At 40.2% G+C, this 288,358-nt stretch overlaps 12 protein-coding genes and 2 long non-coding RNA genes across 28 annotated transcripts; 5 read left to right on the top strand and 9 right to left on the bottom strand.

The window, feature by feature from the left end:
- Nucleotides 1-6,717: 6,717 nt before the first annotated feature.
- On the bottom strand, nucleotides 6,718-17,041 carry mfsd8l1 (major facilitator superfamily domain containing 8-like 1). The gene is made up of 12 exons (XM_079643529.1): nucleotides 16,636-17,041; nucleotides 15,152-15,337; nucleotides 14,957-15,019; nucleotides 14,435-14,554; nucleotides 14,008-14,087; nucleotides 13,568-13,916; nucleotides 13,402-13,475; nucleotides 12,968-13,181; nucleotides 11,182-11,304; nucleotides 10,920-11,050; nucleotides 8,154-8,273; nucleotides 6,718-7,897 (listed from the first exon to the last, which is right to left on the bottom strand). The coding sequence occupies exons 1-11, from the start codon at nucleotides 16,709-16,711 to the stop codon at nucleotides 8,193-8,195; spliced, it is 1,497 nt and encodes a 498-aa protein (XP_079499655.1). The 5' UTR covers nucleotides 16,712-17,041; the 3' UTR covers nucleotides 6,718-7,897; nucleotides 8,154-8,192.
- A 1,726-nt stretch (nucleotides 17,042-18,767) lies between these two features.
- polr2h (RNA polymerase II, I and III subunit H) lies at nucleotides 18,768-23,220 on the bottom strand. Of its 2 annotated transcripts, none has more exons than XM_079676010.1 (6): nucleotides 23,020-23,220; nucleotides 22,358-22,450; nucleotides 21,881-21,964; nucleotides 20,185-20,278; nucleotides 19,617-19,700; nucleotides 18,768-19,162 (listed from the first exon to the last, which is right to left on the bottom strand). In XM_079676010.1, exons 2-6 carry the CDS (start codon nucleotides 22,428-22,430, stop codon nucleotides 19,045-19,047), a joined length of 453 nt encoding a protein of 150 aa, XP_079532136.1. In that variant the 5' UTR covers nucleotides 22,431-22,450; nucleotides 23,020-23,220; the 3' UTR covers nucleotides 18,768-19,044. The 2 variants fall into 2 exon arrangements, with proteins under 2 accessions (XP_079532136.1, XP_079532137.1); XM_079676011.1 differs by lacking the exon at nucleotides 23,020-23,220 and adding an exon at nucleotides 22,850-22,997.
- Nucleotides 23,221-24,433: 1,213 nt separating this feature from the next.
- On the top strand, nucleotides 24,434-49,542 carry armc9 (armadillo repeat containing 9). 3 transcript variants are annotated; one of them, XM_079675978.1, is made up of 26 exons: nucleotides 24,434-24,686; nucleotides 25,117-25,217; nucleotides 25,395-25,520; nucleotides 25,789-25,959; nucleotides 26,292-26,447; nucleotides 26,578-26,670; nucleotides 27,698-27,722; nucleotides 28,170-28,327; nucleotides 28,685-28,783; nucleotides 29,505-29,540; nucleotides 31,857-31,891; nucleotides 31,977-32,088; nucleotides 32,328-32,420; nucleotides 32,996-33,086; nucleotides 33,650-33,773; nucleotides 34,095-34,234; nucleotides 35,375-35,451; nucleotides 36,096-36,170; nucleotides 37,169-37,259; nucleotides 37,938-37,990; nucleotides 38,952-39,050; nucleotides 40,517-40,632; nucleotides 41,368-41,465; nucleotides 41,972-42,077; nucleotides 45,737-45,930; nucleotides 48,456-49,542. In XM_079675978.1, exons 2-26 carry the CDS (start codon nucleotides 25,143-25,145, stop codon nucleotides 48,476-48,478), a joined length of 2,466 nt encoding a protein of 821 aa, XP_079532104.1. In that variant the 5' UTR covers nucleotides 24,434-24,686; nucleotides 25,117-25,142; the 3' UTR covers nucleotides 48,479-49,542. The 3 variants fall into 3 exon arrangements, with proteins under 3 accessions (XP_079532104.1, XP_079532103.1, XP_079532105.1); XM_079675977.1 differs by having other exon boundaries at nucleotides 24,435-24,686; nucleotides 25,114-25,217; XM_079675979.1 differs by lacking the exon at nucleotides 29,505-29,540 and having other exon boundaries at nucleotides 24,441-24,686; nucleotides 25,114-25,217.
- A 7,604-nt stretch (nucleotides 49,543-57,146) lies between these two features.
- b3gnt7 (UDP-GlcNAc:betaGal beta-1,3-N-acetylglucosaminyltransferase 7) lies at nucleotides 57,147-61,412 on the top strand. Of its 2 annotated transcripts, none has more exons than XM_079658529.1 (2): nucleotides 57,147-57,420; nucleotides 58,809-61,412. In XM_079658529.1, coding segments are annotated over exons 1-2 (1,254 nt in total). In that variant the 5' UTR covers nucleotides 57,147-57,418; the 3' UTR covers nucleotides 60,061-61,412. The 2 variants fall into 2 exon arrangements, with proteins under 2 accessions (XP_079514655.1, XP_079514656.1); XM_079658530.1 differs by having other exon boundaries at nucleotides 57,147-58,056.
- A 4,133-nt stretch (nucleotides 61,413-65,545) lies between these two features.
- On the bottom strand, nucleotides 65,546-73,754 carry ncl (nucleolin). Its single transcript, XM_079677449.1, has 16 exons — nucleotides 73,596-73,754; nucleotides 72,641-72,736; nucleotides 72,458-72,545; nucleotides 71,960-72,082; nucleotides 71,430-71,621; nucleotides 71,080-71,214; nucleotides 70,760-70,843; nucleotides 70,459-70,582; nucleotides 70,044-70,180; nucleotides 69,560-69,686; nucleotides 68,518-68,657; nucleotides 67,966-68,098; nucleotides 67,473-67,612; nucleotides 67,136-67,262; nucleotides 66,736-67,031; nucleotides 65,546-66,284 (listed from the first exon to the last, which is right to left on the bottom strand). The coding sequence occupies exons 1-16, from the start codon at nucleotides 73,611-73,613 to the stop codon at nucleotides 66,223-66,225; spliced, it is 2,022 nt and encodes a 673-aa protein (XP_079533575.1). The 5' UTR covers nucleotides 73,614-73,754; the 3' UTR covers nucleotides 65,546-66,222.
- Nucleotides 73,755-82,473: 8,719 nt separating this feature from the next.
- Nucleotides 82,474-92,181, bottom strand: LOC307042475 (uncharacterized protein). Of its 8 annotated transcripts, none has more exons than XM_079686354.1 (8): nucleotides 91,894-92,152; nucleotides 91,402-91,462; nucleotides 89,772-89,838; nucleotides 86,811-89,530; nucleotides 85,709-86,115; nucleotides 84,078-84,230; nucleotides 83,791-83,880; nucleotides 82,474-83,126 (listed from the first exon to the last, which is right to left on the bottom strand). In XM_079686354.1, exons 6-8 carry the CDS (start codon nucleotides 84,198-84,200, stop codon nucleotides 82,818-82,820), a joined length of 522 nt encoding a protein of 173 aa, XP_079542480.1. In that variant the 5' UTR covers nucleotides 84,201-84,230; nucleotides 85,709-86,115; nucleotides 86,811-89,530; nucleotides 89,772-89,838; nucleotides 91,402-91,462; nucleotides 91,894-92,152; the 3' UTR covers nucleotides 82,474-82,817. The 8 variants fall into 8 exon arrangements, 3 of the variants coding, with proteins under 3 accessions (XP_079542480.1, XP_079542478.1, XP_079542479.1); XM_079686352.1 differs by having other exon boundaries at nucleotides 85,086-86,115; nucleotides 91,894-92,147; XM_079686353.1 differs by having other exon boundaries at nucleotides 85,086-86,115; nucleotides 89,457-89,530; nucleotides 91,894-92,147.
- Nucleotides 92,182-95,851: 3,670 nt separating this feature from the next.
- On the bottom strand, nucleotides 95,852-99,487 carry nppc (natriuretic peptide C). The gene is made up of 3 exons (XM_079651448.1): nucleotides 99,274-99,487; nucleotides 98,007-98,300; nucleotides 95,852-96,376 (listed from the first exon to the last, which is right to left on the bottom strand). The coding sequence occupies exons 1-2, from the start codon at nucleotides 99,364-99,366 to the stop codon at nucleotides 98,028-98,030; spliced, it is 366 nt and encodes a 121-aa protein (XP_079507574.1). The 5' UTR covers nucleotides 99,367-99,487; the 3' UTR covers nucleotides 95,852-96,376; nucleotides 98,007-98,027.
- A 35,234-nt stretch (nucleotides 99,488-134,721) lies between these two features.
- LOC307025505 (alkaline phosphatase-like) lies at nucleotides 134,722-223,920 on the top strand. 4 transcript variants are annotated; one of them, XM_079660230.1, is made up of 16 exons: nucleotides 134,722-134,871; nucleotides 134,948-134,984; nucleotides 135,281-135,613; nucleotides 138,638-138,719; nucleotides 153,490-153,603; nucleotides 213,248-213,364; nucleotides 214,066-214,191; nucleotides 215,764-215,879; nucleotides 217,287-217,461; nucleotides 218,421-218,593; nucleotides 219,840-219,974; nucleotides 220,062-220,137; nucleotides 220,752-220,886; nucleotides 221,051-221,242; nucleotides 221,553-221,669; nucleotides 222,723-223,920. In XM_079660230.1, exons 6-16 carry the CDS (start codon nucleotides 213,271-213,273, stop codon nucleotides 222,995-222,997), a joined length of 1,614 nt encoding a protein of 537 aa, XP_079516356.1. In that variant the 5' UTR covers nucleotides 134,722-134,871; nucleotides 134,948-134,984; nucleotides 135,281-135,613; nucleotides 138,638-138,719; nucleotides 153,490-153,603; nucleotides 213,248-213,270; the 3' UTR covers nucleotides 222,998-223,920. The 4 variants fall into 4 exon arrangements, with proteins under 4 accessions (XP_079516356.1, XP_079516357.1, XP_079516358.1 ...); XM_079660232.1 differs by having other exon boundaries at nucleotides 134,831-134,849; XM_079660231.1 differs by lacking the exon at nucleotides 135,281-135,613.
- srek1ip1 (SREK1-interacting protein 1) lies at nucleotides 186,117-191,577 on the bottom strand. The gene is made up of 5 exons (XM_079654337.1): nucleotides 191,368-191,577; nucleotides 190,794-190,841; nucleotides 189,918-190,064; nucleotides 187,567-187,645; nucleotides 186,117-187,258 (listed from the first exon to the last, which is right to left on the bottom strand). The coding sequence occupies exons 1-5, from the start codon at nucleotides 191,378-191,380 to the stop codon at nucleotides 187,021-187,023; spliced, it is 525 nt and encodes a 174-aa protein (XP_079510463.1). The 5' UTR covers nucleotides 191,381-191,577; the 3' UTR covers nucleotides 186,117-187,020.
- Nucleotides 204,098-206,372, bottom strand: LOC307018671. Its single transcript, XR_013802472.1, has 3 exons — nucleotides 206,166-206,372; nucleotides 205,356-205,780; nucleotides 204,098-205,142 (listed from the first exon to the last, which is right to left on the bottom strand). It is a non-coding gene; the product is annotated as an uncharacterized lncRNA (long non-coding RNA).
- Nucleotides 223,921-231,592: 7,672 nt separating the features above from the next.
- Nucleotides 231,593-242,639, top strand: LOC307044450 (intestinal-type alkaline phosphatase-like). Its single transcript, XM_079689690.1, has 11 exons — nucleotides 231,593-231,751; nucleotides 233,554-233,670; nucleotides 234,948-235,063; nucleotides 236,094-236,268; nucleotides 236,643-236,815; nucleotides 238,972-239,097; nucleotides 239,211-239,280; nucleotides 239,527-239,661; nucleotides 239,834-240,025; nucleotides 240,188-240,298; nucleotides 240,662-242,639. The coding sequence occupies exons 1-11, from the start codon at nucleotides 231,676-231,678 to the stop codon at nucleotides 240,931-240,933; spliced, it is 1,563 nt and encodes a 520-aa protein (XP_079545816.1). The 5' UTR covers nucleotides 231,593-231,675; the 3' UTR covers nucleotides 240,934-242,639.
- Nucleotides 241,663-247,966, bottom strand: LOC307019641 (uncharacterized protein; the record flags this gene model as incomplete). The annotated part of the gene is made up of 2 exons (XM_079650641.1): nucleotides 241,663-247,421; nucleotides 247,770-247,966. The coding sequence occupies 2 exons, from the start codon at nucleotides 247,964-247,966 to the stop codon at nucleotides 246,731-246,733; spliced, it is 888 nt and encodes a 295-aa protein (XP_079506767.1). The 3' UTR covers nucleotides 241,663-246,730.
- Nucleotides 247,967-248,782: 816 nt separating this feature from the next.
- On the top strand, nucleotides 248,783-257,104 carry LOC307042554 (uncharacterized protein). Its single transcript, XM_079686511.1, has 9 exons — nucleotides 248,783-249,215; nucleotides 250,111-250,263; nucleotides 250,579-250,684; nucleotides 250,811-250,934; nucleotides 251,064-253,502; nucleotides 253,949-254,117; nucleotides 254,735-254,897; nucleotides 254,977-255,109; nucleotides 255,762-257,104. The coding sequence occupies exons 1-9, from the start codon at nucleotides 249,151-249,153 to the stop codon at nucleotides 255,929-255,931; spliced, it is 3,522 nt and encodes a 1,173-aa protein (XP_079542637.1). The 5' UTR covers nucleotides 248,783-249,150; the 3' UTR covers nucleotides 255,932-257,104.
- A 4,315-nt stretch (nucleotides 257,105-261,419) lies between these two features.
- Nucleotides 261,420-285,174, bottom strand: LOC307015831. The gene is made up of 4 exons (XR_013801654.1): nucleotides 284,942-285,174; nucleotides 273,888-274,000; nucleotides 265,524-265,628; nucleotides 261,420-262,992 (listed from the first exon to the last, which is right to left on the bottom strand). It is a non-coding gene; the product is annotated as an uncharacterized lncRNA (long non-coding RNA).
- Nucleotides 285,175-288,358: the final 3,184 nt, after the last annotated feature.

Below are 288,358 nucleotides of genomic sequence, written 5' to 3'. Positions count from 1 at the left end.
AATCTGTCCAAAGCTACGAATCGCAAGATACTTCCTAAACAATTTGTAAGTGTTATACAGTAAGTGTTAATTGCTTATTTTTCACTTGGATTTTTCACCAAAAACCTCTAATCAGGATTTGCAACATGTATTATTGTAATTAGTTATACAAATATATACATAATTATTTTCCCAGATAAAAAATATGTATTATTAAATATACCAAATTTAGATTTTGAAGTAGTTATGTTCTGGCACATCTAAAGGTTATGTACTCCTGGATAAAATAAGATAATGCTTATTATACATTAGGATAAAAATACATTCTATTTTTTTTACTGTATATTTTAACCGTGAGGATTATTTAAACTGGCTTAAAATATTTGATGTGAAAGTGTTAATAGTACTCATTGCCAATGTTGGATTTTTTGAAGATTTAATATTACACCTTTTCTGTAAATCAGCATTCCTGAAACTAACAGACACAGCCAAAGAACATGAAACATGAAATGTTACAAATGGAAATGTTATTAAAGCTGAGTACACATTTCAACTATATTCAGATTTTTTTTTAAAGCATATTGGTCATGCTTATAATGCAAACTTCCGAAAAATCATAACTAAATGTAGGAGTAGACCTATAGGATTTTTCAAGGTCCAGTGAATTTAATAATTGAAGTTTTTAAATAAGTGTTTTCTGTAATGACCCTTTAAAGAGTGTTGTGCTTGTTTTTTCACCTAAAATACAAAACATCTATAATTTAAATGTATGCAAAACATTTAAAAAACTGTGCTGCAGAGGTTTAGATTTTGTCAATTTTGTCGTCGTACTGAGGAAACACTCCAGACTTTTCCAAACAATCTTTATCTGCAATAACTTATAATAAAGGATTTTTTGTATCAGCGAATGCGATGGATTATACAATTTAAGCACTTTTTTGTGTCTGCAACTGTCAATATGGAATTGAATGCAAACCAAAGGCTGTCGTGAAGGCAAAAAAATACAAAATCTAAAACACTATATGTTCAGCATTATATGAAAATGGTTGGATGAAAAGGGGATATTCGATTTGATTTCAATCGGCTAAAACATACAGAAATGTCTTTAAAGCTGACATGGCTATTAACCACCAGCTCCTTTCATGTTTCTTCCACATAACGTTTTTTGCCTATACTCCAATTGTAATGACTTAAAGTAGATAGAGGCTCCTGATAAAGCACAACCGTGTGGTCACAGCTTCAATTTCTTCTTATTAAAAATGTCTAGCATCTATGACACAAAATCAAAAAGGGTCGGCTTATGAAAGATGCCCTGCACTTGGCTGTTTTTTTGTACTTAATCACACAAATTCCAAACAAAGGATTACTTTCTCAGTGAGATGATAAAAGGCTTGGTATTTCATCAAGGGAGCTAGGAAGCACCCAGGCATCACAAGAAAGATGGTGGAGCCTCTGAAGAGCAATGGTTTAGTTGAGAGAGATTTGTCACTGCGGTGGCAAAGCTGCTTCTCAACCTATAATACCGAAAGCAGCTTAATTATTAGGTCAAAGGAGAAATGACCGGGAACCAAGAGAGGGAGGGGCCCGCTGGGGCTGTTACAGGGTTCAACATGTTATTATCTGTGCATTTGTTTGGGGGAGTCATCTATATGCACACATGTATTATTTTGCCAAAGATTTCTAATATCTAATTCCCAACACATACACAACTATGTAAATAAGTTAACTTCAGAGCATTTCTTTTTTCTTTTGGCACATGAATTATTTATATATTTAATTGAATTATTCAAGCAAACACAGATACAGCATTTGTTCATATCTGTTAGAATGCAACATGATTAAATATAATACAGCGTCAAAGTGAAACCCGGCAAAGTCTCATTTAGGTTTTATTGAAAAACCTAAACTGGATTTCTTCAAAATTGGGCCTTTCATTTTTAAATAGAAATGGTGAAAAGGAATTCCTTCCCTATTAGCTATAACAGTGTCTACATTCGAAGGTGTAATTTAATTGGGAGACTGGTAGACATGTCACACTCAATAATTTAAATAAAGGATTTGTCCCTCTCAGTGTCACTAATAATCTTATGTTTCATCGAATGGTTAACGTATAGCAACAGGGAGTAATCAGGGAGAACATGTCTACAATTCGCTCAGTCGTATTACTCTGGAGATGCGGGGGTACTTAAACAAATGGCTGTATTTAGCACATTCATTTTATTATTATTTACTTGTAACCACCATGAAAACCAGTTTTGCCTTTTTTTTTCTTATGTAGCAAAATGGGCCTGTAACTGCATGTTGTTGGAAACTTAAATGTAGAGGTAAATACATTAGATACATATATGCTTTAGCCCTTCCCTGGATTTAGGAATTAAATATACCCATGTGCTGAGAAATAGGCATGTTTTGTGTATTAACACATAAGGCTTATATATTATTTTCAGTATTTCTCCATTAGGTTGGAATTGTAGACACCACATAAAATCCTGTGAGGCAACATGTCTGATGGTTTCCTGCCAACTACAGCAAAATGTCATAACCCAAATATTAAAGTCGGCAAAACTGTTGACATTTGTTCTAGCGTGACCTTTCAGACTGAGTCATTGGCAGTGACACATTTCTAGGTACAAATCTAGCTTTGCAAATGCATGTTGTGCAAACAGTAACAATTCCAGGCTCATGAGTTCGGATTCATACAAAGGCCATGCTGAAAGCACATAATGCAGAATTATCCATGGCAAAGCACTGATTTAATCATTACTGTCACATCGAGTCCATGCTCTTAAAAAAAGTTCAATTGTATTTCATTATTTACTGCTGCTTATACCAATCTGCCAGAATAAGTAAGTCAGTCATGAGTATTATGTTTGTTTTACACGGAATAAAGTCCATTTGAATTTCTTATCATGTTACAAAACAAAGAAGAACAAGTGGAAGTAAGTATATGTTGTGCCTTGGGGACATGAATAAAATCCTAATTTATTGCGAAAAAATAACCACGCATGCCTTTTCTATGTGTACCCTACCCATCTCTAAACTATGCTCCAGATCATAGCTAACGTCTAGATCCTCTTCTCTGTGCAATGATAATCTCACTGTAATTACAACTGAATCGTTGATGTCCTCTGTTCCACAGAAGCCCATTGTGGGGGCACTGAAAGTCATATTGATTTATGTTTTATTGCTGGAGTCTATATTGAAGTGACACCAAGCTTCTACTGCACTGAAAAAGAGAAATATATTTATGTGCATATCTGTTCCTTCTCTGCAGTCCTTAATGCTGCGTTAATCTCTCGGCCATCTCTCTGTTTTCCTTCCTTCTTTTTTCCTGGCTCCCGTTCTCCTCCACCCTCCCCAGGTTTGCCCGATTCCCTCTCGGTTCAGCGGCAGGGCACTGGGTCACGGCACTGGCTTGATTTTCACACTGTTCCCACTACTGAACGCCACATCAAGTTAATCAGGGTTAACAATTGCGACGGTGCCTTGCTGAGCAGGGCTCCCATCGGCTTAGCGTGGCCTAGCTCTGGTGATACAGATGGGCTAGTAATCTGTGATCGTGGAGCAAAGGGGACGGGTGAGGTTAGAGGCACATCGTGGCTGCTTGGGTGGGTGATGCCGGGTGTTTAATTGTGAGAACACAATTAAAGCAGACACACAGGAGGTCTGTCATGAAATCGGGAGATTGGAGTTTAATGAGTAGACATTTCCTGGAAGCAGGCCGGCAGAGGAATGTTTTAACTTTAAATAAGAGATAAACCCTGTTTTACAGGAATAATTAAATGCTAGTTTCCTAACTCAAATTAAATACTGCTAGATATAATGTATATTTGGCTGCGACATTGAACATTTATTTTTCCACCATTCACCAATATTTACTCAACAAACTAATTTGATACCTTTAGAACATCGGCCGATAGAGTTTGAAAAGGTGTCCAATGTGACTAAAGTTTCCTTTAATCCCTCATGTGCTGCTTTTCTCTAATTAAACACAAGGGTCAAAACTTGTAACAGAACTAGCAAAAAGTCAAGGTTCAAAAAGACCATCAGAATAACTAATCCAGTTTATGATGTTTCAAGATCAAAGAGATGTAGAAAACTTTGGGCAAGGAAACCTCCAGTGCTGGAAATTACTGAAGCATTCCAGATTTGGCAAAACAGAACGCTATAATAGCAGCTGGCTAGCCTGAGTCTGAGTCTAGGGTGCCCCGGCCATAGGCTTTGCTTAATTATTCATCCAGACAGAAAAATAAGCATTACACAACCCGAAAAGAGGTACGGAGAAAAAATACTCTGCGTGTCACACAGCCTTGGGTGACCGGAATGAAGGTCTGACTTCCATTTCTTACAGTAGATTGTATTTTACCTTTTGTTATGGATCACTTCCTGTCCCAGCGCCTCCATTTTCGCCCATTATATCCCAACTCAAGCACTCTTCTTTTCCCTTTTTCCCCGTAGCCATCTTGCTTTCCAGATATAGCACCTCTTCGGAGTGGTGACACATGTATTATTAACACAAGATTCAAGTGCTTGCTGCAAAGGGACACTCACAGTCTTTCACAGGTTTCTGTCGGTGCCACCATTTTGATTTGGCTGTGGCTCGAGTAGTTTTTCCGCAAAAAGAAGAATCCCTGACACCATTGAACAAACTAAATATTTCATACGTGCGGCAGCTCAAAAGCTTTGAAGTTCAGGCTTGGGAGCACACCTATCCATTTATTACCCATCACAACTAGCATCATGAAAGTCTTATAATGACCAAGTTAGAGGTGTTATTCTTGAACTTCTAAGTTGTCCCTTGAACAGAGAGAATGTCATGTAAAGTGCAAGAAAAAAAGTGGTAAAAGTGGTGAATGCTGCAGTGTGGCTTTGTCCACACTTCCACGAGTAAAATATGTATGTTCGGCTGATCTGCAATATTCAACAAGCCCCAGTGTTACAACGCATCATCCGAGCACGTCCTTACACTACCCCAACCCAGTTTGTGCGGGTCAATCAGTGATCAAGCCTGGGAATGAGATTTGGGGGGGGAAAATAAGTTTAGGACCCAGTGAACTCCAGCTGCCCTCGCTGCCCTCTTTCTCCAGAAAACACAGTTCATCAAAAGTTCATATCTATTATTATCTTTGAATTTGGCTGTATATGCCTCGCAACATTTGGCAGGGAAGGAGGAGTGAGCTTACCAAACTTACCCCGACAACCACTGCTGATATGACACACGACGTGTTCTGCGCTTCTGACCCTGATAGGCAGGGTCGTTGTTCGGTCAGACTACCGCTATAGGCTGTGTGTGTCTGTGTGTGTCTGTGTGTGTCTGTGTGATGGGTGGTGGGGGCCCAGTTTAATAAAACAAAGTGTGAAACCCCAAAATATCTCTATTACTGGCCCTGTGTCATAACATTTCTGAGCCCGCCCCGCCCAACATAAAAACGGGTTCACATAGAGTTCAAGTCAGAGGCCACGCCCCCTCGCCATGGCGTCAGCAGACAGACGGTGCGACGTCACAGGTGAGAAAGACCCCAACTCTCCCAGTTTCTGGCTCTGCCGGCTAGGCTGCAGCGACCCCCAGTGGGGCCGGGTCCCCACCTTTTCACATTGTTAACAACTCCAGGTTTAGAAATGTGCTCGGTTTCACTTTTGTTAAACATGTTTGTGGTTTAAAATCATCTGAAAACTAAGAAGGTCTATGATACTAAATTCCTTTTCTTTTTTTTTATCAACAATTCGGTTTTTTTCTAAATTTGAATCTCATATTTTATGATAATTTATTATTTATAATTTCCCAAAAGTTAAATACAAATTTCAATAATTCATTTTCAATAGATAATGCAGCATGCCATTTATAAATAACAATTCACAAAAATGTGTGATTTGCAATTCTGAATTTAAAATGAATTTGAAAACATTTAAAATGTGTAATTAATTCTGTATCCTTGATTCATTATGAAGACAAAATAAATAAAAGGTAAACATTATTTCTTTTTTAGAATATTTGTATTATTTTATTTTAAGTACACAGTTCATTTATAGTCTTGTATTTATTTACAAAGTGATCATATTTAATTACTATGAAAATTATCTTTTCTATATAAAATGATTCTATGATTCTACTCAATTGAAATTAAATATAGTGTTACATGCAATGTCATGTATTAGGAAGATACATTTTCATAAAAACGTCTTACATTTTAATATGTGACATTACCCTACTATTACGACTTTAGTTGTCTTTGTTTTATATCAAATTTGAGACGGGTATTATTTTAATTGTAATATAATTTTCATTGTCAATATTTGTTCCTTTTAATAATAAATATAATTATAATTAGTTATTCAAAACAAAATATCTTGATTTTTTGACTGCAGGTGTAAGCTCTCTACTAACCCTGATGAAAGTGTCACTACATATTTAAAAAAATATTAAGTTATTCATTTTTACAATAAAAACATTTGTATCCTTGTAAAAAAGATTACAAAAAAACCTTTATTTTTTAAATCCCACTTTAAGAAAATGGCTTACATCCTAAATTGTTCTTCTGTTTTATATATGTTGTCTTTGATCTATAGGCCTTTATTTTGATGATATGTAACTGTCAAACAAAAAAGGTATACAATTAAGAATTCATGTTAAACAATTGTTTTAATGTTTGATTAAATTATTATTATATTTTTAAAAACGTATTTTACTCTACACATGCACTCATTTCACTCTAGAGAATAACAAAACACAAGGCAATATAGAGTATAGTGAATATTTATTTTACTTGTAACACAAGTAACACATAAAAAAAGTTGTTCATGTAGGGGTTCATAAAATATCTAATAAATAGATGCATAATAAATAAACAGTCTCATAATTCATAAAGTTGTTTGTGTTTGTGTAAAAAAAAAAAAACTGAACAAATTATAAAGAGGTACACCACAAAATGTAAAGCCTTAATATTATTTGATTTATTAGTGTCTGTTTTCTGTACTGCCATCTAAAACCGTGAAAGGCTGTTTTTCTGCAACAAAGTTCCCACCCCAGCTGTTTTTCCCTAGACGTGTATTTGTGACACCGTTATCTATGGAGTTATAGTATAGACTGCGATCATAACGCTCAGCAGTAACAACAGGGATATACTTTAGTAGACTAAGAGCTCCCACTAGTGTTACACAATGGTACTGCTCTGTTTTTTCAAAGCAGGAAATGTTATCCTTTATTCGCCCTCACAGCAGGAATATTAGATCTTGAATTAACAACCTTCAACCAGGGTTTGGCAAACCTCCATAGTATTTAGTTTTTCCCTTAGAAAGTGTATTAAAGATTTCTGATTCTGAAATACCATTGAAACAGAATTTCTATCACCATGGCATGAAAAACCATTTAAATACATTTATTTAATATTTTGTGTTAGTGTTACTAGTTCTTTTAGTGACCAAACATATTGCTTCAATAGTCGAGGCAAGAATAAAAGTATTAATTTCCAAAAACACACAAATTTAAAACAAAAATAATCGTTTCTGTAAATATTTTGCTGTTCAAGGAGAAAGCTTCCCTATATCAGATGTAAATGGAATAAATGCGATTAAAGAAGTGGATTTAAATTATATTTTGTCAAGGTTGAAATAACGGACGGAAACCATTCATCCAAAGCTTGCACACACTGTCAGCAGGACTCCATATTTCCATGGGAAAAGTATACATGCACATAACGAGTGCTTTGACCAGCCTCTGCACGCAAAGTCCAAGTGTTAGGTTAGCCCTCAGGAGGTGATGTGTGCGTGTGCGTGTGCGTGTGCGTGCGTGCGTGCGTGCGTGCGTGCGTGCGTGCGTGCGTGTGTGTGTGTGTGTGTGTGTCGTCACCCTGCTTGCTGGTCCCAGTGCAGAAAGTGAAACATTGGATGGACTTTTAAGTGCAGGACAGGGAATCTCCCACTGTACACAGGCAGAAAGGAAAGAAATGCAGGGTGAGGGGCAGTAAGGTGGTAGACCAGGCTGCTATCTGATAAGAGGGAAGTACACATTGCAAAACAGTATCATAGATCAATTTATCGTTTTAGCTACTCATATTATGTATGCATTCAAGAACGAAAATGGTCTTGCATTAATACCATTCAATTCTCATTGTAAGTCCATTTGGATAAATCTATGTAATGCAATGTCTCTTTTCATAAAATGTATTAAAAGCTACCTTTTATATCCACGTTTATCCCATCTGCCTTCTGCTGGTTTAGCCAACGTTGTCCGAGTCATCCACTTGCTCCTCCACAGCAGGTGCAAGCATCCGGTCGTATGAGAAAGCCAGCATAATCTGTACAGAAAAAATGTATTTTATTAAAATGTATTTAATTTAAAGCAAAAAAGACAAAAGGAAGAAAAAGGGAGAAAATGTACAGCAAGGACGCTCTGAGTGGCAAAGCAATTGTTGGATTTCCTTCTTTCTTTCTTTTGGATCTCTCTCAGTAATAACATCCAATGAGAAATACAAATGTAATGGTTTCCTCAAAAAGGATTTCCTTATGCATCTGACAAAATACATTAGAATAAACATAAAAAAGCCTGAATCCTGAGCAAATAATTGATGTTGGCACAAAGCACTATCTCCACTAAGTTGCAAAGTGAATCCTGAAAATTGACTGATTGGGAGAACCCCAGAAACCCTGCTTCAGAGCCGTCAGACAAGAAATAGCCTGTCCTTTACAATGAAAAATAATGAAAGACAGAAAAAATGAGGCTATCAAAGAAGCTTCCTGTTAAACCAAATGTAAAGTGAAAGTTAGATTCCTCTTATCCTCCTGGTTTAACAGTGCCTACACCAAGTTATTTTCAAACAGGCTCATATTCAGGTTTTATTTTGTTCTTTCTTAAGGATAATGGAACATTTTGTTGTTGGACCGTGGTTCGCCCACACTTCTTAACAGGCATTACTAGCATTTTGTTCCTGAACAGAAGAGGAGCTGCTGGCTATAAGATGTCAACTCACATCTCCTGTTCCTAACTGTAAAACATTTTCTCTGTTGTTTGTTTGTTTGTTTGTTTCTGATCTATTCTAATTGTATTCTCAATGCAAAAGACACCCTCTGTGTAATTATTTCCTTCAACAGAAATGAGACTCACATTTACACAAATCTTTTTAACCATTGCAAGTGCTGTGGCTTATGCACATGAAGTATGAGTGAACTCCATTTGTAGTGACACTCACAGCTAAACGAGGCTCTCTGCTTCAAGGTGCAGGGTGAAAATACAGAGGCAAGCTTTGGGACAAACTCCCCTATCTCCGGCAGAAACAGGAAAATCCGTAATTTTCTGTTACAACGGTTGCAAATCAGTATTTCTTGGACAAAATTGTGTTAAAAAAATAACTGAAATAAAACTCTTAAAAAAAAAACATTTAATGCCGTTTCTTTTTTTGTAAACATCATTTTATTTTGTATCTGATGTTTATAAGCTGCTTGGTTTTTGCAACAGTCCCAGCAAATATGCAAAACTTTATAATCAAATGCACATGTTTACCAAGACACAGGTAGATGATCCTAAGTCATACAAATACGAGGCAACCATGAAGATGCTAATGTATGATGATATGAAATGTCTAGTTTACTAGTTAATGTTTGCACAGAACTGTTTGTAAACAGCATGACGGACACAAACAGCATTGTGTCGGTCAGGTAGTGCAGGTGGTTGAGTCAGGACCGATGCAGACACGCTGGTGAAGGGCTTGATAACCCACTCCCCCTCCCCACTTGTTGGATTGGAATGGAAAAACGTAATGTGGGGGACCCTCCGCGCGAACAGAGTGGTAGTGTGAAGGGGTAGGGTTTAGGGGTCGGCAGTAATTGGGCCTAAATCTCATCATTCTGAAGAACATCAATGCATTTTGGAAGAGGTCAAGCATGTCCAGCAAGCTCATGCCCCATAATCAGACATTCTTGCTAATGTAGTATGCATTCTGGCATTTCTTGTGTTTTAAAGGTCCCATGTCATGCTTTTCCGGTTATTACCCACCCCCTTGTGTGTTATATAGCTTTTTATGAATGTAAACGGTCTGCAGAGTCAAAAACCCTCAAAGTACACCCTGTAGCGAGTAAAACTCTAACGGAGCTTACACACGGCTGCGTGCGTTGAAGCTTCAACGCTTCTGCCAATTCACTTTGAATGGGGTGATGTCATGCTTCGCCGAACTGCATTGTGGAAGCAAAGTTTAGCTGGCCCAAAACGCCTCGTTGGAGATTTTTCTTTTTCCATTTGTTTCTTCCGGGAACCTCGTGACGTAACGAGTACCCCATGGACCAATTGGTCCAAATGGACCAATCCGCGGAGCCGTTACGTTACATCAGCGGCGCCGTTACGTTCAAATCTCGAAAAAACACACAGACTCACAGCCAGGCTGCGGGTGTGTGTGTGTGCTCGGGCTGGTTTCGGGCTGGGTTTCGCTGTATCTCGCTGTCTCGCTCTCTCGCCGACCCGGAAACCACACCAGGCAGCCAGCTCACACTGTCCGCTCCTCGCAGCAGCGAGCCTCGCAACGTCCCGCCAACACGGCACCCAGACCCCACGCGGCATTCTCATCTGTTTGACATTACTGGTGTCCTTTTCTGGTTGCTAACGCCATTGTAACACATAATCACTGATGTTCCGCTGTAATGGTGGTGGACTCATCAGAACAGAGTGGGCGAGCTGACCAATCAGAGCACAGTGGGCTCATAGGGAGGGGGGGGCAGGAGCTATACAGAGATGCTTTATGAAAAACCAATGTGAGTTTGGAAAAGTGCACAATGTAAATATTTTCTAATTTACCTTAACAATGGAATTATGATCAGTAGAAATGGCCATGACATGTGACCTTTCAAATCCACATACAATACAGTTGGAACACACCTAAACACCCCAACTCCCTTGCCCCCATAATGTCCATCCGACAACCACATACTACATCTTTGAGTTTCTTTTGACATACCGTAAGCAGTGCCAGCAGTCCCATCATCACCCCCATCATGATATACATGTTGTCTGTGAGGCCCCCAGCCCACAGAGGACCCAGGATGGTAGCTAGACCCCCCACTGAGCGGCGCACACCCTGACTGAAACCTGCAATACAAGCGAGACACAGAGAATCAACCTTAGTCTATTGCATCGACCCACCAAACAATGAAAGGTGTAGAACGTCTTTTCCAATACGCAATGCTGTTTATGTTCCACTAGATGATGCAGTTTCTCACCTTGTGTTTTCTCAGAAGTGACTTTGGAAAAGAGGGAAACCTGAGCCACAGCTACAAATGGCAAACCCAAAACCTGCAGAAACACTCCAATGACGAATTCAGTCAGCTGCCATGGGAAACCACCTTCAGAAAAAAGTGAAATAGAAAAAAAAAAAAAACACTGAGTGAATAGGCATCATGATGATTTAAAATGTTTGATTGTGTAATATAATTTAGATCTGTTGGATATGACTGAGTTACCATTTGTGAGAATGTTTTGAATATAACAAATGATTCATATAAATATGTAAACCAGGCTTGGAATTTCGTCATCTTAGGGGCAAGGCCATTTGGCCTTTGGTGTCACACATTTTTTCAGGGCGCAAAGGCCACATGCCAGGGCACAAAGGCCATTGAGGGAAACATTTGGATTTGGAGCTGACAAATAAATAACTTCACTTTCTGATAAGAAAAACAAATCACTGTTTTAATATCAATAATGTCAAACATTATATCATCATATAGGCCTATGCCTCCTTAGTATTACCGTATATAAAATAAAATACTTTACTTTGAATAATTAGTGTTTGGTATGTTTTCCATCTACTTCTCCCATTCATAAAATCAAATCAAAACATCTAAAATTATATTAATATGTAACAAATATATTCAATTTCAGAGCAGAAGAAACAGCCTTCAAGGTTCAAACTCTGCACATACATTGTGTGTGTGTGTGTGTGTGTGTGTGTGTGTGTGTGTGTGTGTGTGTGTGTGTGTGTGTGTGTGTGTGTGTGTGTGTGTGTGTGTGTGTGTGTGTGTGTGTGTGTGTGTGTGTGTGTGTGTGTGTGTGTGTGTGTGTGTGTGTGTGTGTGTGCTCACAGCTCTGGACAAAAGTTAAACATGTACAAACCACAGACTGTCATGGTGAATACAATCGCTGCTTTAATTCTGTCTTTAGGACGTTGTTGTGAGCGTGGACGGAGCAGCTACAGGTTAGTTTAGCCTTATTGATCCATTCAGAAAACACGCATTTTAAAAGGTTTTTCACATGCCGTCTTGTCTGCAGACTTGGCAAAGCATTAATTCATGATTTTTACTAACCGGTATCAGTATGTAGTTACTTCAGCATCATTTTGAAACGTGTATTACAATTAAATCACGGTAAAATAGATACATTTTGTCGTAGTTGGTTTCCTCCACAGTATTTACATTGAAATAAGCCCCGCCCCCTCTCCAGCGCGTCCTGTTTGATTGACAGGAATAAACACAGCTGACAGCCGCGGTGAAACTCCAGCGGTTAGAGCGATGAGAATGTTCGCATCGCGTCCGTTGTGAACGCAGCATAATGCAGTTCAGAAAACACTGTTCTGATGCTTTTAAAGCAACTTCAAGATTTGTTCCCGCGGCTGAGGAGGAGGCTGTCGGGCCCCTACAGGCATGTCTGACGGAACAATCACAGCAGAGCAATCGCTCTGATCCACAGACACGGGACTATCCTACTGCGCGCACTAGTATGACTTCACTAGCGTTGTTTACACAGGAACTTTTGACAGGGGCACAAAGGCCGTGAATTGCATTTTTTTTCACAGGGCATCACGGCCAAAGTGCGGGGGCCATGGCCGTCGTGGCCGTCGTGAAATTCCCACCCTGATGTAAACCTTCTTTATAAAACAGGCCAGATCAGTAAAACATGGAGTATTAAACAAAATGTTGGTGGGGGATCAGGATTGTGTGGCAGCATCAGTTCTAGTTGACCTGTGTGTACAAAATGATGTAATAGTAAGCTGTTTTTCAAATGCATTCTGACCTAGTGGGTTTGCCAGGAAGATTAAGCACCAGACACCAGAGATGTTGCAGATCGTCAGTCCGATGGCAAGAATAACTCGCTCAGTAACACGCTGGCTCAGCCAGCGCACAAACAGGAAGCCAGCGATCACCTCCACCCCGCAGAGGCAGTACATCACGCTGTTCTCCAGCTCCCCGTAGCCAAAGTACTTCTGGGTCATCGGGGTCACCATGGTCTGAGAAATGTATTGAGAAGTTTGCACAGTGAATAAATCCCCATATAAAAAAGGTATTTCGCCCAGTTTTCTCTTGCCGAATAAAAATGTCTGCCAACTCCGGGCTTCACAGATACCCCACTAGTTAAGTGATCCTTACTGTAAGGAACATAAAGATAACTTGTTTGTTCAATCATTTAATATCTATGTGAGTGTTACAGTCTGTATATCTTTACTCTACCTCTAGTGCTGTCTGATTGAAGAGAGTGATGAACTGAGCAGCCAGCAGCACAACCACCTCTTCTCTCAGGAACTCTACAGAGAGGGAGAAAGACATTACATTTAGAGAATGTGTCTTCCAGCTTTTTAAGAACCCCTGAGAGAAAGACACACTGTCAGTCACCCACCTCGAGATATGCTAAAGGTCTTAGAGGGGCTGGAAGACTCATGGGTCTCCGGTGGCTCTGGAGAGAGAGGTGGAGAGATGTGATTCCGCGTAGCATTTGAGGTAGCAGAAGGGTCTGACATGGCTGTGTTGGACGCCACCACTGAGCCGTAGGACCCCCCTATCTCCTGGGACCCCATTAGCGGCTTTTCCTCATCATTGTCCTCTTCCACAAGCCCTTGCTCGTCCTCCTCGTCCTTGATCTGGCCTCTTAATCTGTCTTTGGCCTTCTCTTTCTCCAGATGAGGTAGGTCCCAGTAGATGAAGATCACCGCCAGTTGAATGAGAGTCCACAGCAGACACATGAACAGCTGCAGAAGGTGGAAGAAGAGCATTACAACTTCTCTTTGAGGGGGTTTAAAAAAAAAAAGTGCAAAGTTATAGCTTATTGTGGACCCTTACCCCTGGCGCGGTATATTTATTGACAACAAAAGGACCCAGTTGGAAATCACACAACCTCAGGAAGATGTTAAATGCTGGACCTGTCAAACACAAGGTTAAACATGCATCCTGTCAGAATCGGATATCAGAAACAGGTTTATTGCCAAGTAGGTTTAGACATACAAGGAATTTGCCTTGGTGTACACACCCAAACATTAGAAAAACATGAGTCTTCACTGATTTTCAGGTCTAGGGATCCTTTATAAGGAGCAGGGATCACCGGCCTACTTCAATATTTGTACCACATTAAACTCTTCTAAGACTGGCGGCCTATAGTGCCATTTATAAACATCCTTTTTTATGTTGCATACATTCTTAAGTCAATAAAATAATACTGTGCTGTTACTGGTAAAATGAATATGCCACCAGAAAGCAGTGGAGCACTGACCAATCAGAAGGCCAGCTTGTCGACATGCCATGACTGCAGCAAAAGCAGTGGCGCGGTCCTCGGGGGCGGTGCTTCTGGTCAGTAAGCCAAAGATAGCTGAGCCAGCACCTGTTCCGATACCTGAGGAAAATACATCAGTTACGGGTGATTTTCAACAAATTGAGGTTAAACCTGGAGCTCTGGACATATATTATTGCATCACGTCTTATTATCTTCAAAAAACTACAATAATATTACCATTGTTTATGTATATCACCCTCTAAATCCCATTTAAATAAACTAATATTTTTTACGCTTTTGGATATTTTTAGATGGTCAACCACACAATATTACTGATATTCATTTTCAGGTTGAACAGTCTCTGTTAAAAAAAACTAAATGATGATGCATCATAGTATGTACAGGCTCAAATGTATACCTTTACATAATGTACCTTTTCAGCTTTCAGACCTTTTCAAGTCTATTCTACTAGCTTGACACCTGGAATGGATAATAAGTCACAGTGTCTTTGAGCAGACTCACCTGCCACCAGTCTGCTTGACAGTAAGAGCCACTTGGAATATCCCATAAAGTACATAAAATTACCTGGAGAGCAGAAAAGAGGAGTGAAATGAAGTGAGACATGTACTTTACACTAATACCACAAAACTAATAGTGAATGAAGTTTGGTGTTTCAAGGTAGAAGTGGTGGGAATACAATCAAATAAGTGGACTCACCAATCATCTCAAAAACATTGGCAAACAAGATGATCTTCTTAGTGGTCCGTGTTTTGTCGGACCAGTAGCCAAACAGCGGTCCTGTGAGGAGGCCGGTCAAGCTGAATGCTGACAGCGCCAAACCCAGAAAGTAAGGTGCTGCTTCTAAAGTCTGCAAGTACCTCCATATCGTGGGCAGTATTACAGCTGGGGAGACAGAAGGAACAGTTTTCATCTAATATACAATTTATTTTGAAGTTACAGTGTTTGATTAAAAAAACTAAATGTAAAAGTTAACACATGGAAAGTGAACATTGTTTTCCAGTTTTTTTTAACTTAAACTACCTAACTCAGTGTTGCTGAGTCATAATTAGGTATATGAGGATTTAAATGAGTACACTGTAGCTCTGTTGGGATGCATTTAAGAGGCATCTTAACAATGTTTATTGCAAACCTGTGACTTCCATGAGCCCTATGGAGATATTTATCAGAGGAGTTGGAGAGGTGAACTTTAAATATTTTTCATATCAGTGATAGTAATGCCAAGAGAGCAAGCAGTGGTAACAATGTCTCCCTGTCAATACCTCAAACATAATCATTAATCATCTAGACAGAGAATAGTGCTTACCAAATACAGTCCCAATTTCATTCTTAGGTCAGAAGACACATGGTAGATTGTGCTTTCTGGAAAAACCAGAGGAAATTATTGCTTAAATTGACTTGGCATCTGTGACCATGCTAAAGTGATAAAACTAATTGAGCCTTGCTTTTTGACACAGCTTTGAAAACATCAGTAAGTGACTATGACAACAACAAATCCACTGCATTGTAAAATAACAGTCATTTACTCAATAATATCTTTCTGAATCTTATCAAGAGAGCTGTGCTTTAATTCCTTGGAACGTTTTTAAAGGGTGCGGTTGAATTTGCTGTTATTTTGTATGCATTATGTAAATGTCCTTGTAAGGTGGTCTCTGTGCCAACCTCACCCATATTTGAGTAAAATATGGACTGGTTGATTCAGGTGGTTCATATCACTGTTATTCATCATTACATTTTTGAATTAATTAATACGTTTCTAAGTAACAAAGCCAGTGAGGTGACAGCTGTAAGACATATGACAAAGGTAAATGTAATCAAATGACCAAACAATGAAATAGTTAAATAAGTAACTGATACACCACAGTCCTTTGTATTACTCCTGACTACTCAAAAGTATCCTTTCCCTGATCAAATCACATAATGGTCGAGTCAAAATACCTCATCAATAGGAGAAATACACACACTCAACACGCCAAACCAATAAGTTCCAGTACACCATGTAACATGTTCCACCAAAACACATAGTGAACATGAATAGTAGCCTCTTATTCAATCATTAGGTGATTATGGGAACACTACAAAGTGATTGTACTTTAATGTTTTAGTGTCCCATTTTCCCATTCAATTCAATGGTCAATGTCAGTGTTGCAAAAGAAACAATAACAACACAAAACAGATCTTACCATATTCCACACCGCTAAGTAGAAATATGAGCCCAATGGTGAAGAATGTCAGCTTCTTCTTCCGTCGATAATCCATCGTGTTTGGCAGCTATAATATTATTGTTATGCTTGAAGATACATGTCTATTCTAATCTGTCTACAAAACACCAAAACGGACATAATCCCGAGTGCAGTGCTTCCAATTAGAGCCGACTGAGGGCACATTTCTCTGTGCCTTTCTCCGGACAGTTTGAAAAACACTTTTCAGATTGCGTGTTGTTCTACATAACTCTGAAGTGAGTGTGCAACGAGCCTGTTCCCTGAGCAGGTAATGCCTGAAACGCCAGTTCAAACATTACACAGGGATTTGCAAACGAGCAGCAAACATCCGCGCAATGCTCCTGCGCAGTTTAGCCCAAACTACATCACTTCCGGTGGTTTCACAGGTACACTTTGGAACAGTCCCAAGCAGGGAAGCCCCACTCTGCTTCGGTTGAATTCGCACACAGATTCATTGGTGCTTTTAGATGGATTAGCATTTGTTATTATAATACAATTTCGACACTGTGGTTTTTACCAAGTTTTTATGTTAGATATTGATGCTGTAGGCACCTGATCCTGTTGGTAAAATGCGACTATATTTAAGCCATTGTGTTTGTAGGCTATATGTAAAAAAAACCTATTAAAAACAAATCTTCACTGTACAAATACATCTAAATCATTAACTGCTATAAGGCACATTCTAAAAGGAAAAAAAGAAAACTGGGATAATCCTGGGTAAAATGTGCTGTGTTCTTTCTTTTAATTTGTTTGTAAATCAAAAACAGACCAACTACAGTCCTAATTAATATTAGACACACAAGATGTCATAATGAAATCGTTTTTAAAAATAGTAAATACAATCTGTGGTAGCATAGCATGGGAGTACAGCCTGCTCCAGTATAGCTTAAATGTGCAATCATATGTTATCTCTTGTTTTACAATGTAATGCAGATTACAGTTGCAGTTACTATACCACGATTGTCACAATCTGAACATGATATTCATTTAGGGTTTTATCAAACCTGCTGACACCGGTGGAAAGATAATGTTGTTTGATGACTTACTCTGACCATTCCCCATGGTGGGCAAATAACCAACAGCAGGCCACTTAAAATGCATCATGTCAGAGGCACATACTTTAATAAATCTGGGACAGATTATAGTAAAAAATAATGTTTCAGACACTTTTACACCCTGACAAGAGAATTCTGAGGAAAAACCCTGAATTATTTTAAGTATTTGGGCGGCTGCGGTATTAAAGTACTGGTGCTGGCTTTCAGAAACATATATTTTACAATTCAAATCGAATATGTCTAACCGGATTGTCCCTATAAAACTTTGTGGTACTTACACAATGTTTTACTTTAATATTGTACATCATTGCTGTACTTTTGTAAGGCTACAAGTATATACGACAGTACTAAGTCTGCCTTCCATGCATACATTAAGAATAATATATGAATCACTGGCAGTGTTCCCTCCTGTCCTGTGACACCCATTAGCACTGTCATTGGGAAGCTTGTGTCACACACAAAGCTTCTTCTTCAGCCTTAATTCAATCTTCTTTCTCTTGAGCATGCACATTTTTGCTTGCTGCCATGTAAGCAACTATAGAACCATTGCGTAAGACATGCTGGCAGCTGGCAAAACTATTATTTAATTTTCTAAATACTTACCTAAGGATTTATTCAATATCTGAACTTCAAATGTTCTACTTATGTTGCTGACTGCTCTGTTGTTTTAAAGGTCACTCCTCGAACTTGTGTGTAGTCAATCTAAGCTATTCCATATGACATGAACTGACATGTCAGTACTTGATTTACTGGACTTTTTGAAACCATGCATTCATTTATGCTCACCTTTAATGTTATTTGAAAATGTACAGTTGTAAAAATGTTTCCAAAGCCGTGTGAAAAAAAAAAAAAAACAGTACTTAGTACTTTAAAACCTTTTGTGAAAATGCAACAAAATGAAACCAAATGAACATTTATAAGATCAACTTAACAGTTGCAAGGGTATTTTCTGGTTGGAAGAAAACAACAAGAATAAACTCACTCACAGATTTTTTTTTTAAATAGTCATTTAAAAAAAGGTGACAGACCATATAAGAATCAATTAGTATAAAAGAAATCTTTATTTACAGTTTACCAGCAGATGGAGGTTGCAGCAGTTTGTATGTGTCACAGTCAATAATCTGTAGTCCATCTCCTTGGAGATCTGTAACTACAAGAGTAAAAAAACGAAATATGTTGCCTCCATGTGTGTCTGTGAGCTGCTCTTGGATGATATTTGCATACTCCAGGGTTGAGAATATCAATGTTTTCAGTAGGCAGTTCCTTATAAAGTTGCCTGTGGCATTGGGAACAACTGAGTGAGCAGAGCTGGGGTTTAGAAGGCAAGTTTCTTCATGAGGAGGTAGACCCGGGAGTCCACCTCGAAGCCGTGAAGGTTGTTGGCGTCTCCCTGCAGCCTCATGAGGAGGCCGCCGTACGACACATAGGCAGATCTGAGAGAAGGAGCACATGGAACTTGATTAAAGACAACCAATGAGATTTAAAGTTTGCAAAAAATCATAAGACAATATTACCATCTCATTATCTCTCTATCACACACAGACTTCTGTTGGGCAAGCTAAATCGTCTTGATCAATGCAATACACAGCTGGGTGATCATTTGCAAAAGAATAGTGTAGTTATAATAATACGCTTAAAATCCAACTTAAGTATATTCTTCTTATAATTAGTGACATATAATACAAATATATTTTCACAACTAAAAAATATTTCTAAGCTGAAAAATGTAGAATTCTTTAAAAAAATAGTTTCTGTGGTCATTTATATATGAGAAATTGCTGCACTAATGATTTACCAATAACAATAGCAAAGTTTATTTAAAAGGTAAACATATTAACATTTATAAGTTATAAGCTTAACTTAAAAAAAGCATGTAATATTACTCACAGGCGTGTGGCTGCTTCTGTTGAAGTCTCATCACCCTCAATTTTGTAAACCTTCCCATACATCACATAATCAAACTGGTCCGCCCTGGAAATGTAAACAAAGTCAAATAAGAGCATCTATCAAAACATGCTGTACATCACAGGGAGCAGGCACACTAAACATTTACACAGCAATGGTGTTAGATCCTTAAAAACAGGAAAGAATCAAGGAAGCATTTGTTGGTTAAGTTATACCGCTATAAGAACTCATTCCTACCTATGTCGATTAAGCTTCTTAACATTCACATGAAATGAAATAAAGTCAAATGTAATGAAATGTACTTTTTAAATGTTGGCCATGAGGGTTGTGCAATAGGTCGCCATTGTCAGTATGTGACAATGTGTATTGTGTTTGTTCAAACGGTGTATGACTGATGATATGTGTATGTCTCTTAATGTCCACTATGTTTGTATATGTACATGTATGCGGAACTGCAAGACGGAGTCCAGAACAAAATGTCCTTTACGGGGACAATAAAGTATATCGTATCGTATTACAGTCATCAATGTTTGAAGAGAAAACGCCTTACCTAGAAGGCCGGTCATCCTGAGGATTGTACTCTCCGTCGTCTGGCGTTCCATCTTCATATAACGTGCTGGCAATGACCAGTCGGAACTTGTCACCTTAAAGAAATAAACACATGCGAACAAAGAGTTTTTATATATTGGAAACTTGGGACACCCTGGATTATGATTCATGGTGCTTTACGCCTTAATCTTATGCCCCTTTCACACCAACGCCTTTTCAGCTCCGGCTCGGAGCTAGAGCCTGAAAAGTACCGGTTGTTCCTGTTCACACCGCAGCGGCGCCGCCTCTTAGCTCCGGAATCCGGTTCACTTCCAGCTCCGAGAGGCAAGAGCTTCGGAGCTAAGAGGCGGCGTCGTTTACGTCTCTCTTACATCGAGGCGTGCAGGAAACTAAACCCACCTCCCCTGAACATGGGTCGACTGAAGAGTCTCGTCATGCCTGCCTACAAGCAGTAGTGCTTATAAACACACTTTATAAAGTCAGGCAACACTAAACAGGCTTTGTGTGATTCTGTTTATTTGCACCTTACTTTGACCGTCGTTCACTGTTATTGATCATTGTGGAGAGCAGGCAGACGTTTTGTTTTGTATTATAGCAGCTATCGGATGGAATCAATACATGGGCTGCACAGGTTGTCGTGTCCAACTATCACAAGTAGAATCACAATAAAAATACGCCGGTAAAATGTGCCTGTAGAAAACGGCTTATGCCACAATAGGATAGCAATAGCAAGTAGTCAGTTTACCTTTGGTTGCTATGCTAACATCACCCATTTTATACCAGAGAAACTTTCATAACAGCGTTGTGATGCCAAACAGCGTCAATTCAGACTGACACACATTCACTTAAGGGGAACTGGGGATATGTATCAGCTGCTTGTGTGACAGTCGGACAGTGAATACTTTAGAGCGGCCGCTGCAGTGTGAGCTAACCCGGAGCTAAAGGGAGAATAAACTCCTGTGGAAGAGCAGCCAGCACTGCAGCGGTCGATAAATGCCGCTGAGACACATTAATAAACAATGAACCACGGCACTCTGGAGAAAAGCATAAGGTTGGAGAAGTCGTTATTTAATTCAATCTGGCTTCGTGTGATTAAAAGCAACACGATGATCGACCCGACGCAGTCCCCCGTTGTTGTTGTTGTTGTTGTTGTTGTTGTTGTTGTTGTTGTTGCGAGCGCCGTAACGCCGTTGGGGAGCAAATCAGCGATGTAAACGGTGACGTCATGACGCAGCAGCGGCAGCACCAGTCGGGCTCTGGGCGGTGTGAACAAAGCGGGAGCAGAAAAGGGAAACCGGAGCTGAACCAGAAAAGCTCTAGCTCGGAGCTAGAAAGGCAAAGCGCTGGTTTGAAAGCCGCATAAGTGTCCCCTCACACACTGACAAAAGAGGAATGTATAGTGGTTTGGCATAGCGCTACTTACTCACATGTACACCAGAGTATATAAGGAAAAAGCTCAAAGTAAAAGGTGCAAGTGATGATAACCAGACAATTATGTGACCACCTTGTCTAAAAGTAAAAAGATTTCTATATATATTTAGGAGGTAAAAATGTTGGGGAAATAAGTGATTGTTCTGAGAAAACTGTATACAAGATATGTTTAGAATGTGATTGTGTGAGACAACATCAACAATCAAAAGACTTCTTATCTTTACCTTAGAATTAATATATACAAGAACAAAGAGGTTGCTTCTTACCAAGATCCACAGGATAGATTTGAATGTTCACATCCAAGATGAGGTCCATCTTGAAAGATTCACTCTCACAATGTAGACGAGATACTGTAGAACAAAACAGGTAGAAGTAGACATTGGATAAGTTCATTTTGTACTTTAAAAGTGAAATATACTAATTGAAAATAAATAATAGTAAGACAAATGTTATATAGTTAAATGCTTTTAGAAGGTTACATTATTAAAGCTAGACAACTAAAAGCAAAGGAGAGAGGCAAAACAACAACAAATGAAAATGTAAATAATTTCCACAAAAAATATTCTGGGTCTTTACCTTAAAAATATGCTAGACTTTATTTAATACTTAAGATCATTCAATATTTTACAGATAGAAGAATAAGGTGTACAAGTACAGTAGTAGTGACCATTACATTATGGTAGTGTATAGTGTGATTCCCTCTACCCTTTTAAACTTCTAAATCATAATGAGATGTCACACACCTCTGTCAAACTTCATGCCATCTGGATCAATGTCCTTTACATCGAAGATATCCTCAAACAGAATTCCAGCCATCTTTACCCTTGTCCACCAACCTGGAAAGGAAAAAGACAAGTACCATTAGTCCAGTTTTTGTTGGAGGAAGAAAATGTTTAATAAATTAACTGATAGCTTTGGTCTGCGTTGATAGAGCCCATGTTTTAGTTAGTAATGGGGGAAATCTGATTATACTAAAACAAACTGCTCGTTATGATTCTGCTATCATTTATGTCACAATGAAGATGCTGAAATTGTAAACATATCGAAAGTGATTGAGAATGTTGAGTGTTTCCAGTTGCGTTCTTGACATTAGACATATTGTTTACGAGCTTTAGTCTTAATCTAATAAAATATGCCCAGACGTAGTTTAAAACAAACTAGATAACGCTTCTTGAGAAACATGAATATTAACTGTAGCTTGACATGTAAAGTTCAATTATTTGTTGGTTACTTACAAACTCTCACTCGATGATAATACAACAACGTTGGTGCCTGAGTTAGCCGAGTTAGCGTTATTTAAAGTATTGCTATAACGTTAGCTGACTACTACTTTATAAGTGTCTCCTATTCAGGGCAGGCTAGCTGTTAGCTTTAGCATGTAGAACACCCACTTCCCCAAGCTTACCTCAAATACGTTCTTGAACAATTTTTCTCACAGAAAAGTCTCACTCGCTATTGTTCTGCAGTGATGTCTGTTTAAACTGTGCCCTATATATATTATAGGAGTAAAACGTAATTAATTTACGCTTCAGTGTGAGACAGATTGTACCGCCATGGGAGAAACAATGTGCTCAATAATGATGTTTCGGTCGCGAACGAGCCGGCTCAAAGAGCCGGCTCTTTTAAGTGAACGACGGGAGCCGGTTCGCGCCCACGAACGAGCCGGTTCTTTTTTTTTTTGTGGAGGGATCTAGATCGGCATGAAGGCACATTATGCAATGTGCAATGTGCACATTATCCCGCTTATTACATGGCCACATTCTCAACAAAGTAACGATATGACTCCCAATATTAATTGAAATGCTTTTATGGATTTAGAAAATTATTTTATTGATTTAAAAAATAGTTGTATGTATTGATTTAAATTGACATGTAGTCAATAGTCGATAGTGTTTTTGAGGAGCTTTTTGATTACAGATTTGAAAACATCGTTACTTGCTTTAAAAATAGCACAATTCATTATGTCAAACCTTGGAAAGTATCTAGATATCACTGCCCTAATGCCAAAGTAAATATCAACTGAATATGTGTCGCCGTTTGATGTCTATGTCTGGACCGCTGCGTAAAAAGGAGGGTTTCTGCCCCGTTGCTTCTCTTCTTACTTCTATAAGAATAAAACACGGAGGATGGAGATCTCTTTTTCTCCCCCTCTTCTGAGAGCCCAGCAGCTGATCTCAGAGCACGCTCCCCTCTCCTGCAGGGGGGCGTGGTCAGCTGCAGCTCACAGAATCGGCCTTTTCTTTAAAAATAATTTTAAAATGTCGATACAGTAGCCCCTTTTTTAAAATAGTTTTTCGAGGTGTTGCTATCTGTTTTGTGTAGCGTGGTTCTACAAGCAAGTCAGTGCATTCATTGGGTGGTATCAGAGAGTTACAAGGGTCTGTAAATGCAATGAAAACATTTGGTCACAGCAAGTCATTTATATTAAACGTAATATTTACTTTTGAATACTTCAGTACAAATGATGTATTGATTAATTTAAGTAATATATGTGTACACATAGACCTGTACACATCAAAACAGGGCTACATTTGATTTAATTAAAAGGTATAATATGTGGTAAACTGAAGAGCCGTTTGGGAGCAAAAAGAGACGGCTCTTCTTGGTGAGCCGAGCCAAATGATCCGGCTCACCAAGAAGAGCCGGAATTCCCATCACTAGTGCTCAACCTCTCTGACACGCAAACTGCTTCCGGTTGAAAATGCAAACATGATCTTTTTTTTTTTACTGTCAATACTAAATAAACTTGAGTACATTATTTAAAAACTCAATGTCGTACCTATCTGTGTGTAGTTGCTTTAATGTTTAAAACACATTGTGCTTTACACGTTGTTTTGCTAAATAAAGCACGATTCACGACATATGCCTCTACTTTCCAGCTTGCATTTCCTAAGTGCTTGGTTGCTAGGTGTATTAGCGTCCTATCTGTGTACGGTTGCTAGCTAATGGCTAGCTGGCTAAAAGCAGCGTAAACACACATGCCGTGTCGAAAATGGATCATATAAGTTCCAGTTCTGGATGAGCATGCTGAAACGATATAAACCTATATTTACCAAATGCATATGTGAAAGGGTGAGAACGACGCCTTGTCTTTTACCGTCAGATGACGTTAGCTTGTCAGCTAGTAACGTTACTAACGTTAGCTTGCCAAACGTTTGCTTAAAACGGCAGAACAAATAGGATGTTCTGTTAACGGTGTTGTTTTAAAAGCTGTATGCATCCAGTAAAAAATGGATGTCCATTTTATTTGTGTCCAATAATAGTAGGCCTAATATAACAAAAAAGCATTTATATCGCTTTAGCTGAATTCTCTAAAAACAATAATAGGCTACTCTGAAACAAAAAATGCACTATAGTTATTTGACAGCCCTTTGCTGCTGCCTCTTTGTTATTTTGGTGCTACACACATTTGCCTAATTATAATGTCCTGTACTGTACTTTTGGATCTGCAGATTTGGTACAAATGTTGTTTATTGAAAACAGACTTATTTTCTCACAGTAGGTGTTTTGAAGTTTTGGGGCACTCACATGAGTTCCAGGGAGGCAGCCAAGATGGGGGACATCTTGGCAACTGAAGCCGATCTTCTTGGGATGATCAAAGAGGTAACACATTTACATTTTTGTGAATGCACACCGAGCAATACGCCAAACAGCATGAGCATCACTACAAGAGTTTTTAAGTTTGTGTAATTTGGATTATGTCAGACTCAAACTAAACTCCATTGTGTTCTGGTTAAGGTAGATTTGAAACCACTATGCTTGTTTTTTTGTCTTTTGTAGTACCTTAAGTTTGAGGAATTTGAAGAGACTGTTCACAGTTTGGAAAAGGACTGCAAAAGCAAAGGCAAGCTCGTCTCAAAGCCTCAAGGAAGTACTTTCAGAGACTCAAAGACTCGTGTTATCCAGGTAAATCATACAAGTATTATGACCTATTCCTGCAGGTTTGTTAATCATTTGTGATAGTGGCAACAAGGGATGTGCTGCGATTTACGCCTAGCATTAAGCTTTTTTGTATTGATTTTATCTCTAAATATTGTTGGGTTTTCCAAAATTCTTGATCATATTATCATATATACATTATCATTATAACATTTCAGAAAAAATTGTAGATTACATCCTTCCAGAGTTATTACTATTTCTCCAACCAACTTCTCTTTAACTTTGACTTTTCTAGAAAGACCTCCTTGGCTGTTTTGACGACGGAGACCACAAAGTGTTCTTTGAACTGTGGACTGAGAATATTCCCTCTGAGGTTAAAGACACGGACGCTGAGGCCCAGAGCCTGGAGTTCTACCTCTACATCCACTTCACCATCTTCCCACTGAGGAGGCACCCTGGTAGACATGTATGTTGTTTTTAATTGTTAAATACATTTCATTTAAACAAGAGCATTACTTTTCTTAAGATTATCCGCAAGCAAAACACAACTATCATTGAATATCATGATATGCAATTTTTCGAAATGTCCACTAAGCTGTGCTACAGTCTTGTTCTCAGCAGGGATAGAAACAGAATGATCTAATTGGAAGAATATTGTGTATATTACAAATGGGAAAGAAACAGAATTATCTAATTGGAAAAATATTATGTATATTACAGATGTTTTAAATTATGTTGTAAGCTAAACAGACATTTTGAAATAAATCTACTCCTTTGAAAACCTTACTCATTCTTCAGGACCGGGCTGATTTTGAGGAGAGGATTTCCCACTTCAAGCAGTACCTGGAGACTGGCGGAGCGTCATTGAGCCAGACCGCAGAGTTCCTGCCTTACTATGCTTTGCCTTTTGTTCCAAACCCCGCTGTCCATCCCTCCTTCAAAAATCTGTTCCAGGTGATCAGCTAACACTATCTTTTTGGTTACTGTCAACAACTTATTATATATTTTGCAACATTACTACCTGGTGCTACTTTCAGAATGAGCATAACCATATTTTCTTCCATTCTACATTCTGTTTATTTAGGATTCCTGGATACCACAGTTGAAAGATAAGCTGGAGCGGTTTCTGTCGGTGACACTGAAGTCATCCAACACCCCACGGCTGCTGAATTTATATGTATCCTTTATTGAGACTCGCTCACATGCCCAATGTACTGCACAGATGGGTGACATATTGTATATTTATGAACAATAGATGATATTATATTTTAATTTAAATGTGTGTGCTGTGCCTTTCATTTCACCACAGCTAAATAGCTGTTTATAAAATACGTTTTTATGTTAGTGCTCAATTTGTTACTTGGCCATTACATTTGATATATACCAGTGTTATCCTACTGAATGGCCAGTGGTTCCTCTTCTGGGTGAGCTGCACATTTAAATCTCAGCAAAAAGCCTTTCTGTTGGTGACTTGAGAATTCATTAACAGTCATAGCCCAGACTTGGACGTTTCCTATCATGTAGGCAAATCCTGTCTGATTGACATTTATTTATGGCCGTGTTTCAGTCTGGAAGAACCTAATCCAACAATAACTCATCCAAAGTCATTCAGGGTAGAAGGGCCAGTGAAGGATAACACGAGTTGTTGCTTGAACTGGAAACCCAGTGGCTCGACTTTCCTCCCTCAACATGAAACTAAACCCTATCTCTACTGGCTGACAATCAAAGTACACAGATTAACATAGTGAGCATCCTCTCAAGGGCTGACCAAAGAAATACTGTCTACTGTACATAAATGAAGCATAAAGGAGCAGGGATACATAAGCTAATATTTCAATATGCAAACACAGCAGCTGTCACAGCACACTCACAAATGAAAAGGTTCTGTTAGTGGAGTTCCAACCATTCCAGAACACGTTCAAATCCTTACGTGCTTCTAAATGGTCTGAATTATAGGTATTAATCTTACATAGACATAATTATCTTCCAGTCCTTTGTACATTTTTGTGTTCATAAAAATGTGTGCTTCAAACAGGATGTAAAACAGACTGTTTGTGTTATGTGTCAAGTCAAATTGAAGCTCCAAAGTGCAACTTACACAATCCCTTGTCGGTATTTATCATTGCATGACGAAACAAATACATAGAATTGTTTGACTTGTTCCATTGAACGCTAGTGTGTATTCTTTAACAAGCGTCATGCAGAAGGAGGGAGGAAGGAGCACTAAAGGTAAATATCCCTCTCTAGCTACTTTTGCAATGTGATAACACAAATACTAACTGCAGACTGCCTAAGCAACAACTTCTTTTGTCAACGCCAGTCACTCAATGATTTAATTAACAACAAAAAGCTTCACATACCTTGAAATCTTTAGACCGCAACAGCCTATTACTTAACAGTGGCGGTCAAATATTCAAGATAAGGATTTCCAAATTCTTTCCCTGGCCCAAACATCATAATATTTGTACTTTCTGTCGTAAAACTCATCATTACTTAGTGCGTAATTGACAGTCCACAGCAATTCAAAGTGCCATAAGAGATGGGAGGCTTTGCCAAAGATTAACAAAAAAACAACAACATGTTAACACAAACAAGGTCGAGTGTGATATGAATGCTGTTAATTATTATTTGTTTCTATATGGCAACCTTTGTCTGTGTGTTTGTGTGAATGCACAGAGGCCACACAGCAGTTACAGCTCCAGCTGGTGGAATCAGACAGACGCATAAATAGCTACGTACGGAAGTTCAACAAGATGCAGGCCGACTACCACAACCTGATTGGAATCACGGCTGAGCTGGTCGACTCGTTGGAAGCCACTGTCAGCGGAAAAATGGTAGGTCTGCTTGACTGTGGAGCACACAGACACACACACACACATTCTAACACACAGGCTACAGGCACTAACTACATAGACTGGCACACACACTGACACAAATGAGCCAATTAGTGGTGTGCACACACAAATACTGGACACCAAAAGGTTGTTTGATGTGATATATAACACTTGAATATGAAAAAACATATTTGTACAAAACATTTTTACAAATTGAATATGCATATTAATGAATACACACATACGCCTCATCACTATTAGACAAGGCTATTAAACAGGGACACCAAAATGGCATCCCCCCTCCCTCCACCCACATACAGCATCTTAAAGCTCAAGGGGCCTGCTGTGTTTTTGCAGATCTCCCCTGAGTACCTGCAGAGTGTGTGTGTCCGCCTGTTCAGCAGCCAGATGAGGCAGAGCGTGGTGCAGAGCACTGACTTCACCAGACCTGGCACTGTAAGTGAGAGCACACACAAACACACCTCTCTTCACTCTCATTCTCCTTCACAGCAGAATAACAAAAGGCAATACTTCAGGGCAAGATGATTTCAGTACAAGCATGGAAAATGTCAAGCGTCTCAAACTTTTAAACAAGCGTAGGAAAGTGCTCTCGAGGCCCGTACGTCACACAGGTAGTGGTAACGATGACGTTGTGTTTGAAAAGGATAGGAGGGTTAATCTGCACTAACTTGTCCACAAATCCTCTACATCCTGTACATTGTGTAGCCTGTTTAAAGCCGTCTAGTAATCCTGTAGTTAGTATCCTGGAAATAGGTGCCTGGACCCTGCTGTTGCTTTAACACACACAGGCTTGGAAGGCTTGTAGAAAAGCTCACAAAGTCCAAAGATTATTAACCAATTGAAACGTTACTTTGATTATAATGGTTAAAATGATGGTTAGTTGCATGAAGCAGTTTGAACAAAATACAAAATATTTATATTAAACATCAAATAGCTATGTCTTGGCTTTGTCTATGGCTTTGTCGCCATGGTTTTGTATCTGTTAAAGTGTGAGTCAAGGACACAGCTGATCATAAAACCTCAACAATCACGCTTGCTGTCAGTGGCCTTCATTGTGGTGTTAGACTGTAGTTTGTGAAATCTTGTTTCTTTCTGTTTTAAACTGAACCACTTCTTTCTGTGTGTTTGTGTGTGTGTGATACTTTTGTCCTCAAAGGGATATTACTCTATGAGTCCCTATGATGACGGATATGTAAGTTTCATATGTTTTCATCTTTACCCCCTCCATCTTTCAGGTCCCTACCTATCATCCTGCTTGTGCCTCGCCTTGTCTCCTTTCCTTCTTCCCTCCTTCTCCTTGTGTCTGCCTCCTCTTCCCTCACTATAGATATACTACATTTCATCCATCTATATGCAGGGCCATTTCCCTCTAATTCCTATTAGATTGTCCCCAGTTTAAAGGGATATTCAGCCTGTTTTCTGTAAGAATGGCCTCTTTTGTCAGAGCCCTTGTTAAGCCAAACAAGAGCGTCTCTCTCAGGGCGGACCCTCATCATTAAATGAATTTGTTCTCATAGGCCGCAGTCATTGTTCCTCCTCTAAACTCTCTCTCAAAAGTAAATGCTGTCAGTTTCAGTCTACTCTCCTTACCATTTGGTACAATGGTACAGGTTTTAAGATCATTTAGTTGTAAAAAAACACTTCTCTAATGTTAAGTTTGTCAAAAAGGGTGGGTTAACTACAGCTCTTTAGAAAAGAGACACAAAAGAGCCTTTAATATAATGTTGATGGTTCACATTAAATAGCAAACAATCATGATGGAACCAATTAAATAATAATACTTATTTAATTAATGTCCAGGGAATGTCAGGTCGAGCTTTTAAAGGTGGGGTAGGTAAGTTTGAGAAACCGGCTCGAGATACACTTTTTGTTATATTCCATGGAATACTCTTAAAATCCCGATAGCAATGAACATCTGAAGTGCTTTGACAACAAATCCATACAAACATGTCATCTGTGGAAGCCGTAGTACTGTAAAAAGCACGACCAATCATTTTAGCCGGCCCGGCTAAAATAACTGGATGGCCTACCTGCCTGTCAGCCTTCCATCTGTGCACAAACTTATCTCGTGCCCTCATTGGTCATGTGCACCTTTGTGTGTGTTGGAGGAGGGGCTCTGTAAGGAAGTGGCAGATTTTTTCCGGCTGTGTATTTTCAAATTCTAACTGGTTTCTCGAAAATGACCTACCCCACCTTTAACTGTTGAAGGACAAAATAATGGAAATGAGAATAAAATAAATAAAACCGCCACAGCCGAAATATAACGGAATAAACGGATGCTTAATTTACATTTTCTGGATGAACTATTCCGTTAACTTTTCTTCTCCGCCATGTCGGGGACAAATCCTGAATTAGATCAGGGAGCAGCGCCATCTACTCTGACAATAACTTCAACAATAGATAGAAACGCTATCTCTTATTTAAACTCAGCTTCGACAGAGAATGCAGGTCAAGTCTTTGCTCTGGGTAGATGATTGGCTGAAATGTGTCAATACATGTGGCCTTTAAGTTTTATAAGGAACATTTGGAAATGCCTTGTAGTAGTTTTCCTTCTGCCTCTAATAATGTAGTTTGACCCCACTATGTGTATGTTCATTATAGGTGTATGGCTTTCCTGTTAGAAAGAAATGAATAGAACTGGTTCAAAATGTTTTGTATATACATCTCTTTATCAGGCCACCTTGGGTCAAGGTAAGGGGAAGGGGCAAATGTCTCAGGGAAACCTTTCCCCTTGCCCCTCAGCATTTTTCAGGGCAACTGAAGTGTTTTCAAAGAAAGAATTTGGGAATGAATCCAGGTATTGGTGCTTTCCCCCACTTCCGTATTACCTGCTGCACACCAAAGCAAAAATGTGGGCAGCCCACCCGATACTACAAACCACACGGATCACTCCCCTCACCTTACACTGCTCTGCTGTCGGCTTAACCGCCCGGGCTTCAGATTGGATTTCAGGGCTCAGAATTCCCTTTCAATAGTAAAAAACCCCCACTAATCTCTCACCCTTCCTCTACACACATTCACCAACACCCAATGGACATATTAGTCTTTAGTTCAGTAGTGTCCATTTTCTTTTCTCTAAAAACAACAACACACAGGGCCACAGTTCAGGTACACTGGGGTGTAACACATGAAGGTCTGGCTGTTTCACATTAAGCTGCCCTCTGTGGAACTTAACAATTACTGACTTATGTTATCCTACTTGTTACTGACTGCATGGGCGATGTTGCCAAACGGTACTGTTCTTGTATAGTTGCGGATTCAGCATGTACCTCGAGCATGATGTACGCATGTCCCAAAAAAAGACTCATTACCTTTTTAGACAGTAACTAACTTTTTCTCATCGTTTTGGATGGATAACACTGAGTTGGGGGACCATTTAGTCCAAATTATGAAACAGATGAGCAGTCGCATGGGTTATGCATTCCACACTTAAATAAATAACTATGTGGTAAAATTCTAACATACTCTTCCTCTCCGACATCTTTCTTAATCTTCCTCTCTTTTATAGGCCTCCTCGTTGCTTCGAGCTTCCATTGCACCACAGTAAGTCTTGAATATGAATGTTGTTTATGTTATAAGTTTATAAGTTCCATAATAAACTTGCTGACTTTGTTTGTTTTTTTTAAAGGAGACCCAAAGAGGTACCAATGCTGCCCTCACTGGACTATGAAAAGTTAAAGAAAGACCTGGTTGAAGGCTCCGACAGACTCAGGGCTCTGCTGCTTCAGGCGCTGCGCTGGGTGAGTAATAATCATCTACCCCGCATCATAATCACACTTTACAGAAAGGCTCGTGTTCTGTACTTACAAGTGTATAGTATGGAGATTTAATAAAAGGTTTTTAAGTCTTAACTTTTACCGTTCACACTAAGATTTGACTTTGACGCAGCTCATTAGTATAGCAGTTTGTGAGCATCACTCATATTCACTCACTCCTTTGAGACTTCATTGCTGGGTCTGTGTCTCACGTCTCTTCTCAGAGACTGACTCGCTCTCTGCCTGGTGAGCAAAGAGACACCGTGCTTCAGGCCTTCATCAGCAACGATCTGCTGGAGCGCTACAGCACAAAACAGGTGGGATGATAAAGTCAACGTTTTAATATGTTTGTAATGTGGCAAGTTTTGACACAAAACAGTTCTCACCTGGTAAATCTGAACTGAAATGACTCTGATTTTATTATCCTCAACCCACCTTCCAGTGCAACCAGAACCAAAGTATAAGATAACTTCTTGTCCATTGGCCTCAGCGTGTAATTAATCCCCAGACTCTAATCTAAGGCAGGTGGGGAATTGGCATCTTTGCTGGCTACACACATTTGTTTCTGTCCTGCCTTGACTTTGTGTGGAGTGGGTGAAGAGCATAGACTGTAGACAAACTGGACCAAGCATGTCACATTGATTGTCTACAGATATCAGACATAAGAACAGAAATAATCAATCATTGATACATTGGTAAAAAAATAAATGTCTGTTCAGTTCCTATCTATTTTTGAATGAGGTAACACAATGTAGAATCAGCCCATCAGTTTGAAATAATTCCAAATCATTTTGTATATTTTGGCCACATTTGTTGAGCCTGCTCAAAAGTATGATACCGTGAAAGTACTAGATATCATTCTAAACTACCCTACATTTGATGTCTTTTACAGAAAACTGTGCTTCGTCTAATGAGCTCCAGGAACGAGATTGTCCGCCAATACATGGCTCGTCTCATCGATGCATTCGCTTCCCTTGCAGAGGGTAAGTGCCTAAGCATCATTATTTCTTTTGAACATGAGTCATTGTCTGACTGGATGCATTTGTAGAGTTAGTTTCAAGGTAGACCTCAAAAGCTTTTAGAATAACTTCCATTCAGTTCCACTAATGATCCCCTGCAGCAGCAACTTTGGAAATAAATGGACAATGTGGTTCAGAATGATATGAGTTATGCTGACATGCATGGCCTATTTTTGCTCGAACAAGGAACAGTTTTATTGGAAAGAAGGACTCTGGTAGTAGCTGCTTTTTTAATTTTCTAAAAGTTGGAAATTAAAAAACATATTATATATAAATTGTGAACCTCATGCAACTAAATGTATTCATAGTAACAGGTTGAGATGGTGGGAATATGTTTGCATCAGGTTTACCCATCATGGTGAATCTGGTTAGCTTTGATCATTCTGTTGTGAAATGTTTGGCTTTCACTGTTGAAGCCACTGCTTGTAACTTAGAATAAACTGGTGTATGTTAGTGTCCAGTGAGGCCTTAAATAAATAATGTTATTGCATTTTGATCTTAATTTGATTTTGTGTTAATCCTTATAGGTCGGGTTTACCTCTCCCACATCCCCATTCTGCTGAAACGTCTGACAGAGGCGCTGAGGATGGAGGAAAAAGACTCCGTAACGAGAGAGAACGTGCTAGTGGCATTGCAGAAGCTCAGCCTCAGGTGAAACTCTGCGTTTTCAAACTATTTTTAAACTGAATGGTGTGTTTATCAACCAAATGAACGAAATCAACCCCTCACATCCGCAACCTCGGAGTCATTTTCGACAGTCAGCTCAAATTCAACCACCACATAAATCACATCACCAGGACCAGAATCTTCTATTTGATTTGATTTCAAATGAAATTCATGCCTGCTGTTTTGCTTTAAATATGATAAAACATCAGGGATCAAGTTTTCTGGATATCAACCAGAATTCCTTTCCCGCTCCGTAACACAAATGTTGTATGACATCTATAACTTTTTATTATGTCTTCTTGGTAGGAGGAGCCAGCAGACGGCCATGATAGCAGACGATCTGATTGGCTGGCTGGTGGATGAGCTGCAGGACTCTGACTGCCTCAGCGACTACACACTGGAGTACTCTGCTGCTCTGCTCATGAACCTGTGTCTGCGAACAAAAGGTAAAGACGAGGCTCAGGTACATGAAGAACAGACCCACAGATTCATATTGCATGAGACCCCAAACTGTTGAGATTTGGCTGGGAATTTTCCTCACAATACACTTTTCTTATATCGTTAAATTGATACAAAAAATACTCAATGGGAGTTTAACTCTCATTTATAAACCCACATTCATTCATAAATACAACGTTTCTCTCTTCATATATGGTATACTACTATATATACGTCCGGCAGTGGCTCAGTCAGTAGGGGCTTGGACTGTGAGCCGTAGGATTCTATTCTATACATCTTGCAGGTCCTCTTTACTATATATTGTGTTACTTGAATAGAATCCAAGAAACATATGGAGGAAATGTCATCTTATAAATACTAACTGATGTCACTGTAAATCAACTTGTATGTCTTGCTAATGTATGTCTAACTGTTGAATGATTTTATTATAGGCAGAGTAAAAGCCGATATATTTTTTTAGTTTTCGTTCAACACAACATTTGAGTTTTTTTACAGCTTCTTCTGAACACACACGTTTTTACTTATTTCCTCTTAGACCATATCTGTAGTGTATCTGTGTTCATGTTACACCCCTTAATACACATATAGAAACCATCAACAGATAAACTCTCCCTCTTTCTCACTACTTCAGTTTCACTATCTTCAGTGTTGTCTCAGTTGCCCGGGGGCCTGCTGTTTATGCCAAAGTGAAAAAGCTGGACTGGTATTATCTTACAAACAGAGAGATAAAAGGAATGGAAAAACATTTGGAGAAAATCATGTTAATCAGTAAAAGGTCACCCTATCCTTAATCAAACAAATGAGTCACATTGTAGGAGAAAATGGTGTGTGTGTGTGTGTGTGTGTGTGTGTGTGTGTGTGTGTGTGTGTGTGTGTGTGTGTGTGTGTGTGTGTGTGTGTGTGTGTGTGTGTGTGTGTGTGTGTGTGTGTGTGTGTGTGTGTGTGTGTGTGTGTGTGTGTGTGTGTGTGTGTGTGTGTGTGTGTGTGTGTGTGTGTGTGTGTGTGTGTGTGTGTGTGTGTGTGTGTGTGTGTGTGTGTGTGTGTGTGTGTGTGTGTGTGTGTGTGTGTGTGTGTGTGTGTGTGTGTGTGTGTGTGTGTGTGTGTGTGTGTGGTCTGTCTTTGTACAGGAAAAAGGAAGTGTGCGGAGAACGCCAAGCATGTGCTCAAGGTTCTAACTGACCTCCTTGGACATGAGAACCACGAGGTGACACACACATCCGCCCACACTGGCACACAGATGTTGCATGCCCAATGTTTGTTATGCTCATACACACATTCACAGAGGTAAAACAACATGGATGTGTAATACGTACAAAATAAACACATGCTCGTACACTCTGAAAAAACAATTTCAGCTCTTGACTAAAACTGTAATCAAAACACCTCAGAGGACTACACACGGCACTAATTTACAGCGTTCACATAGATACATAATTCAGCTTCACTACCAGCTGATCGGTTGGAATTTCAATCCAACAGAGACATGCAAACTTGCCTTAAAACCACATTTATGATGCCTCCCGGAGTGCTTGAGTGTCTTGAAATGATCCATGACTTTAATTAAATCTATAAAAGATAAGCAACACAAGCTTCTTTCAATTGTATGAAAGGCTGTCAAGTCATTAACTCATTTAGCCTTGTAACGTACCATGACATACTTTTATATCTATAAAATAATCTTGTATTTGGATCCACTGCAAAAGATTGTTTCTTCTTTGTATCTGTGTTCCTTAGCTGGTGCACATTTCTAAACGTTTTTACCATTTGGCCAGAGAAAATAAAACAGAAGATGTGTGTATTTGTGTGTGTGTGTGCGCGTGTGTGTGTGTGTGTTATTTGCTCCACCAGATTCGACCATATGTGAATGGAGCCCTGTACAGTATCCTGTGTATTCCCTCTGTGAGACAGGAAGCCAAAGAGATGGTGAGATAGCACACATGTCTTCACCTGCTTAGAGGAAACAGACGCAGTTTGTGTTTTTTGCTCTGCGTTTGTCTCTTTATGTCACCACACAGCTAGTGTTTGGACAGGAAACAACAGGTGTCCACAGTCATATGACTCACTCTCTGTACAAAGATACAGGTGAGCGGGTGGGTTGTATCTGTGTCTCAAACATAGGTTGAAAATGTTCCTGCAATGACATTTGGTGTCGCAGGAGAGTATGTATGGCTCTGGGTCCATCCTGTCAAGCAAATGTAATATTTAAAAGGGACCTATCATGCAAAAAGCACTTTTGTACGTCTTTTATACATGAATATGTGTCCCCGGTGTGTCAGGGAACTCACCAAGTGTCAGAAAACACAACCCTTTCTCTTTTCCTCCATACCCAAATCTCTAAAAACGGGGCTGATACAGATTTGAATTTTTCTGATGTCAGAAAAGGGGTGCTCCGCCCATATGGGCAACTCTCCACCTATCAGGGGAACGGGGGGTTGGGCCACGGCCGGTGGAGACGCTTGAGTACATAAGCCAGGCCTGTAAGTGGCGCTGTAGTCTGCCACAAAAGCAGCGAAGAAGACTTCTCACAGAATCAGCCCTTGCAAAAACAGGGCTGGAAAAGAGCAAATGGAGCGAAATGAGGCATGGCTAAAATGCATGATCTGTTTGTTATTTTTGAAAAAAAAACTTGTTGACATGTTTTACATAGGTATGACCCTACAATATATTATTCAAATATAGCATGATTGGTCCACTTTAAGCAAATGCCTAAACATCTGTGATCATAAGTAACACAATTACAAAATGTTACATTCCACTTCGGCACGTTTGACGTCCAGCCAGTTGTTATCACACTCCTTACGGCTAGTAAAGTCGCTGCTATTGATTCTGTCGGTGCTAGAAATAGAGCCCTTGTTTTTGTCTTTCAGGTATAAAGTGATATACTAACACCAGTGCGTTTTGTGTTTCCCTCCCCTGTGCAGAGTGTGGAGGAGATCCTCCGCTGCTACAGCAAAGAGGAGAACCCAGACCTCAACAGGCAGATTAAGTTCATCCTTAAACAGCTAAACTCAGGTTAGTGAAGTCATGTTTACTGTTGTAATGATGGATTCTACTATGAATGGTATTTATATTTAAGGATAAAATACTTTAACAACTTAAAGTGACATAATGTGCTCATTTATGATAATGTGTGTAACTAGGAGTTGTCATTCAATGGTAGTCCAAGTTTCTCTGCTGGGGGATTTTGAGGGGAGACATTAGGGTTCACTGTCCGCAGCTCTCCTATCTGACCCTGTCAATATGGCATCTCCTGTGTAATGTATTGTGTATGTAATGTTCTGTGTATGTCACATTCAGCTGTCTTAGGGAGTCATACTTGCATCCCCCCTCCCCCCCCTTATGTTTTGTTTAGTTGCTTGTTGTTGTTACGTGTTTTTTTTTTTCTTTCTGTTATCTGGAGCAATGTCTGTTTATTTTATAACTGAAAATTAGATTTAAAAAAAAAAAAAGATTCACTGGTAGTCCCAACAATGTAATGTAAAATGTAAAAGGACCTTTAGTGTGTTTTTGAAATGGTAGTGTTTTATAATGTGTTTAAAGAATAGCAAGTATCTATTTTTTGAATAGTTGATAAATTGCTCAAATCCAAATCCCTAGTTTGTATATGTTATCATTGGGTCTATCAATGCCTCCATAGGCAAATGTACTGATTATGTTCAATTCTGGTGTTTTTGGCTTTATTCCAACCAGCTGATGATGAGGGGCCAGAATCGGATGATGAAGAAGAAGAGGACGACAATGATGTAAGTCCTCCTCTAAGCCCATGAGACATACCCAACTACAAATGATTTCCCAACTATATGAATTTATTAACAGAAACAGATCAAAATATCTGAGAGGATAAAAAATGGAGATGAGAAGAAGCACGACCGGAATGAACACCTCATATTTGACACCTTTCCCACACCTGTAGATAGCAATCTCAGCATGACACAGATATTGGATGTCATGTGTGTTTAGGAGAGTGGGGGGGGGGGTTGATGATCTTAGTAGATTGGATTTTGTGGGAAAGTGGGTTATCAAGATAAGGCGTGTGGTCGTAAGTGTTGCCCTTATTCCATTGCCTCTGATCTCAGATGAGGTGTTTCTGTTGCTGCTATCTATTTACCATGGCTATAAGGTTAAACTGATATACTGTATGTTCCCCACTTGTGTGAGTGAGTCCAACAAATGTAGACAACACTGGTCTCTTGTTGGTGCCGTGTGACTTGGTGCCAAGCACTGTATTCGTTTTCAACCTGGCCTGTAGACTTGAATAAATGTTATTGCAAAAAGTACATTAAAAAAAGTATAGTCAACCCCACCAAAGTAACCTTAGCCGCAGGAATCGAGACACTTCTGTAAACCTGTAGATTTGATATATATATAATAGAGGTAAATGAGGCCGTGGAACTTGTATAGAGACTCGTATTGCACTATTCCACTTTCTTTTCACTTTAAAAAAAAACTACATTTCTTTTCTGTATTACTTTTAATATAATATACTTTAATATTGCCTGCTTATCTGTATTATTGTGTTGCATTGTTGGAGAAGCCTGTGACCTAAGATTTTCAACGACATAATTACTCTGTTGCTATGTTAGTTTGACAATAAAGAACCTTGAACCTTGAGGTGATGATGTCAGCTGTTCATAAATTGATTGAATGCTGATTGTTACAAAATCCACATTACTGACACTGCATGCTGTTACTGTGTTGTGACAGGAAGATCTAATGGAGACAGAACTTGAAATGGAGGAAGTTCTCCAGCCACAGCCAAGGGAACTGTCTGGAGAGAGTCTGCTTACCACTGAGTACCTCGGAGTAAGAGCAACACACACACACACACACACACACACACACACACACACACACACACACACACACACACACACACCATGCTGTTAGATTAGCAGACACCTAAACTACTCACAATTACTCCACTAGTGTCTTAATTAATTTGATAAGCCAGCTGAAGGTTATTAATTAACTTTGGAGCTTCCAGCTAGTGCAAGAGCTAAAGGTACAATACCATAAGGGCAGCTGGTAGTGTTAACTGCCTTGTGTGCACGCATTAAACAATGAAGGAGACAAGCGGATCCTCACTTTTAAGGAAGCTGTCTCAAATATAAGTGTCTAAAAACCTGATAACTACAAACACAGACAGCACCTCCCCTGAAAGAGCTTTAAGGTGGGTGTCATCATCATGTTCATTTGTCCTGAATAAGCAACTGACCCCTCATGGACCCCTCATAAGTCCTCGAGATGTCAAAAAAGGTGTAAACTTGCTTTTATACATTCATCTCAATGGCTCACAGTATCCCTGTGTCAGACCAGTATTGTGTAGTTATCCTAATAAACCCATTACAGTGCAACTACCTTTTTTAAAAGAGGTCGCTGATTTGCTTTGGACAAGCCCTTTACACTAGTAGACAGCTAGCTGTAATCACATAGAGGGTTTTCAGTGAAAATGGTAACGACTGTCCAAGAGTTCTGTTTTGTCTATTAGTATTCATGTGACACTGTTGAAGGAGCCTGTGACTGAAGTGTTTCATTGCCATATCTACACTGTAGCTAATGTGCACGTGACAATAATGCCTTGAATATTGAAACTTGAATCTTGAAAAATATGTTTCTCTATTAGTCACTCTCTATGGACGCATTCTGGTTTCTGTATCTGCATGGCATCAACTCTACAGACTGTTACCTGCTATATATATATATATATATATATATATATATATATATATATATATATATAAAAAAGGCAATATATTAACAGAGATTAGGGATGACAGCGATTTTTCGAATATTCGCTAAAGTCTCCATAATCGAAAAAAAAGATTCCTGGCTTAGTTTCAACCAAAATATAGACTAATGCTAATAATAGTAATAGTATTAATAATTTAAAATGGCCATTGGTCACGCCACCAGTTTCTTTTACTGTGTGTAGCCTGCGCTGCGCTGCTACACACCGACCCCGCCCCCCTCCCCCCCTCTCCGTCACACCGGCGATTGATTTATTGGCGATGTGCAGAACAGTGAGAACAACACAACTAAAGATGAACAAAGCGGTACGTTCAAAGAAGAGTTCCTCGTGGATCTACTTCGAAGTGTACCGGTAAATGAAAAAATCGATTAATATTCGCCAGGGCTGTCCGATTTTCAAATTTGATCATGGTCAGTTTCTGGCATCCCTAACAGAGATATAACAATAGTTACATAATATGTTGTGTGTGTGTGTGTGTGTGTGTGTGTGTGTGTGTGTGTGTGTGTGTGTGTGTGTGTAGATCATGACCAACATGGCGAAAGTGAAGAGGAAGTCGATCCCTGTGCTGCCAGAAAGTGGTGATGAACCCCTGAAACGGCCAGTCACCCCTAGCTCTCATCGTAACGTCAATGCAATGTAAGTGAAGTGAATACACAGACAATGTCAGACAGTCCTAATTACAGTTCATTCTAAAGCTGACATGCTAATTGATGGTGTCTGTGACTGTCATGGTGACACATAGTGAGCAGGATAAGGTTTCTTGCTCCAGGGTGGGGAGTCGCTTCCTAATGATTTGCAAAATACCACAGAATACTATATTGAGATAAAGTAATGCTATTTATGTCCTCTTTCATTTTATAGTGGACACATTTACATCGCTCACAATCTGACTTTTTATTCATTTTGACAATAACGGCTGCCCACTTTCTCAACCACACGGATAATGAAGACCTTTTGAAAGCAGTGCAGTAGGTCAAAGCAGGAATGCATTCAAACACAATTTGCCCTTAATCGTAGCAAAGCAAGACTGCATTGTTCATACACTTTGAATGAGTGAGCAAGAGGAAACTGGAACTGTAGCCGCTTTGTACTGAAAGGCATATCAAGTCAATAACAGCTGTAAGACAGACATTAGAGATAATGGAGAGTGTTATTTTAGAGTAATAGATATAGACGGTATGAGGGATCAGTGTACTACACATGAGCTGGCCCCAGAGATAAGGGAGCGTCAACTCACTCAAGTAACTAATAGTAGTAATGGTATTGTTTGTTAAGATTGTTGTACAACTATGTGTAGAAAAACTTTTAAGATTAAAGTTAAAAGATTTGAGATAAAAAAAACTACACTGATATATTGGCTCTTCTTTAAAGCGAGGAAGGAAGTCTGCCTCCTTCTCGATACAACTCCCGCCCCCCCACACGCTCGGGCAGTCGCCCCAGCACTGCTGACTCCCTGCGTCACAGTATCGGTGAGTGAGTCTCATTTTCCATCCAAATGTTTCTCAAATATTATTTAACAATACATTTAAAAGCAGAAGAGTCTATACACAAAAAGTTGAAAATGACTACTTTGACAATCTCAGAATTACTGTGGCTTTTCATCAGATGTTTGCGGTCAACTGGATGTTTGTGTAATAATTCAATGTCCCGTCCACCGGCTGCACTTTATTTTGTTTGTGTGGATTTATTTGACGTGATGCCCAGTGTCCACCTGGCAAGGACACTTCTGTGACTTCCTCACAAAGCAAAAGAGATAAAGACTCAGCAGAATGGCCACCAAATGGTTCATGACCTATTTTTGACTTTCCATGAAACTAACGTCAGCGGGGCATCAGTTTATGCTCATTAGTTCCACAGTAACCACACATGTGTAGCAGTACTGTTGCATTGGTTTAATTTAGGTTTTGAATTTGAAGTTGAAAGACAGATACCTACAGTAGATTCTAACTCCCGCCTTTCTCAAAAACACGCTCAGACTCGGAGTGCGGCCGGCTGTCCCAGGAGTCAGAGTTGGACGGGCCATATGAAGGGCAAGCCAGAAAAGTACATTCCCAGGTGGAACACAATGGACACTCTGCCAGGTAAACACACACACAACTGTAACTGCACATGCAGACATACACACAACATGAAGCGGTGCTTTTGCCATCCAATTGCTGTGATAATATGGATTTCAATGGTTTTCCCACATGTAAAAAGGGTAAAAGGGACGAGCATGCAGAAATGTATACTTCCATCATATTCGTCCTTAACATATGTTGTAAAATAGCCCTCAATTAACCACAGAACCTAGAGGAATTCATTATAAATTGTCCTTCAGAGCTGCTCACCTCCGCTCAAGGTTTTTCCAAAAAGAAAAAGTATATATTCACGGATTCAAGGCTTTTATTGTTATTCGTACATAGCTACAGTGTAGTTATGACAAGGCTCCTCCAACAGTGCAACACAATAAAACAGATACAATAGTCAAATAGAATATACTAGAAATAGTGCAGAATAGTCTATATATAAGTAATTGGTGGGGTTGGCTCGCATGTTGCGGTGAAAGTTGAAAGCATACAACGAAAAGTAAACAAACACTGAAATAAGGCGGGAAAAAAGGCAGAGTTGGAGAGGAACAAAGGACGCGGCAGCCATCTTCACCGGCGCCATCGTACATTATATGGGTCCCTATTGCCATTAGAAGGAGCACACAAAAGAACAAAGAACAACACAATTTAAAGAACACAAATTAAGCAAATAACGTGCTGGTTTATAATACCTTCCTTCTGACTCCAAACGAAGCACTGGGAGAGAAGGAACACGCAACAATAACACAATAAAACTGCAGTATTTAAATGAGAAGCCTTCAGATTGTGTGCTTTATGATCAGTTGTTTGTTCGCAACTACCAATACACAAATTCTTATTTACAATTATTGACCTAATATATTCAGATAATAAACAACTGTGCAAGTCAGCTGAGGTTCATGTGAAACTCTGAGATGTGTGTCAGCGTATTTGTGCGCAGCGGAGAGAGTTGGCAGGAGTGTTCGGTGACTCAGCGTTGCCAAGCTGCTCTGTGAGACTGTGACATGCGTTCGAACGAGGACTTCCCACAAAGAGAGCCATTCAATCAAAGCTCCCCTGCTTCTCCTCTCCTTCACATCCCTAAGGAACTTGACTCCCGAATCCCGCCAAGAGCAATGATTCCCAGGAAACCGCTTCAGTTATCCCGCCCCATCACCCCATCCTCCCAACAAACGTAAAACACTCCCACAAAACCGACTTAAATGGCCTCATTTCACCCCAATTTCAAGGCAAGTCTTTGATATTCTGGTGAAAAGAATCTTAGCAACACAGCAATTTGGCAAATATCAAAAGTAGATTTTTGAATACCCTTTTTTTGTTTTGTTTACTGGAAAAGCTCTGATCCAAACTCATTCAACTCATTCGATTCAACCTCTATCAATGGAAGGGCCAGGAAGGCTTTTATGTTCCAGACATCAAAGTAGAGGACTTGACACTCTGTTGCTGACTTAGTTGTTATTTGTGCATATGTTTTGCAGTTTATAAAACATGTATGCAAATGTCAGTTCCCTGCTACACAGGAACGAGAGATTTTATAGAACCTATTAGAGCCCTTCACTTCCTTTTGCAACATTCAGTTTTACCAGATGATATCGGGGATGATGGAGCCAATGTGACTACTGTGAGCAGGAAGAAGAATGAGGCTGAAATCCATCCATCTATTATTGTATGGGATTGCTCTCAGGATGTAGGTCATGTGGCTCCTGTCAGATAAGGACATAAGTGTGGGCCTTTGTGAGACTGGAGGCAGAAGAGTCATTTATTCAATATGATCCTGTTGCTCAGACTCACACAGGCATGACCACAAGTATTCTTTGTGGTTTTAGTAAACCATCGGGGCCTTTTTCCAATGCTTGCTTTTCATTGGAAGCCCATGCTAAATATTGTGTCATTTGTAGGGATGTAACGATACCAAAAACTCACGGTACGATAATATCGCGATAACAAGTCCACGGTACGATATGTATCGCGATATTGAAAAATAAAGGGGAAAAAAATTAATTTGAATTTTTTTTTGAAACATTTTTTTGAAAACACTTTTTTTTTTCTTGAAATTCTTTTCTTTATTAAATAATAAATCTGATTTGTACAGCATTTTTGTAGGATAGTAGTATTTTAAAGTGCCAAAAATATAATAATCAGACCCTGCAATAAAATAAAAATAAATTTCACTTTAGTTTTTCAAGTAACTCAAGCTCACTAACTCAGCATCATCAGACAGGTTTTTTTTTAGGAATATGAGCATGTCCACATTTCCAGGTAGAAGCTGGGATGTTTGGGCGTTTACAATATCCCCTGCTGTGGAAAAAACTCTCTCGCTTGGTACTGATGTTGCTGGGACAGAGAGATATGCTTTGGCCATGGGTGACAGCAGTGGGTCAAACTGTGCATTGTCTCTCCACCACTTCATAAACAATACAGTTTTTGCCAAGAAGGTGAGGCTTATTGACAGGGCGAGATATAAATATACTGTTGGTACTTGTCAATGTCTCTAAGTATGTACATGTAGCCCTGTAAATACGATGTCCTTTTGTGTTATCTGTGGTTTTATGTTCATGTTGTAAGCTACTTGCGGCCATGTTGGACAGGTCTCCCTTGAAAAAGAGATCGATGATCTCAATGGGACCATCTGGTTAAATAAAGGTTTAAAAATAAAATGTCGTCGGTCTCACAACGTTATCGAGACATTTATTTACCGCGATATTCGATTTATCGTTACATCCCTAGTCATTTGCATAACTATGAACTGCACACAGACTAGCTGTCCCTGTTTGCTATCTCTGAAGTATCAAAACAATAGTCTAGGTATGCCAGCTATTGACTGAAACGAGTGAAGTGATGCTATCAAGGGCAAGAGGCTTGTGTGAGGTTGATGTTGCACACAGTAAAGCTGTGATATCTGTGAAACCTTCTGTGAAATGAGATTTGTTCATGGGTGTTGTGTCTCACAGCTACTGAGAAGCTCACCAGATAGAAAATGATCCTTCTAACCATAAGAAATAAGAGTAGAGGAACTAAAGAACATCAATAAAGTAGTTTTTGTATAGATTGGTCAATGTAGCCTTACTCTATGTTCCAATGTCTTTTTCAAAAGCAAATGTCGTTTAGGCAAGGCAAGTTTATTTATACACACCTTTCAACACAATGCAATTCAAAGTACTTTACAAAAATGAGAGCATTAAGAGCATTAAGAAACATATTATAAAATGGTATTTAAAAACACTAATTTAAAAGCAAAGATAATAAAACATGAATAACAAAGTTACATGAGTTAAAGTTGCAGTGCAGTGGGAGATACACACATCTGAAATATTTAGGTCTGGCTCTCAATCATTGCTAACTTTTCAGCAGAAATAGTTTTCTTTGACCTCACTTTCTTTCTACTTTAATTTGTAACTTATCCTTTCGTCATTTCAAGTGTTTCATGCTAAACGAACCCCCCTTTTGAAAATCTGCAACCCAATATTCCGAAAATTCTACGGATCCTGGCCAATTAATTTGGTCCCAGACATTCATGTGGCTTGCTCGTTTAGTTATATGTTATCACCTTTCTTTTTTCATGGTGTTTATTTTGATTTGTGAAACAGATGGAGTTATTGTTGTTATATTTGATTAAAGCTACAAAGAAAAACAAATCTTTTATTTCTTCCTCTTCCTTCCCCTGTGTTCAGTGGTGAGTATGGCTCTGCATATTCAAGCCAGCCCAAAGTTCCCCGAAACCCTGAACCTCCAGCCCGACAGAACAGCAGCGCTCTGCGGGCTCGGGGCCCCGCTCTGGCCCCCCAGTTTTCCCACTCAGAGCCACAGCAGAGCAGCCGGCCCGGCTCCGTGAGCGCCACAGAAGGAGGGGGACAACAGAGTGGAAGTAAGCATATGCCCACCAGGCGGTTGGCAAGTGTGTGCTCCGGCTGGTTGCTGTATTCTGATATAGAAAATGAAGTTGGCTTGAAAAACACGTCTACGTCTAACATGGTCTGAGTTGAATTCTGTCTCTGTATGTTTTCCTTGAAGCTCAGGTTACACAAAGTCATTTTTATCATTTTCTGACCTTCTTTCTGGACTTGTGTACCAAAACGTGCCAACATTGTTTGATAGCTTTTAAAAGGCCGTTCTCAGTTGCCAAAAATTGGCTTAAAAATTTTAAAGTGTTTATTCATACATTCACTCACAGTTGCCTCAACCCTACGTTTGACAGACCATGAGTTGTTGTGTTTAACTGCTTCTTAGATATATTTGAACATTGTGTTTTTAAAATAACAAACATGGCAGATGAGAGCGCGATAAAGGTGTGTTTTTGTTGGCATCATATAACTTTGCTTTTAGAACAACTAAAAAAAGGATATTATTTTTTTGAGGCCCCTTCCCTTAGCCACATACATTTTCTTCTTTGTCAACTTCACATATTAAAATAGAACTTAGAAGATGGATGGCCTGCCCGGTAGCTCTGGTGCCTTTAGTTGGGTGATAACATCTCTCCATGCTCTCATGCATCTTAACTGTATTTGATGAGCGAGAACCTCCGGCTCTTACACAGAGTGTCCTTACCATTAAGCCTGTAATACGGCCTAATGCTTTGTCTTAGCCACCACATCCCTGTGTGTGTGTGTGTGTGTGTGTGTGTGTGTGTGTGTGTGTGTGTGTGTGTGTGTGTGTGTGTGTGTGTGTGTGTGTGACTTATGAGGTCTGGCAAGTGTCAGACCTCTATCGACTATCATAAGGAAGTCAGTTCATCGTAGCTCCGCTTGAAGGCAATAAGCAGGCGCACATGACATGGCAAACCAAATAAGTAGCTTTTATTCGTTCCTTCCCTTTGAGCTAGCCTCATACTTTTTTTTCTGAGCCACTATCTTTTCAGTTTCTTTTCTGTCATTTAGCCGTTATTATGCCTTATGATGGCTGCTTGGTGGAGTTTGGCAACCAACCACACACTGAGACAGGCTTCCCTTTAGGCCAGGGGTGTCCAAACTTTTTTCCCTAAGGGCCACATACAGAAACATATACGAAGGTCTGGGCCACTCACTAGAGGTGAGGTATATTGCCTCATAAGTTAGCAGAATCAATCAAATGTGGGTCAATTATGCTTAATACTTTAATATGGTTTTTAAAAAAAAAACAGCCTATATCACAGCTCTCCATAGGGTTTACATTGTTTTGTTAGCAGGACATTCCTTAAAACAGGAGACTCAGATTGCTTATCGTAAGAGGAACTAGGAAGAGTTTATTTGAAGCTTGTTATTTAAATAAGTTATTATATTTATCAACTAACATTTTTTTCAGCTTTGAAAAGTGGGCTTCTTAACACATGAATACTACTGTGTCATATGTGTTTTCATCTATATTTACAATACAAGACAAGCACATGTTTCATTTATGGGCCATATTTCATTATACTTTTTGATTTGCTGAGGGCCGATTTTAAAATGGCTCGCGGGCCGCATTTGGCCCCCGGGACGTAGTTTGGACACCCCTGCTTTAGGCCCACATTTGGTAAACACATCAGTTGTGGCTGACAGAGACGATCCTTTGGCTGAGGACAGATAGAGGAGAGGTTTCTGTAGCTGACCACCCACTCAGCCTGCACAAAGGAGGGGGGGAGCCATGCCGGCTTCGCCATGTTGACGATGGAAAAAAACTGCATTAACCTTCCCAAGTCATGTTGAGACGGCTTCACATGATGACGGAGCCCCGTTATGTTGCCGGGGAAACTGTAGGAAGTGCAGCACTATCTCTGATCCCAAATTATAAAAATGATGACTAAGTAGGCAGGAATAAATGTAACAGATACAAAATATTTACCTTTTCAGAAGTAGCTACTTTGATTTTAAGATGAAATTTAAAAAAAAACATTTCTTAGTAAACATACAGTAGTTAGGGGAAAACATTCCCGCCACAATTGAACTACTGGAAGTCCCTAAAAAAGTAGTTTTTCCATCCAACAATGCCACTTGTAAGTCCACATTCCCTCAGATTCTGTTCTTTGTCTTGTGTTTTTCTTTCAGCAGGATTACAGTAAAACTATTGCCCTGGTTGTCATGACAAATTGGGTGTCTGATTTTTGGAATGGATAAAAACATATATTTATTCTCTCTCTCGTTAACATTGCGGAATAGGGTGTCTGGCCCGGGGGTCCGCCCTTTTTATTTTTATAATTGCCCCGGTTCAATTTGTGAACCCCCCATGGTGTGTGTTTGGCACTGGAGGGCACTTGTAACATTCATCTGATAAAGGGGGGAAAACACATCAACCAAAAAAACATCCAAGCAGATTATTTGTTTATGTCCTAAAACATGTCAGGAGGCCATCTTCAATTTTTAGTTTTTTATTGATAAGTTAATCTCCTCTTTCCTAACCGTACACCCTTCCCTCCCTCTTCTCTCTCTCCTCCTTCAGGCAGTCAGTCGAAGAGGAGGTGAAGAGGGAGCTGTCACCATGGAGGAGCGTTATCTGTCCGGGAACATCAGGCTTCCTGTAACATCATCCCCTCAGGTTGTGATCGAGGTCAGGGCAACAGAGATGATCCAGGATCAGCAGCAGCAGCAGCAGCAGGAGGCGCTTGAACAATGTGAAGGATTGTGGCTCTCCATTTTGTCTCCCCCTCCCCCCGTTTTGGCTTCAGCACAGACTTCTTCTGTAACATAATATGAACAATAACCACAATCCCCCGCCGTCCAACCCTGTGCACCTTGCAGTTTTAGCTGGCACTGATTCTCTCTACTCTCTCATCAAGGTTATAGTTGGCACACTTAAATATGTGAAACACATCCAGGCAGGACCAAATTCACGTTTAGAGGAATGCGTGTATTCTAAGGAGTTTGCTCGGAGCTGAGGAGCTTAAAGATTGAATTATCCGATCATAGCTTTGCTTGAGTTTGACTACAAGCTGAAGTGTTCTTACTTAAGCATAGTATTGTTTTACCTGGTTTTCACTATATATAAATGAGGGATTAGGGGTTAAGAAAATATAACATGACTTGGCATACAGATCAAATGTTTGCTAAACTCTTGATTGTCAAAAAGGGAAATGTGTTCAACATGTCTTTGAATCGATTGTACAGATATAAGTTCTCATCTTGATTTCACTACGTCCTGTATATATGGATTTTTTTTAATGTGGTGGAAAAGATCCGTCCACATAAATAAATAATCGTACTGGCTTTATTTCAAATATTTCTCGTATCAGAGTAGCTGCTCTTGTCTAACTTATGTTCCAGGAAATGTTCAGCCTGACAAGTTGTCAGGCTAGTGCATGTTTAAAAATATATTTAGAAGTGCTTATTGCAATTAACATACACTACCCTCTCTCTATACACCATCTGACCAAAAGACTTGAATTGTGTCTTGAATCCAGCATTGTATATTTGCACGGTGTTATCCAGGCGTGGTAATGTACAATTTATTTATGTAAACCGCTACATTTTTGTACTTTTTAAGTGGTTTTAAATAAATGTTTGACTATCTGTTTTGTCTTCGAAACCAACATGTCTTGCCTCGTTGATTGATGTGGATTTTCTCAGTTTTTGAAGCATTTTCTAAAAGCTCTGTTCTGCATCCTCACTGCAGCTGATCCAAAGCGCAGGATAGAACTATAAATCACCTCCTTTACATAATGACTGCCATCCAGTAGTTGGCATATTGTGCCCACGCAGTGTTGTGTGCTGCCCTTTGTGCTTCACTGTGCAAAGAAAAAAGTATTTGTGTTCAACTCGTCGAGAAGTCCCACAGCAGGAAGATGTCTGCTCCCGTATCGTGTTGTACACTGAAAGCTATGTTACACTCGCTAACTCACCTGACAGCTGCACTCTTACAAATGTTCTGAAAACACGCTGAAGTAAAGTCCCGATAATAATCACGAGTATTCAAGTTATATTCTAAGATCAGCTGTCGCATGACTACTCGATACTTGCATTGGCTGCTCTGACAAAGGGTGGACAAGGTTTAATTTGTCATTGAGCAACAGAGAGTGCTTTCAGAGGACAGCATATGTTACAGGTGACAGGGCTAGACACATAGGCTGTAAAGATTGTACCTGCTTAGGGTTTTATAAAGTTTGGGTTTGGGAAAACTTGTAAAATCCAACTGCTGTTCATAGTAGGCAAACTGTCGCGAATGTAGTTTAAGATCTGAGTGGAATAATGGGATTTTTATAGTTGAAAAGATTAATAATAAAAACGATCTCACTAATGGCAGTGTACATTTATCACTGATACATTTCCAGAAAAGATAAAGACTGAATGAGGAAGATGTGTAATCAAAGGAATGAGCCAGGATGTTCAGTTAAGGCCTGTCTCTCTCTCTCTCTCTCTCTCTGTCTCTGTCTCTGTCTCTGTCTCTCTCTCTCTCTCTCTCTTCCAGAGCTGCCAGAGTAGCTCTTTAATACTCACCGCACTATCTTTTCTTTTTTACGGTTGGTCCTTTTTTTATTGTCCTCACAAGGCCTAACTAAACAAACATCTGCGTTTGCCTACTCTGTAGGTGTGTTGCATTTGTGGCAAATTACGATTGGACCTGCCCTCCTATGTGTGTCATCGGTGTTAACAAGCAAATAGTCCTTTTCAATGGCCTTACATGTCACACACAGGCTACGCACAGGTGTAAATAATACAAATGAATGAGTTGAGAAACCTTGTTGGCTCACCTGGTAATGTGTGGCTTTGATATATATCAAAGTCGGTCCTTTATCAAAGTAACCCACGTTAAATTCCAGCTCTTAAATACAAGCCCTAATCCATCACATTTTTTAAAACTATATATTTATATCAAGTGGCACAAGTAGAGTTCCAGTGACAAAGTTGTTACTACCCAAAAATACTTGTTAACATCCAGCCAAGAAAACACTTCATAAATATATAAAATACACACATATGCAATGTCGACTTTCCCTTCGATATGAAAAGTCTACAGGACTAATAGAGTTAGTTTAGCTCTGCAGGTCTGACTAACACTCACATTTGGTCCCTGGAGACATGACATATTCAACAATTAATATGGTGGACTTTGCTAGTGAGCAGCAGCACAATGTGAGGAAACAGGACCTTCATGACAGACTGACGCACTTGCAGCAGGTGGCCGTGTAACCCGGAGCTCCAGCTTTCGCTTCAACTGAGAGGAAGCTGCTGTTTTCTATCAAAACAAACGTGTGCATAAACACTGAAAGGAAAATTATCAAACATTTAACACAGCTTTTTTTAATGCAGTGAGGGGATTCCGATGTGGGTCTTTACAGCACACAGTGCAGAAAAGTATTTTCCCTCCAGCTTGTATCTGAAAAAGTTGTAAAGCTAGTGGACAAGGCAGAGTTATAAATCAGACAAAGTGGGTAACAGCCCAGAGCCCTAAAAGCTCTTGACTAATTGCAATTGAAAGCTCACATGATAAGGGCCTACTTTCTCAGCTATAGCTATTGAAGAAGGCTCTTGTCAAAATCAATTTTAAAAGTTCCATTATTTCAGTTTTGTACTTGCAACAAATCTTACACAACAAAGCTACTCTGCAAGAAATACATTTAAAGAATTGGTCCGTGGTTTTGACCATCACTCTCAAATGTTATCATAACAGTTGACTAATTTACTCACTTATTTCCCAATAAAGACCTTAGGTATACATTTTAACAGCGAAGAAGTGTAATTATACGACCTTCAACCTTGACCTTACTTATAATAAGAGTTAAAACACTTAACCCAGACGCCTGTTTATGAACTTGTTAAGTGAACTTGCCGTGAGAAAATGTGAACATAACAGTGGGAATGCTGGCAAAGAATCCAAAGGTAATTCCCAGTTAGTAGACACTTAACAACGCTCAAATCTCCAAAGACAGAAGCATCTTCCACTGAAGAGCCCTCACTGTCACCAAGATCACTGGCATCACTCTCAGTTTCGTTTACCAGTAGATACCATGTGCTCCACTGATAAAAGGTGACGCCAACTAAGAAGAGACAGCGTTTTAGTGCCTCTGTCTAGTGTCTACTGAACCTCCTGTTTCCTCCTGACCGGTCCTTTTGAACACACAGATAGAGGTGACCCCCACTACTGCCCTTTTGTCGTAAACAGTCGAAGCTGTGTTTTTCCCTGAGGCTAGTTAAAAAAACATTACATATTGACAGAATGTATTATTGTCAAAGCTTAGGATATTTTCCTAAAGACAGTATTGTTAAAGGTTTAAGAGGCCTCCTATCAAATAGACTAAAGCAAAAGCTTATTTGGAATTCACCTTTTACATTTTTGACCTTCTCAGGAATGTCCACACAAACTGTCCATTAACCTTTAGCATGAAAGCTTCTACTCTTTTTTTGTGTGTACACCAGAGCAAATCCAAACAATGTTTTGTGAGACCCAGTTTCTGGCTTTGGGTTATGGAACAGGAAGGGGATAACATCTGAATCTGAATCTGAATCTGAACAGCGAGCCCAGTTGCCTTCCTCTGGCCTGGATATTGGTCTGGATGACACCAACCTCTCTAGAAATGAGATTGACAGCTAATTATTTTTGATAGAAAACAACCGTTAATAAACTCAACTTGAAAATCAACTATTTGCTATCATCAAATTAAGTCTGCCCAGGTGTCACAGACCTCTAGATGTAGAACCTTTCCAGTATCCTCAGCACTTTTAGGAATTCTCTGTATCGGAGTAAAGTTTAGGGAAGAAAAAGAAGAATGTACATTTCTAAAAGCAATTCTGATTCAGAATTTGTCTTGAAAAATGTATTCATAGAGGTAAAAATACACGCGTACTTGTCCCAAAGGAACAAATACTATTTGGCTGTGTTCAGCCCTCCAGCAGCAGGGGGGAGGAATGAAAAGAACGCCACACGATGGTTATCGCTAGGCTTGGTTGTTTATTCTTGATCAACAGCGTTTTAAAAAACAACCCAGGGCTTATGAGGACCATAAGATATGATCAAATGCTCAGCCAAAAGTGAGTAAATTGACCTTGAGTTAAGAATGTACCGTCCTATTCTCAAATTGTTCTGTTGCTGCAAGATGCTAATTACACATATTTTCCAAAATAAAATCATAATAATCATTGATATCATTTGTGTGACTTTACCACTGGGACACTGCAGTCGTTAGTAAACATCAGAAGGTCACTAAATCACTAACTGTATAGGAAGGTTAACAATACCAAAGCACTACCAGGAACTTCATTTGGTAGAAATCAGCAAAGCGTGAAGAACTTTCTATTTGAAGTGATAAGGAGTACTTCAACCATGTCCTCTGGGTGCTGGTGACGTTAGATTGTTGACTAAACCCGTAGGGGCCTCTGCATGGTTAGAGGGGGGGAGGGGGGAGGTGGGGGGGGGGGGGGGGGGCAGGTGTTTACCTATAGCCACAGCTGACAGGGGCCTTCATAACAGTCCGATCACATCCCTTTGTTCTATCAACCTTAAACATCCTCAGTTGACGGCTGAGTGGAAAAGAAGGAGGGGAAAGACAAAGATCCCCTCGAGCCATGTTCCCTTCCCCAGCAGTAAATTCTTTCATGGTGACTGAGGAGTTAGCAACCAGGGGCCCCCGCTCATCCCGAGAAGGAAGAGACCATGGATTTTCTGAGGCTCATTCATTCCAAGCAGACACTTGACAAAAGTTGCACAGAGTGAAAGGTAATCCTTGCCCAAATCCCCCAGGTGTGTTAAACCCAACAAAGGATTAGCACTAACTTCCTGTGTCAGAAGTACCGGCAAAAGTTTTCCATATCTTATTAAGAGTAGTTTTTTGTTATTAACACAAACCCTGCAGCTCACATACTTCCTCGTTCTTCGATAAACTAGAAAAGATGAAAGGGAGGTGAGAAGGAAATTATCGCTAATGGAGCGATGCAGGGAAGGACGAGGGTGGGTCACATTGTGTCACTTCACCTGTTGCCGATCAAGATTGAACAAGTCTATCACTTCCCAGCATGCAGGTAGTTAAGAATGAGAGTAATGGGTAAACAATTCTATAAACTACTGTTATCTTTTACTCCTAGTGTTGATTGTGGACGTTTTGAGAACAATACTTTTTATTCAAGGATGTTAAAACAATACTACAGATAAGAGGTGTTTGATATACCAACAGTAGCACTAGTTGTTGAAAAGGACACGTTAGTTGTTGCTGCTAAGAGTTGCCTGCTGTTGTTTGAAACAAGATGGACAAGAGATGTTCGGTTTAGGATTAGGGTTAGGTGAACCAAAACAGATGAGTTGAGGACCAACAAATCAAAACAATGAGCTGAAAAACTCTATAACACTAGAGGACAATTTGTTCTAGGTACAACACTACAAGTGACCCCTTGACCTTGCAAGTTTTCATTTGTAAAGAAGGGACGATATGCACAGCTTTAATGTTAAAAACTCTGCAATGTCATTATTTATTTATTTGTAAAAGTTTAATTTTAAGTTAATTATGAAAGTAAATCAAATTGCAGTTACAAGGTCATATCCTGGCATTAGTTTCATTTTGCAGTAAGTCACAATGATCTGATAGGGCTCAGTGTCTTTTTTGGCTACTGGCTCTGGTGGCCGTCAGTGACTAACGCTGCCTTTCAAGCCGGTGAAAAGACGAGGGACTGTGGTGTCTATCATCACTTCACTCGTCTACAGAACTCTCAGAGCCTGAACCCACAGAGGGGAAAAAAACAAAAAGGGAAAAAACACTGCCAGCAGGCAACAGGATGCACATGGCCCTGAAAAGGATGGCTGGCTGGATCCAGGAAATGGAGAGAGGAGGAGAGGAAGGAGAGATTTTGGAACACAGCTGTGTTCGGATTTAAAAATTCCTGTTTTGAATGACGGAGAGGTATTTTGTTGTTTCTTCCATAGACCATAATGAAGGGGTAAGAGCACAGTTTGCCACAGCAAGGGATAAGTGCGGTAGTAATGGTGACAGCTGTGAAATCAGCATTTCACCCATCATCATCATCAGTCTTCATCTTGCTTCCATGTCTGAGAGGCCTTAAGAGTCAAAAAGAAAACCATTTAATGTCCAGATTCAGATTCATTAACTCACGCATCGTGGTTAGTACTTGGTGCGTACAAACACAGACAAATCATATTGGGGTGTTTAAATATCTTTGTCATTCACCAGATTGTATCCCTTTAGAGAAAGCTTAACTTGCTTTTGTTTTCCAGAAATTGTCTGCAAAAAGTGGGATTCATGTTTCACCCAAAAAAAAAAAGCCATACCTGGTTTGAACAGCATTTCTATAGCTTAACAAATATATGAAATATTTAGTTACACAATGGATGTGAAAGGCCAGGGAGCTGATAAAACCCTGTTGAGACTGCTCCAGGACCTCTCTCTGACGTCAGTAGCATACCGGAAGGTTCATCTGGTAAGAACAGAATAATATTACTAATAGATGAGTAAGTCATTGTGGCTCTGTTAAAATCCCTGCGGGCAAAAGGTTTATATGAACCTAGGAAATTCATAATCCAACTGCTTAGAGAACTGACACACAATGAAACTTTAACATCACTTATGACTCCTCCTTTATTATTTGCTTAAATTATTTGTTCATATTGTCCTTATTTAACTTTAACGAGGCAACTTGAGGGCTGAAAACCCAGTAAACAAGTCTACTGTATATTGGGATTGTACTGTTCTCATGTTAGCAAACAATTCCCTACCTACTCACATAAAAGACACAGAGCAACACTGCCTGACAACCTTGGCTTTTGGTTAAAATGCTGCAAGACGGATACACTTATAAGAGGCAAGACAAGCTCTATGACCATGACAAGTTTCAATGTCATGTAATCAATTAGGGATCAAATTGTTGATTTGTATTATCTGAACCTCTCTGAAGATGCTCTGAAGAGGTCAATGTTCAACAGTAAGTGAGAGAATCTGATTTTCCAGACTGTAATTGAATACTTATCTGCTACTTCTTACTTCTACTACACATCATTTCATGGGGAAATATTGTCCTTGTTTACTCCTCTGCAGCTATCTGACAACTGTGCTTATTAGTTACAGAAGAAGTTACATATAATACATTATTATGTTTAGTATTCAGATTTGTTCAATCTGCTCAATTGAGCTCTGCCTCAATATGCTACACCCCTGATGCTTACACATTAAAGTCACAAATCCAATGATACACGAGTCTAAATGAACTGAAGACATTTTGACATATAGGTATTTTTTTGGTTACTTTTTGTGCATTCCTCTTATTACACTTTTGTAGTTTAAGTAAAAATGTGATGCAAGATATTCACTTGTAATGGATTATTTTCCAATCCACCTGTTTTACACATCAACAGGAAACAGCTGACTGAGGGAGAACAATCATAGTGGAGGTCTATGGAAAAAGGTTTAAAAGATGTATAATAACTCGGTAGGGATATTAAAGTCGTCCTCTAATGGAATATATAAATATATATAATTTATATTTGAGTGTTGTATGTCTTGAGTCTCTTCAATAAAACTGCTGCTGATGATGATAGGGGTATAATTACCTACGGAGGAGTTCACATTCTACAAATGTTATTCAGATTAGAAAATGTAAACAAATAAATTAACATGGGGGGTGGGGAACTAAATCTACCTTAATGTCGTCTCAGCTTTTTAGAAGTTGGAAAACGTTTTAATTAGTTTTAATTACTTTGTATACTTCAGGTTAGCATGTGAAATGTACTCCAGGTGTAACTAAAGTCTTGTTGTGTTATATTTCACAATATGAATCCAAATATGTAAAGTAACAAAAATGTACAAAATACATAGTGGACTAAAAGCACCCAATTTACCTCTGAATTGTAGTGGTGTACAAGTAGCATAACATGGAAATACTCAAGTAAACAAGTATCTCAAAATTGTCCTTAGGTACAAAAGGCTACTTGAGTAAATAGGCTACACTTACTTACTTTTTACTTCTGGTTAGACTTTAGTTTTCCAGGAGGAATCCAGTAAGCACGAGTATAAAGCCAACATGCAACCTGGTGGATTAGTTATTCCACCCCACAGATCTTTACTGATGGAAAGGAAAAAATAAAATCCAATGTTAACTTTGTGAAGTAAGTCCTGTGTGTACATGAGGGGCGGAGAGGCGGACCCTTGATTTCCCTGCTGCTCATTCATCATCTACATCCTGTGTGTAAGTGGTCTTCCACGTAACTGCAGCCATCCTTAAAAGCACTTCTGAGGGAGAGAGAGAGGAGGCAGTCCCGAGCACCCGGCACCACATCCACCTCCACCAGCTCCGTGCATCTGTCACCATTTGCAACAACCAAGACCGTCGTGATGGAAAGGATTCTTCTATAACTTTTCCCCATCAACCGGAGAGACACAAACTCAAGCCATTTCACTTTCCTGGGCTCAATAATCGGGTTTTTATCGGTTTATTTTCTCCAAGCCACGGATCGTCGCAAGCAGGAACAAAATGTGAGTGTCGTCTTCATCATTTTAGGCAAGATTGACAATTTAACACCATCTTTATCTGTTGGTTTTAATTATCTTTCGTTTTAATTTATGCACCTAAAGTCAACAACTGAAAATGTTAAATCTTTTAGCGGAGTGTAATTCAGCAAGACTGTGCATTTAAAAAGAACATGAAACAAACATATTTTAACTTTTAAACTAATAGTTTAAAAGTTAAATATTTAATTGCCCATTTTAACAGATTGTTTTATGAAAACAAAGCAGTATACGTATAGATGGCAAATATAATAGAGGTAATGCTGATTTTTTTTTTTAACAGTATCCTTTATTAATTGTAAAGTCCCGACACAATGATCAACTTTAAGATAATTGAAGTGTGGCATATTGTGTGCTTTCGTGTCAACATGTGAGTAAAGAACAATTACAAGTGAACTTTCATTATCAACAAAGATAGGCTCTGCGTCCATAATTAGCCTTGATTGACCTTGTTTGTTTGTGTTTTTTCTGTTTTTGGTGGGGGGTTACTCTGCTATTTGCCCCACATGGGAGTGTCTCTTTGGTCGTGAGCACAACGAGCCCTGGCACGGCTTGTTGGACATGTGAGAATGCTGAAGCTCCAGGGGTTACTTCACGTTCTAAGTACATTCCACGTGTTCTTCCAGAAGTTAAATAAATAGTGACAAGTGTTACTTTACTTGTGTTATGTTTAAAAATGGAGGGGATGATACACCTCTGCTGCATGTCTTTTGTTTAGAGCAAACCTAGTAAAGTCTTAGGGAGAAGCATTGTACTGTCTTTTATGCAAATCCTATTTAAGTACATGCTGATCATATTATGATGTAAACCTGCCCTCAGGCTGTTCTTTGCTTTACTGGCTATGAAAAAGCAAGAAGTATGTTTTGAGTATACATTGATATTGTTTTAAACTGTTAGTGTATTGAAAACATTTCACACAAACCCCAAATTAAAGTATTTTCTTATGGAGCAGTTATTTGCAAATAATAAAAACCTGTTTTCAGTCCTTCAATAATGAAAAGAAACTTCATAATCATTTTTAAACAACACAATACAACATTTTGAATTTCAGAGTTTTCAGAGATTGATATTTGATTCCGTATTGCAAGTTTCATGCCTAATGGCATCCTCTACACCACACACATTGTAATGAAATGTTTAATATTACTACAATTCAGTGGCGTCTTAAGTTGAATAAAATGGAAATACTCGATTTAAGTACCTCAAAATTGTACCTAAGACATAACTTGTGTAAAGGTACTGTCCACCACTGCAGTTCAATTAGTTTGGGATTAAAAACAGTAAATGGCTCTTTCTGATTATCTAGATGTTTTTTTCCCTAATTCTGACTGGCTGTGGTCTTTGTCTTCCCCCAGGATGAACAACAGAGACCGCTGGAAGGTGTACAAGAGGGTTGGTGTCATGTTTTTCCTGGCTGTGGTCGCGCTGACTGTTGTCCAAAGAGGAAGCATCAACATGGGGGCTCCCTTCCAAATTGAAAGGCAGCCTCGGACAGATGCCTCAGAGGGGGCGGAGCATGGAGCTGTTGGGAAGGACAAAAGTGACTTGAACCTGGGAATGAAAAGTTTCTGGAAGGCTAGCAAACACCAGCTGATGCCTAAAAAACGGGCCACCACACAAAAGCCCCGGATCACTGAGGACAGCAGCCCGAGAACCTGGGATGTTACCAACTCCAACTGTAGCATCAACCTCAACCTCTCAAGTCAGAACTGGTTTAATAGCCTGGAGGAGAATTTCAAGCAATTCATGCTTTATCGACACTGCCGTTACTTCCCCATGCTCCTCAACCACCCAGAGAAGTGCACAGGCGACACATATTTACTCATGATAATAAAGTCTGTTGCCACCCAGCATGACAGAAGAGAGGTCATCAGAAAAACCTGGGGCAAAGAGCAGGTGATTGATGGCAAGAGAGTAAATACCCTTTTCCTTCTTGGTAAACCCTCCAGTGTGGCAGAGAGAGCAAACCACCAGAAGCTAGTGGAGTACGAGGACTACATCTACGGGGATATCCTCCAGTGGGACTTCCTAGATAGTTTCTTCAACCTCACGCTAAAGGAGACTCACTTCCTCAAATGGTTCCACACCTACTGCCCCAGTGTACGCTACGTCTTCAAGGGGGATGACGACGTCTTTGTCAGCGTGGACAACATCTTTGAGTTTTTAGAGGGCAATCAGGCAAAGAACCTGTTTGTGGGCGATGTGATTGTCAAGGCGAAGCCCATCCGTAAAAAGGAAAACAAATACTACATCCCCCTGGCTCTGTATAATAAAACACACTACCCTCCGTATGCAGGTGGAGGGGGGTTTCTGATGGATGGGAATCTGGCGAGGAGGCTTTACTTGGTGGCAGACACCCTTGAGCTTTACCCCATCGATGATGTCTTCTTGGGCATGTGTCTGGAGGTGCTTCAGGTCACTCCTATAAAACACAATGCCTTTAAGACGTTTGGCTTGGTGAAAAATAAGAGCAGCAAATTGAACCGAGAACCTTGTTTCTTTAAGAGCATGATTGTGGTACACAAGCTGCTCCCGTCGGACCTAATGCACATGTGGCATATGGTCAACAGTGACCTGGTGTGCTCACAGAAAGTGGAGATCCTATAGCTTGATGGGAGCACCAGGTCGGGACAGCACCAACACGCTGAGCTGTACCTTGGTGGACACCGTGATGCACGAGAGTCCCAGTAAACTCTCCCTTATATGTGGGGAAGGACCATGGACCATATCAGAATTTGCTGTTTCTGTTCAGTAGTGCAATTTTTTGAGGATATTCCTCAAAAGTCAAGTAAATTATACGGAGATTTTAAAACGTTGTAGAATTGTGTATTTATATTGGCATTCTGAAGGACTTAATTCTTTCAGAGACAACCAAAGTTTAACTGCTTCCTCAACGGACTTGCTGAGGAGGACAGTTATTGCTTGGCAACTACAGGCTTTTTATTTCATTATGTAATTATGTGTGAGGTTCTCCGCCTTATCACAGCCGGACACACTGTCCTCCTCCCCTCGTCAGTGGCCAACACCTTTTTTTTTTCCTTCCTTCTGGTTGGATATGGTTGAGGTTTTTCATTGCCAAATCACCATTGGTAGCAATCTGATTTATATTAATACCTCAAATGTAACCAAAAAAGTGTAGTATGAGGACAAGTGGTAAATAAACCATGAATATATTTGTAGCTAAATGTGCTTTCTGATAGGTCAGAGGGAAATAATGTTTAGTTGGCCAGTGTGATCTTGAGAATAAAAAGGCAGTGTGAGGTGGTGCCCTGGATGCTGGGGTTTGAAAGCCATTGCACTTGCTGCACAGCCTTTAGTTATGCTTGCATTTTGGGTTTGTATTAAGTGTTATACATTTCCTTCACTTGAGTCAATGTGTAATTCTGCAGTGGCTTCAAATCAAGTAAGAGACGATTCTCTCTACCTCAGTGATTCGGTCAATTAAAAAAAAAATCATAATTAGTTTAGGCTTATCTTAATATGAAGCACATGTTCCCTAAAGTGTGTTTTTAATCAATGAAGTACTGTAGAGGTCCTTGCACTATTATTTTGGAATGTGACTGACTTGATCTACTACTACTACTACTACTACTACTACTACTACTGGAAACTTTTAAAATTAGATGTCTAAACTTGTTACATGTTTGCTGTCTGTGGATTCGAATGTGCTGATATACTTGACATGGATTTGGTTAAGGGTTTACAATGACACTGTGAACTAAAACTAATGCTGGTACGAGAAATTACATATTAATGTAATCCTCAATAAAAAGGAAGAAAATAAGGGGTTCTTGTATTTAATTTAAAGCCTCCAATGAGCATAATAATGTGATGTTTGATGATTATAAAACTGAATGTTGTGGGTATAGTGGGTGATGGTGATGTAAATATATGTAAAAATCAAAATGTACAAAGAATGTCATTTGTAAATTAAAATGTTAAAATGTTCTCTTTGAAAATCTGTCCTAAATTGGCTGTTTTTCTGTTTGGTTTATCAGCATTGAACATCTATATGAAAATCCACATCAGGTCACACAACAAAAGTGTTGTCGGGTATCTGTTACACCACTTAACAATAAAGAAAACATGTATGCTCGGTTATGAGAATCCCAATGGTGTAGTCTAACAATATATTAAGTGCTCATTTTTATCAGTGTTCAGCAACTTAACAAGCACGCATGTCTTCTTAGTCTGCCTGTGATGAGATGGTGAAGAAGTGTGACTTGCATTATTCCTACACTGAGTGTGACACCATTGGTGGATTATAGCAGAACATCCTTTTTAGTGCAAACAAAGAAAAATATTGAAAGACAATGAACTTCATCTAATAATCTTCTTTTTGTATACGGTAAATAATCTTCAACACAGTCTATTGTGTTAAGTTTCCCGAAAGTATCTGTCCATCCTCCCGACTGGGTGTGACATTTCACATAGTTTATGTTAAGCATCTCCGTCTACTATTGTGTCTTTTACACTGAGAAGAACCCCTGAGAATGAGACTGACGGTAAACAGTGAGGAAATTAAGAGCTTTAAGTTGGCCTAAAAAGTAAAAGAGACAAAATAAATACCTTCCTGTTGTTCTTTACAATGTCCTACAGGACAAAGACAATAAAGCCTCGCAGAAACTGGATCCTCTCGATATATTGTGTTTCCTGAAGGGCGCACTTTGAGATAAAGCTTAACAAGATGAATCTCACAACTGTCCTCTGTGTGGAACACAATGAACAAGTGATACAGCGTTGAACCTTTCAAAACAAAATAGCTGAATCATCTATTGTATTTTCACAAGTTTGATTAATTCACTATGGCCGCAATGTGCAAATTGTATTACTAAAAAGCCCTACATTTCTATTTTAAGACATTGATTTGGTTCAACCAAAACGTACTAAAGTGATGTAAGAGAGTGTGTAACTAAACATGGTTTATTGGCAGCTGTGACCTCATCAGTCAAATTTCCTCTCGTTTGGGGTCCATGTAGTGGGGTAAGGAAGGGTGACGAGACTAATTAGTGGCAATGAATTCATCAAAGAAACAGGACATTCCTCTATATAGGCACGAACCAAATCTTACATTTGTGTATTAGATTGAACCAAGACAGCACTTTTAAACACCTTCTTTTTTTTTTTAAAGAAAGGATATCCTCTCCATGATATTGTGTAAAACAATTGTCAGTTAACATTGAGAGTAGTGAAAAAATTCTGTACCCAAAATATATTATGTTTTTTTACTTTGTGTACTTAATGCATTTTATACATTAGGATGTACTGAGTGTTAATTGTAAATGTGTCTGTATGTGTGTGAAACAAATACATTTCTACCTGAGAGCAACAGAACAAACAATGATTCATATCTCACTGCCTTTTGTGTCTCCTAAACCTACAAGGAGAGAGGAACACAAACCCACAGCTAAAAGATGTGCAGTTAACATAGGAACAATAAAGGACACATTATTGTTGCTAGGCTGTGAACAAACAAGTGATGTTTCCCTTGCTGAAAAGCTATCATCTAGTGTAAATGTCCCACTCAAGTGATGATATTTGAATGTATGCGAGCCTGCAGACCAAGAGCTGCACATTTGTCGAAAGTAATTGGAGGAAGCTTTTTGATGCGAGTGTGGTCAATGGGGTCGTCTGACAGAGGCTGCAGGATTTCACACAAGCCCTCTATTTTCTTCAAAGGCCTCTGGAGCATCATCATTGGCATGGCTGAAGATGGGAAAGTTGTTGCTGGGGTTTAAATTAAAAAAGAACATTCCACACTGTACATGCTGCTGACAATGGCATCTCTATCAGCTCAGACAACGCAGACAATCTCATCTAGCAGCTGCGTAAGTTACAAGTCATGTTTAGCCCAGTGTAGATAACAGTAAAGATAATAATTGGACATAACATGGTTATATTATGTAGTTTGGTGGATGGATTACACATGATTGATGATGATACATGATTAACTTTTGCACTTTTTATGAAAAAAACAAATGCTCTTATATTGTCCCTTACTTTGAAAAAACCTGGATTGAACTAAATAATCACGTAAACATTTGTTGGTAAAGGTTTATGCTAAGTTATTTACTTTCTTGCCAGATTTGCTTGAGAAGATCGTAAACACTCTATATGCTAATTATAAAACTACAGCCAAGCATTGTCACAGTATTCAATCAAAATGATGATTGAATAACAGTGGTTCAAAGTCAGCATCTTAACATAGTACTGGAACTATTAAATCAGCAGAGAAACACACGAATGAATTTCAGTAGCCATTGTTAACAAAGAAGGACTCCATGTTATTTACCTATGTGTTTTCAGATCAACTCCAGACTTTTAATGTTTGTTAGAAACAATGCCATGCAATAAGGCTGAACAAAGATCTCTTTGATTTCAGTTCAAACATTGGTCCCCATCTGCTTTAAGACGCGGGAATAATCAAATTGTTTAAGATAAAGATTTCACATGCATTGATCTCTGGCAGGGAGGAAACAAACAGTTTGTTCTTCTTGGTAACATACATTTGGGAAATGTCAGTAAAAAAAAAGATAATCATCATTGTGTGCAAACTCAGCAGATCAGTACACTGTCGTCCCTGACTCCACACATCACACTGGAAGAGAGGCCAAGGCAATGCAACTTCATCTGTGCTATAGGACACCATGTACTTGACAAAGATCCATTGTGAAGAAGACTCAGAGCTGTATGCTCCCCTTTAAAGATGGTCCTATTTAGATCAGCCACGATACAAATGAGATAAAGTATGAGTCTCTGTCCTCTCTCCTATTGACTCAGTGTCCACTCATGAAGATGCTTATGGTTTGTCAATGAGTGAAATAGCAGCACCCTCAATCATATTCTCTCCCATTACTTCCTATAATATACTGAAGCATAAGCAGAGTTTAGGGGAATAGATGTAATATTAACATATACAAGCTAACTATATTGTAATTGTAAACTCTGCTCGTTCATGAGGTCGACTATGTTAAATAGGGAGAACAAAAAATCACCTCAGGAAATTTTTTTATAGAAATGGAACCAAGCTAAGAGACAGGCCTTCAAGTGAAAGCAAGAGGTCTGACATAATGCCTCAGCGAGCATGACTTTGTCACTGTTCAAGGCAGAGTGCTAGTCTGCATGGAGGTATTCAGTGGCACCTTCAGGAACAAAGACCCTGTTCAGCTGAGGGATGACAGCACACTGCTGTCCGGCGGGTCACTGTTAATCACACAAAGGCCTTCTGCCCATGAGACATAAGAAATGTAGGATTTTACAGAACCAACTGGAACAGCCTCATCTTTTTACCCAACCAATTCAAGTATACACGTAACTGCCCCTCGAGAAAAACCGTTGGAGATATTCATCTCCATTTATCATAGGAACTGTGCAAGTATTGTAAGCTAATTTGACAGAGATAATTCATGTATGCCTGCCATATGAACAATAAAGGGTTTACAGATTTGACAAGCTGAAGGTTGTTTGGAGAAAACATAACATTTTAAGTAATTTTGAAACTCATTCAAGTGGCAGTTTAGTACTCTCCGCAATGGCTATAGTAATTATTTAATTGGCTGAGGATTGGCCTTTAACCAGTATCCCAGATCAATTACAAAATTATCCTCACTTGCATACAAGTACTCAGTATGCAGTTTCCTATGAGATATTTTTATTGTCTCAGGTGTCAACACACAAAACGATACCTGATATATACTGCCCCCTTGTGGAATAATAAGGGGTGGTCATCTAGCCATTTTCAGCTCATTTAAGACGTAGGTTACATTTTGGTTGTTTGTAGACAACGCATTCAGGAATACAATAGGACGAGCATCCGTCCCCATTTAGGGCATCCATGTGGGACACTACAACAACCTTCCAACAATATACAGGTTAACAGAATCAAACATCTTTCTCCAGGACTCCTAGGGTTTACTCAACAAGTGACGGTATTACTTGAAATGTTTCAAGCTTTTCAAACTAAAATATATTTCAGAGATGATGTGTTGCATTGGTAGGTAGCAGTATAAATGTATCAACTTTTATATTCTAACATTTCAAGCCTGTGACACATTCAATATTTCAGATTGACAAGGTTGAAAAAGGATAGACATTTAAAAATCACCACCTACAAGGTTTTATTTCAATCATGTGAAAATCTTCAGATTTTCAGATGGGGGAAAAGAAATTAGTCAATGCACTACAAATATTTTATGTTACATAGAAGAGGTTCTTCCTCTGACATTGACCCGGCCCCACCAAACAAACATGACAGAACATCTTGCCATTTCATTAACACCCAACTCATGAGCACTGACTCAAATCTTCTATCAAAATATGCTTTACACAGAACAGTAAAAGTTGGCAACTAAAGCAAACTAAAAAATAAAAACAAATAAGGTGTGTATTTTTTTTTTTTTACAAAAAGGTAAAATGAAAATCATACAAACTGTTTAAATTTACACAATGTATCTGACAAAGACAAGCATATTTTTCACAGCAAACTTGTTTGCCAGACCCGTTCCATTTTACTCCTTCAGAAAAGCAAGTTATCAGAGGGTTAGAGGCGCAGGTTTGCACTTGGGACATTCAGTACTCACAAAGCACTTGAGCTGAGAAGGTCAAAAAGTACCATTCTGGCACACAAGGGTGGAGGTTTGTGGGGTCTAAATAAAGGGCTAAAATGCCCATCAACAGTTAAATATATATCAATGACGCTTTCTGGAATGTCCAAAAGCTCTGAAAAGTGATGAAACCAGAGTCCATTCAAAAGTAAAAATGACGAAGGATTTAGTCATCAAACTTAATTTTCTTCCCCTGGGGCTTGGCAAATCCACCACCACCTCTTCCACCTAGAAATGAGAAGAAAAATGTGTTTTACTAGCCAGCATCTTTAGCTACAGACAAATCATGGATACTGTGTTTTTACCCCAAGGGCAAAAGTATGAACTCAAGCAAAAAAATTTTTTTGACAAACATACCATATATAGTTAGCCATATTGTCAAGATGAATACAAAACAAAAAGATTGCACTGCATTAGCAGCAGACAAATCAATAGAGTCCACTATTGATTGTCACTTAGCCATTAAAGTCATGAATGTGACAGCGATTGAGGATAGAACCGGCAGACGATAACACACACCGGCACCGAAGACATAGCACTGCCTTTAGTTTTCCTCCGAACATTTCACACACGAGTACTGAACAACCACATGTGTGCCAAGAAATGGAGGGTGTTTGGCAATTTTCTTAAGTCTAAGGGCAGACATTTTAAAACATTCAAATATAGCACTTTTATTTACCTCCGAAGCTTCCTCGCCCGCGTCCACCGCCACGGGAGTCTCCTCTTCCTCTGCCGCCACGACCACGGCCGCCAAATCCACCGCCGCCAAATCCACCACCGCCGCGACCACCGCCAAATCCACCTCTGCCGCCGCGACCGCCAAATCCACCTCCACCTCGACCACCGCGGAAGCCGCCTTCGCCCTTGGGCCTGGCGTAGTCCAGGCTCACCTTGGTGCCATCGATCTCGCCATCATCCATGGCCTCCTTGGCTGCCTTGCAGTCATCCTCATTGTTAAAGTCCACAAAGCCAAAGCTGCAAGGAAAGGCAGAATTTAACATACAAATCTGTACAGAGTCCCTGCTGGACAGAGTAGTGTTAACGAGGACTGGGAAGCCACGAGGAATTTTAAAACTTACCATTTTGATGCTCCTGTTTCTCTGTCTGTGACTATCCTGGCTGCTGCGGCCCCATCGAACGCATCTCTGAGAGTCTGATCTGTGGTCTCCTCAGAGAGACCCTTGACGAACAGGGTTTTAGTTGGACCTGGTAGCAGCGAGAAGTAGTCATTAAAAAAAAGGGTTTGATTTAATTATCTTCGGGGCTGATACAAATGATTTATCAACCTAAAGCCTCATGGGAGGACCAGTTTAAACTACCAAGTTTCAGAAGGAAAAGTTTTCACATCTGGCCATGCTATCAAATCATTTTATTTCTGCAAAGATCAGTTCTGAATGGTCAAGTTGGTAGACTTACCAGCGTTTCCTCTGGCTCCGTCTCTGCTACTGTTCTGGCTGTACTCCAGGCGGATGGAGCGGCCGTCAATATCTGTGTTGTTGAGGTTTTCAAGGGCATCCTTAGCCTCCTCTGTGGTCTCAAATTCTACGAAAGCAAAACTAAGGAAAAAAGAACATTAGGAAAGTGTAAGCTGATAAATTCAGAAAAAGCCACAAATTGATATCAAAATGTTACCATTGTTGACTAGTAGAAATGCAAATCATAACAGTTACCGCTCAATATAAACTGTTGCACAACAGACAGACAATCTCCCCAATGCGAGTAGGGCCTGCAGAGCTTGTTCTAACTGTGCATTGACTCTGCTTCTCGTGCGAATCCATTCAGAATCATGAGTAAGATTTAGAGGAGCTCATGAGAAGGTGAACAGTTGAAAGATTTATTTCCAGATAAATTATAACTTATAGAAAGTCATCCTTAAATCCATTAACATAGTATCATTCCAGATTCTTACCCTTTTGGTCTGCCGTCTCTCTGTGGAATCCTAATAGAGACAGCCTTATCAAAAGTGGCTTGAAGTGCCTCTTCTGTGGCGGTGAAGGACAGATTATTCACCACCAGTGTTTTACTGGCTGCTCCTGCTGCTGCTACAGAGACAGAAGAAAAAGAAAACAGGTGAGATTGAGAAGAATTTTCGTTGATCTACTGGAAGTACTATGTGCATCAAAACTGTCCAGTTAAAGCAAATTGAAATACATAAACATGTACATCATGTCTTAAGAGCTTTATTATACTTCAAATGACAAATCAATAGCCAGAGGCCACTATTGATTGTCGCTTAGTCGTTTTAAAGTCATGAATGTGACAGCGATTGAGGATAGAACCGGCAGACGATAACACACACCGGCACCGAAGACATAGCACTGCCTTTAGTTTTCCTCCGAACATTTCACACATCAGTACTGAACAACCAAATGTGTGCCAAGAAATGGAGGGTATATGGCAATTTCCTTAAGTCAAAGGGCAGACATTTTAAAACTTCAAAAAACAAAACTGAGGAATTTACCTCCAGCCATGGAAGCTCCCTTCTGGCTCTTATCTCCAACGTAGTCCACCATGATGGACCTCCCCTGGACATCAGCACCTTGAGCTTCCTCCAACATCTTCTCAGCTTCAGCCTCAGATTTGAACTCAATGTAGGCAATGCTGTCAAAAAGAGAGAAGACATTACTTGTCAAGAAAAGAAAAAAAACTAGTACATTACCAACCAAAATACTGGTCAAATGAAAGGCAGGTTTGAGTACTAGGAAATAGAAACCTACAACTTATGAAGCTGCAACAACTAGCTTGACTAATCAGTTCAACTGCAATTTATCAAATGTATTTTTTAGCCTCTCACAATAGGAGATTTCCTAATGATCCATTCTCTATGGATTCCACTTAGTCATTTAGGCATGAATGTGACAGCGATTGAGGATAGAACCGGCAGACGATAACACACACCGGCACCGAAGACATAGCACTGCCTTTAGTTTTCCTCCGAACATTTCACACACGAGTACTGAACAACCACATGTGTGCCAAGAAATGGAGGGTGTAACAATTTTCTTAAAATGTAGAAGGGCAGACATTTTAAAACTGCAAAAACCTAGTACATTACTAACCAAAATACTGGTCAAATGAAAGGCAGGTTTGAGTACTAGGAAATAAAAACCTACCACTTATAAAACTGCAATAACTAGTTTGACCAATCGACTGCATTTTTCTAAACTAAATGTCAGTAATGTATTACAATAGGAGATTTCCTAATTATCCGTTATACAATCACCTTTGACATAACAAAAAGTGGGACGGCCTTTTTTTTTTAAACTGTTAAATGTGTCTACCAAAATAGTAATCCATGAATAAAATATATATATTTTTTTCCTTTCAGTACTATTTCGTACAAAATGGTGGATTGAAAAAAGTACAATTTCCTTCCACTACATCAGTTTCCTACACAGTTCTTAGCCAGCTTGTAGGATCTCAGAGTTTGTATTCCCTATGTTTTTACAAAGTGACCTCATCTAGACAAAGGAAATAAACTCAAAAAGTCCGCTTGTCCTTACCCCCTGTTTGAACCGTTCTGGCCTGGCGGTAACCTGACATCAACGGCAGCCTCAAAGACTTCCTTGAGGTCTTCAATCGTGGCGGAGAAGGGAAGGTTCTTCACAAACAGTGTCTTTGAATCCCTCTCTGTGGGATAAATAGAATCGTCAGTTTTGGAATAACTTATTTTGCCTATAATGAGAGAAGTTATTTGCTAAAATCCATTCATTTCAGGAAAAGCCCATGAAATTCGTTTTTAAATAATCTGCATAGGAAAAAGTCATGAATGTGACAGCGATTGAGGATAGAACCGGCAGACGATGACACACACCGGTACCGAAGACATAGCACTGTCTTTAGTTTTCCTCCGAACATTTCACACAGTGGTACTGAACAACCACATGTGTGTCAAGAAATGGAGGGTGTAACAATTTTCTTAAAATGTAGAACGGTAGACATTTTAAAACCGCAAAAACATTCATTTTAAAATGTTGGTGTGTTTACCTTTCTTTCCATCCTGTGAGGTCTCCTTGCTTCTGGCTCTGTCCAACTTAAGCTCCTGACCCATGAACTTCTTGCCATTCAGCTCTAGAGCTTTTTGCATGTCCTCCTCCGAGGAAAACTCCACATAACCGAATTTTCTGCAGATGCAAAACATTCAAGGACCATTAGACATACTTTTTTCAACACTGATATTATATAGATTCATAGCAAAAATGCTAAGGTGTAAAACACAACAGTACCACTAGACACCAGTCATGATGGGATAGAACCATTAATGATCTGTTACAGATTAACATTATATATATTTTTAGTCACTGCCATCCTAAAATTAAGAAAGGTGGATATTTAGGTTTCCAATAACAGGTACTTTTACCTGTAAATAGGTTTGTATTGTTTGTTTTCAAATATTGCTTACTTGGATCCACCTAACCGGACATCAGTGACTTCAAGGTCGTTCTTGGTGAAGAATTTCCTCATGGCATCTTTAATTTCATCAAAGTCCTTGTCGGAGTTCAAGTTCCCAACAAATAGACAGAAACCTGAAAAACGGAGAATGTAAGATCAATGACTTTTGTTTGATTTGTGTGAAATAATTTTAAACTTCAAGTTGATTCAGAAAAATAAGTAAGTGACATCACACATCAGTATTAAGTCCCTTATTGTTCATCATAATAAAATGTTGACATGAGATTGATGGGTCAGTGCATTCTGCTTACCTTCACCATCGGACTTTGCCTTCTTGGCCGCAGGTGCCTCTTTCTTGCTCTCTGCCTTCCTCTTTGCAGGGGTCACTGGGGCTTCTGTAGAGACAAGAGTGTTAAAAACTGTTCACAGACAGATATCAATTTAGCACAAAGAGAAGAAAGTCTGGAACATCCAGATGGTAGTAACTGCATTGCAAATCAAATATACATGCTACAGTTAACTTTTAATTGTTTTGAGATAATCGTCTTTTTTTTGTATTGCCTACTAACAAGGCAGCACTTTAGTGACTTTTATTTGAAAGATGTTAACATTTTCCATCATAAAAACTCACCCTCTTCGTCATCGTCATCCTCATCATCATCCTCATCTTCATCATCCTCCTCCTCTGACTCTTCCTTGGCTTTCACCATCCCTGCTTTCTTTGCCTTTGCTGGTGCAGGAGCAGTGTCCATCTCTTCTTCAGATTCTGGAAAACCAAAATCATTTATTTTATTAAAAAACCATTGTGAACAAATTCAAACTATTGACCCGTTTTCTTTAGCCAAATCAGATACATAAAAAGGTGACATCACATAAAATCAGTATTAAGTCCCTTGTTGATCATCATATAAGATCCTATGATGGCAGCTCACAGGTGAGTAACTCAAAATCATCTTTAAAAGTGATCCCGGTTGATCTTACCATCTTCATCCTCAGACTCCTCTTTGGCAGCCTTTTTGGCGGCTGGTTTAGCTGCAGCCTTCTTGGAGGGTGGGGCTTCTTCTTCAGATTCTTCATCTTCAGAGGATTCCTTTGCAGGCTTAGCCTTTGCTGCGGGCTTGGCAGCAGGCTTAGCTCCTTTCTTGGGGGGTGGGGCCTCTTCCTCAGACTCATCTGGATATTGGAATTGTACATTTTAGAAATGGGTAAAAACAACACAAAAAAACAAATGTGCAGACAGTTGCATTGAATTCAATAAAAGCCACAAGCCAAAATGTGACAGCGATTGAGGATAGAACCGGCAGACGATAACACACACCGGTACCGAAGACATAGCACTGCCTTTAGTTTTCCTCCGAACATTTCACACAGTTGTACTGAACAACCACATGTGTGTCAAGAAATGGAGGGTATATGGCAATCTTCTTAAACAAGTAGCTTGTGAATAGACTGGTTTAACAAAGACCAAATGGAAAATGTTCCTGAAGCAACTAATGTAATGTATGTCATACCATCGTCCTCGTCATCATCTTCATCTGACTCCTCAGCCTTTACAGGTGTTGCCTTGGTGGGGGTTGGTTTGGCCTTTGCAGGAGTCTTTTTGGGTGCTGGGGCCTCTTCTTCAGATTCCTCCTCTGTAGGTTAATGGACACAGCACAACAATGTCAGCATGTGCTATCTGACTAGTCTTTCAATCCCTAGTATTCATTTTGAGTGTGGGTCTTATTCTGATCAGCTTAAATGTAAAAAGGGGGACTAGATGTTTGGTGTAGCAGATATTACTATTTCCTGTTAAAACGTGTAACATTAGTCTTTTAACAACTGAAAATTTATTTTAGAATAATCAATTCACTTGCATTACAATTTTAACGTGCCAGAGAAATGTCTCTTATGATTGCATCATGCTTGACTAATGACCAATCAAGGAAAAGTAAATGATAAAACAAACAAAAGTTTATTTTCAGGACTTTTTGTTGGTGTCTATAGACTGGGAGAAAACATTTGCTTACCTGAATCCTCCTCACTTTCTGCTTTTTTAGCAGCAGCTCCATTCTTAACTGCTTTTGCTGGTGTGGCTTTTTTCACCACTTTGGGAGCCTGAATCAAAATAAATAAAAAGAGAACATTAATACCTTTAAAAATCCAGAACAAATATTTAAATGTAAGAACCGAGAATCTTAAATAGTCTGTACCTCTTCCTCCTCACTGCTTTCCTCTTCACTAGATTCCTCCTCTACCTCCTTTGGTGGAGGGGCTTTTTTCTTCTGAATTGCCTGCTTGGTCGCTGCCTGCAAGATAAATGGAAAATAGGAAATTTTAGTGCACAAGTTTAGATTAACATGACTCATGTTCAGTAATAGCCGGCTCTATGGGCGGTAATCTGGTTCCTCGGTTTTCACCTCGTGTCAATCCGAGCAGGCGCACAACCCACGTGGAGCTCAGGAGGTCGGGTAGTTAGCATGCTGGCTAATGTAGCCGTTTGCCGACATGCATAGAACGCATGGTGAGCAAAGGAGGGAATTGCAGGCAGACGAGCAATATACAAAATCGAACATTTAACACTGGTTCAAGAACGATCGGTTTACCGTAACGTTACAAATGGATAATAACGTACTGCTCTGCATGTGGCCTGTTAACAACCACGCTTACGCGAACAACCATGTACCGCCATCAAGCATAGTACGTACATTAAAAGGCATTCCAATAAATCGTTTGAATATCTCAATTATGGTAAAAATTGACAATCGTGTGTGGCCTAGTTTAATCTGTATTAAATGCATCTCTTAATCCCATGCTTTAAAATCGAGAAGGCGCTTGAAAGCCATCTTGAGTTTTTCGCTAACCATTAGCAGGCCAGGAAAAACCAGCAATGTACCAACATGGCCGATTTGGAACAAACGTTTTAATAACGTGGTTTTTCAATTTCACCTTTAATTTCCACCAAACACACACGTTATGAAACGTACGTAATTATTGAAGAGAACCAATAAGCAGCAGAATACCCGTATTCATTTGTAAGCGGAGTTAATTCCGTTTTTCACACAAACGCAGCAACTTCTCCATTAAGGCCTCATGCCTAACAACAAAGCTTATTTTAATCACAAACGCAAACACTTAAATAGGAAATTGCAATCAAGTTGGTCTTACCTTTGCTAGTTTCACCATGGTGATGTTGTGTGTTTCAGCGAAACACAAGGAACTGGACGTATGGAAACAAGAAACGAAATATTTAACGGACACACGTGGTAGTTCAGCCTACTCGATGGGACATAGGGCAGGAAAGACAGAGTCTTCGAAGCCGCGCTCGATGCTCTCTTGTTCTGCGCGTTCACGTCGACCCGCCCACATTGCTATGTCAACCAATCACAAGAGCAGCGTGCTTGCGCCTCGCCTACATACACATTTGCATGTATTTCTCCACACAGGAAATGATTTTTAAGTTGACGGCAAGTAAACATTATTAAATCGATGCCATGTTAGATACGATTTTGTTTCAGAGGATAGTGCAATGACATGCTAAATTCAACCGCAGACAGATAGTCGATACTTTCAAATTGACTCTTACATTTAGTATTTGGCTACAGTCAGTAGGCTACAGAGCGCCTTTATGCTCCATGCAGCTGTTTTCATTAACCACGTGGCTGGGGGGCAGTTGCCATCAATGAACTACCACGGTCCACGTGTGGCCTACCATGCATAGTACCGGCTTCGATTTGCAAAGAGCAGTGCAACTTCTTTAATCTTATTAATTAGCCCACACATTTTAGTTAGTCTTCCCCACTTTATTTACAACAACAATCCACATTTACATAATCTGAACTGTACATTAATTATGTTTGTATGGAGTAGTCTATGCTAGGCTTTATTCAAGTGAGTTCAATTTAATTGGGAGTATGCGAACTTTCACTTCATTCAGAATGTTATTTTCATTGATTTAAAAAAAGTCATTGATAAAAACAACAACCTAGATAGCACATTAGGATGACAGAGTGGATTGCCAGAAAGGCAGTCAAACATTGAAGTGGTACTCTTCATTTAGTTGAAGTTGTGGAGCTTTGAGTGATTCTTGTTCAGCCAATGAAGTTTCCACAACTTGTCATGGAATTGAACACATTAAACCCTTTTTTAACAACCCTAACTGATGGTGAGATGAAATCTTATGAAGGTTTGAAGCTTTCCAGCCAATTGGTTCTCAAAGGGGTTCATCTCATGAGGCTTCATCTGAACCCCTGTTGGTCAAAGTGTGGTGTTACACAGGCATACATCTCAACAGTGGGATCTTTCTGAGTTCCCAGAATAACTCTAAAAAATGGATATGAATATTATATACTCTTACAACGAATTACTATTTGCAGTAATAAAACTATAGTAATCTAAGATACTCACAAAAGCACTTGAAGTATGAAGTGACCGCAGCACTGTTGTGACAGGGTTTTTGCATGGAACTTTTGAGCAAAGTATTAAATCCTCATCTTTAATCAGTCGATGCTTTCTACAGATCTGTGAAGGTTTTAATTGTCATTACCAAGGGCATCACTAAAAACTGGTGGGGACAATTTCTCCATATTTAACATCAGCGTAGCAGAAGACAAAAGTTGCCCACCACCTCTGGGTGTTGAACCTCGAGCACCTGCATGAAGAACCAATGACTACCTCTGGACCACCAGGGTATTTTGAAAACTATGAACGCACAACTATACCTATTGCTGTGATTGTGAGTGATTTGAACCTCTATGCAGTATGCACACCAAGAAATGGCATAGCCCCATCTTAGCCCCACCATGAAAAATGATGTTAAAGTAAGCAAATAAAGTAATATCGTCTCGTAAATTAAATTATAAGCAAAACGCTAAATGTTGAGAACTCGGCCTGCGAAAATATACCGATCGTGTCCACAACACATAAACTGATCCTGCTGTAACAACAAGTGCACGTTACTGATGCAATATGGTTGAGAACATTCAGGGTTATGCTAAAGAGGTGTTTCACTGTCAAGGGGGGCCGGTTTCTCAAACTTACCTACCCCACCTTTAAGTAAATGTACTTTGTTACTGTCTACCGCTGTTCATTTTTCAAGATTGAAATGTAAATTTGCCTGACGGTTTCTGCCCCTCTATTCACATGTAGCCTTTCATATGTGATGGTTTCTTCATTCTCGAACTGTTGTGGAGCAGAAGTATAAAGTTGCAGGATTAGTCTCAAGTACCTCAAGATTGTACTTAAGTACAGTGCTTAAGTAAATGAGCTACTATCTACCACTGTTCATTGTTCATTTATTGTGAGTCGCCTCGGATAAAAGCATCAGATGGAAATGTGATTTGCAAGAAGTGGCCATTATTCAGATGGGTGTTTCTGCCCCTCTATTCATAACCTTTCATACGTGAGGTTGGCTTCATTCTCCCATTATCCTCCGTAATCTGCCTAGAACTATTTTAATGTTGTAGCTGTTCAAGGTGGTCATTTTAAAAATGTTTTAAAAATATACTGTTAGTTAAACCAACAATAATGCTAGGGCTGCAACTGACAGTTTCTTTTTTCTTAACGCTGTGTGATGAAAAGGATAAACACAAATACAGTGGCGTAACAAGGTTGTGATTTGCCCGGTGCAAATATTATTTGGGGCCCCCCCCCGATCGCCCCAAACATAAGCGCATGCTGATGCGCTCACACACGCACGGACATACACAACCACTGCTATAATATAGCTTTTGATCTTGGCGTCGGGGGTCTCAATAGCGCCATAGTGTCCCCTGTTGGTTGGGGCCCTTTGGGGAACTGTTGGACCACCACCGGGCCCAGCCAAATCCAGCCTCTCCTCCTGGCTTGCTTGAGAAGAAGGTTGCACAGCCACGGCCACGGATAGAGCTTCACTTGTGGAGCTAGATGGCAATGATGGTGGTGAGGCAGGTGAGCTATCGTTAGCCTCCGGCTCCGGCTGTCGCTGCACTTCAACATTGATAAAGTTAGCGCTCGATGTATGAAAAAAAAAACCTGTCTAATTTTGTCAGTTTAGCTGTTACATCTCCATGTTCTCTCTTGTCCTTTCTCTTTTGAGCGCTGCTCTTGTGCTTTGGTTTGCTGTACATCAGAGATGGAGTACTCGAGTCCTGGACTCGGACTCGAGTGCCGATTTTCGGGACTCGTGACTCGACTCGGACTCGCGCACAGATTGACGCGACTCTGACTTGGACTCGTGAATTCTCGCTCACTATGACTCGGACTTGAACTCGTGAATTCTCGTGTACGATGACTTGGACTCGGACTCAACCTCGTGAATGTTTCCCCCCACGATGACTCGGACTCGACTTGTACATTGACGCTCCGACTTGGACTCGGACTGGAGCAAATTTTCTCTGGAGTCTGATGTCCTCTATCCTGGCATGTGCACCTGTGAGGCGTGTTCATGTACTGGGCCCCGCTATTCCAGTCCAGAGATGTCTAGAGACACACCCTGCATCGTGCTGTATGCTTTCACACATTCTGCTTCCACATTGAAAAAGAGCAGCGCAAAATGCTCGTTATGTGGAAACAATATTGAAGAGAAGGCTCCGTAACACATTACTCTAAGGACCGAGTTCAGACATATAGTCTGTATTGAACACTATCATCAGAGTAACGTGGTCTAATCAATAAATAAAGATTTAGCCGATAACACGAAAGCACATGGCTATAACATGCAGAATGATGTCATTTTGCATGCTAAGTATAGCCATGTGCTTTCTGGGGCTCAATCTTTATCAGTAAACCAATTTCACCGGTAAAGGTTCCTTCAAAATAAGTCCCGATCTTATTACTATCAACAACAAAAAAGTTAGAAATTAAAAAAATATTTTTATTTTATTTCATAACAACACAATTTCCCGATTTTGGATCCACAAAGTACATTTTATTATCTTATACTAACAGAACTACGCCTATATTGCGTACAGCGTCCATAAACTATGGCGCACCCCCCCCCCCCCCAAAAAAATCAAGTTGAACCGCCCCAGCCCCAGTAAAAACCAGAGGTTTATGTGAAATAGTAAAAAAATAAAATAATGGTTTTAGTGTGCAATTATAGGTTTTAATTTTATATTTGTGCTAATTTAAAATAAATCAAACTCCCCAAAAATGTATACAGCTTTTATTAACATTGGAATTTACTGTATAAGCGGCCGCTGGGAGGAGAGCTTTAGAGAGCTCTCTCCTGAAAGATTGAGAGGCTCTGATAACCTCAGCTCAGTGAGGTAAAGGCACACCTTTATATGATCATTATAGTTATAAAAAAATAAGAGAATAGATTTTCATCTATTCTCTTATAGTATAAAATACTATATGACAGTAAAAAAAGTTCTTATTAATAAACAAGAATACAGTTTAAAAGTGGAGTGATTTGTAAAATATCCATTAAAAAAAAAAAATCTGCTTACAGTTCTGTTTTATATGGGGGTTGAAAGCTGCATAGATCTCTTAATGTTGCTCTCAAAGTGCACCAGATTGATGCTTTTAACTTCAATATAAAAAAAAAAAATCTTCCCGGGGGAGCATGCCCCCAGACCCCCCTAGAGGGGATTAGGTCCACCCATCACTTAAATCAAGTTCAAATAGATAGGATACTAAAAACATTTGCACACATCTTGTGTCCATATCTTTCTGTTTGGTGTTCATGCCACAAGCGTGCATGCATGCGCGAGTTATAGTGGACATGGACTCGAACACAGGTAATGATGACTCGGACTCAGACTCGACTCGGACTTGGGTGACTCGGACTTGGACTCTGACTTGGACTCGGACTTGACTACGACTCTCCCTTGGTGACTCGGACTTGGACTCGGACTCGAAGAGTGGTGACTCGAAGAGTGGTGACTCGAGAGTGACTTGGACTCCTGAATTGGTGACTTGACTACAACACTGCTGTGCATTATAAATGCAAGCTATTACATTTTTTACAATGCTGCCGAACTTGCTGCTGCTAGCTACGGTACAGTACAGGCTGATTAAACTGTTCGCTCGTCACGCAAGGTATCACATGACATGAAAGGGAGCAAGGTCATTGGACAGACAAATTACAAATTACTTCAGGTTACTTGGTTACTTTGAATGCCATTGTGGCCCCAATAAATATATATTTAAAAAATATATATAATCTTTTTTAAACGTTTTTTTTTTGCAAGGGCCCCTAGTCGGCTCTGGGCCCCGGTGCGTCCCATGTACCTCCATGGGACCTTATTTCGAAAAAATTATGTATTGAAGTCAATGGAGAGAGAAAGATTATCTTTCGATCCCGTTTGAATTTTGCCACGAATTACACATATGATGTTTGTCAATTTAAAAGATAATTTTGCAAGTAAAAAAAAAAAAGATGTGTCGTAAAACTGTGAAGTAACACATTTGTTTGTGTGAAACGCTCAATGAACTACATCTCTGGTCTCGCAGAACAACACACGTCACCAAGATGGCCGACTACTGTCTTGTCAACAAAACGATTATACCCTCACTATCACCACAATGAAACACGTCCAGAAGAATGTCATGCAAAGCTGCCTGCCTGCCTTCCTTTGATTCTCTCTGAACTGCCTGGTCTTTTTAATGTTTAATGTCAACCATTTGTGCAGATAGCATGAAGTAGAAAAGATCGGCAATCGCCGATGCTAGCGTTAGCATTTCTCCCCCGGGCTTAAATTGTGTATTATAGAATGATCACAACGGTGACAGTAGCCTACTCTTCAAAGGGTTCACGAAATATGACTACTACTGTTACTGTTTAACATTTTGGGTTACTTAATGTTACTTCATATTAAGGCTAATAAAAGTGACAAGGCTGTAATGCTAACTAACGTGCTAGCTACTAGCTAGGTAGCTAACTTGATCCAGCCACTCCTGGTCCTTTCATCAGACGGGAAGCGAAAGAACGACCAAAACCCATTGCTGGTATGATAACAAGCTGGTACTAAGCACACAGGCACCTTGTTAAAGTTATCTTATCTTAGCCAGCGCCATATAGATAGAATCTATCTATCGATCTTAGCTATCTCTTAGTGGAGGAAAACAATTGTGACATCACTTACGCGACTCTGGGATTTGAAGTCTTTCTAGTTGCGTATTTTTCATAGTCTTATATTTCAACAGTTTTACGACAAACTGTGACTTTTTTGACATGGAAATTATTTTTTAAGATTGACAAACATCATAGGCCTATGTGTAATTCATTGCACAATTTAAACGGGATCGAAAGATAAGTTTTCTCTCTCCATTGACTTCAATACATTATTTTTCCGAAATAAGGTCCCATGGACCGGAAGTAGATGGGCGTGACTTCGCCACTCTATACAAATTCTGAAGTTTTTGCCAATCCGACCAGAAATGTAAGAAAACCGTCGATTTTTGGATCTTCAAATAGCCATATCGAGCCCGATCTTCAATTTCCAATGATTTAATGTCATTGTTTACCTGTCTGGCAATTGTAATCGGGCTCTTTCAATATCCAAAAATCCACGGTTTTCTTACATTTCTGATCGGATTGGGCAAAAACTTCAGAATTTGTATTGACCGCCATTCAAATTACAGCTTTTTTTTCCCCAAAAGTGGACGGACGGAGCCGTACTTTTTGCCCAGAAGTGGAGAGTAATGTGTTACTCTCATGTATACAATTAAAATTAAAACAATAAACAAATATAAAAGTTATAATAAAATACAATTACAATTAGAACAACAATTAATAATACATTAAATAATTATAATAAAAAAAGTGATCTAAATTCATTGAAAATGATAATGACAATAAAGAAATGACAAGTAAAAATGCAATGAATAAATAAATGAAATAAAAAAACGATATCAACACATAAACAATGAATCATTAAATAATAATGAATATTGATAACATATTAATCATATTTAAATAAATAATATAAAAAATAATAATTATAAAACAATACTAACAATTATAATAAAAAAAGAAAGAAAAAATCGTACCACCAGGGGAGTGTTATGAGATGTGTGAAGTGTTTTTTTTCTTTGAACATGCTTCAGACTGAGGTTAGGACGGCCTACCTCATTAGCATACGGACACAGAAATACAGAAATACAGAAATGTAAGCGAACATAAATGTAGAAATATATTAAAGATATATAATAACTTTTATGTATTTATTTATACATTCATTTTTTTCCCCATATTTGTTTATGCATTTCCAAAAGTATTTATTCGTCCATTTATTTATTCCTGTATTTAATTCCGTATTTATTTATTTATTCATGTTTTTATTCATACAATTATTTATACTTTTATTTATTTATACTTTTGTCATGTTTCGTCCTCCATATCAGTGAGTGTCTGAGCTCTTAATCCCATCGTGGCATCCATGCCGTCTACAGGAGGAGTAATGTGTTCAACCGATCTGAAGCACAGGAACAAGTGCTGTTTCTCGCTTGAGGCCAGGAAAAGGCTAGTCACTGTGACCTTTTTACCTGTGCTAGACTCTGGTGATTTGATGTATATGAATGCACCTGCCAATTGCCTGGTCAAGTTAGATGCTGCGTATCACAGTGCACTGAGATTTGTGACCAACTGTAAAGCATTAACACATCACTGTACCCTGTATACAAGGGCTGGTTTGCTTTCACTAACTGTACGGAGGCTCAGTCACTGGTACCTTTTTATATACAAAGCCATGTTAGGGAAACTTCCATCTTATATCTGCTCCCTGATCTCACGGAAAATTGTAAGTGGCTACTGCCTGAGATCGAATGCTGTTGTTTTATTAAATGTGCCAACTACTAGGACTGTCTTAGGAAAGACAGCTTTTAGATGCGCAGCTCCACTGTCATGGAATAGTCTTCAAATTAAATGGAAACTGAACAATCTGGTGCCACTAAATGTTTTTAAAGCTCGGTTGGATGCTACTCAATCGGAAGCTATTGGTACCTGTTTATGTGGATAATTATGTAAATGATGCTGTATGATGTCCTTTTGTTGTTCTATTTATGTTTTTATGTTTCATGTGGAACTACTTGAGCAGGTCTCCCTTGAAAAAGAGATCAATGATCTCAATGGGATTCATCTGTATAAATAAAGGTTTGAAATGAAATGAAGCACTACCTCACGTGGTATCGAGGGGCAGCGAGGCTCGTTTGTCATCGATGACGTCACTGCCTTAAAACGATACAAGCCTCGATGCCATGCTCGATACACGTTTCACCAAAAACTTCCTGTATTACTAGAACCACGCTCCGAAGCCTCGGCGCAGTATTTAAAATCACTACCTTACCCCTTAGATCTCTCTCAATATGTTTGTGTGTACAATGTGTACAGCAGTTTAGACTCAGTTAAATCCCAGGGGACACACAGCACATGTGAGTAATTAACCCTCAACACCACACAGAGGCAGCATTGCATTTTACATCCCTGACTTGTTTCACAGAGCATTGTGTAGAAAACCTTGCTTGCACTTTATGATACTGGAGTTCCACTGTGGATTAAGAACTGTTTTATTATTGAGGGGAAGTATAGCCTACATATATTTTGGCTTCATATTACTTTTTTTAAAAACAACATTTTTAACTAGATACAATACTTATTTGGGGTGAAATTTACGTATATACACTGAAAAAAAGAACACATTGGATTTACTCAATTCAATTGTGGACATTTGTTGCACACAAATAATTTGCTTTGGCAGCAACCTATAGAATTGTTTTAAATCAACACAAACGATTTATGTCCAATCAACGCAATTACTTTGTGTTGATTCAAAGTTATTGAAATGTGTTTCAATAAAGTAAATTAAACACTTTCATCATTTTACTCCAACCCATTTTGATCACTTTATTCAAACACAATTCAATCCCTTTTATTCCAACACTATTTGATCACATAACTCTAGCAATATTTGTTATTTTAATATTCCCATGTCTATTACATGTTTTCAGAATTGTAATTTTTTTTGTTATACATTATATTTATAAATATAATTTTATGTAAATATGAAACAGATTTTAAAAGTAAACATAACCCACTTTTTTTGCATTGAAAACGATTAGAAAGTTTTGTTTCAAGACCTTTATTCAAGAACCTGGAGATTAAATAATCACTCAAGTCTTTCCAAAACTAATCTCCAATTTGAGAAGTACAAATATTAAAAAGGACCTTACATATCGTTTAGCAATTTCGTTACAACAACAACAACGTAAACAAAAAAACAATATATATATATATATATATATAAATAAAGCATCCCCTGCTTTTTATAAGGCATCAATAACTGCGATGGTGGGAGAACCAGCCACACCACTCAGTCCAGGAATGTAGACTCTGCATCTCAACTACAAGAACAGTGTAGGAACAGCGAGCCGTGAACATGGACAGTGAACATGGACAGTGAGCTCTCTTCACTCGTGCATTTTCCTCTTCAAGTTTTGGGCCTTTCTTGAAAGGTCAGATGCATCCACCTCCATTATAAGCTTCTGAATAACTTCTAAGGTGTTGCGGAGCTTCAACGGGTAATTCATGTTTAGGGCATACATGAGTCCAAACAGCATTACAGCTGCAAGAGCCACATTCTCCAGATCCTGAAGCACCACCACACCCTCGAGGATAACTCCGACATCAGAATAGTCACTGCTGGGAGTCTCTCTGGCAACATAGATCCCCACTGTTGTTTCTTCTACCTCACGTAGTGTGTTGGCCTCAGTCATGTCCTGGTGGAAGACAAATTATTTCTTTAAGGATAAGATTTTTTTTACTCGGACCTCATTAAGACACAATTTGCTTATTTGACTCTACTGTGGCACTACACTAATTAGCACAATGCTTGCGAAGAAGAATACCTGGTTTGTTTTCACCTGTGGGTTTCACCAGCCTGGCTAACAGATTGTAGGTTGTACATTAAATTGAGTGAATGGTAATTATTATTGGTAATATATATATCAGCGACTTTAAAAAGAGGAGAAGGTTGGAGAGAATAAACAGGTGAAATGAAATGACACCAAATGCTGGAGACTAATGAGCAAAGCATTAGGTACTACTCCTGATTCATAATTCACCCTATGTGATGTAATATAAGCCCCACAGGTGGAAGATACTGCAGCCTGAGGAGGATAGAGCTGTCCTTAAGACTATTGCATTAGTATTTGAATGTGTTTCTGGAATCAGAAGAACACAAATCATGATAGACCATGTTAATTCTAACAAAACCAATTATAATATCAATTTCAGGAAGACAGCTAAGTAACATGTCTGGTAATATGGTCTGGTATATCTGGTCAAATGAGGTTCTTTTAACTGAGGCTATTTTTCTTCTTAAAAACATGTTCAAACTAACTTCTTTTTTGTATGTGGATTACTACTTTAGCACACACTCACCATGTACTCCTTCACCAGATCCTCAGGATCCTCATTGAGGTAGATGCAGAGTCCTTTAATGAGGCACTCCCTGTCAGCATCGATGTCTTCCTTAAGGATTAAAACAAAGAATATAGGGACATTTTAATCAAATTGAACCTATGGAGTGGTCACATTTTGGGATAATTTACCATTGTAATTGATTTTAGACTGACCTAATGCCAAAAAGGAAATATTATATATATACACACACACACACACACACACACACATATCTACACATATACACACAGTTAAAAAGTTCTTACCGTCATCATGGCAGCCATGTCTTTTAACTTCTTGCCCTGCTGCCCCGATTTTTTCGAGAACACCCTCAGCAGACTTGCGGAGTGTAGGTCAAGCTGTGACAGGAACCTTGACTGTAGAGCCATAGTTGTAATCCGCTTGAACTCTGCGTTAACCTGAAAAAAAAATGAAACCATTTTTTAACAACACGGCCCACTGACATACACACATTTGTTTCATTAAACTTACAGCTGCCAATCACATAACTGTATGCACTATGCATGTTTGCTCAGCATTTGATTTCGGCTATGGAATATTGGGTGTGAATGCTGAAAGCATTTTGCTCTACCGAGATGTAATCCAGCTTGACGCGATCTGATATATTTTAGACAAACTTATTTTTTTAGGCGGCTTTGATGTAGTGCTAACTTATACAATCATATTCGCCACAGTAGATACGAGATTTGGACCTGAAAATCGCCAATAATATGTTTGTGAATGTGTGACGAATCTGATGACAGAGGCAGACCACAACTGTTGTGTTCGGTAAACACAACATGTGGAAACCAGTTAGTCTGAAAACCAGTAGGGACATGACACCAGCAGTATGTGCTGTGTGTTTCTGTTCTCAAGGAGGTTTAATAAGAACTTGTGCTAAACAAAACTTGCAGTCATTTTAATTTATGACGTTATCACGGTATTTTTCCTTTTAACTCTAGGCCCAAATTCCTCGCTAAATAAATGTTCCTCCTCCTCAATCCTATTTTTTTCGGCCCCCGGGATGACGGACATCCTTAAACTCAAGCCCTACTCATCTGCTTCAATCATGTTCCCACTTTTTCAAATATTCCTACTACTTCACCTTCTTCTTACACATTTAACCCAGCAATGCAGTGAAGCATCAGCTTTTCAACATCCAGCATTCATTTGCACCTACTTCTGAACAACATCGTAATGGGGCCAAGCTTTACTCTAACAGTTGTATATACCATCTACAGCACAAAAAGTTACACCATTATCTTTGTACTCACCTCCATTACACCAAAGAGAGCTGGCCATCTCTCTTGTACATCACTGGTCATGGGAACATCACTAATGACTTCTTGTCTTCTCAATGCAAATGTTTTCTCCATTTTAGCCTTAACTGTCTCTCTGTTATTACGCTTCTTGTAATCTGAAAGGAGTTCAACCTTCATCTTCTCCAAGGACTGGGCGCATTCTCCAAGTGGAAAGTCAGGGCAGTAGGCCACTTCACCCCTCTTTGGTTTCTTAACTTTAAAAGCAGGAGAACGTTTCCCTTCTGGTTTATGTTTCAAAGTATTTACACATACTTCAGGACATCCCACTTTCCGGAGATGTGTGCGGTAGTTGGACAACTTGTATTTGAGACTAGTCTTCCATCCCCCATAGCCAGAGGCTGAGCCTTTTTCTTGTAAACATGGATGCTTCATGACGAGCGCCTCTGCAACTTGGTCAAACTCCCTGTCCGTGGCGTAGACTTTGTGCTTAACTACCTCCTGAATCAACCCCTCTAGTATATCAGACTTGAGCTTTGAATCAGGGATCAACAGTGTCCCTTCTTATCTGAGAACTCTGTGGGCCTTTTCAAGCTTAATCTCTGCATCATACGAAAAACGGGGAACATGGAACACACCTGGCCATGAAGACCGTGAAGAAGTGGACTCTGGAGATGTGAGAATCCCGGTGCTGTCGCCTAGAGAAGATGTGGTGTCATCAGGATGACTGGTTGGTGGAAAGGAGCAACTGTCCACACATTGATCTGCATCAGCATTGAGAGGTCTGCATGATGTGTATATGACCTTGACTGTAGCTTTGTCTTGTATTTCTCCCATGGAAGTTAAGTTCATAAATTCATCGCCAAAAAGCGTGTCCATGAACTGCAGCCGAAAGGGTTCCTTTACATTACACTGAGTCTTTATCTCATTCTCCAGTTCATTCACAGTTGAAGGCAGGCCAGCAGAAATCACCACCCTCTGACAGCTGTCAGCCCCTAGGATTACTCTGAGAACAGCTGATGTCATCATGGTCTTTCTTCACCGTCTGTTAGGAAAGAGAGTATATAAACAATAAAAGGTTTAGAATTAGTTTTATTTCAAGTACATGGGGCTTGGTAGAAGAGTGAATGCTTGTCATTTTTTAAAAGGGTTCATTGTGAAGAACAATAACAATGTTATTGGACCAATGTATAGGGTTGGGTACTGTTCACATTTGAACCCATAGATATAAACAATAGATGGCTCACCCATGCTGCTGGCCAATGGAGACCGACGTTGCAACATGGCCGCCATCTTGCTGCAGTCAGCTCGCTCATTCATAACATTATGGTTTACTATTTAAATAACCATAGTTTGCTCAATTTTCAAACGGGTTGGTTTGTTATAAACATCAAAGATGTAGTTATGGTACTGCATACTTATAATTATGAATTTTTTTTCAACATGTCTTGTTGTCTCCTGTATCATAGCCATGCTAATAACGTTTATAATAAACCAAACCGTTTGTAAATCAGTCAAGATTTCAGCGAGTTAAGAGTATTTTTGTGCAGATCACTCACCTTACAACAGTAGCTGGTGACTGCAGCAAGATGGCGGCCGGTGAGCTACGCTGGAAAATCTCCCATGAGCCATCTATTGTTTATATATATATGTGTTTGAACCGATACCAGTACCCAACGGTACCTATTCTCGGTACTTTAGTCTGTACCTGCCCAAGCAGTGTTTAATTTGTTGCTTTACCTCAGACACAGATTGATCTCTTCAAGGTCACCATCCGCACACATCCAACCAGATAGGCGGCCAAGGGATACTCATCGACCAGTTCACAGACTTCCACAAGAGCAAGTTCTCGTTACGGAGATGGAGTCACCTCAAAGGCTCTGTAGTGCTCACTATACCATCCACACAGCAGTTTCAAGACAAAAAACACTCTCTGATGCAAAATGCATATTTGATGGATTTCCCCAAATTCGGGCAAGCCACCTTCCGACTCATGGACAACTACCATACCTGTCCTGTAGTTTATTCCCTTGCTCCAAACATTTTTTGCAAGGTGTATTTCAGATATGTCAGGATCTTTCTGTTTAAAAGCTTGAACTAGCTCCTCCTTCAAAACATCTAAGGGGACAGAAGATACATCTGAGACATCCAGCATTTGTTTATCAATACTTGGAGACGACAAGTGGTAGCCAATCATAAACTGATGTTTCACAGCCAGAGATAGGGGCACGCTTTTAAAGCAACTGGTGTGTTTGATTATGTTTTTAAAGAAACTGTGCTTTGCCTCAAACCTCATAGTCCAAAGTCCCACAAGAGGCCCAAAAAACCTTATTAGTTGTGGGTAATGTTCTATGTAGTGGTGTTTGGGACGCAGTCTATTGTTAGGAAAAACCTCTTGATACCTTTGTCTATGGTCTGAAATTTTGCTCTCAAGGTATGCAATAGACTCGTCGTTGTGAACTGGGGAAACCACAAGCTCAACAATCTGTTTTAGGTCCAACAAGACCTACCATGCTGGATCATGCTCAGGAATCTTAGGCCCAATTATAAATGGGAGCAATCTTAACAAGCACCAGTTTTCATGGGCATTACCACCTATGGTTTTCCTGTGTGAGAGATTTTGTGGCAAAATATGAGGCTTATTTGTTTTGTCTGTCCACTTGTATGGGAAATGTAGAATGGAATTGTTAATATCTTCCAAGGTTATGTACTTCTTTGAGATTAGAAATGTTAGACAATGTGCTATTTCAACAGGCACAATGCCTTCAAAAAGATCGTGGGCAATGTCAGGAGGGTAGCCACTGATGACATTAAAATGAGAAAGCGCTTTAGTCAAAGGACAAGCTCTTTTAACTCCAAAACAGCTGCTGCCACTATCTAGGGCTGTTCTGACATGAGTGTCATGTATTTCTTTTGTTCTGAGGCTGAAAGTTCCTGCTCTAACTTCATTTGATGCAATGTCTGAAGCTGTTGCAGTACAAAAACGACAAAAATAGGTGCCTGAAAAATTCTCAACAAAACCCGCTAATCCATGAGCTCCTAAATTGTCTGCAGCAATAGTTTGAACTGTACCTTTGAGCGATGTTCCCAGTTGTGCGACAAAAATTCCATCAACTTCCAAAGACCTGAGATCACGTAGAAGTGGCTCTAAAACCTTGTCATAGCCATAGGTCTTAACATTGTCTGTTTTGCACAAAATAGCTAAGTAAATGGAGGACAAAGAGGAATGAGACCCTGGGGGTAGGTTACTCAGCACCCAGTACACAGCACAAAGTTTGTGGGTTTTACGGGAGGTGCCAAGAGGGTTACAGACCTCAAAGTCATCAACATACAAACCAATAGATACCCTTAACTCTTGACCTGACAATAAACTGTTTTGCTTACAATGCAGACCATCCCTGAAACACTTGTACACAATTTCTTTTGCTGTCTCTGTTTCCCTTTGCGTTTTGTGACTACAAACTAACTTGTCCACAATATCTTTCCTATTCAACAGCACCTGTAGAGATTCAAGAATGGGGACATACTGGAAGGTTTTCTTCTCTTTAGCATCCAAAATACATTCAACTGGTTCAACAATATTAAAGTTTGCCTTGTAATACTGCTTACGTTGATATGTAGAACTCAAAGGACCACCCTTCTCTATGGCTTTATTTATAGGATTCCCAGTGCACAGAGAAGTGGTTATTTCCTCTATGATAGCTCTGTCAACCTGGAGTTTGTGCTTCTGAAAAATATCAACTAGAACGCCATCAGTGTGGGAACTCGAGAGAGAGCTAGTTAAGTTGTGAAGCTCTAGCAAAAAATCATTGATTGCTGTGCTTGGTACATGGGTTAAATGTTCCAACTTTAACAAAGCTGCTGCAAAAGTTTGTTCAATTACATTTGGAAGGTCATTCGGGGCATAAACACTGCAATCTGGTTGTGCATCAGAGTATGCCTCACCTATTTCATCATCTGAAGTATTTTGCGCAGATTCCAGAGAAACAAAGGTGGTTGATGTCACAATTTCTGGTTTAAAATCTGTAATTGAATAATAAGTATGTTTTCTGCTCCAGTGGGATTTAAATGTTCCGTAGATATTTGTTTGAAAGTTGCAATCTAAAAACATGCAAGTTACAACCTCATTTTTGTTAAGGTGTGCATTAATGTGAGCCCAGTAATACCTTTCCGAGACAAGATCCTTACAAGGACATAACTGGCACCTAAATATACAGCTCTTGGATTGATGACTGGTTTTAGTCACATGAAATCTATTCAAATGAATTAAAAGCGCATTCCACGTTTTAAAAGTGCAGGGGCAGCTTACATATACACAAGGAAAACGATTATTATTCCCATAATATCTATGTTTCACTCGATAATGTTTTAATATTTGGGACCTACTTGGTAAAACTGAGGGGCAGGCCTTACAACGCCACATTCACAGCAACATTCTGGCAAACTTGCAGCACCATTCACTGCAAAAGACAAATGGAAACAAAGAAGGATTAATGTCTAATGAGAACATTCTGACAAAAATGTAGGACAAGCTGTCAAAATGAAATAACAAACATCAATCAATAATAAAATGGGGAAGGTCTAAGTAACAGTAGTGACACAACTGTTTATAAAAAGCATTTCAAAAAGTATGACACATCACACAATGGCCAATCACACCGAGTGGGACAGGGTTAAACCAAAATACAATTGTATTCTCACCACATCAATTTGAGCCCACAGTAAAAGCGCCGACTCCAGACACGCACAGAGTTCGCGTTTCAATCTGCTGCAACAAAGAGCAACACAAAAAACACTTATACAATGCAAAACAGTATTTCTATAGACAAAAATTGTAAATACTCTAGTCTACACATACGGGAAGTAGGGGTTCTGGAGGTGCTGCAGCACCCCCTGTTGGTGAATGGTGTACATTTTTTAATGGTTACTATTATGTTCATGTTACTGTTGAAATCTCTCCCCACTTTTGGCCTCACCCCCTAAGTAAAATGACTTCCCACGGCTATGACTCTACAGGTCAACAGATTATGTTATTTTGAGGGATGATGCCAATCTTTTTTATAGCAGATCAACAAATAGCCAATATACATGTCTGCATCTGAAAATGTAAATGACACCATTGCTCCCTTCAATGTACATGTATATATACGGCTGGGTACCTACCGAAATAATCTGGTACCAAGTAGTATCGACTTCTCAAGTCAAAGGATACCTATCCTTATCATAATAATCACTGCTACATGGGGCACTGGGAAAGTCAGATGATGTCAGTCTGCATAATAATTAACCATGTGCTGCATAATAATTAGCCATGTGCTTCTGGTAACTAGAGCATATAGCCTGTCTGTATCCCCTAGAATGACGCACAAACATATATGCCCTAAAGCTGATGCACCGGACTGCTAACCATGCTAAGCCGTTAGCCCTTAAGTAGCCGTTAGCCCCGTTAGTACCTGTTAACTGTGTTCGTTATTCTCCCGACCAGGAGAGAAGCTTTAAAATAGGAGACTAAATGGAGTCTCTGTGAAAGTTCAATTGGGTACTTTAATTTAAAAAGGCGCGGGTTGGTCACAAGCATGATATTGTTCAGTCAGACAAACAGCTGTGATCTGGCTCTCCTCAATAGGGAAGAGAAGAGAATAGATCTCTCCTCCGGTGCTGTTTATATATCCTCTGCTGGCTCCTCCCCGCCAGCCGGCTCACCTCGTCTCCAATGTCCGTTATTGCATTTAAACAGAGGATAGGTTCTTTTCACATTCAATATATGCTTAACACGCCGTTTCTCCTCATATTCTCTTTCATCACTTTTCATTTAACACATTCTAAACGCTGTAATCAATACTCTAAACAATACTTCTCGGCTCGTTTGGTTTCCGGTCATTCCGGATGTTGTCACATGCTACTCTCGTCTGTAAACAATAATGTATTCAAATAAACTGTACCTTCATTTAATATTCAGCATGGTAGTACCTCAACATCTACAGTTGTAGTGTTAAATCAGTAGGCTTCGGTTTGCACCACTCCATATCATTTCGCTACTAAATTCACCTCTTTAGGAAATCGTATATTAGCCACATGCTAAATGCTAACCGGAGATGAAGGATTTTCAGAATAAAAGCTTAACTGCTTGTGCACAAGAATTTCTGGTTTTTCAGTATAAAAGAGCATTAAAACTGACGGCATGTTTAAACTACATTTCCCCATTAAAACATTGATTTTAATTTCTAACATACCCCAATCAGGTTTTAAGGGTAGCCTACTGGTATCATAATTCTGATAAACGATACCCACACTTCTAATCCTGTTATTTACAGATAAAATACATACTCACCACAGAACTTGAGCCACAGCAGAGGCACTACGGTCGTCTGACGGCAATCTACAGCAGCAATCTGCAGCAGCAACAACAGCATTGACATTAAAAAAGTATTGCCGTTTTTCCCTTGCTAAAATTTAGCATAACTTTGGAGCGTGGCTTGGTTAAAAAGTGAGCGCCCCAGCCTCTTAATTAAAAGACAGTAATGTAAACTCGTACTGCTCGTTGACCAAAGCTTTCGTTTGAAAGCTAACGTTAATCCTAATGCGACGTTAGCTAACAATGGCTAAATTAACAGATAGCATTAAGTAACTACGAACCAACACCTTGCGGCGGGCCCCACCCGCCATTTTCAAAGAGGAAACGTAGCACATGGTAATTCAACAGCACGAGAGCAAATAACTTCATGACAGTTCATTAACTTATGTTGGTGACTTTCAATGCATTATATTACATATAGTTACGCATTAACTAATATTCCAATGTATTCCAACCATCCATACTTACCGATCCAAGCTGGGTAATGGCGGGACAGAGCTGCCTTCCTTGCTGCTGTCTTCTTCCACAAAGAAATGCATTGCGCGATTTCGCGGGGTATATTGCGGTGGAATTGATACATTTATTTGATTGACTCATTTTATCCCAACATGACCTAAACAAGTTCATGTACTCTCTCCACATAAAATGTAGATTCTACTCAATACTATTACATTTTGCTTCGGAACATGAGGCAATTGTATAACATTCACACAATAGGCTTGGATAAATCCAACAGATGGCCAGTCCCCCTTTTTTCAGTGTATACCGATATATAAATGGTAGGTTTTGTAGAATTTCTAAAAAACACCAAAAAAGGATCACTTGTCACAGTTCCTGACCCTGGTGATTAGCATCACAAACTTCTAGTCTGTCACCTTACCTGCCTACAATACACATAGGCCTACTGTATGTAACTCTCTGACACTTTCCGGCCCGTTTATGTGTGTTTAGTGAAACTGTTGTCTGTGTTTCTTTTCCATTGTTCTTGCTGCAAGTTCCTTGCTCTGTTTTATAATCAAGTTTTACTGGGCATGTTTATACCATTCAATGAGATTCATACCCGTACAAAAATGTTTCTATCAGTAAACAGAGGGTATGGTGTGAATGACTACATCACGCTCACTGTCACAAAATGATGATTCAATAAATTATAAAATAGGGCTTTCCGGTGGCCTTGGGGTTGAGGTGCTAACTATGTGCTGCGATCCCTTTGCCTTTTCTGTATTTATTCATTCATTAATTGGTGGGTGGTGAAAACTGCATAGTACATCACCAGGACGGAGCTGCCATCCATGGAGGATCTTCACTCCCAGCGGCTCAGGAAGAAAGCCCTCAAGATCACAAAAGACCCCCATCACCCCAGCCACAAACGGTACTGCAGCATCAGGTCTAGAACCACCAGACTCAGAGACAGTTTCATTCCACTGGCCATAAGACTGTAAACACCTGAAATCTTGAAACAACATCCAGAACATTCATCTGTTTGCAACTTACTAATTATTTATCTAATACATCATATTCCAATTACTTGGATAGACTCTTCTTCTTCTGTTTTATTGTGTTGCACTGTTGGAGGAGCCTGTGACCTAAGTTTTTCATTGAAAAATCTTTAGCTATCTACAATGACAATAAAAGCCTTGAATCTTGAATCTAATTCCCCATCTTTGTCATCTCTTATACTATAGCACTTATAGTGACAACATACACACAGCTGTGTGCTTGACATGCTTGATAGTCCCCCGAATAAGGTGACTTAATGGGTCGGGTACTTATACTATCGTCTATGATTTTTCTAAGCAATGCACGTAACATGAAACATCTGTGTACGGCTTGTTACATGCACAATGATACAACACCATTGAAGATGTTTTTTTGTTGTTTTTTGAGTATATTCCTATGGAACACAATGTGTGTTTTTTAGAGTCACCTTCACACGGTGTATAATTGTCTTCTCGCTGTCTTTCTAATTAACTTGTTGAATTTAAAGAATGAAAAAATCTGTCTCTCTTAAAGTAACTGCTTTTTTCCAGGGATGGATATAATTGATTGAACCCAACAATTATAAAGAGCACGGAGGTAACGAAATACATCCTAGGATTTTAGGTCAGAAGTGATTTCCTTTATCACAGGGAAATGGGCACTTATTTCTGGGCACCCACCCAAAGAGGAGCATGAGTAAGATTTAAACTGGACTGTAAATTGTTGGTAAAAGCATACAGTGGTAAATCTTGGTAATCATTTCTTGAAATGTCAATATGTTTTGTCAGTGTTTGCATCATTGCTAATGGAGTTTAATACTAAAAACTCTTGTCTGCTGTAATGAGTTATTGACTTCAGTATTCTTTTAATTCTTAACAGGGCCAATATGTATGACACCATCCCAAAGTCAAGCAACAAGAGCCGAGCTACCCATTCTCATTAAGGATCATTCATTCTTTTCCCTCGATATATATTGGGTGTTTCATTGAGTAGCATCTGTAGTTATTTTTTTAATTATAAATGAAATATTTTAAAACTTTACTACTATTCAGACATCAATAATGACATACATTAACATCTAGGTACAAAATTCAGTATCAAAGTGTATGTAAAAGGCAAAAGATTCATAGTTTCAATGGAACTCCAAGATTTTTACTTTTTCTTTAGTTTTGTACTCTTGTTTTTGATCCAACTTAAATAGGCAGTCCAGTCACATAAGCTTAAGAAAGCTCACAATGTGGAGTTCTGACACAGTTGATCAGTTTCCGTGGGCCAGCTATCCTGTTCAGTGTTGTCCCTTTATCCATTTTGTCAGGTGTTATCATGTTTGCACACTGCTTTCTTTCTCAGGCTTCAGGCTTACGATTCTGCAATGTTGACATGTGTGACCAGATGTCTGTGTGTGATTTGTGTTAAATGTAGCACTCTCTTTACAATACCGTTATCCGTTTCAAGCAATTCTTTAATATATTTGTTCACGTGCTCATGTTTGCATGTTTATTTGAGCCACTGATATTAAATCAAAAGTGTCTTAACATGTCTTCTGAATCACATTTTTATAAACACATCTTGTATTCAATTATATACAGTGTAGTGGACAAAAGATTTTATAATCTGAGTCCCTCCAGTTTAAAGAAACAGCAAAACAATTGTTTTATTTTCGGTCGGTAAAGTGTTGGCAACACGTGTCTTCTAGTTCTTCCTCGCTCCCCTCGGCTCTATACTGCCCTCTAGTGTGGGAGTGTATTAGTGCAAGTTATAATGAAAAATTACATGGTTGAGCATTTTTTGCAGTCTGTTAATATTATGTTAAGGTTAGATTGAGAGGCTGAAAAAATGATTTGAACTTTATATAATTTCCCCAAAGAACCACAATGGTGTGGAGGCTTTGTAAACCTCACTTAAGTTGTTCTAATTAAAATGTTAGATTTACAGGTGACCACAGCAGCTTACCCTTCAGAGTCTACAACTCTAAAACATATTCATGATCAAGGTTAGATTCCTTTCCCAGGTGGAAAAATCCGAGCCTACAGATCTCCCTCTACGATCTTTCTGGCTCTTACGTTCCTTCTGGGTGATTATTCAACGAGACTGTGGAACACCCTGTCTCAGAAACTTCAGCTAGCTAATTCATTATCACATTTTCCTCATAAACAAACTTTAATGGACTTTCCTTTATATGTTTCCATCTTATGTTCTTGGGTTGCTTGTTGTTTTCTTTCAATATCTCATATATTTATGCCGTTTTTTAAACTTTACTGTTTTTCTTTTTATGCCTTTCACTTTGGAAAATCTGCTTTTAGATTCTTGCCATATGAATAAAGACATTATTATTAACATCATCATAAAATGTAAAGCTGTGGAAGTAAAAGCTTGGCTTTATTCCTGGTGCCCAGAGTAACTGCAACACATTCTGGAAATGTTCTGCTTTACGAATCTCTTCATCTCTTCCCTATAAACAACCATATGCATTTTACAGATGTAATGCTACTTACTGGGAGATCATTATCATGACTGCTTTTGAGGAGATGGAGTGACCTCCCCACAATAAGTTATTAACCTGGTTGGTGATTTGGGAATCACAACTAATGGCATCATGTCACATTTCCATTTTCTTTAGCTTGTAAGTAATTTTTTCTTCAACAACCTTTTAAAATGTGTCTGTATGCTACCTTATGTTGATAAAAAATGCTTTGCTTTTCACAAACTGCAAAAGTGTCACCTCGTAAGGGCCCGATGCGTTTAAAACCTCTCCAGTTGCGAGTCTGATAGTGAAACCTGTTCGAATCTGATCTGCATATCAACGAATCGTAACCAAGGTGACATCCAGGCAGGTCTTTTCCTTATCTCCTGACAAACTGTTTAACCTTCAAGCCATAAAGAAATGTTCAATAACATAATTTACTGCGATGGTTGAAACAAAAAACCCCGAGAGGATACATGTAAGTGCACATGGAATGTTCTTTTTATCATTTTCCAAAACATATACAACTATTTGAGACAAAAGAAAAAAGTTATGAACAGAATTGACCTGCAGTTTGCATCCATTTTCAAAATGTTACATAAATAAAACTCATATTTATAAATATCTCTTTTTATAAACATATAAATATTTTTTTAAACATAAATACATTTATGCAGGGGAAGATGAAGTACATGAATGTACAGCAGCAGCGCAGCGGCAACATTATACAGCTTTGCGGTTTGTAGTTTTTACACCATTGTCCGCTATCTTGTAGTATGCATCTGTCGACCATTTGTATGGTATACACATATTTATATATGTATATATACCTGCATATTCATTATATATATATATATTTATATGAGGGTTTTGTAGCATTGTTATCTCAGTCTTTGTTTATGCTGGTCGTGTTGACTTTCGTACCGAAAATCTGTCAAAATCTGTCTTTTTTTCTCCCTCAGGTGAGAACAAAATGAATCTTTGCTGTCCAACCCATCGTCCAGAGATCTGAGGAAAGACAAGAAACAGCATGATTAAGATTAGACTGAAACAACTGTATTCAACAACCTTAATCTATTTAGTAATTTAGCTCATCATTCTGTGTGATGTAATTGGTGAACTTTTATGCTAAGATAAAGTGTGGCCTTGACTATTATCCTCAATGAACCCATACTAGCACATACTTCCACATTCACAATACACCATAACCCACGGGAGGAAAAAGGACTGTCAGCTAATAAAAACACACACACACACACACACACACACACACACACACACACACACACACACACACACACACACACACACACACACACACACACACACACACACACACACACACACACACACACACACACACACACACACACACACACACACACACACACACGCACACACACACACACACACACACACTTAGGTTAGTCACAAAATCACACTCCCCGATCATGATTTCACAGTTTGCCACAACCACAGAAAAGGCCTCAAGCCTCAGGACTAATTGTGCGTCACCTAGCCTCCTCATTACTTTATTCACCACCACAGCCCCTTTGTTGTTTTTGTTAAAATCACTTTGGTAAAAGGAACGGGCTTCCAGGAAAGATCCTGTCCACCGCAGGGTGCCGCGTGTTTATAATGTGTGTGCGTTAGCATGTCTGCATCCCCCTTTCCCTACTCCAGCTCTCCCTGCCCTTTTTTTTCCTGAAACGTGACATATTTAACTTGTTTTCTAGATGAAGCAGATGGGATTATTCATGATGATGTGCGGAAATACAAGAATGGAATGTTGTTGCATCAGTTTACATCGGTTCAAGTGGACTTTCCTGCTGTCTAAATGGGGTTCATGTCTGAGGAAGGAACATTGCGAAAGGTCGAGGTTTGATAGTAGTATCAAGTGGGAGTTATCGCTCTCAATATCCACGCATGAACTTTTCTCCCAATAAAGAGTCAAGCTGGCATCTGAGGTTAATGGCAGTACAAACATAATTTGTTGTGCCAAATGTGATTTCATACATCAGGATGACCTTTGAACCAGACTGAATTCATCACAGAGAGCAACCACGCAGAGCACAACTCTCCTCTTAGTCTCCTTTATATTGCAGTCACTCAGACTTCATGAACAGTGAATGCAAAGCACACACTGTCCTGAGACGACCGTTACACAAATGTGACTCTAACATCTTATCTTTATTTGTTACGCCTTTCTTTCCAGCTTGATTTCTCTCCGCTCACTCCATCCTCCCCCCTCCCTTCCTTCCTTCCTCTCCTCTGTCCTTTTTACAGCTATACACAAAACCCATTAAGACCTTTGATGAAACAGAAAGCGTCCCATCTGCTACTGAAACAGAGTCCTTAGATGACCATTGATACAAGAGAAAGAAAAAAAAGCAGCTTTCATTCTCTCTGACTTCTTATTATCATCCATTCTTTCTTCCTGCTGTCCCCCTATCCGTTTGCATTAATCCATCATCAGGCTCTTTATTGATTTTTTTCTCCTCCTTCTTGTCTCTCTGTTCATTACTTGTTTCAGTTTGTACACATTATTTCTTGCTTTTGGTCTTCATGGTTCTTTTAACACGTCAAAATGTCTGGTTTCTAAGTGTGAAGTGGGACCGTGGCCATGAAGAGAACTCACCATCACAGCGCTGCTCCAACCCTAGCAGCCCATGCCGCTGATGGTTCCTATCCTGTCCATCTTGTGTCCGAAGCAGCCACTTCGAGTCGTGGAACCCCCTTTCTTGTTTCCTGACTTGTTTCTCCTCGGTGCGGGTTGGTCATTAAGGAGACGAGCCCACATCCCTCTGGCCCGGGTATCCATGCGTAAATCTCCAAGTAACCGTATCCGAGAGCGCACAGCGTCTAACCGCCTCTCCCTCTCCTCCGACTCCAGAAACTCCGCCAGCTCCTCGCCCAGCAAACTTCTAAGAGACTGAAACGCAGATAGGGAAAATAAATAAACGATATCTCCACTAGGCAAAAACTTTGCGCAGAAAGATACGCTTTGAATGAAATTGAAATACATGCCTATTCGATTTCAAAATGTGAAGAAACCTGACCATTGTGCTTACGCTAAGCTCTTTCAAACACCAAGTGTATTGGCCAAGATTGGAATATGAAATATGTTTGGCCAGTTTTTACGCGCGGAACTATAGGATTAATAGGATGGATAGAGGTCTTGAAACATGCTGCAGCTAACTCAATCTTCAAACGATACTTTTTTTTTTAATTTCCCGCAAGGGTTCGTCTGTAGGCTATACTTTCACTTTTATGTGACAGTTCACCTCTGGACTTTGTTCTTCAGTGAAGACTGATAATACAGGTGCCTGTGGCCCACGCAGGCTCACATCAGATCATCCATCAGTCCTAAATTCTGGCCATCTAAGCTTATAACTCAAATGTACATTCGTTAGAAATAAAAGCGCAATGTTTCGATGATGTTCTATGGATAGATTCATAATGGTGGCTTTGCGCACACAACTGTAGGCTACTGTTCTATTTTAGATTTGCCAAACAATTAGATAAGATTCATTCGACGTTAAAAATGAATACCAACATGATATTAAGTAGCCTCTTATATTGCTTTAATATCAATATTCAAATGTGAAGGTTTTCTTCGAGTTAGAAATCATTGAATATAACATGAAGTTTCTTTGTATATAATATGGCGATAAAAGAAACACATTTTCATTCAGGGTGTGGAAAAAATGCCCTCGCTCAATTGCTAAGCATGACTGAAATGATGAAATATGATGCGTAAAATAGCAGTCTTGAGCGTCTGGACCACAGAACATCTGTTCATCCTGAAACAACATTCAACTCCCAACGAAGCAATTATTATTATTATGTGTGAAGCAAATAAACTGCCTTAGTTCTCAGTAATAATTTAAGTGAGTTAATCTTACCTTTTGCTGCGTCTGAGATACAGGTTTTGCCCCCGTCCTTACTGAAAGCAGGGTGACCATAAGTCCACACGCTACCAAATACGACAAGTTCATTTTGACAAGTCTGTATTCTTTAGGGTTTCCTCTGCGCTGAAGATCTGAGAGCTGGACGGTAGCAGCAGCCAATCAGCTGTTAAACATAAGAGGCTTCAGTCCGCCTTTCACTCCAAAGCTCCTCAAGTGCTTCTCTAACCCTGTGTAGTAGTCCTCACCGCTTTATAGCCAGCCCGTGGTGATGTCATGATAACCTGCGTAATGGTCCTCCTTCCTTGCCAACTCCCTTGTTCCCTACCTGCCTCTTAGCACTTCATGCCAAGGATTAATTAAATGATATAAGCTTCGGTCATCGGGGCTTTGGGGGGGTGGGGGTGGGTTTGATATGAGCTATCAAAATGCTCTTTTAAAAAAAACTTTAGACATCTGGCTTAGATGCATCGTTTGAAGGTGGTTGCGCGTCAGGACCTGAATATCAACTTTGGCAGAGAAATCACTTCTAGCATTTAACCATATAGATATATATATCTATATGGTCATACTGTGTCAGTATGAAGGACATTATGTTTATTTACAGAAGAGGCATACATTTAAATTCTTAAAATTAAATGATTTATCACTTTTTCATTCTTAATATAATGTTGCCTTAAAGGAAAGTTTGATCCTCTATTTCTGTGACAAAATGTTTTATCATTGGTGCTGTTTCATATGTTTAAGCATCTCCGTGCACATAGGTTGTTGGAACTGTCCATTTATCCAGAGCGATGACATTTGCATCCGTCAATGGATCTGAGGGCTCAATGGATCTGATGGCTCAATGGATCTGATGGCTCAATGGATCTGATGGCTCATATGACAGCAATTATTCACATTAAAATGGGAAAATCAATATCAATGCCTTTTAAGTGTGTCTAAGGGAAGAACATTTTTGCAACAAAAAAACCCATACATAATTAGTTAATATTTGATTTGTGGATTTGGTGGATGTTGGAAATCCTATAGTGTGGGGTTTATTCAGACCTCTTGTATCGCACCTAGAGGAACCAGAACAAAGCAGATGCATGCTGAGGCTCTTCTGAAGCACAGCCCACCATGATGGAGAGGAGTTTAAACTGAGGACTCAAAGGGAGGTTGATTGAGACACCTTTGGTTAGAATAAACTAATTATATCAGGCTATTTATAAGGTATGATCTATTAAGTTATAGTTGTATACAGAAACATAGACAATTGCACCCTTTAGGAATAATCATTACAATCCTGGTTTTATATTGTCAATTTGTTGGTTTTGAACATCAGTGTCTCCGATGTTTAAGAACAGAACCGTTTAACGCCTGATAGAAGAAACAAATATAAGACTGAAGATCCCCTCAGCACTTTAAAGAATATATATTTGTTATATATATAATTTATAGCACCAGAAAGGCATCAGTGACAAGCATTATTTCAGTTTATAAGAAAGCTTTTCAGAAAGAAATACTAAATAGGTGAAGAAACAATTGTATTTAAACTAAATATATATAATATATATCACCCAAGAATACAAACCTTAAAAAGCAGTATTCAGCCTGACATTAATGCTTAATTTATGACGACATTTAACAGAAATGCATATTGTAATGTAGTGTAGTTTTTCTAGATGCTTTTGTTTTTAAAGTTATCTTTTATTTTGAGATTTGAAACATGCATACTAGTGTTTAATACTAGTAGTGGGTGCTTTAGAAACGCTAAATAAACTGGCACATCAGTGTCGAGAGAATGACATGATATAGAAATAACTGAAATAATTGAACCCATAGACAGGCTGTTTAACAGGGTTTAAAAACGATGCATTTAAGATGGAATAAAAGTCATTAAAAACAGATATCTTTTGCAGTGGGGGATTATTCTGGAGCAGTTGGGGCTGTGCGCAGTTGAGCTGCATCTCAGGCAGCACCGTCAGCTTTGGAACACAGAGTGGCAGTATTTGCTGTGTCGAAAGATGAATATCCCCCCTTTTCACTGGATCAATACTAGCCAGTAAAGATAATAATTTACATCAGAAACACCAATGAGACAGTACCGAGTTGATGAGGCATGCGGAATGTGATGATAGAATATCAATAAATCCTTGATTCTATGAGGGATGTTTTGTACTAATCGTCCTTTCAGAGATTTACCAGCCATAAAGTGTTTTGTATTTGTATTGAAATATGTAGAAAGTGATGTCATATCCGACAATTGCTTGATTCAGCTGTTTTGTTGGTGTCAGACTTCACATTGAATGACACTCTTTACTCTCTCTTTTCTGCTGTAACAATGTCAATTTCCCCTCTGTGGGACTAATAAAGGTATTCTGATTCTGATCCTGATACTTACACTTCTGCTCAGCCATGGTGGTTATCATTATAAATACCAACTACTACTCAGTTTTTCTTCTTTTCATGCCTGTATGCCCAGCAGTTAGTAAAATAAACCAGACACTACAAAAAACAGACTCTCGTGAACTTGAAAACACTTTTGTGTCATATCAATCAGCAACAGTATGTAATGTTGATGTTTTATTTCGTTTAAATGAACATGGATGAGTAGATTCCAGTATTTTCCTCAGTTTGCTGTTTTTAGAATTGTACCTGTGATATTTTGAAAACCAGCATATGAAAACCTGTAGCCCTTTCTGCAACAATGCAGTCAATCAGCACATTACTGTATCCCTGTACATTTAACTTACTGTTGCTCATACTCTATGTTTGTGGCAAGCTGTAAAAGTGTGAGGAAAAGGCGGCTGAAAAAATTAATATGATCAAGTGCAAGTTTCCAGACCAGGTCAAGCCCTGTCATCAAGATTTTGTCCAAAAATGACGTTCCTTTTGCTCGTTCACAGCTGGGGTGACACAATACCAGCTATCATCAGAACAGAAGCCTTTTCTCCCGAACTTAATATGAAAGGACAGGATTTTTTCTCTTTCAGCTACTATTGAACTATTCATATCTTAGACTGCACTGTAACTTTTATCCATATATTTTTTTCTTTTAATGTTTCTTTTATTAGCTTTTCTTTTTAATGACTGATTTTAAATGCCATTTTCTTAATGTCTTTCATTTTTTGTAAAGCACTTTGAATTGCCTTGTGTTGAAAAGTGCTATATAAATAAACTTGCCTTGCCTTGCCTTGCCTTACTAAAACTGGAATATCCCACTCACATGGCGAGGTATACCTGCAGACCAAGGTAGTATACTGGGTCTCACAGAGGAACAAATCCTCATCTGAACTGGTCCTCCGTCCACTTCGCTCTCACAACATCGTGGAACTGTTGAACTCTGCTGACCTCGTGTCCATGACTGACTTCTCTGGTCACAAATTCTTTCTCTTATTGCTAATTCCTTTATTTTGAATTTTAACAAGTGAGTGACACATTTTTCCTTAATGCTGCAAGTGTAGTCTCACAAGTTTGTCTTTTTTTATAAGGTTACACACTTTTCCATATGACATCATGCGGGTTACTGAGAGCACCTACTTTGCTCCGTCCTTTTGTTCCCACTTTTCTCGCTCTCCCTTTAGAGTAAATTCTTATCCGCTTAATTTTCAATAAATCTTTTAGCTTTCATGTGGTATGAAAGAAATAAAGGAATTAGACTGGTTTGCATCAGGAAGCTATACAAACCAGCAAATGAGCCATGTGTTGCAGTAACCTTAGCAGTGAGTGTCTATGGGAGGATTGAGTGTCTCGGTTCCTCCTCCTGGGGTTGTGTAAGACAAACTACAAGGCTGTTATGGTCCTATAAATAACAGTTTTATTGCGTAGGGGAATTGTAATGCTTTTTACACAAGTAAGGGCTTTCGTATGCCAACAACAGGCATGCCTTCAAAAGCGAAGGATGTATATGAAACTTCTGTACACACAGACACCAGGGGCAATAATGAACTTTATTTAAGAAGGTTTGTCTTCTCTCTATCTAATGTCGTGTGGCATTATTTGTACTGCCGTATTTAATAAACTATGAAATCACACATTGTATTTATTATAGAGAAAAATAATTTCACATATAATGTTGATGTTTTATACAATGATTTGTGCAGTATTTTTCCATGGAGAGTTGCGAATAAATCCCCCCCCCTGTATCGATCAGTGACACACAACCTCCAAGGATTTAATAAAGATCTGTTCTTTTCTTCAAAGAATTGTACCAATTTGAATCTGTTGTGCACAGATATTCAAACACAGATTTTTTCTTTCCACTTCCTGTTACCTTGTTTACATTATTTAAGATTTGTACATACTTTTATATGCACTTTTCCCTTTCTCTCTCATTTTTAGTAATATGTGTTTGATTTAAGCTATCATACTTAACTTACCAACTTGTGGGAAGCAGGCCCTGAAGTCTGTTGTCTGTCTTTCTCTGTTCTTTCCTGCAAAAACAAATATGTATCAGAGGTTCTATTATTCCTTGCTTAACCAGTGGTTTGTGTAGTTTAAGCTTTTTTAACATCTGGCTATGGTTTCAGATATCTGTTACTACACATTTGTAAATAACTTATTTGGTCAAAAATGACTAAATTCTTCTGGATGATAAACTTGAAGACATTAAATCAAAATCACAGCACAAGTGTGATTGCCGCAGGGTCCCCAACATACAAACAAGGATTTCTTCAGAAAGGTGGAAGCCTTCCAAAATAATGTTCATGCATGACGTCAAATACAAAAGGAAGATGAAGCCACAAGTTCAATATAGTCATATGAACAATATGAGCAAGTTTTATTGCCAGTTCCAAAGCATGCCCTTGTGTTTTCACTTTATTGTAATTCCATAACCAAAATATACTCATTATTTTAAGCAGACATTGAGATGACTAAATGGCGGAAAAGGTTCAGTCATCTACTAAAAATTCAAATTTTCTGTGAGATTTTACATCTGATAATATCATTAAACATTTGACTTTAAAACAGCGGCCATATTTTTTCATGTCTAAAAAGTAAACAATATTGTTTGTTCCCTGTAAACATTTTTTAATACTACTAACTATTTAGCCTTCTTCATTTATTGAACCCTTTTTACCAAAAATACCATTCTCTTACCGTGTGTCATGTCATTGCATATTGAAAAGAACTTCCAAATCTGGAGGCAAGAGGAAAAAACATAATTAAAGACACCCTTAGGTCAAAATAAATATGTTTTGTTTTCTGGACCACAATAGATGCTGTCTGGCTTTTATTTTAATGGGTGTGTTTAGCAGCAATAACTGAATAACTGCACATGCACACATTGCTAGAATTGTCAAACACTGGGTCACAGGTGTCAGTATGCATTTTTTCTCTTTATGGGATCATTTAAAATATATCTTAAATCATCATTATTACTATTCATGATGTAAAATGTACTTTAAGTCCCCCGATTATTATTGATGACACTGTAAATGTTACCATTACTAGTATTATTAGTACATAGACTGTTTTAAGAGCACATATTTCAGTGTTCACAGCATTGCCACATACTTGGTGACAGAAATGTTTTTCTAAGACTATCCAACACTGGTGTGTCACTTTTTCAAGCCATGTGGAAAAATGCGTGTTTGAGGTTTGGGCGGCACTAGCTGCCAAAACCACATGGAAACACTACATTTAATCGCAGATATATCTCCAATCACATTTTAAAAAATGTTTGGTTACTTGTAATTGAGTTCTATTGCTTGAACAGTATTTCCCTGTAATTTATGGGGAATTGTTTTTGTAACTTACATTAAGTCACATTAATGTAAAATATATGGTTTTGAACTTATTGACATTCTTATTATTTGCTCTCGACAGAATGACGTGCTGCAGATATACACAATTGAGAACCATTTCACTGAAACACTGTTCTTTAATCAGCAAGGTACACACAAGTATATCAATACTACGCAGCATATTTTAGTTGGTGTTAAATGCTGTTTGAACCATTATTGAGTCCTTAAAGAGGTCTGAAATAAAGACAGTGGTTGTTTGAGGAAAGCAACACTTCAAAATGTGGTACACAGTGAGTTTCCCTGCTCACAAACAACCATTGATATATTTCCATACACAAAAATATGTCTTTAAATGCAAAATTCAGCAAGCCAAGAGGTGTGATACAATTACCTGACCAACAACTAAAAAACAACTTCTTCCTTAATTAGATTAAATCATTGAAACTCAATTCAGTCAGTGATGTAACCTAACATAAGCTGAACAACAAATACAGAGCTGCAGACACTTCATGTGAGGTCACTACTTCAGTCCCACTTGAAAAACAACAAGGAATGTGTGTCAGGACAACCACAAAGGAAATTCAAAGGCCTGGTGAAGGGTTTTAGGGTATTGAGCTGCCGTTTATACCCAGGAGCTGCTTACAATTAGTAAACAAGCATAGAGTGCCAGTGACAATTAAAATGTATAAGTTGTTGCTGTCATGAAGTAATTTTAATGTATTACATTCACCCTATCCATGCTATTTATCTGTCAAAAAAGTGTTTGAATCCCATGATAGAAATCATGCTTTAAACCTCTTGAACTTGTGTCAAGAAATTGATTGAAAAGCAATTATCAATCCCCTGTCAGATAATACGTTCACTGGTCATGTCAACTGTTATAATCAGTTAGTAAAAATTATGGATTTTGTTAATAAAACCATAGATTTTTCAGCATGTCACCATAACCTAGAATGCCAGATTCTCTCTGCTGGAAAAGTACGAGACGTTTCTGGCTAACTAGTAATGAGCTGACATTATTGCTTGGCTTCTCACCGAAACCTGCATTTAGCAGCCACTTGCACATCAGAGCAATTTAAAACCAGACACATTTGACAATTTGCGTGGTGAGGATTTTAGGTCCAACTCAAAATCAGACAAACCAAGCCAGTATGGCAATGGGGTTTTCAAAATAACCTTCAGTGCTATCTCCCATGTGCCTCCTATTTAGTGGGCGATTTCTGACGTCAAGATACGTAGACGTGCGCAAAGGCCACACAGGTCTATAATGAGCAAGTTAACACAGAGCAAAATACAGACTCTTTATGTTTACAGTATGTGTTTGATTTGCATATTCTGTAATTCTTGTGATCTTTGGTAGAGTGAGTGTTGGTGTCAGTGAATACAACACATTTAAATTGTTTGGGAGTTTGGATTTGACTCATACACCAAACTTAACTTATTTTGCTTCATATTTCAAATGTAATATGCCTGGTTTCAATCTTGTATGCACTTACACATCTTATAATACTTACCTTAGTTGAATGTAGGGTTTACAAGAATCAATGCTTCATTTAACTTTGTATAACCCACAGGCACTGCACAGTGACAAGGCATAGGTCTGGACTCTTACGCATAAAAAGAAACCTGTTGGCCTAAGACCTGAGAAAAAGTCCTGAGCTTGATGGCAGTTAACTTCGCAGTCAGAAGCTAATTCAATAAAGATATTTTTTCACACAGTTAGCCTCTACCACCGAGTCAAAACTGAGAGAGGATAGAAGATAGTAACCCAAGTGCAATAAAGGGCGTCTGACCTGCCACATAAAAGGAAAACTCAGGCCGCTGTCAAACTGCGTTAAGCACCGCTCTAATAAACTCCTGTCAAACACACTATGGACTAGCTGTGAATGAAGTGCACCCTAAACTCCGGATAACCTCTCCCTCTGTATTATTATTCAGAGGTTAAACACAGTTTCAGTTTTCAGGGGTCTTCCACAGCCATTATATTATTTTATCTGGCGCAGACAGAATTACCACATTTACCAACCTATATCAATTGTAACCATCATATACAGTAGAGTATACTAACCAAATACCATCTCATCAAAAACCAAATTAGGTCATTTGGGATTAAAGCTAAGGATCATGGTCAGTGTGGCAAACCGAGGTGGAGTTGTGTCCATGATTGGCACAATGAGCATCTAAATGATCTCTACATAATGTCACACTCACATCTGTGTGACAATTCATAGTAGCAGGATGGGTAAAATGAAGGTGGAATAATAAGGTTAAATGTTGTAGGCATCACAGTTTTCAGCGTGTTAGCACTGACACTCAAGAGTAAAGGCCACCACATCAGCATCTGAACCACATTTGCTTGTCTAGCCGATGCAGTAACCCTAACCCTAACCCTAACCCTCACCCGCCATTAGATTCTGGGCTACACAAACATGTTTACTGTTGCATTGGCTACTGCAGGTACATACTGCATGATTAAAAAACAAGGAAACGTAAAAAATTGAAAAAAGGAAATTTGGACTATACAATACATTTGACTGGTTAGGGAGGACGAGAGAAGAGAAGAGACAGAAGAAAGCCCAACCTCCTCTGCCCTCCCTTGTATTATTAGGACTTCATTCTCAAAATGTATGATTATTATTTTTAACAGTGGTACTCAGTCCAGTCACTTCTTAGCAGCTCTTCATAATAAAAGTTCTCTGCCACTTTGATGTTTTTGGTTGGGGGTACATGTCTCCTGGTACTGCAAACAACTTTGCAAGACATCTAAAACAAAGCGTTTTCTTAAGTTTTAGCATTAGGTTGGAGGTACAATATTTGGCCAAGGAGGGGCAGAGGGCTGTCTCTGCCTACCCAGGCCTGACGCCTAAACCAGGCTTTTACAGTAGGAAGGAGTGAAGCACATTACCGCCATGCTGGGATCACCAATTTAATGGAGGCTTGCCCTAGCCCACATTCAACCCTGCATCTCTTGGCTCCCTTCAGGCAGCTGGGATACACTGGGGAGCATTCCCATGGAAAAGCTGTTAAATTGGCCATGGTAGTGAGGATGAGGAACAAGTTTCCATCATTTTCTAACTAGTTACAAAGAGATTCACATATTGCACTGCCATATAGACTTCTTTACTGGATAGTTGTATGTATTGTAGTGGGTTTTTGTGGCCAGTTGGAAGTTTTATCTCCACTTTCTTCCTGCCTTGTTCATTTCTAGTGGCTACAGGTGTGTGCATTGTCAGGCTGCTTACTTCTCCTGATGTTTTAGCTGACCTATGAGGGGTCTGATCAAGGTTGTTTTTGCATCGTCTCCATGTTGCTATGCAGTCCGACTTTTCCGTTGGCTGGGTTTAACCAGTCAACCTTAAAGACAAGCCTGGTCCTGATTGTTTCGGATCGTACGACGGAATCGAATTAGGGACTCGTAATGGCCATAAAGTCCATGTCTGAGGCATTATACTAAGGGCGTGGGCCCACCTCACATTTCCCATCCGCACTTCCCTTGTACCCGTTTCTAAATGGGATTGTCAGACTTTTTTCATTACCAGCTAATCTTGAGGATTTGTTACTAAAACAACAAACAGATAAAAAAGCGCAAATCATTGGGAGAGAGTGATGTTCCACAAAACAACTTAATGTTCATAATTGGCCAACTCATACATCATGCCTGTTATTCCATGAATGGGCCTCATGGTTTGCAGTTGTTTATAACATCCAATAATGTCCGTCATCACAGAGATTCAAGGTGCATGTCCTGTTTCCCACACCGTATACACCCTTTAAAACATTGGTAACTAACTCACCAAATATACAATATCTGAATTAACTTTTTCCACTATGATAATTGTGCACACTTCACAGTTGATCTGTATCACAAGGTGTGAGCAGTTTAAACTACTTAAATATGTAAACAGTAGCCACAATACAAAGACTATAGCTGTTGTTTGGTTAGTTGTATTCTAATTTACCCTCTTCTGTGGGCATGTGAACACTGATCTATTGAGTGTTTCAAATAAGAATTGTTAAGAAAAAAAGTTTGAGCAACCAATTTTGAAATGTTTCCAGATTCTTACTTGTGAAATATTAGAAGCACTCATTTTTTCCTCCACCGCAGGACCCTCAGGCATAGAAATTAAATTGTGGCATTTTGCTGGCTCCGTGATAACAGGTTGGTCTAGATATCAATCTAGCGTTTCTAAAAATGTATTCCACACTCATTTGCTTGCCTTTTGATGTTCAGGATTATCACTGTAACGATTACCTTGTTGCTCAACACCTGTCAATCTCATTTAGGGGCTCACACATTCTGACTTGCAGAACTCTCTTGGGAATAAAAGCAGAAACTGTATAATCTCTGTTTACTTTGCATATCTGACTCTATCTATGCTCCAATTGCCCAGTTTACATGCTTCCCTAAACCTGAAAGGCAAACATACATGGTCTGAATGTGGCTTTGCTTCATAGCAACAATGCAATGTCAATTGTGGATAAAAGTAAAATTAGTATTCTATCTTATTATAACTTGGGTGGAAATCCAAGCCAAGACTATGTCTGCTTTCATTATTTCTTTTGTAGTGTGACATTGAGCTATAAAACAGATTATAAAGTCATTATCTACTTCCATCTAAACCACACATGCCTACATTGTTTTTCTTATTCCTTCACCTAGTTCATAGCTGTACTCTAATTCCACCAAGTGTGTCTTTCTCATCATCTATATGTGGTATTAATCTTCATTGACCGCACGCGTTGTGATAAATTCCTTTTGCATGTTTATCTGCTCTATGAGTCACAATGCTTTTTTAGGGCCTGACGTTCTTGATTTAATATGAGAGTTTAAAAAACACTCCACTTAATTTAGAGCATGTTAACATGTGGCAACCAGTCATATCCAGAGTGACTTTTAGTGACTGACTCTTGCTGAAGGGCTTTTGGCCAGGATGTACGGCTGTTTCTGCAATTGAACCCTTGTCCTTTACATGATGGGACGGTCACTGAAACCACTAGGCCACCCCACCACACTGAATAATCGTTATTAGGTCCTACAAATAAGTAATATGCTTGGGGAACGGAAGGGAAACCTTTCAGTGGACGTTGAGTGGTTGGTTGTAAAAGCAAGACTTTATAAGACCTGAAGTTGCCCTCACATCTGGGAGGAGCTTTTTCCTAAATTACTGCCTTAATTTGTCGCTGCACTAGCAGCTGGCGGTGAGCATTGGAAGTGGACGTTTGTTTCCTAAAACAGTACAGCACCGGATGGTGGTGTCAAGCACTGGATCTGTCAGGTTTCTTTGGCATGTAATTAGCGATGAAGTAGTTTGGTGATCGCATTGCTCCTTTGTCACTCTGAGCTAATATTAGCATACCTTACCTCACTGACAAACCAGCCACATTACTGGTTTCCCCTGTTAACATCAGCATAATGCTAGATAGTGGCCATCATCAATGGTGTGTCCTGTAAGTGTAAACTAATAATTTTAGTAGGAAACAAATCTCCAGCTACTCGCTAACTGCTGTGGATATTCTCCATTAAAAACTAAAACAATGATCTTTGTTTGTTTAAGCCTTACTGAAACAAAACATTGTTTCAGTGATTATATTTAAAAGAGTTTTTTGCTAATTTGTACGTGGTTTGGCAAAGGGTACTAATACTCGATGTATACACAGTTTCAGTAATACAACTGCAAGTTCCTTACTACGTTAGGATTAAGGTATGGATTGTGATAAACCCTCGTTTAGAGTTTGGGGAATAATTGCAGGACATAAAAATCCTGACATGATCAAAACTGTTGGTGTGGTCTGTATAATACTGTCTTCTTTGGCATTCATTTTTATAGGGCAGCATGTCCTGTCATGCATGGTGGTTGACAGGCTTAATATAGTCCTCTCAAGTGTGTTCATGTTTGTTTTGTAAGAAGTATTGTAATGTTTGACTGCATTTGATCTTGATTTGAGTAAACTGTTTATATGTATAAGGCATAGAGGGCTTGTGACTAGGTTTAGTCCAAAGCCTAAACCTAAGAGAGATTGTGTGGCTACTGCACTGAAGTGCTGTGTCAGCCATAGACTGTATGGTGTCAGCCAAGGTCCGCCAAACTACTTTTGGCCGTTGGCCACGTTCTTCAAGTGTTCCTGCTGCCTTTGCCATGTTGTCTCCAACCTGGCTTTATCCTCCCTGAGGGAGATTCTCCTCCTTCTTCTCCTCCTTCTTCTTCTCCTCCTCCTCCTCCTCCTCCTCCTCCTCCTCCTCCTCCTCCTCCTCCTCCTCCTCCTCCTCCTCCTCCTCCTCCTCAGTCCTCTTCTTCTCTCTCTCTGCCTCTGGGCTGCACATATCTTCACAATCACTACTGTTCAGATAAAAGTTGTAGATGTAAAATAAAAACGTTTGAAGATCTAATTTGTGGAGTTTCAGCAAGTCAAAGAACCTCAGATTTGTTGGTTAAGTAATGTCAGACTTGGAGGAGGTGGAAATACATGAATGCTCACATTTCAAGAAACCCAATCTACATGAGGATAGCTGATTTGACTACTGCTTCTACTTTGTTCAGGAATATCACAAATGAGAGGTAAACAATCTCACTGTCATTGACATATTTTATAACCTAACTAACTGTGGTTCAATTGAGATTCAAATGTTTTCATATTGTGTTACAGAGTTAGTACTACTTCTTTTACTAAAAACTACTTTTGACAATAAAAAATGAAGTTAATTGTTAGCCTTAAATAATGTCCCACCACTATAGTAATATTATTAGTTATGTATTTCATTCACCATTTTCACTCTTTACAGTACTTCCTACTTTCATTTTGAGTGAAAGTCAGTTGGTCAAACAACTGGACAGGAAACACAGCAAAGAAAAACATCCAAATGTTTGATCCTCATTTGATTCTCTGAAACACTTGACAAGGAGAGGCTCCTCGTGGGGTTTCAAAGATTATAGAAAGCCCGGTTGGAGACCTGAGCTCATCCTGTGTGATCTGTTTTGAGAGTCATCTGAGGTAGACCATTTGTTCGGGGTGGGGATGTTGATCCGAACTAAATTAAGGGATGGAAACTAAATAGTGGTGCCTAGAGTAGGAAGAAAGGTCCCAAAGGCGTCCGACTAGTGCAATTTGGCACTGAATAAAAGGGTTGTTGTCACTAAAAGCAGGACCATTATTTCAGATCATGTATTTCTGGACTGCTCTGTACAAACATCAATCTTAAGAGCATTGTTAAAAAGAAAATGATCACTGCTAGAGTTTGGATTGATGTTGCTGCACAGATGGTCTCTGCTAAATTGACTTTTGATGGATTAATAGATATATTGAATAATGCATCAACATGCCACAGAACTTTCACTCGTTACAATGTTAAAAGGGTTAGGGATTAGCAAACAAAATGTCAGGCCATTTATAATGAACTGAAAGGATTAGTTCATGTGCAGTCAGAATGACTAAAACACAAAACTAAGAAACCTAAAAGGCCATGTTGTCCCAAAAAAACGGGAGAAGAAAAGTATAAAATCTCACATAGGGGAATTGGAAGATAGTTAAAGGTCCTTGCAGGGAAAAGTCACTTTCTAAAGTTCATCCCATGTAGAGTATTGTCAGCCAATGCTTTATCACTTTGTCAATCAAACCAATAAGCAACTAGCCTGTTAAGCATATCCTGCGGTTTTATAATTTTCAGTTGAAAGTGAAAAAAAGGAAGAGAGTAAATCAGGTCATATGGTGCTTATCTCATTTTGGAAGACATGTTCTCATCTGTTCTTTAAATGTGAAAGCGGAAATTCAATCACCATGACTTTCCACATAAACAAAATAAATTATGGAGAAGGAGTCTGAAGGCATGGTGGCATGAGCTAGTTCCAGCATTAGTCAACAAGAACAATTAAGACTTAAAAGCATCAAAATAAACCAGCTGACTCTATTTGGAAGTTTGTGGCAAGGAGCTAAAAGATAGGGTTTGTATAGGAAACATGCCATCTCTCCAAGTAATGACAAAGCAACTTTCCACTCAGTAGTTTGTTGGATAGTTAATGTCTAGTTTCGTAATTTCTAGTTTCTTGCAAATAGTCTTACTGTGATGTTGAGAGTCAAGCACTTTGGCAGCTCTTGTTTGAGAATGAGTCACAGTGAATGTGGTTGTCTGTAATGAGTATGACACCTTTTCCTGTTTGTAGAATACACTCTTCCGTCTCCAGATTCTGGTAATTTGGTTATTTTTCACACTGGTTGAAGTGAAGAGAACCAACAAACATTTTAGGTAACAGGGCAACACAATGTGTAAGCTGTCATCACTTTAACAGGAGCAGATGCATTATAATGCACAGATACTAACATTCGCAGTTAGGGAACAGTTGATGTAAATAAATAAATAAATTACAGCCTTACTAACGCACATACCTGCTGTAGTCTAATTATGAATAATTTTAGTGGATACAAAAAGACACATTGGAAGATAAGTAAAAAAAAAAGAAATGATAGTGTTTACACATGTTGCTACTCCAGAAGTGCCATTGCACTTTTGTATAGGCCCAATACTTCCAATTGTAACTTCCAATAGGCTTGTATTGCCTCAGAGGCCTAAAGAGGCAAAATTGTAATTTGTTATTGAATTTTTTGCTATTACTTATTTCAACAAACAAATTAGTAACAAGACAGAAAACAACCCTAAATAAATACATTTTTGGTATCAATAATATCCCCTTGACAACCCATAGTAAAATGGTATTGAGAAAGAAAGACTTTGAATGTCTTATTTTTTAAAAGATGATATTTTAGGAGAGGAAATGTTAATGTGCCTCTGCAAATCAGCACATATTTAACCACCGCACTCATGGATGAACATGCCAGCGGGCATCCCTTCAATTGACTCAGTTCCTGTCGCAAAGAAATCGAACTCTCTGGTCCCACCCACCTTGGTGAACCACAACCTTAGGGCAGGAAAACGGACAGCAGGAAAAAACTCATCCAACTGCTCTTAACATCTTTGGAAACTGTTACTCAGACAATGATATTAGACTAATCCCACTTCACCTTCATCCAGCACATAACCATCCAGCCTACCAGACAGCCTCAACACTCAATCTGTAAAGACATGGCTGAGTCAGGTTCAAATCATCTGCTGTGACATTACCCATGCTTGGCACTATGACTTCAGTGAAACTGGTGTGACTACCACAACGTCTAGCCACAGGAGGCTACCCGACTGGCATGAGCTTAATTACTACCATATGTGTGTACTATCACAAAACGTGTTACTGTACTCCGGTTTCATGAGCATATATGGTTATGGCAGGGATGATGATACTACACGTTTAAAAAAATGCACTTCATTTGGTTTTTGTGTGTGTTTGTGCTCATATGGTTAAAAGTGGTGGTAATCCACAATATCCATATTCTGTCATTCTGGCTGCATCTTTGGTGTGAAGATATGATTGCTGTGGTGTTCCTGCACTGTACAGTCCAGATTTCACTTGTCAATCAATGCTATTATGTATTTTCCTTGGATTCCCAGCTCTTGCCAATGTAGGTGGCTATACGGCTGTGCCCTGCAGATATTTGTTCTTATGTATTCTTCTGTATATTTATTAAAAAGATATCTGGCTGCCGAAGACCCAAACTGCATCCCTTCCATGTTTTTCCCTCCACTACTAAAAAGGATGTTTTGACCTTGGCTGAATCACATTGGCATATCAAGTTTCAAAAGAGTAACCAAATAGGACATACTTTTGGAAGAAATTGTAACAGGTAAGGCCACAGCATATAAGTATACTATTACAAAGGTATTCAATGTTAAGAACAAAAAACAACAAAGGCTGACTGAGGGTAGTCCGATTAATAAAACAGAATTACCTTTTTGTTTCCCCGTCATCCTTCATTCTAAAATATTGTTCCTGTTAGCTGTTTTCTGTATAGCACAGGTTCTTTTAAAATTTTAATCAGAAATACTTATTCAACCGTGCACCCGTATTATTTTCAATGACAATAACCTGCTGTAACAGTCGTTGAGTGCAGGGCAACACAAACAATTTGGAGCATACTGGCTAAAGATCAACTTTTCTTCCCGCTGGATTATTTTGCTCCATTTTGAGCTGGTCCCCGATCATGGTTGGAGGTCCCCCATTCCCCCCTCCTTGTTGTTCAGTTCAGACGTTTCTGTTTTGTATCAGCTTAGTTTTCCATATACCTGTTTTTGCGCAGCTGTATTGCCCTCTGTGGAACCTGGTACACTGTGGGCTCTGTGTTGATGTGCTTCGGGGGAATTGTGCTCAACTCCAATTATGCTCGAGTTCCAACCCCCCCCCCCCCCCACACACACACACACACACACACACACACACACACACACACACACACACACACACACACACACACACACACACACACACACACACACACACACACACACACACACACACACACACACACACACACACACACACACACACACACACACACACACACACACACACACACACACACACACAGTGGCGGTAGTGAAGGTCGACGTCATGGAGGGTGTATATGAGTGTGTTGAACACAGAGAGTTTGCCTATGCCGACTGTCTTTTGAGAATTTACTGGTCCCAGTATTTTGTTGTCATTGATAAGTCGTCCATCCGTTGATCAGAACTGATTTGAATGTTACTTCCCCCAATTTATGTTCATCATATTTGAGGGAGCAGTGACCAGAGCAGTAATAGATGACAAAACACTAACATTCTATCTTAAAAAAAGTGTTTTGTTTCAGCTTTTTACGGCCCAGGCGATATAACAATCGGAAACGTGGAACTTAAAACGATCGAATGCAACAGTGATGTATGTTAATAATCAAATGTAAACAACGGTAAACACAGTGGTGCTCTTGGAAAGGAGCAATGCTTCCTCTATCCAACTGTAATTCATATTTCCTCTGTATTAAAACGTTCTAGGAAACAATAACTAATTAAATGCATTGATACAAACAAATTACAATGGCTACTAGCCTTACAGTTAATCACATCTTAATGAGTTGTGGAAAAATATAGTCCTCAGTAGGAGTGACAAGGTCAACATTTGATTTAAAGATAAGTGGGTACTTTCTGAGTGGCAAGGGTTTGATCCGACAAAGAAAGGACGTGAGCTGTGTTCCTGTAACATCTTAAATGCAGCAGTATCAGGAAAGGTCAGCATAGCTTCCTGTATCGTTAAGCATTCTATCATACTATATTTGTTCAAGGATTTTATTGGTTTTTTATTTAGAAAAAACAGCTGTGTTTGAAATGCTGACTCTTATCTCTTGAGGTCATATATTTTAAGTTAAAACGATTTCCACTTAGATTCAAACTCAATGGGTGAATGAAACACATCTTATCTATTGTGTAGGAAGCAGACAGTATTTATTACCCCATAATTTAGAATTTAACTTTCTAAAAATCATGCATTTTTGGGAATTGAATGACTCTTCGGCTTACATCTAGTGGCCCTTAAATAAGCATACTGAGCAAACCCTGAATAACAGCAAATGATTTGGGTTTCTGTCTTTGAAAGATAAAGGACAGGAAAAACTCCACCAAATCCTTACAAATCATGAACCTCAACAATGTTTAGAAGGTGGAGAAACATGGGCCTCTCTGATAACTCTCATTACCCGACACGACGAAAAGAACGGAAGGACGAGCCACCAATTACTTTTCAACACAAGCCCGGACGAGCCCCCAATTATGTTATGCCCAGGTCTAGGGGAACCTAGGCGCAGCACAAAATGTGCACTCTCCCCACTCCCAAGAAAATGGACACAGACAGAAAATGCCGTTGGTAGTTTTAATTACCTCGTTTTTTACAAGGAGGCGTGAAGTGACAACCCACATAAACAAATACATCTTGAAGAGAAGTCGAGTGAGAGAGAGGGCAGAGGAACTGCACGGCTGCAGCTTAAATGCTCCCGTCTCCTCAGGTGGACCAATCAGCCTGTCGAGGGCAGCCAATCAGCTACCGGGCACCACCTGCTCACTCACACACACACGCAACAGACTCAACAGGAGGAGGGAAAAAACATCCGTATGGCACATCAATGACATAATGACCCAGGGTCATAACACCCCCCCAACTAAAAATCTAACATTTCCCCCTAAAGAAATGTTGGATCCACGCACAGGACACAGCAGCGCACCTTTCGCTCAGCCCGTCATCACTGGGAATGTAAGGTGGCTGAGTGACAGACACAGAGGCAATAGGCGTCACCACCGGAGACTGAGCGACACCACTTTTATGATCAACATACATTTTAAGCATGTTTATGTGACACACACAAGTTTTTTTCCTACGATCCGGAGTGCGGATCATATAATCCGTTTCACTGATCTTACGGCCCACCTCAGACGGGCCAGAACACTTTGCTTGCAGGGCCGACCCCACAACGGGCAGCAGAACTAATAATCGTTCACCGGTTTGGAATTCCAGAGCAACTGACTTTGTCGTAATGGGCTTTTATTTTAGACTGGGCGGTCCGGAGCGACTCACGGGCCAAATCACAGGCATGATGTAGCCTCTTTTTGAATGAACTAACAAAGTCCAAAATGTTGTCTTTTTCTTGGACTTTTCGGAGAGCCAGTTCTCCCTCAACAGACGCAACGAGCCACGCACAGTGTGGCCAAAAAACAAATCGGCTGGACTGAATCCTAAAGACTCCTGCAATGTTTCCCTTATAGCAAACAACAACAACAACAGTAAACCCTCATTCCACTCACAATTTGTTTCGGTGCAAGATTTGCGAAGCATGCTTTTTGGTGTCTGATGGAACCTTTCTAACGTGCCTTGACTCTCTGGATGGTACGCGCTAGACGTACGGTGTCTGATATTTAGTTCTGACATGACCTGAGCGAAGGCTTTGGACATACAATTCGATCCCTGGTCACTTCGGATAGTTTTTTGGGAGGCCAAACGTGGAGAAAACCTTAACCAACGCTTTCACAACGGCTAAGCCGTGTTCTATGACATACTGTATACAGTATCTCATTGAACACGGCTTAGCCATTCCAAGCAATAGCCCTTGGAGTTCACCATCTCTCCTGGTCCCTAAACCTGATAAGACACCGCGTTTTTGTAACGATTACCGTAAAGTAAATGCTGTTGCAAAACCAGACTCCTTCCCACTTCCACGGATGGATGACTGTGTGGACCGCGTAGGCTCTGCTAAATATGTCACAAAGTTGGACCTCCTAAAGGGATATTGGCAGGATCTGCAGAAATTGTGCTGATATTGTAGCTCCCTTGACGAGTTTAGCAAGTCCCAAAGTCCCTTTCCAGTGGTCATCGTCATGTCAGTCGGCTTTCGAGGCCGCCAAGGCGGTCCTCTGCAGTGCCCCTGTGCTCGCTGCTCCAAACTGAGAGAGAGGGCAGAGGAACTGCATGGCTGCAGCTTCAATGCTCCCGTCTCTTCAGGTGGACCAATCAGCCTGTCGATGGCAGCCAATCAGCTAACGGGCACCACCTGCTCACTCATACACACACAGCCACACAGACTCAACAGGAGGATGGAAAAATATCCGCACACAAATGACACAATCACCCAGGGTCATAACACAAAACAAAAGCCCTTTTCCTCATCCTGTCCCACCTTGTTTTACTTAATTTGAGCTTCCTCAGATACTCTTCACTTGACTAGTCGTGTTGGGTTTTTTGATTGTATGGTGACACTTCCATTTTAACATCACTAAAAAGCAAAACTCTTTATTTGGCTTACTTAAACACCAACAAATGCTCCATTTGCAGTGTCTAATGTCTAATGTTGTAGAGATCACTAATTTACTCTAGGTACATAATTCACTCATGGAACTACGTCCTGGGGGTATTGTTTCCACACGGGCATATGTGTTGCTCTCTATATACATTGTGTGCCCTCCTGGTTTCTTCCTCTTGTCTTCCCGGGCTGCGCCCCGACAACATGTCAGTTTCTGCTGCTCATTAAAGCCAGCTACATACCTTCGATGCACCGCCTCCGACTCCTGTCTCTCGGCATTACAATGTAAGCATTTAACTTAAGAAGGGAAATAAGTCTTCAAACAACAAGAGAGCCGTACTAAGAGCTTTGTTATTTCCCTGATTTTACTACACTAAGATAGTCAAAGAAGGAACACATTTAAGACAACACCAAAAACCAAACTCCATGAAGCTCATTTCTCAATTAGTTACAGAAAACTCAAGGTTCAAGGCTAGTTTATTTGTGTAACACATTTTAAGACACACAGGGAATTCAAAGTTCTTCACATAGGCATTTAACACATAATCATTTAAACAAATAAAAAGAAATAAACACACAAACAAAAACAAAAAAGAAAATTCATGAAAGCGATAAAATAATGGTTGCAGCACGGTTAAAGGATTTCACAACAGTGAGAACCTGCTTCACAATTTCCTTGGTGCCAGTTTGGATCGGGTTCTTTATTCAAATTCTACTAAATCCTACCAAAATAAACTTGGGGAATTGACTTTGAGCACCTTTAGTTTCATAGGTATAAATGTTCCAGTCACACCAGATGCGGGTTTAATTGTCTCAAACGAACCACCGCCCATGTTCAGTGTATACACATACACACAGTTTTGTTTTTTGAGCTTGCCTGTATGTTTACATGTCAAACCACTGAATACGTTATACAAATTGTCATGAACATAAACCACATTTGAGAAGAAAATAAAAGTTCATATCAAGACTCTTTCCATTACAGAATTTTGTATGGAGAAATGAGGCTCAATGCTGTGAAATTGGCTGAGGGACACATCTGCAGCATGAAACAGTATGACACAACATAACAACAGTTCTTTAGGCTTCAAAATTCCATGAAACCATAAAAAAACAAATCACTCGTCATTAACGCTAATTTTATTGAACACTCAGAATACAACCTGTGGGTTTGTGTCATTATAGATGAATATTATTACTTGTCCAGTTGCTTCATGTGGAAATGGGTGCATGCTCTGGAATAATAAGCATGACTATTCAGATAGAATCTGTCTTGGAGATGAGATATTTTATTGGAATAAGAGGGAGGAGTGCAGCTCTAACTAACCTGCCTGTGGCGATTTTTGACTCCATGAGATAAGCCAAGGAGACATAATGTTTTTCCTCCCCTCCCTATGAATGTAGCATAATAGCCAATATGCACTTGGCGCCCATTCTACTTCTGTGGCTTGACACTGAATGTTGGAAAAGCAATGAAATGAAGGGTTTGTACATCACATTATAATGGTCATTATTTGATCTAAGTTGCAGATGCTGCATGGTTTTTAACCTTTAAACTATAGATTACACAGTTGTAATCTCATGCAGTTTTTATCACCCAACATATTTAATGCACTTAATCATGACAGCCAATTTTCTATTACAAGTTGTATAATATGCTGCTTAATATTAAACAGCACATCATGTTATATGTTATATCTCTTAAGATATCATAGTTAGTGTAAAATATGTTTTGTTGTAGGCGTTAGTTGAGGGGGGGTCTCAGCCGACTGGTGAATTCGATGGACATTTCTATTGCTTTCTTTGGCGGAGGACCACTTCCTCCAGCAGTGTGTGTGCTGTGTCCCAGGTGTACTGTTCTCGACCTCAGAGCTCCGTAGTAAAACACATGCGGCAGACCGCACTGGGCAACAGTCACCAGCCACTTAAAGCTTCACTCAGACTTTTTGCTTTCGGGTTTTTCGCTCTGATTGTGTTCAATGGGAAAATCTCACATCAGTCAGCTGGTGTTTTAGTTAGCACTGACTGTTTTCAGTTTCTCATACAACTGAATTATTCTATAGAAAATCTAAACTTAATGGTTCCTTTGAACTGTCTTGTCGACTTGTATCGTTAAAAACTCTGTCTTAGATTTTCATCTCCGTTAATTTAATTTGCAGTACCTCTGTGTAACCTGTTATAAAACTATTCTGCAATATTAATTTGGGTAATTCTGGCCCTTGTTATACTCTTTATTCAATGCTTAAAATGCGTGGAAACTCAAAACTGATGCATGCTTCAGATTTTCCAATTATGTATGTCAGTTAGATTAAGCTTTAATTTAAGTTCTAAGTGGAAAGAAGCTTGTGCTAAACCTAAAATATGTGCATCATTTTGTTATCAAATTGTGCTTTTATTTTTGCTTCAGCGATTAAACATACAAATAAAAACTCTATGTCTACGCTTTTAAGGTATTGTCTCACTCTTTCAAAATGCAAAACCTTTGTGAACCTTATGTGGACTGCTCATGTGCTTTCGTGTTGAATCACTTTTCCATGTCAGGATTTAAGGGTATAAATTGTCAAGAAATACTTTTCCAGCGTCACTGCCACTGTTAAATACGTATGACAAACATGTCTTGATCATTCAGGATTGTGTACTATTAATTAGGAGCATTGATGAAGGAACACAATGCACCATCCCAACCTAAACAGTCTGCCTCTGTTTATGGTTACCGTTCCTGCTGTCCACTGAGTAACTAATGACTCACCAATGTGGCTCTAGATGTGGCGTTCTTTAGCAGCTAACGTAAACCTATGAGATAATCAAACCTCCAGCTCACCATGGAACCAATGGAGGTATGGGTTAAGGCAGACCTACTTTGTTTTGGAATCCCAAATTGTTATTTGCCTCATCTTTTCTTGGCTGTTTTCAACTGCCGAAACATGGCAAATGTCCGTAATGTAAAACAGACCATGGTTCTTCCCTTGGCGACCCTTACAGGAACTTCTCTCGAAGCTTCCTGTCCTGTCACGTGTTGTTGATGCGATGGGTAGAGGACATTTGGCCACCTGCCTGGGTACCACAAGCAAACAGATCTCCATATTATGAAATGCTTAGGTTTTTGCATTAAGATGCAGCACTAAGTCGAGCTGGGACTGATTAAAGTTCTTATCTTGGGGTTTAAGATCTACTGTTGGCCTGGCTAACAGGAAGGGAATGGTGACACAAATTCCCCGCTGATACTCCCATGACGACAGTCTCTGTGCTTGCCATTAGGTACTGCCAGTTTCCTTCACCGCAAAACTGGAAGAAAGGTTGAAGTGCTATTTTTACTTCAAGCCGAACCTTTGCAGTAAAAAGGTCACATATTTCAGTGACCCACAGTCATTAAAACGGAAGTGTGTGTATGGTTGAAGAACACTTTATCACAGTTTATTCAGTGGGCATGATGACCAGTAAACCAAACCCTCAAGCTGTTATGGCATTTGATGACACTATGACCTCAGATGCTTCTAAAAGTAAGCAAGAGTAATGGCCACAGTCTTACGGTGTAACCAGTCATCCTGTTGGCTACGTTACAGTATACGCACCTGCTATATTATTAGCAAGGCATCTATTTAAAAAGCTGTCAAATTAGAGTGTGAGTTCACTTTGCTTGAAATATTTGACTATAGCAAGCTACATTTAACAATGCTTCATAAAACGTAAGATTAAGAGGAACATTATCAGTCACTACCATGAGCATTAAGAACAAAAGTCCCTGCACAGTGTTTATGCTCTAATTAATCATTTAAGTCAGGCACAGCTCATAATTGTAATAACTCAAAACGCCTCAGCTGTGTCGCAGCAAACATAAAACAGTGGAATTTATAACATACTTTTCAGCTTCTGCTGAGTTACACAAGTAACTACATTTTCGGCATTGGTTTCAAAACAATCTGTTGTGGTTAGCTAACTCAACAACTCACAATTTTTACGTCTAAGAGAAGTGAATATAAATGTGATCATGTCAACCTAATAAAATCACCCTTTGTGAAGACCAGAGTGTGTTTTGGGGTCACTGTAACCTGTTACACCTTAAAAGGTGCATTGAAAGAACTGTATTTCCACGCATGAAAAGGATTCAATTGATTTCTTATTCAATAAAAAGGTATTTTCAAAGGGAAATGTTCCCTATATATGTATACTTCATAACATTTATTACCAAAATTGAATGCAGGGATGACATATTATGTTGTAAAATTATTAATCAACATAAGAGAGAATTTTTTTTTGAACTGATTTACCTTAATGTCAAACACCATGGCAAGATGTTGATAGTGCTGCTCTGTGCACACAATTATACGTAGACACATACATTTTTGCAAACACAACTGAAAACACACTTGAACAAAACCGGCAATGTTTTAAGTAGTTGGGTCTAGGAAGAAATGTGATGCTATTGTAATACAAAATGTCCTGTGCTTACTAATAACATTACACGTTGTAAACAGCTATAACAGCTGATTTATAGTGTCCAAACTAAATATTATGAAATATAGGTAATCCAGTGGTTTCACTACCAATTTACCCAAAATAAACTTTTCCCATCAAGCAGAACAAGGAAGACATGTTGTAGTGAACAGGGAACTGAGCATAACATTGAAATGCTCATAACCCGAAACTCTGTCAGGAAAGAATAAAATACAACAAACACAAGCGTCCAAAATTAGCTCAGGTTTGTCTGGGCTCAGCTAAAAATGTTGCGCTTTCACTGTGTCGAAGCCAGTGAAGGTGGTTCAGGTATCTGATCAAGATAGATCAATCCTGACTACTTCCAGGATGAACAAGTGGAGTATTCTACAGCATTATGACCGAGAGACTTTACAATTTTGCATGATAATTCGTATTGCTGTGTAATATAAATTTTCTGTAAAATCCTTGGAGCTAATGTTCTTTTAGAAAATACTTTGGAAAAACACTGAGTTCAGTCTATTCTTGTTTCCATTCGTATGTCCTCCTTGTGGGATACATTTGACGTCATATCTGACAGTGTGGTTCCACAATAAAAGAGCACTATCAAGGATGCATCTTGCTTGGCAATACTAAAAGGAAACCACATAAATAAATTACAAGAACTACAAATCATGTCAAAACTAACTGAGACAAACAGAACTACAATTTAAAGGTCAGAGCTGATTGATGCAGCCTGGAAAATAACCGTTTGTAAGTCCAAACAAAGGGTGAAATGTCAAGACCACAGTGCATCTTAAATTGCAAAAATTCAAAGAAGTTCTATTGATATTGATAACAATCCTAAATGTGTGCATTTGGGTACAGTTAAAGTCGGACGCCGTTAAAGAGGACATATATATTTTCCACCCTCTTAGAACCCCCCAAAGCCCCTTCCCCCTCCTCCCTTCTGTCAAGCAACTTTGTTAACTACTTTGAAAAAAAGGTTGATGATATTCGCTCTTCTTTTTCTGACTCACCTTTACTCACCGCTGGGTCACCAGACCCTCCTTTCACCCACACACTGTCCTCCTTTTCCCCTCTCTCTCCAAGTGAGGTTCTTACCCTCATTACCTCTGCCCGTCCTACCACCTGTCCTCTGGACCCTATCCCCTCAAACCTCCTTCAGACTTAGACCCCGGGCCATGGGGCCGGGCCCGCCCATCCAGGATTTGGGCCCGCCCATCCAAGATTTTGGCCCGCTGTTTTAATCAGGGCTGAATTAACACAACATTTTTAATTGTTTTATTATTATGTTTATGGTTGTTATTTGTAGTGCTCTGTCCTAATATTTATTTTTGTTTTAAACTATGTTGAAAGATTAGTTTAATATCATTTTTTGATTTTGCAAATAAAAAAAGAATGAAAGAAGAATGAAATTCTGAATGAAAGGCTGCGCGCGAGACTGGTTTTTCGCTGGGTTGAGTCATGTGGGTGTTTGAGTGAGATGCGGCACAGCAGCTTGTCAGTTTATTCTTGCTAGGTTAGTTTGGCTATTATCATTTATATTTATCTGCAACAATGGATATCAGGAAGTGGTTCATGAAAGGAATATGGCAACTCAGCGCCAGATGCAGGCAAATTATAAGAAATCAGTTACGTTACTAACGAGCTAGCAAGCCAGCCACGGACAAGGGAGGCTGGCAATCAATTATATTTTGAAGAGAAATTGACTCTCAAGCCAGCTCTCTCACAAACTCCGGCTCTGTGCACAAGCAGACCGCTGCACACGCTATCTGCCTCGCTAAATCTCTCTCTTTCTCTCCCTTCCTCTCCATCGCTCAACCTCACTCCACCCTGTGTGCGCTCCTCAAGTTTGCCTGCGTGCTTGCCCAAGTTGGCATAGCGTTACAAATGTGCCACAAAACCAACCAATGGATGTAGCCTATAATAAGACCGTCAACAGCCTTATGGCAACCTAAAACCCCTCTGTTTCCGTAACAACAATTCACGAGCCCCCCCCCCGTTGACAATTCAGATTTCCCGGGAAATGTAAGTTTCGGGGTGGGGTGGGCCCGCCCTGGTAAATCTAATGCCCGCCCAGAGACGTACACAGGTATGTCTGCCGCCGGGTCTGTTCAGACTATCGCTCCTGATATTCTACCGTTTCTCACCCATTTCATCAACACTTCTCTAACTTCTGGTCACTTTCCAAACACTCTCAAGGAGGCAAGAGTAAACCCTCTCCTAAAGAAACCCACTCTCAACCCGTCCGATGTTATAATCTACAGGCCTGTCTCTCTCCTCCCGTTCCTGTCTAAAACACTTGAACGCGCTGTCTTTAAACAACTCTCCTGTTATCTCCGTCAGAACAACCTTCTGGATCCGCACCAGTCTGGTTTCAAGGCAGGTCCCTCAACAGAAACTGCTCTCCTTGCTGTCTCTGAGGAACTGCACACTGTTAAAGCAGCCTCCCTCTCCTCTGTCATCATCCTTCTGGACCTGTCTGCTGCATTCGATACGGTGAACCATCAGATCCTCCTTCGCACTCTCCAAGAACTTGGAGTTTCAGGCTCTGCACTTTCCCTCCTCACCTCATACCTCAAAGACCGTACCTACAGGGTAACTTGGAGAGGGTCCGAGTCCGACCCTTGTCAATTAACTACAGGGGCTCAGGGCTCTGTTCTTGGTCCCCTCCTCTTCTCCCTGTACACAAACTCAATTAATTCTGTCCTTTCCCCGCTCAGAGACCCAGGTCGTCGCACGCATCTCTGCTTGTCTAGCTGACATCTCTCAGTGGATGTCTGCTCACCACCCCAAGCTCAACCTTGACAAGACTGAACTGCTTTTCCTTCCGGGAAAAGATTGTCCCACTCTTGACCTAACAATCAACATCGGCATCTCTATTGTTTCCCTGACTCAGACTGCAAGGAATCTAGGTTTGACCCTAGATAACAAACTGTCCTTCACTGCAAACATCGCTGCTACAACCCACTGCTGCAGATACACGCTTTACAACATCAGGAGGATACGTCCCCTCCTGACCCAGAATGTAGCGGCTCGTCTGGTCTTCAACCTTCCAAAATGTTCCCACACCACGCCGCCTCTCCGCTCCCTTCACTGACTTCCAGTAACTGCTAGAATCCACTTCAAGACAATGGTACTTGCGTACCAAGCTGCGAATGGATCTGGCCCTTCCTACATCCAGGACATGGTTAATCTGTACACCCCAGCACGTGCACTCCGCTCTGCATCAGCCAAACGGCTCGCTGCACCAGCACAGCGAGGGGGACCCAAGTTCCCATCAGCAAAAACACGTCGGTTTGCAATCCTTGCTCCAAAATGGTGCCCATTGAAATCAGGACAGCAGACAGCTTGCACATCTTCCGGTGAAGACTGAAAGCTCATCTCTTTCGACTCCACTTCGAGCGATAGAATTACTAACAAAGAACTGCTAACAAAGCACTTATATACTAATAAAGGACTGGCTTATCTAAAGCCAGTTGAGTAGCACTTGAAATGTTTTAGCTCTACAGTATGAAACCTGATGTACTTATATGATTCGGTTTTCTTCAAGTTTGTATCTTGTTGGTCAAATGCACTGAGCCTATTGTAAGTCGTTTTGGATAAAAGCTCAGCTAAATGCAATGTAATATAATGCATTTGCAGGCCTGTATTTGTATGTTGTGCTATAACTGCTGTATTTGACTCATACTGCCTGTGGCGCAGCCCTTCTTTTCACCAGTCTGAAATGCTCTGCTTATTCCCCACCTCCTGAAAGCCCAGTCTGCGCTGATTTGTTAGCTGGCCGGTTCTGTTGTGATTGGTCAACTGCTTAAATGTTTAGGAAATGTAACGCCTCTTAGCATGTAACGTACAATGTACACCCTCACAATAGACTTTTATCAAACAAATACAGTGAGCAGCCTCAATTTAACATAACTCCAAGACAGTAAAAGGCATGATGCACTTTTAAACTGGCCATCTTTTGCTGGGCTAATTTTAGTTGGAAGTAGGCTACTATGAAATGAGAACAGTGATTGAGTGCATTCACAGCAGGATTGATATCATCAAATAAGGTAAGCAAAAATGTAACTATGAAGTTAAGACAGAGAGTCTTAGCAGGCCCAACAGCGCCAGAGTTATTTTCAATTTAGCTAACCCAAAGGAAGATAGCCAAACTAAAGTTGATATCGGCAGAATCATTTCTGTTTAAACAGACCTCAACATTTGAACACGTTTCATCATGTTGGGACGTTAGGACAGAAAAACTTACTCCAAAGTACTCAGCAAGTTTATGGAAGTTGGTGGGTATACAGCCACACAAGTTTAAACTTGATAGCATTAGCTAGAAACTTAGCAGAGGCTAGCATTTGTTTGCAACTTAACTTCCACAACAGCTCCACACCTTAACCCCCAGTAGAAGCTACATCCTATGTTTCAAACTAAACCAATCAAAAAATAATAAAGCTTATCAACTTAGCTAATGTAGGCAATCAAGCCAACTAAAGTTGAAAGTGACCATAACTTTACAGCATGTAATCGTAGATAGATCTCAACACAATTTCTACACAGTTTTAGGTAAAGTTGGTTGGCTGATAAGTTGTTATATTTGAGCAACTTAGCCAAGGCTAGCAATGTGTTTGCAACTTAATTTCCACAACAGCTCCACCCTTAAGCCATCAGTCGTAGCTACAGTGTTTGTTTCAAGCATACCAAATAATAAAGTTTACTTACAGTTTTTTTCCCCCATCGGGTACCCGACACGATGCAGGACTCTGATCCCTGCATCATCCGCCTGTGCGCATCAAAGATGCAGACTCATTGTTCCCACTAAAGTAGTATAGGGCTAAGTGTAGTAAGGAGGCAAAGTTGATGTTCAGTGTGTTGCCGGGAGCATATAAGGATTTATCCACGATGTTGAAAATGTAAAAAATGTTTTAAAAAAATGTTTTTATTTAACTTATTATTATTATTATTATGAATACATTTATTATAAAAAGTTATTGTTGAATGTTTTAAGGAGGTGACGCTACTCAGCCAATCAAATCAGTGCAATCAGTGAGTAATTTGAAATGGCTGCTCAAAAAAGAGAAAGGTATACAGCGAAAAGAGAGCATTTAAAACCCTCCTGTTACATTCAGGGTCAAATTGCCCCTTTTCGAAAGTTTGAAAATCTACGAAAAATACTTTAAAGTATTTTTTTTAATGAAACTTCTTCGACTTACCTTAATTAGTGTAATAAACAAGTAAAATGAAAATGGTTCATGTCATTCATTTGGAACCCCCCCCCCTACATGTCTATATCACAGAGATGGTATTCGGGTCAATCTGACCCGGCAGTGAAAGTGGATGCTAAAAGGGGTGTCTCACACACACACACACACACACACACACACACACACACACACACACACACACACACACACACACACACACACACACACACACACACACACACACACACACACACACCCCCACACACACACACACACACACACACGGGAGACGTGTGTATGGGGAGGAGGAGCTGGAAGGAGCTGGACGAAATGCATTTATATGCGTATGGGTCTCCTCATCCTGGCTGGTGGTCTACAAATTACATTACATGTTACATCTTACTTGCTTTTATCCAAAGCGAAGTACATACATTACTCAATACTGTTGGCAATCCCCACAGTAGCAATTTGGGGTGAAGTACATGTATCTTGCCCAGGGACACAACGACATGCTGACTGCAGTGTGGTTTGAACATGTGACCCCCTGATCCCAACACCTGTGACCCCCTGATCCCAACACCAAGGCTCTATCCACTGCGCCACACGCCTCCAAATCCAAGGATGAATCGACAGCCAGCCTGTGGGACGCAGACACAGGCAGGAATATATTTCGAGCCACAATGTCTCTGGGACTTTCCACATTTTCTCAAGAGTGATCCGATTTGATAATCGTGACACAAGAGCTGGCAGACGTCAGAGAGACAAGCTGGCAGCTATAAGGACCAGGGACGTGCACAGGTACGGGCTAATGTTGCCAGGGCAACGGCCCGTTTGGCCTTTTTGGCTGACCTGCCCCTCTGGAGAGAGCGAGAGTTTTTTTTTCTTTTTTCTGTTGTGGCCGAATCAACATGATAAGCCCACAATTAGTATTCTAGCGCCTCGCTGCGGGAAACACACTTTGTCAGCGCTGTCATCTGCCGGTGCGTTAAGACCACCTCAGTGTCGGATTTTGGAAACTTCATTTTGAGTTGTCTCATGGCAGTTAGGGTATAAGGGACAAACCAGGGGACTTTACTTCCTCTTGATACCGTCGGTTATTTACAAAAAAAACACCTAGCCTACTTGTTGTTATTGTGCTTCTGTCTTTCTGTGTCTTTTCATCTGTAAACTCCCTCAACGGGCCCGCTCGCTCTCTTTTCTTGATCGCCCATTCACGGGTGAACAGTTCACTGTCCCGCTTCATTGTGGGAATTCTGCCATGTCTATACCACTTTAGTTTGACCATCTTTGTTATTAAGTTATGGAATATTAAATAAATAAATAATTAGATACCTTACCGTTACTGTGCTCATAAAGAATGATAAGAATAAGAATAATGCGTAATGAACTGGTTTGACCTGGTTTAGTGAGTTTATTTAAGGTAATTAGTTAGAGGCCCTATTTTATCAGTCTGGACTGCACAGCGGTTACAATGGTCAAACTACATTAGAACAGAATTTTCCCCATTTTGTCTTTAATAGTTACTAGCATTAGATATTTTTGATGAGATATGGACCGCAAAACAAAAAATGTCCCAGGTTTTCAATTTTAAAATCAAGTTAGCGAATGCATGCAGTCACCTTAGCTTATTTTTTTATGAGATGTGAATTGTTGTTCAATAATAATAATCGTTTGGTTTCTTTTACATTAAAAACAAGTTACAATTTTCAAAAAGCCTTGTGTTTTTTATCAGGGGAGGCCCTTTTTCCAGTTTAGAGCAATAGCCCCTCCAAATGTCTGTGCACGTCCCTGATAAGGACAGTATGGGACAAGTGGGTAGAGCGGGCTTCGACTTCTCTACAACCCAGGTTCTAATGTCACAGTGGATGAAAGGCTGGTGGCATTCAGAGGTCATTGCCCGTTCAAGCAATACCTGCCTTCGAAACCGGCAAAATATGGCTTGAAAATATGGGCAGCATGTGATGCAAACTCCAGCTATGCACTAAACCTGCAGATTTACACTGGAAAGCCAGTTGGAGGAGCCCCAGAGAGGAATCAGGGCATGAGGGTTGTGTTCGACATGGCACAGGGTCTCTGGGGTCACAACATAACTTGTGACAATTTCTTCACGTCCTACAACCTGGGTCAGGAGCTCCTGAAGAGAAAGCTAACAATGGTTCGAACTGTACGAAAGAACAGAACGGAACTCCCTGCCGAAATGCTGGTGATCAATAACAGGGTCCCTCAATCCTCCAAGTTTGTGTTCACAGACACCACAACCCTACACACACACACTCTTAATTTCTGTTACAATAAAATACTTTCAATACAAATCCTTATGACTCATTTGGCTTGATTCTAAGTGAACGGCTCAATTTGACCCTGAACAGAAGAGTTGTCTCGTCTCTATTTATCAACATCAACCAATTGTAAAACAAGTTGGAAAATTTTAAAATTAATTTAAAACATGTTATGTTATGCAAAACTAATGTATTTTATATCAAGGTTTTTCCAATGTAAAAAAGGAAATAGAAAAATGTGTTTGAATGTATATGTTTTGAGAAAAACGAGTGCCTTATTCTAATGGAATCATGATCTGTGAGGGGTGAATAACACCTTCCCACACTTTGAAAACCCTTGGTCTATACGATAGAGTAGCGGATACATCCCGTTTCCTCTCTGTGTGGACGGGACCTAAGATACTACACTTTATTTGAGAAAACAAAAATCTGCACTGAATCGTTTTTTAGTCTAACAGAACCTTCATTTGATTGTGACGTTGCACCTCAGAGAAGGTTTAGGCTTATAAAGTGTGGCAAACAAAGTCGGCTGATCCAATGCACCTATGCCCACATGTACAAGTGATCAGCTGATTATTTCTATTTGCCTCACTTTATGAGCTTCACAATACTTGTGCCTTGTACCGCAGAGTTTACAACTCAAATAGTTGGTGCCAATCATCAGTCAGATTTGAATGTGTAATCTAACATTTTCAGTAAGTATAACACACATAAGGAGAGCAAATACAAATAAATGTATTTAAATGTGAATCAGAAGTTATCAAAGATGAACCAGAAGGTCTAAAAAAACAGAGAGAAAAAAAAAAGTCAGGATAACGGGCTAGTATCTCGTGCGCACGAGAAACTTTCTCGTGCGCACGAGCAGGGTTGGGAGGGTTACTTTGTAAATGTAATCAGTTACTGATTACTGAATACATGGCTCTGAAAGTAATCCAAATACAGTTACAGTTACGCGTCGTAATCAGATTACTTTTAGATTACTTTTGGATTACTTTCTTTTTCCATCACAGATGGTATGTTTTGGTGAACAGGAGACACAAAAAGCAAAAGGAAACTGAATGTGTTTTTACTGTTTTAATGCCTTATCAAGAGCACAACTGAAACATAACATCTGAGACTATGCAACAACATAATAAACTTTTTGGGGATGCAGCTTGGGATGTGAGGAGTGAGGGACGCTGCTTAGAACGGGCGTGTCGCCTTCTGTCCTGCCAGTGTTGGCAGGACATGAATTAAAATGTCGAACTCTGACTTCATTTTAAGGACATGTCGGCCAGGGGTGTAGAGCTATATTTGTTTAAGCACCGGATCGGCAAAACAGGAGACACTGTGCAGCAGTCTGCCTTGATCTATGAATTCATGTCCGTGACACTCACAGTATCTGCTGCCCACAGCTGTTTTATAGAAGGAAAACCTCCTTCACTTCATGAAATCTCTGCAGCACCAGGAGGCAGCGGGAGGGTTAGCTCAGTCTCTGAGAAGACGAACGCGCATCGCCTTTCACGCACCGCCTTCGCTGTGTTTACCTTCAGAATCATAAGGCTAAAGGGCAACCGGAGGCTGATGTGTTTTATGTTACAGGTCGTCCAGAGAAAACCACACTCTCATCCCTCCTCTGTGTATCGGCTCCAGCCTTCTCTACACAAAAATGCGAGGAGCCAGGAAATATCCGAACGGCAGACTATTGTCTGGTCTGATATTCCCTGAAATGAAAAAACGCAGGAATTTCCTGTGTTTTGGGATGATGGGTACGTGGAAGTATGCATCCTTCAGGTGGAAGTGAACCAGTCGTCCTGGTGAAAACGTTCCAGCACCTGTTTGATCGTCAGCATGTGGAATACTGACAGATCGAGGATGTCTCATTCCCCCAGTCTTTTTCGGGATTAGAAAAATAACGGGAGTGAAACCCCCTGATTTTCCTCCCTTTGAGGAACCCTGGAAATATCCTCTTTCAACAGGAGTTCCAGCAGCTCGGCTTGTAGCGCAAGACATAGCTTCTGGGAGGACAGGAGTGTTTCCTGTATCCCATTAAACTGTGGGGGGGGGGGGGGGGGGGGGGGGGGGAGAGAGAGAGGCGAACTGCAGGATGTATCCTCTGCCGATCAGCCTGCTCATCCATCTGTCCATCAGACACACGTGCTGCCACTCTGAGAAAAACTCTGAGAGCGGGCGCACGTGCTCGAGATGTGTTTTTGGTCGTCATGGTGACGAGCCACGCCAGAGCCCCTGCCGCCGCTGCCCGTGAGGCAACCCAAGGTGTGCTTGGACCGAAAGGGCTGCGCGGGGGCCTCCACACGCTGCGTCTCACTCCGACTCTCATCATGAGGCGCGTACACGCTCAGGGGATGGATGGAGGTGTGTGCAGTGCTGCCCACATGAGGCGTTAACGGCGCTCATGGGTTTATTAAGGCCGTGTGTACGAGGCGTATCTCGGACAGAGGAATGCCGCGAGCTCTGAGTTTATTAACCAACAGGTTAAGACCAGGCTTCTGCAGCGAGCCCCACTGTCTACTAATCAACAGATTAGTGGCAGCCGGCTTAATTAGCGCGCTCTGAAATTTATTAACCGACAGGTTAAAACCAGGCTTTAGCAACGAGCCCTGCTGGCTATTAACCAACAGGTTATAGGCAGCTGGTTTACACAGGGCGTGAGGCAACCCAAGGTGGTCTTGGACCGAAAGGGCTGCACGGGGGCCTCCACACGCTGCGTCTCACTCCGACTCTCATCATGAGGCGCGTACACGCTCCGGGGATGGATGGAGGTGTGTGCAGTGCTGCCCACATGAGGCGTTATAACGGCGCTCATGGGTTTATTATGGCCGTGTGTACGAGGCGTATCTCGGACAGAGGAATGCCGCGAGCTCTGCAAGTTATTAACCGAGGTTAAACCCGGCAGGCTTCTGCAGCGAGCCCTGCTGTCTACTTAATCAACAGATTAGCGGCAGCCGGCTTAATTAGCGAGCTCTGCAGTTTATTAACCGATAGGTTAAAACCAGCAGGCTTCTGCAGCGAGCCCTAGGCGCCGTGGCGCTGCGGGCGCTGCCGCTGGGGACACTCAGCCTGGAATACTGCTCATTCCCCCGTTCTGGCTTCTCTGTGATGTGCTGTGCTGGTCGTCTTGGTGACGAGCCACGCCATTGCCCTCTCCGCCGCTGCCCGTGAGGCGAAAGGGCTGCGAGGAAGCCTCCACACGCTGCGTTTCACTCCGGCTGTCATCATGAGGCGTGTACACGCTCAGGGGATGAGTGGAGGTATGTGCAGTGCTGTCCACATGTGGCGTTATAACGGCGCTCATGTGTTATTATGACCGTGTGTAGGAGGCGTATCTCGGACGGAGGAATGCCGCGAGCTCTGCAGGTTATTAAACGATAGGTTAAAACCGGCAGGCCTCTGCAGGGAGCCCTGCTGTCTACTTAATCAACAGATTAGCGGCAGCCGGCTTAATTACCGGCTCTGCTTCCTCGGAGGCTCTCGCGGAGCAGACCAGGAGCGGGGGAGCCTCAGTCCCCTTTGACTCGCCGCCGGGAGACCCTGTCTCTGGGGTGGCGGGGGAGCGGAGACGTGGGACGGAGCCCCTGCAGCCGCCGAAGGGCTAGTCTGACGCCGAGGCGGTTGCTGTTGGCGTCTCTCCGCTTGCGGCCTCCTGTGGCCGGCGTGGACGCCGCGGCTGCTGCGGGCGTTGGTGCGGGCGTTGGTGCCGCTGTGGGCGCTCAGCAGGCCCGAGCCAGCTGACATGCTGGCGAATGCCGTCCGCCTGTTCCGCGGCTGTCTTCATGGACTCCACCACGGCTTGGAACTGGGGTCCTAACATCCCGGACGGGCTGATTGGAGCGTCCAGTAGCACATTTCTGGCCGTCTCCGTAACAGACGCCTGCTGCAGGTGGCGCTGGATCTGTGTCACCCACGCGGAAATCCTCGCCTTCGAGACAGCGACGGACGCGCACAGAGTGAGCGACGTGCTGGCCGCCTTGCTGATTTCCTCTGCCTCGGTGTTGGACCGCTCTACCAGTGTCACCACCGAGTTGGAGGGCAGCGCGACGATATTCGCCGCCGCCAGAAAGGCACCCGGTCGGCACCCGGTTGGCGGGAGACATACTCTCTGGGGGAGCTCAACGTAGGGCGCCTTCCTGTGGCAACGGAGAAGAGGACCGCATGCTCGGCCGCCAAACCAGCCCCCTGCTCCGACTCTGTCACCCCCGTCCGGGGGAGAGGAGGGAGGGGAGAACCGCACGGTGAACCATGGAGGGAGACGGGGTAGGAGTCTGTAGAATATGACTGTAGAAAAAGAAAGGCGTTTTTATATTGATTAAACAATTTTTATTTATTTCAGCATTAAGAAAAAAAGATGGCAACCTCCTCCACAACCTGTAAGTTGATGGTCCTTGCTTACTTTACATGACTTCAGATGGTTGACATTACACACAAACATACTATACATGTATATAGATATATATATATGTTTATATAAATATATGTATATATCTATATACATTAGGTGCATAATTGGAGATAAACAGCACACAGTATATAAATAAATAAATATATATATATATATATGTTGTATGTTATTGTCAAAGGAACAAAATGAGCAACCCTTTATACTTAATTTGATATTCCTCATTATCTGAAGCATTTGTTACTATCATTTATTTTACTCCCATAGTGACTGTATGGACAATTGGAGACAGCTATGTCCGGCGTGTAGCCCAGAGAGCTACAGAGACCATCGGCATCAACCTTGGCCTCGACCTGTCCTCCTCATCCACTGTGGTGGCAATGACTTGGGGGATGTGCTCAGTGTTCAGTTGCTGAACCAGATGAAGGAGGACCTGCACCAGCTTCACCATCGGCACCCTGGCATGAAGATCATGCTCTCCTAGATCAACCAGAGGTGCCGGTGGAGGGCTGGTGCAAATCCGGCACCGTCGCCTCTTTACGGCAAATGTTCACACCTCCCGCGGCCGATTCAACTTGTACACACTACCGCTGCTTGCTGGTAAGGACAGTTATTGCCACTCGTCGACTGAAGTCTTTGGGGTGTCTTCGTAGGTGGGCGCCGTAGGCGGGCGGCGTAGCCGACGCAGGCGACGTAGCGGGCGTAAAAGTCGGGATGCCTTCGGTACGTGTTCTTTGGTCTCAGGTTGGTGTGTAGCGGCCTCAACCCGTTATCCTAACCCAGGGGTCGGCAACCCACGGCCCTCGAGCCGCATGCAGCCCTTTAAGCCCTCTGCTCTGGCTCCCTTGAGCTTAGACAAAAATAAGAAGGAAATAAAATAAAAGCATTTGTATGACTATTTATATTTTCTTGCATGGTTGAAAATGTTTCGTATCTTGTATTTTGAGGTGATACTGTGACACAAAACGGTTTTAATTAGGTCAACTAAAATATGCGTCACATCCTGCTACGGTCCTGCGCTAGCGCCTTTTCTTGCAGGCGAATAACCTGAGCCCCGGCTCGATGAGCGAACTATGGATAAATCAAAGAAAAGAAAAGTATAGGAGGAACACAGGATTGAATTCTGCGTGGACAGAGTTACATGTTTTCACAGCAAACTATGCTGGTTTACCGGTATGTTTGATATGTAGAGAGAAGTTCTCAAAGGTGCTGCAGCCTTTACGTATCGAGGAACAACACGGGAGAGGAAGACAGCGGACAATCTTCAGTCATAATTCAATGGGGTATGTAATTTATTTCAGAAAAAACTTTTTGTTATATTCCATGGAATGCTCTTAACGTCCAATAGCAATGAATATATTAAATGCTTTGACAATAAATACATAAAAAGATGTATCTGTGGAAGCCGTAGCGCTGTAAAAAGCACGACCAATCATCTCAGCTGGCCGGCTAAAATAACTGGATGGCCTACCTGCCTGTCAGCCTTCCATCTGTGCACAAACTTATCTCGTGCCCTCATTGGTCATGGTTCGTGTGTGTAGGAGGAGGGGCTCTGTAAGGAAGAGGCAGATCTTTTCCGGTTGTGTATTTTCAAATTCTAGCGCACTCGAGCTGGTTTCTCCATTCTTACCTATACCTACCTTTAACTCTTTTTAGGGTGCAGCTATATGATTTATTTATTTCAAAGTGGGCACATTTTAATTACATTTTTTTCCTTCAAATGTGCAAAGGACTCCCTAAATGCTGTGTTTAATTTATTTTAAAGTAGGCCTGTGTATTATTTGTAATTCTCCTTATAGGAGTTCTTTGTTTCTTATTAAACTGTAGTTTTTGTCTGATATAACATTTATACAACTTTATAAGCTATCAAGCTATGAAATATATTTTGCGGCCCCAGACAAAAAATGTTTTTCGAAAAAGGAGCAAAATGGCTCTTTTGGTCTAAAAGGTTGCAGACCCCTTTCCTAACCCGTTATCCTAACTTTTTTTTTTTTTTTTAGAAAGTTACCGGTGCGCCAAGGAGGAAGTGGAGCGCACAGGAGACAACCAATTTATTGCAGACTGTTATGTTTACGTGGTGAAATGACAGTGCATACATTATTTGAGATATATTTCTCAGACTTGAGATATATTTCTTGGACTTCACTTTAAGGACATTTCAACCAGGGGTGTGTGGTCACTCCAGGAGGCAGCGGGACGTGTAACTCAGAGAAGAGCAGCACCAGTGCTCAAAGAGCTTTTTCGCACCGCCTACACTGTGTTTACCTTCATTGAACAGCTATAAACAGTGACCACAGGCTGTTACGTTTTAACCACACACACCTCTACACACATCAAACTGGCTGATTACTCCCCCTTTTGTTAGTTTTAGGAAGGAGATGTCCGGTCACCAGGGCGCATGATGGGCGGACTGGGACTAAAAATCAGCCCTGGAATCTCACCCAGCCCAGCCCACGTAAACTGTCAACGGGGGGCTAGTGAACTGTCAACGCGGGGGGGGGCCTCGCTGCGGGGAAACGGTGGACCTAGTGGCCCGATCGGAGTAGGCCGAGTGGCCCGACCGGCCCACTTCGGTACTGGCCCATTGGGATTCGTCCCGAACGTCCCGATGGACAGTCCGCCACTGGCCCTGTGTGTGTGTGTTCTGAGTGTTTGTTTCCCTTTAAAACAGCTGCGGGCAGCAGGTACTCTGAGAGTCACGGACATTAATTCATAGATCAAAGCAGACTGGTTTACAGACTCACCTGTTTTGCCAATCCGATGCTTAATCCGATGCTTAAACACCCCTGGCCGAAATTTCCATAAAATTAAGTCTGAGTTCTAAATATATCTCAAATAATGTATGCACTGTCATTTCCCCACGTAAACATAACAGTCTGCAATGAAATGGTTGTCACAACCACATGGTGCACACTAGAAACAAACCCATTTTCCTGACATCTTTTTTTTCCTCTTTTTTTTCTTCTTCATGTCCCTTTAGGGGCTCAGTAGTTAGGCAACTAAATGTATAAAAAAACTAATTTTGTCAAATAAAGTGACGGACTAGGCCTGTACAGCTATGCCCATCATGGGCTCATGGTTCTGCAGGTGCAGCTCGTGCATGTCCTCCTCCATCAGGCCTGGTCCTTCTCACAGAGGAAAGACCTCTCCCTACCTCAGTCCTCTCCGGCCACACCAACATGACAGGACGTCCATCACACTGAGGTTGCTCCACAAAGTATTTGCAGCTCTCTGGAGACCACACTGTCTCAATTGATCCACACTGTGAATATTAGAGGGGAAACAAATATTGTAATAAATGCTTTAGACAATAAGAAATATAAAGTTAAATGTTAAGAGTTGCTCAGTTGCTTTAGATTGTCAATACTATTACTGTATAACTTATATCTCACGTCTGAAGGTTTAATTTAAAAGAAGAATTTGTCTAAAGTCAAGTATATACACAGTCCTCCTCCATCAGTAACTGTTGCAAATATCCAAATGTAAAGTGTGCGTGGTTCAGGAAACAGTCCTGCTTAAAAGTGGTGAAGAAGAATTCCAGCAACTTGTTCTTCAACTCCTCTTCCTTTGATAGAAACCAAGGTCCATACAAAGGTTCCAACAAAGTTTCCATTCTCATTGCAGAAAACAGCATCTCTTCGACATGGTGTCAAAGGTATACAAACAACACTGCCGTAGCTGTGTAGGAGCGCTGGTCAACAGAAGTGTGAGTGTTACATATAGTGATGTCATTATGTACGGAATAAAACCAAGGAGTCCAATCGGGGCATTTCAGGAAGGGGGGGAGCAGTGTTAGTGTTTTGGAGATACAGCTCATTTCTCTCTCTGTCGCCCAATTGGTCAAAGCGGGCAGCACTACTTAAAAAAATCGCTGTGCTTGACTGACAGTTAAACACAAGGACTATAACAATCTTCAACCCTCTGACCTCTTAAAGATAAAGCCTTTCCCACGTTTTCTGATAGTGTGATAGAGTACTTTCAAATAAAGAAGCCTCAATAATTACTTCCTTACCCACCTTTTCTCTGGGTGGGGAACCTACACTTTTGTTCAGGGTTTATTCGGATAACTACCTCAGAATTGTTTATCCTAAAGAAGTCGTTGAAGACAGTTCACTTCCTCTTTGAAGAGGCTCTCCAAACATTTCTCTGAATTGCAATCTCAAGACCACTAGTTCCAGTTCTCTTGATCCCATACTTTCAATTGCAGTGACCATTGCCTTCAAGTATCAAGAGTTTAGAGTAAATTACAGGCCTGATAAATAAAAAAAGGAGAAGTCTGGCAGGGGCATTTTCTCACTAGATTATGGTAACAAGACCTCCTGGCTCTGTACTAGCAAGGCTGTTAAGATTGAAGGATGATTAGAAGCAAAACTGCACTCTCATAATGATCAGTCAAAAGACCCGGCCTGAGTTGGCAGCAGGCCCACTTTGTTTCTGTGCGCTTTGATGTCTTTGCAGTGTGAGAGACCTTTTTTAGGCCTGTTTAAAAGACTCTATTTTTGTTTTGCTACTGACTCTGCACTTCTTAGGCAATTAGTGTCCTACAGAGGTGAGAACTGTATGGAGCTATAACTGATTAACATGAAAGGGACCACCATGAGTGAAGTCGCTTAAAACCAAGACGTATTCTAATACGAGAATATCCTGTCTGACCACAGGTTTTCCTTTAAAGCAGTGAAACAATTTCAGCTTACCAGCCTTGACAATTTGATATGAATTATAATCATTAAATAGGGGAAGTTACTCCATGTCTTTAACAGTAAAACACTGTACACTTTCACTGTTTAAATAGGTTATTGTGTCTTGTTTTTACTGGCACTAACCCCACTGTGTATACTGATATTACTTTAGCTTCTTATTCAAATCGTTTTCAATGATCCTGTGTGTTTTAACAAACCTATACAGCAGCTGCAATACCAGGAGAAAATAAACGTATAGTGAAAAAGAAAAGAAGGAAAGGAAGCAGACAATTGGTATAATACACTGGTAAGTTAATGGGCTACGTTCTTTTAAATAATCAATTTAGATTGTATTTACAATAATAATAATATCTTTCAAGACAGACATAACAAGAAAAACTAAAATACAGAAAAATAACAATACTCACAGAACAACAATTTAAGTAGGGTTTGGGAGGGATTACAGTTTTAATGTATTTAATGCATGTGTTTCTATAAACACATTTTATTTCATTCTGAGCAATGCTGTTGAAGGTGGGCAGGAGAAGACGTTCATAAATGCCTGAAACAATTCACCTCTCATTGGCAAGGTTTTTATCCTAGATTTGATCCTGATGTTTATGGTATATTTTATGGATACCTTTTGACGTGTTTTGCTTAATAATAAATGTTATTTGCAAATAAGAGAGGTAGAACAATCTGATGTGTTTTATAAATGCAGTGGTATACAGTACATCAATAATTTTTGACACGATATATGGGAACTTCACGCATCAAAGACTGACAGCATACAAGACGATTAATGGGCGACAGTGGCTCAATTCGCAGACTTAATTTGATTCAAATCCTTTTATTTCCATTTCCATTAAATCATCCATATAGTTGCAAAGAAATCAAGATTGAGTCACTTAATAGCCCATAAATGTAACTAATATTGTTACATAGCTAAAGTAAATGTCAATTATATATTACAATATGTCTTGTTAATAAACTCTCCAAACAGAAGTTTAAATTTTGATGAGCCCAAAACACAGAGTACCTGATTGTCTTGCTGAAGAAATTGCAAAAATCCAATATGTTTGAAATAACATGCTCAGCAATATGGAAAAGCAGTGCGTTAAAGGCAATTAAGATGCAATGTTGTTTTGACAGTAGGTTGCACGTCTCTTTTCTGCTGCTGACACTGAGAGAGGTATTTTAAAACTATCAGCACCAAAGTCTGCTTAACAGCTGGCATGCCCTCATTTGTTGGCCTACACACTGAAGTTGAATGCTCACTAAGTAGTTCTATCTTACTTTAGAGAGTGTTTCTAAGTAATATCATTACGCTAAACGACAGCAGGTAATTACAATATGGCTAATTGCTGTAATTACCTGATTTGAAAAACGATTGTCTCAAAGGGACATGCCAGTCTTTTGCTTTGTAAGGAGACACAGATGTTGGTGGCTGTAGCTGCCGGCAACTCTAGCTGTACAAGAGATAGTCCTAATTACAGTGTAATACACACAAATTAGTGTCTGTCTAATTAACATACATTCATAAGATGAGAGGACATTTGGGAAAGCAGTGGATGACGTGTGTGATCTAAGAACCTTACAGCAAAGATAAAAGGGTACATAAAAAAACTTTCTCACCTTACTATAACCTGGTGCATTGCCATGCATTATTAACTTTTAAGTTACATATTGCCCTATGTTCACTCAGTAAGATAAGAAGGTAATCCTTTCTGAGAGCTGCACATGATTTAGCAGTTGATGAGGGCGTTATTTGCATGTTTTTCACACTTTGAATATCTGGATGCATGGAAAATAAAGTTTAGTTTAAAAAAAAAAACAGTACTACTAAAATGTGTAAAAACTTCAAACTCCACTCATCATTACAAAAGTCAAAACTGTTTCCATTCATCTTTTATCATCGGCTGTGGCCCCAAACACTTTTCTGGTCACTTTTTGTTACAAAAAACCTGTGAAACTGTTAGCCATTTTCTGTCATGAGCTTGTAAGCTTGCCTTTGGCTAAGTGAGATCAATGCATTTAAATGTGAAGTTGGGGGTATGGGCCTGCCTTTAATTCCTTTAAGGATGTGACCTCAGACACCAAAACATTGGAGGCATGTTGAGCCACTTACCACTAGGGAACTTCAGTAAGACCCGACTGTTAGTGGTGAGCACATTATTAGTGCTGATAGGAAAATTAGTGCTGATTCACTGAGATTTCCCTATGGACCTGTGCAATGATGACTCATTTGAAACTGACTGCCTCTGTTTGTGTGATCTGTATTTGTGCTTGTGTGGCTGGGTGGTGTGTGTTACACGTGTGTGTTTAGTTGCCAGAAGTACAAAAGTAACATGCAGACCTCTCAGTTCGTCATGCTTGTCTGCGTCATGTGTGTGATCTAAGAACCTTAGAATATCTATATATTAGAATATCTTCGGGATCTGCAGGCATTACCGGGAGCAGTAATTTGTTCCATACAACCTTCGAAAAAGGGAATTTCTCGTCAGGCTTCCAATCTGCCTTTATTTAATTCTCAGGTAGTGCTCCCCGTGGTTACTATCCACATGAATACAAACTGGCTTTAAACAGGTCCCATATATCTGTGTGTGTGTGTGTGTTTTTTCATATGTGTGTATTTGGATACAATTGCAAATCAAGGCGCACTAGCAGTTTATTTAAAGTTCTTTGATATAACGTTTTCTTTTGGTCTAGACCAGGGGTCAGCAATTTATTTTTTGATATGAAGAAAATGTGATCAGTGTGCCAAATAAACCCTATCCATATGAACATGATTTAAGTGGGGGGTGGACCTCACATCCTGTAGGGGGGTCCGGGAAGATCTTTTTTTAATATTGAAGTTAAAAGCATTAATCTGGTGCACTTTGAGAGCAACATTAAAGGTCCCATGTCATGGCCATTTCTGCTGATCATAATTCCATTGTTGAGGTATACAACCTCAACAATTTATACCGTAACTTTCAGGATATTATTTCATAATCTGTTGTTTCCGTGAACGGCCGACTGTTGTGTGACGGCAAATGCTGATTGTGGGGCAGCATTTTCCCCTTTGCTTTCGTAAAGGAAGGTCCAGTAGTTCCTAAGCTAAAGGAGGTTATAAAGGAAGTTTGAAACCTCCTTTCCTATCATCTCTAGAGAATTCAAACGGCTCTTATCATGGCTGCCACTGAGGTACTTCTGGGTCATTTAACTCGTTAGGAAGGTTCCTAAGCAAAATTGACTATTCGACCGCAACCCTGGAGTGGCGTTCCGGTGCGTTCCGGCAGCACTACACCACGTGATGACACGTTACGCTCGTGTTGTGTTCAAGGAACCTGTCCTTGGCCAGGAAAAACAGGCAGTCACTTGTTGAATTCTGTTGCGGTCTAGATTTCTTACATGTTTTGTTTCCTTATGTGCTGCGTTGCGTTGCGTGCATGGCATCCTTCTGCAGGTAACGGGGAGACGCGCTCTGGCGGCGGTCTCGTTCAGGATCCGAAAATACAATTTAAATATTTTGCACACTTATTCCACCTATGCCTAGTGTGCCACACTGGTTACGATACTGCGTGGCAATGGTGGCACGCGTGCCTAGGGTTGCCGACTCCAGACCAAACCCCCAGGAAGTGCGCCGGACTCTGAGGAAAATATTTGTTGTGGCCAAACGGCGATACTACACTTCCGTATCAGTCGCTGGGCCCGGAAACACTTTTTCCCATTGACTTACATCGGGAAAGAGTGGTCTGTAAATCGTTGGATAATTTTTTCTAAACTAAATAAACTACCCAGTATGAACATTTGTATAGCCCTTATTAAAAACATTCGGTCTTCAAGTTGTAAAATGTGCTAATAACGTTATTCTGAGAGTTATTTTCCTTGGCATTATGAACGCGCATCCAACCCACGGGACCGCGCCGCCCGGCACATTCATGTGACGTGTTCAGTACTACATGAGCTTTACCTTTACCCATGGATGCACAATAAGAACGGATTATATGATTATATGAACACTTTCGTGACGTTTCGCTCTCTCAAAAGTTGGGCCATTTTGTCTTCACATAGGAATGAACGAGGCCCCGCCTCCCACGCTGTATCCAGTTCTTATTATACATCCATGCCCCAGACACACTTTGTCTTCTCTAATATTGCTATTAAAACATAGATTTGCATATATTTATATATGGATAAATAGATTTTAATTTATACAGACATATATGTATCTAACTGTGGATTCTTTAGTTATACTTTTATCAGCCATTATCGTAAAATGAAACCTGTCAGCATAAGTTACATTCTGTTTATGTGCTACAGTATGCCGCCACAGTCAGACCAGTGTGATACATATAGTTCATCGGACTTTGAGGTAGATTTGAAGTGAAATATGTTAATCAAATATGGCACCTATGTAAAATATATTTCCTTCACATGGAATTAACATATTTCTCTGTATGTATTTCATTGATCTCAGGTAACAGTTCTATGTTAAGGCTCATTCATAATCACACCCAGGCTTTCTTTGAATTACTTGCACTCTCTCTTTTCAGCTCTTTATCATGAGAAAATATTACCCAACTCCTGTGGCAGAACAATGACATTGGAAGCTAAATTATACCAAATATGCACTTGAGAAATGGATACTAACAGGTGATGACATGTCTATGTGAGGACTAGATATCGGATTCCTGCTGTGGTAAGATGTAGGATTCAATCCCAAGGTGAGAAGTTGTTTTTTTATTTGCTGTCTCTGGGCCTGAAAAGGTCCTTTTATTTTGGTTCTGCATGGGAGTCTTCAACTCATTATTCAATATCTAACTATTACAAATCTGTGCAGGTCTTTGGGGATTCGGTGAAATGTGTATACAGGAGGGCCTTCATTGTTCTTATTCAGGCATGCAGTTTGGAAATATTTGATTACTAATAGTAGGTCTGGATACTGTGTGTCTTTAGTAAGTCCATCGTTGAAATAGGATCTTAGGAAGTATTCTGATTCTAAAAGAACCAGGGGATTCCCTCAACTCAACACACGTTTCCAGCAGCCCCTCAAAATATACAACAACTGCCCTTTGCTCATTATGTGCACCAAGCAGGGGTGCCTCCTTGTTGGAATTTCCACGTCTGGTGCCTGAAAACAACTCCTCCTTGCAACTCATATAAATAATTAGAATTGGAGAGTGTAGCTGCAGCTCTGGTGGCATTTGAGAAGCTTCCACTGCTCTGTGTTTACATCTTCCAATGGCACTTACTTCAGTGAACAAAAAAAAAGGCACATACTGCAGGTTATTTTATTTCCAAGCACCTTCGTGCAATGTTTGGCCCTTACCTGCCATTTGTTTATTATGGAGTCAGCAATTTAGTTAATTTAACAGGGGATTCCGTTTTCCCCCTGCAAATGGTTTCTGTTTAACTGTGTTTTCTCTTTGGACAGTTGTTGTAATTCAGTCCATCAAGAGATTGCCCATGATTTGAATGGGAGGAATTTACATTTGCATGGATATCAAATTGCCCTGAACTGACACCACTGATTGTTTTCCTCTCATACTTACCAGAAAATGCTAGCTATACAGTGTTTGAGCAAATTGACTGACCTTTGTGTGATGATCTACAGGCCCACATAAATATTTTCTGTCATAACACTGTGTAGAACAATCAAACAAGCTTGTGTGTACCACATAGAATACCCCCCATTCAGCTCTTTAACACGAGTCTCAATGCCCATGGTGCAGTCAGTAGGATTTCCTATATTTCGTTGTCAGCAGTGAATAATACAAACGTAATGGCTATCGAACTTGGCAGGCCTTGATAGATCTTTCCGCAGGAGTGGACTGGAGATGCTATGGGGCGTCGAGCCTGGTGGCTTTCAGATCCTCGGTTGCCATGTTGGTTTATCAGTTTGCTTCCTGCCAGCCGCGGTGGCCCTCTTTGTCTCCATCCTTGTATTTAATGGGCAACAGTGGCATATGAGGAAATAATGATTCATGCTTTTAATTGATGTCTTTAATGGAGGACTTCAGAAATGCATGCTTCTTTATTGGTTTACTGGTTGCAGCACGCGGAAATTGTTGTATCCTGTTGCTGCCTGTGTGGTGAAATGTGTCAGTGTGTATGTGAGCTGAATTATCTCTTTACATACTGTACATTTTGTAGAAATACGGCCACTTTCAGGGTTTGTTAAGCGTGAGATATTTTAACCAAATACAGATTGGGCATGAGTGATAAGTTCCTTGTGATAAGTAGCTACATCAAAGCACATTCCCCTTGGTGTGAAGTCTGTAGTGCTTTTTAATGAATACCAGCACTTTCTGTCTTAATGCCCTATCTGAGATTTAAAGCAGCCTTAATGGAATCACCCGTTGGCTTCCTAGGGAAATAATTTGTTGGGTGGAAATCTGTTCTTGATATGGGAAGACAAATAATCAGGTCATTAAGGGTAACCATAAAGTGTGTCGGAAATTTGGGCAAAACACATGGAAAAAGCTGATTGTTGTGAGAATGGAGGAGGCTGTGTGGCAAAGATGCTCTTAAAACGAATAAAGCTTCTATAAAATGTTCTGCTGCTGAACTAAAGTAAAAGAAAATATTTTACTGGCCAAAAATAATGAAACATATTTACATTATGAGTCGGCTCACATTCTTGTGGGAGAATTGTAATACCTCTGTCTATTGTGGGTTTTTTTCCACTCAAGTGATAAACAGACCCAGTGTAACAGGGGTTTGGCTTCTCTTGCTCTTTGACAATTGTGTCTTTAAGATTGAAACATGGCAGGTCACAATAAAGGCAATGAATAAGTTGATCCACCCTCACAGTCATTATCCGTCCATTCAGAGCAAGTCAGAAGGTCCTGGGTGTGAACAGACTGGAGTTGAGGACAAAGCTTTCATACATGTGGGTGTTATCTGCTTGCTCCACTTCCTTGAGACTCATGGGGCCTTTTGTTATGTAGCTTTCTACACCAATATCTTACTTAAAGGGATGTGTCGACCGAGAATTAGCCCATGTCTCGTGATGACGCACACAGTACCCATTTCATTTGATTTGTTGAAGCCAATTTGTTTATTTCTTTAATAAATCAGCAGTGGTTAGTTGTTCCCATCCCTGAATAATTTCATTTTGTAAATGGGATTAAGATGTTCTTTTAATTAAATAGCCACCATTTAGATAAACATAATGATAACAGCATAAATGCAGTGCTTTACTTAATTGTGTCAGTGAGATACACTATATATTAGAAACCACACTTGTAGATTTAAATAATAAAGTTCCCGGAATCGATATGAAAATTATTTTGGAGCATCTTCTGATAAATATGTGCCTGAAAAAATACAAAACGACATATGTACTTTATCAAGTTATGATAGCATCATTAAGCATCTACCAACTGAGTTACTACAAGGAACTAACTATCGTCTACAGCCAAGCAATCAGATTTTTCATTTAACATAAACATAAAATCCCATTGCCCCCCCCTCCCTGACCTGTCTGCCTCTTTTCCCCTACTCCCCCCCCCTGCCCGACTTGTGAAGCGACCTTGGGTTTCGTGAAAGGCGCTATATAAATATTATGTATTATTATTATTATTATTAACAAATGTGTGTTCTAGGGACACACAGGAAAACACAAGCAGAAAAATCCCTTTACTTTTGTGCTCATATAATTCATTATATTGTGGAGAGAAAGGACAGTTTGTTTTAAGGTCATGTGTCAGATCCATTGAGCAACTAGGAAAATCAGAGTAGCAGATATATAGGAACAGGATGTGATTCCACTCAGTCAGCATGTTTTACTGAGTTGCCCTTGTGCAAGGCACTGTTAACTGCTTCAGTACATTTACTCAGTTCTAACGATACACACTCACATCCACATGTGCGTGCTTCATTTCCACACCTCTAGAGCGTCTTTCACAGACTGCTGGTATGGACTTGCCAGGATAAATAAGGCTTTAGAGCACATGCATTGTGTGATCTAGATAGTGTGCTACCACTGATATTATGAATTGCTCTAAATTAATCACAGGATATCTAAAGGAGACTCAAAATACATCCCCTGATCTCACAAATAGCAACTAAATCTCTGGAATAATCAAGTTTCATAGTATGCAAACCATTTCATTCCTCCTGGGGAGGATTTTAACAGACCTTTTTTAAACTTATAAAAAGTCAGACATCATTTCATTGGGGACACTTTAAGCCTACTTAGGTTTTCCAGTAGTGAAAGATGCAAGGGCACTTTAAGCTGTTAAGGTTAATTTACTCAAACATTTGAATGTGATCAAGCTTAATAAAAAACAAAAAAAAGGTTCCCCCCATTCTGGCATTTGCCACTTTTCCATTGTACCTGTAAAACCCGGAGACATTCCTTGGCGTGCTTTAAACAACAAGCTGCTTGTTGTTCTGATGCACATGTAGGGACTGTTTATGGTGGTGTTTCCCAGTGAGCCTGTAGTACTGCCGGAGCACTTGTTTTGTTTTTGCTCTGGATTTTGGAAAGAATGTGTTTCCAACATAGATGAACCATGCCAAAGACGTCTTGATGATGCCTCGTCCTACACAACCACTCCCAGATGCTTAGAACGTTTTACGAATACACTTTCCTCATTATTTGGGGCTTTACTTGTTTGGCATCATGCTGGCCATGTTCACCAAAAGCAAAGAAATTAGTAGGTTTTTTATAATACAATGTGGGAAAGTCAAAACCTTCAGATATGGGCACTACTTCAAGGTTTTTGTGCAGAACAATGTCATGCAAGAGCGTATGTGAAATGAGTGATGCTAGTGAGGGAAAAGAAAAACAGATGCATGTAAGGGGAACTACGTGTTAATAATAATTACATAATTTATTTGTAGTGTTCCCTAATGCAGTTAAGTACATTTACTCCTAAAAAAGGAAAAGTATATTTGACTTTGGTCAAGATTACAGTCAAAATGTATTTTCATCTCTATCATAGATATATAAATTAGAACAATTGATTGTATTAATTGTATGAATTTCTCTATGGAAGGCCTATTCCCTATACCCACCTTCCTTTCCCATACATGTACTAAAATACAGTTTAATCCATCCATCCATCCATCCATCCATCCATCTCCATCCATCCATCCATCCATCCATCTCCATCCATCCATCATAAAGCTCATGCCAGCCATTTTAAACGACTTGAATCCAGAACTGTACTGATTGAACCCTGTCTCTTCCATTAAATATAGACAGCCATAATCTCACCTTGGCTTGTTGCTCATTTAATGACGTTACCCTTTAGAGCATGGTTCTGCTGGTTCTTCCTGCGCCAAGTGGGATATCCAGGCCCAATACCTGTGGGTTTTGGTGTAAAAAGAGAAGTGTTTCTTTGCGTGCAGCATTAATTTGTACTGTATGAAACACACTGCAGTAATTTGACTGCTCAAAATAGATTCCCAGTGTGGAATAACTGTGGGAAATGGCAATGGTTTTGGTTATCAATTCAATAGCTTTATGGTTTTTCCCCTGTATTGCCTTCATTTTGTTCTCGCCTTCAAAAGTGAAGGAAACTACATTATTTAACTTAGTTTCATATAGCCTGTTTCTCTCTAAGATTGAGATAAACTAAACGGAGTTACAGAGAGTGGAAATGGATCATTATGTGGAAGTGGCTGGATCTTCTAATTACAAAAAGAGGATGCTTGTTACATTATAAAACATGTGGATTTAAAAATGTCACTTTATTCACACCAAAAGTAGTGTATCATTTACCCACATTTCATGATGTGAATTCAATGTCAATGTTATTTAAAATAGAAAACAACCTCAGGTTATACTGTGTTCCCCAAAAGTCATTTAGAAATAATCTTTGTGATCAGTTGGTCACGTTGGAGTCGTTCAGCTCAAGCAGTCTCCATCATGGCCCAGATTATTACGCTGTTTAATCTTCCCCCCAAAACAAAGCGGCACAGTGTCTCCAGACATGTACTGTACGATTTTCACAACAAACAGGTGATTAGCATCGAAGGGGAAACAAATAGCGGACCTGATTCGGAACCAGCGCGGCTGCCTTATGGGGAAGATTACTGGCAGGTGGGGCCAATTGGTGAACAATGGCCCAGTCCAGGGTTTGAAGGGCAGATGATTGCTGACAGATGGAAGCCTCCAAGTCCAAGAAGAAAGCAATCAGGTGGGAAACGGGGACAGGAATGTGGGGGGTCGATGGGAGGAGAGCAGCACCATTGCTACCAGGCGGATGGATGAAAGTCCGGCATGATGTCAGCCTGACTCAGCGTACACATCCACACTTACCGTGGCCCTAAGCTAGGCTGATGTAATGCCCCCCACCCTTATGCGGGGCAGGGTTGTGTTTTTCCTTGGGGGTCGGAAAGGGTCACAAGGTGCAACTGAACTAGATAAGTGTAGACGGGCGCCACGAGAAGCTGCCCAGCTTAAAGTCTAAGCGTACTTTCAGCTGAAGCAATCGGTTTGAGCTTCCTTCGGACACATGCTTCAACATGTGCTTATTTACTTGATGTTTTTATTTATTTTAATCATTTTTGTTTCTAATTTAGTTACTTTTGCCATTGCCAGGCAGTTAAGTAAAGGTTACTTCATTCTTAACACAATAAATTAACAAATGGGGTTTGGAGACGGAATATTAGTGATTATTGTTTACATGTGATAATTATACTTTTAAAATGTCTGATATTTGAACGAAAAAAACTATCGAATTAAAATGTGTCACTATGCCAAATGCTAGATGGCAACACAGTGAGGCTTTTTCTTCCTTTCTTTAACATATCTATTGGGACTATTTCAATTGAACTACATTTTGATTAAGTCATTTAGTTTTAACCACTTCTTCTGACACCAACGGTTGATCTCGGTGAACTAACTCCTTATTTTTGCATTGTAGTGGTGAAAAGAGACGTCCATTTGCACTACATTTAAATCAACACTAGGCCAATCCCTCAAGAACATCAACTCAAAATGTGACTCCTATCATCTTCTATAGTAAAAGCCTGGCATTGGTGAAGAACATCTCCACTCACCAGCGACACATGATGAACACCCAACGAAGACGGAATGAAGGAGGTTCTGGGAAATACAACATAACAGGAAATGTAATTAAAGATTGGGATGCAGCTATAATTAAACCTTTCCAAGGGAGTGGTGGTACACCTGGAATGCCTCCCGAGTGGAAGTAACACTGAGAGCCTCATCAGCATGGCGCCATAATGATTTTAACACTGGGCTTTATTCCGGCTGTTACCATAGCAGAGTCTGGATCCATACAGCTGGCACTTACTTTAGAAACAGAGACAGACCAGAATAGATAGAGTGAGACAGTCAGTAAGAGGGTGAGATGGTCAGATAGAGAGTGAAAGACCAAGGAGAGAGAGGGACATACACACAGCGAGCCCAACCAATATCCAGGTGTTAAGATATGGATTACCTACGTCCTTGGGTGGAAAACGCTAATGAGTACTCCTTATTCAAGAAGAGGTTATTTTTCTTTGTGGACACACATTTTACGGTATAATGTTGTGCATGTCAAATATAAAGTGAGTTAGCGTTTAAACAAAATGACAAAAAAAAATGTTTCCACTCAACTTGAAACTGATGGTAAGATTTGTGATAGACGTGATAGAATTTCAAATAGACACCATTTGTTTATTTCTTTGTTCTCAGTCCAGCTCTCTGACTTTAGCCGAATTATCTTTTTTTTTATTATGATGTTCATTATGTTATGACTATAGGTTTAGATTAACACATTTTACACAGATATTCCAGCATAAACTTTGCAGTGATTTTCAGATCTTATCAACAAAACATCCGAGAGCTGCTCATTCGCTCTTTATGCCATTCTGGTTTTTACGTCATTAAAACATTCTAACAGAAATACAGCACCAATATCCACACCAAAAATGCATTTGTGTTGGTGTAACAGCGAGGTTACTTTACAAAAAATGGTGAAGTAATGCCCACTTCCCTCCACCATTTCCTTCGGCGCCACCGCTTTCATTTATCAAAAAACCAGAAGATGTCCGGCAGCAAAAATTTGACATACATTTATTTTTAAAACATGATTATGGCACTTGCTACACATTTTCCACCAAGGAAAGGGGGTCTGCACTTTGCAAAATGTTTCTTTTTCTTTCAGCAAAAATGTTACCATATTCCAAACCTTCTTGCACAGGACTCGCTTGCCCTGCTGTTCTGTAGCTGAGCAACATGCAAACACACAAAGCTTCATTTGTAAAGCAGACGGCGGTTATACGATACCCTTCCACTTTAGTCATGGTCTGGGTTCCTGGTTTTCTTATCCATGGCAGCAGGGCAAAAATGGAAAGTATGAATTCAATTTATTGTATTTTTGAGCTTTTCTGCATCCCAAAATAACTTTCCAGACTCTGTGCCACTTTATATTTTTAGCATCTGAAAAAGAAGACTTAAATCAGCCCTTTCTCAGCTTAACTTTAATGCATTTGGATTTGCTATTGTATAGAATTGTGTCACCTCTGTTCACTTTATTTAAGCTTGAGGTATTTCCTGAAAGTGAAAAGTGTTTTATCACTGGTCTAGATGAGTGTGCCACGTGATTAAAGCATTTTATATGCATGTGTAAATAACTGTTTTCACTTATTCATATATATTGTTAAATGTCCTGTTTTGCAATGTAACCAGCTGTCAATCAAACATTGTGAGCAGTTCCACTACACCTTCCGTGGATTTCTGTCTTTGAATTGTTGTCAGTGGTTAGTTGGTGCTCTAGTTGTGAAGAAAGAGAACAAGAGAGGATCATTTTAATAAGTATTTTTTACAGTTGATGGCAAACTCTAGACAGCCAGTAAAAAGGCCTTCACAAGCAAAGACAGATTTATTCCACTATTGCCCTCATAGCAAAATAAATCAAATGTTAAATCTAATGATTAAGGCGTTACAAATGGTTAATACAGTACATTGAGTATATGGCAGGATGCTTGTAGGTTGTGCACATTATCCAACAGGCCGTGCACTTGCGGTGCTTTTTGATCTTTCGAGAAAGGGAAACATTACCTCAGCCATTCACCATAAAATAACACAGACTTTGGTCAGTTGTTTACATTTGAGTTTTCACTGAAAAGGTGAAGAAGAGAGAGAGAGAGAGAGATTGTGGTCAGAAAAATGTGGTAGGAGGCTCAGATGAACTAATATTTCAGTAAATGCAAAATCAGCTGGGTTTATTTTAAAGCAGCCCTCTATTTTTATAGTAATTTGTGCTGCTCATTTAAAAAATGTTAGTCTTGGACCTGGCTTGGTGAGAGTGCGGAGCCGCGTTAGATTAGCCATCTGCACAGTGTAAACACAGCCCTATTCCGCTAAGAAAAGAAATGCAGCGATGAGATGATGTTAGCGCTATCTTGTTAAAGTCACATGAAGGATCAGTGGCATTACTTAAGGCTTTATATTCACACCTTATGCTGAGCTATGTAAATGAGAGAGGCAATTGACCCAGGCAGAGTCAAGCCCTTGCATGGCTCTGATTGAACATAATTAAATCATGTGTGCATACCTATGTACAGCCCAGACTAGGCCACATCAAAACAATGTGAACGTTCCCTGTTCAGAGAGAAGCTGAACCTGATGAGCACATGGCAAGGGCGTTGTCCATTAAAGAAAACCCCTGAGTTTTCTCAGAGCTTTCTGGGTTTGTATTGCTGCTTTTTAGGTGGTCCTACGGAAAGTCAGGCACCGGAGGGCTCCCAGGGTCTGTGCAGTGTTGAACTTTTTTCCCCAGTGTTAAGGCTAAATGTTATTTTTCTCTCCTTTCTCTCCCTCACTATTCAACCTGTTTTCTCTCGCAGTTGCCTTAATGAGACATCAAAGCCCAACGAGCCACAGCTGTGATTTTGTGAAATCAATGGAACGGAGCTCCTGGTGTGTGCCAGTGTTGGCTGAAACCTGCATTTAAGCATTCAGTAAGTAGGTATAAATAATATGAGAAAGTTCTCATTTAAATTTAACACTGTCTTCTGTTGTGATTTAAAAGCTGGACAAGTTTGAGATTTGGTTTATACTAACATTAAAGCTGATTATGTTGTTTGGAGGCCGCAGTTTCCTAATCAGATCATATTTGTATTCCACTTGGATTATTCCATTGGGAGAAACATTGAGAATGACAATGGCACTTAATCAAGAGTAACAAAAGGCCTTAATACAAAATGTGAACATATACAAAATGAGACGTTTATCATTAAATGTAGCAGAAACTTCATTTCAGTCTGCTCGTTCCCTCTCATGTAACATGAGAAGAAAGAGTAGCCCCGAAAAATCTCTTCATTTCCTCTTCTCTTCCTCTCACACTTGGGAAACTTTGAAGTCCATCTTGCTGACACAACGTCCTTTCCAGCTAGGAAAGGGAGGGTTTTCATTGTTTTTCAGATCATATGTAAAGTTAAATGTCTGAGACTGAGGTTGTTTTTCTTTTCGTATCCTGACCTATATTTTACTTAAATAAAGTAAACGGTTATAGCTGATTGAAACTTTTAAGAAATGGATATGCAGTTTGGAGATAGCACATATCAGAATATATTTGTCATAATATCAGTTGCTATTGACCTTAGAACTAAGGTCAAACTTACCTGTTTAATCCCAGCCCATGTTCCCTATTAGTGGGTGAAGAATTGAACGCTCAGTGAATTTTGCTTCACAACACTAGGAAAATGTCCTTATCCTGTGAATATAACTTATCTTTAAGTACATTGATTTTATATTTAATCATTTGAAGGTCTATGCTTTCCCGTACAGGTTACACAAATGCATGATTTACACCCCTATTCAATGTCAGTACTGCTGTATCCCCATAAGGGGCGAATATCAGAGTAACAAGGCAGTTTAACCCTAACCCTGAAAATGTTGACATTCTAACAGCATAATTTGACCTCTTGAGTTAACGAGATGTACCTTAATAGCATGGAGGCTAAAAAAAACAAAATTATGGGAGGAGGCTTTTTTTTCATTCATGTTTAACACTGTCAGAATGATTTATGTCAAACGGAAACAAAGAGACGTCCACCTAGGGCACGGAAGTAATAACCTTTGCCAGCAGCTATCAAGCGCAGCATGTGAGGTCATTAATTAATGCTCATGTCACAGGAAGATTAATAAGAGCTCTGTGGAAAATTATTAGTAATCAAAACGTTCAAGGAAAAATGTTTTTTCTCATAACGCAGTCCAGCATTTAATCTAAAAACCTTATTGTGTATAGAAATATACAATATATAAAAACATTTTTCCTTCTCTCAAAATATATGTATACAAGTATTTGTAGTGAGTCAGTGAATAAGAAAGCATTTGCCAAAGAGCAGACAACATACGCTATCTCTGCTCCTAATATTATTACAGTGGAATTAGATTATTTAATTTAGCGTACTAAACACATTTAAGACATCGTTACAGATTTGCAATGTCGTGTTTCTCCTTGTCTGCACTTTTCCCCTAAACAGGTTAAGTCATATTATTAGTTTGTTAGGATGGATCATCTTAATGCTCTCTTACTGCAGGAGCGAGCCACTTATTTCTACCCAGATGCCTTGCTATCACTCGTTCTCTGATGTTGGTCATGTACAAACGACAATGCATTAACCTGCAATTACTGGTTAGATTAGTGACAACAAAGGAGATGCTTTTGGTGACAGGTCTTTCCACAGCTTTTGAGGTAGCAGAGTTCTTTTATCAACACATGCACCACATTACAAAGATATATGTTTAAAATAGTATCTAATCATCATTTCCTTTCCAAAGAGAACCATTATGCGTAAATGGCTTATTGCTATCTTCCAATGTCTCCCTTTTATGGTTTTCCTACAATTCTTTCCCCCATTTTATTTGCCCAATGTGAATGAATTATCCCCTCCTGAGGGATCTACATCTGATCACCATCCATTGAAGACTCTATTTTTCCCTACTGTGTGTCTCCAAAGAAAGGTCGAGTACATACGCAGAGCTGCAGGGAAGTCCTCAGAGGGAGCAAAAAAAAGGGGGGAATAAGAAAATGAAAAGAGAGAGGAATGGAAGGTTGGTGTCACACAGCCATGGGGACCCGCGGATATGCTTTCTTCCACCATAGATGCAATAATGACCTCAGATGGTTCTTTTCATCACTAAATTAGGCCCATTAACTTCAAATTAATCATCATCATCCCTTTCACTGAGAGGCAAACCGTATTGGATGAAGATTAGCAGAATTTCCTATCATGGTTGATGAAATCCTACTAATCTGTTGCAGTGGTTGTCTTTCAAGTGTGTACTGCTGTTGCGTTCTGTATGCATTTCGTTTTATTTAATTACCTTTCCTAATTTAATGATCTACTGACCTGCTGAGACACTTATTGACCCTTTAGCCTAGGCTATATATTTTTCATGAAGGATGTTTACCTTTGCCTAGGTGGCCCAGATATCACCTCTTTGTAGTTGAGACGGCACACGAAGAAAGGGAGGCAATACGGATTCACTTACCCTCATGTGGCTGTTGGTGCAAGATCTGAGAGTCACTGCTTCTGCATCCGACAGTTACTATGTGCTGATGTGTTGGGGTAAAGCAATAGCACAACCAAAGAGAGATGTGTGTTAGAACAAAAGATCTCTGCTGGATATGATGGAGATTGGCATTAAAGATAACGGCAAACTAAATCAAAGGGAACTCTCTAAATTCACCATCAAAAGTATGGCAGCAAAGTCATGTGACACACAGGTGCACTCCAAGTGGCCTTTCTTTAAAAACACTATCCATGTTAATTAGCGTCACATCAGATTTGAGGTTCAATGGCATAAACTTGAGGGTAATGTTACAGACACACACTTAAGGGGACTTCCTCTTTGCAAAGTGAAGTGAATGGAAACTGGTGGAAAGGAGCATTTCAAATTAGCCAGTAAAAAGCATTACCAAGCATACATTGTCTTACTTGTTATTTTAGTGGAACCTTTACATTAAGATCCACAACTTAGGTTTAGCTGTTCATTTAACCGTTTGGTTTCCAAATCTGGCATTGCATAAAGCCTCTTTCAGATCTATTCCTTTCTTAAACACCTGTCGACTGTATTATATTATTTCTGAAGACACATCAAATGTTGCATCAAAAATAAATATCCTTTTCCCCAATCTTAGGGTGCTTTCACTAATCACTGTGTATGCAGGACGAATGATCTGATGATGTAAGAGATGCTTCTGCCAACCCACGCAAAACCTTAGGTGTGTACACTAGGATCTGTTACGCACCACCCGTGAACCCCAGATGCACAAACACAGAAACAGTAATGTGATCCGCCATCTTTTCCCCAGTAGGCAGATTTATGCACATAAATCATTTCCTACACTGTGTTTTGGGGGATTTATAGCAATAATAGGCCATCTCTGCCATTCCCATCCTGTTCCCTCCCTGGGAAAAAACCTCACAGGTCTTAACTTTTGGTCACATCAGGTTTCCAATTGCAACGTTACCTTTTCCTAACCTCATGGCCCCTAAACCTAATCATGTGTTTCCATGGAGTTACCTGCCCAATCTAATCTCAGAAAGCTTTGAAACAGTGGCCGGCCCGTGCTAACAATGTTTTGGAACCGGTCCACATGACCCCTTTCTGCTGTTTGATCATGTTGGTTTACTGGAAGGTTCCACTGGTAAAACATGGAGACTGCTTGTACAATAATATCGCCACTGTCACATTTAATAGATGTCTTGATTGTGTGTGTCATTTGCAGCTGTGAAGTTCATTATTGTTTTGTCTATAAAAGCTAGGTGTACGTGGCAGATTCCATGTCTGAAGTGTGTAAAGGTTTTTCTTTGTTGTATTTGATTTGCAACAAGGCTGATATGTGACAATAGGCATAAACATTTATCTCATCAACTGCGATTAAAGAAAAACTACTTTTTAGTCAAACATTTCCCGACTACAACACTACTAGCTGTTGTTGTTCTTGGTCATCATCATCGTGGTCTGCTGAGATTCAAACCTGTTGTGTAGTGTTTCAAGGTTGAACAACCATGCTTCCTTGCAAATGCAGCTATGCAAAAGCAGTCCACACTTTTAGTATATTTACCTGAAGTACCTGAGTCAGAACAAAGGGTCCACCACAAGATTAAAGTTGTAAATGATCAGTTTTTGAACTTGCTATCCTACACAAACACATTGTCATGACCTTGTGTAGCTGTTCGGTAAATTTACCAGTTACAAGAACCAGACACCTTGATTTGATGAAGATATTATTATTGTGACGCACAGTTCAGTCCATGATGGTCGTCTTCTGGGGGATTAGTCAGCCATGTTGTATATCCCCACTGGTCTAAGACGTCAAACTTACATTTCATTCCTGTCTGCAAAACGTTCCTGAAGACAGGGAACAGTAACTGTCTGTGCAACCAATAAAGCTGTTTAAACTTTCTCATTCATACATCAACAACACAATGACAAAAAAGAAAAAACGCCACTGAACACCTCACCACATTTAGAGCTGTTTATTTACAATATACTCCAAGCTCACGAAGTTAGAACACCTTTCTGTATCATGTACTTCAGTTGAGAATAAACTGTACCCAGAGTAAGACTGAATAGTATCATGTTCTCCCATGCCAGTTTAATTCAATTGTAGCTTTGAATCATTTCAATGCATATATTTCAACTTTAACACAGGTTGAGTCAAAGTCCACAGTTTAGTACAGTTAAACACTGTACTCTGTTATAGAAGCAATTGTGTCCAGTTGTGATGCATTGGCTATAGAGCTAGTCAACAACTGCTTGTGAAAAATGAAACCTTCTACTCTGAATGTACTGTTTGGTTGACCTGCAGAACATTGTCAGCTGACCGGTGGCAATTAGGACCGATTTAATGTCCAAACACTTCTAACCTACCTCCCTACATTAGCATATTGGCATTTAGCTGATGCTCTACTCCAATAAGTATCCAAATGAATAGGTTGCTTGGAAAGTTGAAGTGGACACGTGGCTGTTGATGGACTCGTTGACATTAGCAGAGAGCAAACTTGAAGTCCTAGGCACTGGGCGTCCCTGCTGCATGACGCAGGGAAGGTACAGTTCTCTGAGCGATAAATGTGTTGAGTAGTAATGGGGGATAACATCATCCTCAAGCGGTGAAGCCCATCAGGGTTCACTCCTCTTTATGACCATCATAAATGGATACTCCATACTCATTTCCCATGAAGCACCTGCAAAATGGGACTCGTGGAGCTGTGGAAGTTTAATATCAGACGGTATTTTCTCCCTTTATTTTTTCCTCGGGGAGCTTTTTTGCTAGACACAGGAATGCATTACTAGAAACGTTTAAGTACTTAGTTATTTGGAAACTCCTAGGTAAAGCTAAAGCAAATGATTTTTTCTCTTGTGCCACTTTGCTCAGCTGGATTGTCCAAACCAGGCTATGGGATTTATATTGGACACAGGCCCTGTCCAACTACTTTTACCTGTTTAAAATAAGGTAATGCTGTGTATATCTATTTTGACTATGAAAAGGCTGTAGCAGAAGATGCAGTTAGGACAAGCAAGAGGGCATTCTCTATAATATGTACTTCCTGTGACTACTGTACTGTCACGGTTTGTGAAACAAGCAGGACCCAAATGCAGATATAAACTGAAACTTCCTTTATTTCAAGGCTATGAGATATATGTACAATGACAAAAACAGAACACTCACCGCAGAACTAGTCAGGGAACAAGACGAACCGACCAAGACAGACAGACAACCCAGAACTTAAATACACACAAGACTCAATCACACAACAAGACACAGGTGAGGAGGGAGGAGAAAACACAGGGGCCCAGGTGAACATAATCCGACAATTAGACACACCAGGGAAACTAACGACAAGAGGAAAACACAGGGAAAAGGACCAGACAATAACCCAGAGGAAAACATGACATGGAAAACAGCAAAAACATCCAAACCTACAAAACTATAAACGTGACATAACATGAGAATCGTGACATAACCCCCCCCTCAAGGGACGGATTCCAGACGTCCCAAAAAAACAAAAATCCAGCAGGGTGGGTGGAGGGGGTCTGGAGGACGTGTCTCGGGCGGACGGCCCGGGGGCAAGGCAGAGTTAAAAAAAGGGGAATTCGGGCGGACGGCCCGGGGGCAAGGCAGAGTTCAAAAAGGGGAATTCGGGCGGACGGCCAGGGGGCAAGGCAGAGTCCGAGGAGGAGTGAAGACCAGACAGCTCCGGAGGCCGGTCAGGAGCCGGTATATGCAAGATCCCCCATGGAAGAGGACACAGGACCGGCAGGACCCCCGGCAGGAGAGCAGTCGGCAGAATCCCCAACGCGACAGGACATGGAGTTGGCAGGACCCCCAGCGGAAAAGCAGTCGGCGGGACCTCCAACGTGACAAGACATGGAGTTGGCAGGACCCCCGGCAGAAAAGTAGTCTGCGGGACCTCCAATGGCTCAGGACATGGGGTTGGCAGGACCCCCAGCAGAAGAGTAGTCTGCGGGACCTCCAACGGGACCAGACATGGAGTTGGCAGGACCCCCGGCAGAAGAGTAGTCTGCGGGACCTCCAACGGCACAGGACATGGGGTTGGCAGGACCCCCGGCAGAAGAGTAGTCTGCGGGACCTCCAACGGGACCAGACATGGAGTTGGCAGGACCCCCGGCAGAAGAGTAGTCTGCGGGACCTCCAACGGCACAGGACATGGGGTTGGCAGGACCCCCGGCAGAAGAGCAGTCTGCGGGACCTCCAACGGCTCAGGACTTGGGGTTGGCAGGACCCCTGGCAGAAGAGTAGTCTGCGGGACCTCCAACGGGACCAGACATGGAGTTGGCAGGACCCCCGGCAGAAGAGTAGTCTGCGGGACCTCCAACGTGACAAGACATGGAGTTGGCAGGACCCCCGGCAGAAGAGTAGTCTGCGGGACCTCCAACGGCACAGGACATGGGGTTGGCAGGACCCCCGGCAGAAGAGCAGTCTGCGGGACCTCCAACGACACTTGAGTGGGTTGGTTCGCCAACAGAACCCGGGGAGCTGGCGTCGGACGGACAGCCAACAGGAGACGAGGTGCTGGAGTCGGCCGGTATGCCGACAAGACACGGGGAGCTGGCGTCGGACGGACAGCCATCAGGCCACGGGGCGCTGGCGTCGGACGGACAGCCAACCGGAGACGAGGTGCTGGAGTCGGCCGGTATGCCGACAAGACACGGGGAGCTGGCGTCGGACGGACAGCCATCAGGACAGGGGGAGCTGGAGTCGGCCGGTACGCCGACAGGACTCGAGGAGCTGGCGTCGGCTGATGAGTCAGCAGGTGACGAGGAGCCGGAGTCGGGACCGTGGTTACTGGAGCCGGCACTGAAGCCGGGACCATGGCTGTAAGGTCCTGTTCTGGAGCCGGAAACATGGCTGTAAGGTCCGGTTCTGGAGCCGGAAACATGGCTGTAAGGTCCGGTTCTGGGGGCGGAAACATGGCTCTTGGGGCTTGAGCTGCTAGCTTGGCCTTGCGACTCCTCCTCTTAGCAGCCGCCTGAATACTCCGTGGACCTCCATAAGCCAGACGAGTTCCAGAATATGACTCCTGGACAGGAGCAGGAACTGGGGCAGAAGCACGGGTTGACTTCAGCCGGAACCCACCAAGGCGTATGGTGCCAGGTTGGGAATTGGGAGACATGGAGCTAGCATGCCTGGGGCTAGCAGGCCGGGAATCACACACTGAGAGGAAGTCCAAAATCCAGCCAGGTAAGAATTTAACTAAACCTGGTTTCTCCATTGCCCTCTGGTGTGCCTCAGCCCGAACAGCCTCTCGCTGCTGACCCCTGGACGCTCCCAACCATCGACTAGAGCAGACAGCCAAAGCAACGGTTAACTCCAATATCTCCTGCTCAAAAGGATCTGCTGGGCCCATATTTCAGGTTGGTTCGTACTGTCACGGTTTGTGAAACAAGCAGCACCCAAATGCAGATATAAACTGAAACTTCCTTTATTTCAAGGCTATGAGATATATGTACAATGACAAAAACAGAACACTCACCGCAGAACTAGTCAGGGAACAAGACGAACCGACCAAGACAGACAGACAACCCAGAACTTAAATACACACAAGACTCAATCACACAACAAGACACAGGTGAGGAGGGAGGAGAAAACACAGGGGCCCAGGTGAACATAATCCGACAATTAGACACACCAGGGAAACTAATGACAAGAGGAACACACAGGGAAAAGGACCAGACAATAACCCAAAGGAAAACATGACATGGAAAACAGCAAAAACACCCAAACCTACAAAACTATAAACGTGACATACCATGAGAATCGTGACATGCACACAGTTAATATATAAAGTGGAGATGCAGTATAGTGGAGCAATGAAACTGATTTTATAATATACTTGGTCTGAGGTACCAAAGTAATAAGAAATGGTGATTAAAAGTTCCCAAAGGATGAGAGAGGGTACAGTTATGCGAGTCCGAAGACAATTAATGCATTTTCTTGATTTTCTTGAATAATAACGTTATTATCTTAAATGTATTTAAAACATATTTCTTCACCTTTTCCAATTTTGTTTAGCCTTTTTACAGAGAAATTAAGGTAGGTGTTTAAATATAAACCTAAAGAGCTGAGTGATGAAGAATACAATTTGCTTTGATCAAAAATGCTTTATAATATTTTGAAACCTTCACCTTACTGAAGTAGCAGTAACTGTGTGTTTGCAGAGTTGCAGATGAAGATGTGAACAGGATTTTTATATTTGACATGTTGAGTTATAGCGGTAGCTGTTTTAAAAGTCATCCATAAACTAGCGGAGAGAAAAGTATCTCTTGCATTGATGCCAGAGCCTCTGCAGAGAAACAGATTAGATACTGCTGTGCCCTTCTGAAGTGAGGGGCCATCACCAAAGTAGTTGGAGAGGTATTTTGGTTCGGCCATTCAATGACATCATCGAGGAGTGCGCCCTCGTTAGCAAAAGGGAGGGAGAGCAATTAGCTGGTGCAATTAACCTTTAAAAGGCTGCCTATCTGGAATGAGCAAGGATGAATAATAGTCGAGTCCCCGGTATAAATCCAAGGCGTTGCCATCCAGAGACCACCCCTGGAGACTGCTGAGGTAAATGGCTGCAAGGGCACCATTGAGGAGCTTGGTGAATCAGGCATAGGGGAGAGAGCTAACTCACACACATCTTATACAACTTGATATTGAAAAGTATCAGATGCAGCTCCTCCCATTTGCACCAATTTGTAAGAGAAATTGGCAGAAGATCCAGAAAGGGTGTTGCCCCCAGAAAACATACATCACCCCCACAATGCCTTGCATTGACAAATGGGACAGTGGGATGGCGTCACAGTGATGTCTGAGAGGACTGCTGGTGTCAGAGCAGAGCTTGTGTGTGTTTTTGTGTGATAAGACAACGTGTGCATTACGGGTCATTGTTGTCCAGGCATTAACCTTCCCCCACCGCATCAGCTGCTGCCAGCCAGCTTCTTAATTACCGATGGACAAAGGAGGATGCATGTGAATGTGTGATGAAGAGGCCTGGGTCTACAAGGGGAGGGTGGAATACGGCTAAGTTTAGTCAAGTTGTTCATTTAAATTACATCGTTTTTGAATGCTTTTGTTTTTACATATTAACATTAGAGTATTGGGAGTGGTGTGTGACCAGTGTATGAAATATAAAGATATGTCAGAAATAGAATGTTTGGTAACATATATACTAGTTTCTGTTTATGGTCATATATATATATATATATATATATATATATATATATATATATATATATTGTGTTTTTAACATTATACAAGATTCAGATTCAAGAGTTCATACAACATGTAATTGAGTATATTTGTATACTGTATTTGTGTACATAGTGACACACAGACTATATCTTTACTTAACTGAGCAACCAGAAATGATTACTGCAGGGTTGAGGAGGTGTGAGGAAAAGAACAATAACTCTAATTATTCTTGCTGATTGGTTTTGCATGTGTTGGCATCCATCTAGTTTAACTATTGTTTCTATGTGTGGATACACTGGCTGTAGAACACGCTTATATTTATTTATTACTCTTAGAAAATGCAAATGACACATATTGAAGAGCCTCAATTGAACAGTGACTTTCCCCCACATCTTCACGAAATACCACCTCAAACATCCCTGCTGACACATGTTTGTAGCTACACAGTAGCTTAAGGTTTTATGTGGTGTTGACCGAGACCTGAAGCCTGTCCTCAGATGTCATGCTGGACTATATTTCACCCTGTAGGGCCATAAACAGTTTCCTAGAGCAAGTGTAATGTTTAACAGTCATTTTGCTGCTGCCAAGTTCCTGGTTTGGTTTAATGACTTTTGGATGGTGTGACTGCGATTTTGGAAGGCACAGAGTTGTGAATTAGTGATTGAAACATCCATTTGCTTCCATTGGATCATGCTAATGCTCAAACCTGATGGAGACGGGCATACATATATCTTAATGTAATGGGTCGCTCATAAACGCTGTGAACATAAATGATGATTTATTAGTTTTTTCATCGAAAATACTGGTGATATAAACAGGTGCCTGTCACTAGTCAATTCAAATTCATATGGAAAATGTGCTTGCTCTGTTTCATGAAAGGACAGCTGCAACATTCTTTTTGCAGTCTTTCAGCTGAACATGTTTACATATGTGATACGTGGTTGTGTGCATGCATGGGCTTTTTATTATGTGGCTGAATGTGAGTGTCTGCGAATGACTTGCTTTTCAGTAATCCATACCAGATTTGTTTACTTAATGAACTATAAGAGCTTATCATCAAACCTGTTTTCAGAATTTTCAGCTCAGCCAAAAGAGATGCAGGATAACGCACGTACCGCAATCTTATAAAAAACATCAGAAAAACACCCTAATCTCTTTCTGCAGTGGTAATGCAACAGTTACAGACACTATCCAAACTGTTTGATTTCCTGCCAGGTAGTATGAAATCATGGCTAAAGCAAGTATATCCCAAAGAAATACAAGATGAAGATAGCAGTTACAGCTACAGTGGCCACACACAGTAGACTGGATATTGACATAGGTCAAATATATCACAAAAACAAACACCTTCACCGACAATATTTTCAGTTACTTACATTAGTGGATGATTTTTGAGAGGTTCATGTTTTCAAGTCTGCTTCATGTCAAACAGATGTAAGCCATTAGGGCACAACTGGTACACTGATTACTCCACAGCACATGGAGAAACTCAATCTCAAACACACACATATGAGAAAAAAGGAAACAAGTAAAACATGTTTTTAATGTTATATAATAGTACACAGTTCAGGCACTGAAGGAGCGGTTAGAGGTTTAACATTTAATAATTATTTTAATTAAATTCTTTAGAAAAACCAAGTCAAAAGTCAAGCATTTGTGAACTCTGTATGTAAGCTAAATATCTCATATGCTGAAATGTAACAAACAAGCACAAGTCAACGAGTCAACATCTGTTATGGCAACGAAACCTTTTAATTTCACAAATGAAAGGAAACTTTTTTGTTTAACATGGCTAACATTTACAGCATAAGGACAACTCTGATAGCCTAAGGTATAGTGCCATTCACGGAAAGGTTTATGAAATTGACCTCTAAACATCTTTAAGTGGTTGTCAGAACTTTCCAAATTTCATTGTATTTACTCATATAGTGAACCTTTAAGCCATCTGGAAACAGATTGAATTTAATCAAACCATAACCTGCCGTGCCAAACAGTGTTTACGTCTCTCAGTGGCATCTTTTTTGAAGAATTATTTTCTGTTAAACTAAACTTATTAACAGCAACATTTTCCATGATTAAGTCCTACATTCTCTCATACTTAAATGTTTCTTTGATGAGATTCTATGAGTATATAAAGAAATAAACTGTTTACAAATTGAATATTGACTATAAACAATAAGTTTAGTTTCTTATTATAGAAAACTATCTGAAGTGCATATTTTAGATTGTCCGCAAGCATCCTGTTTGTAAACAATGCAAGGACAGCAAGCCAAACATAGAGCAGTATCTGATATTATATTTGTAATCTAAAGTCCTTATGCCCATTTTCTGTACAAACCATTGTGTCAGCACATGGCCTCTTCAAGGATGAATTGACAAACAAGTTCTAAAGGGCTCTAACCTTAAGTGGTTTCCCATGAAAATCTAATCAGATGTTCTACAACTATTCCTTCTTTCAACATGAGAGGTTTGATGTGGCTCACTGAGAACACTTGAGTAGACTGGGTGTCATTCCTGTCTAAAAACAACCAGGGCTTTTGTCACCTGTATGATGTGTTGCAAAAGCAGCATATGTCCTTAGTAGCTCAGCTGCTGGTGATTGAGGGTGAAATCACAAAGATATTTGAGGTTGATTGCGGCAGAAGATGAATAGAGAGTTTAAGAGGTGCACAGGGACGAAGCTAGCAAGAGTACACCAGTGACCCTTGGCTGAGCTCTCCGACCAACAACTTGCACCAGCGGAAATGGGGAAGGGTGGGGGAGCACTGACAAAAACTGCAGTAACATTGAAGAGGGGAAGAGAGTGAAAGAGAGCGAGAAGCCACAGGCAGAGGGATATCGAAACAGAGGGGAGGGGTGGAAACAGAGGGAGAACGAGACAGAGTGAGCAAGAGCGATTAGAGGTTCAGGTTTACCAAAACATGACTTAAGCAATTAACTGTGAACAGCCCAGTCAAGGTCATCGGCAAAGGGCTAAGAAGCGGTTCCTGAAGGCAAAGCCACTGCAAATGAATTTAAGCCACTGCATCCGATTGGCTTATTATACATTTCAGGTGCCACTTTTGCCTTCCTAAAAATGGTAAAATCTCTGGCGGCAGCCCTGTGAGAGCATTCTGAAAGAAGAAGTATGGAAAGTATTAGATCATGGACCAATGTCTTTCCTCTCAATGGCAGAATGAATGAATTTTCCTTCAGTCCAACCAACTGTTAGTCCAAACCTGCAGTGATAATCTAAGTGCTTGAACAAATGCAATGCCAAGCTTTTAATGTTACATTTGATTAATTTGTTCAGTTGTTTAATACATTTTTTTTATCTGAGTCCCCCTTTCTTGTTCATGTCCCAAAGGAATCTAGGTAAACAATACAACCCCTGCTTAATTATTTGACCTCATTTGTATTGCTGTTGAATGAGTTATACATATATTAACACCTTCAGTTACTTTCATCGTATTCCAAAGTGACAATGGCTTTAAAGGAATGGACACAAATCTTACCTTAGTATTTCTAGCCACCATTTGTTACTTTTTGAACTGTGTGTGTGACCTGCGTGACAAATGCCACTTAGAGAAGACACCAAAAATAATGCTTCCTTTTCATACTCTTATGATCTGTTATAATCAGACATTGGTAGACCTGCAGCTTTCTTTTATAACATCTCTTTTGACTGCCTACCAACAGGTTGCTTCTGCAGTCGTGCTGCTGTGCCGATTTTCATACGTTTGAATTTAAACCTTAATTTAACACTTCAGTAAAGTACTCCGGTATTTCCACCTACCACCCTCTTTCACAATAAAATGTTTCCACTTTAAACCTGCTTTTAATGTCGTCAGAACAAAATCCTTTCCTTGATGCTTAAAATATACAAAATGGTGTTGGCTCACATGTCCAGTAAGTTGTCATCGTAAAACTAAGTCTTGTTAAATTCTTGGTTGTAAATGATACACCTATCACAATGGGATTTCTATCATTTCAGCAACAGATCTTAAAAACTGAACTCTACACTCATTTATAGATTGGAAAGCAGTTTCATAACAAAGAGGCTCAGTGTTACTCCGTGCATACACATGCTACAGAAGTCATACCACAACCTCAATCCAATGTTCTACGTGGGTATATTATTGGATTGCCTCTTGGCAAGTGGAGGTGTCATGGATAAGGATGTGAAGTCAGATCTGTCAAATTTGATGGTGGTTTTACAGACTGTAGTTCAATATTGTAGATCATTCATCCAGGTTAGTGCATTTATTTGATTGTTTAAGTAATTCATGGTTGTCAAGTCTTCACATTGAAATGCCAGATGTATGTCGTCCAGTCCATCTGAGAATTTGTGTTTTCAATGTTTTTTTTTCAAGGAGCCATATAACAGGTTCATTTGTAGAATACTCAAACGTTTCCCAAGAGTGCAAAGAGAAAGAGTTAGAAAGGAGAAGAAAAAAAGGCCTTTGAATCAGTGATCGATGAGGTGGCTTTATTTGACTTCAAAGACTTGTAGAGCCGTTCTGTTTCAGATTTGGCTCTCTCTGTGCTCTTTCAGTGGTTGAAGCGATGCACGTGATGTGCCTCAGTCCTTGCTGGAAGCCTACCCCCGCTGTTGCAAACAAAAACATCCAAACAATGCTACTTTCTCTCAGTCTGGCGCAACATGTCAATGGCGATGTTTTTTTCCCATTCTCCACATTTTCCCCCTTTTTCCTTCCTTCTTGGCAATCATTTTTATTGGTTGCCTTTTTTTGTACCCAGGGCCAAATGGTCTCCAAGTAAAAGACGCTGGGATTCTTTTCCCCACTTCCTTTTGTGAAGAGGTGCGTGCTGGGAATATCTATGGCTACTCATATCAGAGGTCGTGCAAACCCTGCCTTTAGAATGTGTGTTTTTGACATATCTTTGTGTTAGGTCTGACTGATGTGCAACATTGTGACTCAATCATGCAACAGCTAATCTAATGAAGGAGAATAACCTAGTTTCATGTGCACATTTTCACTCTCTTTGGGTATGTGAGTCAGGTGCAAGAAAAGGTTCCACCTCCAATTATCGACAACAAAACATAACTTCATGTGACAGACAGATGAGTGCAGTTGCTGGTTGGTTAAAACCACTTAAAGAAGTATAAATCTTGTTTTGGAGTCGATTCTTGACTCTCTCCGCCCACAGTCTGGCAGGTCAATGCAGTTGTAGACAGAACAGCATCAATAGGACTTCGATGCACATATTGTACATGTCTTTAGTCTACTTGTCTGAGTGTATGCGTCATCACTGCTACTTTTGTTTTAACATGGATTGATGTAGGCAAGTCATCCCTGCTGACGTTTCTTAAAGCAATACACAGAACCCCCGACAGCACTGTGGTCTCTTTTGTTTCTGATCCTGACCCCTCCATGGAGATAGCAACAGAGACAGACATTTAGAAAAAATGCTCACGCCCTGTTGACACTTACAGACACACACACGCATGCACATATGTTTAAATGTATTAATTATTTATTTCATTATTTATTCATGTGGATCTGATCCATTTAGGCATATGTCCACACATATGTTAGCTTTGTACTACAAGTACTGTACTACAAGTAAAGAGGAAAATGTTCAATACAGTCTTAAAAAAAACGAGGTTAAGCCGCAATTTATTATCGCCAATATTATATGTTTGATTTATTTGAATAAAATATACCTTAAAGGTTCCTTCCCTTTTTTTGTCAATTACTGTATAAACTCAAAGTGATGAACCTTGGCCTTCTCACGCACATGACCAGATCTGATCCAAATATGATCCCTTCTTACAACACAAGTTTGCTTCATGGCAAAGATTTAGAATTCATAATCAATGTGAATCTTTTACTGAAACACCTGTCCGAACATGTACAAACACATCAAGATCTCACTTCCTGTGAACTCTTTCCTTCTGACAACTCAGCTCTAAGGATGTGTGTTACATTTTTACGTAATGTTGGGTGATTCACCTTCTATACCAGCTACACTTCAACATCACAGTGATGGCATCAGTTCAAAGAGCATTCCTTGATGTAATTAAATCAGTAAATCACTTTATCATAGAAACAATTGTTCTGAATATTAGACGATGTGCAACCCCTTCCTCTTCCTGTGACTATATAGGGACATGATGCAACTGCAGTACTGTGTTGCAGTCATTGTATCAGCAGGCACCACAGATCTAAATTGTCACAACAGCCTCAGTTTGAGGGATTTAGAGTGGGAGTGTGTCATGTGGAAATGTTTACAAGTCTTATACTTTTGTTTGTGTGTGTGTGTGTGTGTGTGTGTGTGTGTGTGTGTGTGTGTGTGTGTGTGTGTGTGTGTGTGTGTGTGTGTGTGTGTGTGTGTGTGTGTGTGTGTGTGTGTGTGTGTGTGTGTGTGTGTGTGTGTGTGTGTGTGTGTGTGTGTGTGTGTGTTAAATCAAGGGTGCTTTTAGGTGCATATTTAACACCAAAAGGCTTTACAGGAGGGAATGCTAATTTCCTTGGCAACCTGAACCCTCAGGCAGGACGCTGAGCGCCATCCAATAAGTCTGTGACTCAAAGCATATAGCCTCCAAAATACAAAGCAGTTTATGAATATATGTATAGGGAATATTGCAACCTAAGCACAGGTCTTTTGTGGTGCCAAGATATTACCCCTCTGAGCGCTATGGAGCTAACATTTCAGGAATTATAACCCTTGGGAGTACTTTCAATATTCCTTTATATACCATATGCCTCGCCATATCCAGGTGTATAGATGAAAGAAGCATTGATTTTATGAAGACTGACAATAACCTTGGTATGAATGGCATGGGAAAGCTGTGATGATAACAAGAGTGGAAATGCTGGTCTTTTGTGTAGCCTATCGATACCCCCCACAGGCTGCAGTAGAGTACAGACATTGTGGGCAGCAGTTGCAATCCATTGGGTTACACACTTAAACAGGTGTAGAGAGCCTCTGACAGAATCATTCAGTACAATAGAAACTACTGTTGATTATGTTGATGCAGTAGTTAACAAAACTGCAACAAATGCTCCATTGATGCACGCTCAAGCACAATTACTTGTGGTCTATAAAGGTTGAAGTTTACAGGGCTGTTTTGTAAATCAAAGTTGTGGCAAAAGTCAGCTTCACAATGGAAAAGGAACCAGATGTAGAAAATAGAATGTGGCCTGTATTTTATTTTATTTTTTTGAAGGCTATCAAAACAAATGCATGCTGATGGGCGGAATGTATGAGGTACAGGTCTGTTCTAGCATTTGACTATTGCTTTGACTCCAATATCTCCTGCTATGGATACAGTGTGGGACAACTGAGTGCATGTGGCATTGCATTACAGTTCAGTCCAGTGTGGCTAAATATTATTCAAAACTATTTAAGCCCAAATCAGTAGTAAAAGTCCATCGCCCATCTTTGTTTCCATTATGTTAGTTTTGCAGATAGCTGGTTTTGATACAAGAGTAAGTTCATTAAAGGTAATACGACAATATGTCCACCAGGAACCTGAACAAACTTTATAAAGGTGAAAATGTTGTTGGGCAAAAGGTCTCATTTGCTCTTTAATTGATATAATAAAAGAAGCTCAACCCAGCAGCCAAAGGTTTTTGTGAACCACAGTGTGAAAAGTTTATGAAGAAAGGAATCAGTGAGCCACGATCTGAATTACCTGTTTGAATAAGGAAGTTAATATTTGAAAGTGGTAATGCCAGGGGAAGACAACAGGGGGGCTACGTCAGGAGACCGTGATCTATTGTGAGACTTGACAGAAATATGGAGGATTTGGGGTAGGTGTGTGCTGTGTAAACAGTCAAGCAAATAGAGTGGTCTGACAGACAAAATGCAAATCGACAAAGGCTTTCTGGACTTATGATTGGAATTATTGACAATGATGGGGCAGCCCTTATAACTAGATGTCTATGTGAATAAGACATTTTGGACCATGACACACCAAGGCTATAGACAGGAAACCCATTATGGGTACAGCACACTTTAACAGAGACTAGTTTCCTGCCTTATTATTTTCTGCACAGATGTGACACAGAGGGGTAGAGTGGAGGAAAATAGTACTTTTCCATACTTCGGGTTTACATTCAGAGCCAAGGCGGGGGAGCCAAGCCATCATCCAGAGTTAATTCTTTAGATCGGAGTTTGTAAGACCATCTATTGGCAGGTCACTGTGGAGTTACTTAGCTTTGGAGAAGATTGTTATTGGGGGCAATAACCCCAGCACAAACAATCTCACATCTGGTGTCATATGCTCTTCGAAAATTACAAATCATACTGTCAAGGTCACTTATAATTTCTTGGCAAACATTTAATGCATAAGAAATAACAATTAACTCGCATTCACCCCTGTATATCTCATTCATTTTGTGATAAATGCACTGTAATGTAATTATACCTGTCAGAGAAAAAGAGAAAGTTTGTCCTCTGTGTGTGTGGCGTCAAGATTTGGTTGATGATATAAGTGGTCTATTTATCTGATGGTAAGAAACCTCCTTTGCATTTTTTCAACCTTTCTCTTTAATCTGCTGTTTTTATAAGCACGTATAGACACGTCTGACGGATTTCACGTTTAACATCGAAATAAACAGTGTTACAAGCCCTTATCTCTGCATCTTGATATGCCTTTGCTCAATAAATCATTGTGCCTGTAATCAAAATGAGATCCCACAGAGTAGTGTGTATTGCACAATTTTCCTCTGGTGTGTTATGTGTTTCTCCTGTTTTATAATATTTAGTTCAATGCGGAGAGCCTTATGTTTTACTTTTCAAAAGAAGAATACAGGCAGGTAAACTCCATTTAACCCTGATATACAGTAAGCATAGTTTAGATGTTCGATTTCATGCACAATAAGTGATTGCAATTAAACTGAAAATATAAAGTGGTAAAAAGAGTTATACAATTGAAATGCAATATCACAATACCATTTGAGGCCTTGAGCGTCAAGGGAGAACCTTTTCCCAGCCTAGTTTGGACATTTGCCAGCAAAGGGATTGTCCAGTAGCAAACTCTCTCCTGAAACATGGCCTCTGTGCACAACCAAATGCGTCCAATGAAGTTACGCTCGAGCTTGTTTTGGAGTTGAAGTTTCCAACATTTGAGTGGAAAATGAGGCCTTTTTCATGAAAAGTCGACCACACAAGAGCCGCATAGGTATTAAACTTTCCCACTAAAAGTTTATTGAGTTATTTTGGTTGCAACATTGCAATACCTATTGGGCCCCCCAAAAATAGAAATGGGCATTACATGGGATCTCACAATAAAACCAGCTCCCTGGAGTGCTGGGCAGGTAAATGCTAGCAGGGAATCCTCAGGATGTTTCACTGTGGGAAGGGGTTTCCCATAATTCAGGAAGTACAGAAGCTGACGCACTGCAGGACTGCCCATCTATCTTTTGGCTGCTGTTTTTCTATTGCCCTCCTAAGCTTATGTGGGCTGTTGAGGTTTCCCAGACAACAACTTTGAGCGTGGTTCAAATTATATGAATCCTCCTGTCTTTTTCATGCTGGTTCATTAGTTGTTCAGTCAAGCCTCTGCCTGGTGATTTACTAGGGGTCCTGGAGAGGTTGAAAAGCAAATGGGACCTGTTATAAATCCCCATACATGGACACTGGGGTGCTGTACAGACATATTGAAGAATGGTTTGCCCACTTATTCTCAACTTGGGGTGCTCACCTGAGGATTTATGTTTGACTAAGAGCTAGCAGGCTAATTTGATGTTGCCGATGGTGGGATAGCATGTGGGAATCACCCATCGTCTCCGGATGACAGTCATTGTAATACACTGCGATAATTAGACAGTGAACCCTTGATGGGTGCAATCCTATATAACTACCTCCGTCAGACTGACATCATAACATAACCAATGATGTCACTCAAGGGGATTTCGCAAGGGCGTCGGTGTCACCTTTTTACCAAGATGGAAATCCCTGGTCATCTTTAGCTTGTTGGCTTTTTATCCAACTGCCTTAAGTTAGATGGGAACAGAAATTAAACACAAAGGAACGAGAATAAAGCTGCAGGATATGTTTAATGGAGAAGAAAAATCAAGATTGTCACAAAGCTTTAAGCATGAAGTAAAATGAAACAAATATAATACATAAAATAGAAACAATTCCCAAAGCCTTATGTACATAACTCAACTATGAACTGCCTATTCCCAGTGCGTAGTGGAAAAGCCTTTGTTCTTTGGCAGTTAGCGTGGAAATGTGGACAGATGTGTACTTCATGATGAACAAAGAGGCCCCAGGTTAATGAGAACAGGGGTAGGGAGTTCTAGAGTTGGCACTGGCTGGTAATAGAATACTATTTGAAATATTACCCTTTAAAAAATTAAATAGGGATATCATGTAATTCACTTCATCAAGATAAAGCTTTCTTGCATAAAAACACATGGGGGTGTCAATGAATCAATGATCTCTTAAAGTAGCCATCAGACTTTCTTGTTGCTATTTTACAAGCATTATGTCTTCCTTTGACAACATAGGTAATCTGTATCTGTTCATTAAATCTTGTTTTATAATGTACTTAAGTAATTATGTGTAGCTGGAGATATGAGTGTTCCATCACTCTGATACAGTAAGCAGCAGATTAATAGTGGCAAACTTTAGCAGTTCTCGCGAAGATCTATAATCCGTCCAACAAAAAGCTCTCTATAAAGGTTTGAGGGAGCGTGGGAGAGGCTGATGCAATACACTCGTCCTGAGTATACAAATGTATTAATGAACATGCCAGTTACTGTTTGGAAACCAAACATCATGAAGTACCCATCCAGGAAAGGTAATTAAACACCATAACCTTGTGTACAAAAACATATATCATGAGCTTTGTTAAAAATGCCAAAAATGTGCAACATTGTGAACGCCAGCCCAGTCGTTGTGAGAGATTTGACCCAACTACAGTCGCTACAGTCTGAGCCAAAGTAGGGTTCGCTTTCAAGACTGTTGTTATAAAATCCCCTGAAGCACAAGCGCTGTGATATATCTGGCATGTGTTGGCATCTTCAGTTGTTTGATAGATTGAACATTTATTAATTTAAGCTTAAATTATTTTGTGTGATGACGATGATGTGTCAACTCCACATTTCTGACCATCCCAGTGTGTCATGAAAGGGGCTAGTGGTGTTTTGCTCTGAGGTTATCTTGAGTAAGGATAATCAGTTAAGTGGAAAATGGCTTACCTTCCCTTTTTTGTTAAACAAGTCATTGTTGACTGTAATTGAATATAGAATGCTTTAGAAATATGCTGAGGTTGATTTGAGCATTTGACGTCGATGTAATATCAAAGAGAAACAGTCCACCACTTCCTTCCTTTGATTAGGTCATTGTTTGGGTTTTTTCAGTCAGTGTTTAACTGTGATGTTTCCTGGTCTAGGTTTGTCCTCCTATCAGTCACAATTTCCTTAAATATGACTCAGTGGTAATTGTTTCAAATAGGCGGATCAGAAGCTCTGCTATCGCAGGTTTAGAGAATGAACTTAACTCCTACTTTGACCCCCCACACCCCGCTGAATCATAACAACTGCGGTGGGAGGAAACATTGAGATGAGCTTCCTGTCTCTGTTCTGTAAGTCATTAACGGGAACTAGTGAAGTAGAGTTTTGTGAACTAGTGACTTTTCCGATAATGTCAAAGACAATTTGGTTTGACCATTTGCTTGAATTACAACTAGACCCCTACATTTTTCGGTGTGTACAGGTAAAATAAACATATATAAATACTTTTGATTCCCTTGAATAGACTACAAATTGATAGTTTGGGTCTGTTCACATACATGTTTTGGATTTCTTTGCATTTCAAAAGTGCTGGCAGCTCACCAGTAGTTTGTCTTTGTCTCAACAGGAAGCACAATTCTGTAATTACAGATCAGTTCACCATCTTACCTTTTTGAACGTTTTGAAAAGTCTTAACAGTACCCACCTCCTAAAGCAAGACCAGATCAGATGTTGCCAAAAGGTCAGCAAGTAATGCAGGTTTTCAATTTGCTCCGTGTCGGCAGAGGGAAATGATTCCATCAACAAACCACTTTGAAATCTACTTCAATCCATCAAAGTGCGAGTCCAAAGGGAACCTGCTTTATCTTTTTATTGAAGTATCCCTTGCTGAGTACATAATTATCTTTAAAGTATGGGTTGGCATCATGACTCCTGAAAATCAAACTGTTGCTGTGGTCAAAATAGTGACATCATCAATTTAAAATTGTTAAGATTGATTTTCGGAAGTAAAGAAAAAGGAAAAATCTCAAGGTTGACTGCTGTGGTGTCCAATTACTGTGACCTTCTCAAAACACTGACGTTTCAAAAGATAAATCAACAATATATTCTGCTTTTGGATCAACCTCCATTCAAAATATAATTCAGTTACTGTGTTGTTTTTTTACTTTTTTTCGTCATCCGGTGTATGGCCAAAAGGGCAAACATCAAACTGAGGAAGAATAGAGTGTGTAGGAGTGTGTCCATTCTGGCAGTGGCCCTCCTGCTCAGTCATCCAGCACAATGCCAGCACAGCAGGGCGAAAGGCAACCAGGTTTTGCAGACAAACACACACACACACACACACACACACACACACACACACACACACACACACACACACACACACACACACACACACACACACACACACACACACACACACACACACACATGCACGCGCGCAGCAGCCATCCATTACCCGGTTCCTATTATTCAACCTTGCCTCCCCCCCTTTTCTCGCATTTCTCACGCTTTCTTGTACTGTGATGCAGTTACTGATTTTATGGGGACAAGACCAGAATAGAGATGGAGAATTACGTCGGCTCATATTGTTAATCAGACATGACATAAACAACAGCTGCCTTGCATAAAAACAAAGAACGGGAAATTTAAATGCAGTTCGGAAAGCATATGGACTTTGAACACCTTCAATTTCAAAGTCAAGGTGCCCACTTTCAAATCCACTGAATGAACATTACAGGGATACGGCAGATGGTATTAATGTTGCTCTTTTCACACGTGTTAGTGGCATATGACGCTTTCATGGTGGCAATGGTTGTGATTTTGTCCACAACTTTGGTCGACACTAAGATATCTTTAAAAATCCTGAAAGCAATGCCATTTAATTTAATTTGAGAATCCTCCTAGAATTAATTGTTATAACTTTGGTTAAAACATTTAATTAAATCCCCTGAGTTTACTTTGGTGTCAATTAGGTAAAATGTTGTTGTTTCTGTCACATATTATCAGAGCAGTTGGAGCTGGTTGATAACAAATTTAACAATTTCCAGCGAAACACGTAAGGTTTTTGGGAATATTAGAAAATGGTGAAATGTAAAAGAGAAATTACAAAAAATGATGTTTTTGGCCCTAGCCATCAAGACATAACACTTCGTTATCCCAAAAGCAGCAGGTTACTTACGTAACAGTCAACAATAATCAAATGAAAAATGACCGGACATGGAGCAAAAATTATGCTGGATTTGCGGGTCTCACTTTTTCCCAGGAATAGAAAAGCGGCCTGTATTTTTGAATTATTGCATTGCCCACAACCCCCATAGATATAATTGGCCATAGCCAGAGCAGGGAACAACATGCCCCTCTCCAGGCCATGGCCAATCTCCTGCACAGATCAATCAAAGCAGTTCAACACTGGCCCTTTCAGCAGCAGGCCACCCCTCGACTGATGAATGATCTTAACTACAGTATACCCCCTGCAAACGGACACACACACACACGTGCACACACACACACACACACACACACACACACACACACACACACACACACACACACACACACACACACACACACACACACACACACACACACACACACACACACACACACACACACACACACACACCACACACTGATTTGAATGGCTGAGTATTGAAAGTCTTACATTTGGTAGCACACTATTTAAATACACCCTCCAGCACGACGAACAGCAGCGTCACTCAAAATATTATCAAGGATAAATAAAAAATCTTCTTTCAGGAATTACCTAAGTGACTCATACTGCCTCTGCCTTTAAACAATTGAACAAATTGCTCTCATCCTCCCCGTGACTCTGTAACTATGATTCAGCAGAGCAGTAGCCAGGATTTTAGAAATACTAATGTCATCACTGAGAAAACTTTGACCAATTTATTTCCCCAGAATGGCAGGAATAAAGTCATGCTAATTCATTACCTTCCAAGGAAGTTTTCTTTTTTGGTTCGGTCTTTTTTTCTTTTTTTCTTTAGCAGGATGACGGGCACTAGTGGCTGAATTTTCATGAAACGTAGTAGAAGATTGGACCATGAGCCAAGGCAGAATACATTCAACTTTGGAGCAGATCTGAAACACAGAGCGGACACACACATCATTTCTCACTTTACAATGCGAGATAGGGCATTTGGAATTGGCGGAGGTCTGTCATTTCCCAGTGTATTTCCTGTCCATTACATGGGTAAGTTAAATACTCAATTCTGATTCTGATCAATTTATACATTTCAGAGGTCTGCTATTTTTCGCGAGCAGACCGCTGGAAATCAGAAAATACCTTTTGAATATTCATTATTATATTTGTGGAGAGCACAACACTTTGGGTTCATGATTGCTAAACTGTCCCAAATCTCAAAAGAGGCTCTGGCAGTGGTTAAAGGTTAATGGAAAAGAAAATGTGAACAAACATGGGCAGTTCCCGCTATTTGTAGGCATTGGAACGGAATATTTCTCTCATCGAAAGCAATAAAATAATTTCAAATAAATCAAATCATTATAAATCAAAATGATGCCTACTTAGTGTTTAGCCGTGTAACAGGCGGAATAATGTGCAGCAAGGCGGTCATTGATGAAAAAAGAACACTGGCAGGGTGAGCAATATCTCGACGCAAAGCTTCATCAATGGTTTGATAAATAACATTTCTCAAAGTGGGTCACATACAGTACATGGAAGGAAGCCTTTTGCAATAAGTCCACCCACATTCTCCCCACATCAGCACTTAATTGGCACCTGGACATCTCAGCCCTCACATTTCCAAGTTAGTGCAATCATTTCTTAGTTATTAGCACGAAGAGTCAGTTCAGATTAATGTCAGTTAAGGAGGTGTTTGTATATGTTTCCTTCTCCGCACAGTGCTTCTGGTAATCTGATATTTGTGTTATTATTTCTCAGGTGACACATGAAGTGGAAAAGTTAGGAGCTCAATAATTTGAAAGTTCTATGGTTCACTTTCAATTCAAAGTGGTTTTCTTTTTAATCACTGCAGTGGAAGAGAAAACATGACACTTGGCAGCTGGAAGGGGATATTTTTAATCGGTAAAAGCTTTACATAAATAAGTCACACGTTTCATGTTTTCATGATAGCCATAAAGAGTTACAATTCTGTATCGAATCACTTAGAAGAAAAAAAAAACTGTCAAAGCTCTTGCTGGACTATAACTGGATCAATCACATTTGTGTATCATATAGTGTTAAAGAGTCAAGTATTATCTTATGTGAAACAGTGCTCAGCACCTCATACATCTATCATGCAAGCATATCCTTTGCATCAGACACAAAATGGGTTTTCGTAGTATTGTCTTATTATATATATAGACGGTTAACTTGGTTGGTTATTGGCTGATGGTTACACGAGCCAAAAAATCGTTATGACATCACAAAGTGATCAAGATCTGATCAGCTCATTTTCAGACAGGTTTTTATATAAATGGATCAGGACAAAAAAGTGAGCCAATATTTGTTCCTGAAACTTTCAGAATCTCTAGAGGGGACGCATGTCTATGTATAAAAGACATAGCAAAGTGGATTTTGCATAATAGGTGACCTTTAAAAGCAACAAAAGTGATTATATATTTTAAATAATGCTGTTTCAGATATTTAATTTAAAAAAAATCTAAATTATTAATGTTGTCTTGATGTTTTTATCTGTTTTAAAGTGAATCTCTCCATCACTTTTACCACACTCACTCAGTCTCTCGTTGACCCTTTATCATCTGGTCTCTCGCTCCACTCTTTCATGGTTTTATTCTTTCAAGTCTCTTTATTATCTCTGTCTCTCACACTTTCCTCTTCCCTTTCTCACTGTTGCTGTGAACTGCCTTTCCCATGCGCTGCAGGCGTGGTTTTACCCAAATCCAGGAGGGAATTACTGAGAAAACATCTCTAGTTACCACCGTCTCTGTGGCTATGCTTCTAACCAATTTTACAACAGGTTTGTTTGAAGTCATGAATGAAAAATGACAATACTCTAGCTTTGACCTAAAAAACAGGTTGGTGAGCGGTATTCACTGGCAATTAGAAACTTCATACAAGTATTGAATGCAAGTGCATTCAGTCGGCATGCTTCTTATTTCAGTGATCAAACACCTCAATCAAGGTAAAAGCTTTCAAGAAACAGTAAGCTTCCAAGGAGCTTTGTGGGCCCAGAATGGCAACTTTGCTGTTTCTTAAGTAAATAAGTCTGGTAAAACCATTGTGAGTGTTTATTTAACTTTAAAATAGTGTCTCAATATTGTATGATTAAATGCATCCAGCACTGTCAGGTCACCAGGTTGAAAAGAAGATTGGATTTCTGAACATGGCTGCAGCTTTCAACACATTTAAGTAGTGTAACCTTCAACACTGCTTCCTATGAACACATGTGTTCCCTGAGCTTAACCACTTGGTTATTATTGTAACAGTGATAATGAACATCCCCTTACATTATTTAAGTATTCATTTTAACCCCAAACAGGATATTTACACAACTTAAACCAAGTTGATATTCTAACTCAAACCCTAATCGTTCTCTAAACCTAACCAAACCTTAATGTTAGCTGTGTAAGATCACAGAACGGTATTATTATTATTTTTGCTGCTTTTGGAGGGCATGGACATGGTCATCAGATCATAAAAGAACAGCCCCTCAAATAACTGCAACTTGTATGTGATGCAAATGTCATGAGAGTTATTCATTTACAGATTGAACAGACTGACAAAACCCTCTTCGGTGCAGTCTTCGTTCTGAAGTTTTTTATGTATTTAATTCCCCAAAAGCAACTTTGGTGATTGAAAGCTCCGTAACCGCTAGAAAGTGAATTTTGTTGAGCTTTGTCAATTGCTGGTTTAAAGTTCAATAAAACCGTCAATATCAACTTTTCTCCCGACTGACAACGGGTGAAACCTCATCTTTTTGGTCATATGGAAAGCACCATAAAGAAAATGGATTTGGTAATAGACTTGTTTTCTTATCAGCTTCAGTTCTTAACTTGTAGGTGGTGCAGGGTGGATGTAAGCTGAAGGTCTGCACAGTGATGGATCAGTATGGATGTATGTATGCTTTGCATTAATAACACTGTATGCTTTAGTTTTCCCTTAAGCTCATATAAAGACTGACGTATGACTTTAAAGTAGCGGCCTTTTCTTACGGTGCCATGTTTGATAGAAGAAGCCTCCTGAGGTTGAGGACAAACCAGCCTTCTCTGTGCGAACAACCAGGATGTTCCTAAAGAGCTGCTTTCTGTGATATTGCAAGGAGAGAAAAAGATGATAAGCCCAGAATTAATAACAATTAATTGCCAGAATATTAAGCTACATTGATGTTCAGAATTGAAAGCAGCTCTTCACAGGCCTGAATTAATAATTGATCCTTTGAATAAAACGTTAGCAAGCAAGCACACACGAAACACCCACACAGGACTTATTTTCTCCCACTGTCTAATAGGCTTTCCTCCTCCTTCTTTTATTGCCATTTCTTCTTTCTTTCTTTTGCAATCTTACTAACACACTAATACACGCACCCTACTAGACAATTACAGACGTCTGTTCATTTTGCTTAGGGAACTTTTTAGTACCTTATGGGTCAGATACCATACTTTAGAAGAAACAATTTGGTATAGCAGATCCTAAAACGCTGCTCCACGTGGTATACATATCGCAATGCCCTTTACCTTCAGGCAATTGTTCATCTCATTTATGAATATTTCTCTTAGCCACAAGGCATTATTTGCTATCATTAAGAGTTTGAATGTATTGTGAGGTAGACTTTTCAAAAGGCAAAAAAGACACAATTGATTATTTATGTATATTTCTTCCTCACTATTGCTTTCTTCATTTACCTCTCAGCAGCTAGGAATTAACATTCAAAACCACCAGAGGGCATTTTTCTGTGGATTTTCATTCTTTTACCCCAATGTGATCCCCTGACCTCCTAAAAATATGCATAATATACTGTGTATATAATGATATCTTTCAATTCAATGAAAAAAAGGTCAATTGTTTTCCTTTTTTGTAACCCAAGAAGGAACAGGTATTACAAACAAAACTGTAAGTGGTATAACTAAGCTTGACTGTCAACAACAGAAACTAAAAACCTATACCACAACATGCTTGGGACAAATATATAATGTATCTTTAGTAAAAAAACAAAAAACCTTTATGACAGATTGTATGTGTCTGTTAACACAAAACACCTGTGCCATCTCTTGAAGCAACCAACAGACTGTGAAAACATTTGTAAACATCTGTCCAAAAAAGTGATGTCATGTCCAGGTCATTAAGTCCAAGTGTTTTTTTTCTTCTGTCTTATGATTAAGTTTTCCGTCAAAAGGAAACAAGAAAAAGAGAGCCAAGGCGAGGACGATGTAAGAGGACAAAAAATAACCATCTTGTTCATGTTCCAACCATCGTGTGCTCCTCTGGCCCTGTTTGATGTCTCTTTCAGACAAAGGGACAGCAACCCCCCACAGAACAAAGCAAAGGCACATGACACTTTCCAAATAAATGTGGAGTGGAAAGAACACTAAAACCAGAGTAAAGTGAGCAGATGTTCCCCAGCACAGAGATGACACCATGTCGTTTGTCTTTGAAAAAGCCACATGTGTCTGATGTTTAGGACATGTAAAAAGTCTATCGTCATTCAAGGAGTGGAGAGGAAAGGCGCTGTGGTGCTGAAGCTGTTGGGTGGGTGGGAATTCTTTTAATCTGCTGCTGCGTTGTCTGCAGTGCCAATCCTGCCACCTTCTGGAGCTCAGTGGGACAGGTGGATTGGGTCTGAAAAAGGAGAAAGTCAACAATTGATGGTGTTCTAAATATGATACTAGGGTGAAAACAATAGCTGCTATGAAAGATGGAAGGTGAAGACAAATTCATTTCATGAAAAGAAATCAAATCAAATCCATTTAGTTCAGACTGCAATAGTCACATTATAGTCATGGATATATTTAGTAACTTTATAAAATGAAGTCCTGGCTCCTGGCAACAATAAACAGCAGGGTGCGATATGGCGTTGGGTTTAACTTTTTTGCCAAAATGATGACCCAGTACATAACTTATAATACCATAATAAAGAAGTGTGGGCTCAACAGAAAGTTTATGTGGCGCTTAAAGAAGCAATTAAGAAAAAACATTTAATGGTACATAAAGCTGTTTCAAAGGCCACCATTTCTTTCAGCTTAATCCCTTAAGTGTATTTTTAAGGAAGAATTTGCAATTAAAGAAAACATCTACGTCATCTACGTCACTGTGCTTTCTTGCCGAATTTAATTGAGGTATAAAATCATATTATATTGGTACACTATTAATGCAATTTGTCAAGTCATAAGTGACTTCAACAAATGTTTTCATATTGCACACTATGTGGATGTACTGAATATATTTGACACACTTTACTTCCATGCAAAAAGAGGGGGAAAAAACTTTGTCTTAAGAGACCTCATCACGGTTAATCGAGAAAATGGTGATTAATATGATTTAGAAATGATACAGTAAGTAGAAAAGCATCAGGAGGATCCATGATTTACAGAATTGAGGTCTACACATCCTGGATTCTGACTGACCCATATTCCAGAGCCAGGAAACTTGTCCTCACCACCACCATCTCCACAGAAAGCCTGGTCCAACACAGGTTAGCCGTAGAGGGCCTACTGATCGTGATCCAATGCGACCCTGTGCTAATTCCCTGGTGAAAGCCACCCAGTCAGTCCAGCGATGCCTCAAACCTCAAGGTTTATATGAACAAGCTCCACTCTAAATGGGAACCCAGGCCGGTAATAACAGACCTCAGGAAAAAAGGTTCTGACCAAAGAGAGAGCGGTGAACAGAGACTCACCCCGTTCGCCCCCTCTTTTTCTTTCCCTGCAGGTTTTGTGAGAATGTCGAACACGCTTCCTGTAAAGCGATGCAGTATTTATTACAGCCTCCGATTCTGACGGCTGGGGTCGTGTAGCCTCCTGTCTATTTATTCTAGAGGTCATTTAAGACATTAGGCCTGCTTTCTGGGCCAGCAAAGGAAGAGAAGCACAAAATCTAAGATGCAGGAACTAAATTGGTAGCAAATGTATAGCCTCCAACTTGCCCCTTGGCCCTAATGCGTTTTTCAAGTGCTCTGCTCACCGTGCTCCAAGATGCGGGGATGGCTTGCCTCTGAAATAATATTTCAACAGTGGTTACAGACGCAAAACCGGCGCCATCTCTCAGCTTGGGTTGTTCCCACCAAAGTGCAGCATAAGGGATTTTGATTTTATTTCTGGGAAGATGTTATGCTTAGGGTTAGGGCTGTGTAGAGGTGGTGGCCTTAAGGTTAAGAGAAGCAGTCTCATAACCAAAAGGTTGCAGGTTTGAATTCCCTGGCTGAATCCTCCAACAGATATACCACTGAGGTGCGATTGAGCCAAGCATTTAACTGTATCTCCAGCAGAGCTTCAGCAGGAGACTGTGGTTGTACTGGGCCGCTCCCAGGTTGAATGAATGTAAGTGTGTGAATGAGAAGCAGGGCGTTGCTGGAAAAAAAGAGCATGTGTGCTGAAATGCCCAGAAAAGGTTAAAAACAGACACCAGCACAGAGGACACCAGGCTGCACACAGAATGCTGAAACTGTGCAACTAAAGTTAAAGAAACACATTTAAAAAAAAAAAAAAAACGTTATGCAAATGGAGATCATTTACCCCAATGGGGTCATTCTGGTCAGCTATTACTCGAAGAGGATTTCGACTTAGTTTGAATTCAGTGCCTAAAAGATGTTTACATGGAGGCTGAATTGCTGTTCTCCTGCAGATAAACTAGAAGATGACATTGACCATCTCATTTTCATTTAAATGGCTCAGTGGAGTCCCATTTACTTGCCGTTTTCCTACAGCCCAACAGGCCCAATAAAAGCCAATGAGGTGATGAAAAGAGAGAAATCTAGTTGTTGTTTTATACAAACAGCATATGGTTTGTTAGTGTGGCTGCACATGGCAGCACTCCTTCGACTTCATTTGCTCCTCTGTATTGTGTTGTCCTCTTACCATCTGGGCAATTATGAAGTTTGTCTATCTCCAAGTTTCTTTTGTAACACTTCACTAAAGCCTTCATCAGCTGTATTCATAAGCATACGAAGCATTAAATTGTGTTGAAAAATAGGCGCATAATTGTACTGGTATTTCTAGCTTTAGGCCTTTTAATTATAGGCCTAGTGATCCTCTTGTTTTATTTGTATGCCTGATTTAAATGTACCTTTGGTGCTTACTAATAATTGCTCTGGATTGCTGTGTGATCTCACTGTTTGTTTCTTTGTAACATGCTTTATAAAATGAGGTGTAGTTCTGTAGATGCAACCTAATGAGATTCTCTCCAGGTTCCTGTGGAGGTTTTCCTTCCTTTCCAAACGTGAGTGAAAACATGGCCTTGAGGTGTGTAATAAATTCCATCCTCGAAAACAGGAATCAGAAATCGCATAGTCCCAATTCCCAGAATCTTCCCCTACCTGAGCTGTCAGCAGCAGCTTAGCTTTGATGTGTATTTGATGAATCTGCCCTCTGGACCTCAAAAAGATAAAGGAGCGGGACATATTCTGTCATAATTCCAGGCTCTGATAAGAAAGCATGCAAGTAGCTTTCAGTTTGTTGCAGATGTTTAAACAAATATCCTGGCGAGGGTATAAACATCTGTCACACAGCCCCGATTGAATAAAACACAACGGCTTCCAAAGATGCTTGGTTTGTAATATATGTGGCTCTTTATGCAGTTTCATGTCTTTGCGGTGATACTGAGAGCCTGGAGGGAGTGGGATGGAAGCAATAATTAATGTGAATTGATGACTCATAAGGGTTACCTGCACCTGCCTGCCTGTGTTTACTTTTTGTACATATCTGTGTGGTTAGGGAAATATGTTATACAGGCTAAAGCATACTTGGTTCGGATCTCACGTGAAGTTGTTATAGTTATGACAGGCGGTTCTCATCAAACATCCCCTTCCTCCCAACATTTACTATAAGTGAGATTTAAGGTGCCTTAGCCACCATCAGCAGCTTCTGTGTTTTCATAAAGATCGGGGGAAATCAATCAAATGTCAGTAAGTATTGTTACTACAATATAGGATCCAGTCTCTGAACATTAACACCATGACCACTAGGTGGAGTAAAGAGAGATGCTGTGAGTTATTGTGGGGTTTTCTGTCCGACAATATTCTTTTGTATAACATTAGAAAATAAGTTAAAAGACTAGCTGACATTTTCGCCTCGTTTTTTGCCGTTTGAATTCCAGTGTATCTCTTTTTTTGAAGAACTGTTTAAAATGAGCTGAATGAGTTGTGATAACTAACTGACATCATTGTGTAGTCATTAAATTATAACATGCTGAAATATATGTTAAATGTACAAAGCCACAACAGTTTTGTTTCCCAGTGTTTTCGAGTATAATGATTCTTTTTGATCATTGTCCTTCTTCCCAATAGAAGGTATGTTGCTGCCCTCTGCAGGAAATAAGAACTCGATCTGCTCCTTAACCATGGAAGATATCAAAATGTAACTATATCGTTTAATAATAGTAATAATATTTTAATAATATTGAAACGGTAGATACAACCATATATATTTTTATTACAAAAAAAAATACACTTAATAGGGAGAACCACATTTGTCATTGTTTTACAGGAAATAAAGCTGCATAATAAAAGTTCAGTTAAGGAAAGTTCCCAAAATCCACACACATCAATGTTTTGGGAAATAACTTTGGAAGTCATTCTTTTTACATATTAACAGCAACCAACAAATTCCAAGAGTTTTATTGTTCCATATAGTCACCGAAGAAAACGTACACTAATTAACTTTTCAGCAATTATACACTTGACAATAAAAGTTTTTTTTACCTGTGATGTTGGGCAGTGATTCAACTGCTGGTGACAAAAAAATGAATTGAATGATTATTGTTTAAACTGAGTTTACGTCATTTTGACCCATAGCCATTTGAATCATGTCAAAATCAGGTTTGGCGTTCACACCTGACTTTAAAAACAAAATGTTGGTACAATTTCCAAAATGAAACAAGTGTGTAAAAGAAAACTAAAAGGATATCATCCAGAAAGTTTTTACTAAAGGTATCCCAGCATTTCCTCTGAACTATAACTCTTAAATAGGACTTGTTAACCAAAAATGTTCAGTAATATAAATCACAGAAGACTGTACAGTGTGTTGCTTTAAGATTTCTTTTAAACGCTTGTCACTGTCAAATGAAGTCTGACAGAGGAAGGAAAAGGAAACACTGTATAAAATCATGGTCCTTTGGGTTTCTACATGTTCTCCAAAATGCTTCAGAGAACCCAAAACAATTCCAGTCTCTAACTTATCATTTAAATACTTGCCTCCATTATGGACACTGTATTCAATAAGATTAGGTGCATTTACAAAATGTCAGCAAAGAACCCTTTTTGTGGACTGAAGAACTTTTTTAGCTGAACCTCCAGACACCGCACAGTTCAGCTGCCTCAGTCAGTGTCAGAGGATTCACTGGTAGAAGAAGAAGAGGAGGATGATGATGATGATGCTTCTTTCCTCTTCTTCTGTTTCTTTTTGCTTTTCCCATGTTCCTTTTTGCTCTTCTTGCTTTTCTTCTTGTGGCTTTTCACTTTCTTTTTCTTTCCACTTTGCTCTTCATCAGATGAGGAGTAGGAAGTACTGCGTTTCTTCTTTTTCTTGGTTGCGTCATCACTCGAAGAGTTTGATCTTGTGGAAAAGTATAAAAAAATGACAATGTTAACCAATTAAAACGAGCGATTAGTATGAAAGCGTCTCGGATTTCTGAACAGTGTTAAAAATGACTCCTTATGGACGGCTTATTTCCCTGATTCATAAATACAAAACTCATCACCAGAAAGAAAAAAAGAGGTAAATTAATGCAGACTTTATAAAAGTTAAAATAGTTTCAAAGTCTGATGGCCTACTCTACAACAATCAACAACAACAACAACAACAACAACCCAAACAAGTATTTAACAGTGATTTTTAGGGTCAGTGTGGACATTCCAAGTTACCTCTTTCTTGACTTTCGGTCGCTGCTCTTCTTCAGTTTGTGTCTTCCTTTTCTACCATCTTTGCTGTCGTCATGGGAACCTACACACATTTGGAGACAAAATGGTTAATGCAATTTCTACTGGAATAGAAGCTTCTCATAAAAGGCGTGCAAGACATCTGGACAATCTGGGGAAATGATCTAATCATACCGAGATTGAGACTTTAACCACTTCAACTCATTCACGTACTGTCACCAAAATCAATATGATAAGTAAGCAGAAGACCCAGCATCCCATACCCGCTGATGTATTTGTGTTTATGAACTTTATTAGGGATGCTCCGATCAATCGGCCGCCGATATTCACTCTCTGCCGATCGATCGGTGCTCTCTATAAAGGCCGATCAGGAGAGCCGATCACATGACGTAAAATACATGACACTTTTCTCTGTGCGCGGCAAAACAAGCTCGCCAAAATGGCTTCACCGGTCTGGCAGTATTTTAAAGACCCTGTGAAGTGTGCACCTGTGCATGATCTGTTATGCTAATACGTATAGTAATGACCAAAATTGTCCATTGGAACCCATATCAAAAAATGTTGGAATAGCAACGAATTTGACGAGTTTTGAATTTTCCGGGGAAATCTGCAGTCGACCTTCGCCTTCGTGGGCGTGGCTTGCGATCTACTGCGTGACGTCACGAGATGGACGCCGCCGCACTGTTTACATTCACCACCGTTCATTTTTTCTCTTTTTCAAAGTCGAATTTCTCAACGTTTTTGAGCTAGTATTTTCCTGGAAAGTGTGTCGGAGTCGACTGGAAGTGATTTCCAATCGAGAAAACCTGACAATGGAGGCGACAGTGAAGAAAGAGGGATGAAAAACACAGGGGAAACGATGCATTGCCGCTGGCTGTAGTAATGTCAAGTCTGCCGAAGTGGCGATGTTTCTGTTCCCAAAAGATGAAGGTGAGCCTGGCTGGTGTCATTGTTTCGTAGATTCTTTGATTGATCATGATAAATAAAGGCCGCTGGTTGATTCGAGAGAGAGAGAAAGAGAGACTGACAGAGTTACAGGGTTGTCGTTAGCATCTGGTGCTAGCTCGGAGCTAACGGAGATTAGCTGTTTCAACAATAAGGAGAGGGAGAGTGCTCTCCTGTGGGACTGAGAGAGATAACGTCAGCTCAGGGAGGTAAACTGTAGCCTAAGTTATCTCAGTGGGTTTGGTCATCTATGTAAACAAATATTTCCATCTATGTAATATTAGTTGTATAAAATAGGTTAAGAAATCCTTCCAATGTTTTTTGATTATTGAAATATATGTTTCATATGAGTGTTGAGAGCTGTATCCATAAATCTCTTAATGTTGCCCTCAAAGTGCACCAGATTGATCACTTTCCTCATCTATCCTGTCCGAAAAGCTGTCCAAATCAATCATTTCTCTCACACTAGTATCACTTTCCAGAGTCTCCGCCATGTGTACAATCGCAACTGGGTACATCTTGTGACGTCACAGCCACTATCGTCTGCAACTTCCGTTAGGCTCAGACGGCAAAATTAATAATTCATTAATTATGAATTATTAAAAATTATTTTAGCCATGAACAGGCAGAATGATATGTAAGGAATGAAACTGCCATTTCATTTTGGTGCAAAAACATGCACTTCACTGGGTCTTTAAGGTGTCCGAAAATGACAATAAAATAGCAGTATGCAACGTGTGTGAAGCAGAAATCCTGCAGCTCCGCCCGCTGTGACGGACCGGTGAGCGGAGCAACACACACAAGAGTTAGACCTTACACACTTAGCTTATTTATCTACCTCTGGAACAAGCTAAACTAGTTATAAATATATTTATTCTTCACTGTCGGGTCACTCATTACTGGATCAGTGAGCTGCATGAGACGGATAGTGACCGGCTGTCAGGGGAGGGGGAGAGAGAGAGAGAGAGAGAGAGAGAGAGAAAGAAACTAATTTCTCCCATGTCATTATCCAAAGTTAATGTAGACTTGAATAATGTACTTCATTTGAATTTAATAATTATGTTAGTTGTTATTTGTGGAAGCTCCAGTGAATGAGCCCCATTAGCTGAGTTTTAAACATCACTTTAAATGGAAGATCCCCATAGGCCCCGCCCACTCGATCAGTATCGGCGATCGGTATCGGCCGATACTGATTCCGGCGATTGCCCCCAAAATTGGCGATCGGAGCATCCCTAAACGATATACATCAACCCCCAGGAACACCTTTTTGTAAGACTGCATATTGGTTTTACTCTTTCCCATAGTTTCTTAAAGACATAGATACAATCAAATTCATAGTATTGTTGTTTTTTCATTAGATAACTGACTGTGTGAAAAACCTAGATTGGTACCTTTGCTACGCCCAAGCTTCTCAGTGCGCTGAACAGGAACATCGTCTTCACTCTCCTCTTCGCTGCTGGTGCTGCTCACATCCAGAACAATGTCTTTCTGGGGGTCGACTCTGACAAAGTTTCGGCATTCAAAAGTCAAATGGCCCGCTGAAAAATGCATGTAAGAGAGAATAGATGAAGAACCATGAAAAGAACATCAGGATTATTGTATTGCTTATATTTTATAATAATAAAGCTTTATTTATATAGCACCTTTCATACAACACGTGCAGCTGAAAGTGCTTTACAAAATGACACATCACAAGTTCAAAACAAACAAGAAGTTCCCCTCAGATTATTTGTTAACAACTTTAAAAGGAACATGCAGCAACATATAAAATGTTAGCAGGTTAATAGACACATGGAGGTACTTTTAATTATAAAATGTATGATAATAAAAATAAAATAAATAATGTTTTCTCTCTGACAGATAAGACACAAGACAACTGAGTCGATGCAACAATATAAAATATAATATAAAACCCCATAAAACAAAGTGAACATACAGGTACAACAGAAATACAAATACAAATGAAAATATTAAAAGCTATACAATATATAAAACAATATCACGGTAGGTAAATAATAAAGACTAAAATAACATTTAAAGTGGGGGGTTGCTAATAAAAAGTTAATCTAAAAAGATGTGTCTTTGGCTGTCGTTTAAAAATGTCCACTTATTAAATGTAACACTGCAACAGGAACAAATGAAAGAGAAAATATAACTATACTTTGACTCTAACAAGCCTATTGCACATTTACCTGGACTGAATCCAATATTCACACAAAAGCTTTTTGTATTGTATAATGGAATTTGTGTGTAAAAGCTTTACTTACGATATCCACATTTCTTGCACCCAGCTCTGATGTTGTCCTTATTAGGGCCTGTGTGAAGATCAGTAATTAAAGTGTATTAGTGATCGAAGTTAGTGTGTAAGTGCTAACTCAAGCTACACGCACACGTAAAAGTCCATTAACAAGACAATAACACCTGTAAGAAAGGCGATATGTTAAGTGAATTTAAAACGATGTGACGTCGAATGGCTCTTCGTTAATTCCAAATACAACATACGCACTTGGAGTTTTGCTCAATATTTATACTGCGAAAATTACTTTAATGTTTTATCAACGATTGCACCAAGTTGTACATTGTAGCCAAGTTAGCACAGCTTGTTGACGTGTAACAATGCAGATATAAAGTAACCCCTATATGTAAAAAGGTTACTCGTTGGATGGGGATTAGACATATTACATTTATTAAATGGTTGTTTTGTTAGCTTTACGCTAGCGTTAAGGTTAGCACGACTATGTTAAACAATGTTGTTACAATTAGCTACACCCATTAGCTTGGCAGACTAAACTACTTAAGTTATACATCTATGTAAATATATAATATAAATCTAGCACTGACCTGTGGCAGCCATTGTGCTTTAAACGATAAAGCCGAAGAAGTGAATGATGTTTTTAGAGCGCGAATACGTCAAATTGTCCACGAGTTTTCACTCAAAATAACGTCGTCCGGAAACATTTGTTCAAAAACTACTTGGGTTCCGGCTTCTTCTTCTGCTATTTCCTTACTTCACTGGCGGCATGCAATCTGAATGGTGCGCGTAAGACTGCCACCATCTGGCTAGGAGTTTAGAGCAGTAGATTGCAGGGGTCCTTATTGAAGAGCTAAAAAACACATCACATCATCTACGATCAACTAATCCTTCAATCAGCTGTTTTATCAGTGTTTCCATTCATTAATCTAATATTTTATAATGTAAATACTTTATTCTCTTTTAAGTTTATGGCCTACTTTATTAATTAGGAATAACACTACTAACTGAACTTTGTGCAAGATTGTTGGGGTGGAAGCTAAATAGTAGCCTACTTATTGGTGTATTTCTTATGTTCATATTGGGATGCCATAATAGAGTGATGCAATGTGCCAGGAAGTTTCGACCATTTCAAATATACTACATCCTACTGAGTGCAGGCCTACAATAACATCATGATCTTCCTTCATTGCTCTGACCCCTAATAAGTCCATGCAACACATTACCGTAGCCCATCAAAAAAAATGCTACAAATTTTCAGAAACAATATTTGCCTCTGCTTATTTGGCTTCCCAGAAAAGCCAGTTGTGGTTTTTGTCAGGGGTTGATTAAACGCAACCAGAGTCAGACTGGCAGATGGAAAATGTCGACAGATGTTGGCCCCCAGACATGCCCTCATCATCATGTCTGTGACTGTGACACACACACACACACACACACACACACACACACACACACACACACACACACACACACACACACACGCACGCACACACGCACGCACGCACGCACGCACGCACACACACACACACACACTTGTCTTTAGATCATGCACTCTGTCTCATTGATGGTTTTGACGAAATTATTTCTGGTATTCGGTCTATTTAAAATAAAAACTGATATTATTACATGTAAGTATAAGTAAGTGTAATCAGTTGATGGCTCACGATAAGATGCTTCACAGCTCTGAAGTTCCGCTCAGTCAGAGGACTTTGACCCAACGCATTTCACCTTATTTTGCCCCCTAAAATGCTTAAAACGCATGGCCATACCCTATTTATTTGTTTCCAGTCACTGACCATAGCAACATTATATCATCTTTCATCATGTTTGCATCAAAATATTTGGAATGATAACAGGAAGAACATATGTAAAGCATATTAGCACCATTATTCCTTAATTACTTTCTTTTAAGCCTTTCTTATCATACTGTATTTGATTAATCTTTCCTCTATTTGACCAAATGATCTTTCTGAGAATCATTGTATTTTGACAGGGATATTTGCCAGTTGGGTTTTCCTATTTTATTGATGCTTTAGTTTTTTGTTTTATTTCCCCTCAAAAGACGGTATTAATTAAGTGCAATATTTCACACATATTGTTTCTTCAAGTACAGTTTCCTACCTTATACTTACAAAGTATCCACCTTAAGCAAGGGTTTCTCTAAGCGTTTAAAACAGACACTTACTCAATAAACCTACCCATATCTAGGTTTGCTGTTAATAAAGATTATCTTACAAGGCTTGAAAAGAGTTCAAAAGAGCATGCTTTATCTCTGTGTCAGTTTATTGCCTCAGGTGAGAGATACAATCAGAGACTCTTTAAAATGACTCTTCATAAAACTGCGCAGAAACCAGGTAAAAAAAGTTACTTCCTTGCTTAAGAGAAGTATGGAATTCAGCTTTCAACCACTGGAAGGTGCAAAAAACACAAAAACCTATGAAAGACAAGCTTTGTAAAACAATGCTTTATTATTAGTAGAAGGGTATAGGCTATGGAGAATAAAGGAAGAATGGACCAAAAAAGACAAATGACACAATATCTCATCTGCTTTCATAAAACTGCATAACACAAACTCACCAGTTTATAACATCTGAAATAACATAACTCTGATGATAGTCAGTCTACACCAACACAGTGGAAGATATAAATACCACAAGTCTTAGCGACTAATTTACTGTATACATCACATTCACTTAACACAGTTTGAAGTGGTATTCCAGATGTCTTTTTACGAGTTTTACTCTTATGACCTGTGTTTTCACTCACACATGCCTCTGTCTAATACACCATAAACAACTTTTAACGTTTTATATAACCATTAAACACCATTTCAAATGATTTATCTTCAAAGCTTTATTGCATTTCATGTCTTAAAGTCACAATTTATGATCCAATTGTAAACAAAGGGTAACCAAAAAAGAAAGAAAAACAAAGTTCACACTTGATTTGGATGTATAAGGATCGAAGTTCAGTCTTGTAAAACGTTTAACGGCATGTCATTTTACTGGCCTAAAGTGTAACTTGACTCTAATTTCTAGTCAGTTTGTTTATTATAAACATTCAAAAAAAAAATATTTGTAGTAATGATGACTCCATTATTCTGGTAAGCTGCTTTGTGACCCAAGTCCGTATTTAGAATCGTTGCCAACAAGAAAACACATTAATTGCTGATTTGAGTCTGTGTTTCAAACGTTTTACAGTGATATAATTTACATGGTCACAAATAATAGATCCTGTGAGGGGGGCCTTATTTGCAGCTGCTGACAGGCAGATGCACAAACTTGTCTCAATTTCTACAAACATATCAAGAAAAAACTCCCTAATATAAGATAAGACATGTGGTAAACATTCCTTTGTTGTAATTTGGATGCTATTTTCCTTTATCCTGAGCATCACTTCTACAGTGTGTCTTCCATTTACCTCATAGTCTTACTTTATATTACATTACATTGCATTTAGCTGACGCTTTTATCCAAAGTGACTTACAATACAGTAAGTACATTCGACCAGGAAGATACAACCTTGAAGAAAACAGAATCATATAAGTACATCAGGTTTCATAGAGCCAAACATTTCAAGTGCTACTCAACTGGCTTTAGATAAGCCAGTCCTTTATTAGTATATAAGTGCTCTGTTAGCAGTTCTTTGTTAGTAATTCTATCGCTCGAAGTGGAGTCAAAAGAGACGAGTTTTCAGTCTGCGCCGGAAGATGTGCAAGCTATCTGCTTTCCTGATTTCAATGGGGAGCTCATTCCACCATTTTGGAGCCAGGATAGCAAACCCACGTGTTTTTGCTGATGGGAACTTGGGTCCCCCTCGCAGTGCGGGTGCAGCGAGCTGTTTGGCTGATGCAGAGCGGAGTGCACATGCTGGGCTGTACAGTTTAACCATGTCCTGGATGTAGGAAGGGCCAGATCCATTCGCAGCATGGTACGGCACGCAAGTACCAGTGTCTTGAAGTAGATTCTAGCAGTTACCGGAAGCCAGTGAAGGGAGCGGAGGAGCGGTGTGGTGTGGGAGAATTTTGGAAGGTTGAAGACCAGACGAGCCGCTGCATTCTGGATGAGCTGCAGAGGTCGGATGGCACATGCAGGTAGACCAGTCAGGAGGGAGTTGCCGTAGTCTAGGCGTGAGATGACGAGAGCCTGGACCAGAACCTGCGCTGTTTTCTGTGTCATCTGGGGACGTATCCTCCTGATGTTGTAAAGCGTGTATCTGCAGCAGCGGGTTGTAGCAGCAATGTTTGCAGTGAAGGCAGGGGCGGACTGGGACTAAAATTCAGCCCTGGAAACTGACCCAGTCCGGCCACATGAAAGGTCAAATGTTAGAAATCCGCTGTTTATTATTTAAAGTTTTACGTCCGATTCGCTCCTTTTTTCCTTTCTGTACACAGCTCCAGTTTGGGCATTTTTAGTTGCTGCCTGTAGCGGAAGTTTAGTAAAATTATTTTTGATGAAATACTCCAAATCTCCACCCACCATAATTGCACTTGCTTCAGTTGCTTGCTAATTTTTAAGGGCGGTGATGACAGTTACAGTGAATTGAAGTTGACGCGATTTGATTGGATTGTGAAGCATGACGCCTCATCTGATTGGTCAATCCCTCGATTTTTTTTCACCAAGGGAAGCCAATTTCGGCTAGCCTCCTCTCGCAACAGAGAGTGCAATCTACTGTTTCACCATAACATCTAGAGGGGGTTGTTTCACTCTTTGTAAAATACTCAATGAGAATGGGGGAGAGACGGGCCGGCAGAATAATTACCGAAACTAAACGAAGTGTTTTTATTTATTTATTAAAATTATAACTACAATCCAAAAAAACAGGGGAAGCCTGGCTTCCCTAGGCCTCCAGGAGAAAATGCCACTAAGTTCAAGGGATAATTCTCACCCACCTCTTTCCCTGCACTTGTACAGGACTGTCTCAGAAAATTAGAATATTGTGATAAAGTTCTTTATTTTCTGTAATGCAATTAAAAAAACAAAAATGTCATACATTCTGGATTCATTACAAATCAACTGAAATATTGCAAGCCTTTTATTATTTTAATATTGCTGATTATGGCATACAGCTTAAGAAAACTCAAATATCCTATCTCTAAATATTAGAATATCATGAAAAAGTATACGAGTAGGGTGTTCAACGAATCACTTGAATCGTCTAATTAACTCGAAACACCTGCAAGGGTTTCCTGAGCCTTGAAAAACACTCAGCTTGGTTCAGTAAACTAAATCACAAGTATGGGGAAGACTGCTGATCTGACTGCTGTCCAGAGGACCGTCATTGACACCCTCCATCAGGAGGGTAAGACACAAAAAGAAATTTCTCAAAGAGCAAGCTGTTCACAGAGTGCAGTTTCAAAGCACATCCACAAAAAGTCTGTTGGAAGGGGGAAATGTGGCAGGAAACGCTGCACAACCAAGAGAGATGACCGCAGCCTTAACAGCATTGTGAAGAAGAGTCGCTTCCAGAATTTGGGGGAGCTTCAAAGACAGTGGACTGAAGCTGGAGTCCAGGTATCAAAAGTCACTGTTCACAGTTGTGTCCGGGAAATGGGCTACAATAGCCGTATTCCCATGGTCAAGCCACTTCTGAACTCAAGATAACGGAAGAGGCGTCTGACTTGGGCTAAGGAAAAGAAGCACTGGACAGTTGCACAGTGGTCCAAAGTCCTCTTTTCAGACGAAAGCAAGTTTTGTATTTCATTTGGAAGTCAAGGCGCCAGAGTCTGGAGAAAGGCTGGAGAGGAGCAAAATCCAAGTTGCTTGAAATCCAGTGTGAAGTTCCCACAGTCAGCGATGGTTTGGGGAGCCATGTCAGCTGCTGGTGTTGGTCCACTGTGTTTCATCAAGCCCAGAGTAAATGCAGCTGTGTACCAAGAGATTTTAGAGCACTACATGCTTCCGTCTGCTGAAAAGCTCTATGGAGATGAGGAATTCATTTTCCAGCATGATCTGGCACCTGCCAAAACCACCAGTAACTGGTGTACTGACCATGGCATTACTGTCCTCGATTGGCCTGCAAATTCCCCTGACCTGAACCCCATAGAGAATATGTGGGGTATTGTGAAGAAGAAGCTGAAAGACACCAGACCCAACAATGCTAATGAGCTAAAGGCCGCTATTGAAGCATCCTGGGCATCCATAACACCTCAGCAATGCCACAGGCTGATTGCCTCCATGCCACGCCGCATTGATGCAGTAATCCGTGCAAAAGGATTCCCAACCAAGTACTGAGTGCATTAATGGACATTTTCAAATGTTTGATTGTGTTTTGCTGTTATAAATCTTTTTTTTTTACTTGGTCTGAGGAACTATTCTAATTTTTTGAGATAGGATTTTTGAGTTTTCTTAAGCTGTATGCCATAATCAGCAATATTAAAATAATAAAAGGCTTGCAATATTTCAGTTGATTTGTAATGAATCCAGAATGAATGACATTTTTGTTTTTTTAATTGCATTACAGAAAATAAAGAACTTTATCACAATATTCTAATTTTCTGAGACAGTCCTGTATGTTGAGCTGGTTCTTCCACCAGCTCAACTCTATCCCTCATCAGGAATGCAGGAGGCTGGCTGTATATCTGAACTCGGGCCCTCATCATTCTCTTCATCATCTTGCACTTGTTCTAAGCTGCTGCTGATAGTGCTTGTAGCAGCGCTGCTGCCAAAAAGGTCTGTCAATTTGCGACATGTATATGCTTCACCTGCGAGTGACTTCACCTTTTCTTCTCTTGCCTTCTCGACCTTTTTCTTTTCGTTTTCTTTGATTTTTATCCATGTTTTTTCATTCTCTCTGTCTGCCGCGGCGTCTAAAGGCCCAGATACACCGGCCCGAAATCGGCAGTAAATGGGAGTCGGGCCGAACAGGAGCGTGGGCACGCCCTATTCGGAGTGGTGTGCGCCGCACCGTCGGGTCTTTTCTGCCGACCTGACGCCTTTTCTTGCCGATTCAACATGTTAAATCGGCGTCGGGAACACCACCGGAAGTCGGACAAAGGGATAACACTGATTGGCTGTTCAGCTAGCGAATCAGTGCATGAGAAGCGTTAACGGAAGTGAGGGAGGTAAACAAATGATTTAAAATGGAAGATGGAACACACACGGACAGCTATTTCACCTCATCGGTTTATAGAGCTCCTGTTCGTTCATGTTTTCAATGGACGAGAGTGAAAATGGAAAGAAAAATGCTATTTGTTGTTTGTTTATATTACGGAGTCTGTTCTTCTTCTCTGTCTTCCGGTTGTTCCGGTTGTTGCCTCTTTTGAATGATGAATACACACTACCGCCGCCTGCTGTTAAGGAGAGTTATTGCCACTCACGCATACGCAGTTCATACGTGCTCGGCTCGGATTTGCGGTGTGTTCCAGTGCGCGAAGTCGGCAAATACGCAGGAGAGTCCGGCGACGCAATAGTCGGTGTCGGCGACTTCTCAGGTGACTGGCCGGTGTATCTGGGCCATAATCCCTTCTCTTCGTGTGGCCGGTCTTTTTTCTTCTTCGTGTGTGATTATTTGAGAGATAAGAATCACACAACTGCATTAGCTGCCGCTGTCGCCCTCTGTCGGCCGTCAGCGCTACTTAAATGATGACGTTAAACCATTTTTAAAAAGGGCCAGTCGGCCGTGAACGGCCCTTGACGACCGGCCGTTCTGTGGTTCTCCAGATTCTACAGATGGCCAGTCCGCCCCTGAGTGAAGGACAGTTTGTTATCTAGGATCACACCCAGATTCCTTGCAGTCTGAGTCGGGGGAACAACAGAGGTGCCAATGTTGATTGTTAGGTCAAGAGTGGGACAATCTTTTCCCGGAAGGAAAAGCAGTTCAGTCTTGTCAAGGTTGAGCTTGAGGTGATGAGCAGACATCCACTGAGAGATGTCTGCTAGGCAAGCAGAGATGCGTGCGACGACCTGGGTCTCTGAGCGGGGAAAGGACATAATTAATTGGGTGTCGTCAGCGTAGCAGTGGTATGAAAAACCATGACTAATGACAGATCAGAGCGAGTTTGTGTACAAGGAGAAGAGGAGGGGACCAAGAACAGAGCCCTGAGGGACCCCTGTAGTTAATTGACAAGGATCGGACTCGGACCCTTTCCAAGTTACCCTGTAGGTGCGGTCTTTGAGGTATGAGGTGAGGAGGGAAAGTGCAGAGCCTGAAACTCCAAGTTCTTGGAGAGTGTGAAGGAGGATCTGATGATTCACAATATCGAATGCAGCAGACAGGTCCAGAAGGATGATGACAGAGGAGAGGGAGGCTGCTTTAGCCGTGTGCAGTTCCTCAGTGACAGTAAGGAGGGCAGTTTTTGTGGAGTGACCTGCCTTGAAACCAGACTGGTGCGGATCAAGAAGGTTGTTCTGATGGAGATAACAGGAGAGTTGTTTAAAGACAGCGCGTTCGAGTGTTTTTGACAGGAACGGGAGGAGAGAGACAGGCCTGTAGTTTATCGAAGCGTCCACACAGCAGCGTGCGGTGACGCTTGGCGGTGGGCGTGTCTGAAGCTTGGGGAGTCAACACGAGCAACGCGACCAACAACCAATCACATGAATCTCCCGCCCCCGACATACAAAGCAAAAAACATTCCATGCTAGCTATATATACTGTCTATGTCTGCTAGCTGTCCATTCAATGTTTAAACGAGGTACACTGGATATAAACTCCCCAAACACGCAAAAACCTACAAGTTTCACCCACTATCTCTGCCACCTCCCTCCATGCCTGGCTCCTCCGGTTTGTATCCCGGTAGATGAACAGAGACTGATCATACAGCACCGGGTGATTCACTACCGCAATCATTATTTTCTCCTCCATTTTATGGAACATGTAGAAATGACCTGCGGTATGGCTCTCGCAGCATACACGCGGTTTGATTGGCTAGCAGTTGTACTGGCAGATTTTCATAAACGGGATTTGATTGGCTGACGCTTCCGTCGAAGCAAGCGAGCAACGTGAGCAACGCGTAGCTACGCTCCCCACAATGCAGTTTGGCGAAGCGTGACGTCACCCCATTCAAAGTGAATGGGCAGAAGCGTTGAAGCTTCAACGCACGCCGCTGTGTGGACGGGCCGTATAACATCAGACGGGTTGAGAGTGGGTTTCTTTAGGAGAGGGTTTACTCTTGCCTCCTTGAGACTGTTTGGAAAGTGACTAGAAGTTAGAGAAGTGTTGATGAAATGGGTGAGAAATGGTAGAATATCAGGAGCGATAGTCTGAAGGAGGTTTGAGGGGATAGGGTCAAGAGGACAGGTGGTAGGACGGGCAGAGGTAACGAGGGTAAGAACCTCACTTGGAGAGAGAGGGGAGAAGGAGGTCAGTGTGTGGGTGAAGGGAGGGTCTGGTGACCCAGCGGTGGGTAAAGGTGAGTCAGAAAAAGAAGAGCGAATATCATCAACCTTTTTTTCAAAGTAGTTAACAAAGTCGCTTGACAGAAGGAAGGAGGGTGGAGGGGCTTTGGGGAGGTCCAAGAGGGTGGAGAAGATAGAAAATAGTTTTATTGGGATTGGAATAGGAAGATTGGATCTTATCTTGAAAGAAAGTGCTTTTTGCCTGAGAGATCGAAGCAGAGAAAGAGGAGAGGAGAGCCTGATAGGTTAGGATAGTAAAAATACTGTCCTATTTGTAAGTAATTTTCTACAGAATAGAACAGTGAATCTCCAGTAAAAATTAATCACACTGCATTTGACAAGTTAGAATGCACCTCAGAGTTGATAAAAAAAAACCATTTCTACTTAAATGGCTAAATAGACATTAATATGGCTGTGCTGAGTGTTCCTCTTTTTTTATCTGCAGACTTTTTCAATCAAACAATTTAAAAGAGTGATTGTTGTTTACAACAAAAACATCACAACATGACTTCTTAAAATGTGATTCATCGGGGCATGTCAAAGAGTCTGGGAACATTTCCAGACTGATGACGGATTTGAAAGAGAGGATTGCAAAAAATTTCCTGGAACATCCCTTATATTAAATGAGTCTGATTCTTCCTCTGGGAACACAGATGAGACTTGAATGTTGTTAAACCAAAAATAAAAATGCTTAAATGCAATGAACAAATGACTGTAATAAGTAAAGGTGCAGAAACAGAATGATCATAGCTTTTGTTCCTTTACGGAATTCTTGAAACTCTTCAACTGAAAAGAATAATAGCCTATACCCGCCAAAATCTACTAATGCAAAATGGCTTTAATAAAGGTATACTAGTGTGTTTATGAGCAAAGATAAAAATCAAATGACTGAAACAATCTATAATCCATTGGGACACATCACAGTCAATGAATGTCTTTGTTTGCCGACTTCCAGATTCATTATTCACATCGTCTTGCACAAACATCCATCAAAGACATGGCTTCAAACAGAGGCCTCAATCAAAGTGCTCTGGTAGTGCGTTGAACCTTTTTCCCAGCCCTAATGTTGTTTTCACCAAGTTGCATGTTACCAAAAAGCATCTGGAGAATTGGGATTTAGGCTAGCAGGATGTTTTGGTGTGGGGAACATTTCCCACAGTAAGAGCACAGTGTTCTTGGCCAAGATGTTAAGACCCTTTGTACTATTGCATCCACATCAATTATCATGTTTTAATCTGAAAGAAGCTAAACTCCAATTAGAGATTCATGAAACAATACTAGGAGTCTACTTAAATGCGTATGACTCTGTAAGCCTATACTTAGGTTTCAGCGGTGCTTCGAGGTAAATGTTAAGAAACACTTAAGTTGAGAATGTTAGCATGTTAACATTTGATATTTAGCAATAAACGCAAACTACATTTAATGATGATGGAAATGTTATTAAGTTTGCATTTAGTATTAGTGAGTTAGATAAAAAGTTAAGGCATTACCAAAGTAGATGCAATCCATCTTGATGGGAACCTGAATGTGTATACCAACATTTAGAACGCCACGCCACTCTCGCCTCCAATGTTTATGTCTATGTTTTGGGACTTGTGACGCCTCACTATTTTCGCCTTAGTGCCCTTATTGTTCTGAAACTTGTGACTGTGCTGATCTGTGGCCTCCTTTTCTGTTTACTTATATTATAAATAAATAGCTCCTTGTTTAAAGAGCCTATACCTTTGTTTATATCATTTTTATTTCAGTTTACTACTAGAACCAACCTCTTACCAAGAACACCTGTGCTGCGTCTCAGGTCGGTTAAATGGAATCCTTGCGTCCCTCACTTGCTTCGTTTCCCTGCGCTTAGTCCCTCCCACCAGGGAAGCATGGAGAGACGCAAGGAAACCATGAGAAGCAGGGAAATGAGTTTTAAGAGCAATGGGACGTCCTTTCCTCCGGAGCGTCACGTGAAGCGACGTCCGTTTGTGATGACACCGCACAGCTGATGTCTGACAGCAGCTCTGTCCCCGTTGTTTTCACACACACCCCCGCCTCTGTTAGTACACATTTATAAGATTATATTTAATATACAACGTTATAACACTGACAGGCAAATGATGTATCATCATGTACATCTGTATATTCTGACTTTTATTGTAGTATAGCTAATTGTATCCTCATTCTAATGTTGTGTTAAGATTGACATATACATTTTTATCATCTGTTGTAGACCCAAATAAATAAAAATAAAATAAGAACTCATTCTCAAAAAAGATAAACGCCATTCTTAAAATAAACGAAAAAAGCGATCATGAAAATGTTTCCAAGAAGTGAATAAAATAATTTTTGACCCTTTTGTTGTTCAGATATATCACATATTTAAATGATACATTAATTGAAACAAAACACAGTATAAACTGAGGAGTGACTCTTGTGAGTTTCATGTATTTTCTTCACTCCGCTGGGAAACTGCTCTCATGTCAAGAAACATCAGATCAGTGCATGCCCTGCATCGTCCAGATACAACCTTAAAGAAAACAGAATCATATAAGTGCATCAGGTTTCATAGAACCAAAGATTTCAAGTGCTACTCAACTGGCTTTAGATAAGCCAGCCCTTTATTAGTATCTAAGTGCTTTGTTAGTAATTCTATCGCTCGAAGTGGAGTCAATCAGTGAGCGATACACAGTAAGGGGGTGGAGCGAGTGGCTGAGGATTTCACCGGAGGATGGTCTGGTGGTTCCTCGGTTATCGCTCCTCAATCCTCGGCCCTCCGGCAGAAATAAGCGCCATGGGATGCAACTCAAGATGGCGCAGACAAATCAACTTCCGGTGATACAGAGGACCAAGGAAATTAAAATAACCGACCTGAGACGCAGCCCTGGTCTTGTGTTTCTTCCCTTTTACCCAAACGAGCTGGGGACGTAACAGGCAATAACTGTCCTTACCAGCAGGCGTTGGTAGTGTGTATTCGTCATTCAAAAGAGGCAACAACCGGAAGACAAACTGCGTGATACACAGAGAGCAGAAGAACAGACTGCGTGATATAAACAAACAACAAATAGCGTGTTCGTTCCATTTTCACTCAACAACGAGAAGCTCATGGGGCTTTCCCGAACCTGTGTCGAGAGCTGGAGTTAAATTAAATCTCAGATTTGCCTTCTTAATAGTTTGTTTGGGTCCCTCACTTCCGTTTCGCTTCTCATGCACTGATTCGCTAAGCTGAACAGCCAATCAGAGTGATTTATTTGGCCAACGGCCTTTGGCCGACAGCCTACCGATTCAACATGTCGAATCGGCGGCGGAAGGTGTCAGCACGGCCGAAAAGACACGACGGTGCAGTACACACCAATCTGAGTAGGGCGACACAACGCTCATCGACGGCCCGACATCTATCGACGCTGAAAATCGTCTCGTTTGTAAGGACCTTAAGGTAGGGACACACCAAGCTGACACCAAAGAATTGACACAGACGGACCCGACTGTTGTTTCGCCTCGCGCCTCCTGCGTCTTGGCCATGCGGAACACAGCACAAAGACTTCAGCCGACGGCCAAGTATCACGTACGAACTGCGCATGCGTGAGTGGCAATAACTCTCCTTACCAGCAGGCGGCTGTAGTGTGTATTCGTCATTCAAAAGAGGCAACAACCGGAAGATAGATAACTGAGAGAAGAATAACAGACTGCCTGATATAAACAAGCAACAAATAGCGTGTGCGTTCCATTTTCACTCTCCTCCATCAAAAACTATTTAAGCATTGTGGCTGGCAACCGTAAAGTACTGCTGCTACCACATTCCATGCATCAGTAATTATAATCAAAGATTACATTAATAATATACAACATCATAACACTGACAGGCAAATGATGTATCATCATGTACATCTGTATATTCTGACTTTTATTGTAGTATAGCTAATTGTATCCTCATTCTAATGTTGTGTTATCTAATGGCTGTAGTATGAAGGTATGAAATAAAGTTTTGCATTTTGCAGTATTGGTAAAAAGTGGTTTATAATCAAGAGAACTGTACAATGTAAACAATCGACAAAAATACAATACGATAAAAATAGTATGTAATACAATAAAAAAATGTTATTGCCACAACTGTCTGTAAAAAGAAATGTGCCACATCTTTAAAAAATAGTGAACCGTATGTACAAAAACATTTGCCACATCTTTACAAATTACTGAACTGTCTAGAGCAGTTATTCTCAAATGAGGGTACGCGGACCCCTAGGGGTACGTTGGGGTACTGCAGGGGGTACGTGAGATAAAATAAATAAAATATTCCTAGAACCACCAAGGGGGTCCTCATATAAACATGTCAAATGTGTGTATTTTATTTTATAGTTTTTCATGATCATTTTCTTCATTGGTGTATTAAACATATATTACTTCAATTGAAAAACTCCTTGGAAAAATGTATTTACATTTTTTTTCGTTATCATGCATAAAGATGAACATATCCTTAGTTTGTTGTAATTCATGCACGAAGGAGTTGATAAATCACACACTGATGGAACATCACAATATTGTAATTATTTATATAGGCTTTTTCTATCCAAAATGTTTGGGGTCGGTCAGGGGGTACTTGGCTGAGAATATTTTCAAAGGGGGTACATTACTGAAAAACGTTTGAGAAGCACTGGTAGAGGTTTCATTTTCCAGGCTATTGTCCGTTAAATACTTAAAAAAGGTATTTTCCAAGTCATGCAGGAAGTGTGGCAGCCGATCACGTGGCAACTGCCGCAGTCTGTGTTCAAATACTTTTAAATGGGCCGCAATGTCGTCATTATGTCCATTATGTCCACCCGTGGTAAACTGTGCCAGGGTCATGCCAATCGAGTGCAGCAATGTTTTTGACGCCTCAATGGCAGAGTCATCCTGCTCACCCTGCATCATCCTGCTGCGCTTCGCCTGAGGCCTTCGAGTGCTCTAAAAACTGCAGCCTGGTCAGGATCCACTGCTGTCTGCCAGTCTTTTGTGTTCCAGGTGTACTGGGTTTCGCAGAGAATCCCACTTCTTCTTGAGCTCTTTCTCTGAAGCATACAAATAAACGATTTAAGCATTGTGCAATTCATATCTATATGCAGTGCCAAACAAGTAGCAACAGCTAGCAAAAAATGACAACAAAACACAAGGTTGAAATAACAAATTATATTTCACGTTAATGTCACTGTACGCTGGCAAACAATAACAAACCAACAGTTTCTGCTAAAGAGCTCAATTGACGAAAAAAAAGAGAATCTTACCTGATAAACCAAGTTTAACTCTGTAATGTCGAACAGAGCTGGCCTCTCCTGGATCAAGCTGATGGGTTGGTGTTCGGTTCCTTCATTCCAGATCGCTATGATGAAAAATAAACTCCTGCGTCCAGGTGAGATGAAAATGAAAAAGATTAGCCGTCTGTGTGTGCCTTCTTAAATCGTTCGATTACGTCCCTCACTTCCGTTTTGCTCCTCATGCACTGATTTGCTAGCTGAACAGCCAATCAGAGTGATTTATTTGACCGACAGCCTTTGGCCGATTGCTTACCGATTTGACAAAAAGGTGTCTGCACGGCCGAAAAGACATGACGGTGCAGGACAAACCAATCTGGGGCGACAGGACGCTCATCGTCGGTCTGACATCCATCGACGGCCAAGATTGGCCCGGTGTGTCCGGGTCTTTAAAGCAGCTATTACAAACACAAAGAAAACAGACACACATTAACACTGTTGCCTCAGCCACAATTCTTCTGGGAAAGTTAAAACTAAAACCTCTTCACTTCAATTTATTTTGTAACTTGGTAACCTACTCATCTATCGTGAAAATACAAGGGGGAACTGCACCAGGAAAAAGGATACTGCAGATTATCGCAGTACCGGTAACTGATGCAGTTCATAGAAAACCCAGAGAATTAAAAATGTATCTACAGTAGGGCTACATGCAGTGCCTGGGTGGTCCAGTCTGTTCCTCAAGAAATTTGACCCCATGCCTAATGAGTAATTCATGCATGAGTGTGTGACCTAAATGCCTAAATAGCTAATTTTAAGCTGAATGAAAGAAGGACTCCATCTCACAGCAATCCCCCTTTACGCTGCCAACAGGCTCCGTCTGGTCAGCACCTGGCGGACACTGAGCGCGCTGTGGAGGATGTTTTTGGATAGAGGTCTGTCAAGGAAAAAAGTCTGACCTCAAGCGCCAGTCGCAGAGTCTCCCAACCTCACCACCTGACACAATGTTGCTCCCACAGGCACAAGCATCACGCCTGGGTGGCCATGTAGGAACTCTTCTTGGCTTCCTCTCAGAAGGGAAAACAAAAGCTGTAAGGAAGAAGAATAAGACAGATTTTATGCTGTTCCACCAGACTGATTGGACTCCCTGATTTACCAACATTTATCTTCTTCTCTGCCATAATTTACACTAAAAATAGTATCTGTTTCGGGCATATATTTGAAAATGTTTTCTTTGGCAACTGCTAGGTGCTACTGTCTGGTCTTTTCCCAGGTCTGAGGTGAGGCAAATAGCAGCTGGAATTGATTTGTTTTGAATGATGCGTCTGTATGCAGTGCAAGTATGGTTGCTCACCAGCTCTGTCCTCCCACCTCCGTTCCTCCCTCCAGGCTCTTTTTCTCTCTCTCCCTCTCTCTCTCCTTTCCTGAATCTTCCTGATGTGCTGTTACACGAGAACGCAAACGGTCCGCTACTTTTCTCTTTCGTATAGCCCGTTCGTTCACACAAGGCCGTAACGGAAACGCGGAAATGGACCCCGCAAACGGACCCCGCAAACGATAACGGGTCTCAAGGTGGATAGATCTGCAAACGGAACGCTCTGGGGGGCCAAACGGCTCTGTGTAAATAAAGTGAAGTACAGTGCATATATCCCTTCACAGAACAGAAAAGTATGCCTTTAAAACAGGTTTAATGAGATGATGAAATCGAAGCTGAACTGTATAACTTAAAAAGGCACACATGCTGAAAACCTCCCCCAGGAGATTTTTTGAAATACTAACATATAAACTACGCATTCAGGTACACTCTGAGAAGAAAATAAATAAATCTATTACTACCCAACATTTTAATAATATTTTATGCCATTGTTTGTTTCATCACAGAGAAAAGAGTAAAGAGGAGATAGTCTGTGTGAATTACTTTAAATTGTGGGGAAGGGTAGATAGCTCCCATTGTTCTGTGACCTGTCAATCATAAAACCGGGGGTCATATTTCATTATGTGTTCATTTTTATCTGAAGTTGTACCCATGGATGTATAAAGAATAGTTCTACCGCAAAGTTATTCTCCGTGGGGACTTCCGGCAACAATCTTGATTCTGATTGGCCAGACGACTCAAAAAAACATCAGCAAAGACGTTTTTATTGAGAAACCGTTTATGGTCTCCGGTACTTCCAGTCCAACGCCTGCATGCAAAGCGTTAGAAAACCGGGCCTTCAAAATAAAAGTTTGACTTTTTTTTTTTTTTCTTCAATTTTCTTTTTTCACTCACACATCTGCGACCCACTCGAAACGGGTCCGCGACCCACTTCTGGGTCACGACCCACCAGTTGAGGACCACTGCTCTATACGATCATTTCCTGATAATGATGAAGCCATAGCCCACCTCTCCCCACCACTGCTGCTCAATGCTGTAGCATGGTCAGTAGCTACTGCTACTGCTACTGACCATGCTACAGATGTTAGTGCAAAGTCTACAGCTCCTCTACCACAACCATCCGCAACAAGTGGACATATAGAACTACATGAACTACATGTTGCTAAATCCACCGCAGGGCATACACAGAAGGGCAACCATGGAAACCATGCTCGGGGGGGGGGGGGCCTTCTTCGCTGCTTTTGGTGTATTTTGTGGCGAAAGTACAGCGCCACTTACAGGCCCACCATATGTACTACAGCGTGTCCAGCGCTTTCGAGCGGTCTCGTGCGGAAGTACAACGCCACTTACAGGCCCGGCATATGTACTACAGCGCAGATTCCTGCATCGTCCTGCATCGTCCTGCTTCGTCCTGCTTCGTCCTGCATCATCACCCGCAAAAAAAGTGATTCGCGGGTGGTATTTTTTCTAATGCTTTTTCGGTTCTGGGTAAAACAAAGATGATGCGGGTCGGGTCGCGGGTGTTGCATAATAAATATATTAAAATAATAATAATTAATCAATCTGCTGCTGAGCGTGCCACATTCAAAATGGCTGAGGTGAAGCTCTCTAGTGGAGAATACAGCATTTTCAATAACACTTCCTCAAGAGCGAAATCCAACGTCTGGGAGGCTTTTGGTGTCATCCTAGATGGAGAAAATAACCAACATCCCACGCTTTTTGAGAGAAATATGCAACTGCGTGTGTTAATAATTGCACGTTTTCACTGCTTATATGCGGGTTCGGGTCGGGTTGCGGATCTTGTGCCGACGATCGGGTTGGGTCGGGTTGCGGAACTAATTGGCAATATGTGTGGGTAGTGGGGCGGGTTCGGTATTGCACGTCGCGGGTGCGGTTGGGAGCGGGTCTTGAAAATCAGACCCGTGCAGGACGCTGCTACAGCGTCTCCAGCGCTCCCGAGCGGTCTCGTGTGAACGGAAGACTTTTTTGATATCGTATTCGGTTCGTGTAAATGTGGTCTTACTGTGCATGTTTGATGGCTTCTGTGATGAGGGCTCTTTGATGTGGAGGAGATCTAGGGTAAGCTGACAGAATGCGCGGCAGGTACACCACGTTTGTGTGTGTTGATTAAAACCCTTGTTTTCTCCCAGCAGACCACTCCCCACCAACCTAAATCTAGAAGTATCTCAGTGGATTTCCACGGGCTCTGTCTTGCCGCATATTCCTGGTTTTCGATCAACACTTAGTACACGTTTGTTTGCAAATGTTTGACTTTGTAATGTACAGCATCCACACAGTTGTTTGTTTCCCTTCATTCCTTAAACCCTTATGTCCCACGTTGACTCCTCTGAAACCAATTCAAACATTTCCTGCAGCAAACTACAAAGCCCTAACCTGAGTAAGCGGTTGACAGACATGTACCCACAAAGGACCAAGAGGGAAAAACACTTGGATTTGATGCTTTATGGTGGAGGAAAAATATGGGCAGCTTGAAGAGGGAAATGGGCCCACTCTGATGTGATGGATGTTTCTGATGCAAACTGCTAAAAGGTGAGAGCTGCTAGTGGTGCAGATATGTGCCTATGCTTCCAAATATGTGTGTTCCCCCTCTTACTCTTCGTTTGAACCAATGCCACAAAAAAATGGTGGTGGAATGAAAATATGTTTACCTTAGAGATGAGAAGCTTTGCCTGCATTGTTGCAGAAGGAGGTTTGAAAAGCTGTTAGTGATCGCAGGTCCGAAGAAAACAGAAGAATTGGAAAGGCTGCAAGAACAGCAAAGTAGAGAGACAACAAAAAAGAAAAAATATTCTGATGGCTTAAGAGGTATTAATGCCAAGAAGCAAAATGTTGATAAGCTTACTGCTCCTCTCTGGATGTGGCCGTGCAGGTGAGTCAGAATTGTATATTTGCTATGTTGCTAAGAAAGCAAGGAAAAAAGGCGAAGGTTAGCAAAAGACCAACCATTAGGACATTTTTGATGTGGTAATCGTGTGACCATGAAAGCAAGTGATGTCAAATGCAATATATTCTTGAATGCAATGTACAACTGGAACAACAAGCCTGGAAATGTGTTTACTGCAATTAACTTTTTTCCATGACACAACTTTTAAGTCTGAAGTCAGACATAACAAACCATTGACCTACACGTCCCACAGAGACAGGCAGGCATGTTCACATTGCTCATACACGATGTGAACTGACACAAACACACACACACACACACACACACACACACACACACACACACACACACACACACACACACACACACACACACACACACACACACACACAGACTCTCTCATACACACTCCCATATTTCCTTTATGAGTCCAATTAAAAACCTAGAGGGGCCACTTCTGTTTGATGTTGAGGTAGCAATCTCTTGCCATTGCTGCCGTGAGCCTTCTTGAGTTAGGACGTGGGTCTCTCTGTACTTCACTTATAATTGTCCCAATTGAGTTGCATGCCAGCAGTAAAATATTTTATGGCTGGCTGTCTAACTGTTCTGAGATGGGATCTAAATCACCACACTTTTTATAAAAACAGGGTTACATCATTTATGGAACCTCTTTAAATTGATCAAGATACATTGGTCATCTGTCTTGTGGATGTCACTCTTCAAGTGTGTCTTTGAGGGAAGGGGGGTCATATTTGTAAGAAGGCCAAAATAGATCACAGGCATCATTGCATTCTAGTTTAATAGCTCCACCAGTGCTGTCTCTGTTTTTATTATCCTTAAAATATGGCAATACGTCTGTCTCCTCTTTCTTTTCCTCGACCTACCGAACGTCTGACTCCCTCCCTTCTTTAAGATACCATCTCAAGCATCACCAACGTTTGCCATCAGTATCCTTTGCTCAATCTCTCTTTATCTTTGTCATATCTCAAAAATCCCTTTTAAAAGCCACCTTTTAAAAGCTATGAAAAGGATTTGGTTCTTTTTTTTAAATCGTGGTTGTGTGGTCTGGCACCACCCACGTGTATATTCTCACTTTGACAACCTAAACCTAAACATTTCCCTCCATGACTTGTATTCTAAACGCAAAAATCTTGCTAACTACTGTAATTTAAAGATCCTATAGGTTACAGGAGCCTGGCAGGGGGAAGGCAAGCAGAGGGGGGGTATAACATTTGCAATTTACTTTTAGGGGAGTCTGAACCAGGATCCAGATGCTGAAGAAAGGGAGTGCTTGTTTGTGTGAATAGGTATTTGGGTAGCTTTAAAGTAATGCATATTGCTATACACTTTAAACAGATCTGCTTTTCCAGTTTTTTTTCATGTCAGAAAGGGTAACCCCAAGAATTTGGGGAAAAAAGTCAATTGGATGCGCTTCCATTTTGGAGGAATCCTCTCTAAGTATTACCATGCCTTGTTTTTTCAGACAGAGCAGGCCGAGTAAAAGAAAAATGTTGGCATTTCTGTTTTTTTTTGGGTCAACGTTATATGTTTCATGCCTTTCAAAGCCTAATGCCATATGACAGTCCATCAGCCAAAAAGGCCAGCAAATAACTTGTAGTCACTTAAGTTGTTCTGTTTCTTCTCAACATCTGATATTCGGTTCTGAAAGGGAAAGGGAAGTGGTGCAGAACTTGCATTCATTCACTAATATAGTTATAGAACGGGAAATCAGTTTGAACACACCACATGATGAAGAAAAGCCCCCCACTGTACCGTTTCCTCTGCTTCGTCTGTGATCTCAATAGAATACAAACGTCACATTACATTACATTGTACTTAACTGACACTTTTATCCAAAGCGACTTACAATAAGTGCATTCGACCAGGAAGATACAAACTTGAAGAAAACAGAATCAAATAAGTACATCAGGTTTCATAGAGCCAAACATTTAAAGTGCTACTCAACTGGCAGCCAGTCCTTTATTAGTATAAGTGCTTTTTTAGTAATTCTATCGCTCAAAGTGAAGTCGAAAGAGATGAGTTTTTAGTCTGTGCCGGAAGATGTGTAGGCTGTCACCATCTGCTAAACTATAAATATAAACCTGCTCTCCATCAGAAGCCAGATAAAATGTAATACTAACTGAAACATCTTAAACCCATGGGGGAAGGTGTGTAGGACCACTGAAAGTTGAACATCAGAAGGTATTTTTGTTCCTGAAATATAAAATACATTTTCAAAACTTTTGTTCTGCTTTGCTTTGTTTAAGTTAGTCTTCTTAAGACTATAACTGCTTTCCCACAAGCATTCAAGCTTGCCATATAATCAGCCCGCAAAAGCTACAAAGCACCTCTTGGTGGAGGGATGATCCAAACTGAGACCTGAAACCGCCACCAGGTGTTTACACTTGTTATGCAGGAAGCTACTTAAACTTTCCCAACATTAAATAGACTTTCTCTCAGGAGCAAACCCATAACAAATGGACTGACAGACATGCCTTCACAAGTTTTCCTGCTCTATCATTGCCAGTGATGTGGTGTGGGGCGCATCATGTGAGGCCTCTGCAGATTGCTGTTATGATTTTATTGCAGTCTTGATTAGGCACATGTGACTAACTGCAAACCCCTTTTGGCAACAGCTGAGCGATTGGCAGAGAACAAAGCGTCTTCCAGAGCTCTGAATTGAAACAAGATTCAGCCTCATGGGTTCACGAGACGAGACTCTTTCCTCTGGAATTTTGATTCTTCTGGCCGTGTGGAACAAAGTTGGCCCAACTCACTTCATTTCACACATTAACTGTTGTGTTCGCATGGTAGAGAGAGATTCTCATTCTGCAGGCGGTCTCTACTACCTCAAGGAAAATGCTAACCCAGCTTCACTTCCCATGGAAAAACCAGCCAAGACAACTTGACAGAGGGAAAATGTTGGGGTCTTTTAAATGCAAAGAATTCAGGGAGGGGGAAATGGAAATATGATCATTTTCCTAACATGAAAAGCAGAGCGCACCAAGAATGAATCATGATGATTTAAAGAATAGCTTTCACTCCGTTCATTTTCTTCCCCTTGGACTGTTTTTGCAGGGCATGGGGGGAAAATAAATGGAAAAATACAGAGTTATGATTTGTATTGTGATTGGTGCCAACACAAATTGGGTATCCATTTTGTTTATCTCCCTGTTAAAGGCTGCTGCATAGAAAGAGCCATTATACTGTACATTTACCACATCAAAGGACCATTCACATTTTTTATCATACACACTTCAGAGTGGGGGAGCCAGGGAAAGAGGGAAGAACTAAATTAGAGGAACCTTTTAAAACAATAAAATGGGGGTAGTGCATTTTCAGGAATCAAGGATCTGTGATGCTACAGCAATCTTGTGTGGTCCCAGCCTGTCTCTCTCTCTCTCTCTCTCTCTCTCTCTCTCTCTCTCTCTCTCTCTCTCTCTCCCCTGGCTCTTCCTTCTCTCAAATTTTCTCTTCGCTCTTTTGTAGCTCTAAGCCTATGAGCTGGCGTATGCCCTTCCTTACTACACACCCAGCAGGGCTTTAAAAAGGCTGGGCAGGAGATCTTAGCTGCCTCACACACTCTGCCTTTGCCTCTTTTGGGCTTTGTGTGCTGCTCTGGAAGCTGTGTGTGTCAACCTTCTCCAGCCTCCAGGTCCCCCGGATTAGAGATGCAGACGCCACATTGCAGGGCCCCCAATCTCCTGCTCATCCTTCTGGGCCCCATACTGTTGGCGGTGGTCCGGGCTGCAATGGAGAGCCAAGGTGAGGAGACAACAGTCTTGTTATTGCTACCTGCAGTAGGGATATTAGTGGCACTTTGTGGGCAGACAAATGGACGCGCAGAGGGACTGAAGCAGGTAACCTCAACCTGGGAATGGGTGAGTGCGTGGGGACAGACTGTGTTTGAGAACTTCAACTGCGCTGGTTCATGAATACAAACTTGGGTGTGTAGGTGTAATAGAGAGTATGTGTAAGTGTACAGTAGATGCACAAAAGTATGTGTGTGTGAGTATATTGTGCCTGTGTCTACCTTTTGATTTCAAATTTGGGATGTGCTGTTTGTCTTTCCGCTGTTTTGGTGTGCGGTTGGAGCAATTTTCCTGTTTGACTCTTAGTGGGCATAAATGGACAGAAACAGAAGTTTCTTCTTGGCTATTTTTGTCATTTTGACACTTATTCGAGGAAACCTCAGTTTTTTAACCCAAGGCCAAATATAATTCAAAGTGTCAGAAAACACAAAGAGTGAGTGTTCAGGCACCCACATACACATTTGAAGCTTCTCTGCAATGGAGCTTTAGTATTCCACTCATGCAAAACTCCACACACCCACACATACTAAGAAGTCAATATCACACACATCCCTGATTCTCTTCATGCTAAATCTCAGAGATTAATTTGTATCCATCCTCACCCCCCTCACACCTATTTCCTTCTCCATCTATCTGTGTGTTTCCAATTGGCAGCACTCTATGAACTTGAGAAGGAACCAGCCTATTGGGATGCTCAGGCCAGGGCAACACTGGAAGCTGCGCTGAAGCTCCGCCCTCGGGAGCACCAGGCCAAGAACCTCATCCTGTTCCTCGGTGATGGTAGGTTGTGCTTTCTTTATGCAATACACTCAGCAGACGTTCAGCTCATACTTGTTTGGGGTTGTACTTTGAAAAGATTGTTAATTTCAACCTCAACGATAAGTACAGTTCAATATGCAATACAAGACCACGCTCAGAAGGGTTCAGTTACAGCGCTTTGGCTGTGCTCAGAATGGATTGAGGGAAAGGGGCTTGGACAGCAGACTGTAAGCCAGACAGGCATCTGTCAAAACTTGAGGGCCAATGAGCCAGTTGTTGTTATAAAACTTTGGATATCTTTAGTCAATTATTCAAAAGCCTAAAATTGGTTATGTTTCTTGGAAATGAGCAAAAGAGTTTTGAAGTGATGATGTTCAACAATGTAATTTTCTGACATTTACCGGAATCAAGTACTTTAATTCCCTAAACTTAAACCTTTCAACAATGGATATAATCACAAATGTAATGTAAACGGCATCACTTGCGGTGACAAACCCACAGACTCCTGTAGTTCACCTCAACTTTATGGAGTTATTAGAGCTCCTTGTTTTGATAGTAAACGTAGGACAAGCTTGTAAACATAGCAGAGGATTGTGCAGCTAAAGAGCAATATATGTTCCCACCAGAGCTAGAGTGAATATTGGACTAATGGTGCAGTCAATTTGAACTCGGTAGTTAGAATTGCAGAGTTCCCTGTTTAAAAATTCAAACAAACAACGTTTCATGACGTTATTAATGATCATACTTTTTACATTGTATCTTTAAGATAGTTGTCATCCAGACACAACATATCTTTGGAATTGAATGTGGCATTCAGCGACTACTTTCTACCAAATGGATGACTCTGGCCAGTTGGGGAAACTTTTCATCTTGATCACTTATGATTTATTTCCTGTAAGAGGAGCTGCTAAGGGGTGCAAAGATTTGAGAGTGTTTTTCTTGTGAACTACTAGAATATCTGCTTTGCATCAGACCGACTTAGTCAGAGTTCTGGGTGGTCGGGAAGTTTTCTTTGTGCATCTCTCCAGTAATGCCCAGCACAGAGCATGCATCATTTCAAATTTACGACTCTGATTTGGAAGGAAAAGTTAAGTGCATCACTGTGACATAGGCTTAGCAAAGTATGGTTTTCGAAGTCAGGGGCTAAATCCAATAGTGGACCACACAAATGGATAAAACAGATCCATAAATTGTTTCAGAAAATCAAAACGCGTATCCTGCGTACTTTATGTCAAAATGCCTAATATTGACATAGCACAGTGTTATACAGTATAGTATGTTTATATGTTCCACCAATAGTGGTCTGAATGCTTGCCTGAAAGAATCTGTGTTATGATATGTGGTTCTCTAGTTAAACGCGACATTGAACTTTGTAATCCGTTTATGTAACTATCCTTCACTTCCTTTTTCAAATAAACACATTTATTATTTTTATTCTGGATTTTGAAACATTTGAAAACTGGACTGGGGAATTTATTCTGGGATTGGTGGGCGTAAAATAGCAACACCTTCACATGCAGTCAAAGGATATAATCAAGTTAAGAAACAAAATGGACTATATTGCTGACTTAACCTGTCAATGATTTCTCCCAGGTATGGGTGTGTCGACAGTGTCGGCAGCTCGAATCCTGCGAGGTCAGATGGAAGGCGGCTCGGGGGAGGAGACAATGCTGGCCATGGACACTTTCCCATATCTAGCCCTGTCAAAGGTAAAAGCACCACACTCCTGACCTTTAGCTCATTAGTCACTTTTTCTCAAAACAAACATTAAAGTGTGGACTACATCAACATTTATAATTTGAAGGAGGGGCTTATCGTATAAATCTGTGTTCTATCAAGTATTAACGATTTCTCTGAAATATGAATTATAATTATATTCACTGCATTAAATGTTTCGCCATTTCGCCTTTTGAACCATCTTTGAAACAACTTAACATGTTAACAAATCTGCGCTGATTACAGATTAACATACACATTGTTCTAAATGGACTATTTTGCCATTGAAAATGGAAACGTGCCAAAGTCAAAATGATCCAAATTATGGCTCTGCCTTAACTCACACCCGCACACACAATTATTTCCAAGGCACATGTTTATATGATCATTGTAGGTATAAAAAAAATAAGAGAATAAATGAAAAACAGTTGTGAAATACTATGACAGTAAAACAAGAATACAGTTTAAAAGGGGAGTGATTTGTAAAATATCCATAAAGAAAAAGAAAATCTGTTTACAGTTCTATTTCATATGGGTGTTGAGAGATGTATCCATAGATCTCTTCATGTTGCTCTCAAAGTGCACCAGATTGATTGGGGGAGCATATCCCTGGAACCCCCTGGAGGATGTTAGGTCCACTCCTCACTTATAAAAAAAGCACTTTACCCCTGCTTAAACCTATATGACGTGAGCTGATTATCGAGCCTTCATTGTAACAGTCGCGGGTACGTTGTGTATGCGTGGGGAGTGTTGCAGACCCTAAATGTTTGAGCACCCTCTATGAAACATCAAGCTACCCCACAGCACCCCCAAAAGAAAATCTCTGGCGCCGCCACTGAGCCTGCAACCCCGTTTTGAAGAAATGTACTGTGCAAAACAGGCTCATTGCAGCCACCAATGCTGTGATAAGACACACTTTTTTGCCAAATATCAGCATTTTCTTTCTTTTAATGTTTTTGCACAGATTGCAATGTGGCAAAGTATTATAACTTATTGTTCTAGCAAAGGGATTGCACAATTGTATTATGTATTTATTTTTTCTCCAAAGGGGGGCCTGACGGAAAAAGTTTGAGAACCACTGGCTTAGAGTGTCCAATTTTTGCATTGCTTTGTTCTCTTGACATGTTGCCCTATACCATCCCGCTTCGACATAAGTCTTAAAACCTTTGTGTGAAAAGGGTTTTATGGGATTTAGCTAAGAACAACACTTAAACCAAAATTGCAGACATTGTGGTGAAATTTAAAGTGAAATGAAAGTTTGAATCATTTTCATGGCCAAGTATAATCACTCAATTGTTGTAATGTAACTGACCCTCAGTGAGTGTAAGTATTTAGTGTTACTTATACACAGAGTGTGTTTATTTCTGTCCTTTAATGTTAATTATGCTTCTACTTCACAGACCTACAGTGTGGATAAGCAGGTAGCAGACAGTGCTAGCACGGCAACAGCCTATCACTGTGGAGTAAAAGCCAACGCTAAAACAGTGGGGCTCAGCGCTAACGCAGTGGCCTACGAATGTAACACCACCTTCGGGAATGAAGTCTACTCAGTGCTACGGCGTGCTAAAGCACAAGGTAAAGGACTAATTGTCTTGGCTCATTATAATGTGTGTTTTTGTATTGGAAAAGGCCAGAGGTTTTAATTACATTTCTATCTCAAGAAATGCCATAAAACAAAATAAGAGGAATAAATCAATCAACTGATAAGCCTGTAGCCTACTCATTACTTACTACTGGCTACTTGAGCGTCACCAGCTATAGTTCAATGTTATGAATAGTCTAATAAAGAGATCACATTGACCTTTATAATTGGGTTTATAGTCATGTATATCATATGCACACGGTATATTATACATGCACAACTTTATATGTATCAAAACTTGTTTATCATTCATGTTTGAGGGTTATTTCATTTCCATTATTAGAAAAGGTATATCCATTCTTTCTAGCAAAAAGATAAATGTATTCAAAAGAACTTCCCATAAAGCAATACATCTTAACCCTACAACGCTTCAAGGTTTCTAGGACTTTACTGATGATATGAGCCAGAAAAAAAGTCAAATTTAAAGGCAAGTTAACTGGGATCTTAATTAAATTATTACTAATAAGACCATCAAACACATAACATAATGTAACACCAATCTAACACCTCCCAACTGAGCCATTTTGGCACAAAAAGTCCTCAAATCTTGGCGTTTTGGTTGAAGAAAAAACAGCATTTTGTAATAATGCCACATCCTACAAAAGTACAACCTTCAACGAATACTAGAGGGCTGTTGGGCATTCACAATGTAAAAAGCAGTGATTTCATGTTTTCACTCATTCATTCTGTAGTTAAACGCTTTTCTAAGGAGCGATTACTCATTGTTAACTGGAACCTGCACTTGATTACTTCCAACTGCCAGGAAGGATTGCGTCACTGTGGTTGCTTAATGTGAACTGAGCCAGTGCCATTATGAAAATGTTAAATGACTTACCAATGCTCTAAATGTCATTTGTAAGTTGTTTATTCTGTGTGTTTCTGCATTGTCCAGGTAAATCAGTTGGTGTAGTGACCACCACACGCGTCCAGCATGCCTCCCCGGCAGCAGCTTATGCCCACTCCGTCAGCCGAAGTTGGTACAGTGACGCAGATCTTCCTTCAGGCGCCCGCCAACAGGGGTGCGTCGACATTGCCACCCAACTCGTCACCAATGTTGATATTGATGTATGTAAGCACAATTGTGATTCAAACAGCTTAAAGGTCCCCTATTATACTGTTTTTCATCAATATATCATAGGTCTCAGATACTGTATATACAAAACATGTCTCTGAAGTATTTGGGATCCAAATACCAAACAGATCATGCATTGTAGCATCCCATAAACCCCTCTGTTTCAGCCCTTTTTCAAGAGTGCTGATTCTCTGTCTGTTACTTTAGATGCAAATAAGGAGCCACTCCCAGCGCCCCTGCGAGATATCTGGTTAAAAAAAATACAATGGTGCTCTAGGACAGTGGTTCCCAACCTGGGGGGCGCCAAAGATCGCAAGGCGGGCGCCAGGCCTCAGATGATTTGAGGCCAAATATCATATTTAGACTTTTTTTTTTTACATATAATTGTAAGGCAATACATGATTGTCACTAAAAGCCTTGTCCCTACATTACAATAAAACATAAAACATAGTTGGCTAATTAATTTTAATAAAAAATCAAGTTAGTATTAAAGGCATAAAAAGACAGAAATGTATAATTCTTTCTTTAATAGAAATGTTTCTTCTGCCCGTAAAGTGTCCAAACCAGGCTTGTCTGGATAAACGCATTTTTAAAACATAGTCATTGTCCATGCCGGTTTCAGTTGGATTATTTGTCACAGTTTCTCCAATCAGATTGGTCTCCTCCATTTTGTAGATTATTTACGACTTTTGAATCCACATAAACACATCGGCAAAATCCGGCTTATTTTGAGCATGTGTTTTAAACAGTTTGATCCCTTTGTGAATTGTTTTCACTTGCGCCGCCCTTTAATTTCTTCATACAGCGGGAATCCAAATAAATTAATCCTGAGTCCAATAACCATCAGTCACTCCAATAGTGCTCCTTAATTACGCCAAAATCTGATCAGCTCATTTTCAGACAGGTTTTTATATAAATGGATCAGGACAGAAAGACAGGGGGTATTTTTTCCTGAAACTTTCAGAATCTCTTTACACAAAGGGGACACATTTATGTGTAAAAGACATGAAAAAATAGATTTTGCATAATAGGTGACCTTTAATAAATATACCCTTATCATCTTAATCCTCATGACCCATAACTAGGTTTTCAAAAGTTAGGTGAATGAAGTTAAATCTAGAAAATCAGCAATGCTGTTTATCCAGTGTGCTCTATTGTTATGGCAGGATTATTCTTTACAATGAAAATGATATGCAAAAAAAAGAAGTATAATGATCCCATTCTGACAACCCATTAAAGGTAATTCTTGGGGGAGGCAGGATGTATATGACACCAAAAGGCACTGCAGACCCCGAGTACCCTACTTCCAACTCTCGAAAGGGGGACCGCAAAGACAAAAGGAACCTCATTGATGTGTGGCTAAAGGCTAAACCAGTAGGTTATTAAACATTTATTTGGGATATTTCCACATATTTTAACATATGAGTCAAGGGTTTAAAGTGTCTCTGATTTGTTTTTCAGAAAAAGAAGTCACACTATGTATGGCACAGGAAGGAGTTTGATGAGATTAATGTTAAAACTACTGACAGGCTAATGGGTAAGTACTGTTTATCTGTCAACACTGACGGGAAAGAAAAAACATAATACACAACAATGCACACACAACTTACACATTCAGACCCATAACGTACTTCTCAGGCGTTAACAGATAAACGTCTTATCTGAGTTCACGAAACCTTCTCAGTGGCTCAGAAACAAGAGGATTTCAAGGACTGTTAATCACTTCTGCATCTATACAGCCGTATGATGTGGTTATGACTGCAGTATAAATTTTACAGTTAGCAGGTAAAATCACCCCTAACTACAGTGACCAAAGGGCGTTTTTTGTTGTGATGATGCGCATGATAGTATGTCTTGCCAGTTATATTGCTTTCATGTATGTGTTACAGAAACACGTTTATTGCCTGTAATCTTTACAGGATACAAATGTGCTTCTACACACTTCCTTAATGGCAGCAATAGATATTATAGTTTTTCTTATTAGCATCATCAGAGTATGTTTCTAATCAATGGGAAAGCTTTTCTGAATATGTTGTAATGTCTTATCAGCACCTCTGTTATCAACCCTCCAAAAACAGAAGTAATACATGTCATTTATGATTGATTTATGAATACATTTAATTTATGATTTCTTCTTTTTGGGGGTTCCAGGTCTGTTTGAGCCAAAGGACATGCGATTCGAGGTTTTTCGGAACAGAACACGGGACCCCTCCATCGTGGAGATGACGGAGAAAGCCATACAAATCCTCAGCAAGAATCCCAAAGGATACTTCCTGTTTGTGGAAGATGAGTGCTATATCTAAAATCTTTCCAACTTATCCAAATCATTTTGAATAATGTTAAAGATATATATAACATAATCATACAGGAAATGTGGATTAAGTCTGTTATGTGTGTCGTCAGATGTTTTGGGCCAGGTCTTATTTATCCGTTTTGTGTTGTTCTGTTACGAGGTAGAATTGATCACGGCCACCATGACGGCATTGCCAAACTGGCCCTGACAGAAGCTGTGATGTTCGACCGAGCCATTCAGCACGCTGCACATCTAACCAGGGAATCTGATACTCTCACCGTGGTCACTGCTGACCACTCCCACGTCTTCACCTTTGGAGGAAACACACCTCGAGGGAATCCCATCTTCGGTATGGTCCAAAGCACAAAGACGTGACTGCAGTCCAGATCATTAAGGTTATATACGAGGGCACATAAAAGTGTAGAAAAAAAAAAAAGATCAACAAAGTGGATTTGATAATAAATACCATATGTGGGAAAATAGGCCTAGAATAATTGTTTAGACATTCATGAATGAGGTTTTCAAGACTGTGTTCACACAACAAGTTCAAAGCATTCAATTGTACAATTGTCTCACGAAATACATTTTGAGTCCTGGTTTTGCCTCTCAGTGAAAAGAAAATGTGAATGATGTTTTTTTATTGACCCTTTGTCTTTCAGGCCTGGCACCAAAGAGAGCCGATGACAAAATGCCTTTCACCAGCATACTGTATGCCAACGGCCCTGGTTATGTTCATATAAATGGAACCAGAGGGAACATCACAATGGTGGATTACTGTAAGTACAAACTAATGTCTTTCAGATGTGTCTGTGCTGACGTGTAGAGACAGCGTGAACTCATGTGGTTACGGCTGACTCATGCCCATGTTTTTCTCTGGAATGGGAAGATGGATATATTTATGATAGTGACAGTAATGTCTTCTCCTCCGTTCTCTCAACAGGCCTCATTGTGTATAGTACATGTAACTGTGCTTAAAAATAGCTATTTGTATTTCTTTGTGGAACACTGGACAGCAATGATCCAGCTCCTGCTCCACTTGTTCTGCATCATTCACTTGAATCATTGCATGAGTGTGCATTGAAGGTGGAAATATTTACAGGCATGATTTACCTTTTAAAATCCACAATTTTGTATTTTTGAACGGACTGTTTAATATCTGTGTCTCAAAAGCGCACACTCAACCCATCTGGCACCCTAAGTAAACATGCAATTACAAGTGAGACATTCATTTCTAAAACTTTAAGTATCCATCTGGAGAAAAATGAAGCAATGTAAAAGACAGCATTTATATTCTGATTAAAACCATAAGGCCAAAACACTATTGCAATTTTTTTTAAAGAAGTCGATGTAGTTAGACAACACATTAAGATGGCAATGAGAAATTCACAAAACTGCAAAACGACCTTTCATCTAGAGCACACCAATGATTACACTTTGTTTACATAAAAAAAAGTTCTGGAATCTGTCTGTACACTTTAGAAAGATCAGGCAGTAAATGCTGTCATTTAAGTAAATAACTTAAACAACGTTCTTGGTTTTTTAAATGTTGTAATTAAATGTAATTTGGTAGATTACAGAAGATTTGAAGACACACAAGTTATGAGCAACAGCCAAAGGTGAATGCAATCTTAAAACTATTCCAAGGTGCCCTGTGGGTGGTATTTGAATGACAAACAAAGGGAATCCAGTGCTTACAAGCTAACAGTGACATGGGTTGCTAAGGTATTCTCTGACATCATATTTGTGGTGACATAAAAGCTTCTGTGTTGTATTAACAGTTGATGATCCAAGTTGGTTGAAACAGTGCTTTGTTACAAATTTCTCTCCAGATGATGAGGAGTACATGCAGCAGGCTGCCGTCCCGTTGGATTCTGAGACCCACGGCGGGGAGGATGTGGCCATCTATGCCAAAGGCCCAATGGCTCACCTGTTCCATGGGGTGAAAGAGCAGAACTACGTGGCGCATGTCATGGCCTACGCTGCCTGCTTAGAGCCCTACACAGACTGCCCCCCTCATCCCCACAGCCACACCTCAAGCAGCTGCGTAAACACAACCTCTAGCCTCTTGTTTGGCCTGCTTAGCCTCCTTTGGTTACTCAGATGACCCCATAAACACATTGCATCAACACAACAAAAAGGACGCAAATACGATGTATGCATGCAGCAATCAGACACTTAATGCACTAAACATTGATACATGAGAACATGCACACACAACGACAATGCATTCAGGTCAGATTGCAGGGATAGACATATGCAATGCTTTATGTGTACACATATAACCTCATACATCCTGATCACAAAGTGTACATTCAAATGAGCAAACAGGCAGGGTAGAACATAAACAAATATGCAAACAACTCTTTAAGAAACAGTCCATGCAACGGTTGCTATTACAGAGCTGTCTGTATTTACTTCAAAAGGACTATTTAAAACCTGTATTGCAACATGACTACTAACTTGCACTAACTCGTTTTAGTTAGTTAGATTTCAGTTGTCTTCTTGTTTTCCAAAGTTAGATACTGCTTGATCAGAGCTATTAAGCATTTAAGAGGAGCTGCTTACACATCCTTTTTACACCTCTGAGGATTTACAAGGAATAACTTGAAACAAACAAGCACACTGAGGGCTCACTGTTCAGCTTGTGGACATTTAGAAAGTACACACAGATGTTGATCTTTATGGCTGTGACTGTGTGGATGGAATAAATGACTAAATGATGATATCAGAAACCTGAACTACAGCCATCGTGCCATGACAAGCTGCGTCACCAACAGACCTTACACGAATCATGAAGATGCTGTATACCCTCATGATTGAGAAACATGTAGCTATTCGTTTTTATTATTTTATCAAGTTTGTATCTTGACCTCATTGTTTCCATAAAGACAATCTGTTCTCTTTCCAGGTCACTTGATATTTAATCTATTTAGATTGTACATGAATGTATTTTGTAATCAAAACTTTTGTCAATGTATTTTTATACTGTGTTTTTTGCAAATGTTACTTAAATAAGGATGAAAGAAATCATGCGTTCTTCTTGAGTCACAATTATTTGATGGCAATTATTTAAAGGCCATGTAATGCATCTAACACAGGTGTTTTTTAACATGTAGTTTAGATATCACCAGAATAAAAATAAATAAAAATGTTTAAAGTTTCGTCATAATTAAATGACATATACGTTAAAAACCGATGTTGGTTCCGAAGTTTGCCGAGTACGCCCCCGATCACTCCCGAACGAGCGTTGACGTCACACGTGGCAAACATTGCCATTTGATCAAATCAGTCCAAATGGCAAGCAACGCGATAACTTCAGACAGCGACAGCGACAGCGATCATTCAAGCTCAGATTCGGTGGGTTATCTGGATTCAGTTACAGAAGTAGAGAGTGAACCAGCTAGCCTTTCACTTCAAGGCATCTTGCCTTATAAGTACAGTACGAGCCTCCTGCCCAGCAATCGAACAACGAGGCAGAAACTTGTGAAAGAGAAGCGGATTCCGCAGCCGGCGAGACTCGAGTCGGCAATACTGAATGGTAAATTCTGTTTTATTTAATTTGACCTGCACTAAATGTCGATCTTAATTTGTCATCTGTTCCTCACACGTCCGGCAGATATTGTTTTGTTTTTTAATGTTATGTACAATATTCAGGTGTAGGCCTACATGTCAATGCTGTGAAAGCATGCCCACTGCAGATGAATGTGTATGCTGCAGAGAGATCTGGCAAGTGATGGAACAAATAGACAGTTTGCAACCTACTGACCAGATAGCAGAGTCCTGCATCGGGTCGGGTATCCGCGGGTACCCGACGGGTGACCCGCAAAAAAGGTGATTTGCGGGTGGTATTTTTTCAAACGCTTTTTTCCGGGTTTGCTTCTGGGTAAAACAAAGATGATGCGGGTCCGGTTGCGGGTGTTGCATAATAAATATATTTAAACAATAATAATTTAGTTTAATGTTTAAATCCTCAGACCTCTCCTCCGCGGGACTGAGCATAATCATAACCTCTGCAGCGCATCTATCTGCTGCTGAGCGCACCACATTCTGAATGGCTGAGGTGAAGCTCTCTATAGCGGAGAATAGCATTTTCAATAACTCTTCATCAAGAGCGAAATCCAACGTCTGGGAGGCTTTTGGTGTCATCCTAGATGGAGAAAATAAGCAACATCCCAGGCTTTTTGAGCCAAATATGCAACTGCGTGTGTTAATAATTGCACGTTGTCACTGCTTATATATATGCGGGTTCGGGTCGGGTTGCGGATCATGTGCCGGCGGGTCGGGTCGGGTTGCGGAACTAATTGGCAATATGTGCGGGTAGCGGGGCGGGTTCGGTACTGCACGTCACGGGTGCGGGGCGGGAGCGGGTCTTGGAAATCAGACCCGTGCAGGACTCTGCCAGATAGAAGACACCGACGAGAAACCAAGGTGCATTATTAGCCACCCAGGCTTTAGAGAAGGCTGTCTCAGTGTTTGGACACTGAAAATAGCGTATCTTCAATACAAACAACAACACAGAGCAGTTGATGGCCCACTACACCAGTAAGTAAATATTGATTGACCCAACTGCCTATTGCAGCTTTGCTTTCATATAATACTTTTAGTCGCTACAGATATGGTACACTTTTAAAGATACCATTAAACTCTTTCAAGCAGTCAAAAACAGCTTGGCTTTTATTTTTTCTGTGTATGCAAGTTCAATGTATGCTTGGGAAAAGAAACAACTACACATGTGAGGAAATATATAAGAGGTCTATGATTCTGTCAAGCAGTCATGTATAACCTCATATTTATTTTGTACAAGTGAAATACAAATATCATGTTATAAGCCAATTTGTAACCATTGCTACATAATAGTACTACATAACATTTTATTTTTCTCCAAATATATTTATAATCTGTATACTTTTTTTTCATTAGGAAGTATCGATATACAGCTTATCGACAGTTTGTACGTTGGTGCTGGGGTGTACTCGGCCCAAAAATCAGAGTCCCGCTGCATGTGCTGTAACCGAGATACGGAAGACTTACCCTGAGCCGGGAGGCCGCTATCAGGGATTTCAATGGCCAAATCTGTAATTTGACATAAGTCATGCAGCTGAACTGGTTAAAATGGTTTCGCATGATGTAAATAATTTACAAAGTACATCATTTACAATATTATTTTTCCAAAGAAACATGTAAATATAACAACATTTTCCAAATCACAAATTTGTAAGATTGTATTAATTTACTGTTTGATAAATAAAAAAGGGTTCTTTTGTTAATTTTTCACTTGTAACATTTTATCTTTATTGCAGTGTACATTAGTCTATTTTTGGTATATGTGCGAGCCCACAAATAATTAAAAGTGGTAAAAATAATAAAGATATTCAGACGTAATTCATTTTTGGCCTTACTTATTTCACTTCAACTTTTATATATTTCAGTCATTAGGCAAGTTCACTGTACTCTGGTGACATTTAGCTCAAGCTGGCATAACACCTGTAGTAACTTAATTCTGACCCGAGTTTTGTGCACAATCTTCCAGCACCCATGATCAATGTTTATAGCAATCAGGAAACATTCACAGCTCACAACTACCAGTGTTGGGTGTAACGCGTTACAAAAGTAACGGAGTTACAGTAATATATTACTTTTTGCTGTAACGAAGTAATGTAACGCATTACTAATGAAATGTGGGTAATATATTACCCGTTACAATGCTCAGTAACGCAGTTACAACACATTTTAACCCGAAATTAAATGGTGTTTTGTTTTTTAAGAAATGTATTAACATAGCGAGACATTCCGACACCGGACAAATTGTGCGGGTCGATTAGTAAACCTGGTGTTTACCCTTCAGGCTTCGCGTCGAGATCTTCGGGGAAGTTGAACGTTATGCAACCATTCAAAAAAGAGAACGTAGCGAAAAATACAAACAACAAATTGTGTCAGGTGCGCGTGACCTGCTCCGCTGCGCATGCATCATTTCCAAAGTGCTTCCACAGCAGTGACACACATCTGATCTGTGGATAATCATTTATACGAAAATGGTTAAAGCAACCATCACTAAACGCCAGCAACACTGCATCTACTGCAGACAGTAGCAACAGGTCAGATGCGGACATCACGTTACCCTCCGTTGTGGACACTAGCTTACTCCCGCCTGACTCACCAGCCCCGGAGCAGCAGTCTTCGTCGCCCGAAACTACGCCGCCCCTCTGCGGCCCGCAGGTGCCAGGTATATCTAAACAACTACCCGCCTGTACAGTGGGGTAAGGCGGTCATTTTGCAGCTTGTGGTATAAAAATAGACAATGGCTAGAATATTCATGTGAAAATAGTACCATATTCTGACATGCCTGTAGAAATGTTGGGTCAAAAATAATGCATACAATCGCCATACTTGTCAACCCTCCTGATTTTCGCGGGAGACTCCCGATTTCATTGCCCTCTCCCGGTTTCCTCCCGGGTTCATATTTCTCCCGCATTTCTCCCGATTTCTGACAAAATCTGATTTAAACACGACTGTTTCCACTCCGACTTTAATACAGCTACACCATTGTTTGGTTTCCATGGTAACACGTCTCTTTAGTAGCGTGCGCAACTCAAAGTCTGAGAGGGTGAGGCAGATATTCACAGAAAACAGAACAAGAATCAACAACTACTCTACTCTCTGCTCACTCCTTTCCTGTAAAATACAGGTCCAACCCACACATATGCTCCATCAAGGATGGTGCTACAGGCCGCAAGGCAGTGCACTTACAACTACAATAAGCATGTTAATGTTAATCTAACAGCTCCGGCGATCCACTAGCACCGCCCCCCCCCTCCCCTCCAATTTTGCATTTTGAAATGCTCCCGATTTCTGAGGTCTAAAGGTTGGCAAGTATGACAATAGCACAGATGCCTTCACCACGAATGGCTACAAAAATATCTCATATCCCAAGCTTATTATCAACGAGCTGATGTTGCAGCTGAAATGTTCTCCAGGTCACAAAGTCAACCTCACATAATGATGTGATACCAGTTTTCAAGCACAGTAAATATTCTCTTCCCATCGTATATGATGGGACCAAGGTGATGATGTAGTAGGCTACATGGTTTTAATAATACTTTTGCCTTTCAATGTTTGCCATTTCAAACCATGAGCATGGTTTAAATAATATTTGCCTTGATTTACAATATGTTAACCTTCATTATAGTCCTTGACAGCGGTCTGTACTGCTGTATTAACAACATGTCACATGTTAAGAATTTACAATCAGAATCGAGTATTCAACGAAGCCCTGTAATACAATTTGTTAGTAGCCTTAAGGGCCTACACAGTTGTTATGCTACCACATTGCCCTTCACTGGATGCATAATGAGCTGCACTAAACTACATTTTAGCATTTAAAATACCTAGCTATTCTTTTGCGGTTATTTTGGTGAAAGTAACTAAAAAGTAACTAAAGTAGTGTAACTCATTACATTTCAGAGACAGTAATATTGTAATGTAACTTATTACTTTCAAAAGAGAGTAATGAGTAATATGTAATATATTACATTTTGGAAGTAACTTGCCCAACACTGACAACTACACATCGCTTCCCCATCATGAATTGTTAGATAAAAAAAGTTTAGCGAGGTCCGGTTACACATATGTTGAGCGAAAATAGCGGAAGGATACAAAACAAACAATCCAGACGAGGCTGGTGTTTGCCACGTGTGACGTCACACAGCTGGGTTAATGGCTGGCAAGCTTTTCGCTACCGGAGCGGAATAACACGGGAAAGTGGCACACATTTCATGTTATTTGGGGGGTATTTATGGAAAGAATCATTGATGTTGATATGTCAAATGAAACAGTGGAAAGTGATGAAGCGATTTATTAACACAGAATAACATTTATTTTGGACATTACATGGACTTTAAGGTAACACCTCATTTATAGGGCCCTTAGTTTCATAAATGCTACAGAGCAATTGATATTTGGGACATTTTATGAAAAGGGTATACTATTTTCCATACATAAATATTTCAGGATAAAATAAAAAAATACTGGACAAAATTAAGTTGAATGTAAGCATTACACAACGCAGGGACTTTGGTTTCTATGTATCAATCAATGCAAACATCTGACTCAGCAGATTTACACAATTGTGAAGAGATCAGTTAGAATATGATTGTCACACAGTATCTCTTATACAAACTAAGATGGTCTGTTTCCAAAATCGGATACATGGCCTCAAAGAATAAGCCTCAGAGGAGTAAAGTGCATTTTACCATCAATTGATACACTGAGTACAAAAATCGAAGCCTGCGACATTTCAGTAACACATATTCATGGCGTTAAGATCATACCTGTAGAGGTCATTCTATTTTACCCAGCAGAGCAGTGAAAAGCTGTGTCTATCTTAACCCTTTGATACTCAAGCTATGCATACCCCTTCTAAGGGACAACATGGGTCAAAAATGACAATGTTTTTTCATGCATGGCTGAGTGTTTCTTAGCTATATTTTTGGAAATCCATTTATTTAATCATTTAATATTCCAAGTATTCATTAAATGTGATAACAATGATAAACAAAACATACTATAATAATAATCGTGTTAAAAATAATTATTTTATCAGTTATTTGGACCAAACAATAAATGTGGCTGGGTGGTGTTGTGTGTTTGGTCCTTTTAGCCCATATCTTTCCATTGCCCCTGTAATGTGCTTTTTGAGGTGGGGCGTGCCCTCCATGCGCCTCTTCATTCACTATATTTACAAAAGTATTGGGTCACCTACACATATCACCTACAGGAGCTTTTATGACATCCCATTCCAAATTCTTAGGCATTAATATGAAGTTGATCCCCCTTTTGCAGCTATAACAGCTCACTCTTCTGGGAAGGCTTCTACAAGATTTTGGAGTCTGTCTGTGGGAAGGTTTGCCCATTTATCCAGAAGAGCATGTGTGAGGTCAGACACTGATGTTGGACGAGAGGGCCTGGCTCTCCATTCTAGTTCATCCCAAAGGTGTTCAAGACTGAGGTCAAGTTCTTCCACAGCAAACTCACCCAACCAGGCCTTTATGGACCTTGCTTTGTGGGCCTCAGTCATGCTGGAACAGAAAAGGCCTTCCCCTATGAAGGTAGATATGGTGCAAAATGCGAGAGCGTGTAAAACCTGATGTGAGCACTTGCAGAAGTGTACATACATTTACACTTGTATAAAATATCCACCTATCTGTGAACCAAATTTGAAGTCACAGAAGAAGAAAAAAAAGATAAGGTTATTTTCCATTACAACTGCAACTTGGTTATTGCAACCTCTCAAATCAGTCATTAGGCGAAGCTATCAGAACGACGAGGCGCAAGCTCGGGTCAGTCACACACAATTGACTACTGTGCAGGCAGGGCCCTGCAGTCATCCAGCTCATCCTGACATGGCTGTGTGACTGACCCGCCTCCTCGTTCTGATAGCTCCGCCCCTTCACTCCAATCCCCCTTCCTCCCCATGTTCCTCCCCCCACATCTACAGGTGTAAATTACTTTAGCGACACATTCATCGCAAGAAGTGTAGCAAAAGTCAAGGCCGCCGATTCGATTTATACTGCCACAGAGCAGATTTGTGAAGTTGTAATGACTGATTTGAGAGGTTGTAATAACCAAGTTGCAGTTGTAATGGAAAATATATTAAAATATATATATATTTTTCTGCAAGAGAACATTTCATCACTAAGTAAAAAATGTTTCTACAAGCTACAAAAATGTGTTCTTCTTCTGTGACTTCAAATTTGGTTCACAGATACGTGGATATTTTATACAAGTGTAAATGTATGCACACAAGCTCAGATTTTCTTTCTGCAAGTGCTCACATCAGGTTTTACACGCTCTCGCGTTTTGTACCAAATCTACCTTCATATTCCCCAAGCTGTTTCCACAAAGTTGGAAGCATAGAATTGTCCAAAATGCCCTGAAGCTCCCGGCGCACAGTTTTGGTGCTGATGTTAATGCCAGAGCTGGAACTCTGCAGTTATTGAGTCAGCAGAGCTTTACGCACTATGCTCCTCAGCTCTTTGCCCAGCTCCTTGATGAAACGCCGCCGTACATTGGTCACACCACCCATGTAATCAGGGTGCAGTAAAGATGGAGTAGGCATTGAGGGTGGCAACATCGAGCACATTGTGCCAGAGCACCATGGGCCTCCTCCATGTTCTCCGCTTGCATGTGAACTCCGGCACCAACCGTTCAGGGAACCATCTGATCCATTGTGTCCACTCCTGATTTTGTTATGTTATTATTACTGAATCACTTCTGGTTTCTTCTTTACACTGTTGTCATCCACTGCTCTGTCATCATGCATGGTTCATATATAACTTGTTGCTCACATTAATGGGCTCTTCAATGTGCCCTTTGCTCCTTGACTGCAGCTATAACCTAACCGGTGTGAGGACAGAAACTTTTCAATTTTTTTAAATTCACATATCACCAGCACCATGGCCAGCAAACCATGCCTGTACATCTGTTACCTCATCCACACACATATTGGATACGTATAAAGTTATGTTATGTGTGTGTGTGTGTGTGTGTGTGTGTGTGTGTGTGTGTGTGTGTGTGTGTGTGTGTGTGTGTGTGTGTGTGTGTGTGTGTGTGTGTGTGTGTGTGTGTGTGTGTGTGTGTGTGTGTGTGTGTGTGTGTGTGCTCATATATAACTTGTTGCTCACGTTAATGGGCTCCTCCATGTGCCCTTTGCTCCTTGACTGCAGATATAACCGGTGTGAGGACAGAAACTTTGCCAATTTTTTTAATTCACATATCACCAGCACCATGGCCAGTAAACTTAGACACATTTTTACGGGATTGTTGATTTTGATTTCGTTGCATTGGACTGTGTCTGTTTCAGGTAAGGATCGGTTACATATTGCTGCTCTTAGACAAAAATGTGATATCTGTGATATCTGCGGAAACTAAGACTGCCGACTGCTTTCAGGTTTTACTTTTTACAACTGGATTTCAATGGCAACACAAAGACATGCCAAACTGTCAGCAAAAAAAATAATCAACTAAAAGATAAAGAATAAATAGGTTGGCATCTTTTTTGTCATTTTTGTCATCATGTCATCATGCTGATGCTCTCTTAACCATTCTTAAATATTCACTAGTTATATAACTCATTTGTTACCGAGATGTTTGTGTCTAATTGGTTCTAGCATGGTGGGGAAATGACCTGTCCTGCATGAATTTGCTAGTTTAATCGGCAGTGATGAGCTAATTGGTTTTTACTAGGGCCGGGACTTTAACACGTTAATTAAGATTAATTAATTACACAAAAATTTACGCATTTTAATCGCACTTATTTTTGCCCTGCGGAACGTTTCTCACTGGATGAGTTTCAGGCGTACCGATTATACTGGAGCACCAACTAACGTTCATGACTTCAGACAACAACAAACCACAGTGAACAATAGTCAAACATGAACGAAGAAGCTGATGAGACCGCTTTGGTTGGCCCCGTGGATTGGAAATTTTGTTTTAAAAACGGACGGATGGAAGCGTCGATAAGAGCACGGTTGTATGCAAATAATGCAAAAAGGAATTTGCATATCACCGCAGCACATCAAGCCTCAAGTATCACCTCGCGTGGACGTTAGCCCGACTCCGAGTACAAGGACCCACACCAAAGTTGCCCTCAGAAATCGGGAGCATTTCTAGTGGATCGCCGGAGCTGTTAGATTAACATTAACATGCTTATTGTAGTTGTAAGTGAACTGCCTTGCGGCCTGTAGCACCGTCCTTGATGGAGCATATGTGTGGACTGGACCTGCATTTTACAGGAAAGGAGTGAGCAGAGAGTAGAGTAGTTGTCGATTATTGTTCTGTTTTCTGTGAATATCTGCCTCACCCTCTCAGACTTTGAGTTGCGCGCGCTACTAAAGAGACGTGTTACCATGGAAACCAAACAATGGTGTAGCTGTATTAAAGTCCGAGTGGAAACAGTCGTGTGTAAATCTGATTTTGTCAGAAATCGGGAGAAATCGGGAGAAATGCGGGAGAAATATGACCCCGGGAGGAAACCGGGAGAGGACAGTGAAATCGGGAGTCTCCCGCGAAAATCGGGAGGGTTGACAAGTATGACCCACACTCAACCAGATGACTGGTTTCAGGGCCAGGATAACTAAGTCCACGTCTGAAAAAATAACCAGCTCACTGGATTGCACTCGACTGTAGACCACTTGGAGTGGTAGAAGAGAAGGGGCTGCAAAAGGTACTACAGATTGCATCGTCTGACACAACATATGAGCTGCCATGCAGAAAGACAGTGACAAAAAGAATCCAGCAGCTTTATGACAATGAAAAGGAAGATAAAGAGAATTTATTGGAGAAAGCCGAATGTGTTGCCCTGACTGGGGATCATTGGACCTCGGTAAGCAATTCAAATTACCTCTGTGTGACGGCACACTTTATTGACATCTTCTCACTGTTCTCAGGTCAAATATTTATATGCGATTAAAAATGCGATTAATTAATTACAAAACCTTGAATTAATTAGATTAATTTTTTTAATCGAGTCCCGGCCCTAGTTTTTACATACCTGTTATTGCAGTTCCCAATGGATTGCTCATATGGACTTACAATAGGATTCCATTTAACAAAGCCACTTTTGATGTGGATGACATTATCATTTTGTCTTGATATTGCTTTTAGAGGAAGAACTCCATGCCAGCTACTGGAACAACAAGGCGAGACAGGCTCTCCACACTGCCCTGAATGTAAAGCCTGATGTCCACCAAGCCAAAAACCTCATCCTCTTCCTCGGAGACGGTGAGTCTGACTGAGTTTTCCCAGCATTTCAGAGGGTTCTTTCATTTGTGTTTCCTTTCCCTTCAGTTTGTGTGTTCAGGTAAGAATAGGCCATTATAGCTTGCAATTGTGAGTCTCATCATAATTGTGGTGTTGTTCACCAAGGGAGCGAGAGAATACAATAGAAAACCAAACCGCTATTTGTTCTCCAAAAAGCATGGATTTATGGGAAGAAAGAGATTAATGTGTGACATCTGATCACCAGTAGTTATGACTGCTTAGAAAGCCAAGCATTACAAAATGAAATGAGGCTAAACCACAGTCTACACTGCATGAAACGCTATTTCCACATGTGCCCTAAACTGAACACTCAAAATGATAAATCATTGCAAAGAATTCAACAAGGTCTAATAGATAGCTAAAGATTTGAAAACTATTTGTATATTAAATAAATTTCACGTTCCATTAATACTGAAATCTCTTAACTCTAAGGATGACTGGTTACCAGATGATACTATAATATTATACATCAAGAAATAATACAACAAATTGTACACAACATTTAGATGATAAGAAAAAATTGAAATGGAAAAATAGAAAATAATCCAATGTAAAATGAGCTGATATTTTCTGGTATGACCATTAAACCTCTGCCATGACCCGGAACCACACACACACACATAATTTATAGGTCAATTATAGATTTATGGTTAGTGCTGCCTCCACCCTGAACCCACATCTGCTGATAGCAGCACATTTAAGATTGTATCTAAGAATGATTAGAAGCATTATATGAATACAAGTTATTGGCATTGTGACAATAATATAACGTCATGAGGAAGAATTATATATTTGATTTGGAATTCGCACAACTCACAGTCATTTTATAATGCATTTTGCTGATTTTTGTCAAATAAAATAGCAGATTTTCAAAGGCATCTAACTTGAGTCAACTATGAACATAATGACCTCATACCCAGAGAAAAGTAGACAATTTTAGTAAATGTATAGAGGAATTAAAAAATCTTTCTTATCGGCAGTATGACGGAAATTCCCAAATGCACTGAATATATCATGCAATATAAAATAAGTATAATAAAGTTCTTAAAGAAGAAGATATGTGGAATAATGCTGTTTGCTTGGCATATTTTGTTTTTGTAAATAACTTGGATGTCTTTCAATGCTTTTTAAACTGTCATATCAGCTGAGCCTTATGAGGTTCATGGAGCACAATGGCAGCCCTGTGCCTGCCTTGCCTATGTTATCCAACACTCAGGTGTGTTTCCACCTGCTTCCAGGTATGGGGATACCGACAGTGACTGCTGCCCGGATCCTCAAAGGCCAGTTGGCAGGACATTCTGGGGAAGAGACCAGTCTGGTTATGGATACCTTTCCTCACCTGGCACTCTCTAAGGTGAGCCCACTCTGAAAAACACAATCCAAGTCCTCCTGAGGAATGTGCATTTAAAGGTCACCTATTATGCAAAATCCACTTTTTCATGTTTTTTATACATAAACATGAGCCTCTGTGTAAAGAGATTCTGAAAGTTTCAGGAAAAAAGATTTGCTCTCTTTTTGTCCTGATCCATTTATATAAAAAATGAAAATGATCAGATTTTGGCCACTTTATGATGTCATCAAATTGTTTTGGGTTGTGTAGCCATTAGCCAATCACCAACCAAAGTAACCCCCCCACCTTATCACCTGAATCTCCTCCTAGAGCACCATTGTGTTCTTTTTAACCAAATATCTCTCAGAGGGGCATGGGGAGGGGCTCCTTATTTTCATCTAAAGTAACAGACACAGAATCAGCACTTTTGAAACAGGGCTGAAACAGAGGGGATTATGGGATGCTACAATGCATGATCTGTTTGGTATTTCGAGCAAAACACTTCAGAGACATGTTTTGTATATATCTGACACATGTAATATATCGATTAAAAACAGTATAGTAGCGGACCTTTTAACTCTCTAAATGAGGTTGAGATGTATGGCCTTCTTGTAAGACATACAGTACAAGGCTGTTCAAAGTGATTTACTATTACAGCCTCTCAACAAAAAGGTTGTCATGGTATTGTTTGGCTTGGGCTGACATTTGACAGTTTGATTAGAAATCAACAACAACAACAATGTGAGCAAGCTGCATTTTTAGGTTGGAGATAGTTATGATATGTCATGACCAACATAGAATTCCTACGTGACACAGAAAGCCAGTTATATTTATCTTGACTGTGACTCAGCCTGTAACACAGACTAACATATCTTTTACCAAATCTTGTAAATGGTAAAATAATTCTTAAATGCATGCAGTGTTGTCTGCATGAATAATATGAAAATGACATTTGTCCACCATAGACTGGACATTCAGTATGATGAAAGTGCTAGATTGATATACTAAATGAATGGGAGCATCTACTAAATGCCTTAGATATTTGCCTCTTCAGACATACAACGTGGACCAGCAGATGCCTGACAGCGCCGGCACAGCCACAGCCTACTTATGTGGTGTGAAGGCTAACTACGGCACTCTGGGTGTCAGTGCCGCAACTCCAAGGTACAACTGTAATGCTACCTACGGAAACGAAGTCACATCTATTCTGCACCGCGCCAAGAAAGCAGGTGAGCTCAGGTTTAAACACCTTAACTTTATATTGTTTTATTTCGACTTCAATAGATGCTTCCTTGTTGATGTGTTATTCACGTAGGAGATGTACTCAGATGTACAGATTCGCTCTTTACTTTGCTGGTTTATTCATGTTATGCTCATGTAAGACGTCTGTCACTCACAACATCTATCATTTTTACATAACCATAGATCTAATCTTTAAAAGTAATCAAATGTTCAATGAAAAATATGAATTACAGTGCTATTGATACACAGATTATCTGAACTGAAATGTGCATATTGTTAAAAAATAATTTGCATCTTCTGTGGATCATATCTGTCTTCAAAATACATTTTGTTTCACATTTTGAGCTGCTCTGTTTCATAGGAAAATCTGTAGGAATTGTCACTACAACCAGAGTGCAGCATGCCTCTCCTGGGGCCAACTACGCTCACACTGCCAACCGAGGATGGTATTCTGACTCCCACCTCAGCCCTGAGGCTATCCAAGACGGCTGCCGCGACATTGCTTACCAGCTAGTTCATAACACAGAGATAGATGTAAGCCTTAACGTCAACACATTTCTGTAAATCCTGTGTCACACTGTCCCAAAATTGACACCAGATGTACACACGATAAAGGAAATGTTCAAATTCGGCTCTGATCTTAACAACATCGGGCCATTCGTGAGGGCATCTTAAGCCATCGTATGACCGCCGGTGGAGTTTCTCAGGCTCCGGCAGCAACTTTGTGAGCGGTGGCAAAATCTTTGGCATTCCAAAAAATTGCCGAAAGACCTTACGAAGGTTCATTTTCGTGTTGAATTTGTGTTTCCATTTTGCCCTTCGTAAGGCCAGCGTAAGGGCATCTGGTCAAATCGTGTCATCTTCGTCTTTACTTCGTGTGATCATCGGTGCCATCGGGCATTTTTCGCCTCACGAAGACAATACGAAGGAAACAAGAAGCTGCCCGATTGTCTTTGGAAGGCAACACGACCACGTGAAGCCCTCGCAATGCCGTCCTGTAGCCATCGTATTATAGTCATGGGTGTATAATAAGAACAGGATACAGCGTGGGAGGCGGGGTCTTGTTCTTTCCTATGAGAGCTGCTCATTGGCGCGGGAAGACAAAATGGCCCAACTTTTGAGAGAGCGAAACGTCACAGATTACCCGTCATGCCTGGGCGTCAGAGCAGAAGAACCTGTATGTGCAGTCACAGAGCAGGCCCCCATTAAGCCCCGCCCCCCAAGCTCCCACTCTCGCTCAGTAGAATGAATGGAGAGAGAAAAATAAATCTAAATTCGGCTTTTAGTGCATTTTACAACTTTAAGGACCGAATGATTCTAATAAGGGCTATACAATAGTTCATACTGGGTAGTTTATTTAGTTTAAAAATAAATTATTCACCGATTTACAGACGTCTCTTTCCCCATGTTAGTCAATGGGGAAAAAGTTGTTTTGGGCCGGGTGACGTCACGGACTGATATGTGCAGCAAATCGCAGTACCGCCGTTTGGACAAAACGAATATTGGCACAGAGTCCGGCGCACTTCCTGGGGGCTTGATTATAGTACGATGACATCGAGATGGCACCATGGTGTGCAATGTTTCCTTTCAGATCGCTTCTCTGGTTGTTTTATTGCACAACAAAATTGTGTTAACATATTATTGTAAATAACCCAATTTGTGTTCTGTGAAACTGAAAAGGATATTACATTGTTTGTGTTACTTTTGTTGCAGTTGTTGTATGTCTTAAATGTAATTTAGGTTAACTTCCTGTTCATTTAGATGCTTTTGTTTTGAAGGCGAGTTTAAGCTGTTGACAGGAAGTTGTTGTTGCTATGGAAACAACATGACGGAGTGCCACAGTGACGTGTCCTAAAACCCGGAAGTAAGTTAGCATTTGACCACTTCCAGTTCCTTCGACAAAAACCAATGCAATTTCTCCATAGGATTTTGGAAAATAGCTCGAAATAAGGTCTGTGGTGGACACAAATTGAAGAGACAGATCACCTTTTGTTCAGCCGGATAATATCCACATGTCTACCCTAATTTTATAATGTTCTAATCATAAATCTAATCGATAGATTTATGATCGATTTTAGGACGCGTCACTGTGGCACTCATATCTTCTACATATAAAGACGGGAAAAGTAAAGAACAAAATCTGAAAATATCAGTGACAATTTTTATTATATATAATCTCAAGTTTCTAAAATGTAAAGTCCCATAGTACTTTAACATAATTGTTTTTGTTACTTTCGTTGCAGTTGTATGTCTTAAATGTAATGTAAATTGTTGCCTTCGTGTGTGGTTCGGGCGCCATCGTGTGGCCTTCTGTAGGCATCGTACTTGCTTCGGCTGTTGCTTCGGATGTTGCTTGGCCGTTGACCAAGTTCGGGGCCATTTTCGTGCGAAATTCACAATTCCATATTCGTGTGTCCATCTGGTGTCAATTTCGGGACAGTGTGACGCCCGCATAACAAAATACAAAAAAAACATGTGTGGCTGAGCATATGTTCTAGAATATGTCTGAATCATTAGTAACTAGGGTGACGGATGTTTTGTTCTCTTCTGCATGCTCTGTTCTCTACTATTTCATTATTAAATCCCATCATCCTCACCAACACAAGAAACTTCTCATTGACACAAGAGATATATAGCACGGTATTTTGCAGTATATTAATATTAACTGCTACCATGTCTCTTCATACCAGGTCATACTTGGTGGAGGTCGACAGTACATGTTTCCGGTAGACATGAAAGACCCAGAGTATCCAACTTCTACAGGAGACCGAGAGGATGGACAAAATCTTGTTGAGGAGTGGCTCAAAAACAAAGAGGTAATTTCTTCCAAGGGTACTTTTGATTTAATAATTTTAAAAATGTTAATTGTTTCCCCCACCCTTCCAAAAACTTTGAATTAATTTCTTTTTTATTTATTTATTACCTACAGAAAGCTAAGTATGTTTGGAACAAAGCTGAATTTGATGCTGTCAAACCTGCAAACACAGACTTCCTGATGGGTAAGAACTATTTAATTCAAAGTTTTGATCATCATTCCTGAGTCTTCTAAAGCAAAACCACAATAACAAAAATATATTGTGCTTAAAGGAATAACTGAAATGTCTTTGAGCAAATAGAGTGAATAAAGAAATATGAATACCATCTCCTACACTCCTTCATTTGCGATTTAGCTATTTTCTGCCAACTAAAATTACACATATTTAATTGTGTCTATTCAAAACTGGACAAACCTTTTCTGCATCTAGGTCTTTTTGAGCCCAAAGACTGCCACTACGAGTTGGAGCGTGATTCGTCTATGGACCCCTCCCTTGCAGAGATGACGGAAAAAGCAATTAAGATTCTCAGCAAGAACAAAAAGGGATTTTACCTCTTTGTTGAAGATAAGTGTAATTGTTTTCTGTACATATTTCCCAGACAGCAACCAACCGAAAAAACGTACTTTCAGTGTTTCTGCCCCTCACACCATACATTAACTTAAATTCTGAATAACTTTTACGAGGGAAATACTGCTGATGCTAATTTGTTATTAAATTACTTTATTTTGAACTTTAAGTGGGAGAATTGACCATGGCCACCATGGAGGGTGGGCCAAAAAAGCTCTCTATGAGACTGTTGAGTTTGACAAGGCGATCGGGCGAGCAGCTGAGCTCACCAGCGAGCTGGATACCCTGTCAGTGGTCACCGCTGACCACTCACATGTCTTTGCCTTTGGAGGATATTCTGCCAGAGGAAATTCTGTTTTCGGTAAGAATAATTATATTATAATAAAAATAATAATAACAACTAATAATAATAAATAACTTATAATTTGATGAAAAGAAGAAGCAAATTTTAATAATAAAAAGTGAATTTCATCTGGTGATCCACATTTGTACAATAGAATCCTCATTTCTTCTGTGATTACAGGGGTGTCTCGCTCACTAGCTGAGGACGGAAAACACTACACCACTGCTGTCTATGGAAACGGACCAGGGTACCGCAATGGAACCCGTCCAGATATGAATGAGTCAATTTCATGTAAGTATACATTGATAATATTTCTAGATAAAGCAAAGTAATTTAGTAGCTCCATCTTGTGGTGTAACAACATTCCTACTCCTACAGAGAACTCCATGTAGGTGTTCAGAGTGACACAAATGCCAAGATGAGAACCATGAACAACCACATGCTAACTAATATGAGAAAGTGCTATTGTTCCAAGCTAATGTTGGTTCTTTTTAAAAGGCAGCAAATCATTCCAGTGTAATACATGTATCAATTCTATCTATCATGTAAAAGCTTTGCAGCTGTTTGCCATGTGGCTGTTTTTGATTTGATTTTTGTTATACGCATGTGGCCAATTTAGCTACTATAATTGTCTTTCGTCCCATTCTTCCTCAGCGGGTGATAATTACCATCAGCAGGCTCCTGTCCCGCTTGAGTCAGAGACCCACGGCATAGAGGATGTTGCCATATTTGCCAAAGGTCCCATGTCACACCTTTTCCATGGGGTCCAGGAGCAGAACTACATTGCCCACGTCCTGGCTTATGCTGCCTGCCTGGAGCCCTACGAGAACTGCGAATTGCCCCCGCCTGACCACGCTGGATCCATCCACCCCAGCCTGCTGCTCCTCCTGATGGGCCTCCTTCTCCACTACTTCTGCTCTCTCTAAGATGGCAGCCTTTGTAGAATGTCCTGACCTTGAAATAACTGTGATGGTTGACATCTTGGTTAAACATAACTTATTCTTTACACTTTTTTAAATGTAAGAGCTGTATAGTTGCAACATTTTGAGATCATTTTTATTTTAAATAATTAATAATTGTTCATGTTCCCAAATGCATCAGTGTTATAACCATGGTTTTAAAACTAAAGTGGGTTTATGGGCTGCAGCATCTCGTAACTGAAACATAATTTTGTTTAGAGCTAACCCTTTATTTTTGGTGCATTTTAACCTTTTATACATGCTTAAATACGTGGTTTATAAGAAAATATAATATTTCTGAAATGGTACATTTAAACCAGGGGTGTCCAAACTACGGCTCGGGGGCCATTTTGAATCGGCCCTCATTATAATATAATGAAATATGGCCCACAAATGAAACAGGTGCTTTTCTTATATTGTACTTCTTAAATATATATGTAAACATATATTACACAGTACAGTGATGAAAATTAGTCGCTTTTCGGCGCCTCCCGCTTTTTTAACGCTGCTTTGGGTGACTTGTGTAATTCGTGGAGAACCGAAGAGTTTTCGTTTTGGGGGGGGGGGTGGGTGGGGGTCCGTCAGTTCGTCCGTTAGTCCGTCCGACTGACGGAAAACTTCTCACTTAAAAAAAGAAGAAGAAATCTCGATCGCAAAATAATTAAACAAGCGAGTGCCTGTTTTTCCTGGCCAAGGACAGGTTCCTTGAACACAACACGAGCGTAACGTGTCTTCACCATAGGTCTTCACGTGGTTATGTCTCGTCTGAAAGGAGTGTAGACTAGACTTGAGTGCTTACGGAGGGCACCGGAACGCCGCTCCAGCTCTTCAAATATTGCAGTACCCATAAGAAGCCGTACACACCGCAGTGTTTGCGTGGCTGTGCCTTTAGTTGTAAGCACAGTGGCGATCTGTTGTTATTAGCATCTGGTTAGCTAGCTATGCTAACAAATGTAAAGAGCTTTTCTACAACCAGGTGGAAGAGAGCTCTCTCCTGAGAGGCTCAAATAACCTCAGCTCAGTGAGGTTAAGGCACACCTTGATATGATCATTATAATTATTAATGAGACATTAGAGACTAAATGAAAAACAGGTATAAAATACTATATGACAGTAACAAAAAAGTTTTTAAAAATAACAAGAATAGAGTTTAAAGTGATTTGTAAAATATCCAAAAAGAAAAAGCTGCTTACAGTTCTGTTTCAAATGGGTGTTGAAAGATGTATCCATAGATCTCCTAATGTTGCTCTCAAAGTGCACCAGATTGATGCTTTTAACTTCAATATTTAAAAAAAAATCTTCCCGGGGGAGCATGCCCCCGGACCGCCCTAGAGGAGGTTAGGTCCCCCCCACTTAAATCATGTTCACATGGATACTAAGTACATTTGCACACATCTTGTGTCCATATCTTTTGGTTTTGGTGGTCATGCCACACCGTCCACACATGCATGCGCGAGTCATGGTAAAATAAGATTAAGATTAAGAGGTGGCTTTTTCTTTGCACATCATGAAAAAAAAGGCCAAATGAATTGTCTGTGATTTTAGTTTTTTTAAGCAGAGGTTGAGTTCAACAATTTGTAGGGACCTCGGAGGATGTTGTAAAAATTGAAAGGAAAAAGGTTCCCCACCCCTGCTGTAAATAATAATAAAAACCCTTGATTTATAACTTAAAATATCTGTCTCCTATTGATCTGAGTATATTATAAATAATAGCCAGTTAATTGAAGCATTATAGCACAGGCCTTTGTCAGATGGTATATTACGCTGTTTCTTTCTGCTTCGGATAGTTCTCTCTTTTTTCACCATACCTGTGTTTGCATCACTGACAGTAGTATTTATGTTGTTAATAAGCCCACTTTTAAAATAAATGTAGTCAATTCATGTTGAAAACATTTTCTAACAAATCTTAGTTGATAAAAAATGATTATTATCACTCTGACGCTTTTGTTTTAAGGAATGAGTTGCCGACAGGATAAATGAAACCCTATAGAGAGCTTTGATGTAGGCTTTTTTTTCTAAAAGCATATTCATGTATCAAGCCTAATTTACCTACATGTTGCTAACTTATAACTTACGAGGCAATATACCTCTGTTAGCATATTTGGACCTACACCTTTTGCCTCTCTGCAGCAGAAAGGTGACTATTCTCAGCAGTTCAAGTTTAGCCTTTCATCACAACGTTATTTATTAGATGCACACAGAGACAGAGAAGGGGCGTGACTCCAACAGCTCTGGGGGTTTGCATTGTGCCTTTGATGTATATAAATAATATACCATAACCAAATACGTACAGTGGAAATCAGGTTGCCAGAGCAGGTCAGTCCAGTGTGCATGTTCCTCAAGGTCTCAGCAGAGTTACAGGTGAGGTAAAGAAAATAAAAGAGAAAAAGGTCAGTAACAACGCACTTTAAAGTAACAAAGCTTTGAATAATTATCTCTTTCAATCATTTTCTCAGTAATCACTCAACTACTGTCTTGCCAACAAACAGATTGACTCATCCTCACTATCATCACAATGAAACACGTCCAGAAGAATGTCATGCAAAGCTGCCTGCCTGCCTTCCTTCAACTCTCCCTGAATAATACACTAATGGAAAGCCCGAGAATATTGTATAGAGTAGAAGTGTTAGGGGATCAGTTGGACCTGCATTTTAGTATGCTTGAGTTGAGAAGAGCAATTATTAGTGCTCGTCAAACCACTCCTGGGAAAGATGGTGTTTGTTACAAAATGCTGGAACACATGACAGATAACACTCTAGTCATTGTGTTAAGGTTGTTTAATAGGGTGTGAGATTCTGGCCAACTTCCTTCAGTGTGGAAACAAGCGATAATAGTGGCCATCCTAAAGCCAGGGAAAGACCCTTCATATCCATCTAGCTACAGACCTATTGCCCTGACATCTCATTTATGCAAAATCATGGAAAGAATGGTTACAGAAAGGTTAACATATATCTTAGAAAGTAAAGCGCTGTTGTCCCCATATCAAAGTGGGTTCCGTAGGGGTCGGAATACAATGGATTCTATATTTTGCTTAGAATCAGACATCAGGAAAGCACAGATCAACAAGGAAGTAGTGATTGCAGTCTTCTTTGATATTGAAAAGGCTTATGAGATGCTCTTGAAGGAAGGACTACTAATCAAGTTAAAATCATTGGGAATTGGTGGTAAAGCATATAATTGGGTTATGAATTCTTTACTGGACAGGAAAATACAGGTGCAGAATATTCAAGTGTTTATGCTGTGGAAAATGGTACTCCGCAAGGTAGTGTATGTAGTCCGTTTCTGTTCAATATAATGATACATGACATTTTTAATCAAGTTCATCCAAGTGTGGGAAAATCTTTGTATGCAGATGATGGGGCTTTGTGGGCAAAAGGCCGCAATGTAGCACATGTTGGAAAGAAAATACAAGCTGCAATAGTTGAAGTGGAGAAATGGACAAATAAATGGGGATTCAGCTACTGACAGAGTAGCTAAGACACAGGTCATTTGTTTTACAAAACGGCATAACATTGCTCCTATATCGGTAAAATTGTATAAGCAACCTCTTGAACAAATTAATACAATAAGATTTCTTGGTGTTTGGTTTGACGGAAAGCTAACATGGAGCAATCATATAGGAACAGTTCAAAATAAATGTAAAAAGGTCAACAATGTACTTCGGTGTTTGGCGGGACAGGAGTGGGGAGCAAGTAGATCATCACTTCTGAATATATATTGGGCACTCATGAGACCTGTATTCGATTATGGGTGTATAGCGTTCATGGCAGCAGCAGAAGAATCAAACCTTAAAAAACTGGATGTCCTACAAGCTCAGGCCCTGAGAATTTGTAGTGGAGCTTTTAAAACATCTCCATGCAATACAGGTGGAAATGGGAGAAATGCCTTTAAGGATAAGAAGAGTAAAGTTAATGTTGGCATGCTGGGTAAACCTTCAGGGGCATAGTGATAGTCATCCTGCGAAAAGTATTTTTGAAAGACTGCTGGGAGCACAATGAGTCACATTTAACAAGTTTTGGATGGATTGGCGATCCAATAAGTATAGGTTTGAATCAAATTCAGTATTGCCCCACAATTCCAATCTCGTCCATTCCACCCTGGTTATTCCCAATGCCAAGGGTAGACCTCAATATACAAAAGGAGTTAAAGGAAAAGAAAGAACTACCAGTATGGCGCATAGTCCAGAATTATTTTTGAAAGATATCACTCAGACTCAAAGATCCAGAGACAGGGCGTGCAGGGGCAGCAGTTTATATCCCAGTGAGTAATACACATTTAAAGAAAAGGGTAACAGACCATGTGTCAGTATAAACCACAGAGTTGTTGGCAGTGGTGTTGTCATTGAAATGGATAGAGGAGAAAGAAATACATAATAGTGTAATTGCATCTGACAGCTTTTCAGCATTATCGAGTGTACGATCAGGTAGATCTTCATCTAGAATGGACATAATAAATGAAATATTTATAATTTTATATAAAATGCACAAACACAAACACTCAGAATTATGAACATAGACATAGAAGTTCCACTCAGCAAAGCGGAGGTTAAAACATTCATACAGAAATATGCACCAACAATATGGCAAGATCATCGGGACCTTAGTGATAAACAGGAAAACATCTTTATAAAATTCAAAGGTATGTGGGGGATGGAAGGAAGGTGGGGTTTAAAAGAAGGGAGGAAAATGTCATTTCTCGGATGAGAATAGGTCATACAGGTCTCAATCATACATTAAGTATAATAGGAAAGCATCCAACCGGAAAGTGTATACACTGTAGCCAGCCAGAAACCGTTGAGAATGTTTTACTGCTTTGCAGGAAATATAGTACTCAGAGAAATGTGCTTTTCCAGACACTGAAGAAAGCAAAATTCCATGACTTGTCGCTATCAGGGCTGTTAGGGAAAACATCAGGCAATATGTATTGTGAGATTATTATGTTTCTAAAAGAAATTGATACATTTAAAAATAATCTAGAGTTTTGGTTCTTTGTTTTGTTTTGTTTGTTTTGTTTATTGTTTTCTGCATAGTCTCTTGTCCACACTCCAGTTCAGAGGACATAGCGTGTTAGTCTATCTTTGATAACCGCGAAGTAGCCGAAATACACCCTGCGAACCGGTTTCGAATCCCGCTCAATCCCTTGTATGTCAGAACATGCATAAATGTAAAGGTGGAGCTTATTTATTATTTTACCACACTTTTGGGTAGGTTGTGTATAAAATCAATGGATCATTTAAGTTCTTCACCATAATCATTCGTGATTCATTGTCTGTTTATATTATTGTATTTTGTAACAGAATCTAAATCTTCAAAGTAACTCATGTTATCAAATCAATGAGGTTCAGAGTCAAATCTTTGCCTCTGAAATGTAGTGAAGTATTAAGGAGCATGCACGGAAGTACATCATTGTACAGTACTTCTATAGATGTACTTAATATAGAATAGTACTTAGAATATAAGTAATATGACAAATATGTATGAGGATTATTGTTATGTTGTGCATTTATTATTATAATTACAACTTTTAATAAATGTATTAAAACTTAAGGACAAAGTATTAAGTAAATATAACAATAATGAAATTGAAATATGATGATGAAATATTCAAAACAGAAACATCCATACTTGTTTTATATGTATTTATATATTTAAAACAACAGTAATAATAACAACAACAATTCTTACAATATGTATAGTAAAGTGTAAAATAAAACTATACAATAAAAACAGTGCAAAATATAACAAAGTGAACAAGTTGCACCTGCTCACAACATTTGGTGATTTAAGGTGCATGCCCTCTCTTTTTTTCCCATACCCTCTTTGCTCCAGCATAGCCCTCCAGTCCTCATTGGACTGGGTCTCTGATTCTTTACAGTACCAATTGCCAAAGTACTGTAAGTGGGCTGGTGGCTTCCTGTCTTTGTTGCAGTTTTTGCAAATGATGGCGTTGGTCTTTTGACATATTTTCTTTTGCCTGATCCAGATTGCTCCCTCTCCTCTTTTATTTTCCTGTACTGCTGTGTGGTGTACGGCACGTTACTCTGACCGGATGTTAGCGCCTGAGTACCTGATGGCAATGGCATGTTGAGAAGCATCATCTGAGAGCCTCCAGGCACAACCTGTGAGGGTCCAGGCACTTGAGGAAGCTGCACAGATGGTACCATGTATGGTGTTGAGAAGGGTGGAGTCGGTGCAAGGAAGGGAAGAGCATAGTATGGAGGTGGTGGTGGGACCTGTGAGATGGTCACTGGTTGGGATCTCTTCTGGAGCTTTGCCTCACCAGCAGTGTTTGGTGGCAGAACAAAGGTGTGAGGCTCAGCCAAACTGCCAGGATACAGAGATGTCCCTTTCTGCATTGCCACAAGAAGCTTCTCAGGTCCTGCCATGGGAGCGTCAGGGGCGGGGATACCCTGCTTCAGGATCTGCTCTTCCTGAGACCTGCAACGCCTGCTGAACCTGCAAAAACATGAAACAATCAATATTAGGAGGCGTGTGGTGCAGTGGGTTGAGTGTTGGTGTTCGGATCAGGTGGTTCAAACCCCACTGCAGTCAGCATGCCTTTGTGTCCCTGGGCAAGACACTTCACCCCAAATTGCTCCTGTGGGGATTGCCCAGTATTGAGTATGTAAGTCGCTTTGGATAAAAGCGTCTAACAAGTAACATGTAAAGTATTAATGAACAAAAGGGAATATTTGTAATGAAAAAGAGTTGGGATTATTTTGAACAGTAAATAATTTTATTGGCTGAGTATTACAGTGTAAGTATACATGTTTTGCAGTATATATAGTGTGCTTATTTACTCACCATTGTGTGACAGTTGCAACATTCACTTCTGGGAGCTGGATGGTGGTCTCAGTCATCACCTTGGTCTGGTCTTCTTTTTGGCGGTGCCCTCCCTTCACATTGGAGCCAGTTTGTGCGTAGAACTTCTTGACCTTTGTTGCTTCCAAAGTGTCTGTAAAGTTGAGAATACCGTCCCGTTTTCGAAAGCGTGGTTCCATCTAGAGAATAAGAAAATAGTCATATTTAAAAAAACTGAGAAGTATGTAATTTATAATAAATATTTAATAAACAAGCTGTAAAAGGTTACACATTGATTCAAAGAAAAACTGATTACTACATACAATACAAATTAAAGATGAATAAAAACAAGTACAAAGGCAGATTATGCATTTAAATGTAATCAATCAATCGAAATGTATAAATAGCCTATATTTTGTATGAAAAACTCGACCTTCATACTATCTATTTAATAATTTCCTCTCAGTTATAGTGTATTAAAGTACCTTACAATGGAAACAGGCCTGCCTACTCAAGTACAAGTATTTCATAAATATAAGGTGGAGTTAACTGCATTGTAACTTCCCTTCACTGTCCCCCCCAAACATTGTTTACAGGTGAGGTTTAATATTTAAATTAATGGTAAAATAAAAACAGGTGTCCGGTTACATTCAAGGGCAAGATTTGTTTTGCTCTTGTTTTATGTGTATATCATATCATGCTGTTAAAGCTCGCTTAAAGACTAAATTCACTTTTAAAACACGTCGGTCGCTGCACCACCGGTGACGGAGAAAAAAAAGACAATAAAAGAAGCTCCGCTCGCTCCGGTCCGAGATTCTCTCTAGCTCGTAGTTATGTTAGTCCTTAACTTAAACTCGGTAAAGTCATAAACAGGCATGTTATTCAGCCAGATATGTCAACATTAAATTGACGATATGTACATAATAATCCGCTGCCAGTTGGTGTCGGTAATGCACCTACAAGTTGGTTTGCCAACCGCCAATAAACACTAAAGACGAAGAAGAAGACACCAGAGGGTGGGACTTCCGCCTGCTTGCAGAAAGTAGGAGTTAGGAGGGAATTTCAATAAAAAATAATTGTGCGGATCCTCGAAAACAAAGATTACGTGTATAAACAACGGATCTTCATAGATAGAAAACGATACTAGGACATGTATTCAAGTATTTAGGGAAAACAAACTATATTACACATTGAATGGTGGCTTACTGTTCATAAAAAATATAGTTTGATGTTTGCAGGAACTGTTGCTGCATGTCTTCAGTCGCTATTATGTTAGCTAGCTAGCCTCGATTAAAGGTGATCCTGATGCAGGGACCTCGGCCATGGGCTAACCAATGGATGCAGATACACGATTAAAGATCATTTATAACGGATAACGCTGGTGATGGATCCAAAGAAGAGGAGGCTTGAAAGTCAGCTGTGTAAAGCTGTGAACGATGGAGAACCGAGGTGATGATCAGCCCCTTTTCTCTTTGTTTTGTCCAGACATGCCTTTTGTTGATAAGATGCGACGGCTCTAAAATGCATGTTTTTACGTAACTACCACTACCCATCTTGCATGATCTTAAAGTATTCCTTTCCCCGATATGATAGTATAAGTAAGTGAAGTTTGTTTTGATGAATTAAAAAGTTAGTTTTCTATGAATTGCTATGTTGTACTCACTTCCGTTGTAGGTGCTTTACTACTTGGGTACTTAGGTACTTGGTATCAGGTTCAGGTTATTTATTTGTACCCGTAGGTAGATTCTGTTTACAGAGAAAAAGACAAGGGTTCCATCCTGACACTAAAAACAAACACAAACAACAGACACATCTCTAATAAAAGGACTAGTAAAAGTACAAGTATACCCTGCTCAACCAAATCTCAAAATATTTTAAAAACACTAGTACAAACATGGACATTCAAAATTCACAATTAAATAAATAAACAAAAATATGCTTGAAAACCACCAATCCACACAGTTTTAAATAAAGCGTGATTTCCAGTTGTTTGATCATTGTTTTGAATATATTTATCAGCATAAGGGTATCTTTCAGTTACCACTGTTTCTATACATAAACATGGGGACCTTAAATACAGGGTGTATGATTTTGAGGTTTAAAAAACACCCTATAAGGATATTCCTAGAATAACTATTGTCATTGGGTCAGATAACAAACCCCCTTAATAGTATTCACTCTGTTTAGTTTGTCTATCTTCAACATGGAAGCTATTGCTATGATATAACTCATTTTGCTTTCTTTCCCACCTTTATTCAGACTGCAACATGTTGCAGGACATCGTTTTTTCAATACACTAAAACTATCCTACAACACATTGAAACATATCTTTCTTCCTTGGCAGATCTGTGCTGCTGTTTCTCACACAAGGTGCATCACCTGACCTGGTGGGCAGTAAAGGGGTGTCTGCAGTACACCTGGCTGCTGGAAAAGAGACTGAGGAGAACACACGCTGCTTGAAAATGTTGCTGCAATATGGAGCAGACCCCAATACCAGGTATGGCTAAAAACTGAATAGAAAAGAAACCATGTTAGATATTTTTGCTGCTTGAATCCCAACTCATTTCATAATTGTTTTCGAAGTTAGGCATACATTGCATTTTATCGGTTTTACAAACACAGCAAGTGTTTATAAAGCATGTATGGATTTTTGAGCAATCTTCCATGAAGTCTGCAGTGACTTTTTATTATCCCCAATATCTTCTTCTGTTTATAAACATGTTGAAATACAGACTTGGTGTTGAACATTGTTGAGCATACTGATAATGTAATGTTTTGTAAAGATTTCTTTTTTTGTCTGTATTTCTTCCAGGTCACCAGATGGCTTGACTCCTCTTCACATTGCTGCACTGTGGGGATGTTCTCAAAATCTGAAGCTGCTTTTGTTCAATGGAGGGAACCCAAATATTAAAGATAATGTAAGATTTGTTTTTGAAATGTTATAAATTATTTTCCTTAAGTTCTGCCACACTTGAGCTGTAACACGATATCTACCTTTGTGTTTTTAATTGTAACTTTTTTTTCTCTTTGACATACATATTAAGGAAGGGAATACACCAGGGCAGCTTGCAGAGCAGGAGGAGAATGACAAATGTGCCCAGCTCCTTCAGGAGTACCAGTCCAGCTCCGTCGACACAGAGGACGACGACTGGCCTCAATTCCAATACTGTAAGAAAGTTTATTTTGCCATTGTTTTGTTGGTAGTTATAAAGGATTTCCCCCCCAACATTTGGCTGAGAAGTAGTCGTTTTAATTTTTTTAGGACTCTAGTTAATATGTCGCTTTCTTCCTCCTCAGCTGTGTATTCAGACCAAACAAACGAGTCCAGCTATCCTGAATCAGACTACAGCTTCAGTTCCCATTCTTCTATGATAAGTGACTTTGGTGAAGCCCCATTGAGCAGCACAAGGCGCTCATCATTTTTCAACCTGTCTAACTTTAATGGAAGGCCAAATTGCATTGGAATATCACATAATAGACTTTCTGATGTGGACAATAAGAGTCTTCCCAGTCATGACAGGAACTCTGCCTCCTCACATTGGGCTTCTGAAGGTCCCTCCTTATTATCAAGCACTCGCATGTCTACAGTGGGAACTGCAGCTGCAATGCCGACTCTTAGGGAGGATGATTTATTGACTGAATATGATGTGTTCAAATCAGAAGCAGGTGTACATGCCCCTAAAACTGATGGCAGAATCTCGCCCTCCAGAAGAGACACTCTCCCAGCATGTCCCTCCAGGCGAGCGAGCCGAAAGAGTGTGAGCTTCAGAGATGTAGATGAATATTTCCCTGTTTTTACTCCTGAATCTCCCAAACAGCATCCTTGCGTTGATGGCAACCAGTGCACCAGCAATGTAACATTTGACATGTCTGATTACTCTGACTTTCTGGATGCAGAACGCACGGCCACTGTTCTACACACGCAGGGCATCGATGTCACGTCACCGGATCACGTGTATGTTTTTAGCAGGGAGAGCAGTGAGAGCCCAGAGGAGGAAATGGAGAAAACAGTCATCTGTCACTGTGCTGTGGAAGAGAGTGAGGATGAACAGAAGGGTGAATGTGCTGAAGAGATACAGGTGAATATACCAGTACAACCAGCCCATTCAGATGTTGGCAGCAGTAGCAGTGGGACTGGTGGTAGTAATTATAGTAGCTGTGATAGCGACCATTACACCAGTGCTCTCGATGCTTCTTTACACCCCACACGCCTTCGACTCCACGATAAAGAGGGGGTTTCTCCCTGGGGTGAATCTGCCAGAAACATTTCTACAGACGTTGATTCTAAAAGTACAAGGCCCGATTGTCATCTTCCATTTGTTCAAACAGAACCTCCGATGGATTCAAAATCTGAAACTAAAGAGCATGTACCGGGACTACTTGACAAACTGGCCCTGTCTGAATTCACAAACAATGATGTGTTTGAGGCTAGTAGTGGTCCTGTGGTGGCCACTTCATGTGAAAGTGTTGACCAGCCTGTGAAGGAAACCCAATTGGATGATGCGGCTCAGGCATCACTGGAAAACGTCAACCTCCCGCTAACACCGAGCCCTTTTGTAACAGGCAGGACTCGCTCGAGGTTGAGTCGCTGCTCAATGAGAACAAGCCAGACCCCCGACAGCCTCCTCTTCTCGTCTTCTCTATTTGGAGAGACCCTCCCCACACCAGTACGAACGCGCCGCCAAACGCCCAGATCTCATAGCATTGAGGACTTCTACAGATCACCACACGCTCCTCTCAATACACCATCTTATTCAGGGAAATGCACAGGAGGAGACCCTTGGCCTTCTGATTGCCGGGAACCACAATCTAGCACCCTCAGAGAAGATTCTAGCAGTAGCCAAGCTGACACTTTCATCCTCCCCAGGAGCGTCGCTGATTCAGCTTCTGAATCGCAGACACTGTCCGACACGGTCATGCTGGAGGAAAACCGGGACTCTTCGATGGATGCTTACGAAAGAAACCTTGCAGAGGTTGTACTGGCCATGCGGGCACATGGTCTCGCTGAAGACAGGGACTTTCTGACTGATGATCTGGCAAGTACGGATGAGGCAACCACAAAGAGAAATGTAAATAATGCTGCTGGTGAGGACAGAGTAGACAGCGTAAAAGACGAAGATGTGTCAGTCACTGAGGACTACAGCTCTCAGTCGGAGTACGTTTCATCTTCATCCAGCTCCACCTACTTTTCCCCAAAGAGGTCCAGGGAAGATTCTGATCTTCCTCGCACTCCAGGCACCGGATGCACCCCGAGGTACAGCATGAGCCGGCTGTCGAGCTGCCGCGGGCCACAGCACCTGGCTAACCTGTCTTACACTCCTGGAGGTCGCCCGCTCATTCAGGATCTGGAGGAACCGGTGGAGTACCTTTACACCGATTCAGAGCAGGGCCACGAGCTGATCGAGACCCACGTCCCGCCGACAGCAAACACCTCACTCAGCTCCAGCATGAGTACAAGTAGCAGCGAGGAGACCATCCTCTATGACTGGCGCAGAGAGAAGGAGAACCAGAAGCCGCAGATGGAGCTGCAGGTAAAACACGACGGCAGGGTGTTGCCGGACACCAAAGGGTTGACTGATAAGGAGCTGAGGTTGAGGCTGGTGGAGATGGGAGAGAGCCCGGGGCCTATCAGCTGCCACACCAGGCCGATATACATGCGCAGGCTGCGCCACCTGATGCAGGACTCAACCTCCCAATCACCACATCCGCAGAAGCAGTTAGACCAACCACAAACAGGTAATGTTTGTGCTCTTTATTCAAAGTACTTGATTACTACTTTCCTAACTAAAGCTATCACTACATAATAATAGTTTTCCAGATTTGTGGTTTGGATTGTGAGCAGTTTTTTGGTGGGATATGGAAAGTGTTGAAAAAGATGGAATGTAAAACATTTATTATAATATAATATTCAGTGTTTTCTTATCACAATAGATAATTGTCCTCTGAAGTAGGGAAATAAGTGTGGCATTCAGACCGTATAACCACTCCTAATGAAGCATGACAATGAAATTAGTTATTGGAAATGAATATCACCACCACTGTTCGGGAAGCAGGCATCACTTTGTGGGTGGATTGAGAAGCACCAATGAGGCATATTATTAAATATATTATTATTGAGCTTATTAACACTGTAACTGGCACCATGACTCAATTTATGGTTTTCTCTCCTTTTAACACTTTAGATGTAGGTTATAGCCCCGAAATGCGCTGGGCCCTGCGGACCTTCGAGCTGCCTGATTGCCAGGCTGACGAGCAGGCTCTGTGCCAGCAGTTTGATCAGCCGGATCAGAGCAGAAAGTGGAGGGAGGGCATCATCAAGTCCAGCTTCAACTACCTTCTGCTCGACCCCAGGTCTGCTCTCTCTTGATTTGGGTTTTTCTTTGCTTCCATCTGGGAAATGTCGCTAGGCTCTCTCAGGAAAGATGATCTAAAATGTGCCTCATGTGTCTAGATAATTCCATTATTTATTTTGCATTTCAACAACCCATTGCTTCTAATTAGAACATAATCCTATGTTGTTTATGAACAGCAGCTATTTATCATTCAGGGAACATCTTAAGAAGTTCATACACTGATATGATGTCAACAACCCTAGTTACTTTTTCTGAGATTACATTTTGTTTTTGAAATAATTTCTTGGCAAAACATTTTCAATGTCCATAACGGTGTCTTAATAAAGAGAGTATGGTCAACTCATACTTATATCTGTGTATTTATTTATTAGGCTTCGTTATCATATCACTTCCCAGGAAACAAACAAGTTATTTTGTCCCCTGATTAGAACTTATGTACACATGTCAAAATGAACAGTATTAATTGTATCTTTCTCAAATGGCAAGGTTTAATTCCTTGTGTATGTATGTTTGGAACCAACTTTTTTCTCTTAACTACTACATCTCTGTACGACAGATGAACACCTCTCCCCCTGAAATATAACTCAATCGGTCTTGCTTCTTCTTCTGTGCCAGAGTGACGAAGAACCTCCCATTCCGCAGTCACACCATGACTCCACAGGAGTGTTTCCAGACATTCGTCCATGCTATATTTTATGTGGGCAAAGGAAAGCGCTCCCGCCCCTACAGCCACCTGTACGAGGCTTTAGAGTACTTCAAAGGAGACAAAACATCCAAGGTAAGGCAGCCCACACACACTAACTTTAACTTCATTCAAATAAATCAGATATAAACTGTCTTTCTTTTCTGTGGGACAGAAACTTTGCACCAAAGTGCAGCACATCCTTCAGGTGTGGAAGGCAGAGCAGGGCGTCGTCTCTCTGCATTGTTTCCAGAACGTTATTCCAGTGGAGGCCTTCACGAGAGAGGCCTGCATGGTGGAGGCTATCGGTGAGTACAAGGAGGGCTGAGACTCATCAGCAATTATCTCTGTTCAGTGGCAGTGACCCACATCTGCTTTTTATTAGGGTGATATTGTTCAAGCATAATTCAATAGTTATACGTCGAAAAACTAAAGCCTGCTGCTCCAGAATAAATGCTAATTTCATATAGACTTATAACTCTTGTTTTATTGTTTAAATCTGTGTGACTTCTTACCAATCTTCAGTGTCATTGATGTGTTTTTTCGTTAATATTTTTCCCCATAACCAGGAAGAATCTTAAATGAAGGATGATCAAATTGTTGAGAAATAAAGCAAGATGTTATCTTGTAACATTTATAGACTGTGTTCCCTACACTTCATTTCAATGGTTATATGAAGCACGTTTTGCACTGTTTTGTCTGTCTTCTTAATTTGTCACTATTTTCTATTTTTAAAACATTCAAAATGGCCTTTACATTTTATGTAATTAAGTTAATAATTCATCATATTTGATACGCTGCAGGTTTGCATTTCTTAACTGGACTGAATAAGCAGTGTCTCTTAATCCTTCTAGAGAGGACATCCATAAATAAATACAGATGAAACAACAAACTCAGAGAACATTGATCTTTCAATAGTCCTCGCTGTCAATAACCTGCTGAATTCTCCAATTGTCACAGGGTTGAAGATGCTCACCAATCAGAAACGAGGGGATTTTTATGGCGTGGTGTCCAACTGGCAGGTGAAGAAGAAACGTGAGCTAGGCGTTCACCTGCTTTACCGGGCCATGCAGATCTTCCTGGCCGAGGGTGAGAGGCAGCTCAGACCGGCAGACATCAGGCAGAAGTGACCCCCACTGGAGGGGATATGAACAGCAGCTGAACGCTAACAGACAAAAGGGGGTAATGCCACTAGTTCAACACCCTTGAGCTGTTTAATCATTTAATTATCTTTCTGCTTTAAACACACTCCATCCATCAGCAATATTGTTTGTCAAACATGGGACATGCTTTTCTAATATTAACATCATTTACATTTCATCTTTTTGCATTTTAAAGTGTTTCATGAAAGATTCAACTTAAAAAATATGTCCCAAATGATACCCAATTCAATGTTTGATGAATTCCCTAACTTCACTTTTAATCTGCCCACCTGTGAAACAAATGAATTAAAAATAATATTTCATAAAAAAACGTAAGGGTTCCATAATATTTATGGGTGAATGAACATGTCTTCAAAATATTTACAAAAGAACCCTGGTTTGCTTTAAAAACTGTATCCTGGTACATTTTAGCAGAAGCATGATTTCATGGATTATTAAAAAATGGAAGTGTTCCATTTTTAAAAACCCAATGTCCTAAAATGTGATATAATGTGTTTACATGGTTGGGTCCCATTGTATTTTGTTGTGCTGTCTTTTTTTATAAATTGTTAAAAAATGCATTGCTGGCATTCTGATATGATTAGTGTCCAATAGAAAGAGTCATTGTAAGTGTGTATACAATGTGTGCATTGTATACTTACAATGTATAGATCATTACACTGTTTATTGATTATTCGTGAACTTTCAGATTTTACAGCTGTGTCTCTGTGTCGTATAATTTTGTTAATTCATCAAAAAAATGTTTCTTGAAAATGTGTTAGACAATTTCCTCTCATGGTCTACATCTGTATGTCCAGGCAGCTTTAAGACCATTATCTCCTCAGGTTAATACATGAGTAAATATCTGGAAGCTGAATGTATATATTTGTTATTGTTTTTTTACACAAACATCACTACTAACTATTCATAACAATTTTGTATTTTAGAACTCTAATTTTCAAGCCCAAATACCAGGTTGAAGAACTCATCAGATCACCAAGGGAGTGAAACCCCCGACATGTGGCATTTACTTTTAATTATGAAATTAATGTAGTGAAACTAATAACTATGATAATTAAGCTATAAAACCATGAATAGCACAATGATTAGGACGGTATCCAGTTTTCTTCTTTGTAAAAAAATAAAGCGCCTTCATTGTTTGATATGTTTTCTTCCTTTGCTTCATGCCTTCTCCTGTCACTAATGCATTTTGTAGCCCTAATATGTGTATATAGTCAAAAGAAAAACAAATAACTTAAACCTGAACCGGATGAGTTGTTTTGTGCTTTTCTCGTGTCCTTTTCTTAGGTGTCCCTCTAGTGGACAGATTACATATTGTTTTTCCAGTCCAGTCTCTTTTCTAATGAAGTAAGATTCATTCAAACTTGTTTGGTTTTTATCATGCAAACAGTTATTTCATGATGACGTACATTTTAAATTTAAGTGAATGTAGTCTAAATTATAGAATGAGATATTCAAACATATAAATGTTCACAAGCATCTGTATTTATGTAAATTACTGATAAACAAACTTTTTGTATTTAGCAAACAAGGGCTTCACTTCACCTGGATCCTACTATAAACACAAATTAGCCGTCATTGTGCCAGACAGCCTTTTCGTTGTAAGAATGAGTCAACCTTTTTTAAATGACGCATGTCCTCATTTAGGAACAATGTTCTTCAATTACTGTTATCATGACTATATTACTAGCATCACTGTGGTTCACACAGTAAATGCCCTGGTCAAATGTCAGCCCTGTGGCCTGATGAGACAATGAGCGTCTTGACTCTAAACTATTGGCATTCAATTAGTTGCTGTATCATGCACATATTTCATAATTAGGACTTGAGATAATGGTCTTAAAATGGCAGAATAAATATGTTCTGTAATAGGCAGCAATCAAACAGCAGTATACATATTTAACACATCAGTGTTATACAGCACACCCCCAGAACTTTGTTGAAGGTTATTTTTGAAAGCTTAGAATTACTGATGGGGACCCATGCTGCATAAATGAAAAATACCACATCAATGGGTATTTTCCATGAATGCACCAATACTGTTCCTTATCTCTGCTTGTCATGCAGTGGTGATTATATAGTCTCAAATTGTATTTTGCAAAATGTGTTCTCATCTAGGCAAGCTGGATAAGCAGCCGTCTTTAACCATTTCATATTTATTTTATTTACATTATATTGGTTTAATATAAATGAAGCGCCATTAAACCTGCCAAGGATTAAATAATTATCAATCTTAACATTACATAGCATACTAGTTTACATTAAGGTCTAAAGAATTGAGGCAATGAAGAGGCAAGTGTCATTTGTTTGCATTTGTGTCTATGATTGCATTGCAGTCATGAACGTTTTGTGGGGTTAGTTGACATTGCAACTTATTTTTTATTACTTATTACTCATTGCTTATTAATATTTGGTGACTACTGGTATAATATTATGTGGGTTGTTTGTAACATTATACAACCAAAATATGTTTCTATAAAATAGCTAGACAATCTTTATAGAGAAAAATGTACAAGACCACATACACAGTATTTCAATAATTTACTGTATATTCATATATTGCATTTATACTATGCATGTCAAGAATATGTGTTGATTGATAACAAAACCTCACCAATAGTCAGTAATACTGATTATTATATTTACACTTTTTTTTAATATGCATTAGATCAGTGTCGTGTTCATCTAAAACCAAACCAATGAAAAAAGGAACAAAGAAAGACTCACTTCATCATTTAGAGCAGAACTGGTAACTTTATTTGATAAAATACAACACATGTACAGTAATAGCATGCAGTATTCTAAAAAAAACACAGTTGAGTTTTACCACTTAAGAGTTCTTAAAGATTTGCTTGGTAGGAAAACATAAATGAAATGCAATTGTCATCGGCATTTTATATACAGCTGAGAGTAATATGACGTGTCTAACATTTGAATGTCATTTCAGTATCTGTTTAACCAAACTGACTTTATTTTTTTTAAAACAATGACATATCTTATCTCAAGATGTTTGGTTAATAAAAGTATGACTTTTAATGGCTAAATCTGGATAATTATCCAAAAAGGTCAGTTGTCAAATGGAAATTCATCTATTCAAATTCTACATATTATTTCTGTTCTTTTTCCATGTAATATTTAAAACAGCTAAATAATGTATCATACCCTAGATGCTATACAAGCCATGTTCTCTAAAGGTCATATCCTCCAACTACCTCGTGCTTTTTTTCCCTCTTGGACCCCTAAGCCTTTAGCAAGCGAGATGGAGATACAATCTGAACTGCCTGTCAATCCACCGTGCCTGTGTGGGCCTGTTGTCAGTGGGAGGCGAAGGGGGGGAGACAGGCAGAGAGAAAACAAATGCCATCATCAGCATATCGTGACGCTATTCCTTTTGACGTTCAGATGAGATCTGGGACACAGTTGCATTCATCGTTCAGCGAGCTTTTCTACATAGTTAAACCCACCGACAGCAATGAATGTTAATTGTGACCTTTGTTGTGGTTTGGAAGCTGAGTGTTGACGATGGATGCCGTTCTCTTCATTGGATCTTTCGTTTCTGCTTGTGTCTTACCTTTTTGCCTTCTTTTTTGGGACACTGAGTGACAAAAGGCTGGCCACAGGGTACAATCAACGGTCGATGGTTTTCAATTTCGTTGAAACTCACCGACAGCGTTGAATGTTCACTGGGGCGAGCATAGACCTGATGGTGACCAGGGATGACAGTCTGCTTAGAGATGCAGAGGAAGCAGGACTTCTGTGTGGGCGGAGAGCCATCTTGCTTCGCCCCCCCCCCTCCCTCACTAAATCACTTTTTTATTCTCTGAGCCGGAAAGGACACTAAAAAATGTGTTCTTTGATGATGCTATCTATTCCATTCGGCAAAGAAATACAGACATCGAAACAATATTTTTCTTGAGCTTAACATTAGTAGTTTGCCTTGTTGCCTGCTGATAAACATATTGATATGCATGCTTAAAAAACAAAGAAATTCAGCTTTTTGTACTCTTTGCACCTGATGTTCGCCATCCACATAAGAGAAATGATTCATATACAAACAGAAACATGCTGGTGTGTGTGTGTGTGTGTGTCTGTGTCTGTGTCTGTGTCTGTGTGTGTGTATGTATAAAAAATGCAATTTATGAGAATTATTAAAATAACTGTGGTCCCCTGTGCAAAAAAAGCAGTACCTACTTTGGATAGGATCGAGTGCTGCATGTACTATTAATATCCATAACACATGGTCATTATGTGACAGAAGACGGTGTCAGTGTGAAGGAACACATTTCCCTTTACCGCAAGTAGCAGTTAGAAGAGGGAAGTCATCTCGAAACTCCTGACTCATAGTGGGTTTTTACACGCAGCACCTGGGTGGAGGGTGCAGCCAAAGGCTTTGTTAAAGCACAGCAGCGTGGCCCCTTATAGACACCAAAAAGTCTTTCTGCAAGGTGGAGGATGAGGAAGACTTTGAGTATGAAACTGTTGACTCACCCAAATCAACAGCATATGGTGTTTCGCTATGATGTGGCACTGTGGCTGAAGTCTAGGGTGTTTTTCTTTTTCTCTTCCTGTACTAATACCAGTAAGGAAACTGTCCGCTATCTAGTATGAAGGTTTATTACACATTGCTGAATCATTGTTCATCACCATGAGCATGAGAAACCCGCAGACTTTGTAAGAAGCAGACCAATCAAATACCACAGAGCTGCTGTTGCAATTAGATACGACTTGACAATAAAACTGTGGCAGTGAGTCAAGATGTGGTGGATGATAAATAAGCTACTGGAACTCTTTTACAGCAGGATAAAGAGTGACCAAGATGAAGTGGTGAATATCTCTGGTCCTGCTAAACACTACTTTCACACAGGAAAACAGAAAGTTAAAAATAACACTGTGACTCTGAAAGCCTTTACTATTTAGAAAAACACTGAGTATAAACATGTGAAGATTTTCTTGAAACTTGAATTTCAACTTCACAACTGAAAGCAACGATTGTGTTGTTTCCGTTTTATTCTTTGGATCAAAAGAGCTGCTTTTACTTTGTCAGTTTCTGTTTTACTCAGCCCTCTGAAAAACTTGTCATTTGTGAGCAAAAATAATAGTGACTTCGATCAAAAACCAGTTCCTAGCTGTGACACCTCACCCAAGCTCGGGCCAAAAAGCACAGTCCTTGCTGCGAGGGACACTGCTAACTCGGCCTCTCTCCACTGTCCCGAACAGTGATTTGAGTGACAGTGTTGGAATTGACAGAAGTGGATGAGAAGTAATGTTGATTTATAAAGGTCTTCTCTGGCCGCAGGACGAGGGTGACAGCATACAAAAAGAAAATATCCTGGACACGCAACCAGAGAGAGAGAAGGGCCCTGAGCTGATAATGTGGCCCTAATCTGAATGACAAGGTCTGCACATTAGCCCTCAAACCAGCCTGTGCTGGGTGTGTGTGCGGGGGGGGGGGGGGGGGGGGGGGGGGTGGTAGATGATGAGGCAGCTAAGGGGGGAGAGGAAGACGAAGATAGAGAGTGAGAAGAATGTGAAGAGACAGGGGTGGGGGAGGAGGGAGAGGGCAGGCAAGGGTGTCCTTCCTTCAAACATGCTGGCCTTAATGGCACAGACAGCTCTGACATTTAACCACTGAATCATTTTTAGATAAGTGGATGTGGTAGTTTGTGTGGGCAGAGCTGTGACTTGTAAAGATTTCAGGAGGCGCTTTTATGGCTAAATATAAAGAGCTAAGGAATAATGGTGTTCAAAGAACATGGACAACCGGCCTAATGGCTAAAAGAACTTCAATTCACGGGTTGATAGAACAGAGGAGAAGCAAGTTGGAGACATAAAGAGGAATTCAATTGCTGTACCAGTTGGAAAAATATGTGCAGGACCCGTAACTGATAGTACTCAATTATTTAGTCTTGAGCACTAACATAACTGGCAGTTGGTATGGTGAAGCTTTGCAGTAGGAAGCCAAAACGGCAATGGGCATCACTCAAGGTGGAATTAGTGTGAATGTGACACAGATAAAAATCGTTATATGCTGAGCAAATTGTGGATAAAAGAAAGTTGTGAAAAAAAGAGGAATGTCAAACCTGCTGCAAGGTGCGCTAACAAAAGAAGACTAGCAGAACAAGTTTGTGTAACGGATACTGTCAAAGTGTCACAATTAGTACCGGGACACTGTCAAAACACCTCAGTAATTTCAAAATGACAGATCATTCTGGAACTGATTGAATTACTCCTAAATAACAAAAGAACCATCGCCGCTCGACATTAAAGAAGCGTGTGAATGTGCTGTTCTTTATTAATGTCAAAGGATATCCTTTCATCAACTGCGGTGAAGGGAGAATATTGGGCCAAAAAAGTGACAAAAAGGAGGGGATTTTTGTGCTACCTTTTGCCAACGTAAGAGCATATATTCTTGCTGTATTCATCCATCTCACTAGGTCTATACATTTGTAAGAGATCTGGGTAAAAAACTAAAACTCAAAATGTCCAAAGCCTGTTTTGTAAATGTAGGCTGTGCTGAATTAGATGCCTCTTATTGCATCGGTACATTTGTCTTCACGGCTTTTAATACAGAATTTGGTCTTTTTTTTTATTTCATGTATCTGAAAAGGTTCTTAAAATAAAAATCTTTCTGGGAGATTTTCATGAGACTCAAAATATTCGGCTTGCAAGAAAAGCACTTAAGTGGAATCCTCAGTTTATGTGTGTCTCCCATTCACTCTGTATGTCCCTCTCCCTTTCTCTCCCTCTCAGGAGGGGGAGGACATTCCTGGCGAAGTTGCTGTGAGTTGTTGCTCTCTGCCTGCAGGTAGAGACCGGCCTCCTCCTGTCTGCCTGTCTACAGATATCATACCGCGACGTGATCTGTTTAGCTGCCTGACTTAATGCTCACCTGCTCTCGTGCCTCCGGCTCAGTGTGTATGTGTGTGTGTGTGTGTGTGTGTGTGTGTGTGTGTGTGTTTATGTGAGTGTGTGTTGACTTCTCCTGTCTCCTCACAGCTGGAAAGGCTTCTTCCTCCGTGTCTGCTGCCCTGCAATTAGAGACACAAAAACACATGGAGAAAAGATAGACTTTTACAAAACCGACAAGATCTTACTAATTTCAAAAACTGATCTAATACTTCTGGCAAACAATAAACAGTTTACAAGAAAATGCACACAAGCTGGGCTGGAGAGAATGAGGCTGATTATGATTATAGTAATTGAGGGAATGTAAGTGAAGAAGGCTGTGTGCGCACTGAATCATGGACATGAAACCCCCTGACATTTGAAAAGAAATTACCATAACTAGAAATAATGTGCATTTCTATCTAAGTTCAAAGGATTTGAATCCCGAAAGGTCCTTTGTACATCTAAAAACATAGAAAAGGGGGTTGAATCCCACTTGTGCAAACATTGGCTGCTTTTTCTCTGTGTTAAAATGCTTTGGAAGCCTCGTGTGCCAAGATTAATACTATGTTGTATATTTTTAAGTTATTTCATCTTCAGGTTGTCACGGCGCTGACAGATGCAGGCTGACGTGTACAGCCACGCTCACAAAACACACACGGACACACTTGAGTAGGGTCTGAGTCCAGCTGGAGGTGGTCTCATGCCAAACCTGCAGGCAGGCTGACTGTATTCATATTCATCACACACACTGATTGGAACTGACAGGACACCCCCACACACACACAAGCACACACACAGTGATTGGAACTGACAGGACAAACACACACAGATGGGAAAAATAATCTACTGGTGAGCAAATCAATATTTTATGGGCAATCTGCTGTCCTAAAAAAAGATATAACAAGAAACCCTTTTGCCACCTCTGCTGCATTATTCTTTCTTATTTTTCTGCATTTTTTTTATCATCCCATTGGAAATCGGAACAGTGCGTTCATAAAAGGAGGGCCATTGAGAAAAGAGATATAGAAGTAGGTGTGAGAGAGTCAGCCACAATTGGATGTAGACTAGCAGCAGTGAATAATGTCATGAGAGAGAGGAGCAGACTGAGGAGAACAATCCAGAAGTGAATAATGGCTGGGAGAGCGACATGAGCGAGAGAGATGGATGAAGAGTGCCTCTCTCTCTCCCGCTCGCTCAACCACACACACAAAGCAGAGACTCCGCAGGGCGCCAAATAATAACCTTCCTTGTCATTATCATCGCCCAGCCAAACCGCTCTCCACTCCTCCTCCTCCCCCCTCTGTCTTCAACACAATCATTGCCCTATCGTTTACAGTGTGCTGCTAAATGGGAACATCAATAGACACATCCATTAGCAGCGCAAGTCCTTTCCTCTCTGATTCTCAAGTGCTTTAATAGCCGGCACACACGCACACACTCTCATGCCGCACCTCGGCCGACTGTTAACCAAACTAGCACTGTGCCGGATAAGCCGAACTGATGGAGTGTGTCATTAAAGCCGGTTAGTAACACGGTTGCTGTGAGGGTGGTGCTGCCATTTAACCTAAAGCTGGAAACATCTGGTTTGTTCTTTTATTTCCTTCTCTATAATTTATTTTTTCATTTTGTATTTTGTATCTAAATCTATACTGTTGGCTGAGCGGTTGAGATACATGTTGAACTAATGAACTATTACTGTTATTATATCCATTAGTAATACATTAATAAACACTTATTTGTATAATTAAAGGACATTTAGGGAACAAGACCACCTTTTTAACCTTTGTCTGAACTTGAGTGACTGTACGTTAGCATGGACAGCTGTTTTACAGTTTAATTAATGAATAAAGAAACCCTGCCCAAACCAATCTAAAACAGTAGCGAAATGAGGAAATGATAAGAAGGGACAAGATGGGCAAACGGAGGGAGTGAGAGGGAGGGAAGGGTTTCCCACAATGCCGCCTCACGCACTGTAATTTCAGCACGCATGTTTTCTTTTGGATGGAGGGCGAAGCAGGATGCTGGGAAGCCTGGGAGGGGCACTGGGTGAGTAAGGGGGGCTGGATATGGGGGTTTGTGGGATGTGTGGTGCGGCCGTTAAACTTGACTCAGGATTGGTTTTGACTGAAATAGAGAAAATATGAAGCAGGCTTTGTACACACACACACACACACACACACACACACACACACACACACACACACACACACACACACACACACACACACACACACACACACACACACACACACACACACACACACACACACACACACACACACACACACACACACACACACACACACACACACACACACACACACACACACACACACACACACACACACACACACACACACACACACACACACACACACACACACACACACACACACACACACACACACACACACACACACACACACACACACACACACACACTTAAAATAGCATTGAATAAATAAAGATTTGCACCAGCACCAATATAGTATTTTTAAATGAATTCAGCTAATTATTTTTGTATTAGTCAATTCAGAGCATTTTGGAATAGAAGTCAGCATCCAATTTGTCTTTAAACTACTAAGAGGAGAACATAGCGGTGGATAATGAGTTTGTTTCCTCACATTCACACCGTTACTATTCCCCTAACTCGGTGGTCTCTGATTCTTACCGTAGCAGGCATGTGTGTGTGAGGCAGGGTGGGGGGAGACCGCAGACAGACTCTTAGTGCCGCTGCATGTGTGCGTTTGAATTTGTGTCTCCTTCATGTCTGGACCTGGACAGAAAACAAACAGAGAAGAAGAAGAAAGCACAGGATAAATTCAGGTGTTGTTTGGTAAACCATGTTATTAAAATGTCACACACACACACACACACACACACACACACACACACACACACACACACACACACACACACACACACACACACACACACACACACACACACACACACACACACACACACACACACACACACACACACACACACACACACACACACACACACACACACACACACACACACACACACACACACACACACACACACACACACACACACACACACACACACACACACACACACACACACACACACACACACACACACACACACACACACACTCTCTTTGATGTGCACTTCAATTATTCAACAGGACAGACTGATGTTTGTAAGCGTATTAGCTGTAAGTCGGCACTTTCATGTCATATGTTCAACAAGCCCATTCACAACTAAATTCCTATTTACACTCTGGGTGGTCTTGAGAAACAATGACAAGCAGCCGCCGTGTGTGTACATTATCACATGATTCTTCTTATAATAAAAAACGTTTGGACCTAGGCAGAGTGGATGAAAGCCGACAACTGCGATGCCCAAGAACAAGAGACGCTCTAACAAAAACATATGGAATCAGCCTTTGAAGCCAATTTGTAAAAACAGATCTAGATTAAAGATGCGAAGAAGTGATTGCGTGTCGCAACGGCTTTTATGTCTCTTCTGATAAAGCTGAAATGTCACTAATGTGCTTCTTCGTGGGGCCCTAGCCTAAATAAAAATAATTTCTGTGTTTGACATGCCCACAGCACGGTGAGGCTGGGAGTGATGAGACAGAATGAATTATGAAAGATTATTTCTGATCTTAACATGGTATTCATCTTAACCTGAAAATATATTGAATATACCAACAAAGTGAGCTAACTGAAAGTCATGTCCTTGACTTTCTTTCAATGAGACGTCAAAAGAAAAGCATTATAAATATTATAAAAGGATAAAACATGTTCTATGTGTATGATGTATGTCTGTTATTTGAAATGATGCACTTTTTCTGCCACCTTTTTTACCCTAGCTAAAGAAAAGAAGAGGGAGAAGTCAAATAGGGCAGCAGATGGTGATACTTCTCATGTTTCTTGTTATTATCATTACTAGAATCATTAAAATACATGACTGTTTTTCCATCATAGTTATTCTCCCCTGATGTTTTCTTTGATTCGAGGGCCATTTGGTCTCCCATGTGACTTATGATGAGTGCAACTGTGTATTCTGAAAGCTGTGGGTTCATGTGTAGTCAATAATCAAACACATAAAAATTACTGTACAAGACATATTCATCACTTTAGTAACTACTTTTGCCCTTATTTATGTCTTTGAGCACCTTGATGTTCGTAGTCCTTGTAGTCGAAAGCTGTCATAGTAGTCGAAGGCTGTCATAGTGCTCTTTGCATCAGGAAAAATGTTGTCCTTGGCAAAATCTACATTTGCTGTTTTAGCATTTATGTACTAACCAGTTTTATTTTTGGTTTTGTGTAAACATTGTAAATATGGGAGTCTTAAACCTTTAACGGGATCCAGGACAAGTTTGACGATCCTAAACTACACATCTCTGTGTGTCTGAGTCTAAGGCCAACTTCAACCTTGACATTTGATTCGCAGTAGTAGCATGTTATGCTCTCATCAATCTTCTTTTTCTTTCATGTCATGCAGTGAGTCCCATGTATATTTTTAAACAATCTAGATTCAGCTTTATGAAACACTCGCTAGATGGCTGTAATAAATGGAGCTGAAAATGTCCTAGAAGTACAATCTTAAAACCTATTTGCAAATGAAAAACATCACACAAAGAAGAGGAATCTTTCCAAAGGGTTGTTTAAAGGTGGCTTGCTAACACAGTGAATTATTGTTCCTCTGAATTCCTCTCACCACTCATAGAGAAAGAACAATGATTGACCTTGGCCGGATGAAAGATTGCTTCAATTGTTAATACTTCACTTTGATGTTAAATACAGTGAAACAGCTGAAGGAGAAATTAAACCTTTTATGCTGCTTAAGAACTGCGCCCCTTGTTTCTCTTTCTAAAGTCCCACTCTGTTCAATTGCCTGCATCTGCCAGAATATGCAATTTACTATTTCTGTCTTGCAGAGGAAATGTATCCTTTAGCTACTGCTCTTGCACGTAGCTTCCTACAACTGCTAGGTTTTTATAACCACGTCCTGCATCATTTCTCTCCTACTTCTCCATTTCTCTCATTGTTTTTGCTCTCTCAAACTCCCATCACTCCCTTTCTCTGCTCCAGTAAGCAGACTTGCTGAACCAAGGGAGGGGACCTCAGTCATTAGGGTCCCGGCACTGAGTCACCAATTCATGCCCTCATTAACAGATCCATATGCTGCTCAGTACATGAAAAAAAAGACGGAGGCCACCCACATCTTTAAGCCCCCTCAAAACACGATGCAACAATAAAAGATGTGTGTTTTCTCTGCCGGCTAAATGAGCCAATTCATGTGAACGGAAAATAAGAAGTTGCAAATTAACAGATGTTTGTGGGTTCCATGGTACACATGGTGTTTATGTGTTAACCAGAAGATCACATTAATCAGGATTGTTTGAAAAGGATTGACTGGTCTGCAGTTTTTGTTCGTTTTCCACAAAATAAAGGAAGCCTTGTATAATTAATGTTTGTTTGGAAGTTGGTCAGAAACAATGTGTGCAAGCTAATTAGACATACTTGATGTTATAATATTTAATCCTGCATATCCAGCTACCATTAAAAAACACGTACCTTCAAAAAGGAAAACGAATATTACAATTACCGATTTGTCTTGGGTTCTTTGAGCTAAATATGTGCACATTGAAAAAATATCTTAAATAGTAGGGATGTACATATTTCTACTGTAACGGTATATATAAAATGCTTCTTTTTTTTGTTTACATAAAGATCAACATGAATCTGTAAGGTTAAGTAAGATGTATCAAATATTAAGGGATCCAGATAAATGGACTGAAGTTACATTCCAAATGACTAATTGTTTAGTGATCTCCATGAGTGTACCTACATGGATGTTCTGTACCCACTGTTCTGATCAGTTCATTTGTTTGGTCTGCTGTGCTATCAGACATGGAAACAAGTGACATGGCTGTTTGCATTTGTACCTTTAATGTCTGAACATACTGTATACTGATCTTTGTGCTTTGTCTGTATATGTCTGTTTTCTAACAATATTGTACCTGTTTATAATAAAACTAGCACAGGCATGTAGAGCTAGACCACCCATAGCAGTTACCCAAACACCCTCCTTACTCACAAAAAAAAGAAGAAAAGAAAGTCACTAGTCTTAATTATATCCATTCTCTGGGCGTGTCTTTCTTCCCAAAACAGACATCTGAGGAGCCCCCCCCATCAACAGGCCACAAACCTCAGCGAAGCCTTATGGAAAGAACTTTTTGACGAACACATCGACTTTAGATGAAAATAAACCTATTCAGTACTTTGTGGAGTTATTTTTTACTGAGGTTACAAAGACAATTTGACTTTATATCATTGACTGTAGGATTATCTCCTCCTGTACCCTGAGACCTTTAAATGATCCCAGACTTGTACAGTTCCTGCAGAGGTTGTTTTGATAACAAAATCTGCAGGACGTAATAGAAAAGTGGGTGAGTTGTTAGCCATATCAAAACAAAGAGGTCGTATGAAATGCCATCAATATCAAAATCTGTATAAAGCCAGTCCCTTGGATGTTCACGCACACACACGAACATTGTAATAAAAAGGCGCCTGCTCATGGGAGAAGGTTGTTGTGACTGCACTGTTCTTTTCATGATCTATAATCAAGCTGGCAGTACGAGGGGGGCAACAAAGCGTTGTCCGCATTCAGAAAATAAAGACATAAAGAGATAGAGTCTACAGGCAGGAGCACAGCAGCTATCTGCCAGGTACATCCTCCTAGGGCTTTGATCCTCTGCCAACTTCTCTCTTTGTTGTTTTTTTCAACTACTGTGATGTTTAGTTGAGATGCAAAGAGATTCCAAGCGTCTACTAAGGAGGACTCCTAACATCTGTAATGCTGCAAAAAATAAAAGCACCATCCAAAAAAAGCTAATTTAAGATGGACGGGGCCAAAAATAAACAAAATGGCCATCACCCTGTCTTCTTTCTAATCTTTTCAAAATGATATCGACCAAGGATCAAGGGGTTAATCTGCGTCTGTTGTATTTTAGTGGAGATGCTATCGAAGGCCATTTGTTCCAAGCTGCGAAGCTAATGACCCTGAGCAGACGCTTGGCGTTTGGCCGGAAGAGCAAGGGAAGGTAAGTAACCTCATATATTCTCGGGGGCTGAGCTAATGAGAGGGAATGGGAATATGAGCTACGGTCCATCATCTACTTAGGACCCAGACAGCAGTGCCGTCGTCCTCCCGTGAGTATGTGTGTGAGTATGTGTGCACACACACACACACACACACACACACACACACACACACACACACACACACACACACACACACACACACACACACACACACACACACACACACACACACACACACACACACACACACACACACACACACACACACACACACACACACACACACACACACACACACACACACACACACACACACACACACACACACACACACACACACACACACACACACACACTAATAGGAAACCCAACCATCCTCCTCCTTTTGCACCTAATATTACGCCTGTCTTCTTAAGTAAATGCACGATGTGTAGCGTTTTGTCATCAATAAGTCAATACCACATTAATTCCGAGACATTGGTATTATTACAAGGAGTTCCATCATCAAGACAGCCGGAAGCTTCCTTTGGCCTTTTACCTGCAGTGTGTACATTTTGTCAGTCAGCTGATTGCGCATATCCTGCATCTTTTGGGAATAAACCACCATTAATCTTACAAAGATATGAGATACAAAATCCAACACGTTACACCATTAAAGTTTATTGATTGCTGTTGAGAAGTAACCTAATTATTCTTAATAATAAAGGCCAGTAGAGGTGTGCATTTCAACATCAGTTTCAGGGTTGTGTGCATTCTTTATCGTTATCGAAAACAAAGTGGGTTCAGCTGAGTGTGGATGCCAAGGCAATGTGAGGCTGAGTGAAATCTGCTGTGATGGGAAAGCAGCAGGGAGTCCACTTCTCTGCTTTCATTTGATTCAAGTCGAGTCTGGCTGCGTCTTTCACTCCTCTGGCACGCACACACAAATGTATGCTTATGTTTGTGGAACAAGTGAATGGGGGCAGAAATATATACTATACTGCATTCTGTGTAGATGTATGTGTGTGTATACGTATGTGTGTGACAGTAATACCTCCAATGGCAGACTAATGATAGGTCTTATCGACTCCCAGCAGTGAATGCAGGCCTTTGTCTCCTCTCGGGACGCATTATGGAAAGCTTAGGGGGCTGCCTTTGACTCCTTTTCATTCTGCCATACACTGATAAAACCCAGCAGAAAAAAGGTGACTGTTATACAGCTCCTGTAGCGTGGCAAGTTGAGACACAATACACCTCATTGCCCCTGCTATCAAAATAAGCAAAAGTTGTTCGCACGGCTCATGAACTCAGAATAAGTCACTGACAAAAGATAAGAATGTACTCTGGAATTTTCATTCTGGAAAACAAAAGTCACAATGCCTGAAATTACCATTATTATTATTTTTCTTATATACACCACATAGGATGTCTAGATGACAACCACAAAATGCCAATGAAAAGTGGACAGTTAAGGTTTCGAAATACAATTATAATGATATACAAGCTATATTACTCTTGACTATATGGCATTGTTGTTGTCATTTCAATTTGTTTAGCGGTTATATACTCAAAGATTAAAGAATAGAAAACATGTTTCTTCTTTTGGTGACATTTTTTATTTTTCCATCTACCCATGATGCATCTGTCAAAACTCTAGAATCTGGTTAGCCTACATACAACATATCTGCATGTAGTTAAAGGCTTTCATTTTGAAAGCTATCTTTTATAACTCATGCTCCCAAACATTTCATAAGATATTGATATTAACTGCGTTTTCCATTCAAATCAATCTGCAGTCATGTTTACAATGATTGGAGTTTCACAGTGTCAACTAAATGCATCTTTCCTCTGCCTCTGAAGACTTTAGTAAGTTACTGTGCTTACTTTAGGCTTAGTCTGGGCAGGGTCCCTTAGACAAGCAGTTTATGATATGAAAATGTTCTTTCTCAGTTTTAATTTCCTTATCTCTGCCCCGTCATGCCCATCTATCCATTATCCATCCATCTGTCCATCGTTCAATCCATCCATCCATTTTGAAACTGTTGTGGCTTCAAACTCAATGAAAGCTCTCATTATAATCTTTAATCCTCTGATGGTTGGCGGGTGTCTTGGCTGAGGGGGAAAATACTTTGATGGAGGAGCACTCTGTTGTTCTACGCTTTCCTTTGTGTGGACACAAATGTTAGCATTTTCAACACTTGTCCATCAGGCTTTTATGCCTGTTCCCTAACTAGGGTGTTTTCTACAACCCTCATCATTGTAAATCATCAGCATAATTTGCGGGTAGTTTTGTGTGACCGTGAAACTACCAATTACTCGCTCTGTCCCTGCAGTCATGCAGTGAATCAATATGAGTTGACGGAGTGACTCATTTGCCTGTCATTTCTCATATGCGTTTTTTGAAATATGAAACCGTGTGACACATTGTGACTTTAGCCTTGTAACCCCACCTTTGTATACACAAATGGACACCAACAGTATACCACAGTGGTTCTAGAGTCCAGTAGCTTTTTAAAGCCAGCTTAGACAGACTTGGCTGCTCCTGAAAACCCTTTCCCCCCCGGAGCAAAGGGCAGACACACTTGAGGAAAAAGGGGGGAGAAGAAAGAGCAGTGGCATGTCTTGATTCTTGCTTACAACATCCTCCATCTTTTTCCTTTCACGTTTCCCCAGAGTACGTTTGCACAATTTGACCAGTTCCAAACACGATAAGGGTTATGTGTAGCTGTACAACTTGTGACTCCACTAATCCCTGTTGGTTGAATCAAAAGAATGACGAAAAAAAGAAGGCAGTTCTACCTCGAACGAGTTCAAAATACACCTCCATTTAAAAACAGCTTTGTCAAACTGGGGTGATTTGGAAAGAGATTTTAAATTTAGTGAATTCCCGCCATTACAAATGTGGCCATTTTGTTTTCAAACCATCATCCTGGGCCACGGCAACCCTGACAATGTCTTTTATCATCATCATCATCATCATCATCATCATCATCCCGTCTTTTAAAATGCTGGACTTTGATTGGTGGTTATGAGCAGTAGAAAGATGGGAGCGCACATCAACAATGTAAGAGATAAAGGTCCTATTGCACAGCAGAAGTTGTAGGAAAAGGACATTTGGACTGGCAGGGCACTCCAGCGAGGCAGTAAGTATTATTTTCTGTCACAGCTTGAATTGCATTATTGCCAATGTTACAGGGAAGATATTTAATGTTAATCCTGTTAATGCCCACATATGCATTCCCTTTTGGTTGTATCATGATCGTTTCTTTACCTATATCCAAATAAATTGTTGAAGCTTTTATAATCTGTATTTTAGGGAATGAAGAAAGAAGAGAGGATGACAAGAACTGAGAAAAACACCATTTTATTTTCTCACAATAAATGATTTACTGCTGCTTTCAGGCTCACACAGAGAGATTGTGCTGAGAGACTGCTCGCTTTGGGAACCCCTGAAACACAGTTAAAACAATACGGTGGCTCTTTTCCCAGTTCCAATTCTCTGTTTTGCCTTGTGGCCATGCTGTTCCCCTCAGTGCTTTTTTAACTCCTTGCATCCCGGACATGTTTGACTTTTTTTTTGTAATTGTAATGGAAGCTGAAAAAACCAATACAAAATGGATTCTCTGTGTTCAGAGGCAACAGTGACGGACTTTTATCTGTTATAACATATTCAGAGTTTGTATGCAATGTTGTGTATATTGCCTATTTAATATCAAAGGAATTACAGAAGACAGACAAAAGAGAAGTTGAGGATGCAGTGTATTCAGCCAGGATGGTTGTTTTCACCAGGTGGCTGTGGCTCAACGCCGGGGACACACAAAAAACAAACATAGTCCCATTTAAACACGTAATACATACACACATGCATGAATACACCAAACCCTTCCAGCTGAGTCAGGTGGAAGGGCAACAGAAGACAGACACACACAAGACAATTTATAACCCCTGCAAAAACTGAGCTCTCTTACCTCTCTTTCATCACCTTTGTCTTTTCTCCATTTCATCTTCTGCTTCCCTTCCTTCCCTCTGCGGTGAAGGCTAACGCTGCTAGCGTTCATTCTGTTTCTTCTTCTGCAAGCTCCTTTAATGGACAAGAAAAGGAAGCGGAAACAAAACCATTAAAAATCGGTTAGAAAATGAAGGTATCAGCGCCACACATAAACAAATATAATACTCCATTCATAAAAATAGGCCTTGTGGGATTCCAGTTATTGCTGCTAAAATTCAGTTATCTTTCAAAACAAGTTTCTTACTCCCCATGTTGAAATCATGTGAACCACATTGGGGGAAAAAATCGATGCAGTTGATGACCTAGAGAAGCAAGTGCTTACAGAAATGTTTTAAGTCATTTTCGTATGTTTTTTTTTTATCTTCCTAGGTGCTGGGTAACTATTTTAGAATCCAACCTAAACATCCTGAGGAATGCTGAGCAACAAACACCAGTGTTGTATTTGAAAAGTTGAGCAAGATTCCTCAATGTAAAGAAGAGGTTCAAGTTGGGGTCAGAGAGCACTGACTAGGAAAGCAATGGCAAATAGGAGCCATAGAATGATGAACACGTTTCTGTATGGCGGAATAATTGCCATTTACAGGTTTGCCTAAGTGCATCTGCTTGTTACTGTGTCCGATTCATCCTTCAGTTTTTGTTTGTGGAGGCTAAATGGAGGCGTAAATGTGCTGCTCGGAGAATGGTTTTATCGTGGCCTTACAGCTTCATAAATTGACAGGGTATGTGTTTATATGTGTGTATAGGTGGTGTCTTAGCGCACTGATGAAATTGCTAACAGCTGTGACAGCAGTGATCGTGGAGACACACATACACACCATCTCATTTCTAGCATAAAGCTGCACAGATAAAGCACGCGGGTTAAGCAAATATTGTACAATGGCCAGGAAACAATGAACCATGCCATCCCCCCCCCCCCCCTATCTCTCCCACTCACACACTGTAGCGTTAGCGAGAGTGTGGCAACTGTGTGCTACTGTGTGTGTGTGAAAAAAATGACTGGCACTGCTTGTCCTCTTTATTAATGTGAACAGAACAGACTCCCCTGCTCCCCTCCCATTCATTTTAATCTCTATTCTTAGTGATGAACCTCCTCAGTCACACTCTTGCTCCGTCTGTACCGCACCCCCGCCCCCTCCCCCAGCCTGGTGTCCACCATCCGCAAAACCCCAGCGAGGCGGCAACAGTGCTCCTTTGTTTGCCCTCCTCCCCCTCCTCTCTTTTTGCCCCCTCGCCCTGCCCCGGACGATGCTGGTTGGCGGGGACGGAGGCATGCCTTGACAGGAACGCCGGAGATGAGGAAGGGGGCGGGGGGGGGAACGAAAGATAGAGGGAGGGACTGATAGGGGAGAAACATTTAAAAAGGGAGGAGGAGATCATATTGGGGACGGGGGGGGAATAGGGGCATTAGTCATTTTTCAGTCATTCTTTCATTCCTGTACTTTTCTGTCCATTCAGCAATCACATGAGAGGGGCTTCTCAGAGTGTGTTTGTGGGGAGGAGGGGTTGGGTTTGGAGGGACTACACCCTTCTTGAACCCACTGACTGCATCATACCAAGAAACTGAAGAAAGTTGTTTGCAGAAGTTTATTTCTGGTTTTGACTAGAAGGCTAATTATAACACCAAAGTAAAGAAGGAGAAGAGAAAATTAAATCTGGATTTTGTTATGCTGTGAAGAACAAACACTAAAAAAAAAAAAAAAAACATATTCCTTGGCTTTTCCATGTCATGGTTTGAAATGTGTTTGATATTTCAACAGGCAATTTGTAAAGTACACAACTTGTAATTTCTCATTTATGAAAAGAAAATACTGGAGCTGCCCACTGAGGTTATTCAAGACGTAATTTTAGCCGTTTCATTCTGGTACCACTGCTAGGGCGGCAAACCCAGTTCCCCAATGGCATAAATACTGCTCTTGTAATGGGGCCTGGGGCATGTCTCATTTGAAAGTAGGGAGACAGCAAAGTAGATCAAAACCTTTTCCCCTTGGCCAAAAAAACTTGCACACACACAGATACCCTGGCAGCGCCAAGGCAATCGGATCATTAACCCAAACTAATCTACAAACATTATGTTTATAGAGATCTTTGTCCAGCTTAGGCGTATACGCACAGCCAAGACGTGCTAATTCACTCTCTGTGCTTGTGTGACAGTTATATGTTTTCTTTGTAAGCTATATGTGTGTCAGCACTGCTGTGCATGTCATGTCTCTCAGTGTGCATGCGTGTACACTTTGTGTTTCATGGCTGCCTGTGTCTACAGTGTCTACTGTGACAGACAGAGAGAGAACATGACAGAGAAGGCAAAAAAAGGGTTTGAGCGCAAGTGCAAATGTGTGCACAAATGTGTGTGTGCTGTGACTGCCAGCGATGCAGCACACAGCCTTGATCTAGAATGCGGCTTCTCTCAGAGTACCCGCTGCGTCTGCTTCATCAGTCAATAGGACAGATGAAGTCAGACTCCTGCCGTGCTGTGAAGAAAAACTGTGGCTTGCGTGTGCGATTGTGTGTGTGTTTCTGTATGCAAGGAGGACGAATGCCCTCGGGGTGAACGTGGCAGACATGATGCAAAACATTCAAGGCTTCCTGCCCAAACAATAATCACCCACATCAGATTTGCTTTTCTGTACCACTAGAAATAGTCAGACTCCATTTGAAAGCTGACTTACTTAGGCTGATATTTTTACAAGTGATTTAACCTTACCTCCTACAACTTTTTCCATGTCTCAGAAGATGTCACACAATAAAGATGTTTCTGTGTGTCAGCTAAATTCAATTGACTTCAATCATTTTCACACCTCTTGAGGTTGTGGGAAGAGATGTAACTACATTTGGAAGCATTATCCACCAAAATCCCACCGAGATTGAACTGATTTGATACTACATACTGCTTCTTCTACAATGTAATATAAGACATATTAAAAAAAAGGACCATTAAACACGTTCCATTGGTCGAATCAGACTATCACCGTGAATCCAAGAAAAGTAAATTACGCACAAACATCCCTTTGATGAAAGAAAAAATGAAAGGGCTTATTAAAAAAAACTTGGGGTAAAAGGTTTTGGTTTTGGAAAATACTTAAAAAGTAAAAAAACTGAAATCAAGTCAACTTGTGATATTTTTGTATTGTTTGAAACATTCCCTGTCAAATAAAAATCCTGTGAGAATCTAAACAAAGGCAGACCATAAACACCTAAAACAGCCACTCACAAGTGCGGGAAGGCTAAAATGTTAAAAATACCTTGTTGGGTGTCACCTCCCGGTGTATTTAATCATCTGCAAAGAAAGGTACGCCCTTGAAGAGGTACATTATAAGCACTTGTATATTGAGACAAAGGGATGAGTAACGATTAGTCATTGCAGTGTACGTTTGAGAGTCAAAATGAGCAGCAGTTCGACTTGAAAATAGCTGAGAAAGAGAGACTAAGTAAGTATAGTGTTGCCATAGTTCACAATTTGATTCAGCATAAAGACATTTTGCCAACCTCTTTTTAGAAATATGGTTTAGCAGTAGAGGCTTTGTCCATGTTTGGATGTGTATTTCTCCTAACATTTTTGTAGAAAAGGATTTGAATACAGATCAATTCAAAACACTTTACTGTATTTTAACTAGTGTTTATGGAATTACAGGCAAGCGGTCAAATACACCTTTAATTTGTATTGCATTGGATTTAGGCCAGGATTTAGATTTTTTCCTTTTTAAAATGGTCATTATTTGCAATGCAATCAAGACCATAATTTAATTTCACGATTCCAATTGAAGTAATTAAGATTTTAAAATGGTAAATGTAGCTGTACAGAAATAGTAAGAAACTAGATTTGGGACTATTTTGTCACTGGGAAGAGGAATGTGTGTAATTTCCTGGTGCTCCAAGTGGCTTGAATGCAGCCACAGCAGCCATTTCTCCCACAGCGCCTACATCCTCCAAAACTGTTTTGGGAGCTTTTGCGAGTAGCAAAACTGTTTTATTTGAATTCAATATAACTTTGGATATTTGGCCATGGCTCAGTGCTCTCTTTGTGAGCCATTGTGTGGAGATGAATGAATCTTTCTTCCAAATTTCACAAAGAGATACACTGTGTAAAACCATAGAAACACCTTTGAGACCATTAAACTACATTTACCCTTTGAGACCATTTCAAACTACCTTTGAGGCACCCGAAATAGGCCTCTTTATATAAACTGCTAAAACAAGTATTAAGCTTTAGATTCAATGTAACCCCTACTATACCGTTACACTTGTACAGTATATCACAGATCTTCTTTGATGAATGGAAATATTTTATAACTTTTTTTCTTAAGATTCCTTTCAACAGCCTTTACACGAGAACAAGAGTGCATTCGTGATAGCATTGGAACCAATGCCATAACAGCCCATTCTACAAATTAGAAAAAAACTAGATAAGCAAAGATGTAAGATTTGAGAAATCATGTGACGCAATTGCTTTAAAACAATTTTTGATTTAGTGTTAGAATAGAAAATAGGCAGCAATGCACAAATAAAAACGCAGTGTATGAAAAAATTGGCTTTATAGTTTCTCGACCCTAAAATGAAGTTACTTAAAATAAAAAAAATCCAGACATGAAATCCTGTGTCAGTTCATAATCCGAGATACCCTTATTGCAAAGGCGCATTGTGTGATTTGACATTGTACCAACGCCTGACGCCCAAACAAAGGAACCGGTGCAGGCCTCGAGGGGGCAGATGACAAACACTCCTAAACCAAGGCCAGACATAATCCCCCGCCCTTCACCCCGCCAACTCCGCGAAACCCCACAACAAACCCACAGCGGAGGGGGAATTATTCAGAACATATTAGGGAGGTGAAGGAGGCCAGGCACTGAGGGACTCTCCCCACTTGGCTGTCCTAATCATCGGAGAAAACCTCTCAAGAGGCAGACCCCCGACCAATCCCCTTCCCACCTACAAACCCCAACCCCCTAACGCATGACCCAGACACGTCCAGGAGAGTTTACAAGGGCGGGCTGCCATGAAGTGGGGAAGCTGACCAAAATGAACAGCCCCCCCGGGAGGTGTTCTTTAATTGTCCATCTTCTTGGTCCAAATTAAACAAGCTTGAGCGCATTCAAGTAACCATACTGACACACACCCCTCCCATCACCACCATCGCACTTTTTTAACAGATTGGCACGTTCCATAGAGCATGCCACTGATGCAGAATGATGAGCGGGACCCTATTGTCTCGTTATATTGTCTTCAATTAGGCAGGAGATGATGGGAGACAATGAGAGAAGCATTTGTAATCATGAGCACCCCAAACTCAAGCTGGGAAACAGAACTTCATTATGCCCAATGGTCCCTCGTCGGCGATAAAACCCAGAATATGTTTGGTTCATCCGAAGGAAGTTTTCAAGCATAAATGGCTCGGAAAGAAGTGAGTCACCAGGAAAGACTGTAGGGGGTTCTGAAACTGAAAAGAAACACCAATATGGGTAGTCTGTGCACTTACCTGAACTCTCCTTTTATGCACACTTACCATCATGGCATGGAAAGTTCTAAAAGACAACATAGAGGGTTTTATTGAAATAAAAAGAGAAATGGAGAAGTTATTAAAATAAGCCCCCCGGCTTATACTTTAAGAGGAACAAGAAACGTGGTTCTTTTTGCAGCTTTTCGAGGGATGAACTTGCGAGAAAAATAGTGTAGCAATGATGTCTTTTTATCTTCACATTAATGTTGTACAAGCTTAGCACTGAGAACAGAAGCTCTGGCAGCAGTGGTGTCAGCTCAGAGCCATCTGTAGAAATTAGACTGCTTTAAGACGGAGAAAGAAAAACTCGAGAGCGCATTATCTGCTTTTACCTGGAGAACATTCAGCTGAGACTTGACTATAACCCGACACATTGCCGGCTTTGTCGCTCACCAGGTCATTTAAATCACCTTCCACGGTGGCGGTTAGGTTTTGATAGAACTATCCAACCGGACAAATAGAGCTTTCATAAAAATGTGCAAATGATTTCTTTCAACTGTGATCGCAGCGGTATTGTTCCCCCATCCCTGACCCCCCATTCCCCCACCGCGTCGTTCCTCTCCTCACAGCACAAAGAGATAATCTGAGAGGAACACTCGCACCAGCTACGACACATTGTCAAACCAAAACCTGGGTGATTTTTTTTTTCTTTAAATCATGTAAGTGACGCATGAGGTAAAAGCCATCATCCATGGAGGACAACAGAAGGGTTAGCGAAGTAGCTGCAAATGTCTGCCTATACACACACTGCGGGGGATTACACATTATGCTCCATTTTACTCATCTATTCCTTCAGCTGTTCTACCACATGTACAGTATCACAGAGATGCAAAAACGTTTCGGTTTTGCCCCCATTTGCAGATGAAATCAGTCTGCTACGGGTGCCAGTAGGAGGGATATCCGTCAAGCCGAGCAGCCCTAGGGCCAAACAACCTTTCCTGCAAGGCCCCACTCCCTTATCTGATTCCAACAGACAGGGGGAGATGATGGCCATGCCAGCCAGAGCTTTAGATTTTTTAAACTATATCCCTTAGCTTTCACGCAGCTTTATTGATTGCCCACTCATCTCATTGTATTGCACCGCTAAAAGAGCGATTTGAAAATACTCCATTTGTAATGTGATAACCCAGATTAGGATGGCAGAGAGGTGGACTGACACTTATCCTCCGTTTGTCCAAGTCTCCAGCACCGTCTATGGTTATTCTTGTAGATCAGCCCTGTCAAGTTTCTCCTTGCCTAGAGCACAGATGACCCCTATCTTTCCAATGTTCTATTGTTTATTTTGTATAAAATCGGAAATGGTAAGGATATGGTCCACTCCTAGGCCTCACCTTTTATGAATAAGAATGGTGAAACCAACCACATTTAACATGCACTCATTTATTCCCAAGTGCAACATGGGTAAATGGAATAATGACATGCTACAAAAGCAGTCTGGTTGATGCTAACTGTATTTCTCCAGGAGCTTTCAGGTTCATTCATGATTGTTTTTGACCACAGGCTGAATGTTAAATGTGCTCATCGACCGCTGTGGACATGACACATTCCTCTGTGTTGAACAGCTCCCAGCGACAGTACAGAGTAGGAAGCATCTGCCTCTTTACTCCACCCAGATGGCAGCAGAAAGTATGTAAAGTGGTTCATTAACCTTACAGTGCTTTAACCAGTGGGCCATGCAGAGGGCTCGTTCCATCCGGGTTTTCTTGAATTGTATTAACGCCCATTAATGGCATCGCGAAACTTTCCCTAATAGCCTGAGGTGATTCTCTGTTATGTTATCAAACATTGTAGTAATTATACATGACATCCCTCTGATTAACAGTCCTGTGATTATTGCACCATGTCAGATCATCTTTTTTCCGCCAGTTTTAAAGACAGTCATCCATTTTCTTCCCGAGAACATATTTCAAAGGAAGAATAAAGGGGGGTCTTATATGATTGCAATGCTCCCCCACCCCCAACAAGCAGGCTCGGATCTTTAACCCCTGACAATAGAATGGCATGAAGAAAAAAAACAGGGGGTGAAAATGTTGAGAGGATCTGTGCTTTCACATGGCGTTTCCCCCGACTGCTTGCAGAGTGTGTGAAAAATAAGCTTGCAGTGTGTGTCTGTCAGCGAGCTGCCAGCAGTGAGGTCTTGCACCTGGAGCAGAGAGGAGCATGCAAAGGGTCAAGGGTCACCTCGTGGGCTAAACAGGATTGGAGTTCTCCATCTTCCTAAAAAGGCCAGATGACCCCTGCGGCTGCATAGCACAACCTGAGCTTTTCACACAGTCCTTCCTTCCCTTCTCTTCTTCCTCTCTCGTTCAGCTCTTTTTTCTTTACTCCTTTGGAAAGGCGCAGTAATCCATAATCCACTCAACTATCAGCAGCTCAATTATCCCTCCCGTTTGCCCATTTTCTCCCCTCGGATGGAGATTCAAAAACAATTAACCTCTTCACGGCTGGGGACTTTTCCCAGGGAAGGGCATGGAGGTAATTGAATGACTCCAACATTTACATTCCTGACCATGACTTCACTCCTTCACGCATAAATCTGGTTACCGTAAATCCTAATCGGTGGCTTTGTGATTCTCCAATGTCATTATCATGGATGTTGTATTAGCACGCTATAAAGACAGTATTTCACTTCAAGCAGGATTTAATGGGACAATTTGTTCATGTTTACATAACACCCCTTTGACCTACTTAAACCTTAATATATTGACATCATTTGAAGTCAACTATGTAAACAGATGAATGATTGGGACAATTATGCCTTCAAATAACCTCAAATAGTAATAATTCTGGTTCTAAACTCAGAACACCATGCTCTCCTATAAACTAATACAATTACAACAACAACTATTTCACACCAAGTGTCTATAAGCTATGGCGCATCCCCCCACATCCTCAGCCAATAAAATGTTGTCTTCTCGCCCTTCGTTATGGAGGGGCCCCCTATTCATCTCCAGGTAGAAAACCTCAAAGTGTAGGAGGGAAGAACAGCTTGTTGCACCCATTGAGCTTTTTATTACTTCCCCCTTCAAAGGGTGGTGGCAGATGAGGAGACATCCTCAATCTGTGATACACAGAAAACAAACAAGTTGCAGGATTTTGGTTGAAGCTCTGTGCACATTTTAGAACACTTGTTATTCAAACAATATTTCTGAGAAGATTGCATGGTTAAGGGGAACCGAGAGAACCCATTCCCCGCTGTTAGGGCATAATCTTTCAAAAGTGGTCATCATTGGCAAAAAAAACTCCAAAAATAATTTGGCTATATCATACAACTAAACTTATATATGTCACACAAAGACTCCACTCCAACAAACCATTTTCCATAAAGCAAGCTAGCTTTCTTATCTAGCTAACCCAGAAGCAGCCAAATGATTTAATCCCTAACCAACACACATCGAGGAAACAAAGGCACGTATTCCTCGGAAAACGGAAGACACTCCTAAAGAGGAATTTGTCCATCAAAGAAATTCACACATTCAAACATTTGACCAACTCCAACCTCTAATTAGTGTTTTCTCCATCCTTTCACTACTTCAAAAGCCATATCGGCTTAAGCCCCAAGTCAAAGCCGCCTACACAGATAGTGACGTGATGCGACAGACAGCGTCTGACGGCCTCATTTAAAGTCTGCGGTACAGTAACAATGGAATCTTTGAGTAGAAATTATTTCAAAAAAGATCGCATTCGTTAATAATAAAATGATGTATTGCATTGATCCCAACTGCATTTTTAAATTAAGGTTTAACATTGTAAAAATGGACTTACTTAAAACAGAGAACCCATCAAGCTTGGTAGGACAGAAAAATATCAGCTACAATAGAACAATTAAATGTAACCCTTTAAAGATGAGCCAAGTAGAACCGCAAATAAACCCTAGCTAATTGAACAAAATAGAGACAAAATGAAAAAACCTACAGGCAACATGGCCATAACTATTCTTGCAGACGCTTGCCAGAAAAGCATAGCTGAAATCTCACACTAACACACACACACACACACGCACAGAAGAAGTCTTTGATGTTTCCTCATAAGTGTGTGTATTGCAGCTGTGTGAGTCACCCATCCATTCAAGGTCCATAGGCTACACAGTGGCAGCAACAGAAGCAGTAGCAATGAAACTGCAACCCTGTACCCCCCAACCCCCACACGTACACGAACGAACAATATAGCTTGTCTTGATTGTGGATGGAGAGAGAGAGAGAGAGAGTGAGTGAGGCAGAGGAATGGGCTGTGTCAGCCAGGCCAGGATGGGGTTAATAAAAGAGGAGAAGAAGAAGAAAACCTCAAACAACTGGCTGTGCTCCAGACTGACTGAAACTTCTCTTGATCATTATGTCTAGCATTCAGGTGTCTGGGTTAGGACTGACTGGAGGTGGTAGTTAGGTTGAGGGTGGTGTAGATAACACAGCAGCCAGACAAAGAGGGAATGAGAGGGCTGCCTGCACCAGCATCAAGGAGAGGGAGGGAGCAACAAGAAGAAAAAGGGAGGTTATACAAATTTCATTTGACAATCCTTTGCAGAAGTGACATTCTGTATCGGTTTTCTTTTTTTTTTCAGCTCCCCTCCCTTCTCACCCCTCCAGAGCACCGCCTCAGAGAATGGAGCAGACAGATTTTATAGGTCCTAATTAAAGCCATCTGAAGTCTTTCAAAACATCAAATGGCCCCGGTCCCCCGCTCTTTCCCTCTGATTGTGCAGAAATCATGGAAAATCAGAGGGTACCTTTTCTGCTTTCCTAAATGTACCCACATTTTGCAGCAGCCACCCTTTCTACTGTCTTGACCCCACTACCCCCTAATTTCCAATCTGCAAACTACATGACCTAATTGAGTGTATTTTAAATGTACTGTATTTTTTGACATAAATGTGTATAGAGGAAGAACTAAAAATAAAAATGCATTTCAGCTTTTGATCTTTGCATGACCTGTGTCTACACTTTTCACTTTTTGTCATATCCTGCATTGGATATATGTCACAAAAGGTTATTGAAGGTCCACCCTTATCCTGTCTGGCCAGCTCAAGTGAAGTGCAGCCCTGATTCAGTGTGCTTCAAGAACTCAATTTTTTTCCTCTTTCTCTCCTGTCCCCCCCTAATTGTCCTCATTGAGCCGTGTGGACCGGTTGCACAGCCAGCTGCCTCGGGTCAGCGGTTGTACCGTGTGCTTTTTATCTATATTCCATGCTATGGCGCTGCGCTTAGACAGCCACATATAATGAGAACATTCACAGAGACGCACAAAGAATGTCGAATGTACAAAATTAACTTTTAGACGACTCAAGCATTAAGTGAAGTCACATGTGTTTAGCAATAAAAGCCTATAGACCGTTTAAAAATGTTTAATTCACCTTTAAATGTAACCTAGAAAAACAAATCAGAAAGCACACAGCACAAGTGCCACATGCAGTCACGATTTTAAAACCAAAAAATAGGACTAGATTATAAATAAAACGACTTATTTCTTGAATGGTAGCAGTAAGTAACAGATAAGAACCATATAAATATATTAGGTTGCCTACTTACGATTCATTTCAGTAACTTCTGTGCGTTATTGTCTCGCTTCGTGACTCTCCGGTCTTTTGGAGACGGAAAAAAGTCTGTTCCTCCAGCGAAGGGGTCTCACTCTCGGCGACAGGCTGGTCATCTTCATCTGATGGTGATAAAGTTTGCATAAGATAACACCTGGTTAAATCTGCCGAGGACAGTGGACGTCCGATTCCGCCGGTGTCAAAGTCTTCAGTGATGCCTGCACTCGCCGGGATTGAGTGCTGAGAGGAGAGGGAGCGCACAGAAGGACGTCATGTGAGCAGGGGAGAGGTGCGCCATTCGCCAGTTGGGGATCAGTATATAATAAGGCAGAGCTCTGTACGCCATTGGCTCAGGACATGAGCGGACCTCCCCATTTGGCTGTGCGCAAGAATGTGAGTGCGGCTCAATGTTCATAATTTTCAACAGGGGGGGTTGGCGGGGGGCAGTAAGTAACAAATTGTTCCAAAGATCTGTTTTTTGTAGCCTAACACGGAAGCCAGAGCAGCGAAATTAACGTATTCTGTTTCCTCTCTCAGGCTAAGTAAGGAGAAATGAATGAACATGTCTGGTGAGTCACGTTTTGACCGGCCGTCAACTTGGAGATGTTGGCACTTTAATCTAAATGAGGTTTAATTTGATCTCGACGTTTTCAGCATTATGCCGAAAAGAAAAATGACAACTAAAAATAGAAGCAGAATCTAGAAATACAGCAAGTGAGCGGTAAGTGTCGGTAGCGGTTGGATGTACTGGCAAGATGATTATGCTAGTTTAGCTATCAGGTGACCTTTATCCATTATGGAACAAGTTCACATAGACTTTGATTCAATTGTCTGATATTGCACTGATAGTTCTTTGTTGTGCTTGACTTTTAAATATTATACTCTTACCCCAACACACACACATTAAGGCCTGTCTGATTTGAATGTGATGTAAAAGATATACAGCTTCAATTGTATTAATATAAATGATCTTAACAAAGGAATCATCATGACTCAAATGCAAGGAATATGATGAATTAATTTTCCCACCACATTTTTCTTACACCAAAATGAATTAATGCATTATTTTCATAGTTTGACTTCAAGTTGTTCTGGTGCTTTCTTCCCATAGTGTAGTGAGTTGTTCCTCCAACCAAAACCAACCTCTACAATCAATCAATTTTTGATTCTCACAAGGTCCAAGCCAATGTATTATTTAGGATACAGGAAGCTAATTGAAAGGAAAGGATACAACCTAAAGGTGCTGTGATGGGGAGGTAACAGCGAGAACATCTTCTAATATTCTCTTTAACATGTATAGAAACAAAGGGAGCATGAGCTAATTTACATATTAATGCTGTTCTATACTCTGTTTCATATTTCCATATGGATTTTTCTACACAGTTAGACTTCACAGAGGTCGAAAGCACATAGAAGAGCATCCTCCCATGGTCTCTCCTTGGTTCTCTGGAATGAGAAGGCAGTGGAACTCAAGGTTCTGTATGGGTGGGAAATAGAGCGCATGTAATCTGGACCGTGCATCTTCCCCTGCTCAGGCTGCGGCATTAAATCAATATTCGGCAAAGCTTTCTCTTGTTTTCACATTCACTTGACTGCTGCCGTGATGCGCCGCAAGGGTCGAGCAGCCGCTCCCTGATTTTTGTGGCACTTGCCCCCCCTTTTCTTCCTCCTCCTCCTCCTCCTCCCCCTGCTCCTTCACTTCACTTCATGGCAGACACCCTCATTTGGATGGCTCCAAGGCGATGCGCCCATTCCATTTGTCTTGTGCCTTAACGGGAGGCGGCAGGAATAAGGCAACGCGTTATCTCGACACAAAACATTATCTCCGCCTCGCTCCTCCAACACCATGAAACAATGATTATTAACTGCTTGAGGAGCATGTTCAGGAGTATTCGAAGCTTGTCGCCACACTTAAGGAACATGAAATATATTTCACAACATACCCATTGAACTAGATTTTTTAAATGTAATCTCAAGATAATGCTGCCTCTTTAGTTTCCACTTGTGAATACTTTCAGTACTTGCTTGCCTGTCGCCCTTGTAGAGTATAGCTAACGGCATTATGACTGGACCTGTGACAATAGCATTTTTACCAGAAACCAGCCTTGCACTTCCTTTTCAAAATGTAAAAGCCTGTCGTGCTGCATCATCCCGTTGTAAGATACTGGTTGGGCATTCAAACACACTCACACCCCATCGTTATGAAAGCAAAAAATCCTGCCTCTGCAAAATGGGTCATACACTGCAGTCACTTTATCTTAGCAAATGTATTGTGCCTGTGAGAGTGGTAGACATGCGCATGTGTGATTAAACATCAAAGGCAAGCCTTCAATATTAGAGCATGGGTGCCTACGCTAAAACAGCAGTCGAACCCTTCGATGTTTTCGGGGGTTCCAAGTCTGTATTACATAGTTAGCCCCACAAGCGTACATTTTAATCTTTCTTTAATGCCTTTGAAAAGCCAAGAGGAAGGTCCTCTCGTGCTCCTAAATAAATATCGATAGCGTCATATTTTTATTCTACCGCAGTGCCCTGTATGCCTTACGTCAGAGATTTCAAGTCAACACCATTTTTTCGAATACAGAAAACTCAATCACGCTTGGCTCATGAACGATGATACAAAAACAGGCTAATAGGTACACACACACACACACACACACACACACACACACACACACACACACACACACACACACACACACACACACACACATGCACACACACACACACACACACACACACACACACACACACACACACACACACACACACACACACACACACACACACACACTCACACACACTAGCAGATATTTATCCACTGTGGAGTGAATTTGAGCGCTGGGGTTCAAAGCAGTGCCAGTCAAAGAAGGGAAGACAGCTCTCTACTGGCGTCTTATAGACCCATCACTGTGGAAGCTAATCTGCGTCGTGTTGCAGCCCTATATTTAGACCAATGTTTTGTGAACACTTAGCATAATTCGCTGAGACGAAAGGAGCTTTTCAAAGCTGTTAACCTCATCTCTTTAATATTCATTTGGAGTTTTTTAACTGCACATTCCAAAAGCACCTGTTCTCACTTTTGTCATCCAATGAAATGCTCTCCATTTCAATGGGAAAATAGTTAGTTATGAATGGAAATTATGATGCAATGTGCCTGTGAGAACATGCTGTGGATGTGAGTTGATCCGCTCAACTGCTCATGAGAAAACTGACTTTATCTGAAACCAGTAAAACCAGCCCTCACTCTCTCAATCAGCATCTTCTGATTAATCTCTGTATCGGCTTCCATTATGCTCGTCTTCATGATCACATGATTTTACACTACATTCCAACGATTTTAGAATTTAAAGGAAGCATTATGATCCTGAAATGACACTACACCTGGCAATAATTCAGTCCCTTTTATTAT

The sequence above is a fragment of the Notothenia rossii genome (genome assembly GCF_949606895.1).
Source record: "Notothenia rossii genome assembly, chromosome: 1".
Lineage (NCBI taxonomy): Eukaryota > Metazoa > Chordata > Actinopteri > Perciformes > Nototheniidae > Notothenia > Notothenia rossii.
The sequence above is the reverse complement of the archived record's forward strand: the minus strand, read 5'-3'. Positions and strand labels throughout refer to the sequence as shown.

Bases quoted from the DNA above. Each gene is read 5' to 3' on its own strand.
- mfsd8l1 (XM_079643529.1), bottom strand. From the start codon at position 16,711: ATGGATTATCGACGGAAGAAGAAGCTGACATTCTTCACCATTGGGCTC. The intron at 14,555-14,956 runs GTGAGTCTGCTC...TATTTTCCTCAG, and splicing joins GTCAAGCAGACTGGTGGCAG to GTATCGGAACAGGTGCTGGC. The intron at 13,476-13,567 runs GTGGGTGACTGA...CCCTCTCTGTAG, and splicing joins GACCTTTAGCATATCTCGAG to AGTTCCTGAGAGAAGAGGTG.
- polr2h (XM_079676010.1), bottom strand. From the start codon at position 22,430: ATGGCTGGAATTCTGTTTGAGGATATCTTCGATGTAAAGGACATTGAT. The intron at 21,965-22,357 runs GTGTGTGACATC...TTTGTTCTACAG, and splicing joins TGGCATGAAGTTTGACAGAG to TATCTCGTCTACATTGTGAG. The intron at 19,163-19,616 runs GTGAGTAATATT...TCCTTCTCTCAG, and splicing joins ACAGAAGCAGCCACACGCCT to ATCTGCCTATGTGTCGTACG.
- armc9 (XM_079675978.1), top strand. From the start codon at position 25,143: ATGAGTTCCAGGGAGGCAGCCAAGATGGGGGACATCTTGGCAACTGAA. The intron at 25,960-26,291 runs GTATGTTGTTTT...CTCATTCTTCAG, and splicing joins GGAGGCACCCTGGTAGACAT to GACCGGGCTGATTTTGAGGA. The intron at 37,260-37,937 runs GTTAGTGAAGTC...TATTCCAACCAG, and splicing joins CCTTAAACAGCTAAACTCAG to CTGATGATGAGGGGCCAGAA.
- ncl (XM_079677449.1), bottom strand. The intron at 69,687-70,043 runs GTAAACACACCA...TTTATCCCACAG, and splicing joins CTCACAGGATGGAAAGAAAG to AGAGGGATTCAAAGACACTG. The intron at 68,099-68,517 runs GTAAATTCCTCA...CTGTCTCTGTAG, and splicing joins GGGAGCTTCCATGGCTGGAG to CAGCAGCAGGAGCAGCCAGT.
- LOC307042475 (XM_079686352.1), bottom strand. From the start codon at position 85,505: ATGAAGCATCCATGTTTACAAGAAAAAGGCTCAGCCTCTGGCTATGGG. The intron at 84,231-85,085 runs GTGAGTACAAAG...TTTTTTTTTCAG, and splicing joins CTCTCTTTGGTGTAATGGAG to GTTAACGCAGAGTTCAAGCG. The intron at 83,881-84,077 runs GTAAGAACTTTT...TTAATCCTTAAG, and splicing joins ACATGGCTGCCATGATGACG to GAAGACATCGATGCTGACAG.
- nppc (XM_079651448.1), bottom strand. From the start codon at position 99,366: ATGAACTTGTCGTATTTGGTAGCGTGTGGACTTATGGTCACCCTGCTT. The intron at 98,301-99,273 runs GTAAGATTAACT...TCTGCGTTTCAG, and splicing joins TATCTCAGACGCAGCAAAAG to TCTCTTAGAAGTTTGCTGGG.
- srek1ip1 (XM_079654337.1), bottom strand. The intron at 187,646-189,917 runs GTACCAATCTAG...AAATGTGTGTAG, and splicing joins GAAGCTTGGGCGTAGCAAAG to GTTCCCATGACGACAGCAAA. The intron at 187,259-187,566 runs GTAACTTGGAAT...CTTTTCCACAAG, and splicing joins GACCGAAAGTCAAGAAAGAG to ATCAAACTCTTCGAGTGATG.
- LOC307025505 (XM_079660231.1), top strand. From the start codon at position 213,271: ATGCAGACGCCACATTGCAGGGCCCCCAATCTCCTGCTCATCCTTCTG. The intron at 215,880-217,286 runs GTAAAAGCACCA...TCTACTTCACAG, and splicing joins CATATCTAGCCCTGTCAAAG to ACCTACAGTGTGGATAAGCA. The intron at 221,243-221,552 runs GTATGGTCCAAA...TTTGTCTTTCAG, and splicing joins TCGAGGGAATCCCATCTTCG to GCCTGGCACCAAAGAGAGCC.
- LOC307044450 (XM_079689690.1), top strand. From the start codon at position 231,676: ATGGCCAGTAAACTTAGACACATTTTTACGGGATTGTTGATTTTGATT. The intron at 233,671-234,947 runs GTGAGTCTGACT...ACCTGCTTCCAG, and splicing joins CATCCTCTTCCTCGGAGACG to GTATGGGGATACCGACAGTG. The intron at 239,662-239,833 runs ATAAGTGTAATT...TTTGAACTTTAA, and splicing joins ATTTTACCTCTTTGTTGAAG to GTGGGAGAATTGACCATGGC.
- LOC307042554 (XM_079686511.1), top strand. From the start codon at position 249,151: ATGGATCCAAAGAAGAGGAGGCTTGAAAGTCAGCTGTGTAAAGCTGTG. The intron at 250,685-250,810 runs GTAAGATTTGTT...ATACATATTAAG, and splicing joins ACCCAAATATTAAAGATAAT to GAAGGGAATACACCAGGGCA. The intron at 254,118-254,734 runs GTCTGCTCTCTC...CTTCTGTGCCAG, and splicing joins TACCTTCTGCTCGACCCCAG to AGTGACGAAGAACCTCCCAT.